Source organism: Silene latifolia, chromosome 2 (genome assembly GCF_048544455.1).
Source record: "Silene latifolia isolate original U9 population chromosome 2, ASM4854445v1, whole genome shotgun sequence".
In the NCBI taxonomy this organism is placed as follows: domain Eukaryota; kingdom Viridiplantae; phylum Streptophyta; class Magnoliopsida; order Caryophyllales; family Caryophyllaceae; genus Silene; species Silene latifolia.
This window is the reverse complement of record NC_133527.1, coordinates 168,810,438-169,098,795: the sequence shown is the minus strand read 5'-3', so window position 1 is coordinate 169,098,795 and position 288,358 is coordinate 168,810,438. Positions and strand designations below refer to the sequence as shown.

The window sequence follows — 288,358 nt, the reverse complement described above, 5'->3', positions numbered from 1 at the left end:
GGGAGTGGCTTCACACCCTAGTTCGCCCTCCGTGGAACCCGTCACGGGAGGGGATGTGCACATTAAGGGACAGGGATTGTTAGTCGCTCGTTGATGAGCTGGACTAGGTGGAGATGGGCTGCGGTCACCCACTGGCTGCGAGGATTACCTGTTGCGATGGGTAATCTGGCAGGGCTACACACTTCGGTGTGTAGTCGGTTACTGTGTGAGATCGGGAGACCGGGGATGGAGGATGATCAGCCGGTTACATTTTTTGTTTGTCTTATCTTGATTGAACGGTACTGACCCCGTTGTTGTTGTTTTGTAAAACCTGTGGTGATCCATTCGGGGATGGTGAGCAGATTATGACAGGTAATGCAGATGTTTAGCTACGGGACAGTCATGGGGAGTCATCACTCGAGTCTAGCTTCCGCCGTCAAGAGACTTAGCTTGCATTCTACGTAGCTGTTAGACCTTTCACAGTTATACTTTGGTTTAGTGTTGGAAACATATAATCACTAACTCTTTATACTTTAATAAAGGTTGTTTGGAATTGGTAACTTTGATATACTAACCTCGGGAAACCGAGATGGTAACAGTCTTTCATGCTAGGGTAGTCCTTGGTAAGGTACCTTGGTATGAGGGGGTGTTACATAGAAGACTTAGGAAAAACTGTGGTATTACAGCAGGTACACTAGAAACCAAGAGCATAGAGTCTATAAACAAGCAAGTTACTAGAAATATGGTTATTAACTCAGTGTTGCCAGCAATAAAGGCTAAATGGCCTTCATGTCTAGGTAAACATGTAATCATTCAACAAGATAATGCACGACCACATATTAATAATGATGATCCTGATTTTAAGAAGGCAGCAACAACAGATGGATGGCGTATTGAATTGGCTTATCAAACACCCAATTCACCAGACTTAAATGTCTTAAATTTGGGATTTTTTAGATCACTCCAACAAAAAAAAAGGCAATCAAGTTGGATGAACTTATTCAAAACACAGTCATTACATATAAAGAACAAGATCCACTTAAACTTACGTATGTTTGGATTACATTGCAAGCATGTATGTTTGAAATTATGAAAAAAAAAGGTGGCATAGATTATCCTGTGCCACATATGCACAAGTCTAAACTAGCAGCAACTGGTTTACTACCTGAATATCTTAATGCTAACATGGGTTTAGTGAAAGAATGCATACAATATGTACAAAATGTTGGTGATGCAACCACTATAAGAGATTTGGTGAATTTAGTAAGCAGATTATCAGAGAATGCAGAGAATGCAGAGGATATAGCAAGCACCAATGGAACTAGTAATGAACCAACAGGGGACAATGCACCTGTTGGTAACATTACTAAACATGGTAATGGTAGTAATGAACCAACAGGGTACAATTCCCCTGTTGGTAACATTACTAAGTATTTTTTAGATTTCTGTGCAGGGGAATGAAGCTACTGACATTAATTTCAGCATTTAGACAAATTTTGGACACTTTCATTATGTCAAAGACTAGATATCTTCTCACTGTCAGCATATTCGCAGATGAAGAAAGGAGAAAACACAGTAAACAATCCAGCAGTAACAACAAACAATCCAACAGTAACAGCAGACAATCCAGCAGAAACAACAAACAATTCAGCAAAAACAACCAACAATCAAGCAAAAACACATTTTGTAAAGTCTGTTGAAGCATTTTATTTAGAACTTTGCACTACTTTTGTAATATTCGGTCTTTGGCACTATGGATACTAACATGAAACATGAGCAATTCAGTCAATCAGCTTTAGTAAACAATACTCTCAATATTGTTGTACATGCACAGCCTCTTCACAACAATTGGTGGTGGCGTAGTGCATGTACATCAATGTTGAAGGCTAAACACTACCCTCAACAAGTGATCATTGAGCTGTTTCATTTAGATGAAATAGAATTTTTTTTCAAAAATAGTTATCATCACCAGTCCATTCAAAAAAAAATACGGTAATTAATTAGAGTTAAAGAACAAGAAATCAACCTCCCTTGCCCTACATCTTCCTGTAAATCACCAAAACCAGGCCAATATTTTGAAAGAACCCCAATAAACCATTTTGTAATCAATGGGCTTTCTCTTATGGCAACCGGAACTAATTCGTCATTTGAATTAGAAACACCGGAAGAACATGCAACATCAGATACCTTCTCCCTTGCACTCTCCTCAACTTCATACTCCATTAAAACCCGAAACCGAGGTCAATATTTACATAGATCCTCCATAAACCGTTTTCTACTCTCTGGTTTTTTACGCCTTTCTAACCACCTCGTAGCCTTTCTCTCAACATCTCTTCTCACTTGTTGCTTCCTCACCCTCTCCTCATCCACGACTGTCACATGAACTACATCAGAAGAACATGCAACATGAGATTCAAACAATCCAACATCAACTTCATCATCTGTGATCTCCATCTCACCCTCACCCAGATCATAATCTTCATATTGTTTCTCCATATAACGCAGATCAATATCAGACGAAAAAGGGCCGATTTTTTTCATGTTTTTTTTTAATTTAATCGAAGGTAATGACCCAGATTATGGTGTAAATTGATTATATGGTGACAAAGATGATGATAAGATGAAGAAACGTAGTGATTGATGAAGATAAGAAGGTAGAAGAATGGCAGAAGAGAGCTTATGAGAGGGAAGACAATGGCGGAAGAGAGAGAAAGCTAGGGTTTTCTATGATGGAACGGGAATATAAGGCGGGAGTGATTAGGGTTAAGTGGGGGTGGGCTGGGTTAGATTAGTGGATCGTTAGATTAGTGGGCTGGGTTAGTCTTATAATAGGATGGGTTAAAGGTGGGTTGGGTGGTAATTATTAAAAAGTAGAAAGGGTAAGATGGTCATTTTATAACAAAAAACTTTGCCAAATAAGGAAATAGGGAGAGTATTGTGAATAGACGAAAATGAAATAGGGAGAGTTATTTAGAATAGGAGGGAGTATCAATATCAGCGATGACTAATATTATTATTATTATAAGGACACGATCAATATCAGCGATGACTAATATAGTTATCAAAGATCAATTAGTACAATGTTAAAGAGCAAACATGCAAAAATAATTTGTAAGATCTTCAATTTTTTGGTACGTAGATCTTCAATTTCGACATGAATGAAAAATATATAAGACTAGATAGGATGGATTTTGATTGTGGGATTTTTTAATGGAAATGATGAAATTGAAATTGAAATGAGATAGATGATCAAGGATACCGAGTTTTGATTAAAATTGAGCATGAGGAGTAAGGGAAAGTGAGAGGCTGGGTAAGCGTATAACAATTAACAAAAGTGCTAATTAAAAGTAGGGTTTAACGAAGGAGACTAATTTATACAATATTTTATATGGGACGGGTTAGATATGTAATGTGGGAAGTTATAGGCCAATTAAACATATAAATGAGCACCAATTTTTATTTAAGACAAGTATATTCGTTTTAAGTATAAGATTTAGTAGTATAATGGAAAATTATAGTGAAAAGTAACAGATTTGTCTTACTTATATTATATGCACACGAGAATGATAATTGACTTATTTTAATTTTAAGACTGATACATCCGTATCAAAGGAGAATAATTGATGGACTATTGTGATAAGATTTATTAAACGAGCCGGGTTATACAGGTTGGATCAAAATACAAGTTTGATGAGGGTTAGAATAAAGACCAACAAAAATTCTAACATATTTTATATTGCTAAGTTTTAAGCCGAAAAAACATATTTTTTAAAAATCAAATCATATTTAATATTAATAACTAGTTTTGGAGCCCGTGACAATTACGGGATCGTTAATAATTAACTGTGTTTAAGTGTTTAATTGTGAATAACTTATATGGAGTACTCCCCTTCTCTCAATCATTTATTTAATTTTAATTAAAAAAACCATTCACAAATAATAATAAAAAAAAAGGTAAATAAATGAACACGACGGAGGAGCGGTATACGATTTATGCATATACGATTCTAAACATAACTTAGCTTCTTCATATTCGATCATTCATAAAAAATTATAATCAAAACAATACTATTATAATTCATACGAAATTTTAGTCTTTCCTAATTCAGGAGAAAATAAAATATAAACAAATCATTCAAAAAAAATATTTATCCAGAAAATATTGTGAGTTACAGAATATTATATTTGATGGAAAACAAAAAAAAATGATTTAAAGGCTTGAAAGCATTGGAATTGGAACAACGAATTGGAGAATAAGAATCGATTTCTAACTAACTACTATTTATGCATATTATAATACTATGATAAGATCAAATTGACATATGTGCATCGTACTTTAACAATTTGGTTAAGCAATTTGATTTGTAACCTGTTTGATAAAATAAAAACAGAACATAAGTGTTACAAAGGAGACTAAAGTGTAGGAAAGAGTGAAGGACAATAATGTAACAACATGTCAAAAACTTATTGAAGATTTTGGCTACCATTCGATACTTCAAATACACCATTGTAGAAAAAAGAAAAATTGACAAAAATGTAAAAGTCATCCAAACAAAGAAAAAAAATATGTAAAGAAGATCCATAACCATTATTTCGAATCTCGTGTATTGTTATTGATATGTGGGTATGTCATCCTCCTATAATATTAATACAAACAAACACAATAAAATAACTAATAAAATTTTAATTAATTCAAAACATACTAAAGATAAAAAGTGAAACAGTTAATTTAGTTCTCATAGTATAGTTTACCTAAAATTTTTTTGAATAAAGTTGAAAATTCATTTTCCAGCAATATTAATATAAACACAAAAAAAAAAATAACTAATAAGATCCTAATTAATTCAAAATATAATAAAAATAAAAGGCGAAATAATTAATTTAGTTCTTTAGCTATACCTTACCTACCAATTTTTTGAATAAAGTTGGAAATTCATTCTCCTGCAATATTAATACAAACACAAAAAATAATAACAAATTAATATAAAACATAGGAAAAATAAAAAACAAAACAATTAGTTTACTTTCTATGTATATTTTAGGTGCTATTTTTTTGAATAAAATTGAAAATTAGGGTGAATATAATAGTTATATATATGAAAAATTCTATTACAAATTCTCTCAAAATTTTATGAATGAAAGAAAAATAAAAAATATGGTACATAAATACGAAGTATATATAGTAATGATGAAGGGAAAGTTAAAAGATCATTTCATTAGATAAAGGAAGTAATGGTTAAATAAATAAAGTAAATAAATAACAAAAATTATGAGAGGAGATCAATGGTTTACAATTTTTTTTTTCTTTCTTTTTTGTGTTTATTTTTTAATTTTCTTAATTTGGTAATCCATATCACTTTTTTTTACCATGTCACATTAAAAGTTGCCACGTCACAATTAAACTTGTACCGTCACATTTTTTAGGTTAGCCTTTTAATAAAATTTTATAGATAGAAACTATTATAGGTATTATAGGTTTTGTAGCCATTATACAACCAGAAATTCCAATATTTTAATTTTATTTTTAATTTATTTTGTGGTATTATTTAATTAGATAATTGATTGTCGAGAAACTCAAGAGGGGAATTAAATAGGAAATAATGTTAATGAAAATTATGGGTGTTAATTTGTTAGGTAATATAAAGAGTTTTAATCAATTTATTAACATATTATATTATAAAAATTAATTAAATAGGAAAAACTTTTAATTAATTTGGTGGGTGTTAAGTATTATGAAGAGTCTTAATCAATTTATTACCATGTTTAATTTAAAAAATGAATTAAATAGGGAAAATGTTAATAAAAATGGTGGGTGGTAAGTAATATGAAGAGTTTTAATTAATTTATTAACATGTTTTATTACAAAAATTTAATTAAAATTTCAATTTCAATTATAAATTATAAATTTTATTAACATGTTTTATCACAAAAATTTCAATTAAAATGTCAATATTAATTATAAATTATGAAATTTTGATGTAAATTTCTAAGGCTTACATAAATTTTGGAAAACAATATATTTAATATACAAAAATCATTTAAGAATATAGATAATATCTTTTAATATTATAGATAAGTGAATTAAATTAATTTATAGATAAATTAATTAAATTAATGCCATGTAATAATAAATTAATGTCGGTTGACGAAATGAGCGGAAAAAGGGGGATTGTCGTTGTCGGTAGGAACAGTGATGATAAGAGACGGGGTAATTGGGTATGAATGTGTGTGTGGTATTTGGGTTATGCGGCTGACGTAAGCTTCAAATGTCTGCGTGACTTTTTTTATCCTATGTGGCATTGTCTACGTGGACTTAATTGGTCATTTTAGGATAGCCTTTTAATAATATTTATAGATATTCATCACTTATCGTATTTATATTAAAGCATTTATAGAAATAATTTTTTATAGTTAAATGATAAAAAGGTTATATAATCATATAATTAAGACAAATTTTTATGTTTTTGTTTTATACAAGAAGTTTAACAAAATGGTACCGTAAAAACAGGTCAAATTTTCCATTTTAAATGTGCACGGGTCAAATTCATTTTAAACTTTACCGGGTCAAAATTTTAATTGTGCAATAGCACGGGTTCTTCAAACACGCACAAGTTTCACTAAATGGAAAACATGTTCATCGATTTGCATGGTCTGCAACTATTAAGACCATTGCACTTTTTATACTAATTTAAGTTATTTTAATTTTCATCCGAATAATTTTGCTTGATATATAAGATAATTTTTTTGTTTGAATAACAAAAGAAAGAAGAAGTTCAAATTTAGCTGACAAGATGACGTATCATATTAAAACAACCACTCGGCCAATTGCCCCAATGTATCATTTTGACTAATCTTAAAACATTTACTCGTATATTTTATAATAAAATTTGAAATAACTTACCCGTGCAAATTGCACGGATTTAAAACCAGTTTTCCTACCATCCTAACCATTTCTATGGTTTCTGTACTTTGAGGCATTGTTTAAAAAAAGCGATTTCCACTCATCCATCCTTTGAAATTCCACAATTACCCTCCATTAAAAAAATTACGGACCCCAAAAAACAAGGCAACAAGGGTTTTTCGGAGTTGTTTCATCTTCCCTCCCAAATTAATCACTTGTTTTGTGATAATTTGATTGATTAATGTATATTCTACTTTTCAATTGATATTGATTCCAGGTAAATCATTTGTTTTACTTGTATTCTATGTTCTATGATGTGTTGATGATATGCTGATTTTTATCTGCTGTTTTTAGCTGTCTTGCGATTAATTGTCTTTACTTAATTTGCAACTGCAATGCTATTGTTCCAATGTATTAGTTTGATGAATTTAGGTTATAATGTTTGAGCGAGGCGTAGAAAAATCAAACCCTGTTTGTTTTACTCCCCCGTCTCATTTTGTTTATCTTTGATTAAAATACCTCTCACGAATCAAAATTATACAAATGATTGGGACGGAGGGAGTACGGAGTACTTGGTATGATGTGGAATAAAATGCATTTTCTGAATTATTTTTTCTTGATTCAAATGTAAGAATTCTTTTCCTTTTCAATTCTTCAGCATAGTGATGTGTTGTAGTACTTATACTGTTATACGAAAATGTTCTCGCAAAATCAAACCCGAAGCCAACAATTTAGTCTCCTATATGGATTAAGTGTATTACATCATGTAGATATAAGTGGGAAGTCTCTTTTGGGTCTTCTCCGATCATCTCCTCTCACAAGCCGAGGAAATACAATATGGTGGCTAATTGCATTTGTTATCCATGTAAGCAAAATATAAGATACCCCCTCTGTCCCGGTCAATTGTTGTCCTTTGGTTTTGGCACAAAGACCAAGTAAAGAGGAGAGAGCCAATTATAAGATGATAAGCGGACCAAATTGAGTGTGAATGATCAAATTACTCATCAAATGCAATCCTAAAATAGAAAGGACAACAATTGACTGAGACACCCAAAAATGGAATAGGACAACAAATGACCGGGATAGAGGGAGTATTTTTTTTCTTATGTGAGAAGAGAAGGCAGGAGACAAGGCCCGAAAGGTAACGTCTTTAGTATTGCTCAGTACTCAATACACTTGTGAAGTCGATTAGAAACATTTGAATTTTGTATTTTTGGTCCCTTATATTGGTACTCTATAGTATCGAACTGGAATCCTGGATGGATTTGATGTAATTGAGTACACTTTTTGATAGTGATATGTAACTATGATATCCCTCCAATTTTCAGTTACTTAGTGTACCTGAGTTACAAATGGAAAGTGAAACCGGAAATGTTCAGCAGATTATGATGCTTCCTCCACCACCGAGAAAATTCAATGATAGAGAGGAGCTTATTGCTTATGTCCGTGATTTTGCTGTGAACCATGGTTATGTAGTGACCATCAAGAATTCTAAGCGAGAGAGTGATGTCACCCTTAGTTGTGATAGAGGAGGAACTACTCGTAAACGCAATATTGGTGAGCCTAAGCGGAAAAGAAAGGTGCCTTCACGACTTATCAACTGCCCTTTTGAGGTCGTTGGTAGAAAGGATGATGATGTTTGGGTACTTAGGATAAAGAATGGGAACCACAATCATGAACCTTTGAAGGATATGTCTGAGCATCCGTACAGTCGCCGTTTCAGTGAAGATGAAATGAGGCAAATTAAGGAAATGGTTGAAGCAGGCGCAAAGCCACGTGAGGTTTTGGAGACTCTTAAGAAAAGTAATCCGGAGATACAATCAACCACAAGGGATGTGTACAATCTCAAAACTAAAATCAGTCGAGGAAAATTTTCAGGTAGATTACTATTATTACGTTGTTAACACTAAGTAGTATTGTTTGTCATGTTGAGCGATTGAGTGTTATGTGCATGTTTCTGTGCCAACAAAAATGGTAGTGCCATGTATAATCTAATCCTTTTGATATATCGTCTCTTATTAAGTCATGCTTTTACTAATTTGCACGCAGGAGGAACAATAGGATTCTCAACTTGAATTTTTAGGATTATTTCCACTTTGGTGCCGGATATTTGGGAAAATTCCACTTAAGTTTCCTAAAGTTTCACTAATTCCATTTTGGTGATATGAGCTTTTAACTGTTTCTCACTTTGGTGTCCTAAAGGATATAATATCAACAAAATTTCGCCTGAATAACATATTCTACTCTCTAAGTATTATTAAGCAAAAATAAAGTGTTTTTTTTTTTTATTATGTTTCACTTCAGTGATTATTTTGCAATTTAGTTGAAAGCCATTATTAATTTAGATGAAGTTGGACTATGTTATGCCTTAGATCACCAAAATGATTTTTTTTTTCCAAACCTCATAAGACCAAGGTGGGAAATAGCCAAAAGTACTACCAAAGTCAAATTAGTAAAAGTCCTTGGCCACCAAAGTGAAATTTACTCAAACCTCAAAGCACCCAAATGGAAATATTTAGAAATTTTATTGTATCACTTGTGGACTAACTTTCTTTTTTATAGAGGGTCTTTGACATTTAGTGCATGTTCTCGCAGCATGTAAATTATAGTAGGAGTTTGGTGAAGTAAATTTTCCTTTAAACTTAATTTATTTTTTAGCCTATATTGTGACTTGTGAGTAACCTTTTATGCAACTTGTTTGGTGAAACGTCTATTTTTATTTCGCAGAAACAAGTTTTAAGTCTTGGAAGCCTTTCACAGGATCATCCAGCACTAGAATAAATCCGGTGAGGCTCTCTATCTATGCTCAGTTTGATAATATTAATTTAATAGAAAGTCTAAAGGTTAATAATGATTAGATATAGTTTTCCAAGGGAACTTCTGAAATGAAGAGATAAACTGTATGGTTTGTTCATTATATGAAATCTTTTCCTTGTTTGATTCAGATTTTTTCCGCCCTCTTTTCTTTCATATAAACTTGAAATTTAATTAGTTAGATGACAAGCAACTGTAAAATTGTTGGCACAACGTTTGGGGACCTCATAAAACATACTCGAACTCGAAGACAATAAGCTGAAGATTTGTCTTCCTATTTTCTACAAATTCTATTTCTCTACCAGTTTATTGTTGGAAACGGTCCGGTATAAGGTTTCAGGGAGTTTAACTTCATGTTCTAAAGTATTTATTCTAGAGGAAACAAGCTAAGTAAATGCAGTGGTAGACTTTCGCGGTGCACCGAGCGAATTCGGTAACCATGTGCTATTCTTTTGTTTTCTTGAAAAGTGCGCCCTTGTCAGGGTCAGTTGGGCTTAAATTCCACCGGGCACAGTCGGTGCTGAATATGCTTAATCCATTTTAATCTTCTTTGGGAAGTATATCAAATATTTCTTTGGCCTATGTGCAGCTAAAGGTATCTAATTTTATTGGTGGGAAGTTTGTGAACTCAGAGGGAAATGTCTTTGTCGATGTTGTCAATCCTGTGAGTATACATCTACCTGCTTCTCTTCTCTTTTTTCTTTTTATTAATTATAACTGATTTACATGTAATTTCAATCAGGCAACCCAAGAGGTAGTGTCACAAGTGCCATCAACTACATATGAAGAGTTCAAATCTGCTGTTTTTGCAGCCAAACAAGCTTGTCGCTCTTGGAGAAATACACCTTTTTCAGCTCGACAGCGTATAATTGTTAAACTCTCAGAACTCATCCGCCGAGATATAGTGAGGCTTAAAACTATATTGATGTCTAATAATGTCAGCAATAGCAATCCTTGCCTGAGTTTGAAGTTTGTTTGTAGGACAAACTTGCATTGGTTATTAGTACCGAACAGGGTGAGACAATAAAGAGAGCTCATTCAGGCATCCTCCATAGTTTGGGTAAGTATAATGTATGAAAATATCAGTATCACAGATAAATTATCGATTCTCATATTCTCGGAAATTTTATGTCTGATTGTAGAGGTGGTTGAACATGCTTGTGGGAACAGGGCTCTGCATATGGGTGAATGTGTTCCGAATGCTTCTACCGGGATAGACATGCACTCTATAAGGGAACCTCTGGGTGTCTGTGCAGGGATTTGCCAATTTAATTACCCTGCATTGGTGTCCTTGTGGGTATGGTTCAGTATTCACGAAACCAAATAAACTTTGACAGATGCATGTAGTTTATGTTCTGAATTTTGGAGCCAAAGGGCAAGGGGTCATTACTATTTGATTGTGAATTATATATAGTGAAGTAATAATCATTTAATGCAGCTCTCGATGCTATTTTGATCTTGGGTCATTTGGAAACATCCTTCTTGTGAAGTAATAATCATTTAATGCAGCCCCTACCCCGCAATTTGCAGGAGCCATTGAGGCATCATGATAATATTGTTGTTGTCAGTGTAAATGCTTCTTTCCATGTGAAAGAGGTAAATTTGCACCAATCAAATGTGTTTAGCACAGCTGTTCATCCTTTCATCAAGTGAGTCTTAAGAATCATATATTAAAATTAAAAGGCTTGTTCTTTAAAATCGAGTAGCTGAAAATGAACATGTTGACAGTTTACATTTGGTTTAGAAAATTTATGCTCCAGCATATGCAAATTTTCTACATATCAAGTTAGCACAAACATCTAGATTTTTACGTATCTGCCCAGTCTGTGATCTTGAGTTAGCAGACATCCTCTAACTTCCTCCCTCGCTTAAGCTTTAGTCACACAATTTTGGTTGCGTTTCTTGTTTACGTTTGATGCTTAAAAATTGTTCTCTCTGTTCGAAACTTGTTCCTTTCATGCTATGGATTGTCGGTAAATCCAATCCTACCATATGCATAGTTTACTGAGTATTTATGCATGTAAGGCTTCCAGGGTCTTCTCTGTGTTTGGGTGGTTTATCGTACTTTCTGTTTATGATGTGTTTGAACAAGAAACCTATTGCAATTGTTGAAACAAAGTAACTCACCTCTTTTGACCTTATTGTACTTCCTACATTTAATTTAAGAGCATGTTTGGCCAAGTTTTTAAAACATAGTTTTTGTTTTTCAAAAGTGATTTTCCAAAAACTCCTTTTCTAGAAATTGAGGCGTCTTTGGTTAAACTTATAATAAAAGTACTTTCGATAACTTTTTAATGTTTGGCCTAACTTGTTTAAAAAAGTCATTTTAACACTGTAAAATTTAATACATGTATAAAATAGAGTATCGCCTTTTATAGAATTATTAATATTATTATAAAAACACATTTTAATTACCAAATTCTTATTTAAGACGGGTGTATCCGTCTTAGGCATACTTTGGATTGGGTTGACCCGTTCTAATGGTAGGATAGTTGGGAAAATGGAATGTATGGGAAAATGTAAAAGATTTATCTTATATGCTCAAATGGTATGATAGTTGACCCGTTCTAATGTTAAGACGGATAAATAAATAAATATGGAGTATAAGAAATAGTAGCTTGTAATTTGGACACCTTCATATACTAATGGCCCAATGAGTGAATTCGTATAATTTAAATCAAAATCGTACTGTAGTATGAGATCATAAAACAGATTTTAGTGAGGAGGCTTGCTAGGATTTTGCAATAAGACGGTTAAAAGGAAATAAGAAGCAGAAGTAGAAACAGAATTAGCTATTTGCTGCTTCTATTTCTAGGGGTCAAATTTGATGTTGGGGCTTAAAAAAAGTAGTTTTAGTTTTTCTAAAAATTGGTGTTTGTCCTAGTTTGTGTTTATGTAGTGAAAAAACACTTTTAAAAGTGTGGCCAAACACATACTAAATGCTTAAAAGTTCTTTATCTTAACACCCATTATCTTCCTGTCATCGTGCATTGATTTGATTATTTATATGTTTTCATGCACAAGGCACACATATACATGCATGTAGATATTGGTACAGACACCAGTCTGCATAATTTCTGAATCTTGCTAAAAATCTCATATGACCTGTGCAGATGTTTCCTATTTCCATCATATGTGGCAATACATTTGTTCTAAGGCCATCAGAAAAACATCCAGGTGAGATTTTGTGTACTCTATAGGAGACAATGATTTGAGGTTGTATCATATCTTGTATGTGCAATGGGTTCGAAATGTTGATTTCAAATATGTTTATTAGTGGAGTGGTGGTCTTGCAACATGACTATCATGTGGTCCCCTTGACGAATACCTTTGATTATATGAATACAATTTTTTATTTGATAGTAATTTTGGATCTGAAGAGTCTATTAGAAAGTTTGAATCTAATGTTATTTACTGATTTACGCAGTTGTCTTTGCGTCACCTAAATCGTGAAAAGTTCGGGAATCACTCTTGAGGGATATACTGGAACTGGAATATTTTTGGATGAATACAATTCCGTTAACTTGCATTAATTTGCAACTTGGCTATTTAAGACTTAACTTTGATTATCTTTCTGTTTTTGCGTTTGCTGGACTTTCAAGTTCTGTATATGAAGACTTACCGTATTTTACCCCCCCTCCCATCCTACCCCACCTTCCTTAAAAGTTCTTGGGGTTATGTTTTGAGAAGTGCTCTATTGAAGGAGAAGTGTATCGAGCGTCTTAAGTGACCAGGGTAATATTGTAGTTGAATGAGGCTATTCATTATCCAGTAATCAATGTAGAAGAATAGAGGTTAGTAGAAGATTTTTAACATTGTATCCATTTAAACGATGACGCAAAGGGCCCGCTGAAGTTTCTGAAGTTGTTTAATGATTTTGTAGAGGAGTTTAGTAATGAAGAGGGTATAGCTAGACTTTGCTTAATTTTATTATCTGTTGTAGCTGAACTGAGTATTGGGGCATGAGACGTGAATATAGTGCATTTGTGGTAATGCTGAAGATGATAGTGAGGATGTATATCGTTTGCTGTTCATATTTTCCAAGGAGGGATAAATGAAGGAAAAATAAAATTTTGGGTTGCCATTGCCATCGAGTCAATGTACTTCTGTTTTACTGGAGCAAATATGAGGGATGAAGTTAGCGATAAGTGTCTTGAACTTAATGTCCTTGCATCTTTGATTTGTCGCTCCTGTTTAATATTTCTCGTCATTGTGCTATCCCAGGCGCTTCATTGAAGCTTGTAGAACTGGCTGTGGAAGCAGGCTTACCTGATGGCGTGTTAAATATTGTTCATGGAGGCAATGTAAGCTGTCTTTTATTTGTTACGTGTTTTTTTCTTAGACCTATGGCCAATGTTACTTCAACTCTTCAATTTTGGGACAGTAGCTGTTTCGACACGACACGATATGGATATCGGTACCCGACACTTCTACGAGAGCTAAACTAGGCGTGGCTCGCACCACAAAAGTAGAGGAAGAGAGGTTATAAAGCAATTTGTACTATACTTCTTTCCATTATACTAGGACAAAATTGAAATATCTCAAGTTGGAAGGATTTTTTGCTTTTGAGATGTGTCCCTACACCCGTCTCCTCATTTTAGGATAGGGTTCTTGTGTCTAAAAATTTGTCATTCAGAGTTTGGCACTTGGATGTGTCCAACATTTGTACCCAAGTCATGGTAACATAGCCTATGGGAAGGTACTAGAATTGCACAGATGCTTGTTTTTAGCAGTCTCATGCTCTCTACCTTCCTTTCTTGTTTCTCTGGATGTCAAATGCTTCTAGTTCCATTTTTAATTTCAGTGAAATTTTGTTGTGAGTAGGAAATTGTTGATTATATATGTGGCGATGATGACATAAAAGCCATATCATTTGTTGGTTGCCATACGGTAAGCTTCCGCCCTTCTATATAATTAATATGGATTATCATGATTTATGTTCACCTTTAATTATTTTTGTCACAGACTGCTATGCGTATTTATGCTCAAGCCGCTGCCAGAGGTAAACGTATTGAGGTAACTGCTTTCCCAGATTTATACATCATTTAAAGGGTCAGTAATATGTATAACATTAGGTGTATATCAAATATTTGTACTGTGAAAGTAACATAGAGATGTATTGTTCATCAAGGCTCCAAAGACGCAGCCTCTCAATGCTTGGGTATTACAGGGTCATCCCTACTTATTTGGGAGTGAGTTTCGAGGCATTAGGGTAACATAAGTGCTAATGGTGTGTACTGCAATGTATCAGCTGTACTTTTCTTGTTTAAATCATTTGAAATTTTAGCTTCCATCTTAACCTTTGCCACTGTTTGTAAATCGGTCGACTCACTTTTTTTTTCCTGCTTTTCTCTTCTGTCTTCATGTTCTTATTGTCCTAAAATTTGTTTGTTCTGTGCTCTCTATAGAAAGTCTTCCGTAGCTTTCTATTACTCCTATATATTCTAATTCGTCGTGATGATGCTAAAAAATGCAAATTCTTAACCTACCAAATTCTGGGAGGTGATTTGCTTGTGAAAGTTTGAAGCTGCACCTCCAAATCTGCCAGGTCCTTATCTGGAAGACTTGCACTCAGGATCTGATAGTCTAAATTTTTGCCTCTTATGATAGACGCCTAGTCGCCTACAAGTTTTGCTGCACCCACCTTTTTTTTTTTTTTATAATGTAGGTTTTTTGTTGTTTGCTATAGTGAGGTAGAGTTCTTGTAAAAACGTATGTGTATTTTGATATGATCTTTTCTTCATCTTTTCTGTTTCAGTAAATATGCTCCATTATGAGGGAAAAATCATTACCTGTCGGTTTATCTGCTGTTTTTATCTTTCAATAGGTTAATATCAGATCTAAAAATCAGGCTGTTGTGATGCCTGACGCATGTATGGACACTACACTTGATGCTTTGGTTGCTGCTGGCTTTGGTTCTGCGGGTGATCCATGCATGTCACTCTGCTCAGTGATTTTTGTTGGATGCTCTTCCTCATGGTATACTCACCTAGTTACCTTAGCCTTTTTTTTCCTAGTCATTCTATGTGCGCCCCTGTTTTTCCGGCTTATTCTGGCTGGTGTTGGCTGGTATTCTTCAATTGTTCTAAGCGTTAAAATAGTAAAAACATTGACAGACCTATAGATATGTTGCTACTTGCTAATATGAGTCATTCACTAATGCTATAGGAAGCAAGTTGTCTAAGCCTCTCTTTTAAGTGAAGTGGAAACTGTTAGATTTAACAGTAATATACTGAAAGACGCCAAGTCCAGTTTATATGAACTTGATCCATAAGGTGACACAGTACTTGCCTGAAACTTTCCAGGGTGGAGGAGCTCATTAAACGTGCCCGAGAGCTTAAAGTTTATGAAGGAACTGATGAAAGTGCAGACATGGGTCCAGTGATTAGTGAAGAGGTTGTAACTTATTAACTTTATAAATGGTTTTATGCAACCTCCCCTTCCCTGTGAAATTGTTCTATGTAGTTTCTGCTGTATAAGATGAAACTACTTACATTTTCCTTGAAATTTTGTTTAGAAATGTCATGTTTGGGTATTTGACTACTGTTAGACATTTTGTTGTTTGTATGCGCAGTGCTAATTGTTTCCTCTTGTTTTACCAGTATGTCATTTCTCTTTATTCAGAATCAATGTGCTTAAATGATACAGGTGAAGGCTAGGATATGCAGATCAGTGCAACATGCTGTTGAAGGTGGTGCTAGGCTTATACTTGACGGGAGAAATATTATGGTATTTGTCTATCTGAATTTCTGTACTATTTATTTTCACGTTGAGAGAATGGGTGGTAGTATTTTATTCGTCAAGATAAGCTATTTTATTCTAATAGATAATCCAAAAGGCTGTTGGAGTTTACAGATTTGTGTCTGCTGTGTGAATAATTTGTTTGTTACTCTTGAATTCTATTAGTATTTATTAAGGCAGCAAATGTACATGACTAGATTTAGAGCAAGAGTTTCTTCCGATAGTGTGTGAGTATATGTAGAATTAGCTATGCTATTTACTTTCATGTTGAGAGAATGGGTGGTAGAATTTTTTTCTTCCAGATAAGCTATTTTATTCTAATTGATAATCCGAAAGTTGGTCGGAGTTTACAGATTTGTGTCTGCTGTTTGAATAATTTGTTTGGTACTCCTGACTTCTATTAGTTTTATTAAGGCAGCAAATGTACTTGTTACTAGATTTAGACCAAGAGTTTCTTCCTATAGTTTGGGAGTATATATATATATGTAGAATTAGCTAGGTCAAAGCAACATGAAACTTTTATATTTGTCCTAGAGTCCATTTGAAAATAGTAATTTGGGTGAATACCTGTTGTTATGGGTTTATGAGTCGTAACACTGGCGTTGTGAAAATCTTAGCATGGTTTATGACATTTTGTCTTCCAGGACACATGGTTTCCTTTTTGCTTCCCCCCCCCCTGATTATTTCCACATTGGTGCCTTGAAGTTTGAGCAAATTCCGCTTTGATGCCTTGAGTATTCACTAGTTCCACTTTGGTGACCTTGTGTTTGGGGTATTTCTCACTTTGGTGACCTGAATCTTGAAGTTTTTCTCAATTTTGTGACTTAAGGTACAACATAGTTAAAGTTCGTCTATATTATATGTGGATAAATTTTGGGACTAAGGCTCTGTTGTTGTTGTTGTTGTTGTTCTTGTGGTGGTGGTGGTTGTATAATGTGCGGAAATAATTGGGTAAAAATACTTTAATAACGGAAGTTTGTTGATATTACCCTTTAGGGCTCGCTTGGAATGGGGTAATTATTACGGGAGCAATGGAGGCTAAAATAAGAAGAAATGGGAGGAGATTGGTGGCTGGCTAGTGGTGGTTGTGGAAGGTGGAAATAGGTGATGGGGGAGAAATTTTTACCTCCATATGGAGGTAATGCATTACTTAGGGGGGAGGTGGGTTACTATTACTCTCTTAATTGAGGGAATAATCCCTTTCTCACCTCCTCTTTCCACCTTCCACAACCACCACTAACCACCAATCTCCTCTCATTTTTTCCTATTTTAGTCCTCCATTACTTCCCTAATAATTACCCTCATTCCAAGCGAGCCCTTAGACATAGTATTAATTACAACCAATATCGCCTTAAATGCTGTTATAGCTGCCGAAACTTGACATCTCAGACGCGAACAGTGTCGCTTCTGATATCTTAAGCCATGCCTTAATGTTATCAAAGTGGGAAATATCCTCAAACCTGAGCGCACCAAAGTAGTATTAGTGAAACCTTAGGGCCTCAAAGTGCAAGTAGCTCAAACATCAGGGCACCAAAGTGGAATTTTTCCTACTCTTTCTTTTTGATTGATTTGTACTCCTAACACTCAAGCAGGATCTCCTTATTTTTTTTTAATAAAAGTATTTCGTCATGCCCCCTCCCCCCAACCTCGCAATTTGCGGGAGCCATTGAGGCGGCATTGGGGTAATGTTGTTGTGTTTCGTCATAAATTCATGGCTACTGCCTAAATTATGCTCCCAATCGTTATTTGTTTTTTCTGAATCTTGCTACAACTTTGTTTGCTGAAGGATTGTGATTGTCTGGACGTTCTCAGGTTCCAGGATATGAGAAGGGAAGTTTTGTCGGTCCAACTATCTTGAGTGGCATAACACCTAGCATGGAATGGTTTGAGGTGCTATTCTTCTCTTACCTTTTGTATTATATTTTTTCAACTGTGGTAACCAAAGCATTTTGAGGCGTGCGTTCACCCATGGACGGTTCGAAAGGATGATTCATGTCAGCCGACCCCAAATCATTTTGGGATTAAGGCTCTGATGTTGTTGTTGTTGTTGTTGGTAACCAAAGCATTTGTTTTTTTTCTCACCTCTACTTGATGATAAACCAGGAAGATCTTTTAGGCCCTCTGTTGCTGTGCACGCAGGTAATTTTATCTTGAAGCTCTTTACTTACGTTTTCTGTTTCTCTTCTGCAGTTCTGCTACATAATGTTATTGATGCTAATGTTTTCCTTACTGGCAATTTGACAGGTCAACAGTTTAGAAGAGGCCATAGCCACTCTCAACCAGCAAAAGTAGCTACCTTCTCCTTTTCAGCTTGAGTTCGCCCATGGTTTATCTATGAGAGTTCCAAAAAAAGAGAAAAAAATGTTTTTATAACGTGTGCCCTTGCGGCACACTTAAAAACGTATGTGAAGAAAGATGTACAAAATTTTGTCATGAGAAATTGGTGGTTAATGTATGCCTTGAAAAAAAGCGAATAAACAACATAAAAAAATGGGTTAGGTTTAAATATTGTGTAACTTGGTCCTATTTCACATTTTGGTTGGGTTAGAACCAGTTTGCATCAGCTCCTCTTTTTCTGTATCTTAGCTGAAGCTGCTACTGTTTCTCATTTAGGGCCAGGACTGGAGCATCTATATTTACAACATCAGGTTTTGCTGCAAAAAAGTTCCAGAATGAGGTTGAAGTTGGATTGGTATTTTCCTTGTCCTGTATTCCGATAAATGTTGTTTACTTGATTCCTCTCATAATGTCTATCTCACATGCTTATCTGGTCTTTGATCGGCTCAGGTTGGAGTTAATGTTCCTTTGTCTATTCCATTACCATTTTGCTCCACTGGGTTGTCGACTTCTTTTGTGGGCAATCTCAATTTTTATGGTTCGTTTCTCCCTCTCTCTGCCATCACCCAAGCATGAATCATGATTACGTATCCCATCCCATCCCCATTCTTGATGCATGATCAAATTCAATAACATATGCTTGGCAAAAAAATAATTGAACATAGGTTTGACCTGGCAAACAGGTCATTCGGCTTGGGTATGGGTCCTTTCGGGTGTATTATGCACTTCACGTCAGGTTATTTAGGGCTTAGGTCAGTTTCAGGTGTACTATTATTGTGACATTTAGGTTTATGGGATAGTTCTATCGGGTCATTTTAGGATCGATGGTTTTTGGTCAGGTGAATCGAGTCAGTTAGGTTATAGTAGGTCACTAGGTCGTGTTTATCGAGGATTTTGTTATTTGCTATGTAAGAAAATGTTTTAAGTGATTTCGAACAAGTCTTTTCTGGGGTTGGGAGGTCTTGGTGGGATTGTTTTGGGTATGGAATCACATTTGGGTTGTTCTGTTGGTATCTCCGGTCCGACCCAATTTTGAAAGGTCAAGATGGATTACTGTTTCCTTTCTTTAATGGTGTATTTCCTTCGAGGTTTCAACCCCCGCTCTGCTGCGTTCTTATACTATTCAGCTTTTCAGCTGAGATACAATGTTTTCTGGTAACTATCTCAAACTTGCAGGGAAAGCAGGTGTTCAATTTTACACACAGGTCAAACTAGTAGCGCAACAGTGGAGAGGTCTAACCAACAAAAGGATCTCATCCACTGGAACATTATCAATCCATCAGGCAGTTCCTATGTCCATTCGTTTGTCACCTGATTTATCAAGCGAGGAATCCTCCTCTTCAATGTCTGAATCATCAGACACAGAGGTGTCAGCATTCGTGAGCCAAGCACCTGACATCAATTTAAGCTTGCCTCAAACGTCGAAGAGGCCAAAGACTCTTCCTTCCACATCTCAGGGCACCAACGATGTACTTCAGTGTCCAGAGAGAGATAGTATACCCCTAATGGCCAGAACAAGTGAAGTTACTGAAATGGCAGCTCGCATCAGCTATTCCATGCCTCTGCCGACTCCACAAAATGGTGAGCTAGACTTGTAAGAGAGTAATCTTACATATCTATATTACTTTGACACTTCACTGAGCCTTCGTGTCACATGTCAGACACTACTCGCGGCCAACATGACACAGCACACATGTCCGGCACGCCAAAATCAGACATGACAGCGACACATCAGGATACTTGACAGATTTCCTCGTATTAAATCTCAACGTTGTCAAATAAGAGCAAGAAAAAGGGGCAACTACCTGGTTAAAATAAATACGAGATTAAATTTATTCTCTTTTTTTTGTTGCATGAAAGCATGACTAAATAATTTTCAAAATGTGTGGTTTCCGTGTCAAATAATTGGTCATGACACCGTGTCGGTGTCTTAAGTGACATAGTTACACATTAAAAGCAAGAGACAGACTTCCCATTGACCCAACAATTAAATCCATATTGTGCGAGAGTGTCTCATATAACTATTTGTGCTAGATGATGTTACTAACTCTATTTCACTAATTATTTATATACGTGCCCCCGCTAGATGACGGAACTCATTGTAGTTATCTTCCCACGACGAGTAGCCATATATTTTCAACAAGAGGTTGCACGCTTGCATTGTCACACGGAAATGAAGATGTGAGAACCTCATCACAACAGAGAGATTCTGATATTCATCTATTGCCCGAGAGGGCATCTATGTCAGCATCTCGAGGGGTCGATGGTTTTGCAATTCATTTTAGTGGGGAGAGAGAATTCATCCCAGTGATATCTCAAACTCAAGCTCAAGCTCAAGCTCATTGGAACGGGGATGTCATTCCTTCGTTGATGATGAATAATGGTTCTTCTGGGCAGAGTACATCGGAGAGGGCCTATATCCAGATGGCTTCTCAAAGGATGGAGAGTGTGTTCCAGTCTTTTGGGACTAATAAAGTTAATCCTGCAGCTGATACTCACAGAGACTAAATAGTGTCTTGTGACGAACACGTGGTGATGGTAGATGATAGATGGTAGACGGTAGACGGGTACTTCCTGCATTGATGTAGAGAAAGGTGTATGTTGTATCATTGTTTGTTAGTTGACCATTTGTATCCAACAGCACAAAATGTAAGATTGGATAACTGTATCTGAAATCAGAGATTCTAGGATTTATGTTGTAGTCTTCTTGAAGGTATTTGAAGATGGCAGATCTTAACCCTAGGTTGTATTATCTGAAGGTCATTATGACCTCGTTTCTCAACTCCGTTTCATACGCATCCTTCAAATCTTCAACTAGTGAATTGGAAATAATTTAGACGCGAGTGTTGCGAATATCTAAAACGGTCCTAAGGTGAAAGTGTAGCACATACTCTCTTAATCCTGGTTATTTTTTACGTTTTCTTCTTTGGGTGTCTCTTCATTTGTTTACGTTTCCGTTTTAGGTATTTAAAAGTTGTTTTTCTTCTCATGTGCATGTTGGATTTTCACTTTTTGCATCTCTCAAAACATAAATTTCTCCGTTTTTTGGTCTTGCTAAAAGCAAACGTAAAAAAATGACCGGATACGGAAAATATGCTTCGTAGTTGGTGTCATCACATGTAAAACCGTGGCCGTGTCCATTCAAGCTGTTAAATTTCGTTGCAGTGAGAGATTACTTACTACACAGAACAGGAGTGAAGGATGCAATGTGCATCCTCTATGGCTCTATCCTCTTCTTACACATCTCTGCTTGCATTTACACCAACAGCAGCTCATAACCATACAACATCAGTTTACCAACATCATCATAATAATACTGTAAAATCATTTCATGGTAAACATAAAATTAATAATAATGTGTTAATCAGCCAGGAAACTCCAATAATCCCTAAATTAATCACAAGTACTTCAAACCCATTTGTCAAACATTGCGTTAAACTGCGACAGTCTTCTTCTTATCGTCATTCTCATGGTTTTGTTCTCCTTGTTGGCTCTACCCTTATCAGGTTTCTTTTCTTTTTACTTCGTCCGTCTCAATTATTTGTTTACCTTTAATTAAAACCCAGGGAGTATTAAATTTCCTAATTTCTCCATATCTATGGTTTCTGGTACTGTGTAAGTAGAATACTGAGCTTTTGTGTTTGTATTTTGAAGTGGGAAATTGGGAATAATAACCTAACTTTGTTGAATTATGCATATCGTGAAATGGGTACTTATGTTCTTTTATTCAATTTCAGCTGATTTTGGTAAAAATAAAGTGTATGAAATTGTATGTTTGTCTATGAGATAACCCAACTGGGTTCATTATTTTATTCAATTTTGATGAATTTAGAGATTATGGGTGGAATCTAGGCATGATATTTGGATTTTGCTACAACTGTATATTGTCATCAATCATCATCCGTTAATTACTGTAATTCTATTTACTGCGATGCTTCACTTTGGTCGCGTGTTGCATGTCCTTGAAGTATGCGACACGACAGACATATCTTGATAACTTCGCTGTGAATAACCGTATCCTACTCTCCGACACTGTGTTGTGTGGGACACTTGCAGCCTAATCAGAGTAACATAGTTGTACTTCTGAGTTCTGACAACAGTTATACGAAAATTTAGGCGTTCTGCAGAAAATGTGTCAGATTTTATAGGTAAATGCATCAATCAACTAGCAAGAAAAAACATATATTACTCGTACTTCTTTAGTAAGCTGACATAGTGGTTTGATACTTTGGGAATTGTGATCTGTTCAGGGAGATACATGAATTTCATGTGTTGAAACAGGACCACCAAACGGCAATAGAATGTCTGATTCTGCTTGAAAATGCCGAGGTTCCTGAAGGGATAGATGAAATTCAAGTAGATAGGGTGTATGTGAGCTCTCTGGTGATGAAAAAGCTTTCTGGGGTTCAATCAACTGAGTCAATTGATGCAATAGCTCTTATGAGGATTCCTACCAGTTTTCTGAATTTGAATGACAATCAAACGAAGACGGACTGTGCAAGATGGTTTGGATCTGTATCCACCCATCGGATTCTACTCCTTGAAGGGATTCAGGTTTTACTTTAATGCTTATGTTCTTTGGTTTGTTTCAGAAGACTCGTTAAAAAGTTGTGTTCTGAAATCTGATATTTACTGGTGTGCAGGATCCAGGAAATCTCGGTACATTACTAAGATCAGCTTTAGCATTCAAATGGGTAAGAAAATTGCTTTCTACATCTACTAGTGGTACTTTAATTCGTCTGACAAGTCTCATGTGAGACCGTCTCTTTTGAGGACTTGTGCATGCTATAAGTCGATAACAGATTTGTGGAGAGTAGCAAAGGCATCTCTTTACGGTAAACTAAAGTTTGACAGATCTCTTTTATGAGTTACAGAATGGTGTATTCATGCTTCCTGGATGCTGCGACCCATTCAACGAAAAGGCAATTAGGGCAAGCAGAGGTGCACCCTTTCAGCTTCCTATTGTTTCCGGTAACTGGGATCATCTTGAAGCATTCAGGAATGATGTTGAAGCTAAGGTGATGGCAGGTCATCCCAACACCAGCAACGAGGCCAAACCCGTTCATTTGTTGTCCCAAGGGTTAGCAGATTCTTTGGCTGAGATGCCATTATGTTTAGTACTAGGCAGTGAGGGAAGTGGCCTTTCGGAGAAAGCCAGGCAGTTCAGTGAACTGGTAAGCATACCCATGGCAAGTAATTTCGAGTCCCTTAATGTTGCTGTGGCTGGTGGGATTTTTATGTTTGTGCTGCAATCCAAGAGTCCTGAAAACGCGTTAGTTGACGTAAGATGAGAATATATAATAGGTTTAACTTTGTTCATCAGTTTTTGCGTTTTGCTCATAGATATACTGAATTGGCTATGGAATGTGTTAGACAAACTTTGATACTCGATAGTCATATCTATTCATCATTTACTTATTGTCAGTTAATTCGTCTATCACAGTCTCAAACAAGTTTTGGCAAGAATGCATGCCAGAATCTAGCCCTAAAACTGTGTCGAAGGTTAAAAGTGTCTACTGTTGAAGATATTATTCACTCACACTCAAACTCTACATCCTACAAAGATGCAACAACTTAGCTATATTGGCACATGTTCTTTATCCTTTGTTTTAGTCAATACTAGTTTTCTTGCCCGTGCGTTGCACGGATATTAAAATAATGTGTGATAAATTTCATAATAAAATGGAATATCATGTCTACGATTTTATGTATGCCGCATGACCAACAAATAATTCCCGTTAACATGATACTGACATAAGAATAAAAGAGGGTTTGATATAAAATACCTTTTTTTAGGAAAATAAAGATAGTTTTTAGAATTTGTTCATTAATACCTGTTTGTTTATCAATTGGTCGAGAAAAACAATAATATCTACTCTGCAAATCAACTCAATGATGCAACAAATCTCCTTCTTTCGAATAACAACCATAATTTAATCATTACTGGATCGAATAACAAATCTCTATTTTTATTCCCTATTCACACACATGATCTAAAACAATCTCATCCCTTGAAAGATCGATCCTTGTCTCCGAAACTTAATTATCTCAAATTTATCCAACCAAGTGAAAAACTAAACTCCTACTTCTAGAAAAATCCATAATCCAATGGAAACTAACCCTTGCTCTCGACAATGTTGTTAGAATTAAGATTTTACTTTAATTTGGATTGATGGGGTCAAGATTAAGTTTATCAGTATGATTTTTTGAGGTTTCTTGTTATTATTCATGTTACCTATATGTTTTAATGCAAGCAATATTTTTACTGATAAATAACCTTAATTATTATCACTATCCTCGTTAAACTCATCACCCTCCACAAATGCACCCTCCCTCCACCCCACTAATTTACCCGCAAAATAAAACATCAGCCACTGTGATTAGTTCTTACTACTTGAAACAACCTCCAATCCACTACCACTATCACTACCTTTCTGCCACGTTTTACATTTAAGAATTCATAAATCACATTCAGCTCCATGAAACGCCAATCTTTACTCTAGATGATATGGATCGATCCTCGTCTCCCTTATCGAAGACAATTTATTTCTCCTTCAACAAAGAAAAATTTAAGAAGCAATTTTTCCTCTTATCTCTCTCCCTTTCTCTTTCTAGTGTTTTTCTCGTCCCCTCCCCTACCTCCATTCCAGATACTCAAACAAAATGTTTGATGTTTGGGTACTATGTTTGTAAACTGAAAAAGTTTGAATATTATATATAAACACGAACTTTGCTATTTATTTCATTTTGCATAAATAAATCTTACTACCTCCATCTCATTTTTATTGTTCTTTTTTCTTCAAATTTTATTATCTCATAATTATTATCCCCTTTCTAGATCTAGAAAGGAAAAACTTTAGTCAACCAACTCGTCGCAATCAACCTCATTCCCACTCGAAACAACCTTTAGCCCACTACTTAATCCCTTCGGTTCACACATAAAACGGTCTAAAATGCAAAACTTTCATCTCTCTCTTGAAAAGTTGACCTAACTAACAGAAAACTAACCGCTACTTTCTGAACTTCATAATTTTACATCCCGTAAAGATCAAGTTGAACATGACAAAAAAAAGGCAGAAACTTAGGTTTTGTTTGATAACAACAGATTGAACAATTTTTTTAGCATTTTGAGAGTTTTTACACAATTTAACTAACAAATGTGATATTTTGAGTGTTGATCATCGACATATTGAAATAGTAGATTGTGGTGTAATTTCTTGTTTTACATTATGACCTTTAATTAGTATATTATAAGAAAATAAAAATTGAGTTTTTTTTTCTCTGAGGAAATTAAAAATCAAACTTTATCTTTATCATATTTATAATTAATATTCTTCACTTAAAATATATAAATTTAAGCAAGTTCAAATAAGTTAGCTAAAAGTTATAAATCACAAATTGTACGAAGCAGTATAATCATTTTTTTTTATTAATATGAAATAAATGTCATAAACTTCGAGAATATATTAATGCGGTAGAGAACTATAGAAGAGTTGGCAAGTACCTAACCCCCTTTTAGGTTTAATTTTTTTCATTTATTATTAAATTTTTGCCTAAAGGTGGTTAAAGCATCGTATTATGCATGACGAATATGTCTCACCCTTTCCCAGTTCGTATCTCTCCCTAAATTATAGTGATGATGTGCTCAATTTACACAAAAATAAAAATAAATTATAGCATCAACAATAATTAGTTTGCTCCATATAATTGAATAGTACCGTTTTTTATGCATGTAAATTTGTCAGAAGAAAAGCTTGAGAGAGACGGTATTCACTATATTAGGGAAAGACTACATACTCTTACACTTTTATGTGTTTATCATGACTTTTTTTTAATGTTGATCGTTGCTTGAATTGAATCTTAACCTTATACATATTTCTATTATAAGTGTATCTAATTTACCTTCAAGCCTCATTCAAATCTATTTTATTACTCGTGGTACCATTTTTACTTTAAATTGTAAAACAATCGCACAATAAAGTTTTTCAAAATATTTACTCATTTGTCATAATATGATATTTCGATTCGCATATTAGCAGCAACTTTCTTTATCTTTTAATACTCCTTGAAAAATAGATATCAAACTTTGTACTTATCAATAATTTGTGAATATCTTATTTAAATTTTGATTAATATATTTTTATATAAGGGAAAATGCACATGGTGCCCTTGAGATTTGCCATTTTGCACGATATACCCAAAATTTTGATTCAAAAAACTTTAAAAGGTTATAACTCGTGTTTAAGAGATCAGAATGTGACGGTTTTTTTTTCAAATCGATCGTCTTTTCGAGAACTACGATTTGAAAAAAAAAATTGTCGCATTTGGATCCCGTGGCTAGGAGTTTTTGCATGTCAAAGTTTTTTTGACCGAACAAACTTTGAGTAACCATATCTCTTGGTAATGAATTCCAAACTCAAATTTAACTTTTTTCAAATCGTAGCTCTCGAAAAGACGATCGATTTGAAAAAAAAACCGTATAAAGTATGAAAAAAGCCCTGTATAAACTATGAGTAACCATATCTCTTGGTAATATTTCAGGTTTCTCAAATTTTCGGGTCGGGTTCGGGTCAGGCCATTTCGGGTTCGGGTCAGGCCATTTCGGGTCGGGCCATTTCAGGTTTCTCAAATTTTCGGGTTAGCTCGGGTCGGGCCGGGTCATTTCGGATTCCGGGTCTGTTTCGGGTTTGTTTGTCGGGTCTATTTCGGATCAAGCGGGTCGGGTTATTTTGTGTCAGGTCATTTTCGGGTCAATAATTAAGAGAGAAAAAGGCATTTCAAGTCTTTTGGGGTCAATTAGAGTTATATTTTGTCGGGTCATTTTCGGGTTGAGTGGTTTCGGGTCGGGCATTTCGGGTCGGGTCTGTTACGGGTCCATGAAAGCTCGGGTCATTTTCGGGTCGGGTCGGGTCAATTCGGACTTCGGGTGTCATTCGGGTGCGGCAGTTTGGGTCGATTTCGGGTCTCGGGTCAACCTTTTCGGGTCGGGTCAATCGGGCCGGGTTGATTTTGCCAGGTCTAACAAAGAGTAGTATTTTTGGCCTATTAAATTGAGTTTTGATTTTCGTAGTACATATTTTGTCTTATCTAACGTCAAATATTTATTACTCAGTACATAGTATTTTAACGGAATGGCGGGAAGTTCTTCACATGCATGATAACATGTACTCTGTAATAAATAAGTTAATAAAATTATAAAGATGTTCTAAAAAGGTATATATGGTATATATAATTATTGGCTTACCGTCAAATCCGTCAATAACATCAATACGATACAATAGAGTAAAATGATTCAATTCTCATTGTTTAACCTTCGCAGTTTTTTGAAAAATTTTAAAAAGCACAAAATTAGATCTCACAACATAAAAATATACAGTGTAACAAAGCAAACGGAATACGTTAAAACAAAAAATAAGGTCACGCACAATTAAGTTACACAAATTCTCATTGAAGACATGACATATCCGTCACAAGCTGAAGACGGATACCATTTTACCTCACAATGTACCCACTTTTTCTCTCTCTGCAACACTATTTATGTGGTCCCCTTTCTCCACTAACCCATTTTGTTACCATTTTATCTCACAAAATATCCGTCACAAATGGTAACCCGTCACAAGGGAGACCAATTGATTAAGTTATGGGGACGGAGTGGATGGAAGACATTAAAAAGCATACATTCATGGGGTTTATATACACTATTATTTCTAGTTCTAATCAAATACGTTTTTAAATAAAAAAAATAATAATAGAATTTGATAAGCTGTACAATTACTATATGGTTGGATAATGACAATGATATATTAACCCGTGATGATAAAAATATTTCTTTTTTGATATACATAATCAATTTTACATATTGAATTATTATCTGTAGTTATAATTTTATTAATAATTAGTTTAGGTAGTTTCAAAAAGTTGGAGTCTACGAAATCACTCGAAAAAAGCTTCCTTTATTAATATAGATAGATAGATATTGATTGATTGATTGTTGTAACAAACCCTATATTCTAGCTTAAGTTTAGCAATTAGTTTAGCATACTGTTAGTCTTGTATTAGTATATATTAAGACCTTGTATATCGTTTAACAATATTAAGTGTAAATCCAACAATAGAGGAATCGGGAATTCAATGAGGACGAAAGAGTTGCAAATTCCAATAGAAAATTGATCAGCAAATACGAGCAGTACATTTTGATGTCATGAGAACAACTCCAGTAGAGAAGGCTAAAGGCTTCATAGGGAGAGTTTCGGGTTCATAACGAAAATTTGAAAGTCTGCAGGATGATGTTCATCATCTCTACAGAAAGAAAGAGCAACAATGGAGAACCTAAAAACCGCCACTTAAAAGAGAAACTAAGAAATACTAGCTATAATGGAATTTTTCCATTCTATTTAGAATACTAACCCGTCTTCATAAGTCAAGTTACACAGAAACATAGAAAAGTTTCAGGTTGAAAAAAACTACTGCTTAGCGGAGATGCTAAATGAAGTCACTTTCATCTGAGTAGCAACGACAAGAGGAGCTTCAGGAGAACGGCAATCTGCAAACTTCTCATGCATAAACCGACTGTCGACTATAGATTCGTCTTTCAGCACAATGTTATAGCAGTAACAGCTCTTCAATCCTTGCTGACTCTGGTAACATTTGTGCCCGCTGTTCTTCACTTGCTCAAAGTTCCATATCACACTGAATTTCCCGACTGACACCACTATGTGGCGTTCTTGATTTCCATCCTCTGTTACCTGGAAACACAAAAGTTAACACAAGTCACTTTTCATTCATCAGCAGTGACTCTGTATCTCTTTTTCTACCTATCACTCCTTCAGTTGGCATCAACACTAAATCCATATGACATTAATGTTAGCCCTAAAGCCAGATAACTAATGAACATACTTCTTGTTAAGAATTTCCTTTTTGTCTGACATTTGTATTCATGATAGCATATGACCTCGGATTTTTCCATCAAATTCATTACTGTAAACTTTTTAGTACTTGGTAAGTGCTAGTAATATCCTTAAGTTTTGTACGAGACAAAGTATATAGGGTAATTCAATGGGCGGTGGGAGTAACGAATTCTTCATGTCACTATCGACAGAAAAGTAACCAAGCTGTTGGCATACTCAGACCACATATCAGACATTCAGAAAGATGGCACAGAACAGCATAATCATATCCAACTGATTCAGAACATTAATTTGAAAAACATAGCGACCAGTAATTTAGAAACCAGCAGCATTCGCGTTAGTTAAACCAGATAAAATTGAAGTTGAACTTCAGTTACTACTACCTAATACAAGAACAATAACAACAAAATCTGAAGTATAGAAACAAACAATAGTGAATGGAGTATAGATGAGTCTTAGTGTCATACCCATGAGAACTGGCCACCATGGAACTTGTTGTTTGGACCGGCCATATGAGCATGTAGAGGCATAAGCTTGAGCAACCTCGGAGCAGAGGCACGATTCCCCATACGACCACTAAAACCAGTCTTAGTCCGACCATCCTTATCAGTAAACAATGTGCAGATGAGAAGCAAATACGCATCAGTTGTGGCCAACACCCACTTCCCATCATAGGTGACATCCACATGAGTGATAGGTGAGCCTAAGCTAGGGAAAGCCGTCTTAGCTTGTCGCATAGACGTCTTAGAGTACAGCCTAATCTTCCCATCAATGGACCCCACCACAATAGAACCATCCCCAGTTGAAGCAAAGCACTGAAAGTTAGTCCCTCTAGAGAACTGATGCCCCTGAGTCCAGTGCAACACAGGGGAGTTATCCGCCGTTGCAATGTCCTGAACCGCACCCCAACGGTCCCGCATATCCCACTGGCACAACCTATTATCATCGAGACCCAAGAATGTCGAACCAGAGGGATCCAACTGTGAACTCTTACTGTCACTAGTAATATCCCTCATCGAAATATCAGCTCCATCCTTTCCAAACTTCCATTCAGTCACAATCTTCCCTGTCTCGATATCAAGCTGATGAATACCCGAAGCATGGGGTTTACCCTCCGCCACAGGACTCATTAACATCATATTAGTCTCAGCCCTCATCAGTAGCGCCTTCTTAGGAGTCGAATAACTCGAATTTGCACCTTTCAACCCCCCGCGATCAAACTTGACACACACTCCTTTCCCATGAATACCGTGTCGAAAATTCTTCACCACCTGAATACTATCACTCCCAACCAAGAAACTATTATCCAACGCACCCAACGCCAAACTTTGTATCCCGGTCGTATTCGTAACCTCCTCCTCAAACTCCTCAAGCAAATCATGGTCCACTTGTTTCGCCTTTGCCTTCGCCTTCACAGCCGAACCCTCTTCCAAATCCGGGTCAAGACTATCCGGAGCATCCCACATTGTATCATCAGCCAAATCCGGATTAGCCCACGAAATGAAATCCTTTCCATAAATCTTGAGCTTGTTACCATCATTCGCCTCTAACCCATAAACATTCTCGAAAAGACATTTCTGATACTCCGTCACAAATTGATCATAAACATTATTTTCCTCAGAAAACTTCAACGCCCACACACAGCTGTTCGCAACGAACACAACCCGTCGCTGTTCCGGAAACATTTTCAGCTGCAAATCCGATGAAACAGTACTCTTAACCATGGACCCCACCCGGAGCTCCCAAGACCCACTTGTCTCCTTCTCCTCCTCATCATCGTCATCTTCTTCGTTTTCGTCTCCGTCTTTTTGCTTGATGAAACGGAAAGACGAGCAATGTGGGTCTTTAACAAGGGTCCACTTGGAATCAGCAGAGACGCCGCCGACATGACGGTAGAGTTTAATGGCGGTTTTTTTACCGTTGGAAGAGAAGGTTTTTTGGGCGGTAGAGGCGCCGTACTTGAGTTTAAGAGCTTTTAAGCGAGAATCGATATCGTCGACATCGAAAGAAGCGGAAGAGTGAGGTGGAGGAGTTGTGAATTTGTCGGATTCGGTGTCAGAAGTTGAGTTGTTATCATTTTCTCGTTCATCATCGGAGTAATCGGAGTCGGATTCGGGGAGATCTAAATCACCGCGACTTTGGCCTGCACCCATTTTTTTGTTGTTGAAATGTGAGATTTCGGAATCGAGTAATTTTGGTTTGTTGCGAAAAGAGGGTGAGATTGTGAGAAGGATGAACCCTAATTTTTGAAATTGGGAAGGGAGGGTGAGTAACTGAAATATTTGGGAGAGTGGAGAGGAAGTGAGGTCTGACGCCTGTTTTTTTAAATTTTGAATTTTTAGAGTTTGGTATCCGTCTAAAGACGCTCTCCATTCCTTACTTTGGAATTTTTTATTATTATTTTCACGACCTATTCACATGATTACTCCGTTATACGATTAATACAGATACAAATACAACTAATGTTCATTTTACTCGGATGATAACTCCTTTTTTAAGTTTTAACCTAATTTTATCGAGTCCGGATCCTTTCATTTCTTATAAAAAATAGAGGGTCCATTATCAGTCTGGATGACTGGATCCTCTTCTAAGACCATCCGCATCCATCACCACATATTTTCCATCACTTTACTCTTTTTCATCATTTCTATATCCTAATTGCATATCCACCTCACATTTTCTACCATCACCAAATTTTACTCATTTTTCTCACATCAATTAACCATCAAGTTTTTTTCCCTTTCTTACTTTATCATACCCCACACATTCTTTATTTAACAAAAACCTAACATTAACTTTATTTTTATAATTGTGTAAGTTAATTAATAATCGTATTTAGTTAATAATCATACTTTTAAAAATGGAGAAAATACTTTTCATTAAAAAATTGGAAACATTACAAATTCTAAGACAATAATACATAACATAATAAGAAACTATGAGTACAACTTGTTAAATACTTCAAATTGCACCGCCAAACCGTTGCCAAATATGCTCAATTAATTTTTTTTAAGGACTTGTGCGTGTTTCTAGAACGCAAATTGTCACAATTTACTATATATCTATCAATTTCAATCTGATATCCCGCTCCGTACTCAGCTTCTTGAACTTGTGAATGAAGATTCTCATACTCTGAATAATCAGTATATTTGCATATGTATCACGTTCATCTTCCACTATCATGTTATGTAGTATAATACATGTCGTTATTACCTTATTTAACATGGACTCTTTCCATGTTAAAGCTGGTTTTCGAATAACTGTGAATCGCGCCTGAAGTACTCCAAAAGCACACTCCACATCCTTCCTTGCTGCCTCTTGTCTTTCAGTAAACAACTTATCCTTGGGTATTTGTGGAAGAGAGACTGATGGTATAAAAGTTGACCATTGAGGATATATACCGTCACTCAAATAATAACCCGTGTCAAACTGTTGACCATTAACTATATAATTAACCCGAGGAACTCGCCCATTTAATACGTCATCAAAAGCAGGTGACCGGTGTAACACATTTATATCATTGCACGATCCAGGTACACCAAAAAATGAATGTCATATCCATAGATCTTGTGATGCAACTACTTCCAATATCACAGTCGCTTCTCCACTTCGTCCTTGAAATTGGCCTCTCCAAGCTTTAGGACAATTTTTCCACTTCCAATGCATGCAGTCGATACTTCCTAACATGCCCGGGAATCCTCTATACGCTCCAACCTGTAAAAGTCTTTGAAAATCCTGAACAGTTGGACGTCTTAGATACTCATCCCCAAATTGGTGAATAACAGCTTCAAGAAATCTAACAAGAACCTTCCTTGTTGATTCTCCAAGCCTCAAGTACTCGTCCACTCTATCAGCAACCTCTCCATATGCTAAGAGACGAAGTGCTGATGTGCATTTAATTAAGGAAAATGATTTGGCGACACCGGGTGTTACTCAAAGTGAGCGACACCCGGGGTAGTTTTGTAACTTACTCATGTATTTTGTGTTCCCTCCATCAACATTCAAATTTTAAACTTATTGGTGGTAAAGGGTAGTTTAGGAAACTAACATTAGTTAGTTAATTTAAGATAATAATAATAAATTAAAAAAAAAATCCCTTCCAAAAAAAAAAAAAAATAATAATAATATTCATAACCGATTAAGCGTTATTTGCGTACATGGAATACTCACGGTGCGGACCTAGGTGGGGGCGGGGAACGTGCCCCTGTAATCAATATAGGAATAAATATCTAATATAATCTTCCATAAGCAGCATTGTCTTCTTGTTCAGTTGGTAGTTGTCTCTCCTTGTCATTGAATGGTCGGCGGTTCGAATCCAGTTTGCAGCAATTTTTGATTTTTATCAAGATTTATTTGCTTTTTCAGACAAGCTCCATTTATTTACTTATTTAGAGTAAAAAAATGTTTGAAAGAAGATTTGATCCTTAGACCTCTTAGCAATATATAAAACTCTAAACCATTGAACAACTAATGTTAATTGTTAGAAAGTTTTAAAAAAAGGTTATATCTTAGACTAGTATTCCACTTTTTAGAAATATTATTTGTCAATAAGTTCGTTTATTTTTTTTTTTCCTATTTGTTTTACTCTTTAATGTTATTTTATGTAAACAATTCTAAAATAAAAGTTTGTAACTGAAAAATAATTATTCAAAACAAATGTACCCATGTGGTATATAAATCATAGGTCCGCTACTGGGAATACATGTTCATTATCACGTGCATAATTAGTGATCTTTCCTTGTCTTTGGCAAGACCATGACTTAACTTAAACTTAGCAATAGATGATTCAATTAAGAGAACATAAAACACATGTCATTGTGGTATTGACTTATGTTAGGTAGTGACTACTGACTAGTCAGTAGGGAGTACTTGGAGGTTCGAGACTTGTTAACTTATTATTTTGTTCTTTAAAAAAAATATTTATGTTAAATTTTGGATATTAATATGGGTTTACGTATTTAAGTAATTGAAACCGATATTCATATTAGAGTGACTTATTGTTTATAGGAGACAAAAAACAAAAGATTTAAAGCATACTTTATCTTATACACTCTTTGTGTGGTCATTTGTTTACATATTACTCCCTCCGTCTCGATCATTTGTATGTCTTTGTAAGGGGACAATTATTAGATAACAAGTGGACGAAATTGTCCACGTATCTTCAAATTGTTCATTAAAAACATTCCCAAAATAGAAAGTTAAACAATTCATTAAGACACTCAAAAATGAAGTAGGTGAACTGATCTGATTTGATATGAACTCAACTGAACTAAACTGAATTGAAATAAAAAAAAGATTATAATAATAATAATAATAATACCAATAGTAATACTAAATATTATAACAATATTATTCATTATTATTATTATTAATATATTGATATAATATAATAATAATAATCTAATAATATATATATATAAAATAGCAATATAATAAATACAGTAATAATAACAATAATATATTAGTTTTTTTTTTTGTCGAAACCATCCGGTAATCCGAACCACATTGGGCCGACTAATCCGGATTTCGGGGCGTGTCCAAGGATTACGGTATTTAAACCCCTCCCAATCGCAGTTGTGGGGGATCGATCCGCAGACCTCCCTACCAAGCGCAGCCCCATGCTACCACTGCGCCAACCAACGATTGGTAACAATAATATATTAGTAATACAAACGAGAACATTATTACTAATAATATAATATTAAATAATACAATATATTAAGTATAATAACTAAAAAAAGAAATACGATAAGTATAATATAATATAAATATTATAAATAATTTTAAAAATTAATATAAATAATAAAAATATATGTAATATAATAAAAATAATAATAAATATGTTATTAATAATATTAATCAAAATGAATATATTAATAAATAATAATAATAATAATTTATACTACCTATATTGCCATTAATCATAATAATATAATAATAAATAAATATATTAAATATAAACAAAATAATTAGAAAAATAATAATAAAAACAATAGTAATATAAAAAATATAAAAAATATAAATTAATATAATAATAAAAAATATTAAATAGATTAATATAATAATATGATAACAGTAAGAATATAAAATAAGAATAGTATTATAAATGTTGAAACTGAATCGAATCGAATCAATTGAATGGAGTCAATCAACTTAACAGAGCTGAATCGAATCAATAGAACTTATATGAATCAAAATTAAGTTCAAAAGAACAGGGCCTAAAGAAGCAAATATCATATGCTAAACTTTCATTTTGACAATTTTTTATTTTATACTTTATATTGATGACAAAAGTATATGTTCAAATATATTCTAGTGTATCGTTGTTTAAAATATATAACGATAATTTATAAATTTTAGTGAACTAAGCTGAAATAAGTAAAGTTGAGCTATACTAAATTGAGTTAAACAAAAACATACTAAATTGAATTGAGCTAAGTTAAGTTAAACTTTCACTTTTGAAGTGTGTTGAACTAAGTTGTTCTTAACTAACTAAATTTAATTGAATTAGACTAAGGCCCTGTTCTTTACGGCTTATTTTCACCCATTTCAGTTCAAATTCAAATATTCGATTCGATTTAGCTCAGCTTCATTCGATTCGATTCGATTCGATTCGATTCAGACTCCATTCGATTCCCTTTCGATTCAAATTTCACTCCATTCGATTCGATTCGATTCATTCAACTCCATTAAGTTCAGCTCATTTCAGCTTTACTCATCTTAAATTTAATAGTTATTATTAATTTTGTTATCAATAATACTATTTTTTTAATATTATTATTTTTTATTTTTTATTCTTTATTATTATTATTATTATTATTATTATTATTATTATTATTATTATTATTATTATTATTATTATTATTATTATTATTATTATTATTATTATTATTATTATTATTATTATTATTATTATTATTATTATAATTAATAATATTGTTAATAATAATGTTATTAATAATTTATTTATTATAATTACTATTATTATTATTATTATGAATATTAATAATAAAGGTGGACAAGTGCGTTGGGCCGGACATGAGCGGGCTAACGTTAAATTTCTCGGTTACAGAGAAGCGAGTTTGAGGGCTTAGGACGGGTCACGAACCCCTTCAACCTAAACCTAATCCAATTAAATAATAACAACGTTAAACTGAATTGAACTATGTTAAACTGAATTATAATTTACATTTTATTATTATTATTATTATTATTATTATTATTATTATTATTATTAATATTATTATTATTACCGACATGTTTTTTAGGGTCAAAGACCAGTAAATCTTGACCTGTGACCCGAAAGAACTTGAACCCGAAACGACCCTTTATTTTAGGCTCGAAACTCGACCCGACCTATTCGACCCGACCTTTATTTTGGCGCCAAAGTTAATTATCTGTTGAATCTTATCAGTTGAATCTTATCTGTTGAATGTTATGTTTTTGAGTGAGACTTTATCACTCTTCACGTTTTTTGCGGTAACAAGAAGTATTTGGCGCCAAAATCATGTAACCTAGATACATGTAGCATGTAGCAACTATCTACAGTCTACTTCTATATATACACTGGTTTTTGCATTCATAATATTCAAAGTTCAATCCGTCATTACTCATATCTACCATGACTACTTCTACTAGGAAGGCCACTAAGTTTCCCAACAAGAAACAAGGCACCATCACTTTTCCCAACAAGAAACAACGCGGCAATATATACGGAGGTATAAGCATGGCGATCGATTGTTCAAATTTATATTTATATATGCATAATTATAATACTCCATGATTATTTTTTGTTTTGTGTAATAGGATCCAAAAGGCTGCACAATGAAGTTGCTAAAGATGCAAGGAAATTATCGACGACATTTCGACAATGTGTATACGCACCCTTGTCGGGAAATGAAGACAATAAGAAGAAGAAAAGAATGGTTAAGGAAGTCGAGTGCATTGATCTTACAAAAGGTGAACCAGATATTATTGATCTTACGATCGAGAAGCCTAGGAAGAAGAAAGTGAAAGCGGTCGAGATTATCGACCTTACCAATGATGACGGAATCGAGGTCATTGACCTGACCAATGATGACGGAATCGAGGTCATTGATCTTACCGGAGAATAAATTTTTGACATTGTTTTAGGTTATTTTAAAATTTAGATGATTGTTAAAGCATTTGGTTGGATTTAAGGACTCGATTCATTTTTATTTTTCTGTATTTGTTAGATGCTTAGCATAATGCTTATGAATTTCGTTAATAATAAAATTTGAACACATTGAACTTGCATCAGAACTTCCAGGAATTCTCATGTCATTAGACCTATCTTGCAGATTCTATATCTCTCTCCTTAGGATGAATTAGAATGCCCCATAGGTACCAAATGAAAGCTAAATGAGTTAACTTTCACCTCAAACAAGAATCACTTGAAAACATTGCCTGAATCTCGAGATATGATAGCTTGAGTACTAGCAGGTCAGGCCTGAAATAATCAGCATTCAGCCGTGTTCCAGCAGGAACTTTGAGGGTGCATATATATTTTATCAGGTTGAACTAATGTTCCCAACATACCTCAAATGAAAGATAAACGAGTTAAATACCTCCTAAAAAAAGAATCACGCCAATATGTAGCCTGGTTTTGGAGATATGAGCATTTTAGTACTGACAGGTCAGAACTGAATGTTCAGCATTGCATTAGCTGTGACAGCCTTTGAAGCTCTATTGTGACCAATTTACTCAATGAATCTTTCTGATTTCAAAGCCATGGGAAAGTAAACTTCTTCAAGAATTTATTCATATAAAGAACATTAATTTCCACCGGGTAAAACTCTAGATATGGAGCAAACAAAATGAGCCACAGAAATGATATCGACCTAATTCATCATTCCCTAATGCAGCAGCAACTTCTTGCAGACCACATATCTCTTAGCTTAGAGCAAATAAAAATGCTCAAGTTATATCAAATGAAAGCTAATGATGAAAGGTTTTATAACAAAAAAGAATCACTTGAAAAAGACCTCTGGTTTGTGAGTTGTGCGTCCTTCTTTGATGGCAGGGTCACTTCTGAACTGAAGCTTTTCACTTGCACTGTCATCTTTTTTTTTTGGTATAATGTAAGTATTATTAAGGGCAAATATGTAAAAGCAATACAATATGTAAGTATTGAGTGGCCTACTCTTACCATCAACAAAAAAGAAAGGCCAACCTTATCCAAACTTTATGCTAACAACAAAACCAGGAGAATGCAATCATCGACAAAACAACCAAAACCTAGATTTATCCCTCTTTTTCTGTTGGTAGTGATCTTCAATCAATTGATGCCAACAATCATACGATCTATCATGCTTTTATCCTTAGCTTCCATGGAGAATCTGATGTTAACACGCCATCTGCATCTGAGCTCATCAGTAATCAATCCCTTCCTCAGCTTAGAGTCCTTCCTCCTCAGTCTCCATTGAGTGGTATCAGGTATTTTCTTAATTCTTTTCTAATTCAAGTTTAATTGTTGCTTTTAATTATTTTGGGATTCAATTTGCACCTCTGTTCACCTGTGTTATTGTTCAATTGACACCTTACTGGAATATCATGGTTCAATTTGATTTCGGTTTCGGCTCGTATCGGTGGCAGTTGCTTTGGATATACTGAACTTTAATTATTCCCGTAAAACCTATAAAACTTTTGAACAAGGTTGGTGATCAGTGTGGAGTTTAGGGAAGGATATTATTTTGGGAGAAATTCTGGCGAAATTACCTCCCAAATCACTAATTCGTTTCAAATGCGTCTGTAAATACTTTAATACCTTAATTTCATCTCGAGAATTCATTCAAAACTATCTCTGGCAGAATGCTTCAATCTGGCAGAATGCTTCAACCAGTGTATGTAATGAAAAAATAATTTGAATATAAATATGTATACTCTCACAGGCGACGAAGTACAACGAATCAAACTCATACTTAGAAATCAAACCGAAACAACCACCTTAACCAATTCAAGAAACCTTAAATTGCAGACAAATGCTGCAAGAAGAATATAATAAGATAAGCTAACTGTAATCTAAGATGTAAACTTCATTCAGTGGTCGTTTGAAGGTTTCTCATTCGTCCTTGGCTTGTTCATATTTAATCTCCCACCTTCAGTCAGCTGATTATTTGATTGTCCCATCTGTTCAAAATATTGCTGCAAACATATCAACAAAAAAGGCAAAAATGATAAGTTGCACAAGAATTCAATAAGAAATTTAATACTTCAGGACTCAGTAATATACCATCATCTCCGTATATCCACCAGCATGAACCGTATTATTAAACAGGTCGCCTGTTTGATGATAATAATCAGTGGTCATCTCTATTTGAGACAAATACAAGGCATCCGCTTCCGGATCAACTTCATCACGTAAATTTACGGTGTCACTAACTTTTTTCCTCTTTGATTTGCTTCCCTATGCGAATAAACAAATATATTGAGCAACTATTGTTTACATCCAGTAGCTATTAATGTACATCAAGGAATGAAGTAGACTTGCATTAAGGACATTGTAAGCAAATAACAAAGATGACAGCCTGTGAAGACTTACCTCTCCTGCATCATGGTTATTGTTTGTCCGTCTGGAAGTGGTTTTCTTGGGTACATTTTTCTGCCTTCCCCTGACTCGAATTCGTGGCCTTCCAACAGATTTCACCTGGCTTGGATCTTGTAAGGCAACTTTAGTTTGAGTTCCTTCTGAATTATCGAACACAAATATGACATCTTGTGATTCTTCATTTTCGTTGACTTGCTCGGATGACATAGCTTCCTTACCAGAAATTTCTTTGCTCCTTGTAAGATTCTGGTTAAGAAGGGTAATACCATTCATCACAATACCAAATTCTTCCTCAGTATTCATAGCTTTGATGGCAACCTTTTCAAACTCCTCCTGCATTTTCTCATACCTAGCTACAATCTCACTTTTTACAGGATTATAGTAAGGCACTTTCACCCTAGTGTATGGTCTATCAATATCCTTCCTCCATCGTCTAACAATATATAAATCTGGAATTTGTTGGACACCACAATCGTAAAGAATTTTTACCGTATGCCTACACATGATACCACGCATTTCAAATACACTACTATAAATCCAGGCAACTACAACGCCCCTTTAACAACGATTATTCACGAAAATCACAATAGACGTTGTAGAATGTATGGCGCGAATTTTACTAAAATCAATTACAACGGGTATGGTTATAAAAACCGTTGTTATTAGTTTTAACAACGGGTCACACATGCACAACCGTTGTTAATAATTTGGCGCAAAATTGGCGCAAAGTTAGTGAAAAGTAATCACAACGGTTATTTTTGAAACCCGTTGTTAAAACTTATTTAACAACGGGTGTTTTCTACAACCGTTGTCAAAACATATTTCACAACGGTTGTTGTTTAATAACCGTTGTCAATACCTTCCATACTATAAACCACACAAACACAAGTCTGCTGCAACCACAAAACACAAACCTTAATACACAAACACAAACCCAAAGAAGAGACCAAACACAAACACAAAACACACACTTTCTCTCTTTCTCATCGTCGCTTTATCTTCTCGCCGTTGATTTCATCGTCTCTTTACGTACGTTCTGTAATTATCAGGTTTGTTTCATCGTCATTATTTTATTTTTCTAATTATTTCATTTCCATGTATGTGTTTTTATCGACCATTAGGTTCCGTTCAGCATCTGCTAATTATTTCATTTCCATGTATGTGTTTCTAATTATTTCATTTCCATCTTCTTTGGCGTCCTTCAGTACGGATCGAGCATAGTAAGAGTCTTAAGGATGATATATATATCATTCATTTTGTTGGAGTTTGTTTTAGCAGTTAGGGTTTGGAGAATATATTGAGATAATGGAAATGCATGTTAGTTGAGATAATGCAATGTATTTATACTAATCTGGATCTTGATGATGACTGATAGATCTATGGAGTTGAAAAAATGGAAGCAAATCAAACAAGCATAACTCAACACTTTCAAAATGATCATTTCATTTAATTTTAAACCAAATACATTACAAAGAATTATCGAAATCAAAAGATGTATAATAAGCCGGAACAACCCCGGTTAAGCGTAAAAAGCGCTTCTCAACCCGCCACCAATCACGCCACTCTGGTATACCGCTAACTTCCGGGTCATTGGCTTCATATTTTGCAATAACAGATTGAATATATGCAAGGACACGACTTGCATGTGGAGATAAGGTTGGAAGAGTACAACTCAACATATCTCTCGGCATGCACCAAGTTGCGAGTAACATGTGCGACTAGGGTATGAAGATGATGATGATGATGAGGCTTTGTTGACAAGCCGATCGCTTCACGCCTCTTAATCCAATAATTCCGTTGATGTTCAAGGGATGCTTTGATTAATGAGTGTTGATCGGCGGAAGCCCGGCGAGAACCTTCCCATCATCTTCAATCGTTTGTGTAAGCCATTCTTCGTTGTTGATAAAATTAGGGTTCATTGCCATGTTGTTTCAATTAATGAATGTTAGTAAAGGATGCTTTAATATGTTGGTAAAGGATGCTTTAATATTTATAGCTAGTAATATTTAATTTAATTTTTTTTTATTTTTTAAGAACAAACAACAACGGTTATTTACAAACAACCCGTTGTTATAACTTTCCCCCCAAAATTGAGTCACACTTTCCACAACGGGTTTTTATACTTAAAACCGTTGTTAATATTTTTCACAACGGTTTCCTTAAGAAAACCAACCGTTGTTAAAACCTTTTACAACGGACGCTTTAACAACGTCCGCTTTTTTATATAACAACGGTTTTTGACCGTTGTTATAGCTTGTATCTGTAGTAGTGATAACTTGCAACTACACTGAACATGATTAGTCCTCTTGTCTAACCTGACCATGTACTCAACTCTCTTCTCTATGGCTAAGTCCCCAAATTCACGAGTATCCTCCACCTTGTACTCACTATAGTCTTCCTCATCCGCAAAGATACTAGGAGTGGTATACAAGCAACCTCTTACCTCTTCCATCACCCTTTGAAATGCGTAGTGCGTGTAAATCGGTTGGAAAACTCTTTCGGCGGCAAATTTGGTTAGAATTTTGTAACTGGTGTATTTTGACTGATGATCCAAAAGCCTCTCCTTGTCACACTTTGAACCGAGAGCAAGATCGTACTTGAGCACAAATTGTTTCAACGATGTCTTGCTATTAACGTAATGCTTGAAAAAAGCATTAACGCCTTCATTTCTTTGAGTAGTAGACATACCGGCCCAAAAACAATCATTCACAAAAGGTGGAACCCAGCGTCTTCTGTCTTTATATAAAGTGTACAACCAAGCATTTTTAGCCAATCCAAATTCATCCACAAAATTTTTCCAACCTACTTCGAACTCACCGACACTCATTGAATCATAGACGCAATTTGCCATTGCAGCTTTAATCTTCTCAAAGTCCTTGTAATTCTTCAATTTTTTGTGTTGTTTTTCCATAATATGCCAAAGGCACCACCTATGCCTAGTATTTGGCATTTCCAACTCAACAGCTTTCGTTATAGGGATACTCTGATCAGTGATAATGGCTCTAGGTGCCACACCCATGCAATCTACCCAAGTTCTGAGAAGCCACCTAAAAGACTCTGTATCCTCTCTAGATAGTAGTGCACAACCTAAAAGTATAGTTTGACCATGGTGGTTTATCCCTATAAAAGGAGCGAATGACATCTCGTACTTGTTATTCAGATATGTGGTATCAAGTCCAACGGCATCACAAAAATCTTTGTAAGCCGCTCTACTCCTAGCATCCACCCACATTACATTGCGAAGACGACCGTCACGTTCCAAATCTAACATGAAAAAAAAATTGTCTGACTCCTTCATGGACTTCATAAAGTAGTGATACATAGCGATGGAATCTGGCCCGGCCAATTTCTCTTGTCTTTTCTTCTGCAAAAAGTTTCTCACATCTTTTTCTAAATATGAAAGGTTTTGAAAACCATGATTTTTCACAGCCTCTGCCAAATAGGATCGAGATGGCCTTATGCCAGCCTCATCATTTATCAAAACTCTCCTCTCTACTTCTTTTGGCAATTTTCTATAAGCTCGCAAATATCTCACATCCTCGGGGTTAAGGTCATGATTATGACCCAGTTCTACCTTCGTATATCTCCACCGACCCTCAAACTCCTTGGCATTGAATTTCGCGTTGCACCCGATCATTTGAGATGGTCTAGGTTTAATTTTATTTTGCGACTGCTCACTTGTTTTCCAAATTGTTACAAACCCATAAAATATGCTTAGGTGGTAACTTTGTTTTCGGTGACGGCTTCACATTTCTCTGTCGAATTGAAAAACCACATTGCTTAGCATAATTACGGAGGTGTTTTTTTAACTCTTCTACTGTTTCAAATTCCATGCCATCTTGTGGTGCTTCCACATTTTCAATAACTGAATGATCATTATTATCACCATCGAATTCATCTTCAGTGTTGCTCGGACTGTTTTCTTCACCGTCATCACTCATGTTTTCTTCTAAACTAGCCAAATAATCTTCTGGAATAGCTTCTTCATCATCTAATAAGTCAATGGTTTCAAAATTAATTTCTCCATCTTGTCCTTCCCAATGAGTTGCTTCATCATTTACTTTATCTTGCGTCTCGTTAATATTTGAATAACTTTGAGAGTCCATAACTTGCATTATCAAAAGAAAAGAAAACTTAATAACTTAATAGTATTATCAACATTCATCAATTTTAATAAGGTACTAGCACGTTTGTCATTTATACTGATTATAAGAATAAACCCTGTACTTTCACTCTCTTTGTTACTCTTAAGACGATGTAGATGAGATTCTATGCTCAACTCTTTGGTTTCCGGTTCAAAATTGCAGATCCTTCCTTAAGTAAAAGATTTGGGGTACAATGCAATCCAATTATTTGGGGTTGTTGAGCACAAGGATTACTTCACCGCTGGTTATAGAGTGAGTTTTTCACTTGGATTAGCTCTTGCACATTCTAGTTTATTGTTTTAATGTAATCCTAAGACTCATAACTGATAAACCCATTAGAAGCTCTCCATTTAACGTGCTTCGTTTACTCTGCATTGCCATCTGTTTGTGTGATTGCTGATAATTTTGCAAGAGACCCCTCATGTAAATGTTAAGGGAACTAATAACCATGAAAATGTCTTGCATCAGTAGAATTCAAGTCTCTTTTCGGTGTGCTAGCAAAGCGTACATTTGACAAATTTTACAATGTTGATATTTTCTATTCATTTTCTAGTCTTTTTCTGACCAGCTGTATCAAATTATGGGTTCAGGTTACTAACTTCTACGCTGTCAGCAGTCGTTACGGCACTCCTGAAGACTTTAAGCGTCTGGTTGATGAAGCTCATGGTTGTCACTCGTTCACTATGAGAGCATAAGCAATTTGGCTGTTTTTATTTATCATATTCCTCACTAGAAAAAATACATGATATGGAACACACTAAAATAGGAAGCAAATAGCAATAATAACCGCCTCAGTCAAGACATAATCTGGAACCTTTGCTATTCACCTCTTTGAAGATTGTATGACTACTCGGCCTGAAGTCATTATCCAAAAACTTAGGAGGGAGATCAAAGCCAGATTAATGAGGATGAATGCAAGCACTATGAAGCCAAGTGACTGTAGGTGGTTGGCGAATTTGACTATTAAAATGTCGTCTTTATACAGTTTTTTGCAAAATATAGGCACTGGTTGCAACATTTTTGGCACTGTGTATCTATTTTTTTGAGATCAATATACCTTACCTTGCACCAAAAAAAAAATGTGTATGTTTAATACCGTCGAGCATCAGCGAAAATAATTTGATGTTTATGTTTAACGGAATCAATCTCATAAACCAAAGTAAAATAGAAGCATGTTAAACAATCAATTGAATCTACAGAGTAGTAAAAATATGATCGAGCAAATTTCATCTTTCGTTTGTACAATTATACACAACAAATTCAATGAAAAAATTATATTTCATCTTTCATTCAACACTTGAACGTACCTTAATAATTATCGATCCAGTGGAGGAAATTTCCGTAACGTATTTTGTTGTTTCAGGTTTGACAGTACAATTTTTTTTTTTTTTTTTTGATAATTGGTAAACGTATACCTAGCTTAGTTTGACATGAATACAACTATCGATGATCAAGAAGAGATGAAGATATGTGTTTGTTATGATTATTGTTGTCTATTAGATAGGAGATATTAGATTTAGTTTAGTTTTAATTATTATCTTTTATATTTTATGTTATTAATATAATAAATTTACAAATTACGGTTTTATCCCTACGAATTTGGCGCAAAACGAAAATCATTTTTCTGTTTTTTATTTTTTTCTATTTTTTTTATTAGGGTGTTACCGAACTCAGTAACACCCGGTGTCGCCCTAGCACTCCCCTTTAATTAATGGTGACAGACTTAACCTACTTGTAGCATCAGGTTTGTGTTGAAATTGCCTATCGTAAGCTCCTACACCCTCTATAATACGCAAGAATAAAAGTTTGCGCATTCGAAACCTACGTCTAAACATTTGTGAAGGGTAAACTGGGTTTTCCGAGAAATAATCGTTAAAGAGACGGGGCATGGCCCTCTTCTCGATTTCTCTCAATATATGTTCTTTCTTTATTATTTGACATATAGTTTACCAATATAAGTGGTATAAACATTATTTGCCATATAATTTACCATATACTTGACTGCTTCGTATGTTGCAACTCTTTTCTGCCTCCGCCTCTCTTGCCTAGCATTCTCTTCTGACGAGATAGATGATAAGAAAGAAGATGATGATGGTGAGCCTGGGGGAAAAAGATGATAAGAACTTGAGCAGTAAGTAGACCATACATCCGATGTACTACCACCAATTTTATAGTTACAGAGCATTATATTAAAGTTTTTGAGTTTTGTTTTAAAAATTATAAGTTTTAAAATAAAGTTTATGAGTTCATTTACTTAAACATTAAACTCAAAAAATTACAACAAAACTCAAAAACATTACATATACGTCTAGTTAAATTTAAGTTTTAACGGAAAAAAATAAAAATCTAAATTATAAATTATAAGAAATTCAGAAAAAATACACAAATACTCAAAAACAAGTAAAGTTTGAGGTCATAAGCTCAGAAAAAATACACATATACTCAAAAACAAATAAATCTGAGGTAGTACATCCGATGTATGTTCCTTTTTCTCGAACTTGAGGGATACATTTTCTGGTTAAATATGAGAATATTTTAGAGTTATTTGAGTGATTTACAAATAGTGAGGGTGAGTGCTTTATATAAAGGAAATTGATGAGGATAAGATAATGTTTTATGTTAATAGTGTAAGATTTTCTTCGGATTTATATGGATAATGTTAGATTTTATGTGGATAAGAGATAAGATAAGATTTTGTAATATAATACAAGTACATAAAATTTAATATATTACATTACAAGACAATATTTTACATAATAGAAATACATTACTTTCTAATAAAAGAGAATGATATAAACTAAGCTATAATATAAATTAAAATAACACGAAATACATTACTTTCTAATAAAGGAGCATAACATTTTCTAAAATAGTACGAATTACTATAATAGTTCTCTTATGAGTTTAGCCTTCATCTCTTCCATTTCCGGAGTAAAAGACGGACAGTCCATTAGTTTGCTAAGTATTGACCAATTAACCTTCTTTTCTTTGACCCTTACTTTCTCTTCATCTATGGTCAGCCTCCTCACCTCATTATCTTTATCACTAGTCATATTAAAACTCAAATTCTTCACGGCGTTACTGAAATGACTCACCTCTTCGATAACAGCTTTCAACGCTCCCTTATCTTTTTTAGCTGCATCTCTACCAATTGGAGGAGTATTAGATGGACTTCCTTCTTCTATAGAGCAAGCTGGAGAGAACCCTCCATCATTAAGCCTAATTCACTTACCACTACTACCAGTTTCGGGTGTACCAACATTTGTAGGAGTGGTTGGATCTTCTTGTTGAGCTCTTTTCCCCGGATTAATTTCGGCATATGGAGCAATGTGATCTTCCCATTTTTTATAACGTCTTAACAAGCGCCAAGCATGTTCATAGTTGAATTTTTCTTTATGTAACTTATGAGCCATTTGAATGACGTCATCTTCTAACATCCCACTTCTCTTTATTCGATTAGCTTCTGCAAAACAATCACCCCATGCCATGACGGCTTTGCATATACGCCGCATTCTGCCACCAATAGAATTGTCAGTCTTCTGTCTAAGTTTAAGTGGATTGGTAAGACGAGCTTCTTCATACAAAGATGAGACTTTCACCCAAAGTGCATCTCTCTTTTGGTTAGCTCCAACAATACTATCTTCAGAGACACTCATAAATGAGGAAATCAAAGCTTCATCCTCTTCCCGAGTAAAATGTACAATATGACTCGATGCCTCCTCATTGTTGTTATTGTCTTCTAGTTCTTCAATTTGAACATTATTTTAAGGAGTATTTCGGTAATTCGTAGGTGTTTGAGAAGGAAATGAGAGGTAATTATTTTCATGAGATGAAAAATTACGACTCAAAGATAAAATATTAATATTTGGTCGATATAGTGGCGGTGGCGGTGGAGGATTGAAATGAGTTTGTTGAAATGGATTAATATTATATTGTCGAGAGGGATATTGATTTTGAGGGGATATGGAATTTGTGTGGGTGACGGATTAGAATGAGTTTGTATAATACTACTATGAGTTTGTTGAAATTCATTCCACAATTCTAATATTCTAGGATCGGGATTTTCATAATAAGATGGTCTTGGATTATTTGGATCCATAAAATGGATAAATATGAGAGAATAATAAGTAATATGTAAATTAAAAAATATAGTAAAAGATAAGTAAGAAGAATAAGATGAAAATTATAAGAAAATGTAACAGTTATTTATAACAAAATAGACAATGAAACAAAAAAAATAGATGTTATTAATTACTCGTGGCAAACAATTAGCCATTGGCAAACAATTATAGCCGTTGTAATTGTGCATCAGGAAACAAATGGAAACAACCAACTTGGGATTTGTGAAAGTTTTATTAAAATAATATTACTTTTCAAAAAGACCCCACAATTGTCCATCATTTCCTTCTTCAATATACTGATGGTAATCAGTTTTTGTTTTCCTCTCATGCACCGATGCATGGAAACCCCACCATCACTTTTCTCTTTTCTTCATCAATTTGTAAAATTGATGGCCAATGCAGATGCTCTAATCTATATTTCTCTTTTCAATTCTTTTTTCCTTAATATTTCTTAACGCCCTATTTGGGAATGAGCTTTTCATTTACAAATTTGGATTTGGCCCAAATACAATTGTTTGGGAACTCTAAAAATTTAGAATTTGGATTTGGGCCAAATGCTGGAGAATTTGAAGGAAATTCCTACAGGCATAATCCACATACCATCTAAACACATGTGATTCTGAAATCAAAACCGTCCCTTCCCATTCTCTCAACAGTCAACACGACAACATTTCTACCATCAACACTCCATTATAAAATAGGGTTCGAAGATTGAGGTCTACCAAATTGTTGCTTCCATATTGTTAGGGTTTTGTTCTTTAATTTCAAATTAACCGAGGTAATTTTTTGTATGTCAATTTTTTTAGCAAGAATAAAATCGAAAAACTTACTCAAACACTATGATGATATTGATGTTCAATAGTTTAATTAATGTAACATATGTATGTTTTTGTTGTATGTTGCTTTGTTTCGGTAGTTCAATCGTAACTGTTTTTTTATTGCCTCTGTAATGCATTTTAAGTGTTCGATGGTTTGCCTGAGTGAATGAATTAACGCACTGCTTTCTAAATCGCTAGGTCATTCGGTTATTGTTGATGTCCATATGAACTAACAGTAAATTGCACTTAGTATGAAAATGTTATCAAAATTTTAGTCTTACTATAATAACACTCGGGTAGGTGGATAGCGATTTCTGTGTAGCTTTGAGCTCCTCTTATGGTATCTCTATGGCTGCAATTTTATGAATGTTGATTATGATCTCATGAGCATGTTATTTTTGTTTAATTGCTTACTTTTTTTTCAAAGATATGATTGAATCCAAGGAAACATGTCAGGATAGAAGAGGGAGATGACGACTTTGAATTTGTCTTGCTAGTTGTGAATTTTATTATCGTTATAATCGCGAAATCATAAAAGCCATAAAGCGAGGAAATTAGCTTGGAATGAATATAAACGTAAACAAAATAGAATGTGGTTAGATACATTAATAAATAACATGAAATCTCAAGAGCAATTACGTTTTGATAGGCGTTTTGAAAAGTTATGATTTGAAGCCTTTAAAAAGGAATTTGGGTACAAATTTGATTTTTCAAATTCGGTGTTTTCCCAAACAGACAATTTTGATTTCAAAATCCATAATTTCAAATCCGTTGTTTTCCAAACAAAGAATTTGGATTTAGGAGTGCAAATTTCACTTTCCAAAATTGAAATATTTGATTACAAATCAAATTTAGGTTCCCAAACGCAACCTAAAAGAAAAGAGGTATTTAGCTTGGTTGCTCGCTTTTGTAGTCGTTCGGTGTCATGTGTTATCGCTTGTAGGAATAATGCCCTCTTTAAGGCTTTAATGGAAGACTTGTGTTTGATTTGGGTTGGATTCGTAATAAGACGGTGCTTTTTAGTAACAATGGACACAAAATTGGTTGAGGGGCATGCAATACTACGGATTTTATAGGCTGGGACTCGACCGAGTATGGCCTACTCGGTCGAGTAGAGTGTGTCGTGTAGCCTGTTTGGCTACTGCCCAGGAATACTCGGCCGAGTATGTGAAATACTCGACCGAGTAGAGGGTACTCAGTCGAGTATACTCTATACTCGACCAAGTATCCGGTCTGTCGAGTGTTTTTCCAATGTTTGATTTGGATATGATTAGAATTATATAATATGTGTAATCAGTTTCTAATTACATTTTTACAAAACCTAAACACTCAACGACGCTCTAATCCTCTCCAAATCTCTCCCTATTGTGTGGATCGTTCGTGAGTCTAGTTCATCTTTCCTTGTGTCGATTGTGTCGGTAAGCCTCTAATTTCATAAGTTTTATTAATTTGTCTTTTAGAGTTTTGCCCTAATTTGTGATTTGGGGGAAAAGATTTTGGCATGTGGTAATTGGAATATGTGATTATTGTATGTAGGTGACGATGTCATGAGGAATTGCTATTGATTGCTTATGTGTGCTTGGATTGCGAAAAGGTAGGGTTTCCCTACCCAGTCTCTGTTAATTGATTTAAGATGTGTTTGTATTGCAATTGTTGTTATCTGCTGATCATCGGAGTGATGGTGTCGTGGTGGTGGTTGTGATGTTGTGGTGTTGTGATGATTTTGATGTTGTGGTGTTGTGACGATTGAAATGTTGTGGTGTTGTGACGATTGTGGATGTTATGACGATTGTGATGATTGTGGTGGAGTCACTTGCGGGAGTGGCTTCAAACCCTAGTTCGCCCTCCATGGAACCCGTCACGGGAGGGGATGTGCACATTAAGGGACAGGGTTATCGCTCGTTGATGAGCGGGATTTAGGTGGGGATTGGTTGCAATCCCCCCATTGGCGGCGAGGATTACCTGTTGCGATGGGTAGTCTGGCAGGGCTACACACTCCGGTGTATAGTCACTTACTGTGTGAGTTCGGGAGACCGGAGATGGTGGATGATCAACTGGTTACCTTGTGTATTTGTCTTATTTTGATTATGCAGAACTGACCCGTTGTTGTTTTATAAAACCTGCGGTGATCCATTCGGGGATGGTGAGCAGATTGTGACAGGTGATACAGATGTTTAGCTCTGGGACAGTTATGGGGAGTCATCACTCGAGTCTAGCTTCCGCCGTCAAGAGACTTAGCTTGCATTCTTTGTAATTATTAGACATTTCACAGTTTTACTTTGGTTTGGTTTTGGAAACATGTAGTCACTAACTCTTTATACTTTAATAAAGGTTGTTTGGAATTGGTAACTTTGATATACTAACCTCGGGAAACCGAGATGGTAACAGCCTTTCATGCTAGGGTAGTCCTTGGTATGAGGGGGTGTTACAAAATGGTATCAGAGCCGAAAATTCTGGCACCTAAAACTAATGAACCCAATGAGCTTAGGGAGTCTAAATAAAATGAACCCGGGGAGAGTTGTTTGGAGCTACCGCAAAAACTTGGGAGACGTCCCAAAGTCGCACTAAGGCCCTTATGATCTCTAACCGGTCAGATGGGGAAGTCTTGGTCAATGTTGTGTGTTTGAGTCATGTGTGGGTAATACTTATATCTTGAGCCTTGTGAAGTGGTTGGATGAAATGGTGAAAGTGTTGGAACATTGTAGTATATGAAAGGTGGATTGTGAATTCGCATATGATAGATCTTGAACATGAAGTGCGTTGAGCATGTTACCCATTTAATACGATATTGAGCATGATGAATGGTAGTGGCAAATGTATAAATGAGCATGATGATGTTAATGTTTTGTTTGTTGGTAGTAGCATGTGATTAAGGTCATGCGTCTATATATATGAATGTCATGTTTAATTTTCATGTGGGTATGATAAGAGTTCAATTATGTAAGGGTTTCTTGAAGTATTGAGTTGTTGTTGTTGCCTTATGCATGTTCAAATTGTTTTTGGTTTAGAAAATTTGATTTGTATGAAGATCGATTACGGAAGGGTTGTCTTAAAACTGTCGCAAGTCGAGTTCTAGAAATGATATTGCTATAATTCCAAGTTTAAGTGATAGCTTGTCTTCTTACGATTCTAACGATAGGTCAAAAGCCCAGAATGACCAAGTAACGAGTGAGATATGACTGTTTTACGAAAACTGGACGTTGCTGAGAACTGTACCGATACTCGACCGAGTAGTCCCTACTCGGCCGAGTATCGTTCATACTCGACCGAGTATTCCATATTCGGCCGAGTAATCTCTCTGTGATAAGTCTGTTTAGCTTCTGGAGTCGTGACTCGGCCGAGTAGTCTCAATACTCGACTGAGTACCCTGTACTCGACCTAGTATGCTATGTACTCGATCGAGTACCTCATTGGGCCGTCATTATGAGTTAGTGGTTGAGTTCTTACATTTTTTTTGAGTCGTGGGTATGTGCACACGTATGTTTTGAGTCTCAACGCATTCTTTTCTATATGTGACGGTCTTGATACGTGAGTTACCAGATGTTATGATATGGAGAATGTCCGCTTATGAAGGACATGTGTTGGATAAGGAAGACATGTGTTAATGTGGTTGTGAGAGATAGTGGAAAAAGGAATGGGAAGAATGATGAGCTAATCGAGGTAAATAGTGTGTTTTGTGAGATATGGTGAGTGATATAGTCATGTGTTAAGTAATATAAAAGTAAGTGTTTATGGGCAAGAGTGATATAAGTGTAAAGAAATGTGAGAATGCAAAGGTTGAGATGAGGGATGCGGATAGTGTTAAATTGTGATGTGTAAGGGTTTATGGAGGGAGACGGTTAGGATTATGTTGGTTAAGGATATATACAATGAAAGGTCGTTATAGAGAGATGGAAACAAATGGTGTATAGTGAGATCGAGTTATGTCGTGATGGGTAGAGAGTGGTCGAGTTTGGGAATTTGGAATATCATGAGATGAGCATAGTGTGTAATTCTTTGAGCAATTAACGATATGAGGTGAATTTTTGGTTTTCTAGAGATACGAAAGGGAGATACGATTAATTGAAAAGTAACCGTTAGTGTGTGGACTTGATGGTGACAAGTGTGAGTGAGTAGTATGATGAAAGAGGATCAATGATAAGGAAGAATGAGAAGATATTTATATGAATTAATGGAATTTGAGTTGTGAAGCGACAAGAAAGTAATCGGATAACAAAGAGTTAGGTAGAAGAAGGAAGGAGATGAATTATTAGTTGGTATTATTGGATGGAAGTAAGTCGGGAGAACGTTGATCAAGGTTATAGGACATGAAAATAAGGAATCATGGAAAGGCACGATAACATCATTAGAGGCCGTGAGCTAATAGTTATATAGGAGTTTGGACGACATGTTAGCCGTGAGTTTCGAGGTATTAAGGGAGTAAGAAGCTAAGATGGCAGAGTGTTTGCACGATATGAGGTTTTGGTGGAGATTTAGGCGACGATATAATAAAGGATAGAATTGGAAATAATGATGAGGTAAATTTTGTTGATGGATTTGATGTTCGTTATTTGGGATGATAACCAAAGCGAGGAAACAGATTGTTATATTAAGAAGTGATAGTAAGAGAGTAGTCGCATGAAGGATGTTGGTGTCATAGTATTGTCACTGGCGGTTGAGGATGATGTTACATTAGGGAAGTTATTGTTCTAATGGGGTTGATTTTGTGGAGACTGATCAGTATGTATGGTTGTGAGGGAGTATAAGAGGCGGATACGTGATGTGTTCGCTAGAAGTTGGGTACTGATGATATGGTTACGTTCGCCGGGTGGTGATAATTGTGTGTATGAGAGGATATGTTATGAAGAGCACCTGAGTTATGTCCGGATGAGAGGTATTCATTATCAAGTGGTAACTTACGTAATCAGGATTGACTAGTTACATTCGATTATGGGTCCATGATATGCGTAAATGTTTGTGTGAGGTTATGACCTCATGAGTTATGGTCTGGATAATATTCAGAAGGTTGGTATCTGTGATTCCGTTTATTATGTTGCGTCGTGATATAGTAGAGCGGTTTTAAGAAAGTCTTCTGGTCAAGGAAGTGGTACTCAGTCAGTGTGTAATACTACAGATTTCTTAAGCTAAGTACTCGACCGAGTGGAGCCTACTCGGCCGAGTAGTGCTTAATGTGTATTATATTTGGCTACTGCCGAGGAATACTCCATACTCGACCGAGTATCCGGTCTGGCGTGTAATTATTCAGCGGTTTGACGCGGGAGTGGTTAGGGATTATTTAATTGTCAAAGCAGTTTCTAAACGCCATTTCACATCCCTAATCACTTTTACGATATTCTAATCACTCCCAAATCTTCCACTGTGTGTGTGTGATCATCGTAGCTTTTGCATTCAATCTTTCGTTCTACCGTCGGTAAGTCCTTATTCCCATGTCATTGATAATTTATTCTAAGGGTTTGCTTTATATATGAATTGGGGGAAAAGGGATTGTGCAATGTGTAATTGTGTTATGTGATTATTGTATAGGCGAAGACTTCGTAGAGGAGCCATTCTAGTTGCCTGATTCTCCGTATTGCTGTTGTTGCTAAGGTAGGGCTTCCCTACTTAGTTACTGTTAATTGATTTAAAATTGTGTTTGTATTGTAATTGTTGTTATCTGCTGATCATCGGAGTATGGGTGTTGTGGTGATGTGGTTGTGTTGTGACGGTGGTGATGTTGTGACAGCTATGATGCTGTGGTACTGTGATGTGTGTGTTGATTGTGGTAGAGTCACTTGCGGGAGTGGCTTCACACCCTAGTTCGCCCTCCGTGGAACCCGTCACGGGAGAGGATGTGCACATTAAGGGACAAGGATATCGCTCGTTGATGAGCGGGGTTTAGGTGGAGATTGGCTGCGGTCCCCCCACTGGCGGCGAGGATTACCTGTTGCGATAGGTAATCTGGCAGGGCTACACACTTCGGTGTGTAGTCAATTACTGTGTGGGATGAGGTGGAGGATGATCAGCCGGTTACATTGTTTGTTTGACTTATCTTGATTGAACGGTACTGACCCCGTTGTTGTTGTTTGTGGAATCTGCTGTGATCCATTCGGGGATGGTGAGCAGGCTTGACAGGTATTGCATTTGGTGAGCTTGGGCGGTCATGGGGGAGTTGTCATCACCAGTTGTAATATCACAGTTACGAGTCTTAGTTATGATTTTGTAGTTGTCAACAGTTGGATTCACTTTATTGGTTTTGGTTTTGGATTTGGATTGTTGTAATCATTTACACTTTACAGTACTTCTAATAAACGTGTTTAGGACATACGCTTTTGATATATACTAAACTTGGGCAACCGAGATGGTAACACTCTTTCATGGTAGGGTGGTCCTGGTAAGGCACCTTGGTATGAGGGGGTGTTACACAGTGTTATGAGGTTGTAAAAGTTGTGATGGCTATCGATATGGTTGTTGTGCCTCGAATGGCGATCTGAGCACAGTATCTTCGTGTTGTCATACATTGTTGTTTGTTCACTGTTATTTTGTAACACCCCGTAAACAACAGGAGTACAAAATGGTATATTTTATTAATAGCAGCGGAAATTACAGAGTGTTACCGCCGTATTTCCCCATACAGAGAAATACAAGGCTTAAATTATTCTTTAGTATAACCAAATAGCTAGTAACAAGTCTTATTGATAAAATTATATTATTATGATACATTATTCTCATTCTAATTCTTGCGTCAACCTCACTCATGCCCTTCCTTGTTTCTTGTACCTGAAAAAGATTAATAAAATAAAGGGTCAACCAACCACAGGTTGAGTATATTTCTCATAACCTCCAACTCAAATTAATATAATTCGGGTCATTATTATTGATCAGGGCCACATTACGGAGCCGAGACTCCCTTAGGCTATGCCCTCCTTCGTGTACACAGGATAACAGTCTTTTCCTCTTTTTCCCTTTTTCTCTTTTTTTTTTCTTTTTTTTCTTTTTCTTTCTTTTTATCCGGATATAACGGGGCGGAGCCAATTGCCGAGCCCCCTGTCGAGCTCACTTCAGAGCTCACGTCCATGTACACGGGATAAAATAATAATGTGGTCCGGTCCCTTTCAACAATAATGTCCCCGGATGATACATTGGCCAAATGTATATCTTAGCACATAACATCAATTATTAACACAAACAATACCACAGTCATATCTCACGTAAACCACATTACGTAAATTATACAACTATAACCTAACTTTATCACATAAACAATCATTCACGTATATTATAATATCAGTTAAGTGATTATGACGATAACTTACTTACTCATTACATTAACTTAAGATGAAGGGGTAGGAAATATACCTTATGTTTTCTCACTTAAGATGACAGACTAGATAGCCTTCGTTGTTATTGTGTTTTCATGCCAATATTGAGTGCTTTTACTTGCCTTTTATAGGCAGAGTAAGTCGGTTACAATAGTAACCTATCAACTATCTATACTCCTACGTGTATACCACCCCATCCAAGTAAAACCTACATCTTCCTCTACATGTTACGTGGTGTGCATGGTGACCATGCATGCTCCCCTTTTTTTTATTTACAATTTTTACATGTGTTAAAAAAAACTAGTAAAATATTATAAATTTCATAAAATATCTAGATATTTTAACTTATGGGTTATTTTCTTTGAGATAGGTCTAATAAAAATTCTACGGGTGAAGTTATTATTAAGTCGGATTCCAATCGAACTATTTTATTCTTATTCTAGGGTCTTACCTATACTAGGTTACTACGCCTTTCAAATTTTATTGGGTCAATATCTCCCTCTAGGATAGATTCATTTCATATGTGTACCTTTTTCGACTTTACTAGATAAAAATTCTTTCCCTTTTCAAATAAAGAATTTTCTCAAATCTATTAAATAAGATAATTTTATTTGGGGTATCACATATTTCTTGTCAGTGTTGGTCGGGGCATATAGACCGTTGTTTTGTTTCTCGATGTTTCTTACCAGTGTCGGCTTGGGAGTAAGAATAGAATATGATATGAAAGAGAGTTGGGTATGGTTTTGTTGTTGTCATGGTATAGTAATATTCTGTTAATGGGACATAGTAGTGAGAGGTTGTTGGAGTACTTGTGATCTTGTGTTAGATGAGGCATTGGTGGACATAGTTGTGGCAAGAGAATTGTGGAGCATGTGTGGTATTGAACTGGAACTACATGTGGTTTAACACCTTTTCTTGGGACAGTGAGTACGGAGTTTTGGGATTTAGTATCACGTCAAGTCAAGGGTGAGTTTTGTGGTAATAAAAGAAGTGAACTTGAGAAGCTAATGTGAGTGTGTGTAATAATCGTGGATCGTGAGTTATGATTGTGGAGATAAGTGCATGTATAAAGAAGTATGTCGTTTGTGGTATAGGTTATATGGTGTGCCGAATGAATTGAGGTATGAGAACAACTAGAGTAAGAGAGCCCTGGATATAGGAATAGATGTAGTAGGTGTCGAGGCTATAGGCGGATATCGTTGACATGCGATAGTGATGAGGATAATGAGAATATATAGTTAAGGATCTAGTATTAGTGAGTTACGAGGACGTAACATTTATCTTAAGAGGAGTAGGATGCGACAAAGAGAGTTTGATGGTTGTACATGTTATAGTATAATTGGAAGTTTGAGTGTTGGTGTAGAGTAAAGGATGGATTTGTGTTGGGGTTGATTTTATTACAGGTAATGGCAGTGCTTGTAGTAGTATTATGTTTACGAGCGTGAGTAAACTTTGAGGACGAAGTTCGTTTTAAGGGTGGTAGAATGTAACATTCCGTCTTGATGGTTGATCTTGTCCGGTGGATTGTCTTGGTAATTGAGGATGTTAGTGAGCGTTATGAAGTAAGACGGAGTGGGCAACACTTATGTTGTGGGTATCCGATATTATTATGGAGTTAGTATTGAGAGACAATGCTATAGTAGAGACGATATCGTGAGCCATGTTATGGAAGGAAGCGTGGTTGGTGGAGTTGGTGTTAGGTGTCCATGTTTTATAGGTTGGGTTGGAACTTCGAAGATGAAGTTTTTTTAAGGGGAGGAGACTATAATACTACGGATTTTATAGGCTGGTACTCGACCGAGTATGGCCTACTCGGTCGAGTAGAGTGTGTCGTGTTACTCGAGTAGCCTGTTTGGCTACTGCCCAGGAACACTCGGCCGAGTATGTGGAATATTCGACCGAGTAGAGGGTACTCGGCTAGGGATGTCACTGGGGCGGGTCGATGCGGGTACCGCCCCACACCCGCCCCAATTGGGGCGGGTATGGGTGATACATAAATGGGTGATGGGGCGGGTGTAGGTGTCTAAAACGTGACCCGCCACGGGTAGTGGGGCGGGGCCGGGTTTTGCATATCACCCGCCCCGCCCCGTACCCGCCTGCCATACCCAGTAATATTCCCCAAATTTATTAATAATTTCTTATCTTTTAACCAAGACCCTTAATAAGCCCAATCTCAATTCTCAACTATACAAGTCATTGTGGCCCATGTATATTCTCAACTATACTGGCCACTGACCGACACACTAGTACACTACTTTGTCTACTTGACTACTTCTTACTTCTACCTTCCAAATCCAAATCCAAATCCAAATCCAAATTAGGTTAAAGAAAAAAATTGGTACTCACCTGCAGCCACGCCATTTTCAGGTAATTTCCTTTTTTTTTTATTGTTTTTCCTTATTCATTCTTCTTCTTTTTTGTTTCTTCAATTATTTTGTCGTATTGCATCTTCCGTCCTCCCTTTATTTTTATAGATGTATAGGTTTCATTTTGTTTCAATGATTTTTATTGTTTGGAGATTTTCATTTTATGATTTGATGAAATAATATGTTGGTTTAGTATCATTAACTTCTGATTACTACCTTATAATGTTGTAATTTTCAATCGTATGACAAACTAGTTATGTAAAAGATAGTAAGAAATTAAATTTAACCATTTTGTGATACAGAATACCAGTGTTGGGTAATAAATCATGGTAGATGACAATGTTAATTCCGGTACAAAACCTTGCGGACCGGAGAGTGGTTTTGAAGGTTCTACCAGTTCAACGCCGATTGATATTGAAAGTCTTGATAAAACAGAATCTGGTTATACTGTGCTTCCTCTTTCTAGTAGACATACATCAGAGGTGTGGAAACATTATCAAAAAATACAGATTGGGGATGACATAAAAGCCTTGTGTAATTATTGTGAAGTAAAGTTGGCTGGTGGTGCAAATGCTGGCACTACTCACTTAAAAGGACACACTAAGCGTTGCCCGAAAAGAATTTGTCAAGATATTAGGCAAACTAGATTATTTGGCAAACAAACTAATCCTACAAGTATGAGTGAAATGCTGACATTGGCACCTTATGAGTTTCATCAAGAGGATGAGAGGCGGGATGTGGTTGAGATGATTGTTCTCCATGAATACCCATTAAGCATGGTTGAGCATTATGGGTTTAGGAAACTATGTAAGACACTACAACCTGGTTTTAAGGTCCCTTGTAGAAATACAGCTAGAAATGATATTATGAGAAGGTATGTTGATGAGAAGGTGAACATGACTGACTTAATGATGAAGACCAAGACCAAAATTGCCTTAACAACGGATATGTGGACTTCAAGTAACTAAAAGAAAGGGTATATGGCAGTCACCGCACACTTCATTGATAATTCGTGGAAGTTACAGAGTCGTATACTAAGGTATATATAGGCAGCTGCTCTTTTATCTCTATGTCATTCTTTGATAAATTTAAGCTTTTTTATCATTACATCATTCTTTTATCTCTTGTTTTTATGTCATTTTTTGATAAATTTCTTTTTGTTGTCCAGATTTTTATATATGGAGGCACCTCATACAAAGGATGTCTTAGCCGAGGCTCTATGTAAGTGCATTTATGACTGGAATCTTGATTGTCGTATCTCATCCATTACTTTGGATAATTGCACAACAAATAATGCTGTAATGGAAATTATGCGTCTAAAACTTCCTAAAGATTCACAAATTTTGAAAGGAAAGTTTATACATATGCGTTGTTGTGCCCACATTCTGAATCTTATTGTTCAAGACGGTATTAGTATAATTGGCGAGGGAATTGAAAGAGTAAGAAACAGTGTAGTTTTCTGGACAACTTCTATATTAAGGGCAACAAAATTCGAGAGTACAGCTAGGTCACTAGGTGTCAATTGTTCAAAAAAACTTGTACTTGATTGTAAGAATCGATGGAATTCCACCTATGAAATGCTTAAAGTAGCAATCAAGTACAAGAAGGTCTTTGAAGTTTTAGGTGGTCGAGAGTCTGAGATATTTAATTGTGCGCCCCTTAAAGAAGATTGGGAGAAAGCCGAGTTAATTTGTGAGAAGTTAGAGTTATTTAGTGAGGCCACCCATGATTTTTCTGGCACTAAGTATCCTACCGCTAATATTTATTTTACAAATATATGCGAAATTCGATGTGCATTAAATAGTTGGGTTACATCGTCTGACCCTATAATAAAAGACATGGCGAAAAGTATGCTGGAGAAGTATAATAAGTATTGGGCTGATGTTAATACCCTTTTGGCGGTTGCGGCGGTCTTAGATCCTAGGTATAAGATACCTCTTGTTCGCTACTATTATAAGCAATTTTTTGAGGAGGTCGATGATGTTGAGTATGAGATTGAAAAGGTGAAAGAAGTTCTGAGGGACTTGGTTGCAGAATATTCGTCTAATTATAAAAAGAGCAAAGGTAAACAATCGACTTCTGGGTCCAAGCCGCAATCAGATGGTACAATTTGCGGAAAGAGAAAGCTTAGTGGTTTTGTTAAATACTTGGAGGTGGAGGAAAATCAAGTTCAGGAAAAATCGGAGCTAGAAAAGTATTTTGAAAGTCCTAATGTACGTCTTTCGAATGACTTTGATATTCTTGTTTGGTGGAAAACCAATGGATCAACATTCCCAATACTTCAAAATATAGCAGGGGATATCCTAAGTATACTTGTATCCAGTGTTGCTTCTGAGTCGGCATTTAGCACAGGTGGGCGTGTGTTAAGTGCTCATCGTAGCCGCCTACTCCCGTCAACTGTGGAGGCTTTGATGTGTGCTCAAAATTGGATATGGACCAATATTATAGGTATGTTGAAGTTTTAACTTTGTATATCAACCATCGTGTTTTGTTTTTATTATTAGGTTTACTTAATTTTATTTTTTTAGGCGGTGATGATCTAAAAGAAGTGGAGCTTCAACAAATAATCGATGACATTGAGGAGGATGAAGATTGTTTCACGGACGAAGAGGGCTGATTCCAGACTACAAATTGAAGAAATGCTGATTTAGTTGCGAAAATTGGTGTATTAAATTTCTCGGATAATCACTTCGATTTTGGACTGTAAACTTTTCTAAGTATTTGTGCTTTTGGACTGTAAAATTTTCTCAGCATTCTCAATTTTCAATGTATTTGGAGTTTTTGGACTGTAAAATTTTCTAAGTATTTGTGCTTTTGGACTGTAAAATTTTCAATGTTCAATGTATCAGGTTAGCTTTTGGACTGTAAAATTGGTGTATTTTAAATTTTCAATGTATTTGTGCTTGTACAAAAGCAACAGGTAGGTACTCAACTTGGTGGGTGAAAGGCGGGTGATCCGGGTATGGGGAGGGTTAACTGGGCCTTGCCATGGATTGGGGCGGGTAAAGGTTTATAGGTGTCGCCTGGCAGGCAGGTAACGATAGAGAAAAGTTGACCCATCACGGGTCGCGGGCCGGGTACGGGGGATAATTATTGCTGGTGGGTACGGGTCTGGGATATACATTCCCCGCCCCGCCCCGCCCCAATGACATCCCTATACTCGGCCGAGTATACTCTATACTCGACCGAGTATCCGGTATGTCGAGTGTTTTTCCGCGGTTTGATTTGGAGATGGTTAGAATTATATAATACGCGTAATCAGTTTCTAATTACATTTTTACAAAACCTAAACACTCAACGACGCTCTAATCCTCTCCAAATATCTCCCTATTGTGTGGATCGTTCGTGAGTCTAGTTCATCTTTCCTTGTATAGATTGTGTCAGTAAGCCTCTAATTTCGTAAGTTTCATTAATTTGTCTTTTAGAGTTTTGCTCTAATTTGTGATTTGGGGGAAAGGGATTTTGGCATGTGGTAATTGGAATTATGTGATTATTGTATGTAGGTGACGGTGTCATGAGGAATTGCTATTGATTGCTTATGTGTGCTTGGATTGCGAAAAGGTAGGGTTTCCCTACCCAGTCTCTGTTAATTGATTTAAGATGTGTTTGTATTGCAATTGTTGTTATCTGCTGATCATCAGAGTGATGGTGTTGTGGTGGTGGTTGTGATGTTGTGGTGTTGTGACGATTGTGGATGTTATGACGATTGTGATGATTGTGGTGGAGTCACTTGCGGGAGTGGCTTCACACCCTAGTTCGCCCTCCGTGGAACCCGCAACGGAAGGGGATGTGCACATTAAGGGACATGGTTATCGCTCATTGATGAGCAGGATTTAGGTGGGGATTGGCTGCGGTCCCCCACTGGCGGCGAGGATTACCTGTTGCGATGGGTAATCTGGCAGGGCTACACACTTCGGTGTGTAGTCAGTTACTGTGTGAGTTCGGGAGACCGGAGATGGTGGATGATCAACTGGTTACCTTGTGTATTTGTCTTATATTGATTATGGAGAACTGACCCCGTTTTTGTTTTATAAAACCTGCGGTTCTATTCGGGGATGGTGAGCAGATTGTGACAGGTGATACAGATGTTTAGCTCTGGGACAGTTATGGGGAGTCATCACTCGAGTCTAGCTTCCGCCGTCAAGAGACTTAGCTTGAATTCTTTGTAATTATTAGACATTTCACAGTTTTACTTTGGTTTGGTTTTGGAAACATGTAGTCGCTAACTCTTTATACTTTAATAAAGGTTGTTTGAAATTGGTAACTTTGATATACTAACCTCGGAAAACCGAGATGGTAACAGCCTTTCATGCTAGGGTAGTCCTTGGTAAGGTACCTTAGTATGATGGGGTGTTACAGGGCATCCTTTTGATTGCTGGAATTTTTTATCCGCCGATTGTGTGACTGAAGAGTTCGATCATCAAGGTGTAGGAATTCAGTCTCCATCGAGAAAAGGTTGTAGTCTGCAATCCACCTTTCATTTCTATGCTCTTGTGGCATCACTACATATGGTTCTTGTCACTCCACAACTTACATGTATCGAAGGCTTTCAGGATATGCTTAGTTGCGTGCAAGATGTGGACAAGGATGCTTTGCGACCTATTTTTCGTACTCCACTGACTTGATTCTACTATCTGACATTGTTTTTCGCCAGTGTTAGATGTTAGTTCTGTAGTGATGTTAAATTGTGAGTGTATTAAGTGCTCAGTATGCCTTAACATTATGTAATTGTACTGTTTTACCAATGAAAAAAAAATTGAGTCGTAACTAAAATAGCCATGTATGAGGTTAATGGCTTTATAGAATTGGTCGAACATTGAGTAAGGCAAGCCCTAAGTTCAAGGAGTTAGGATTATCTTCATTTAGCAGATGTTTGTTTTGTACGTGGGTATGAGTTTAGAATTGCGAATGAGAGATCTAAGAGATACGACTTCTGAGTGGGAAAAGGGATTGTAAATCAATTAAAAAAAACTTCAAAATACAATCTCTTAGGTAATTTTTGGTTCAGATAAAATATGAATCAGGTAAAATATGGGTCGAGTCTATAAGGACTTCGGGTTAAAAAAGGGTAGATCAACGACTTTTTTTTTGGTATTTTTTAGAACTTTTTTTATTACATAATTTTTATCATATATACGTTTTTTCTTCTTTTGTTCATCTTAAATTGTCACCTGCTTTACAACCACCACCAAAATTATCTCCACTAATTCTCAATGTACAAAAGTGAGGCGCAAATGAGGTGGCACACGATTCGAGGTGACAATGATGACGTGGCAGGCAGTTCGAGGTCGGTAGATGTCATGTGACTCGAGGTGATGAGGCGGTAATGTTGACACGACTGTCATGTAGTTAGAAGTGATGAAGTGATATGTAGTTTGATATAATACAATGAGAGTGATGACATGACACATGGTTCGAGATGAGGTGACATGCAGTTTAAGGTGATGTCATCGTAGTGATGACGTGATATGAACATATTTTTTTGTCAAAATTTTGAAATTAAACTTTTTTACCTGCTATATACAAGTCTAAAACGGGTTTGGGTTGAAAAAACTGGATTATATCTAATTGGATTAAGATCGGCTTTCGGGTCAGGTTAGGTTTGACAAGTCTAGAACGAACATAGGAAAAACTGAGATGATCAATCCAAAGCCCAATCCAAAGCCCAAACGAAGAGAAGAGTCTAGAGACAAAGAGACCTACATGCGCTATAAATGATCGATCTCCCATTCGTAAAATGTGAAACAACGACAAACACTCTCACCAACAAATCTCAGACGTATTTGTCTTACATCCACAACCAACTTCCTCGTCTCCCTCTTTTCTCTCTACAGCATGGCTCGCCGTTCTGCAGGTGTTTTTCCCCTTTCTCACTCTCTTTTGTTCGATTTCATATCATTTTTACGATTTTTTTTATTTGATTTCTCAATTAATCAGTCCTTTTATCATTCATCATACATTTTGCATGATAATGTGTGTAATTTTTAGTTGAGAATATAGCTTTGTTGCATCTGTTTGATTATATCCCTATTATTGTACCCTGTTCGTCTCGATCATTTGTTTATCTTTGGGATTTTCTACGGTGTACCCCTGTGTTTTCCCAGATTCTAACATGTACCCACTATTTGTAAGAAACATCTGATATACCCCTAAATCCTAAATCCCAAGGTTAGCACCTAACTTACCCTAGATATCCAAATTTGAGTTTTGTTATTGGCACATATTGTCACAAAAAACTGTACATTTATGAGAAAATGAAGATTATATTGATGACTTTACTAATTTTGGATGAGTAATCAACCAAAACCGCTCAAATATAATATTTAAAATTGAAATTTTTTAGTATTTAGGGTATTTGTTGAACAATTTATTGAGTTTAGGGGTATCTTGTGTGATTTTGAAAAACCTAGGGTATATGGTAGAATCTGAAAAAAAACACAGGGTTAAACAAATGTTTGATATGGAAGAGTTGTCGGAAAGCTCACCTGATCCGTGATTACGTGGAGCAAGAAGAGATTGTGATTGACAAGATTGCGACGGATGATAACATCGCGGATCCTCTCACTAAACCGTTGAATTATGATAAGCATGTAGGGCACGTTATTTCCATGGGAATTAAACGTGTTCCTGAGTTGTAGTACTTGATTATGGATTTGATACATTATCTTTTTCATATACTATTTATAACTTCATCGTTTTATTATAATATTTTGTTTTTCATGTGGATTGTACTGACAACATTGAACGCCACAAAGTGAACTGAATTACATTATATTTGTTTTGGTCCGTAATCGCCAATGTGAGCTGATAACTCCGGCTATTATATTGTGCAGTCGATTGATGGTGGGTTCAACGAGCCATAAGTCAAACGGTTGACTGATCGATCACAGATGCGAGATTATAACGATACCTCGTAGGACAACTTTTTGTGACAACGTAATGGAGTCCTAAATGTTTACAAAACATTCGGTGCCAGGTCATGGATAGGACATCCATTGTGTTCCTAGAGTCGATTCTTTTGACTATCGACTGTCTCTTGAGATTAAGGCAGTTTTTGGGTGACTTTGGTTTCTTTCTCACGGTCTGCCATGAATCGGAGGCTAAGTAGATTTTTTCTCGGGTCATTTCATACTTTGTGCTTACATCTCAGGGATTCGAGTTGAGGAAAATATCCAACCCTTATCAGGTATAGTTATTTCTCAGGGCCACCCGAGGAGTTGTACCTGAAATGCATGGCCATGCTCGAATGATGATTCGTTTATCAGTTAAGTTACTCTCTAGTCGGGGAAACCACTCTTGATATTGATCGCTTGTAAAATACGACCTTTGTGAATACGGATTTGCAAATTGTTTTACATTGAGTGGGAGAAATTTTAGGATATGAGAATCGGTTATCGCACATACACTTGTGAGGACAAGTGGGAGTTTGTTGGAGCTTGTGTCCTCCACAAATTAGTGTGATAACATTTGTAAATCTCTTACGGTTCACAAGGGTATACTTCGTATTTTATGAGTTGATTAACGATTACCTAATAACGGTTGGCTTGCTAGAAAGTTTGACGTTATTATCATACAGATGGCGGTGATCAACTGGTCCCTAAAGGTCACACCTATAGGATGTGTTTGAGAGATGTGGTTATAGAAATATGATCACATTGATGCCTAATATGACTAAACAGTTAGTCAATATGTTGATGAGACAATTATTTAATGAAGATTAAATAATATTAGTTGAGACGAATTAACTGTCAATTCGTAAATTGAATATAATAAGTTATATTTAATTAAATGTATGTAATGTTAGCTTTGACGAATTAATCTGTTAATTCGTAATTAAATGTAATCGGTTATATTTAATATCAACAAGATGAATGTGTCATAGTGGTAATAGTGAGGGTACACAAACCAAGAGGTCATGGGTTCGATCCTCACTAGATGACAATTTAACACATTTTATACATTTTTGGAATAACCAAAATAAGGAAATAATACTCCTTATTTCGGAAATGGGCCGAGAAAAATGAAAAAAAAAATCCTACCCTAATCCATTCCTCATACACGGTTTATAGGGGAGTAAGGGAGAGGATTTTCTGACCTAATTCATTTTTCATTTTGCCTCCTCTCTCATCGGAAAAACACAAAGAAAAACCTAAAAATTATTTTAATTTTTGGATCGATTCTAGCAAAATCAAGGGCATTTCTCGGAGCATCTTGGGTGCAACTAATAGGCGAATATCATTGCGATATTGTTCTTAGGCCGAATTTGCTAGGACCAAAGGTTGTTTCTAAATCCTATATACTTTTGTTTATGTAATTTTATTTTATGACTAGTAATCATCTTCATAAAATTCGTTATAATCCTTGAATATAAAGGGATGCATACAGATAAATCCCACAAGAACAGTTGTACTTTACTTTACAGTTGGTTTTGTTATATAATCACTTAAACTTATTTATTAAAGTACGTTCTTTTATAGTCTATTTGATATACATTACCTCGTGTAACCGAGATGGTAGCATTCTGATGCTTTAAGTGGTCCTGGTAAGGCACTTGGAGTATGGGGGTGTTACAAGGTTGGTGATGGGGCTTCACAGTTGGGATTGGGAGCATTCCTTTCTGAATCATATCTTGGATTTCGTGCTTTAATCTAAAGCACCTTTTCTGTATCATGACCTTTCCCTTGATGGAAGACACAATAGGCATCTGGTTTGTACCAATTACCTCTGTAATATCCGTCCTTTTAGGGACCCGTTGACCGACGTTGACTGACCTTAGACACTGATCTTGACCTTGGGAGAACTTACGGGCGATGTCTTATCACGATATGTGCTTTGGTTTGTGTGGTACTCGATCTAGCTGAGGCTACTAGATCGAGTAGCTTGGGAGCTAGATCGAGTAGAGGTCACTCGATCGAGTAAGTTAGTTACTCGATCGAGTAACGAGTTTGCAGCGGGGAATTATAAATCGTGTTTCGTGAAACCTCAAATCATTTCCGCACTTCATTTCCTAAACCTAGATGCCGTCACTCTCCTTCTCCTTCACCATAGCCCTTGCCTTGAGGATGATTACACCATGGGAATGGAATGCTTGAGTCGGGTAGCGGTCTTGACGCCGGGTTGCTATGCTTAGGTATGTTATCGTCATCATCATCGTCGTCGTTGTTTTCAGTTAGGATTGTAGCGATAGTGATAGATGGTTGTACTATTTGTATAGGTGTGTTGCTTGGTTGATTGGTGTCTTGTGATCGGAAGCGGAATCGCTGCGGTGCGCTAAAGGTAGGTTCGCCTACTCAGTACTGTTGGTTGTCTAGAGTGTCTTTTGATGTGGTTTGGCTGTTGTAGTGTCGATGTGGTTGATTGATTGTGGTAGTTGGTTGGTGTTATGTTGTTTCGTTTATCGTTGTTGTGGTGCAGCTGATTGTGATTGTTTGTCTATGGTTCTCGAGGTGCGTCCTCGGCTGAGTGGAGTCACTTGCGGGAGTGGCTTCACGTCCGTAGTTCGCCCTCCGTGGAACCCGCCACGGGAGGGGATGTGCACATTAATGGACATGGGTTTATCGCTCGGTATGATGAGCGGGGCTTAGGTGGGAACGGCTGCGGTCCCCCACTGGCAGGGCTTGTCCAGTGGACAGTCGGTGATGGTGATTGGTTGATTGGAGATGTTTGTGTGTGTGTGTATGATTTGTGTACTTATGCTGTGTCTGTGGTTGTTGGTTTATTTTCTCAGTTACTGACCTTGTGTGGTTTGTCTTGTTATTTGTTTCTGTTATGTCTGTCGTGATCCCTTATGGTGAGCAGTCAGTTTTAGCAGGTTGTGATCTGGATGATAGCTGGGTGCTTGGCGAGATGAGTATATCACGAGTCACGACAGTAGTAGTTCGCATAGTTGATAGTGGTTTTGAATTGTAACTTTATACCGTTAGTTTTGTTAATCACCTGTAATATTACTTAATTGTTCTTTTATCGACATTTGATAATTACTGTCCTTGGGCAACCGAGATGGTAACGCCCTTATATGCTAGGGAAGGTCTTGTTAAGGCTCCTTGGTATATGGGGGTGTTACAAAGTGGTATCAGAGCGACGATTTTGGAACCTGTAACAAATGAGCCTAATGAACATAGTGAGTCTAATAAAATGAACCTGGTGTATGTATCTTGGGAGCCCCACCTGATGCTAGATTTTGATTGAGTAGGCGCCCTCATTTCAAAATCATGGCCCCATTATGCATAAGCCAGTCACCGGGTATGGGAATGTCGAGTCGGAAATTTTGTGCCTAATATGTATAACGGATATGGTAGAAATGTTTGTGATGGAGTCTTTATGAATGCTGGTCTGTGTAATTGTGATGAGAAACTGTGAAAGTCTGTGGTTGGGTAAAAATGTGTATAAAAGTAGTGGAAGTGGTGGAATGGCTATAGTACGTGACAGTGTGGTGTGATATGGTGATGGTAATGTTTTCTAGATCGTACTTTGTGCATTGGTATAAAATTGTGAGACTTGTATGCGGCGATGGTGGTAAGCAGTAAGTTTTGAACTTGTTGTAACGTTTGTCAAAGTGGTATTTGGTAAGTGTGATGGATGAATGGTTGAATGCTTCCGTAATATGGCATAGTTAAGTCGAGTAATCTAGCTAATAATTTGTTGTGACATGGTTAAATTATTAGTAAGCTTGAACGATAAAGTATGGTTAAATGCTAGATGAATGCTTAGAGTGATATGATTATAAGTTGTATTATTGAAGTTACAAATGCGTGATTAGAGGTAAAGAAATGTGTTGAATGTATGCATGAGAAAGCTAATAGTGGAGTCAATTGGTTGCGTAATGTTTGTCATAGAATCAAGTAAAATGTGTTGAATGAAGTGATATGTTTGTTAGATCGATACATTGCATATGAGTAGTAGTAATACGTCATGAATGAACGTAATAATCTGTGACGATTTCCGAATTTACTTTGGAATCGACACGAGTTGTTGTTTTGCAGGAACCGTTACTCAAATTCGTAACTTTTGACCTCGTTCTTAAACTTGCCCGACCGAGTAAGAGTATCTACTCTATCGAGTAGACCTCATTCGATCTAGTTAGGAAGTTATAACGTCGAAAAGTTGGATCTGTCAACGGAAAACTCGATCGAGTAGAGGCCACTCGACCGAGTAACCTACTTACTCGATCGAGTAAGTGAACAGTACCCGGAATATTGCAGGATTCATAACCCCTCTTCTCTATTCTTTCTTTCTTATTTCTTCATTCATCAAAACCCTAAATCTCTTAATCTCTCTTAAGTTGCTCTCAACCTTGTGATTTTGTGCTTGAATCTTGTGCTTTCCTTGCTAAATTCGTTCTCTTTGCTTGCCAATAAATCAAGGTAAGGATGTTTATCCTATTTCTATGTTTTTAATTAATTAGAATCATGTAGGATGTTGGTGTTTGCTGAAAAATCGATTAATATGTGCCAAATCTTGTTTGTAATTGTTGTCACAAGATTTATTTGCTTTAATTTGTTGAGTATCAATGTTAAATATACCAAAAATCGAATCAATTTGGGGGGAAGTGGGTGTCAAAATTTCTAGGGTTTGAGATTTTGAATTGAATTTTGGTTGTCTTTGTATATGAAAGGGGGAAAATTGGGTAATGTATGTTATATATATATATATCATGTTTAGAGTTGATTTTGATGGTTTTTACTCAAAATTTTGCCTTAAAACTCCGTCTTAAAAGTGCCCCAAACTGAAATTCGTCCATATAAATTGTGAAACATGTCTAATTGTGGAACTATTTTGAAGTTTAGTCTTTAAAACTTGTAGTTGGGTTGTTAATTGATACCATGCTTGTCATAATTAGTTGTAGCTGTGAGACCGTCTGACGACCTTTTTAGAGCTTATTATTGCAATTTTTGGATTGTTTGGTGAAAGTGTGTATATAGTGATTCTTCTAAATGCCCTTATATGAAGGTTTACGTGTTTCAAGTATATGTTGTTGTGTATCTAAGATGTGTATTAAAAACAGATGCCGAGACCAAATGTGGGAACCCGTCAGAGCAAAAGGGGGAGGGCTTCTGAGCCCGAGGTAGGTGAGGGGAGTGGGGGACCTACGGTCCCAGCGGTACCCGAGTACCCTTCCGTTGTCTTTGCGGACTTTACGCAAAGAGATACTTTTGTTGCTTTGCAGAGACGTCGTATGCGACCCACCCGTTGTATCGACACCACTCTTTTGATTGACCTGGGGATTGAGACTGATGTTAGGCATATCTTCGAGACCTTGGGCATGGCTGGGTTGTACCGACTCCGGAAACACTCTTATGCTTTTCTGACCCTTGAGTTCATGAGTTCTTTCAAGTATGATGCGGTGGAGCAGACCGTTGAGTTCCGCCTCATGAACACCAGTTTCTTCCTTACCATGGATATGTTTGCCACCCACCTCGGCTTGGCTAGACCTGCGAAGGGAGCTCTTAGGAACATCCCGACTGAGTGTGGGGCTAGTAGCCTTATGCCTTGCTTTATCGGCAAACCCGCCCCCACCTCTAGCAACATGTTGATTAATGATGTTCAACATGTCACCTTGAAAATCTTTCTCCGTGCTTTGACCTGTTTGCTTTATGAGAGGAAGGATGTGAGTAAGCTTAACTCACACGAGGTGATGTTGCATGCGGCCTAACTTAACCCCACCCGATCCCAGAGAGTCACCTTTAGTGCTCCGGACATAGTGTGTGCCAGCTTGGCCTTGATGGCCTCTTCTGACGCTCGTTTTCTGAGTTGTGGAGCGATTGCCACTCGGTTGGCGGAGAGGCTTGTTAGTTATTTAGACCATATTATGTCTCATCTTATGAAATCAAAATTACATATTAATTTTGTGGTGGTCTAAATCAACATGCATGTATAGAAAAATAACAAGGATATGGTATAAAACCATCTTAAGAGAAAAATTTCCTTACATTGGAATAAGGCAAATTTTGGGCACCACAAAGGTCTCCTACCTTTGTAGTTCTTGTGCTAGAAAATATGGATGATCCTCCAAGAATATCAAACCACCAAAGTTGATGGTCTCCTATGGATACACCCAAGATAAGCCCAAAAATATTACTACAAATAATATAGACTAGATATTATTTGAGTATATATATGTATATTTGATGTACTAATTATATTATTACTTTGATTATATTATTAGTTAATTTATATGTGTTTTTATATAAAAAGATGAAGAAAAATAAGGAGGAAAAATTGGTCTTTTGTGTTGTGTAAAAACCGGCCAAGAGAAGCAACAAAGGCCAAATTTTCCTTCAAATTTTTCAACCTTCGAATTAGTGGAATGATATGGGTATTTATAGGCAAAAAATGGAGACAAATATGAGTGGTAAAATGCCGCATAATGGACACTTGTTATGTCCTCATAAAACCGGTCAAAGTGGACTAAATATGAGTCCATTTCGGTTTTCGACATTTGCCTCACAAATGCTTATAAGTCTTATATTTAATTATCTTACATAATTAAATATTAATTTAATTATTTAACACTTAAATAATACAAATTAACTACCTATGACTACTTAACTATTAAGTAATCATAAGACCATTTTATCAACATACATTGTGTCAATATTATCCCATTTAGCTAATTTTACAACCTCTTGTAAAATTTAAATAGCTAATTAATTCCACCTCAAAACATATACACATATCGTATGAAGAGTCTATTGATCCAAAATACTCAAGAGGGGGGGTGAATTGAGGATTTAAAACTTTTTAAAGCTTTTTCGATTATGTATGTATAATTAATTATTTAAAGTTTATTGATTAAACTTTAACTAATTAACTAATTAACGAATTAAAAGCAAAGCAAATAAACGAAAGAAAGAGAGACACACGGATTTTTGAAGTGGTTCAGTTTCACAAGTCGAAACCTACGTCCACTATTCTCGATTAATAAATTTAGTACCTTTTTACGGATTACAAATTTACTAACCCAACTCGTACAACTAACTCTAGCTGTAACTCAATGAGTACCGTTAAATACTCGAGTGACTAACTTACGCTAATAAGAAAGCACTAATGATTCTAACAAAGGTTCACGTTAATGAACAAGTTAAGAATTCAACTAAGCACTATTATCTTATAACGATAAATGAAGAACGAGTATGCGAGTTTTTTGACACACGACTTTTCAAAATTGCAAATCGGTTTTTCAGCTTAAAACACACGGTTTGCTTTTTAAGATGAAAATAATTTTTTTATGCTTAAGGTCTCTCTCTTAGATGTTGTAAATAGCAAAGTATTTATAGGGGAGAAGTAGGCTACACGGTTTTTGCACAAACCCTAATAGCCGAAAATAATAAAATATAATTGCAAATTATATCTTCTTATTATCTCTTTCCTAAAAGCCTTGAAAGATAATAAAGAATATTCTAAAAGATAGAATATAATCTTCCCAAATATTATCTTTACTATAATTTCTAAGATTATGATAAGATTTCCTAAAACAGGAATATCTTTAATCATAAATAAATATATTAAGTAAGATATATAAGATATGTAAAGATATCATTATAGAATAAAATCTTTACCCAATATCTCCTAGGCAACACGAGATATCACGGCCCATAAGCTCGTGAATCGTGCAAACCCTAGTCTTAATATATAATTAGAATTTAGGTTTTAGGAGAGGCTATTATAGAAACCCTAATTAGTAGTAAAGTCCAACTCATAAGTTGATCCATCATAACTACCAATTAACGTTTACAATAAAACCGGACTCCTCACTAAACCGGGCTTTATTAAATAAATACTTTCATTAAAACATTTAAAATAAACTTTAAACAATGATAAAACAATTTTCGAAACATTTATAAGTCGTGTATAAAAACTCAGCATTTCGATGTTATAGTAGAAGAGCTATAACATTGAGCTCTTTTACTAGTAATGTTATAGCTGCAAAGCTATAACTTTACTAAATCAAGAAACTCACTCTTGATTACCATTACGAGATAATCACCTATACTATTCTAATCTTCAAGGAGATCTTCAAGTATAGGCTACGTCATCATCCAAGCTTGATTAATCTTTAGACGAACTTCGTCTTCACATAATACTTGAATGAATCTTGAATTGTTTGATCTTGAACGAAGGCTTGAACTTCTCATGCAATTGTCACAATCCTCTTTGTTGCTCGTAATAGGTTAGTTCTAAGATACTCAACAAACGATTACACGCAACAAGTATATGAAATGTAAAACACCTTGACATCATCAAAACATAAACATATGAGCTATATGGTCCAACAAATTCCCCCTTTTTGATGATGGCAAGTCTCCTAAAATTGTGACTAATTAAAAAGTTCCCCCTCAATATAAGACCGTTATCTTGATAATAAAGAGTAACGCAAGATCAAGACAATTTTTCAAAAACCGAAACTTTAAGGACTTTAAGAGACAATTGGTCTTGACAAGGAGCAAGCTTAGGTAGATGCTTACTATAGACGTTCTTTCCCTCTCTTGACATCATCGAAAAGCTAAGAACAAATCAAAAATGACTAGAATAATATAAGACGAGACAAGAGATAAAAACGCCATAAGAAATAATAATAACACGCAAGACTAGAAGCATCCAAAAGATAATTAGCATACAAACTAAGAATTAAACATGTTAAAGCCTAAGTGGGCCGAATGAACACATGTCTAATAGAACACTTGGGCCATAACCACAAGTGCATTGCCAAAATGGGCCGAATAAGAAATTTGTTTTACACACCATTAAAGAAAATAAAAAGAAAGCTAATTAAGGTAAGGGCTAATGATGGTAAGGCAGGAGATCAAATATTACGGGTCTTATACGGGTTCACGTAGTCGGGTCTAGTGCGGTGCTCCAAAGCATCCAGACGGTCAAACGAGCTCCGAACCAGCTGCGAAAGAGTACCAATGCTCCTTTCAAAATTAAGCACTTTCAAAGAAAGAGCCTTTGTGGCCTCCAACGTGAGAGCTTGATCACCCGCCATTGCTTTCCCGTGCATCACCAAAGCGCCACCCTGACTCGTAAGGAAAGTGAGACGATCACCGTGTGGTAACACTTCCCCACGAATTGCCTTCAACTCCCCCTCAAAACCCGCTAACCTCTTGTCCACTTCCTCCATCCAAGAGTACACCCGAGTAGCATCCAAGCCCGAGTCTAAAGACCGAGATGGTCCAACCCGTGACAACACTGTAGCCAAATTAGTCGAATGCTCCTCGAATTTCTCCATTAAACCACTCATAAACCCCTCCAACTTTGACTCGACAGCTCCTAAACCCGAATCCACCGGGGCTTTCTCAACATCCTTTGCAAGAAGCAACTCGGGTCCATCAACAACAAGACCCATTAGCTTGATCAACTTGTCACACATACAATCCCGAGAACTAACACCGTAACTGTCAGGCCCTACCACTCGCTTTATTTCCAACAAACGAGATATCCACATACCATACGGCAAATCGATTGTGGTGCTCAACTTATCCTTAGTTACCGTAAGACTAGTCTGAATTATACGGTGCAAGACCACACTACCCAAATTAACTTCTGACCTTCCAACCAGGAATAAACCATTATAGCTTCATAACTCGACACCTTATCACGGCCTCCTCTCCTCGGCACCACTGTGTTCCACAAAAAGTTCAAAAGGAACTTGATTTTTGCCGAGAGAGGACGAACCACAATATTAACTCCCTCCGTCATCTCCTCAAAATACTTCTTCACTAACAACTCCTTTTCACTCACAACATTAGACCATTCAAGACTCGGATTTAATTCGATTCCTTCATCGGGAACCGAAAAAGCAGAGCAAAAATCCGAAACAGAGACGGTAACATCAACGCCATTAACAACCGCATGCAAGACACCTTTCTTGATTGAGACACTAGCAAAGAATTGTACCACCTCAACTGGGTAAATAGGACCCGAAAACTGACTAATGTGACTCCACCCTTGAAAATCAAGAAAATTAACAAAGAAAGCAAGAGCGGGAACACTAACCAACCAAGATTTCGGATAGTACCTACCACCATGAATGGAATACCTCAAAACTCGATTAACTAAGATGCTTTCATCATGAGTAAGCCGAACACGATTTAACCCTTCCTTGGTCGCGGCTTTCGAAGCATCCCTAAGCAAAGTACGAGCAACACCATTCCGGACTATCACCTCGGGTTCCTCCACAGCTTCACTATCATCAACAACTACTTTATTTTTACCCTTGAAAAGACGGCGTCTTTTGCCTTCGGACACCGATTCGTCCCGACTACGAAACAGGGGCGAGTTTGGGTTTGGTTGTGGTGAAGGACAATTCATGTAACGAGGATCATGTGGTGGTAAAGGTGATGTTTGGTTAGGAAAGGGGCGGTTTTGGTTATGACGGGTTGAGGATCGGGTATTCTTTGCATGAGATGGATTCATGATGATGGTGATTGTTGAAAAAGGAGGTGATGGTGATGGATTGAGTAAAGGAAAGGAATTGTGATGATGGTAAAAATTTGGAAGAAGGAAAAGGTATGCAAGTGGGGATGGGTGGACGGGTAACACGCAAAGGGTAGATATAGGTGTAGGCTTAGGGTTAACAAGTGGAGGTCAATTATGGTAAGTGTCTTTAATTAGGAATAGGTATTGTGATAAGCATAGGAATTTATGGTGATAAGACAAGAATTAGGAAATTGAAGCTATATAGGAAGCATGAGCCGTGTATGTGAGAGCTTATTTGGAAGATTTTTGTAATTTGGAAAGATAAAAATATGGTGTGTTTTGTTTATGGTGATAAAGAATAAGTTTGTATATCAATTAAATTCTAAATATCAAATAGAATCTTATGATAAAAATATTACTATAAACGAAATTATTCATGCAACGCAATATACGGACACAGTCATACAATCTTAACTTAACTAGTCAGTCATAAAAAGATTGAACAAATATAGAAGCTTAGGTACCACTGATTAAACCAATTTCCAACCGTAAAGTCTCAAATCGTTCTCTAGCTAATGATTTTGTCAAAATGTCTGCCCATTGTTTTTCAGTACTACAAAATTCAAGTTTTATATTCCTCTTCTCAACATGGTCTCGTATAAAATGGTGTCTTATTTCAATATGTTTGGTACGTGAATGTTGTGCGGGATTTTTAGAAATAATTATCGCACTAGTATTATCACATAAAATAGGAATACATCCTACGTCAACACCATAATCACGTAATTGTTGCTTAAGCCATAAAAGTTGAGTACATACCAGTCCTGCAGCAATATATTCAGCTTCAGCAGTTGAGAGGGCAACCGAATTTTGTTTCTTCGAACCCCACGTGATGATACACGGTCCGACAAACGTGGCGACACCCGAATTCCTTTTTTAGTCTAGAGAACATCCTGCGTAGTCGGCATCGGAATAACCGACTAGATCAAAATTGCATTCCATTGGATACCATAAGTATAAGTTGGCCGTTCTAATTAAGTAACGTAAAATTCATTTTACGGCCGTCATATGCGATTCTTTGGGAGACGATTGATATCTCGCACAAACGCATACGCTAAACATAATATCGGGTCTACTTGCGGTCAAATATAACAGTGACCCAATCATCCCACGGTAAGTAGTTTCATCAACTGATTTACCGTTTTCATCCAATGTCAATTTCTTGTTCTCGACCATTGGAGTAGGCATAGCATGTGAATTTTCCATTCCGAATTTCCGAATCAACTCTTTGATATATTTCTGTTGATGGATCTTTATGCCTTCATCTGTTTGTTGTATTTGCAGCCCTAAGAAGAATTTTAATTCTCCCATCATACTCATCTCGAACTCGGAAGTCATCAACTCAGAAAAATATTTGCATAGGCTTCGGTTGGTCGATCCAAAGATAATATCATCGACGTATATTTGAACAACCAAAAGGTCAGAACCCTCAGATTTTAGAAATAGGGTTTTGTCGACGGATGCTCTACTGAATCCACTGTCAAGTAGAAACTTAGATAATCGATCGTACCATGCCCTAGGTGCTTGCTTTAATCCATATAGGGCTTTATCCAATTTGAACACGTGATCCTCAAATTTTATATTCTTAAAACCAGGGGGCTGTTCAACGAAGACTTCCTCTTGTAAATAACCGTTCAAGAATGTCGTCTTGACATCCATCTGGAAGAGCTTCATTCCCTTGTGTGCGGCGAATGCTATCAGAAGTCTAATAGCTTCAAGACGAGCAACAGGTGCGAAAGTCTCGTCATAATCTATTCCTTCTTGTTGATTATATCCTTGGACCACCAATCTTGCTTTGTTTCTGACAATGACTCCGGCATCATCTAATTTGTTCCTGAAGACCCACCGAGTTCCAATGACTGTACGATCTTTTAGTCTAGGAACTAAATGCCAAACCTTGTTTCTTTCGAACTGTTGAAGCTCTTCTTGCATAGCTATAATCCAATCTGATTCAGCAAGAGCTTCATTGATGTTCTTTGGTTCGATCATGGATAGGAAAGAGTAGAAAGAACAGAAGTTGTTTAAGGAACGTCTTGTTTGAACACCCTTCTTAATATTCCCAAGAATATTGTCCATGGGATGTGAGTTCTTGTATTTCCACTTAGTTGAAGTGCTTGGTTCTTCATCGTTATTTGAGCTTGTCCCGATTTCATTTGGTTCGGAATTAGAGGAAGTTCCCCCTGAATCCAATCCGGGTGTTGTATTAAAGCCGATTATAACCTCGGACTCTACACCTTGATTTGGATTCAATGTTATAGTAACATCATCTATATCATTAGTTTGGGAGTTCTTGTCTTGAGTCAATGTTATAGTATCATCAACTATAACTTTGTTTTTCTCCTTTTTATCTTTTGAGGAACGATCAAGTTCATCGTTTATTCCCTCAATTTCATTTTCCTCTAACTCCAAATCCGGGGGATCGTCTCTTGAGAGACGAAAGTCGGGTTCATCCAAGTCTTCTTCCTCATCCTGTAATGGCTTATCAAACACATTATCTTCATCAAAAATAACGTGGACACTTTCTTCAATACAAAGAGTTCTCTTATTGAAGACCTTGTAAGCCTTGCTATGATCTGAATATCCTATGAAAATCGCCTCATCACTCCTAGGGTCGAATTTACTTAAACGGTTTTTACCGTTGTTATGTATAAAACATTTACTCCCAAAACAGCGAAGATGGGAGATATTAGGTTTTCGACCTCTAAGGAGTTCGTAGGGGGTTTTCTTATGGATAGGTCGGATCATAGCACGATTATGGATGTAGCAAGAAGTACTAATGGCTTCAGCCCAAAAGTTACGAGGTAAACCACTACACAAGAGCATTGTACGTGCCATATCTTCTAAGGTTCTATTCATACGTTCAACTACACCGTTTTGTTGAGGAGTTCTTGGTGCAGAGAAATTATGCCCTACACCATTAACTCTACAAAATTCTATAAAAGTTTGATTATCAAATTCGGTGCCATGATCCGTACGAATAGATACTAGATTAGTCTTATATTTATTTTGAACACGTTTCATAAGACAATCAAATTCATCAAAAGTTTCGTCTTTTGAGTGAAGAAAGATAGGCCATACATACCTTGAGTAATCGTCTACAAGAACAAAGACGTACCTGGATCCTCCTCTACTCCTTACCTTCATTGGTCCACATAAGTCCATGTGTACTAATTCCAAGGCTTGATTTGTGCTTACTACTCTTTTCGGTTTAAATGATGATCTAACTTGTTTGTACCTTGCACACGTGTCACACATCTTTTCTTGGTCGAACTTGATCTTAGGTAACCCCTCAACCAAGTCCCACTTCTTGAGCTTGTTCAGGGTTAGTGAGCTAATGTGACCAAAACGTTTATGCCATAAACAAGGATCATCTAGTGTAACTTTCATGCACGAAAAAGTGTTAGTAGGCACAGCATTTAAGTCTACCATGTAAACATTCCTTTTTCTGTGGCCTTCAAGAATAACATTGCTAGTTCCTTCAATAATAATGCGACAACTATCAGTATGAAAAACTACTTTGTTACCTTTGTCGCATAGTTGAGATATGCTTAGCAAATTGTGTTTTAGACCATCCACGAGGTAAACGTCACTGATTGCGTGAGACTTAGAGATTCCGATTTTGCCAACGCCGATTACTTTTCCCTTTTTGTTGTCCCCGAACGTCACTTTTCCTCCGTTGAAGGGCTTGAGTGAAAGAAATAGATTCTTATCTCCGGTCATGTGTCTTGAACATCCACTGTCAAGATACCATTGATTGTTTTCTTTCATTTCTTCCTGCAGAAAGGATTAGATACAGTTTTTAGGTACCCAAGCTAAGTTGGGTCCCTTATGATTAGTTACTCTAAATACTAAGTCCTTTCGAACCCAAACACGTCTAATGACCGTTTTTCTAACCTTAGGTTTGTTTGGCTTGGGAGGAGTTCTAGGGTTAGGGTTTTCTCTAGGTCTAGGAATTTCTCTAGGTCTCTCTTGACTATTTGCCTTGTGAATAGGTTTACTGGGTTGAGATCTACATGGGTTTTGTGAAGTGCTTGGTTTCTTAGAGTAGTCAAAGGCCATGTCATAGAACCAACGAAATTTATTGTTCCTTTCTTCGTTAGCTTCGTTAGTGGGAGTTTCCTTATCCTCGACAACTGTGTCAACAGTTTTGGCATGTTCGGCATTTTTTCGTAAATCATGAGCCTTTTTGACACAATTGATTTGGATATGACCCGTATGACCACAGTAATTGCAAATCAAATATTCAGGAAGATCAGCATACTTCCTTTTTCTAAAATCAAAATCCGAAGGTGTTGATTTGCATTTAGAGTGATCTCTACGGCTGTAGCACTCATGTCCTAACCCCATCTTCATATTATTATCAGATTGTTCGGTTAGGAAGTTTAGGACTTTTGTGCTACCTTCCCACTTGTCATGAACCTTTCTAGCGTGTAGAAGTAGGTATTTTAGGGTTTTAATTTCTTCTTGACATTTCGTATGATTTACATCATTGTCCTTTTTAAAGTTGTCACGAAAGTCTTGGAATCGTTTGTTAAGAATAAACACAACATCGGTGTGTTGTTTCTTAACATTGATCATATCGGTCTTAGATTCCTTTAATTGCTTTGAAAGAGAATCTATCTCTTTCTTTTGATCCAAGATCACTTCTTCATTAGATGTGACCTTAGTTTCCAAGAGTTCTTTAACTTTTCTAAGTTCTAAGGTTACAGCTTCATTAGCTATAACTTTGGCTTGAAGGTGCTTGATGTTAAGCTTTAGGTCGGAAGTTATAGCTTCATTAGCTATAACTTTGGACTCTAATTCCTTCTTTTCAGCCATAGTAGAATCTAATGTTGTAGCTTTCTCAGCTATAACTTTAGATTTCAACTTCTTAGCTTTAGTCTTGAGAGTATGATTCTCTTCCGCAATTTCGAGAATATGTTCCTTTAGATCTTTCAATTCCAAATCCTGTTCGTGACACTTATCAAGAGATTGTTCAAAGAATTCAATTAAAGCACTTTTAGACAATTTCCTAACACGTTTCTTGAGCTCAAGATAACTTACCTCTTCATCGTCGTCTTCGTCTGATTCTCCAAGAAAGCAATAGTTTGAATGAGAATTTGTGCTTTCATCGTCACTGTCGGAGATTAGGTCAAGACTAACACTGCTGAGACAAAGGTTTGCTACTTCGTCGTCTTCAGATTCTTCGTCATCTTCTGAGTCGAGGTCTCCCCAACATGAAGCCATCATAACTTGTTTGAATTCTCTCTTTGTCTTCTCACGTTTCGTCTTGTCCTTTATCTTCTCCCATGTTGGACAATCCTTGATCATATGACCAGATTCTCCACACTTGAAGCAACCTCTATTTGCGAAAGACGACTTTGAGTCATTAACCTTTTTGTTGAATGACTTGTTGTTATTGTTGTTAGAGGATGATTTTGTTTGTTTATTTCGAAATATCTTATTTTTAAAGCGTCGTGCAAACAAGACGGTTTCATCCTCTAGTTCAGAGTCAACTTCTTCGCTCTTTAAGGCCATACTCTTATTGCGACTTGGTTCAGCGTCATCTTTGTTAAGAGTAATTTCATGGGCCATGAGAGCACCAATGAGTTCTTGATAGGAAAGGGTTTCAAGATCTCGTGATTCCTCCATTGCAGTGACCTTAGCGAGCCACTTCTTAGTAAGGCTCCTAAGAACCTTTCTAGCAATGTCCTCGGTACAGAATTTCCTACCTAGGTTTTTTATGTCATTTATTATACTTGAAAACCTTGCGGACATACTATCTAAGGACTCATTAGGCTCCATGATGAATAGCTCATATTTTTGCATAAGCAAATCAATTCGGTGCTTCCTAACAATGGAAGTACCTTCATAAGCTAATTAGAGCCCATCCCATATCTCCTTGGCCGTGGAACAAGAAGAAAACCGATCAAACTCGGTTGAAGTCATTCCGTTTTGCAGAAGACTTATTGCTTTGGAGTTCTTTTCGGCCTTCTTGTAGTCGGCCTCGACATAGTCCTCTTCTTTCTTTTCATAGGTAGTGCCTTCCTCGGATGCCACAAGAATTTTGTGCGGTCCATTTTGAATAATCCTCCAGCACTCCCAATCGTGTCCTTTCACATAGTGAGTCATCATGTTTTTCCACAATCCGTAATTCTTCCCATCAAAGACGGGACACTTGAGATATTTGGAATCCATTTATCACGTGATAGGCAGCGGAATATAAAACGATAAGATAAATGAAAAACAAGATAGATCAGCCTCTTTGCGGTTAGGCAATCAAGAGCACGAGGCTCTGATACCAATTGAAGAGTCTATTGATCCAAAATACTCAAGAGGGGGGTGAATTGAGGATTTAAAACTTTTTAAAGCTTTTTCGATTATGTATGTATAATTAATTATTTAAAGTTTATTGATTAAACTTTAACTAATTAACTAATTAACGAATTAAAAGCAAAGCAAATAAACGAAAGAAAGAGAGACACACGGATTTTTGAAGTGGTTCAGTTTCACAAGTCGAAACCTACGTCCACTATTCTCGATTAATAAATTTAGTACCTTTCTACGGATTACAAATTTACTAACCCAACTCGTACAACTAACTCTAGCTGTAACTCAATGAGTACCGTTAAATACTCGAGTGACTAACTTACGCTAATAAGAAAGCACTAATGATTCTAACAAAGGTTCACGTTAATGAACAAGTTAAGAATTCAACTAAGCACTATTATCTTATAACGATAAATGAAGAACGAGTATACGAGTTTTGTGACACACGACCTTTCAAAATTGCAAATCGGTTTTTCTGCTTAAAACACACGGTTTGCTTTTTAAGATGAAAATAATTTTTTTATGCTTAAGGTCTCTCTCTTAGATGTTGTAAATAGCAAAGTATTTATAGGGGGAGAAGTAGGCTACACGGTTTTTGCACAAACCCTAATAGCCGAAAATAATAAGATATAATTGCAAATTATATCTTCTTATTATCTCTTTCCTAAAAGCCTTGAAAGATAATAAAGAATATTCTAAAAGATAGAATATAATCTTCCCAAATATTATCTTTACTATAATTTCTAAGATTATGATAAGATTTCCTAAAACAGGAATATCTTTAATCATAAATAAATATATTAAGTAAGATATATAAGATATGTAAAGATATCATTATAGAATAAAATCTTTACCCAATATCTCCTAGGCAACACGAGATATCACGGCCCATAAGCTCGTGAATCGTGCAAACCCTAGTCTTAATATATAATTAGAATTTAGGTTTTAGGAGAGGCTATTATAGAAACCCTAATTAGTAGTAAAGTCCAACTCATAAGTTGATCCATCATAACTACCAATTAACGTTTACAATAAAACCGGACTCCTCACTAAACCGGGCTTTATTAAATAAATACTTTCATTAAAACATTTAAAATAAACTTTAAACAATGATAAAACAATTTTCGAAACATTTATAAGTCGTGTATAAAAACTCAGCATTTCAATGTTATAGTAGAAGAGTTATAACATTGAGCTCTTTTACTAGTAATGTTATAGCTGCAAAACTATAACTTTACTAAATCAAGAAACTCACTCTTGATTACCATTACGAGATAATCACCTATACTATTCTAATATTCAAGGAGATCTTCGAGTATAGGCTACGTCATCATCCAAGCTTGATTAATCTTTAGACGAACTTCGTCTTCACATAATACTTGAATGAATCTTGAATTGTTTGATCTTGAACGAAGGCTTGAACTTCTCATGCAATTGTCACAATCCTCTTTGTTGCTCGTAATAGGTTAGTTCTAAGATACTCAACAAACGATTACACGCAACAAGTATATGAAATGTAAAACACCTTGACATCATCAAAACATAAACATATGAGCTATATGGTCCAACATCGTATAAAATTAATTAATTAATAAATTCTAATTTATTTATTTATGATTTAAATATCACATAATTAAATAATAAATCTCCTTAGCCTGGGTTCGTAACCCGTCATCAAATAATACTTTTACGCGACTAATAAAAAGTCAAATAATACAAGGAATTAATTATCTCGTATCCCATACAATCTATTAATTCATTATTTTTGGGCGTCATCCTATAGGTGTGACCTAAAGGGATCAGCTGATCACCGCCGTCACACGACAGTAATGTCAAACTCTAGTCAGCCAATCATTACCGATTAACGATGACCAGCTGATAAATAAATCCCTGATATTTCTTTAACGAGATTTAATATGTAAACGCATTTATTGTGGAGGACACTAATCCAACAAGGCTTACCTCCTTTGTAGCCTCCTCAGCTTGTACACCCTTGACTCCAGTGGTCCCTACCTTGGACCGTGAGTACTTTCTTGACCTCAAGTGGTTGAGGACTTTGGAGGATGGTGGGCTAGCATGGAGAGTTTAGGGAATGAGTTGGATGCGGATACCTGCTCCCGAGCACCTTCCCGAGACCGAGCCTTTACCAGCGGCAGTAGTGGCTGCTGACTCTGATGATGAGGATGAGGGGGTTCCTGAGAGGCAGTTGTACCTCATTGATCTGGATATCTTGGAGGTGATGCCTGAGCCGACGAAGAGGGATCATGTGAGACCTGAGGATGCCCAGCCCAGAGTGGGGAGAGGACCACGACGAGTGAGGGAGAGGGCGGCTGAGACCCAGCCGGAGCAGCCTGTGCCTCCACAGTACCAGTACCCCAGTTACCCTCCCTTATATAGCCCTGAGATGAGGCTGAGCGAGCTCACGAAGAGGGTGTCTACTACCTTGACACTCCGGAATCTCCATGAGATGGCGTATGTGCAGGGCATCGGGACCGAGGCAGCGCAGCCCGTGTGGTGGAGGGGCGTTGGGGACGACAGTGGAGTCTTCCACTCTTACGAAGTGGAGAGGTCTACTTAGGGAGCGCCTCAGTCATATCCCTACGGTTGCTTGGCCCCATGGCGTGTGGGAGCAGATGCTGCCATGGGTGGAGTCGCAGGTCAGGACGCAGCTGGAGCAGGCACATCAGGTGGTGATGGTGGTGACGAGGTGATGGATGATCAGGATGTGGAGTGATGACACTCCTTTTCTTTCTTTTACATATCGTTTCATGGATTTGTAGTTGTTAGTACTTATTTGGTTGGCACTTTATTAGACTTTGGTTTGTACTTCGGCCTTAAGGCCGTATTTTGAGTACTTTTAGACTGTTTATGCAGGATTTTGGGGTCGGGAGAGCGTCCCGACTCGTGTTTATATGATTGTTTGGTCTTAACATGGCGTTTTCGGGGGGATCTTGACCTGTGGCTACTCGATCGAGTGCCCCTCACTCGATCGAGTAACTGCAGAGGTGATTTTGGGGGAGTATTCTGATCTCAGCTTACTCGATCGAGTAGCTGATGAACTCGATCGAGTAAGCCCAGCTCGATCGAGCGCCTTACCAACTCGACCGAGTAGCACTGTTACAGCTACTTTTCGTTTTAAAATTTGGTGGAATCATCATATCTTTAAATGTTGTTATATTATTTCTCGTTGTGGGTGTCTTATATCATTGTTTAGCTTCAACAGTGGTTATATTATTGTGGGTGGTCGTACGATTTATACAATTTTCAACGCTATGTATATAAATTAAGATGATAAAGCATATTGTTTCGAGTTACGTAAGGTTCAATGGTTTCATATATATATATATATATATATATATATATATATATATATATATATATATATATATATATATATATATATATATATATATATATATATATATATATATATATATATAGAGTAAGGTTCAAATGAGTCCATCAAATATATTGAGTCCCTAAGTCTTTATAAGAGCCATTGGATGAAGAGGATGGAGGGATGAGATTCAATCAAAATGAATGGCCACAAATTCATCTTATCTAATGATCTTCTTAACCCACTCACCCCCTCACTAATCATTCATCCCCTCTTATTCTAACATTCTCCCCCTCTCTCTCCCTCACTTCTCTCATTTTATTCCCAAACAAACTGAAAATAATCCTCTCCTCACTCAAACACCCGACCACCACCATCACTGACAAAACCTCATCGTCGGATCCACCGTTGCCCTCCACAACCACCACAATCCCTGCTCTCGTTCCCTGCCTCACCACCAACCACCACTTCCTCGCCACCTTACCATCCTCTTCTCCCTCATCTCTTTCTTTTTCCAGAACTGCCGCCACCGCAACATCACGGCAACAACAACACGACCACTATTTGCCACCCTCGTCTCTCATCTTTCGCCACTCACCAAGCCGACCACCACTCACCATCACCCACCACCTCCCTTCCCTTCTTCCTTTTTTTCTAGATCTGAGCACCCCGACTAACAATCGGCCGCTTCCACTACCGCAGCAAACACCACCACCGCACCACCTTTTCTTCTTCTTCCTCTCTTTATTTCTGGATCTTGGTTTTTTTAATTTCAAATTTCGTTTTTGATTTTTTTTTCCAGATTTCGTTTTAATCAAGTCGTTGGGTGGTAGTTTGGTGGGTCATGGTTGGTATTGGTGGTGGTTACCGATATTATATTTTAGATTTCGTTTTTTTTGCGTTCAGATTTTGATTGGTTTTTTTTTTTTTTTTTTTTTTTAAAGAAAGTTTCAGTTTATTTTATTTTATTTTTAAATTAGGGGTGGTTGTTGGTGATATTGTTTGCGGTATCTAAAATTAGCGAATATGGGTTGTTGTTTGTTACGGAGTATTTACAATATGACGAGGTCTATACTCATAAAGGTCACTTACACATGCAAATGGCCGTTCTATAATCATCTAGTCCTGCTTCCGTGAATGGTTATTGGATTTTGTTTGATGTGGTCTTATGCAAGGCATTTATGAATTTCTCAAGTATTAGGCTGGTCATTAAATTTTGGAGGTCAATTTTTTTATTATTTAAATGAAAAAGAAAAATGTTTGATTGTGTGGCATTTCTGACTAAAGTTACACTATTAACGAGTAAAGTTACACCCTTGAAACATTAAAGTTACATAAAACTTTGTGCTAAAGTTACATAAATTTAGACTAAAGTTACATAAATTTAGACTAAATTAAATAAATTTGAAATACTAAAGTTATATAAACTTGGACTAAAGTTACAGTCGTAACACTTTAAAGTTACATCAAAATGACTGAAAATTATATAATTTTTTTGGTAACTTTGAGACAAATTTAAATCATTAATAGTATAACTTTATTCCATGACAATATAACTTCAGTTCATGACGGTATAACTTCACTCATTTCAAGTCATTTTATATAAAAATTTGAATTATAATAACTTTCAAACATCTATTTTTTATGTAACTTTAATGTTTAAAGAGTGTAACTTTAGTTATTAATAATATAACTTCAGTCGTATAGTCCATTTTATACATTATTTTGAGTTTATGTAACTCTAGTTTTTCTGGTCACAACTTTAGTCCGTGACGGTGTAACTTTTGTCCATAATAGTGTAACTTTAGTCCTTTTTGAGACAAATTTATATAATTTTAGTCTTAGTATAACTTTAGTTCATGACAGTATAACTTTGGTCCATGACGGTGTAACTTTGGTCCATGACGGTGTAACTTTAGTCATTTTTATATAAAAATTTGAATTATAAGATCTTTTCAAACTTCTATTTTTCATTTAGTAGATTTAGGATTAAAAGCAACACATTATATGAGATCTATTTTAGAAGATCTATAATCAAAATAAAAGGTTCTTACAAAAACAAAGATTTGAAAAACCCAAAATCTGAAAAAAAAAAAAAAAAACGTATGACAAGACGAGTTTTGAAAAAATAAATAACAAAACGGAAAAAAAAAACAATACGAAAAAAATAACATATAGAAAAACCGACCCCAAAGATAAAAAATACATCACATAAAAAAAAAAAAAAAAAAAAAAAAAAAAAAAAAAAAAAAAAACGAAAAAAACGAAAAAAAAAATACATCGTGGTGGTTGGGTAGGCGGCGGCGGTAGTGGTGGTGGTGGTGGTGGTGGTGGTGGGTGGTGCGTGGTGGTGGTGGGTAGGTTGGTGGTGGGTGGTGGTGAGGAAGAGATGAGTTTGAGATTTATTTGGGTTTTTGATTTATTTGGTTTTTTGGGGTTTGAGAGAGATGAGAGGATTATTTGGGTTTTTGAGTGAGATGAGAGGAGTGAAATGTGTGAAATGAGAGAGAAGTGGTTGTGAGAAAAATCATATATAGTAAATTAGTGAATAATTAGGGTTAGTATGAGAGAATGTTTAATTAGCTTCTTAATGACCTTTTTTTGTTTTAATCTCAGCCACCCATTTTTGGAGATCCAATGGGTAGGATGGGGACTTAGGGACTCAAGTTATCTAAGGGGACTTTGATGATCCTTACACTATATATATATATATATATATATATATATATATATATATATATATATATATATATATATATATATATATATATATAGAGGAAGGATCAACTAAGGTCCTCTATATATTTGAGTCCATAAGTCCTATTGTGAGCCATTGGATGGAGGGAGATGGATGGCCAAGATCAACCTCCAAAAGTGTGTTTATGTACTAATATCACTCATTCTCTCCTCCTTCACTAATCCTTCTAATTAATCACTAATTCACTATAACTTCTTTTCCTCTCATCCACTTCTCTCATATATCACACAACTCATCTTCTCTCTAAAACCCCAAAAAATAAAAACCCAAAAAATCCAAATAAATAAAAAACCCAAAACCCAAATAAATAAATAAAACCCAAAAAATCCAATTAAATAAAAAAACCCAAAAAATCCAATTAAATCAAAAAACCCAAATAAATCATTCATTCTTTTCTTCCTCATTCACCACCACCCACCACTATCCCACCCGACACCAACTCACCGCCCACCACCGCCGCCACCACACCGCCGCCACCGCACCGCCGCCATTTTTTTTTTTTTTTTTTTTTCGGTTTTTTTTTTTTTTTTTTTTTTTTTTTTTTTTCGTTTGGTCTTTATTTTCATGTTTTGAGTTGTTTTTTCCATTCATTTTTTGTTGTTGTCTTTTATTTTCTTTTATTTTGTTACTTCTCCTTTTTTATTCATTTTCTCAAATCTCTTCTTGTTATACTTTTTTAAGATTTCGGGTTTTAAATCTTGTTATTTGGTTTATTTTAGATTTCGGGTTTGGTTGGGTTGTTGGTTTTTTGGTTTTATTATTGTTATTTGGTTTTTTGTTTTTGTTATTATGAGTTTTTTTGGTTTTTGTTATTATTTTTTTTTTTCATATTTTTCATATTTATTGTTTGATTTTTTAACTATTTACGACTAAAGTTATACATTTTATGACCAAAGTTATACAAAAATGCACCAAAGTTATACAAAAAATGGACTAAAGTTATACAAAAAATTGGACTAAAGTTATACAAAAATGAACCAGAGTTATACAAAAATGAACCAAAGTTATACAAAAATGAACCAAAGTTATACAAGAATGGACCAAAGTTATACAAATATGGACTAAAGTTATACAAAAATGAACCAAAGTTATACAAAAATGAACCAAAGTTATACAAAAAAGACCAAGTTATACAAAAATAGACCAAAGTTATACAAAAAAGATCAAGTTATAAAAAAATGGACCAAAGTTATACAAAAATGGATAGTTGCACCAAAGTTATACAAAAATGAACCAGAGTTATACAAAAATGAACCAAAGTTATACAAAAATGGACTAAAGTTATACAAAAATAGACTAATTTTTTGTAAAACTCTGGTGCATTTTTGTATAACTCTTGTGCATTTTTGTATAACTCTGGTCCATTTTTGTATAACTTTGGTTCATTTTTGTATAACTTTGGTTCATTTTTTGTATAACTTTAGTCCAATTTTTTGTATAACTTTAGTCCATTTTTGTATAACTCTAGTCCTTCATATGTATAACTTTAGTCCATATTTGTAAAACTTTAGTCCAAAATTGTATAACTTTAGTCATATAATGTATAACTCTATGCATATGATGTATAACTCTAGGCATATAATGTATAACTCTAGTCACAGTTTGTATAACCCTAGTCATACAATGTATAACTCTAGTCACTTTGGTTCATTTTTGTATAACTTTAGTCCAATTTTTGTATAACTTTAGTCCATAGTTGTATAACTTTAGTCCATAATTGTATAACTTTAGTCCATTTTTGTATAACTCTAGTCCTTCATATGTATAACTTTAGTCCATATTTGTAAAACTTTAGTCCAAAATTGTATAACTTTAGTCATATAATGTATAACTCTATGCATATGATGTATAACTCTAGGCATATAATGTATAACTCTAGGCATTTAATGTATAACTCTAGTCACAGTATTTATAATTCTAGTCAAAAGATGTAAAACTCTAGTCACAATCTGTATAACTCTAGACATACAATGTATAACTCTAGGCATTTGATGTATAACTCTAGTAAAAAAAAAATAACAACAAAAAAACAAAAAAAATAATATGAAAAATCTAAAACAAATCTAAAAATCTAAAAACTAGATCTAAATAAATAACAACATAATAAGTAAATAACAAAAAAAAAAAAAAAAAAAAAACCAACAACCCAACCCAACCCAACCCGAAATCTGAAATAAATCAAATAACAATAAAAAAAACCAAATAACAAAACCAAAATTAAATATCGTGTGTATAACTCTAATGCACATAGTGTATAACTTTAATAGACAAGATGTATAACTTTAGTCCAAAAAATCAAATAACAATAACAACCAAATAAAAAAATAACAACCAAATAAAACCAAATATGTAACACTAACAAAAAAAATACCAACAATAATAAATAACATTAAAATACCAAATCAGAAAAAAAATAAAAAAAATAGATCTAAAAAAAACACCACACAAAATTAATACCAAATAACTCATGAGAATAACAAATTATATGCATAAATCTAACAAAAAACCCGTAAATCTAACAAAAACCGTAAATAAAACAAAAAAACAAAAACAAAAATAAAACAAATAAACAAAAACCAACAAATCTGAAAAATAAAAATCTACAAATCTACAAAAATCAAAACCAAACAAAGCAAATACAAAAAAGAAAAAAAAAAGAAAAAAAGAGAAAGGAAGTCAGCTCGGCGGTTTTGTAAACAAAACAAAACAAATCGAAAAAATCATAAACAATAAACGATAAACAACAATAACAAAACGGGAAAGCAGGGAGTCAGCTCGTGGTGGGCTCGGTGGTGATGGGGGAGGAAGGAGGGCGGCGTGAGGAGGGTGGGTTTTGTTGGAGATGTCGGGGTGGTGGCGAGGACGAAGACGGGAAAGCAGGGAGTCGGGGTGGTGGCGTGTGCTGTGGTGAGGATCGTGGGCGGCGTGAGGAGTGTGGGTATGACCCACAACAACCACGCGCAGATCTGGACGAGGACGAAGACGGGAAAGGAGGGTGGCAGCCGGGATGGTGTTGTTGTTGTTGTTGTTGTGGTGGTGGAGGCCGGCTGGCGTGAGGAGTGGTGGGTGTTGTTGTTGTTGTTGTGGAGGCCGGCTGGTGTTGTTGTTGTTGTGGTTGCGGTGGTGGGTCGGGTGTGGTTACGGGTTAGAGAGGAGGGTGGCAGCCGGGTGGAGTTGTTGTGGTGGTGGAAGATATGGTGGTGGGTTGTGGGTGGTGGGATTGTTTTTGGTTTTTGAAAGGAAAGGTGGGATTTGTTTGGGTTTTTTTTTTGGGTTTTTTTTTTGTTGGGAGTGAATGAATCAGGAGAGGGAGTGAATTATTGAAAGGGGTGAATGAATGAATGGATGAGAGGAGTTTATGAGAATGAGGAGGATTAAGAAGGGAGATTAATTGAGTTAGGAAGCTAATTAGGGGAGATCAATTTGTGGCCTTTCATTGATATGTAATCTCATCCCTCCATCCCTTCCATCCAAGGGTTCTTATAAGGACTTAGGGCCTTATATGGTATCAAGGCCTTATAAGAACCCTTCTCTCTATATATATATATATATATATATATATATAACATGTGAGTCATGTTTACGTAATGTCAAGAAAGTGTCGTGGCTGTCGTAAGTCGAACATGCATGTTGGTCAATTTGTACAACTCTCGGTGGTATTTATATAACTTTGTATTCTATATCAAGTCATCTTCGAAAAGTAGTTTACCATGATTGTAATTTTGTTGCATAATTGGAGTGATCATATAATAAAGTAATAGGCGACTTGGCTGTTAGTTGGTAATGGTATATCTTGTGGGATGATACACGCTTTCAGTAGTTTTATATTTATACAAGTCAAATAGTGTAATGTCAAGAAGTGTATGGGTGATCATGAGTCAAGGTTTGCTTTGTGGTTTGTAAGTAATGTCAATATGGTATAATATGTAATCGGTTTGAGGGACAGGAAAGTTGTTTGATGGTGAACTTCGGGGACGAAGTTCCTTTTAAGAGGGGAAGAGTAATGTCGCAAAAAGGAAAATGGCATAATTATAACAATTTTATAGTGTTTTCATGACATTTGAAAGTATGTTGAATGATTGTTTGGGTAATTTTATAGTAGTTATTGTGTAATTGAGTAGCAGTTTATAACTGTTGAATAGTATAGCATGTCGTAATACTTCATTTTCAGTTAATTATTCGTTATGTTGTCATGAGAATTAGATGTTATTAGCAGTAGTAGAGTTGTTATCAGCCGAGTTGTATTGTATGGTTAAGGTAATAAAATGGAATGAGTAATGTATCGTTGTGAATCAGTGGTAGGACCGTTGTTTTGTATGTTTTGTATTTGGTAATCGTTGACAAGTAATGGATGAAAGTATAGTATGATAGTTGTGTTGGTGTACGTTTGAATAACATTATGTACTAAGTGCAAGTGATAGTCGAGTTAGTCGTTCTTGTGGTTAGTATGTGTTCAGTGATTCAAGAGGAAGTTGGTAATTCGCTGAGAGTCGTGTTGTGTATTGAGTGTTAAGGTGGATGATGATGATGTCTGATGAACATACATAGTGGGATGATGTTTCTAAACGAGTATGTTGACCTGTGTCGAGTAAGCAGTGGTGTTGACCTTTGATCCTTTGTCTTGTGTCGGGGAGGAGGATGAGTTGAACTCCGGGGACGAAGATCTTTTTAAGGGGGGAAGACTGTAATACCCGTCCTTTTAGGGACCCGTTGACCGACGTTGACTGGCCTTAGACACTGATCTTGACCTTAGGAGAACTTACGGGCGATGTCTTGTCACGATGTGAGCTTTGGCTTGTGTGGGACTCGATCTAGCTGAGGCTACTCGATCGAGTAGCTTGGGAGCTCGATCGAGTAGGGGTCACTCGATCGAGTAAGTTAGTTACTCGATCAAGTAACGGGTTTGCAGCGGGGAATTATAAATCGTGTTTTGTGAAACCTCAAATCATTTCCGCACTTCATTTCCTAAACCTAGATGCCGTCACTCTCTTTCTCCTTCACCATAGCCCTTGCCTTGAGGATGCTTACACCATGGGAATGGGATGCTTGAGTCGGGTAGCGGTCTTGACGCCGGGTTGCTATGCTTAGGTATGTTATCGTCGTCATCATCATCGTCATCGTTGTTTTCAGTTAGGATTGTAGCGATAGTGATAGATAGTTGTACTGTTTGTATAGGTGTATTACTTGGTTGATTGGTGTCTTGTGATCGGAAGCGGAATAGCTGCGGCCTGCGGTGCGATAAAGGTAGGTTCGCCTACTCAGTACTGTTGGTTGTCTAGAGTGTCTTTTGATGTGGTTTGGCTGTTGTAGTGTCGATGTGGTTGATTGATTATGGTAGTTGGTTGGTGTTGTGTTGTGTTGTTTCATTTATCATCGTTGTGGTGCAGCTGATTATGATTGTTTGTCTATGGTTCTCGAGGTGCGTCCTCGGCTGAGTGGAGTTACTTGCGGGAGTGGCTTCACGCCCGTAGTTCGCCCTCCGTGGAACCCGCCACGGGAGGGGATGTGCACATTAATGGACATGGGTTTATCGCTCGGTATGATGAGCGGGGCTTAGGTGGGAACGGATGCAGTCCCCCACTGGCAGGGCTGGTCCAGTGGACAGTCGGTGACGGTGATTGGTTGATTGGAGATGTGTGTGTGTGTGTGTGTATGTGTATGATTTGTGTACTTATGCTGTGTCTGTGGTTGTTGGTTTATTTCCTCAGTTACTGACCTTGTGTGGTTTGTCTTGTTGTTTCTTTCTATTGTGTTTGCCGTGATCCCTTATGGTGAGCAGTCAGTTTTAGCAGGTTGTGATCTGGATGATAGCTGGGTGCTTGGCGGGATGAGTATATCACGAGTCACGACAGTAGTAGTTCGCATAGTTGATAGTGGTTTTAAATTGTATCTTTATACCGTTAGTTTTGTTAATCACCTGTAATATAACTTAATTGTTCTTTTATCGACATTTGATTATTACTGTCCTCGGGCAACCGAGATGGTAACGCCCTTATATATTAGGGAAGGTCTTGTTAAGGCTCCTTGGTATATGGGGGTGTTACAACCTCGTTTATCTGCAGGAAGGTCCAGAGTTGGACCTATAGGTTTCATTTTTCCTTGGGCCATCAGCCTTTGGAAGGCATAAGTGTAGGTACATCCAATATCTGTAAATGTCCTAGGATTTTGGCGTTGCGGCCTTTTCGGTTGTCCTTCTAACAAATTGATGGTTTCAAAAAAGTGACTCGTTGCAAGAGCCTTGCCCTTAAATGAAGAGGCCCCAGTATACCCCTTAGGTTTTTCATTTTGTGCCTCTCTGACATCATCTTCAACCTTTCTCCCAATTGTTGCCAATTATTTGAAAGAATTGAATTTTGATATTTGATTGCATCACGGTAAACAGGTCGTAAATTCTTTATAAACTTGTCTACCATTTCGGGTTCTTCTAGATTTTTATCCAATTTCACGCTTTATGCGCGCCATGTCGAGTAGAATTCAGTAAAAACCCTCTTTATGTTTCTGGGTCATAACCTCTAGCGTTCCCATGCTAGTTTGAATTTCAACATTGTCAGCATAATGTTTACAGAACTCCGTAGTGATATCTTCGAATGCAGGGAAGTTCTTAAGTTCAAGATTATAGATACACGCCTTCGAGTGTTCTTCAAGTGATTGAGCAAAAATTTGGGAGAGCATATCAGCAGGAACTCCCTTCAAGGACATGTATTCTTTATAGGCTTTGACATGGTGGACCGGATCCTTCGTACCCTAAAACTTTGGGATATCAGTGAGCACAAAGTTAGTGGGAAACTTGTCTTGAATTGGGGTATAGACCCTAGCATTTTCATAGTGTATGTTCTTCCCCTGGGACAATTTCAAACGGTCCTCGATAAACTTTAACTGTTTCTCCAAATCAGGCAATGGTGGAGTAAGTAGAGAGGAATCCCCACTAAGCTTTGATTCATTGTTTCCATTCGAGCCATCATAAGGTTCACTGACTCGGCGAGCTTGTTAACAACATCTTCCACTTTTTGAAATCGGGTTTTCGATGGCCTTTCTACAAGAAACCCCTGAACCAATCAATAATTGAACAAAAACCTGCACACTCGAAGACTCGACTTAAAAAAACCGACTCGACGAGGACTTGGACTTTATCTGACCAAAGGTTAAACTCGTGGTTTGATTTAGACATCGATTTGACTCAGACTCGAGATTCTAACGGGAGTGACAACATTACGACTCGATTCCAAACCGGACCGGACATCACTAAACCCGTGATTGGACCGTGCTTGGCCCATGAGTTTCGTGAACACGCCTAAAGTGGCCTAGCTAAGACCTTTCTCGTGGTTTGACTTGGACAAACATGACTCGAACCCAAAATGTAAGCTTGGGTGACCCAAATGGATCGTGTCCTAGACTCTTGTGGTGTGACAATGGTTGACCTTACGTGGCCAAGACACTACTCAAGGCTCGATACATCTCATGCTCGGTTATGGTTCGGAGAAATAATTGAATTGATTTGAAAATGGATATTTGAAAAGCATGTCAGCATAAAAAACATCATTTTGGGCCGAAATTCTAAACTTATTTTGACAGAGCTTCGCTTCGGAAATGTTCTTTTTCAAAGGATAGCAAGTTCAATAGTTCGGGATTGAAAATGGAGTTGAGAATTTTTCGAAAATGATGGGCTAAAATCAGATCAAAATTTCGAAATAGACGGGTTTGAAAACGACTTGAATTTTTTTTCAAAAAAAAACAACCGTTTTGACTAAATATTTTCGAAACAGTTTAAAGAAAAAACCGAGTCAGAAAACACAATTAGTCATTCGCATAGTATGGATGCTATGCATGAGCCTAGACTCTTCTAAGTCGCGGTCGGTCTTCTAAAATGGGTCTATGCCCATAATCCCACTACGTTAGGGAACGACAAACCTACCACACACTGTGTAATATGGCAAGTAAGTAGTTGCTAACCTCAGCGGGACCACCTTAACCTTTAAGTCGGGCATAGTGGACGTCACTTTCTTACCTTAAGATCGACTCAAGAGAGAAAATGGTCCTCCTAAAGTCTCGTTGGTTTATGCATGCCAAACGGGCAAAGAAACATGTGCTAGATAATCCTAATAGCCATCATTTTCCTTTTCGAGTTTCACAGTCCCCAGCAGAGTCGTCAAATTGTGGACAAGGTAAATTCATCCACGCAATGTTTCTTTTCAAAAAAAAAATATTTTAAATTTTGAAAGAGTCGCCACTAAATTTTTAAATGGAATTCAGAAAACCAATTTTAGAGATTTCAGATTCGTGTGAGATTACGTGTTAGGAAGTATAAATAATTTCATTAGAAAAACACACAACCCCGCCCGTTGCAATAATGGCCTCTATTAATCGAAAAGGATGGCTATTTAGGTTATGAGCACATGTGAGAAATGCAACTATTTTGTTAATTCTTAACATTTGAATTGAGTTTCAAAGTCGATTTAATGCAAACAAACTTGTCAAGTTAATTTAGCATGTGAGTTCATTCGAAAATAGAGAACGCAAACAAAGAGAGGGATATAAAGGGCTTACGCTTAGCATAAGATAGAACAGCAAACGTTAGAGATTAATGCATAAATCAAACCTATGACACAAGACACGGCCTTAGGTCTCGAAATTTGTGCCAAAGGAGGGACGGCTCACGGCCTAGAACTCGGCCTTGGGTCGTTCTTCGTAATGCGTGCACATCGCTCAATTTTATAGAATTAGACGTTATCCAAGTCTAACTAAATAAAATCAAGGTTTATTTAAAAACATTTGACTCGAAAAAATAAACAAGTTAAAACCAACCAAATCTAAGCCAGCCAAATTGATTTATAAAACGAGTTAAACAAAATAACAAATTAAATACGATCTATTAATTAAATTGAATCCAACGTGCTAGCAAATTAATAACGACCACAATTTACGAAAATAGGATCGTCAAAAATTGAAGTTAAAAGACCAAAAAAACGAGAAAATGGAGGAGGAAAGTCGTGTGCTCATACACGGTTCCCAAGGCAAATCTTGCGTCAAAAATTTTCCATTTTTAGTCATCGAGTGCAAACGGAAAGATGATAAGCACGCACTTCCGTACTAGTAAGAAATAGGGCGAGAGAAGAGATGGATTCAATTAGAATTAGAGAAGTTGTAAATTTCATTTACATGTTAATTACTTCATTTTATGTCCTAAAATGTCTAGTAAATTGGATATTTTACCAATTGAAATAAATAGTCAATTTAGTCATATTATTTAGCAAGTCTTGCCTCGAGAATCATGTCATGATTTAAAGCATTGAAGTCGACAAGGAGTAAAATAGCCGAGCAAAAAACGTGTCATATGAGATATAAAAGACCGTTTCACGAATCGAAATAAACTCATTTTAATTAATTGCCCTCTTCCAACACGAGGATATGTAAAAGTGCGAGGCATTTCAATCACTTCAGGCGAATTAAGCCTTTCAAACTCGAGTCAACACGGGTGTCGGAATGGCACTTTAACTCATACTCAAACTATTCTAGTTTCATTTAGCAAAAAGTACGACGATCCTATACTGACATAAAGTAATGAAATAAAGCGATAAAAACATATATAAAAAGGAGAAGGAGGGAGATATTATATGCACCCTCAACCTACATGTATCGTTGACAAAGTCTTGTGTCTTAATCGATAGTAGATCTTGTCTCGAGAGGCCGTCGTCGACGAATACAAATGAACTTGAAACACGTTTTTCTTCGAAATAAAGGCTGTTTTTCAAACTTGATTTGTGAACTCGTTTCTCAACGAAAATTCGATTAGAAAGATGTTTTGGAATCATAGAATAGTGTAGATTTGACATATGTAAACAAAGAATGGGTCTTTTTGGTGTAAGGACATGAAAAACGAGGGCAACATGATGCTTGTACACTCAGTTTTTCGAGAGGATTCGAGCTAGGTTTTGAGTCGATTTTTCTTGTGGTTTTCTTCTGGTTTCAAGGGTTTTCTTAGGTGTGTGGATGTGTATGCTTAAGGGTCTCTCTCTATTTTTTCTAACCTCTTGAAATGGGGTATATATAGGTGTTGGAGATGAGGGTTTCTTAGAGGAGGGGGTAGGGCTCGGTTTTGGCTGAAATGTGGAGATATTTTGGGGGTTTGGAAGACTCTAGAAGGTAGGTTACTTGGGGAAGGAGTAATGGATGAATGTAGGCTAAAAATGAGTCGGGTTCGAAAGCTTGGAAAAGGGGCAAAGTCACGGCTGAAATGGAGCAAAAAAACAATGGGAGAGGGGAGTGTAGCTAAGGGGATTTGATCCTGGGTCGGTGGGAGGGAGTATGGTGAGTGTTATGCCAATGTTGCTTGCTGGTATTCTTGCCCAATTTACACAAAAAAATAAGCTTTGTGGTTGTCTCATAAACAAACACCCAAAATCATATTAAATCGAGTTTTTAAATCAAACTTTAAAATGATTGATATTCAAAATGATTTTTCAAACTAAATTAAACGATTCAAAACATCAAAAATTTATCTTATTTTCAATAAAATAAAATCGAGAAATATAAATTCAAATTTAAGAACGAATTTATCGAGAAAACAAACCATTAATTTAAATGTCATTTAAATTAGAAATAACTATCGACGGCGCCCATTCCACATCGTAAAACAAGTCACAAATAGTGACATTGCCAGACGAAATACATGTCGTCCTATCATCATCGGGTGTTTGACGGGATTTCTATAAATGACAATATCCACAGATACGGGTATCTACAATTGGGAACTCAAAGTTAGGCTCTTTAAAAATTGATATTTACTCAATTACTACTTCTCGTTGGGACAATTGGTAAATTGTGTAACAAAAGTAAAGCCTTCAAAAAAACGAGTCGATTATAGAGTTGTTACTCTAAACTAAACATGGGTTTGTATTGTTGTTTCCAGATTTCAGTGGGACAAGCTTAACATGAGAGCATATTTACGGGATGAAATCGGTGAAACTCAATCTCTTTGCGTTTGAATTGAAGTGATGGAGTTTGCAAGGAAAAGAAGAAATAAAGTATAACAAATTCAAAATATTCTCAAAGGTGTTCAGTTGGCTTGTAGCTCATGTAACATTTTATTTCCTTATACGTAACCGAAACTTTTTTTTAGTGAATAGATATTAATTATTTCGTCAATTAGAGAAAATTTTACTCTAATTCATATCAATTTAGTTAATTTAAATTTATTTGTTATTGATTTGCATTTAACATTTTCATTCCACAATTTTATTTTTTTTAGGGCTAAAATGTAAGCTTTCATTAATATTAGTCCGCAATTACATCATAACATTTTTTTCCACAATTATAAATTATTTAACTAGGTTTGTGACCTGTGAAAATCACGGGTTTATCTGTTTTAGTTTTGTTATATTATAGTATTGTTAAGATTTGTCCGAGCAATTATTTGATCCATTTTAAAAAGATATAGTCTTGAAATACATAAAAGTTACTCTGTAGTTAGTTAGTTAATGCCTTATTCCTTTGACAACTTTCGTTTATTTCCAAAACTATATATTGTACTTTAGTTGTTATTTTGATTAATATACTAATAACATGTGGTTTTTAAAAAAAAATACTTTCAAATGAATCGAGTAATTCATGACACCCATGTGGAAACCCATTCAACAAATACCTAGTTGTTAGTTTATAATATAATAGTTTAGATCCCGCGCAATGAATGTGTGTTATTTATAGAGTTAATAATATAGACCCCGTGCAATATATGCATGATATTTATAGAGTCTTACTTTCTAGTGTACTATTTATAGAATTTAAATTGGCAATTCACTTATTTTTCATATTTCTCCTTAATGTATTTTGATTGGAGAAATAAGTAAAAATTTAGATCCTAAGAAGTAATAAAATGAGTATTTTTTTGTTTTTTTATCGAGAAATTAATGATTTTAATTTACAAATATTTACTAATAACATATTTTTTAGCTGCAAATTTTTATCATAAAAAGTCAATGAATTTTTAACAAATATTTACTAATACCATATTTTTTAGCCGCAACTTCTTATCATAAAAAGTCAATAAATTTTTATCAATAGGTTCTTTTAAAAAAGAATTTCCTTATCCTAAAAACATCGGAGATAAATTTGTGCAGAATGTGAAATATTAAATGATATAAATATTTAAAAACAAAAGATTATGTCCATTTATAACTTATCATGTCTACACCTTTAGTATATGTTAAAAATACCACGCACTATTCTAGGAAAAATCTTTTAGGCGAAAAAAGTGGGAGTTTCCCCTATTCATTTAGTAAATAGAGGATTATTGAGTGGAATGGAGAGAGAGTACTTGTTTAAGCAATTCTAGTATTTCTCTTCTTCATATAATCATCTTTCTCCAATGAACCATCCCTACAAAAAAAACCATTGAGTGATTAATAACAAACAAAACGGTGGGATTTGATTTATGTAATATTAACCTTATCATTATTAATTTAAATTTTCCCTTAAATAATGAAAGAAAGAGGGCATTAAATCATAAAGATGTAAGTATATTTACCTTTGAATAACACAACTCCACAAATCTTGATAGCCCCTAAATGAGAACAAAACAACGTATATGTGAAGTTTAAAAATGTGAAGAGTATTTCATAACTTATTGAACTTAAAAATAAATAAATAAATAAATTTAAAACCTTAATATATACTTAACTTACCTTAATATACTTACCTTGATGTTGATACAATTATAAGAAACACTATTGACACGTACAATTCTCTTGGTGATGAGGTTAGGCTTGAATTTTGGCTCACAAATGTTGCTTTCCATCAAATATTTATAGCCAATTGAGGATAAGTTTTATGACTTTTGGACATCTTTTTTTATTATTATCAAATTTACTATATACTTAAATATGTGGCAAGGTTTTATGACTTTTGATCATTTTTTTCATTATTAGCAAATTTAATATAGACATAAATATGGAGTAAGGAGAAATGAAATGTAAAAGGTTTATTTTAATTAATTAATTTTTATTTGCTTAAAATATTCTAACAATAAACGTCGAAATTTAAAATTTAGTATGAATTTTGATTTTTAATTGTTGTTTAATTTATATAAAAATTTAAAAGGCTAAATTTTAATGTTTGTTATGCTATTTGCATTTAATGTTTCAATTTTTTTTTCTTTTTTCCTTTTTAAATAAGAAATAATTATGTGACTTGCTAGGATTTTAATGGTGAAATGAGATACTTTTGGCTTGCCTTTTTATTTTATTTATAGATTTATAGATAAATGAATTAAATCAATGTCATATAAATTGATAATACATGTCACATTAATTCACCATCACATTAAGAATTGCCATGTCACAATTAAATTTGTCATGCATGTCACATTTTTTAGGTTAGCCTTTTAATAAGATTTTATAGAAGTTACTCAATTCTTAATACTTAAAAATATCTTTATTAAGTTATGATGGTACCCCTTTAATTTGTTAATGATGTAATCACGATTCAATAAACAATAAGATTTAAAAACTAAACTTCATCGTTATTATTACTATCTTGGTGTACCGTACGCGAAGCGCTCGATTTCTGTAACAATTAATCATCCAAACACTGAGAAACGGGAATGAAAGATGCGAACAATAAGAGGAAAGGGAAAAAGGAAGGAAGAGGGGGGGGGGAAGGGGAAGATATGGAGGAGTAGTACTACTAGGAAAAATGGGAAAAGTAATATGAGAGTAAGGGGAGGAATAGGGGAAAATGAAGGATACATAAGAGGGGAACAGGGGAACATCTATATCTATATTAAAGTATAATAGAAGAACCACTAAGGATTAAACTATACACGTGTCGCATTATGGTACAAAGTTTTCCCGCCTAAGACTTTGTTATACATCCAACCCTAATTAGAATATTGTTTACAGCCGCCTAAAACCTTTTACATGTCCATCTCTTCTCATATTCTCATCCCCTATTTACTCATCATCTCCTATTTTTCCTATTAACCTCCGTTTACTGCTCCCCTTTCCCTCCCCGTCATCTACACCCTTCACGTTTTACCAGGATTTATGTCGGTTGACGAAGCAATTATCAACAAGTTACCATGTTTTTATGGATCACGATTTACAATAATACAATCAAAGAGGTAATTACCATCCCGTCGTTTCCCTATTTCAATATTTTCTTTTTCTTTTTCTTTTTCTTTCTTATTTCATACCGTTGTTTTGTTTCTTTTTCTGCTATTCATTCAGTCCACACATTTTTTCCTGCCCTGAAATTCAATGGTGTATTGTTCTTCTGTGCACAAGTCTTTTCTTTCCTGATTTCAGATTACGCATATTCTCTACTCCTGTAGTTTTAGAATGAAGGTTAATTTCTATCCTCTATAACAATTTCACTTGAATTGATTTTTAGCTTATTTTCTATTCTCTATTGTGTAATTTTGTGTTTTCTACGTTTTTCTTTACAATTTTCTCATAAGCTGGGCTAACTTACTGTTCAATTTTGTTCTGTTTTTCCCTAAGGATTTGTATCAACAAGAATTCAAAAACTAAATGTTACTCTAATTAAGAGCGGTTATACAAGCAGTTTATATAGTTCATCTTATCCTTTGTTATACAAGCAGATTAAGAGTTCATCGTATCCTTTATGCGGTAATTGAATATGTAGCTTTTTCTTAGATTATTGCTCTATGGGAAGGTCCCTGATACTTTATACTTATTTGTTTTGGATTATGTATGAAGTTGGTATCAATATATACATGTAAACATAAGCAATAGTGGAATAACTTTGTTGTTCATTTGTGACTCTTGCAAAGGAAATTTTGTAGAATTCAATGGTGTGTTCGGTATGTGGAGCATTTCAGCGATCTATCGGTCTATATGTTACTCTTTTATTTTTTTTGTCAATTCATTGATGGCAAAGATACTAATATAACTTACTCTTTTTATAGGCGATATGAATAGATCACAACTCAATGAAATTCATTAACCCTGCTATGTGTTATTGGGGTATGTCTAAGCTTCATGATTTGTTATCATATTTTTGTCGTTGACATAATCGTAATTCTCTTCTCTGTAAAGATAACTGATGATTAATGTCGGGGTGTACCGAGCGATTCTTATAGGGGCTAACAAAGGATCTCATGAAAGATGTGATTACACCCAGTCTCTAAACTTAGAGACTTTTTGGTGAACCCTTCAGTGGCATGAAAAGTCTAACCGATCAATTTTAATAGTCAAAATAGAATACAAGTGACTATTTAAGTTATAGGCGAATAGTACCAAGTGAAGTCGTACCTGATTGTTTTGACTTAATTTGTACGAACCAACTCATACCCATGAGTAAATGGATTAACTGGTAATGAGATATTCTCACTTGACCATAGGAATGTTGAAGGCGAATAATAAGACAATTCCTAAATTGTACTATTGCGTCTATTAGTTGTGAATACTCTTTTTATTTAGTCCACGTCATACATGTAATTCCGCCCCATTAATCTATGCATTCTTTCTGCTGATTTTTTTATTTAGTTTTTCACTTCTACTCATTCTACCATTGTTGTCATACAAATAATAATCCTGTTGCATATATCATAATAATTATTAAACCTATACATGATTTAAAGACTTGATGAAAAGTGTTTATTTTAACGCTTGCCCAATCTACTATTTGCAGGAAGGCTATATATTGAAGAAAATTTCGTCACTCTGATTCTTATCCTATTACTTGAATTTGGTAATGTTATAATGTTTTTCCTTTAGCATCGACAAAATTGACATGTCTTTTAACTTCTCCAATCACGTCGTCACATAAATGGCCAGACTATGATAAGCATCTTCTTTTGGTTGGGTTTTTTCATTATTTGGTGCTTTGCTATCTTTTACTTCAGGATCATGTAGTACCTGATTTTGATTCCCTCAGAAAATCCTTGACCATGGCTCTGGTTTTATGTATTTCGCTAAATACTTTTGGTTGCCAAGTTGCCATTATGGTTCAATTGAATTATAAACACCTACAAAAGGTTGTTAAAGTGATCTTTAACATATATTGAGGCAAATGTAACTAAGTGCAGTCTGTACAAAACTGACCCCATCTTTCCGTTTAGCTTTAATATAGCTATTTTAGTGCTCTCTCCGTCTCGGTCATTTGGTTTACCTTTGGTTTAGACATAAAGACCAAGAAAAGGGGTATAGACCAATTATTTGATAACAAGTCTTATTTAAACCTTTGTATACAGAGCTTTGGTTTGTTTCACTCATTTTCCATCCATTAGAAGAGTTTTCCTTTCCAATCTCTCCATATTCTATGCAAGGCAAATTTACATTTAAACTGATATATCCGTCTTAAGCTTATTAAGCTTATTAAGACGGATCAAATATGCCCAAGTGGGATGATATTTGATCCGTTTTAATATTAGAACGGGTACCTTCCGCCTCCAGGAAGATTAACTGTCTATGCAAATTGGCTTTAAAATTTATAAATGTTTTATTTCATCATATTTTTTCCAGTAGTTAAGTTAAAAAAAATATTTGTGGTATAAGAAAACCAACTTCAACACCAATTATAAGAACAAAAAGACCTAGACAACAATACCAAGGCATCACCACATTTCTACATGTCTACATTATTAGAGTTGTACCTTAAAGTTTGTTTTGATAGTATATAAAGATGGAACAGAGGTGGAAGGGAGGGGCGGGAAATGGCACAAGGGACTAATTGTATTCCCTTATGAAGATTTTAATTTGTATACAAGTGATTAATATTTATGTCGAGTAGAGTAGAAGTCGAATTATTATCTTTAGTAAATGGAAAATAACGGTCTTCTCATTTTTGTGTGCTGATTTTGTAAGACAAGTTTATGCGGAAGAATGTCACAGATTTTAAAACACGAGTTTCTCGCATGAGCAAGATGGTCGCCAAATAGATTGCTCTCGAGTCTCGCAGTCTTTAGATAATCCAAGAATCGAGTAAATCAAGCTTACCAATTTGTACAATTTGTAACTTTGAGTCTTCAACTTTCAATCAATTTATTTCATGCGTACTTTATATTTAGTAACAAATTTTAATTTATATCCAGAATAGACAAAGTTCGCTATGTCTTTGGATTTGGTAAATTCATTCTTTATAAAATGTCAAGAAAAAACATCTGGAATTGTTAGTTAATAAAACATAAAACACTAAATGGAATTTTTATCTACCATTTCTCGCAATATTTTGGCCAAATATTTATCAGTGGATTTATTTATCATACAAGTTTTATAGTTTGGATAAAGTGATTAGTTTGCAGTTGGGCAAATCAGAGACACATTATTCAAATTTGTTAGTTAATTTGTATATTCATATATAATATGTTACATACTCCGTATATAATAGTAATGAATTAACTAAACCCATTTTTAATGGCCGTATTGGTCTTAAATCCAAACTAAAACAAATTATGCAAATATTTAAAAAAAAATTGGTGCAAAATTAAAGTGGTTAATGTTATTTTTCACCTTTTAAAAAAAACGTTAGCCTTATTTTCTTTTCCCCCTATGCCAATTATTTATACAAAAAAATTCAAAATACTTTATACAAGCCCATGCAATTTTGCACGGGTTCTAAGCTAGTAGAAGGTATATGGGAGGAGAAAGGGGAAAGGATAGAAGGAGGACCACGAGGTTGAAGAGGAGGTGGTGGTTTAGGATGGAGCGGCGTTGGAGAGAAAAGAGGGAGAGAAAGAGGAGGACGAGGTAGAGGGCGAGGAAGGTGGGGAAAAAGGAGGAGCAGGAGGAGTAATAAGGGCTAAGGGGAGAAGAACGATTAGTATGAGGAGGAAGGGGAGGGGGAAGATTTTTTTTTGGCAACAGTAAAGATTAATGTTTGGAGTGATGTTTACTTTATTTCGCATGTTACAGCATAATACAAATGTCTTATGTATTCCGTGTAATTGTGTTCTTTGACAATTAACCATCTAAGCAAAAGGCATAACTATATTTTGTAACATCCCAAGAGTTTAAGAGAAAAGTTGTCCCACGTCGGGAAAATAAGGAGCTTGTGATATGTTTATAAATGATTTCACCCACCATTTAGTAGCAAGACCTTGTGCTTTTTGGGTTAAGTGAGGACAAATAATGGGCCCAAAGATACACATCCCATCTTATTAGGGTTGTGTTACGATGGTGGCGGGTCGGGTTGTTATATATTCTGATATTAATGCTCTCAACAAAGTTAAATATGAATTATTTACGAATAGTTTTAATTTTGTTTGTAATAGATTCAACCATCAAAATAATAGAACAACAAAAGTTTCATTGTGATTGACACTCAACATATACAGATAGCTACCATATAAAGATACACTAACATACACATAACGTCTATGATCAAATTATCTTGGGGGACAGCGCGCTTTCGCGTGCGATGCAACCAACTAGTCCAAACCAAATGTTTCGGATATCCAATGTTCAAATATCCAAAATAATCGGATCGGATGTGGATATCCATATTTTGAAATTTACTTTAAAATTAAGTTTGAAATACGATCATATTCATCGTCTTACATGATGATTTGCTTTAGTATTCTTACTCCAATGTTCTCGACATGAAATTTAAGCACCACTTATATATTTCTCTAATATTTTAAACTTTAATTAAGTTGGTGTATAAATTATACTAGAAAACTATAGTTTCGGATCGGATATCCAAATATTTTAATTCTAATATCCATATCTAAACCAAAACTAAAGGTTTCGGATCACATATCCGATCCAAACTCAACTTTCTGATCGAATATCCAAAAATTCGGATCGAATTCAGATCAGATATCGGATCGATTTGGATGATCAGATTTTTTGCTCAGCCCTAACAACTAGTACAATAATTTATCCACCAAGTTTCTTTCATTTGGAAAGAGATATTTGTCCGTGTGACATAATTTTTGAGTAGATGGGTGTGTTATTTGAAAACTAGTTTTGTGACCCGTGAAATTCACGGGATCTTTTGTTTTTTACTATGATATTTTTAGTGAATCAAATCATAACATTCTACAATATGGTTTCATGTTTTAAGACTTCTATAAAATCAAGCAAATTAGTTTTTTTGTACAATAGTTTTATGTAAAATCAGAAACTAAAGTGTTATATAGTAAATACTTTTATCAAAACCATGCCATTATTTGACGTTCTTTTATGAGGGTTTTAAATGGTAAGTGGTGTTACTCAAATCCTTTTACGTGATTTGTGATAGGTCAAATATGCGCAAACGGAAGCCGATTAAAATCAATTAATAATACAGTATTCACATAATCGAAAACTCAAGTAACTCAATGGAAGTCGATTAAAATTAATTAATAATACAGGTATTCGCATAACCACATTACATGAAACCATAATATTATCAAACAAAGATTGCCAAACATGCAACACCCTCACTAATTAGATTTTAGGTAAATCTATTAAGGTTTGGTAAATGTATTAAGGTTTTAAATTAATAACTCATTTATTTGTTTTTAAGTTCAATTGGTTGCTCATCACTTTTTAAAACTTTCTTATGTAGGAACTATCAAGATTTGTAGTATTGTGCTATTCGAAGGTAAATAAATATACTTACATCTTTATGACTCAATGCCCTTTTTGTATTATTATTTAAAGAAAAATTTAAATTAATAATGATAAGATTAATATCACGTAAATCAAATTTCACCATTTTATTTCTTATTAATTACTCGGTGGATTTTTCCTTTTTTTCCCTAGAGATGGTTCATTGGAGAAAAAATACTATATGGAGAAAGAAAATATTAGAATTGCTTAAACAACTACTCCCTTCATTCCACTCAATACTATATTATAAACTAACTACAAGATTGACTATAAGTTTTTGACGGAAGACAACATTTGTGAGACAACAGTTAAGTAAATATTTTTGTACCGCTATCGCGAAAAGAATTGTATATGTCACTAACTTTTTTTTTTTTATCATTGTATCAGCACCAAGGTAAATGTATTAAGGTTTTAAATTAAGAATTCATTTATTTATTTTATTTTCCATTGGTTATGAAGTACATCACATTTTTAAACCTCGCATATTTGTTGTTTATTTCTTATTTAGGGATATTGAGATTTGTGGTGTTGTGCTATTCAAAGGTAAATATACTTAACATCTTTAGATTCAATGTCATCTTTCTTCCATTATTTAAGAGAAACTTAAATTAATAACAAAAATTAATGACTAAGTGATTTTTTTTTTATGTAGGGATGGTTTATTGAAGAAAGAAGACTAAGAAGAGAAATATTAGAATTACTTAAACAAATACTCTATTCATTCGACTTAATACTATATTATAAACTAACTATAAGATTGACAACATGAATGTAAATGACTAATTGTTTTTAGGTTCATAAAAAAAAATAGTATTTCAAAAACTTTCAAATGTATGCTTTATTTTGATATGTGTTGTTTTTTTAATCATCATTTTTCCTTAGAAAAATAACACTCATAAAATGAAACTAAATTTGCGAGGATCTCAATCTTATTGACATGGATAATAGGTAGCATAAATAATGGAGTGAAAAGCCCAAAAATTATCATTTAAGAAAGGAGTTAGATGTTAAATTAGTGGGGTGAATTAATTATCAATTATTAATAACTATAAAGATGAGAGGAATCTAAAAAGTTTATTTACATCTACATTATTCTTTTGTACACGTTAAATTTAATTTTCATTTTCTTTAATTATACACATGAGACACATGCCTATTCAAAATGGCTTTTGATAGAAAACATGATTGGGTGGAATGCTTAGTTTACCTATTTTGAAGTATACGGTTGAATCCCGAAGGTGGAAATTTGGAGAAATGTCAAAGCACATTTTTGCTTAATATTGTTTAATGGATGAAGTATAGGGACTTAATGATCCAATTATTACGAGTTGCTCCTTTCAAATTCTTAGTTCCGCAATTTATTATAGTACTAGCTACAATATTATGGGTGCTGTGAAATGTTAGTTTTTGTCACAACAATTCTAATCGTGTGTTTTATATTAATTTCGGATTTGTTGACCACAAATCTTGATAGTTCCTACATAAGAAAGTTTTAAAAAGTGATGAGCATTTCATAACCAATGGAAATTAAAAATAAATTATTAAATTATTAATTTAAAACCTTAATACATTTACCTTACCTTAATACACTTACCTTGATGTTGATATAATGATAAGATTTAAAAAAGACTATTTACATATACAACTACGATTTTGTTGGTGATGAGGGCAAAAACATATTGGCGTGAAATTTGGCTCACAAATGTTGTCTTACATCGAACATTTATATCCAATTGAGGATTCATGTTATGACTTTTGGGTGTCTTTTTATTATCATCATCAAATTTAATATATATAATAATTATGTAGTAAGGTTTTAGGACTTTTGAGCATTCTTTATCATTATTAGCAAATTTAATATAAACATAAATATGGAGCAAGGAGAAATGAAATGTTAAAGGTTTGCTTTAATTTTTATTTTATTTTTTATTTTTTTGTTGACAAAAGCCACCTTGTTTAATGTTAAATATGTTATTATTTACTCTTAATATTTACAAACTATTTATTATTTTAATAAATGGAGTAAATTAAAATTACGTGATATTTATTTGTTGCTTAAAATATTCTAACAATAAACGTCGAAATTTAAAATTTAATATGAATTTTGATTTTAATTGTTGTTTAATTTATGTACAAACTTAAAAGTCCAAAGTTTAATATTTGTTATGCTATTTGCATTTAATATTTTTTTTTTCATTTTTACTTTTAAAATTAGAAATAATGATGTAAACTTTGGTGTAAATTTTAATTATAAATTATGAAATTTTGATGTAAATTTGAAAGGGATATATAAATTTTGGATAAAAAAAATATTTAAATTAATGTCATATAATAATAAGTTGATGATTTATATCACATTAACTCGCCATGTCATATTAAAATTTGCCATGTCATGTGTAGTAAGTGACGTGGCTTTTTGGTAGTGTAAGGTGGCATTTACTACGTGGCATTTCAAGTTCCCCTTTTAATAGTATTGTATAGATAGTATTCGTTAATGCGAGTTTTAGTGTAATTGATTAGTGCGAGTAATCATAATCATAATTTTGTCATTATAAGTATCTTTAAAAATAGTACTCGTAATTGATTTATGGAAAAAAGTAACATATATTTGATGTATTTTCGAGAAAATAAGAATTTAGGTCAGAAAAGTTGAGAAAAAATGTTCCAAGAAAATCAATCCAATGAAAATAATAATAATTGGAAGAACCATTTTCAAAAAAATGTTCTAATCAACACTCTAAGCTAGTGATTAAGTTAGGCCCTACTTATAAATAGGTGTGACAAAGCTGGCCCGATTCGAAAAGGCTGACCCGAAATGCATCACCCGAAAGTGACCCTACATATCCGAAGTGACTGGACCCAAAACGACCCGATTTAAGTGACCCAAAATGATCCGGTTGACCCGAAATGACTTAATTAAGGCAAAATCATGATCCCAAATGACCCAAACAACCAGATTGACCCGACCCAAAATGACCAAATAAGTTATTGATCCGAAAATAACCCGATCCGATGTGAACCGACCCGAATGACCATTTGCCAGGCCTACTTATAAATCCCCAAATTGATTGCTTTTCTGCATATTTCCAACATAAACCCTAAACTATACAATCTCTAAATTGCGTGCATTACACCGACCACAATCGATTAATTTCATAATACCATCAACAAATTGTTTAAAGTAAATAATTGAGATTTAAAAATGGAGATAGAGAGAGCAGATGGTCGCACACCGCATCAATTGAGACCATTGGGTTGTTCAAGGAGTAGCCTTAATCGTGCTCATGGTTCTGCTACTTGGTCGCAAGGTTTGTTTTACTTCATACATCTAGCATTGTGCTGTGTTGTGTTGATTATATGTTACTTTCGACATCGTAAAAGTGCGAATCTTTTATTTTTCCGAGTATATATTTAAATGTAAGTTGTTTGGTCAGCTAATTTATTGGTACGAAAAGTGTCATTATACAGAAGGAGGGCACAAAAAGTGTTGAAAGTAGGCAAGGATAGTAGAATGAAGAGAGTGTGCGACAGGGGTTAATAAGCATATAAGATGAGCTCAATAGTAGTAGCAAGACCTTGTGCTTTTTGGGTTAAGTGAGGACAAATAATGGGCCCAAAGATACACATCCCATCTTATTAGGGTTGTGTTACGATGGTGGCGGGTCGGGTTGTTATATATTCTGATATTAATGCTCTCAACAAAGTTAAATATGAATTATTTACGAATAGTTTTAATTTTGTTTGTAATAGATTCAACCATCAAAATAATAGAACAACAAAAGTTTCATTGTGATTGACACTCAACATATACAGATTGTAACACCCCGTATTTTATTAAGTTGGATAAAATTCTTTTAATTGCTATTTTGAATTTAATTACATCATTTAACGATTTATATATATATGCTTAGCTAATTAATTAATTTCATCATAATTCGATACGTTAATTTTAATAATCATTAATAAGTTTATTTAAAATTAGTCCGAGTTTATTTATTTAATAATTTCCGTTTCTTAGATCAATGACCGTGAGCTTATCTATAGCTAATGGAGTTATTACCCTTATTATAAACAAAATTTTGAACTAAAGGTTTTGAAAATATTTTAATGTTTTTCACTGGTTTTAACGTCAATTAGTGTTAAAGCTTGTTATTGGAGACGTCTGATAATTAGTTTTATCATTTGTTGGTGTAAAAATGTATTTTTATGTCTTTAAATTGGAATATTGATGTTCTTGAGTGATCGCCAAGAGTATCTTCGTTCCATTGAAAGGACACTTATATTTTACGAAGATCAAGATTTTGTGCCTAATGCTGAAGATTGAAGATTTGTTCAACCTTTGAAGAATGCTTCTACTTCCTTGAAGATGTTTCTCGTTCTTTTTGTATCTCGCCTTATTCTTAATCTCTTGGTGCCTATCCTTCTTCTAAACTCTCTATTCTTCTTCCTAGGAAGTTACATTTGTATCCTCCCAACTTGTCCTTTCACCCTTGCTAATCCTCCCTTAACGCCTCTTAGATAGTTCTCTTTCTTTTGTGGGGTGTTAACCTTGGTTGGATAATTTGGCTTGTGGAGTTGTTTCTGGTTGACCTATAACCCCGGTTTTGAGAAGTTGTGATGTTGGAAAGACTTAGGTAAGGTGATGAGACATACTTAGTGATTCTTATACCTAGTTCCTTGATAAAGTGAGTATAATTGATTGGTGGATTATTTGTGTTAGGAATGAGTTGCCTATGTAATTAAAAGTTATAGAACTTGGCTTTGTTGTTTATGTTTGGGGATTTGAAAGCTTAGTAGGTTGAGCGTCGTCACCCTAGGAGTAAACATGAGATAAGTTAGAATATGAATTTGGAAGAAAACCCATTTTTTAGATGTTAACAATCCCGTATAGATTGGGAATGTGATTTGGTCATTTTGTTATGAAGGTACAATACCCTAATAGACGTGACCTTGTTAGAGAGAACCTTAAGTTTTAGGAAACGTATGGATTAAGCCTTAAAATCCTCTTTCATACCATTAATCGTTTTCCTCCCTTTCGTTCATACCTCATTTCCTCGCTTCATCTTGCTCCTCCTTTAAGTTTGACATTCGTATCTTGTGAAACTCTATCTTTGACATCCTTGTAATTTTGACTTCAATTTTTACCCTATGAAAGTCATTATAGCTCTCTTGTGGCTTAAGTTTGAGCTCTCTTAACATACTTTGTTTTTATGCTATCTAAGTTACTTTCCTTTTTGTATAACTTCTAAACTTTCAAGCTACCAGTTTCGATTCATTCTTAAAAGTTTATGTCACTTCCGCAAACCTAACCTATTTTTGAAGACTTGAAAATGAAAATTTGATTTAGTTCCCTATTCCTTCCTTGAATATAAACTCATTTATCGTAATTTTAATTACTAGACCCGAAATTTCTTTAAATTTTATCCAATTTCTATTAACCTTGATCTATTTATGGCTTCTTTGTCAAAGTTTAATATTATATTTCCGGAATTTAACTTCCCTTTTAGTTTAAAGGTGAAACCTTTATTTCTACTTTGGCTTTTTGCAAAAGAACATTTGAGAAAATTACCTTTCTCTTATTTTGATTTTAACGTTGATCGGATGTTAGAACTAGTTATCGGAAACGTTTGATAACTTGTTCTACGATTGTCGGCGAATAGTTTTTGTTTTAAATTTGTCTCTGACTTGGAAAGTTAGCGTTCTTGTGTGCACGACAAGAGCAATTCCGTTCCATGAATGAGACTTATATTTTTGAAAACTCTTCATTAATGTTTTTGAAGGTATTTTGATTTTTGATTTATACAAATGATTTGCCTTTTGACCTTATCTTTGATTTGGAATGTGATGTTCTTGAATACGTAACGAGAACACTTTCGTTCCCTTGATGAGAATCGTTCTTTTCGGAAAATTTTATTTGAAACTTTTGAAAGAATTTTGATTCTTACGATAAATAACCTTTAAAATGTTTTGGTTACCGATTCCAATTTCAGTTTTATTTTCATAACCTTCCATTTATACTTTCAAGTTTCGAGGACGAAACTTTTTAAAAAGATGGGGTGATTGTAACACCCCGTATTTTATTAAGTTGGATAAAATTCTTTTAATTGCTATTTTGAATTTAATTACATCATTTAACGATTTATATATATATGCTTAGCTAATTAATTAATTTCATCATAATTCGATACGTTAATTTTAATAATCATTAATAAGTTTACTTAAAACAACTTTCATAAGGACTCGTAAAGAAACGGAAATTATTACCATATAAAGATACACTAACATACACATAACGTCTATGATCAAATTATCTTGGGGGACAGCGCGCTTTCGCGTGCGATGCAACCAACTAGTCCAAACCAAATGTTTCGGATATCCAATGTTCAAATATCCAAAATAATCGGATCAGATGTGGATATCCATATTTTGAAATTTACTTTAAAATTAAGTTTGAAATACGATCATATTCATCGTCTTACATGATGATTTGCTTTAGTATTCTTACTCCAATGTTCTCGACATGAAATTTAAGCACCACTTATATATTTCTCTAATATTTTAAACTTTAATTAAGTTGGTGTATAAATTATACTAGAAAACTATAGTTTCGGATCGGATATCCAAATATTTTAATTCTAATATCCATATCTAAACCAAAACTAAAGGTTTCGGATCACATATCCGATCCAAACTCAACTTTCTCGATCGAATATCCAAAAATTCGGATCGAATTCAGATCGATATCGGATCGATTTGGATGATCGATTTTTGCTCACCCTAACAACTAGTACAATAATTTATCCACCAAGTTTCTTTCATTTGGAAAGAGATATTTGTCCGTGTGACATAATTTTTGAGTAGATGGGTGTGTTATTTGAAAACTAGTTTTGTGACCCGTGAAATTCACGGGATCTTTTGTTTTTTACTATGATATTTTTAGTGAATCAAATCATAACATTCTACAATATGGTTTCATGTTTTAAGACTTTTATAAAATCAAGACAAATTAGTTTTTTTGTACAATAGTTTTATGTAAAATCAGAAACTAAAGTGTTATATAGTAAATACTTTTATCAAAACCATGCCATTATTTGACGTTCTTTTATGAGGGTTTTAAATGGTAAGTGGTGTTACTCAAATCCTTTTACGTGATTTGTGATAGGTCAAATATGCGCAAACGGAAGTGATTAAAATCAATTAATAATACAGTATTCACATAATCGAAAAACTCAAGTAACTCAATGGAAGTCGATTAAAATTAATTAATAATATAGGTATTCGCATAACCACATTACATGAAACCATAATATTATCAAACAAAGATTGCCAAACATGCAACACCCTCACTAATTAGATTTTAGGTAAATCTATTAAGGTTTGGTAAATGTATTAAGGTTTTAAATTAATAACTCATTTATTTGTTTTTAAGTTCAATTGGTTGCTCATCACTTTTTAAAACTTTCTTATGTAGGAACTATCAAGATTTGTAGTATTGTGCTATTCGAAGGTAAATAAATATACTTACATCTTTATGACTCAATGCCCTTTTTGTATTATTATTTAAAGAAAAATTTAAATTAATAACGATAAGATTAATATCACGTAAATCAAATTTCACCATTTTATTTCTTATTAATTACTCGGTGGATTTTTCCTTTTTTTTCCCTAGAGATGGTTCATTGGAGAAAAAATACTATATGGAGAAAGAAAATATTAGAATTGCTTAAACAACTACTCCCTTCATTCCACTCAATACTATATTATAAACTAACTACAAGATTGACTATAAGTTTTTGACGGAAGACAACATTTGTGAGACAACAGTTAAGTAAATATTTTTGTACCGCTATCGCGAAAAGAATTGTATATGTCACTAACTTTTTTTTTTTATCATTGTATCAGCACCAAGGTAAATGTATTAAGGTTTTAAATTAAGAATTCATTTATTTATTTTATTTTCCATTGGTTATGAAGTACATCACATTTTTCAACCTCGCATATTTGTTGTTTATTTCTTATTTAGGGATATTGAGATTTGTGGTGTTGTGCTATTCAAAGGTAAATATACTTACATCTTTAGACTCAATGTCATCTTTCTTCCATTATTTAAGAGAAACTTAAATTAATAACAAAAATTAATGACTAAGTGATTTTTTTTTATGTAGGGATGGTTTATTGAAGAAAGAAGACTAAGAAGAGAAATATTAGAATTACTTAAACAAATACTCTATTCATTCGACTTAATACTATATTATAAACTAACTATAAGATTGACAACATGAATGTAAATGACTAATTGTTTTTAGGTTCATAAAAAAAATTAGTATTTCAAAAACTTTCAAATGTATGCTTTATTTTGATATGTGTTGTTTTTTTAATCATCATTTTTCCTTAGAAAAATAACACTCATAAAATGAAACTAAATTTGCGAGGATCTCAATCTTATTGACATGGATAATAGGTAGCATAAATAATGGAGTGAAAAGCCCAAAAATTATCATTTAAGAAAGGAGTTAGATGTTAAATTAGTGGGGTGAATTAATTATCAATTATTAATAACTATAAAGATGAGAGGAATCTAAAAAGTTTATTTACATCTACATTATTCTTTTGTACACGTTAAATTTAATTTTCATTTTCTTTAATTATACACATGAGACACATGCCTATTCAAAATGGCTTTTGATAGAAAACATGATTGAGTGGAATGCTTAGTTTACCTATTTTGAAGTATACGGTTGAATCCCGAAGGTGGAAATTTGGAGAAATGTCAAAGCACATTTTTGCTTAATATTGTTTAATGGATGAAGTATAGGGACTTAATGATCCAATTATTACGAGTTGCTCCTTTCAAATTCTTAGTTCCGCAATTTATTATAGTACTAGCTACAATATTATGGGTGCTGTGAAATGTTAGTTTTTGTCACAACAATTCTAATCGTGTGTTTTATATTAATTTCGGATTTGTTGACCACAAATCTTGATAGTTCCTACATAAGAAAGTTTTAAAAAGTGATGAGCATTTCATAACCAATGGAAATTAAAAATAAATTATTAAATTATTAATTTAAAACATTAATACATTTACCTTACCTTAATACACTTACCTTGATGTTGATATAATGATAAGATTTAAAAAAGACTATTTACATATACAACTACGATTTTGTTGGTGATGAGGGCAAAAACATATTGGCGTGAAATTTGGCTCACAAATGTTGTCTTACATCGAACATTTATATCCAATTGAGGATTCATGTTATGACTTTTGGGTGTCTTTTTATTATTATCATCAAATTTAATATATATAATAATTATGTAGTAAGGTTTTAGAACTTTTGAGCATTCTTTATCATTATTAGCAAATTAAATATAAACATAAATATGGAGCAAGGAGAAATGAAATGTTAAAGGTTTGCTTTAATTTTTATTTTATTTTTTATTTTTTTGTTGACAAAAGCCACCTTGTTTAATGTTAAATATGTTATTATTTACTCTTAATATTTACAAACTATTTATTTTTTTAATAAACGGAGTAAATTAAAATTACGTGATATTTATTTGTTGCTTAAAATATTCTAACAATAAACGTCGAAATTTAAAATTTAATATGAATTTTGATTTTAATTGTTGTTTAATTTATGTACAAACTTAAAAGTCCAAAGTTTAATATTTGTTATGCTATTTGCATTTAATATTTTTTTTTTTCTTTTTTACTTTTAAAATTAGAAATAATGATGTAAACTTTGGTGTAAATTTTAATTATAAATTATGAAATTTTGATGTAAATTTGAAAGGGATATATAAATTTTGGATAAAAAAATATTTAAATTAATGTCATATAATAATAAGTTGATGATTTATATCACATTAACTCGCCATGTCATATTAAAATTTGCCATGTCATGTGTAGTAAGTGACGTGGCTTTTTGGTAGTGTAAGGTGGCATTTACTACGTGGCATTTCAAGTTCCCCTTTTAATAGTATTGTATAGATAGTATTCGTTAATGCGAGTTTTAGTGTAATTGATTAGTGCGAGTAATCATAATCATAATTTTGTCATTATAAGTATCTTTAAAAATAGTACTCGTAATTGATTTATGGAAAAAAGTAACATATATTTGATGTATTTTCGAGAAAATAAGAATTTAGGTCAGAAAAGTTGAGAAAAAATGTTCCAAAAAAATCAATCCAATGAAAATAATAATAATTGGAAGAACCATTTTCAAAAAAATGTTCTAATCAACACTCTAAGCTAGTGATTAAGTTAGGCCCTACTTATAAATAGGTGTGACAAAGCTGGCCCGATTCGAAAAGGCTGACCCGAAATGCATCACCCGAAAGTGACCCTACATATCCGAAGTGACTGGACCCAAAACGACCCGATTTAAGTGACCCAAAATGATCCGGTTGACCCGAAATGACTTAATTAAGGCAAAATCATGATCCCAAATGACCCAAACAACCAGATTGACCCGACCCAAAATGACCAAATAAGTTATTGATCCGAAAATAACCCGATCCGATGTGAACCGACCCGAATGACCATTTGCCAGGCCTACTTATAAATCCCCAAATTGATTGCTTTTCTGCATATTTCCAACATAAACCCTAAACTATACAATCTCTAAATTGCGTGCATTACACCGACCACACGTGTGGGAGAGGAAAAAAAAAAAAAAAAAAAAAAAAAACTAAAAACTGGAAAAATGAGAGAGAGACTGCCATAAACACAAGCCAAACATTGATAAACACAAACACAAACAAAACAATAAGACAATAATCGACTTACCAGTTACCACAATACCACCTCGACGCCCCCACCTGCCGCCGGCCTCCTCCTTGGCTCATCTTTCCTCCGGCTGTCACGGCGCCGCGTCACCGTCTGTCTGGACTCCTTCTGCCTCACGGCTCACTCCATCACTCGCGGTAGTCGACTAGTCGGTATGTGTTCTTATAATCTTATTAATTCGATTAATTTGTTGTTGCTTGTTTTGATTAATTCGATTAATTTGTTCTTATTAGTTATTTGTTTGATTAATACGATTAATTTGTTCCCCAACTTCAATTAATTTGTTCTTGTTAGTTTGATTAATTTGTTCCCCAAAACCTAGATCCCAAATTTGTTGTTATTAGTTTGTAAATTTTTTCATCTATTTGTGTAATTATTGGCTTGGGTTAGTGTAGATTGATTATTTGGTTAATTATCTCATTTTTCTCAAACCTAAAGGCCTAAATCACTCACTTACATACTATTACTTGTGTATTGCTAACAAGTATGAAGTATTGCTTGGTGTATCTTGAATATCTTGTTCGACTAATCAAACGAAACCCTTATAATCAATAATTTTTGTGTACGCGTGCTCTCATATGTACAGTTGGTGCTACTGGTTCTGGGAGGTCAATTTTTATTATGGTCAATTTCTGTGTACACTATTTTTTTTTGATGCTAGTGGCTTGTAGCAGTAGGGCAATTGTTTGATGTTGCACAACAAGGCAATTTATGTGCGCCAAGTTTCCCATAGCCTAATCGGAATCGGAATATCCGGTTTTACCAAAAAAAAAAAATTTCGGTCTCATTTTAATGTATAAATGTTGTTCGCAATTTTTTTTTTAGTGTGCCCCCTGACCTCAAATCCTGGATACGCCGCTGCCATCAACAAATTGTTTAAAGTAAATAATTGAGATTTAAAAATGGAGATAGAGAGAGCAGATGGTCGCACACCGCATCAATTGAGACCATTGGGTTGTTCAAGGAGTAGCCTTAATCGTGCTCATGGTTCTGCTACTTGGTCGCAAGGTTTGTTTTACTTCATACATCTAGCATTGTGCTGTGTTGTGTTGATTATATGTTACGAAAAGTGTCATTATACAGAAGGAGGACACAAAAAGTGTTGAAAGTAGGCAAGGATAGTAGAATGAAGAGAGTGTGCGACAGGGGTTAATAAGCATATAAGATGAGCTCAATAGTAGTAGGACACTTAGATGTAGCGTATTTGCGCGTAAATCGTTGGATATGTTCTGATGTGTAATTCCCAACTGATTGCAGGAGATACTAAAGTCATAGCAGCAGTTTATGGACCAAAAGCTGGGACTAAGAAGAATGAGAATCCTGAGAAGGCTTCTATCGAAGTCATTTGGAAACCCAAAACAGGTCAAACAGGTAAGAATAACTTTAGATGCTTCACAATCATGTCTACCAAATTACTTATCATGCCTAGCTGGAGGCCTGTAGCTTTCGAAGTGTATAGGAATATGCCTTGCTTGCTTCACCTTATTCAAAAGGCGCACCCAAGGTGTGATTGTTTGAACGGATCAGTCTGTTGGTAATGCATTTTTCAGAATTGGTGTCCGTACTAACGTACTATGAATTTCCGTGTTTGGTTATTGTGAAACTTGCTTTCAGTCAAGGGTTACAATATTACTGACTAACTACTGATTCTTGACCAGGGAAACCGGAAAGGGAATATGAGATGATTCTGAAGAGAACTTTGCAAAGCTTCTGTATTTTGACTATCAATCCAAATACAACAACCTCAGTGATTCTTCAGGTGAGACTTTCGTCTCTATTTGTCGCTGTGGTATCATCTTGTATCAAAATTGTTTTATATATTTTTTTATCAATTGTCTTTCGTGTTGTCTCTTCAAAAGACCGTAAGCCAGCAGCATTGGTTGTTAGACTTTAACTGGATGTGCCTGACTAAGATAGTCTCAATTGGATATTAGGCTAGTGTGTTGAATATGTCGTAAATTGGCTCAAATTGAATTTTTTCAATTGTCATGTGGTCATGTCCATTCTGGAAGCAATTTTTGTGTGTGAAGTTTCCGGTATGTTTCTTGAGGGGAAAATTGAAGCACGAATTACAGAAACGGAAAATCACTTTATTCTTATTTAGGTTCCTCTTCGGTTTGTTTGGTTCTTTACTATAAATCATAGAGGCATGAGTCCGTAATTTTTCCATGATATTCATATACATTTAAGTGTTTATTTGGGGATCTACACATCACAGATTTTTGTCAGGCTAGTAGATATCTGCTACTCCCTTCGTTTTAATTTTATTCTGCCATTTGGTATTCCCCATTTTTTAAGAAAAGAACACTTTGACCATAGTACCCTCCACTCAGTCAATCTCAGACCAACATGCAACCCACGAACCCAGCAACATAGCCACTGCTCAGACAATCCTGGAAGATGTAAAATGACAAGTTAGTAGTTAGTAGTTGAGGAAGACCTAAGAGTACGTCTTTAGAGTGGCTTAGGAAGTTCGGTAAGATTCTTGGAGCCTATGACTATTTAGGGTGTGTTTGGATAGCAAAAGTGGAGGGAAAGGGAAGGGAAGGGGAGATAAGGGAAGGGGAGGGGGAATGTAGTGTGGTTGTTTGGATACAATTTCCTTCCAAATCTTGCCTATTATGGAGAGATTTTGATTACGCTTGGAGGAGGGAAATTTGATCCCTCCAAATCTCTCCCCCTCCATTTCCCTCTACCCTCATTTGCTATCCAAACAAAGGATTTTAAATCTCCTACTCTCCCTCCCTTTCTTTTCCCTCCAAATCCCTCAATCCAAACACGCCCTTAAGGGGTAGGTTCCATGTCACTGATGCCACTTTTTCAGCAGTTTTTTTTCCTGCTTGACAAGTCTTCTTCTGCATGGAGTAAGATAATTTTTTTCAGATGTTAACATTTCTGTAAAACTCTACAAACATTAGATTTCTTAGAATTTTTTTTAGATGTCAACATTTCTGTAAAACTCAAAACATTTGATTTCTTTGAAAGGCATATGATGTTTTACACTTGATCTCTGAACTTCAGGTAAGTTCTGTTGACAAATTCAAACTACTGATGCCACTTATTCAGCAGTTTTTGTTGCTGATAAATTGTCATTCTTATCTGTTTTTTTGATACGATGCATCATGCATGACAAACTGGCAAATCCTTATAAATGTCTTGTTTACAGTTGATGGAAAAAGTTTGTTGTTCGTCTTTTTTCCTTGTCATTTTTGTGCTGAAAAGTTGATTTTTTTTATTTTTTTTATTTTTTTTTTCCATTTCCATTTTTTAATGATTTGTGAACTTCAGGTAAGTTCTCAATTTCACATGTTGACACTTCCAAAGCACTGGTGCACTGTCTTGGCATTTTTTCTAAACATTAATTGACTATTTTGTCAACTGCTGCAAAACATTTAAAATCCTGTTGAGGAAGGCCACTGTAGCAGTGTAGTTTGTAGGTGTGTTCTTTGCCAGTAAATTAAAGCTCTAGCCATGATGTTGGGAGGCCTGTTTTCAAAAGTAGTTTATCAAGTTTTAGCCTCTAGATGTTTTTGTTTGATATTGAAGCTTAGACTTGTGAGTCAAAGTTTGTGCAAGTCCATCAACATTGATTGAGAATTGATTATATATCTTAATATAGGCTCATGAGACCTATACAGAATGATTGTTCCATCATTCATGGACATTGATTGAGAAGTGACATTTTCTGTAATGGTTCAAATTCCTCAACGTTGTTACTAATTCTTGTGAAATTCAGGGGAAGTGTCTTTTCAAGCCACTACCTCTCAAATCCTTAAAAGAGTTTAGGATTTTACTTTTTCTAATTAAGTTGTGATGGTGATTATATCAATCAGTTATTATGCTGAAACTAATCATCAGTATAATGAGCCATCCTTGAAAAGAAAGTTCCAATTGCCGAGTTATTTTACCATTCATGTTCTAATTTTGCTGTTTGTTTTCTCTTTTTTTGCAGGTTGTCAATGATGACGGGGCAGTATCCTTGGCTAAGCTTCCACCTATGAGTGTTTTTCTGTCATTCCACCATGTTTTAGATATAATCAGTTTTCTTCATTTTTCATCTGCTTTTCTGCTGCTAATTGCTTCCATCTTTGTTTAAATAATCTTTCCCTCTAGTTTTCGTTTAGGATTTCAAAGTTCTGCTATCCAGTCAGAGGTCAAATGTCGTGATACTTTTGCCGAAGGTTACCCTTTTTAGTTGGATACTATTTTTTGCTTACTTTTTTTGGCAACCATGAGCCCTCATTTTGTATACAAACAGATTGTTTTCTTGACCAAAACTATACTAGCTACTGCCTTGTGCCATCAATGCAGCTTGTTTGGCACTTGTTGATGCAGGGATCCCTCTCAAACATCTAGCTGGTACTAAGGACTTCGTCCTATCTTCTTCCGTTTACTATTTACTTCTATTTCATCACGAAACTTATATGAGAAGTTCTTACATCTTATACCAACCCACTAAGGGTTATAACCTAATGAGTAATACACAAGGATTGACTTCATCTCACATGGCCTCACATGTGATACTGTCTAATACAAGACTCACAGCTCAAGTCATGAAGTTGCGATTCAAGAGCATCTAGATGGTCTTCAAGAGACTGCGTATTATATTCACTTTCAAACTAAGAAAATATATTCTAATTATAGTTTGCTCTGATGATGAGGATTGTTTTGTTTTCTGCAGTTTCCATATGCTGCTGTTTGACTGAAGCAGGAGAAGTTATACTGGATCCAACTAAATTAGAGGAGCAGGTACTTAGTTTCTGTTAAAAATTAATCCGTATGTGATTTATGGGAAGAGCTGATATGTGCTGTAATAGCCAGGAATTACAGAGACATAAATGTACATTGCTATGGTTGAAATGATTTGTCTTCGTTTCTCTGAAGTTTTTTTTTTTTTTGTTGCTAGACAATGAAGGCATTTGTGTATTTGGTTTTTCCAAACTCAATTTCATCAGCTTTACCACAAGGATCATTAGATACAAATGATGAACCAATGGAACACGGGATCATCACGTCTGTTACCCATGGGGTTATGTCAGGTTACTATCTATTATTTGCCGACTTGCCGTTTCTTTTTCGTCTTTCCTCTCTCTGTCAAAGACGCACTTTGGCATGACAATGTATCATGGATGTAATCCGGATCAGTGAGATTTGTAATCGTCTGATCAAACTTGAGTCCGATCCGGATTTTTTGGACGTAGAACCTTGTGTACCTTACCCTAGATTTGGCCCGTTGCCATCCCAACTGTGCAACTAGTCAACTACTACTGGGAAATGTCATATTTCTATGTCAATGTACATAGTTTCTGTTGTCTATGATCCATAGTCTCGTTTTTTCTCAACAAATCTTTTGCCAGTTTGATTGATGTGTTTTGATACATGACTATGCATATAAATAATTATCTCCCTAACCTTACCATCTTAATTGTATAACATCTGATCTTTACATATGCGCTTTATCTTGATCGCAGTTGAGAATTATTTTCGATGTCTTGAGAGAGGACGAGCTGCAACTGCAAAACTGTCCAACTTTTTGAGGAATCGCCTGCAGTCAGCTCCACAGTTACCTGGATAGAGATGCTTGATCTATTGTGAGGTAACAACCCGTAGATGCTGAGTTAAGATTTTAGAATGATACTACTATGTGTCTATGTAGGTTGTAGATGAATTCTTACTTTTTTTTTTTAGTCAGATTCAAGTCTACTTATGATGAAGTGGGACTTTAAACTTCTAAAGTATTCACAAAGTAGCTGCTAATTCAAACTTTTCTTTTTGTACGTTACTTTGTTTAGTGAGAGACATTACTATCCGAGCCGATCTGAAAGTTAAGTTTGGAATTTGGATCGGATATCCGATGAGTATAGATATTAATTTCAAAACGTTTGGATATCCGATTAAATTTGATACGAAATTATATGTTCCTATCTGGTCAGGGGTGAAGGGTCAAATATCTTGATGCTTTCGTCGAAGGTTGCCCTTTTTTGTGTGATGCTCTCTCCGTCTCATTCATTTGTTTGCCTTTGATTAAAATATCCCTCACAAAGAAATGAAGAATAAAAAAGGCAAATAAATGATTGGGACAAAGAGACTATATTTTTTTTGGTTGCTTTTTTGGTGTTGGAATATGAGGAACCCATGTGTGAAGTCCCACATTGGTTGTGGAGTAGAGAGTTGCTTACTGGCTTTTAGAGGCTTTCTCATGCCAATTGGTTTTAGGAAAGACGGGGTTCCTTTGCTTGTGAAGTAAGCAACCTCTCTCTACCCAAAAAAAAAAAAAAAAAAAAAAAAGTAAGCAACCTCTCTCCTTTCGGTATGGCCAGGTCGATTTCAGATTCTTCTAACATTTGGCAACCATAAGGCAGCCGTTCTTTTTCAAACTATGGGGGTGTTTGGCCAAGTTTAAAAAGTGTTTTTGTAAATGTAAAAGGAGAAATTTGGCCAAACACTATATTTTTGGAGATTGTAAAACTACTTTTAAAAAGTCAAAACCTACAAAAAAGCCCCTAGAAACAGAAGCGCTAAATTGCTGCTTCTGCTTTGTTTCCCACAATTCCACAAATATTGTTAAGCGCCAAACCAATTTTTTTTACCGCCTAACAAATCCCTTTCTTATACCTTTATATTTCATTGCTATTGAACTCAATTTTTCTCTCCTTTCCAATCTGTTGATCTGCTCCATTAATTAATTTCTCTGTAATATCAGGTAATCATCTACTCCTTTGTTAATTCTTCAATAATGATAATCTTCTACTAATGTCAAGCATTCTGCGATTATTAATTTTAATTTTTCGGTGATAAAATTAATTAAAATCGTCAAAGGGATGTTGAATAATTATGGTGATGTATTTTGCTTTTGATTTTGGTCTAGTAGTATTTGATTAAGTTGAAGATCGATTATAAAGAAGGGATTAACAATTTGCTTTAGCCTTGTGTTTGAGGATATTAATGTTTGCGAATTAATTTACAGATACATGATAAGTTGAATTGGTAAATTAGAAATTTAGTGAATATTGTGATTTATTTTGGCTAAGACCTAATAGTCTATATCAATTGTGAAGATGGCTGTGTTGCGTTTCTAGTCGAGGGGATGGAGGCCGCTGTCGGGTTGCTCTATGTCTAAGGGTGTGTCGTACAGAGCCTCCAGTTTTTACGCCATAATAGTTCGACTTTCTGGCGATGAAACCCAACATTGATTTCCTGAATTGGATTACTTTTCTGTAAAATAGTGTAGTTTCTATAACTTCGTCGTCATTTGATCCTTCATTATTTTATATCGTTATCACTGCGCTTCTTTTCTGATTTCAATGAACTCCATCAAATAATGATAATTGTACAATTGGTAATTGAAAAGTGAGAATTCCCATTTGCAGTGAGAGTTCTCTATGTTTTGAACTACATGAAATCACACCAATTTGCTCTTTATTTTCTGGCACATTTTTTCAGCTGCATGTCTGTAGACTGTACGGAATGATAGCATATTTTAGATCTATTTTCTTTTGTACCTCTCGCCTCTATTAAACTTGATTTTGAGGACCTCACTGTTATCCTGTCAACGCTTCTTTCAGTGGTGTTTATAAATAACGACACCAAAGAGCAGTCAAAGTTTTCGGTTGGGTTAAAGATTCTGGCATTCTCCTTTTCTTGTTATTTCTGTACCGTCTAATTGATTCATGCATTTCCGCTTACTGTCTCCAAGGCAGAAAAAATAATCTACTAAGTAAATAAATATGCTAGAATCCTCTTACTTCTGTAGCATCTCTATCCTCTACACCTGGATTTTCAAATAATCAAACTGCATAGATGACCCTATGATTATCACGGAGTACATAATAGCAAAACAGGTTTTAGTGCAAAAAATGTTGCGAGGGTTCTAATAGGTTCAAATATGAACATACTTGGCCGTGATATGCCTTTCCTTTATGTTGTCTACCTGACAAGAGTGTTTCCTCTAGTGAATGGAATGTTAATAAAATGTTATCCTGTGGATGTTAGTTTGCTTATTACTGGTAAATTTCAGATTTGGCTCTTGACTGATAATTTTTTTTGCTTTCATACTAGAAAACTACTATCATCAAGCTATGCCTCATCAATTTGCATCGACTCAACAATTTGCATGGCGATGAAGATGATTCAGATGAGCATGGCGATGCTGCAGATGATGAAAACATGTCTATTGTTCGTAATTCTATTGCTACGTCTCTTATGAACATGAGACGATCTTAAAATTTATATTAGAAACGTAAACTTTTTCTATCTATTTGTTGGCACACTTTTGATTTGACGAGGATGTGTAATCATAATAATTTATTTTCGATATGTCATAATTATATATTTGCTTGAATTTCTTAAGACGTTGATTAATAATGCAACTTTACCAAAATTTTGATTTTCTAAAGCCAAGTTTTCTTATTCAAAAGATGATGTTATTAATAATGTTAGTTTAAAAAGGAAAAAAAAATGGAAAATAGGATGTTGGCCAAACACATCCATTTGTTAAGAAACTGTTTTTACAGAAGTTAGGCCAAACAATTACAACTTTTCCAAAAAGTAGTTTATGAAAAAACTCCTTTTAAGAAGTAAAAACTCTTTCACATAAACCTGGCCAAACAGCACCTATAATAGCTTCTTGCCTTGTGCAATCAATGCACAACTTGTTTGGCACCTGTTGATGTCGGGATACCTCTAAAACATGTAGCTGGTATTAAGGACTCAAATCAATCAATACAACATTGCCTGATCACAGTTATTGTAGTATATAAGGAAATATTAATCACTATGCTATTGCTAGGGATGGCAGTGGGTTGGGGACCCGACACAGATCCTTCGGATCGGACCCTAATGGGTCAGGTTTGGGTCTGAATTTTTGAGATCCAATCGGGTATGGGTCTAAGATAAATATTTCGGGTTGGGTATGGGTCCAACTTATAAGACCCGGACCCAACCCTAGACCCGTCCAATTTAAAAAAAATAAAAATTAACTTAACAAACACACCGTAGACTTGTATCACTTGACAAGTCTCACACCTCTTTAACCTTCCAATCTCTTTCTTAAATCACTTTTATTGACTTCTCCATCTTCCCTCTCCCTTTCTCGAATTCTCGGTCTTCATCCACCATTGTCGACGATCTCCGATTTCACTTCCTCCTACTCTGCGTTTTAGCATCCTTTGCTGCGTTTCATTCATCCTTTAGGGTCCGTTTGGATACAATTTTAGGAGGGAAGGGGAGGGGAGGGGGAGTGAGGGGAGGTGAAGGGGAGGGCAAATGGGACGTGGGTGTTTGGATGACAAAAATTATGAAGGGAAATGGAAGGGGAGGAAGGAGGGAGATGAAGAATGGATGGAGGATTGAAGGATGCTGGTGGTATAATTAGAGTCCAAATAATGTTTTCTTTCCAAATCTTGCCACTCTTGGAAAGATTATAATTTGTTCTATAGGAGGGAAAATAAGTCCTCTCATTTCTCTCCCTTTCCATTTCCTTTCTCCCATATTTTTTATCCAAACAAAGGAAATTAAATCCCTCCCTTTCCCTCCCCTCCCATTCTCTCCAATTCCTTCAATCCAAACGGACCCTTAATGTCGTTTCTGCCTTATGTTTCTCTTTTTGATTCCGACCCATTGCCATGGTTGACGAGGCATATATGGATAAATGCTAATCTCACTGTGTGTCCCACATTGCCTAATTAAGTAAAGTTAGGCTAGTATATAAGAAAAAAGAAATAATAACCTGCTGGTTGGTGATCCAAAGGGCGGGGCAGATGCGCACCAAGTCAAGACTTCTGAACCTCTGATCTACTCGGTTCGGTTAGGTCATGTCAGCAGTAGTACTTTGGGAACCTTCTAGCCTGGCTGGGTCTGTTGGTGAAACCACACTTTTTTCCGTAGTTGATTATCAAAGTTAAATAAAATAACTCCAATAGTAAAGGAGAACTCCCATATCCGTCTCATCCCAGATTGACATATTCCGTCTAAAAGTTTCAAACGGACTTATGTGATCATTTTTATGGTAAGATTTGACCATTATATGGTTTATATCCTTTAAACAATGACCCCAACCGGATGAACCAATCGACGACTATAGATAAGAGATGTGAATTCTAATTAGACTGTTAATCCGATAGATTAGATAGTAATGTGGGTCCCACATTGCCTAATTAAGTATACGGACAATGGTATATAACAAAAATAAAGTAATGATCTATTGCCATGATAATGGCATGGCTAGTAGGTTAGGTTAGGTTAGGTGGTTCGTGATCCCAGGGACGGGGCACAGACACCGAGTCAAGACTTCTGAACCTCTAACCTACTTAGGTGGGTTATGTCAGCAGTAGTACTTTGGGGCCTTCGAGCCTGGCTAGGTCTATCGGTGAAACCACCACTTTTTTTTTTTTTTTTTTGTTAGATTATTGCCATTCGTAGTTGATTATAAAAATAAGGAAAAATTCAAAATTACTCCTTTATATGTACACTTTTTTCAAAGTTACTCCCTTATAAAACAAAATTTCAAAATTAAGGAGACTTCCGATCAAAAATTGCTACCAAGACCCAACTCGGGTCATAATTAGATGTTAGTGACGAAATTACCCTTTGTTTATAACACAAATCTCATTACAGTTTACCGTAATTGACTATTGATCGACTCTCAAATATCATCAACCAAAATTAGTGGGTTAAAAGCAATTAACCTTATTCCGCTGATTACAACTCCTCTTTCGATCATTGCTAACTAGGTAAGTCCAACTGTAATTCTATTCTACTTTGTAAATTGTTTATTCCGTTTTGATTTCTAATAGTTAACTTCAATTTCTTCCTACAAGTTCATTAATCACCTTTCTTTGCCAATTGGTTTGAGATTGATCCAACCAACAAAAATACTTACACCCCCGAGCCTTAGTAACTGGATTGTAAATTTGGCATGCTTCAAATCTTCTACCTGGATTATCACTTGTCCAAGAAGTTAGCTTAGAAGCTACAAGACCACAAAAGCACAACTGGACCATCACAACTACAATGAGAATTTGAGTGGGAATTAGAACTTGACATTGATTTAATATGTCAGAGTAAATAAAGAGATGGAGGAATACAAAAAAGAGAAAAGAGGTGACAAGTGAGATGAAGGAAGAGAAGAGAGAGAAATGAGTGTAAGGAGAGAGAAGGAGGCTGAGAGTGATGAGGGGAATAGAGTAAAAAGAAGAGGGGCAAATTGGGAAGGAAATTATAAGAAATTTGAATTTAGTCGGAAAATACTTCTAATTATGACTTGAGTTGGGTCTTTGTAGCAATTTTTGATCGAAAGCCCTTTATAAGGGAGTAATTTTGAAATTTTGTTTTATAAAGGAGTAGCTTTGAAAAAAGTGTACATATAAGGGAGTAATTTTGAATTTTTCCTAAAAATAACTTAGGCTAATCCTTTAAACATGACCAACCGGGTCAACCAATCAATCAAATATTTCCACTACGAGGTATATTTTACATGTAATGATCAGACAAATAATGATCTCATTGTGGTTTTGTAAATACAAACTAGTTTTTGTACCCGTGTAATGCACAGAACCTTTCAAAATTTACTACATGTTCACTACAATGAGAATTGAGAACTACTTTGTTGCGAACTTGAAACCATTAAAAACCAAAACCACATACAAACATGATATAACTTGCTTTGTCAAAACCAAACTCTAAATAGAGGAAACCATACCTTACTACTCCCTTTCCTCATCAATTGTTTAGCTATACTCTCATAAAGAATAAAAAAGTAAATAAATGATTGAGACGGGGGAGTAATAATAAGAACTTTAACCATTAATTCACGAGGTAATTCCGAAGCAAGAGGATTGTCATTGTGACAAAAAAACACACAACCGGTTTTTGCGGATCATCGATAAACGGGTAATCATAAATGCGATATCCATGTTTTCGCTAAAATACAATGAAATTAATTTACTCTGTACTTGATTATAATCATTACAAGTTACAATTACTTAGAAAAATAAAGTTAGTACAAAGATAGTCTGACGTCACCCTAAGAGAAGTCTAACACCCACTAAACTTAATAACCTTGTCGAAGACTTCAGTATTGGTTACAAAATTATGAAGAGACCCATCAAATTCTCGCTTTCCTCGCATACTTTACCGTCAGTAATTAAGTTTGAGTTTCTGTCTCCGTACCAAACTTGTCATCCTCAGTTGCGACCCTTTATCGCAAACATTGATAACATTTATAAGCCGCTTTAGTACGTAGAAGTGTATCGACGTGTTCCTGAACCCTTTTTTTTTTGCCAGGGCTAGTCAATTGCAAAAATATATCAGTCCATCCAACCTCGACCGAGTGAAGGAGAGATGATGTAATAAACATTCACTTGAATTTCTTTCACCAACCAAAATCTCAAATATTAGTAGATGAACATATTAATATACGGAGTAGTAGCAATTTAGCATTTCGGAAATATGTCTAGAAGTATCGCCCACCAAATCAATCTCACAGGAGTTACCTCAAAATGTATATATCACATAGAAGAGGAAAAAGAAGCAAGGGTGTACAAAACGCAAATTACACCTATTGATGCCGTAAACATTAAGTATGACTTAATATATCTAAATAACTCAATTCTACAACCCAATACGATAGTACGATTATTACCACATAGGATGTTATAACTAAGAAATTAAAATACAGTATATGTTATGTTATGATTTAAAGAAAATATAGATCTAATAAGGAGGAATAAACAAAAATATTAACAAGTCTCTCACTTTAATCATCTTATAGAAGAAAAATAGAGGGATACGTTTTCCTCCAATGAAATCAATCCTCCTCTATTTTGTTATCTAAACAAAGTAAATCATCTCCTTTCAAATCCATCTGCATTTGCTCACATAGCTAATTAGGGAATGTATGGATAATGTGCACTTGAAAACTAAGCATTGCATCGAACAATAAATATTAAAGAGGAAAGTTATGTACTAATGATACACTGTATATCAAGTCGCCTTTATGAAAAATATGTAGTTTGATTATATTCATCCATAAACAAAAATATGTCCATTAGAAATGAACGTAAATCATAGGAGGGTAATTGCCAGAGGCCATACATTGTTGAGAAAAGTGGTATTACCAGAGGTCAGTGATTAAAAAAGTGGTAACAACTCAAGGCCCATTAATCCAAACACTTAATTACTGTAAAAAATCAACTTTAATCAATTTAACCCCTAAATAATCCGAGCAAAGCAATAATCAATCATGGTAATAATCACTTAGCCTCAAAAACTAAAATTAACTCATGTTTAATTAAATAGCAAAAATATGGAAAATGAAAAAAGTTACCCAGTTACCACCCACAGTAGCAATGGTTGGAGCCGATCTCCTTCTCCCTTCTTGGTCGTTGAAAGAATTGTAATATTCAAAGGAGGTATACCAGACATGAAGGTAGAAAAATAATACAATCAAAGACCGGAACCTTTCAGGAAAATAGAAGAGTAGAGATAAATCACAACATTTTAAAATAATAATAATAGAAACACCAACAAAATAGAGATAAATAACAATATTCAAAGGAGGCATACCAGGCATGGAGGTGGAAGGAATTGAAGCTAGCTGGGTTTTTGTAGGCAAAATAATTGTTTTCTCCGCAAAGTAACCGCGGAATTTGAATATCGCGAAACGGTTCCTTTGTATTTATGTCGCGTTAATTGCACTAAAGATGAGTAGCATAATGAAGGGAGGTGAACAAATGACGGTGAGGGAGATGAAAGGACGAACGTTTTGGGGCGCTGCAAAATGGAGTGAATTTCTAATTTCTTTACTCTGTATTGTATTTTTTATGCGCTGACAATTGGTTTCCAAAGATAATGCTTGTGATGCCAGGTGTCTTTAAGATATTGCTCAGCTTGCCTTTTTATAATATTATATAGATATAGATGTCCCCTTCAGAACTCAAAAACTTCGTCCTTTAATTGCAAACTACGAGTAATTAATTAATACTTCCTCTCTTCCATTAAATTTTTTACGTTTATTTTTTTCATAAATGTTAAGAAACTGCAAATACGCTCATGTATGACCCACAACTTTTGTGTCACAATCACCAAATCACCAAAAAGGAGTACTAATAAGGGTAATTTGACCAATTAATTGCTTAATAAAGAAGGTTCATATATGAAAACATAAACAATCAAGTAGAAAGACCAAGGAAACGGAGGAAGTACAAGACACTGTGATTGGCAGGATAACAAAGTAAATTAAAATAAGAGTTTTTTTGCTATTTACCACCTATTGAGTATCAAAGTTTATATATTACCACCTATTGAGTCCATTTCTACAAATAACCACCTACTTTTGACGAAACCCCCACAATCCACACCTATTTAGAACTTCACTGACGGTTTTTATTATTTATCGTCTCGCTTACGATTTATTGTCTCTCAATGATTTAAAATCACTAAAATACCCCTCATTTACTATACATATCTATACTCCTGGCTACTCCCCCTTTAAAATATATACTTCGTACAACCGAAACTCAACTCTCAATTTCCCCTGAATATTGCAGTTCTTCATTTCTGGCCAAGCAACATTAGGAATTTTTTTTTAATTGTTCTCAAGTTTCGAGTCCCCCTCCTCCACCCTCTCTTCGTTTCGAATCTCTTTATACTTGTTACGAAAATTTCTATATTGTTTTCTGGGTTTATCATTCTAATCAATTTCCGGGTTAACATTAAATTGGGGAAAATCTGGGGTTCTTAATCAATTTTGGTACCCATCGCAAATTTAGGGTTAATATTTAAAAATTGGGAAATTCGCAATTTTAATCAATTTTAATCAATTCTGGTAAGCATTAAGCACGATTTTAGAACGAATTGTGAAAGAAATTAGCTTAACTTTGAATTAATTGACAATTGACATGATGACTATTGTCGATTGATGACATGAACGCTGATTTCCGTCTCCCAAGAATGAAGCTTTAATGTGATAAACAATTGCCCAGATTTCTAATGGAGATAATGACCGTTGTTGATTGACGAAGATGACATAAAAGAGAGTTTTTTATTTAGTTAACTTAAGTTAACTGAGTTGAAAAAAATGAAATGAGATAATGAACGTGTGAGAAGATGAACATAAGAATGAACGTGAATTGAGTTGAAAATATGTGTATAATAAATGAGGGATATTTTGGTCATTTTAAATAATCGAGAGACGATAAATAATAAAAGCCGTCAATGAAATTTTAAATAGGTGTGGATTGTGGGGGTTTCCGTCAAAAGTAGGTAGTTATTTGTAAAAATGGACTCAATAGGTGATAGTATATACAACTAGTCTCACCTGTGACGGACACTATCCGTCACAAGTGAGTGACGGATAGTATCCGTCACAAGTGAGAATTTGTGTAATACATAACCTTTGATACTCAACCAGTGGTAAATAGCGAAAAAAAAACTCTTAAAATATCATAACAAACCAAAGTGTGCACATGCAATTATCAAATTGATTCACACCAACTTTTATGTTTAAACTAATGTTAATAATATCCCACATCGGTTACAACTTAAAAATATCAAAATTTGATTACAACTAGTTTATAAACTAATCAACTAATTTTAAAATTAATTACTTATTACTTATATTATTATATATTAGTTTTAAGAAATATGAGTGATTAAAGTCGATGCTTCATTTAGTCCTCATTTATTAATTGACTATTTTGCCTAGAGCTACAAAACATTTCATATCTTGTTGAGGAGGCTCACCGTAGTAGTTAAGTCTGGACATTCTTTGCCAGTTTGCTGCATCACAGATTCATGTTTACCCGTCTTAAAGTTAAGACGAGTAAGTCAAATAATATCAAATCATATGGCAAGATTTGCAACTTGTCTAGAAAATGTCAAAAAAATTGTTTCTGTTAGGAGCATGTGGTAGTATTTGATCCGTTTTAAGATTTAAGAAGAATACTCCATCTTAAGCAAGACATACTGACTTGCTCGAGAGACATGTTTTTGAAGTAGTTTATTAAATTTCAGCCTCTAGAAGTTTGTTTGATACGAGAAAGGAAAAAAACTTCTCTCTAAAAACACCCCCTTCTCTCTAAAACCAAAAACAAAACAACCCTAATTTCTTATTGAGCCGCCGCCACCCCTGCCACACACATCCTCACCTGCTCCCCCTATCCTATCGCCGGAGATGGGTTCCTCCTTTAACCTGTCTCCGGCGATACGTCGCCTCTGAGGTCTGTCTTTGGCTTGCTTTCACTCCCCCTTGGTCGGATCGTGGATCCGTTTCGATCGTCCGGCGGCTATTTGGGTTTGTTGTCTTTGCTCTGAGGTCATTTCGTTCCTCCGTTCTCCTGTCCTGTCATTGAAGGACTTGCTGGCCAATCAAGGGTGTTCCCCTCTCCTCCACCCGTTCCCATCCCTGGTTTGTTTCTGTTCCTGTTATGGGTCGTCGAGTTAGCGTTTTTTTTTGTGTCCTTTTCGTTTGTGGTGGCGGGTTTTGGATCGTTTCGGAGTTTCCCCCTTCCCCTCGCCCCTCTCCCCTCCGATCGTCCATTGTCCTGTTTCATCTTGTCGGGCTGGGGTGTTTTGTCTAGGGTTGGTTTTGTAGCAGGTGGCCGATGGTCCTGGGGTTGTTGTGGGAATTTGGAGTCTCAGTTTGTCGGGGCTGCTGGTTGAAGGGTAGTCCGTGACGGTCGTGGTTGGCGTGTGGGTCCGTTTGTTGGTTGGAGTGATGTCGTGGCAGCCTGGACTTTTGTCCTTCAGCGGTGGTTGTTCGTAGGGTGGAGTCGGGGTCTCTGGTTGTGTCGTTGGTTGGTCGGTTGCGGTGATTTCACCTCTGACTTATGTGTTTTTTCATCGTTTTATGTCTTTTGTTTATTCAAATAATAAATTCTCGTTGGTTTGGGGTGTCCTGTCCCCTTATCCTCGGGTCAATTAGGATGAAGGTAACTTTGCATCGGGTCTGTGTTGGGTCCAACTCACTGCGGTTTTCAGAGTTGGTGTTGGTAAGGGGATTGTTCAAGTGGTTCCCCTCCTTGTTATCTACCTTTTTACTCAAGTTTCTGGGCTGTGAGTTTCTGGTCAACGGGGGTTATGTTCCAAAGTGTAGGAGTTTGCTCTCCTCTGGAGACAGATTTTTGTGGTCTGTCTTCCTCCTTTTCTTTCTACGTCCTTGGGGCGTAAGTGCACTTTGTTCTTTCTCGTTGGGTCAAGGGGCTAATTGGTTTCTGAATGAGGTGTTTCACAACCACGGAGATGAATCTCCAAGACGCTTTCTAGGGTCTTGTTGCAGGTATTTCTCTGAAGTTGTATCTATTAAGACGAGTAACAATGAGTTGGTGGAGGCTCGTTGGTTTTCTGAGGAAGATTATCACAGCCAAGGAGATGAATCTCCGAGACCCTTCCTTGGGTATTGTTGCAGGTATTTCTCCGAAGCTACATCAATCAAGACAAACAAAGATGGGTGTTTTCCTTTGGCCAGCGCGGATCATCCACTAGCGATTGGGGTAGATTATGACTTTGAAGAGCGTGTTCAGACTTTCGTCGTACGCCATCAACACTATGTTGTTAACCGATGTAACTTGTACCTTGTTTCAGTTTATGTTATTAGTAGTACCCTAGTGTTTTATGTTGTAGTCTATAGGTATGGTCTAGTGAGCCGTACCACTATAATGTAAAACTCTTTCTTCACAGCTGTAAAAAAAAAAAAAAAAAAAAGTTTGTTTGATACTGAGGGTGAGACTTGTGATTTGAATTTGCAAAAGCTGGGAAATTGTAAATTTTTTTGGCGCAAGATAATAGTAAAAGTAGCATGTTTTATTGCAAAGTGTTAATGCTAATTTGATTCAATTAATCGAACGTCGTATGCATATATTATGGATATCAGAGACTAAATTTGATTTATGTGGGTATTTATATGTTTTCTGTGGGTCGTAATTTTTTGAGGCGGGCGATATGGGACTTACCATAATCATATCATCATTGTTTATTTAATAATTTCGGTTCAGTTTCAATTGTCAATTAAATTTGTGTCACGATAAGAAAACCGAGTTCCCAAAAACAAGAGGTAAACAAAAAAAAAAGTCTTCCTGGGTTTTTATGGAAGTTTGGTCTTAGTTATCTTTGCTGATTCCTTCTTGCTCAAGGCATCGACCTACACCGTATAGGGATGTCATTGGGGCGGGGCGAGGCGGTGGTGGATATAGGCTCCCCCGTACCCGCCAAGCAATTCTCATACCTCTACCCGCCCCACTACCCATGGCGGGTACAAGTTTCCATACCCATATCCGCCCCGCCGGGTGGAAATCTAGACCCGTACCCGCCCCATTTACCCACCAACCACCTATATCATAAGTTTTTCGATACTTTTTTTCGATAAAATGTAGTTTAATCACTATGAATTTCCTCAAATTTTCATTTTTATATTTCTAGTTTAAGATTTTCTATATAAGTTAATAAAGAACATTATAAAAAGTCATGATAAAATATATATTTTTTAATAATTGGCGGGTATTTGGTGCCTTGGTGGGCATGATGTAAAACCCATCCCCGTCCCACCACCCATGGCGGGTGGAATTTTTGTACCCGTACCCGCCCCACAACCCGCGAAAGCTTTACCCGTACCCAACCTAACTGGGGTGGGTGCGGGGCGGTTCCCGCCCCGCTGACATCCCTAACACCGTGGTTCTAGGTTTGTTTTCGTCTCTATTTATTTCGTACGTTGGTGTATTTATTTTATTTAGGACTTGTAGGTTTGTGACAGGGCTGTTCGCTAGGGTTTGCGGAGTTCGTGGTTTTTTTGTTGTTTGTTTTGTTCGGTAGGTGTTTGGTGGTTGCGTTGGGTCTCATATGGAACGAGGAAGTTGTAGTAAAGGTAAGGGGGTGATGGGGTTTTCTAGCGGCGAGGGTAAGGTATTCGACTGGGATGTCGAAGGGGAATAAGTCCAAGATGTTAAGACGGAGAGGATTATTGTGGGAAAAATCTGGGCGTCGAAGTCAATCAATAGTCGTGCTGCATACGATGCTGAGGCTATGGAATTCGACGGGGAAGGTGATTGGTAACGTGCTAGATGCTAGGGAGAGGAATTTCATCTTTCGTGTCGAAGATGAACGAGATAAGACAAAGGTGCTTGAAGGGCAACCATGATACTTTGATAAGTTTGTATGGTGTTTTAATGAACCTAATGGTGAAAGGAAATTGACGGCCGCTTTTCTATCTACCTATTTGGGCTCGTATATATGACCTACCTATCAAAGGCCGTATGAATGAGGAAAATTTGCGTCGTTTAGGTGCACAATTGGGAAAGTACGTTGTAAGAGATGAGACCCCTTTCCCGGATTTGAAGAAGAATACTTGCGGAGTGAGAAGGAGATGATAGAAAAATTACAGCGGATTGTTTTATCATGTAAGCATAAAATTAAGCCGGGACAGAATAACGTGGTGGTGAGTAGTGTGATAGAGGAGGAAGAACGGGCGGATGATGATGGTGATATGGTGATATGGTGGGTGGTATGAGGAAGCTATGGTGGGGGAAGGATGAAACTACGGGGGGAAGCCTTCGGGGAATCCGGTTGATGGTGATAAGAATGGAATAGAAGGTGAATATGGGGTGGTGGATAGGTTGAATGTGGGAAGTATGGGTGGTGTTATCGTGGACATGGGTGAGGATGTGGTGGTGGGTATGGAAAGTGTTGGGACGGTGACAAGGGATGGGCGGAAGTGGCAGCGTAGGGTACGACAGGTGGATGTGGAAGGATTGGGTGACGGACGAATACAAGATAATTTGTTTTTAAATGAGAATCAGAAGAGATTGAGAGGGGAGGATAAGGTAGGGGCTACGAATGTGTCAAAGAAGGCTACGATTCACACTGATGTGACTATGATTGTATCTGAGGCGGAGGTTGATTCAGTTCAACCCCGCCGAGCCCAATGAATTGTTTGAGCCTTAACTGCGGGGGCCTGGCCAACCCCGATGCAGTAGGCGGTCTTCGAAATATCATTCGGAGAGAGGCCCCATCTTTGGTGTTTTTGTGTGAGACAAAACTGAGTAGTAGCGAGATGAAGAAATTCACAGCCAGTATAGAGGAGTATTGTAGCATGGAGGTCGATAGCGTAAGTAGGTCGAGTGAGCTTACCTTCTTATGGAGAGACAAGTCAGGGTGGTATTTTGGTCGACTTGAGTCCATTATATGGAGTTCGATATTGGTGAGGAGGCGGTTAAGTGGAGGTTGACGGGTTTCTATGGTTCGCCAACGGTGCAGGATAGATATTTATCATGACAATTACTTATGAATTTAGCTGAGGAGCATCATTCTTCGTGGTTGTGTGTCGGGGATTTTAATGAAATTTTATTTGCAAATGAAATGAAAGGTGGGTCGAGGGCTCAGTGGCAAATGAATAATTTCAGGGGAGCGGTGGATGTTTGTGGATAATAGGCAGTGTAGGCTAGATCGGGCTATGAAAACGGAGGCTTAGAGCGAGCAATTCCCCTATGCGAAGCTCTATCATTTGAATAGAGAATGGTCTGATCATGCTCCGATAAAAGTAGTTCTGGATGGGCGGAGTGAAGGGGGGATGGTGCGAGGAGTCGGTTCCGTTTTGAGCAGATATGGGTTGGAGAGGAGAGGTGTGAGGATACCATTTGACAAGTGTGGGAAGATGGTGATTGGGACGTGATGGAGACAGTTTCACGTTGCGCGAATGAACTTCAAAAGTGGAAAGGTGTCAGCATTGGTAAAATATTGCGGGATTTGAATCGTAAAAGGAGGAGATTAACGTGGCTTAATGAAAATGAGAGGTCTTCAGCTAATGTTAAGGAGATGAAGGGGATTATGGGAGAGATTACACAATTACTCCGCCAAGAAGAAATGTTTTGGAGGCAGCGGTCGAGAGTCGTTTGTCTGAAGGATGGGGATCGTAATACTAAATATTTTCATAGGAAAGCTCGTCAAAGAAAGAAAAAGAATCATATTGCACGTATTATGGACAGCCAAGGCACGATTTGTGAGGGTGTGAGTGCGGTGAAGACGGCTGCGGTGAGTTTTTTCTCTTCGCTTTTTGCGTCTTCAAGGCCGGAGCAGTTCGATGAGCTCTTGGATGGTGTGAGAGGCCGAGTAACGGATGAAATGAACGAGTACTTTGGGGCGGAGTATAGGGGTGATGAATTTGTTGAGGCACTAAACCAGATGCATTCATTGAAGGCTCCGGGCCCGGATGGTATGAATGCGCTTTTTTATCAAACCTACTGGCATATTGTTGGTCCTTCTGTCACAAGAATTGTCACAAGAATGGTCTTGAGTATACTGAATGGTGGTGAGTTCCCTAATTCTCTTAATAGAACTCATATAGTTTTGATTCCAAAGAAGAAAGCCCCAGATAAATTTGCGTATTTTCGTCCTATTAGCTTGTGTAATGTGTTATATAAACTGATTTCTAAAGTCTTGGCCAATCGACTCAAGATGTTTCTCGGGAAACTTGTGTCTGAAAATCAGAGTGCTTTTACACCGGGAAGGCTGATCTCCAATAATATTTTGATTGCTTTTGAGATGTTTCATTATATGAAAAATTCAAGGAGTGGTGGTGGGCATATGGCACTAAAATTTGATATCACGAAGGCTTATGATCGGGTTGAGTGGGTGTTTTTGCAGCGTGTATTATTGGCTATGGGCTTTGATGATAGGTGGGTTAATAATGTTATGAGATGTGTCCAAACGGTCTCATACGGTGTTGATTAATGGGTCTCCATCGAGGGATGTAGTGTCGGAACGAGGGCTCCGTTAGGGCGATCCAATCTCACCATATTTATTTATTCTCTGTGATGAGGTTTTATCAAGTTTGATACGTCGTGAATGCGAGCGCGGGGCCATACACGGTATAAGGATCGCGCCACAAGCTCCGTTTATTACACATCGCTTCTTCGCGGATGATAGTATTATTTTAGTCAAAGCAAATGAGAGGGAGACACAGTGTGTGCTGAATATACTTCGAAAATTCGAGAATGCTTCTGGTCAACTAGTTAGTAAGGAGAAGACTACTGTTTCCTTTAGCAGAGGCACGGTGAGATGGAGGAAGGATGTTGTGGGAGCTGCTCTTGGCGTGGAGGTGGTGGATGAGCACGATAAGTATTTGGGCTTGCCTACGATGATTGGTCACTCGAAGCAAGTTCTTACTAAGATTATTCGAGACAAATTAAATAATAAGTTACATGGTTGGCGGGGTATGCTATTTAGCTGAGCGGGTAGGGAAACTTTGATAAAGGCGGTTGCTCAATCTATTCCTAATTATGCGATGAGTGTATTTAGACTACCGGACAATTTTTGTGATGAACTGGGTTCTATTGTATCGAGATTTTGGTGGGGCTCGTATAGTGGTAAGAGGAAGATGTCGTGGGTGGCTTGGAGTACTATGTGTCGTTCTAAAGCTAGAGGTGGTCTTGGTTTCCGTGATTTTGAAAATTTTAATAAGGCAATACTAGCAAAGCAGGCCTGCCGGTTGATATGTGAGGATAGGAGTCTGATGGCGCGGGTCTTAAAAGGTAAGTACTTTCCTAATTGCTCTTTTATGGAAGTCGATGTTGGTACTAATCTGAGTTCTACGTGGAGGAGTGTACATGGGTCGAAGGAGGTTATGATGCTGGGTATTAGGCGTCGGGTGGGGAATGGGGTGGATACAAGGGAATGGACAACCCATGGATTCCAGGGACGGGGTCGTGACATATCATTACTTCTCGTGGAAATGCTGTTGTCGATTTGAGAGTGGCGGAATTGATGGTGGATGGGGAACTTCGTTTGGTAAGGATAAGATTAATGAGCTATTTTTGCCCTTTGAAGCTGATAGGATTTTGAGGATACAGTTGAGTGAGGAGGCTATAGGGGATGATTGGTGCTGGGATCATGAGAGAAATGGCGAATATTCGGTCAAGTCGGGATATAAGCTGCTTGTTGAAGATGGAGATTCGGGAATTGAGCAATCAGATTTTACAAAAGATGGCTGGCTATGGAAGTCGATTTGGCGTGTGCCCGTTATCCCTCGTATTAAGGCGTTTATGTGGCAGCTTCGCCATGATGCGATTCCGACTAAGGCAAAAATAGCTTATCGTCTGGGTAGTGATGATGTTTATTGTCTTCGTTGCCACAATAATGCGGAAACGTGCTATCATGCTATTCGAGGTTGTGGATGGGGGGATGGGATATGGAATGCCGTGGGTATAGAGGTGGATGTTAGCCACGGGGCTATGTGGGTGAGGGAGTGGGTAGAGGAGACAATGAGGGTGTTGGGGGAGAGGGATAGAGTGGTGTTTCTAACGACGTGTTGGGTATTATGGAAGAAGCGGAATAAATATGTGTTTGAAGATGAGGACTGGGACATGGGAAGGATCATGAGAAGGATATGGAAGCTAGTGTGGGAGATGGAGTCATTGCAAGGTGGAATGGTGTCAAGTAAGGAGAATGGGGTGTGGGATCGATGTTGGGGAAAGTCAGGACAAGGGGTATCGAAGGTGAACACGGATGCGGGGATTATGGAGGGTATAGGTGTGGGTTTGGGAGCGGTGAGCCGCAACTCGGAGGGTGTGGTAGAATGGGCGGTGGTGGTGCAACGTGATGTTAGTAGCGATGTGGCTATGCCTGAAGCTGAGGCGATATTGCTGGGGTTAAAGGAAACCAGAAGGATGGGGTCGAGGAAAGTAATCATCGAGAGTGATTGCCTTATGGTCGTCGAAGACCTGATGAAGAATAGAAGCGGAAGAAGTGAGTTATTTGTGTTCTATAGCGAGATAAGACGGCTTAGCCTTTCTTTCGAGTTTATTGTTTTTAAGCATAATAGTAGGAATCTAAATAAGTTAGCGCATGCTAGCCCCTGGTTTACACAAATAACATTATACCTCCAGTGGTACAATAGCATCATACAACCAAGTTATATCTTATCGAGTTTATGTGTAATTTTTTTGAGCTTTCTTAAAGTTAATTTTTTTTATGTTTAAGTGAGTGAGTTCAGAAAATTTATGGTATAGCTCGACTTCTTTAAAACAAAACTCGAAAACTTTATTATATAGCTCAGGTTCTAGAGCATACAACTGGGTACAACTGGTTGTAGGATCTATTAACTGCCTGGTTTATTGTAGGCGTTTTTGGACGAATGATTTGCCGGATGTGTTTGTTGATGTAGCCGCTTCTGATCTTTGTGATATGAATTAAAATCGTAATGATTTTTTACACACACAAAAAAAAAAAACCTTCGGTTCATATAAATAGAATTTTGAATAGCTGGCATTTCACATTGTTGAGTTTTTTACTATAAAGTTTTTGAGATCATTCATTTAAATATTAAATTAAAAAAATACTCCCTCCAATTCTAGATAACTCTCCCTATATCCTTTTCCGTTAATGCATAATATCTTCACTATTTCTATATTTGGTAAATGTTTGTGTGGTTCAAATTTAATTGCATGATAGGATAGTGTGTTTGTGTGGTCCAAATTTATTTGTATGATGCAATAATGTGTTTCCTTAAATTTTGTTCACAAGGGGAATGGGGAAGGTTCTTAAGAATTGGAGGGAAGTACAACATTGCTCAAAACTATACTTATAAATAGACCTAGCAAACAGATCAGGTCGTGTCATGTTCGTGTCAACTTTAAAGGTCACCACTACCTCAACGGCCAAACCAAACCCGGCCCAATTACATAAACGAGTCATTTGTCTCGATCCTAACCCAACCCATTTAATTTTTTTATAACCTAACCCGGCCTATTTGACCCATTTATTTTTAAACAAGTCATTTTTAACCCACTTAACCGGTTTAACGCATTAAACTAATAAAACAAACTAAGCCTTATAGACTTATTATCCAAAAATGATGAATGAAAAAGCTTATTTTGGTTGGATTAGTGATTCAACCCAAATATATTACGACACTTTTAAATAAATGGGTTATTCGTATCAGTTCGTGTAAAAAAAAGCTCAACCTTAACCCGACCCATTTAAGTTTCGTGTCGTGTCTCTGTCAACCCAATTTCTTAAATGGGTCACGTCTTAACCCTAACCCGCTAACTTCGTGTAGAGTTTGTGTCAACCATTGTCATCGCTACTTATAAATCAATACTATATATTAATTGCAGAAACCAAGGAACTTCAATGTAATTAAATAAATCTACACAAATTAATTATACTATATAGTTTTTAATAATAGTGCTGTGTGATGGACCCGATCAAGGGACTTCAATGTAAATATTATATAGTTTTGGTTGAAATATAAATTTAGAGAACACTATAATATGGTGATTTTCCTTAAAATAACATGTCCCACTTATGGTATTATAAATTAGTATAAAGATGTTAATTATTTAACATACACAAATATAATATAAGTCGTTTTATTTTGGAAACTATTAAAAGGTAAATAAATCATTTTAGATTTTCAAAAAAATATAATATTCCCATAATTGATTAGATTTGCAATTTAATTAGTAAATAATAATGATTATTCTTAAATAATATTCTAATCTAATATTTCAGATTTATTTAAGTATATAACTTTAATACAACTATATAATCATCAACTAATATGATAGATTGATAGTAGTCACCCATGTGAGTAGTAAAAGCAACAATAGTAGCAACAATAGTGAAAGTCATACTATGAGCACCGGGAGTAGTGAAATTAACAGTACTAAATGCGGGAGTAATGAAAAAAAAAATAATGACGGCGGGAGTAGTGAAAGTAATAGTAGTCACAAAATATGCAATGAAAGTAACAATAGAAACAACGGAGATAGTATGTAAAATTAATTAACAATTCGATTCTAGAAAAATATTAATTTATTTAAATATATGAGTTTGACAAAACTAACGGATTAACCGTAAAAATAGTAGGAGTAGTTAAAGAAACAACCGTAAGCGAAAAAGTAGTGAACGTAATAATATTAACATGAGATGTAGTTAAAGTAATAATATTAACAGCGGGAGTGGTGAACGTGTCTCATAATTTGTTGATTAATTTTACATCTCATCATAATTTCAAGATATAAATTGTAAATGTATGTATTAACCAAATTTAGCGAATCATATTTCATAGAAAATAAATTTTAAATGGTAAATAAAGGTAGCTCGGGCGTAGCCGAGTATGAAACCTAGTTCAATTAATTTTGAGTTGTCATCAAAAAATTATTATACAACTTACAAATTCTAAATACTCGGAAAAAATATATGTAAACTCAATTACTAAAACGAGTATGATAAAATACATTTGATGCATAATTCTTTTTTCCAAATAATAGTGAAAGAGAACTAGGCTAATCCTTTACCCAAGATCTCATTGAAGACGGGCGATATCCGTCACAAGCTTGTGACGGATACCGTTTCCTCTCACAAAATGCCCATTGAGAGGTGAGTGGGAAGCACATGGGGGTGCCCCACCTTGTCCCCTCTCTCTTTTTGTGAGAGGTCACAAGCTTGTGACGGGATTAGCCCGTCACAAGCAAGACTAGCGGAATCCTTTAACCAATGACGGAATAATCCCGTCACAAGCAAGACTAGCCGAATCCTTTAACCAATGACGGAATCAACCAACCAAATATAATACGTACTTAATAGATAGTACTGTAGGACCCACATCGACTAATTAAGTATGCAGACAATGATATTTAACAAAAAAAGAAACAATGATCTATTGCCATGATCATGGCATGCCGCATGGCTAGTAGGTTAGATTATGTGGTTCGTGATCCCACGGACGGGGCACGCGCACCGAGTCAAGACTTCTGAACCTCTGACCTACTTAGGTGGGTTATGTCAGCAGTAGTACTTTGGGGCCTTCTAGCCTGGCTGGGTCTATCGGTGAAACCACCATTTTTTTTTTTTTTTTTTTTGAGATTATAGCCAATCGTAGTTGATTATCAAAATAACCTAGGCTAACCCTTTAAACAGAACCAACCGAATCAACCAATCAATCAAATATTTCCCCTACCAAGTAACGATCAAAAAAAGGGGAAAAAAATAATGATCTCATTGTGGTTTTGTAAATACATTGTCCCCTTTCAGAAAACAAACTAGGGAGTAATTAATTAATACAGGACACTATGATTGGCAGGATAACAAAGTTAAACATTAAAATATCATAATTCATAACAAAGCAAAGTGTGCAGATGCAACGTTATCAAATTGATTCACCAGCTTTTATGTTTAAACTAATGTTAATGTCCCACATCGATTACAAATATCAAAATTTGAATACAACTAGTTTATAAACTAATCAACTAATTTTACAATTAATTACTTATTACTTTTAAGAAAGATGTCCTTTTCTCTTTCCTCCTAGTATATGGGCCATACTTATATAGTTATATGGACCCTTTTTATCGTCTGTACCCATTTCATTTCGGTCATTTGTTTACCTTTTATATCATTTGTGAGAATTATTTTAATCAAAAGTAAAACAAATAATTGGGAGAAAGGGGGAGTAATTCCTTTCACTTCCAACTCCAACTCCAAAACCATTAATTATGTTATTTTTAAACATTTGAAAACATATTCTAAAAAGAGTTTATAAACCAACGCGGACAAAGCCATTAATTAATAATATGATTTTTAAACAAAAAACACAATCTAAATCTAAAAGAGCTTTATAAACCAACGTAGATTAATAAGAAAGCCGAGAGATTAAAATTGGTTTTTAAACATTTGAAAACATATTCTAAGAAGAGTTTATAAACCAACGCGGACAAAGCCATTAATTAATAATATGATTTTTAAACAAAAAACACAATCTAAATCTAAAAGAGCTTTATAAACCAACGTAGATTAATTTAGGTCATAAAGAACAAGATAAGCAAGAAAGCCGAGAGATTAAAGTCGATGCTTCATTAAATCCTCATTATGTGTCTTGACAACTAGATGCACAAGAGTGAAACATACCTCCGAAAATAGGTGATTAATCATGTTCGCCTCTAGTAAGATCAGAAACATAACTGAGGCATACGATTCCCTCTTTAAAGATGAACCCCATTATCAGAGGGCATCCAAACTTCATCAGTATTTGATTCCCACATTTACAGACGTCGATCCCACAATTACTCATGCTGCAATGAGGAAATGTTCTGATGTTCAAAGGCTGATAAGTGAACCATTTCTTTTTCGGACTCCACGAAAAGAGTAGAGGATGCAGCTTGATCTTCATGGTGAAACTAATAAAAAGGAATATGATTCATTCGTTAGTGAACAGCTTTTACAACATTAGTCAATACCCCAGTGGGCCTCCAAGGTTTCCCTACAATGGAGGAACGGGAGGTGGGAAAACACAGAGAAGTTGATTAAGGATAAACGAAATTTGTATTGCAGATTTGCATCTACTGACCAATATTTCACAATATAAGAAACACACAGAGACTAATAACTGTGAATGGTACTCAGTATTAAATTTGTGATTTTGTTCAATAATGATACACATACCTTGACCATGTAATCCATCCATTATACACACACTCTTTCTCCAGTATTCCTAACAGAAGCATCAACTACACCATCAAACTAGGCGACTATGCTCTTCATCTCTATTCAGGATAGCAAGTTCACCCAAGAAAGCTGTACAGTATCATTCACCTCATATATTACAGTTCTTACTCTACCAACCAATGAGGTGCACATTCTTCCACACTATAATCTTATATATGCACTGCGTTTCTTGTCAAAAAAAACACAGTTGTGTAGATCCCAGCTTAGAGTGGTGTGTAAAACTTCTGTCTCAGTTGAGTTCTTACTTTCCCTGCGCAGAAGTCAGATTTATAAACAACAATAACATGACACCACCACCCCAGTGCCTCAAAGAGTCCATCTATAACGCGGTAACAGGAAAGGGGGTTGCATACTTGCATGTGTGCGGCTTTACACCTGACAAGTTATTTTTGGATGATCCATGATGAATATTGCATCGTAAAATGCATACGTACTCTTCTACGTCATGTAAGGAATATAGAGAACTTAGTGAATCATTTTATGACACTCCATATTCCAAGGGTGATGAATCAAAAGTCTTTGGCGCCAATGGAATTGGAGACATACATACATGAGTATAAGACTATATGCCATGGCAAATAATACAAAATCTACGCTCATTTTAAATCCCCAATGATCAGATAATTGTAGTTAGAAGCCTTTTAAATCCCCAATAATCAGATAATTGCAGTTTGAAGCTGAGCTACACAAAGGCAAAAATAACCGCGATAAACAATTTGAGAAGATCAAACTTATATCTCGGAAAGGCCAGTACTGGCATTGTTTGCTCCTTACTCTTCTGCAGGGCTGAAATGGCGGTGTAAGCCTACACGATGCAAAGGATTGAGTATACAATTATATATGTCGTGGCAAAAAATTAAAAAATCTATGCTCATTTCAAATCCCCAATAATCAGATTGTTGCAGTTTAAAGCTTTGTCCCAATAATCAGATAATTGCAGTTTAAAGTTGAGCTACACAAAGGCAGAAAGAACCACGATAAGCAATTTGAGAAGATCAAACTTATTCCTCGGAAACGACACTACTTACATAGTTTACTCCTAAGAATCAGATTATTGCAGTTTAAAGCTTTTTCCCCAATAATCAGAAATATTCAGTTTGAATTTGAGCTATGCAAAGGCAAAAAGGACTGCGATAAGCAATTTGAGATGATAAAACTTATTCCTCGGAAAGGGCACTACTTACATCGTTTACTCCTAACTCTTCTGCAACCAGGCTGTAATGGTGGTACACGCCCACACAGTGCAAGGGATCGTATAACCATTGTCTTCCTCCGCTTTGTCCCTTGCTTGTATCCTGAAACGGTGCCAGGAAGATCTGTCACTCTGCATATATCATCGATCTCCGTACCAGGTAAAGATGACGTCTTATATCTTTTACTCCTTGGTCTCTTGCATTCCGGCCTTATGGGGGGTATATAACCACAACTTATAGAAAATGATGATCTTGTCTTCTTGTCATCCATCCCGTGCTTCGATTTTGAACCTGTTGAACCAAAAATTTAATCTCCTACTTTATTAAACAAGTAGCCTTATGTTGGCGAAGAAAATATTTTTCCCAACACCTGGTGTAAGACCTAATATAAGACGTACCCCATTCAGATATGGAGTACTTCACTTCTTCCATTAAAATTTTCATTATCACTCAAAGTCACAACACCATCCTAGGGTGGCAATAGCAGGTATGAACATCCGTGAAGAGAAAACTTTTGCTTGTTTTTGCAAGATCAGCAGGGCTGTTGGGTATCAAACCTATAGAGTGTCACTGTCTACAAGCGCAAATATAAGGGACTGGCAGAATCTCCTTTCTCCTATCGTCTAGAAAGGAGACGATATAAATGGGATGAAGGGAGTATCAGGTTATGACAAAGCCTATTGGAGAATAGGAATAGATAAAAGAGCCATGTTACTCAGACTCTTCAGTTTTGGGGTTGCAACTGTGTCTGACACGACACTCAAGGATACGAGTACGGTATCTATTTACCCCAACACTTCTTCTAAAGAGGCAAAAAGGGGGGATGGTATGAATAAAGTGGGGAAAGAGACTGTGTATGGAACATTTAGTATGGCGGTTGATGATTTTAAGCCTTAGTTCTCAAATACGTGTACCTATACGGCTATACCCATACCATCATTGAGGGCAATGTATGTGTCTCAAGTTTGTTTTACTAGTGTTTTCCTTTTGCTCCATTTTTTCAAAGTTATCCTACCTCACGGTGACGTACTCAGAGGATATTTCATGTAAGCCAACCCTAAATTATTTTCAGACTAAAGTTTGTTGCACAATATTTAAATCCTTCTCAATAGCATTTCTTGTTCTAAATGCAGAATTCACAAGAAGGAATGGGGATCAAATCATTATATACAACTTTGAGGGATTACTCTGTTATCTAATTCCCTTACATGTATCCGTTGTGAATGTGAGCGCTTTCTCTTCTTGACAACATCCATGTGCTTAGTTGCTTCTCTAGTCTTGACCTTCAACTAATTCTTGTTCGCTGCATACAAGAAAGCATATTTAACAAAATAAATTGCAGGTAGGGAACCCACCAAATGGCCGGTTAAAGAAACAAACCAGCAGCCGAAACTAATATAGTTATCTCAATCTTATTTGTTTATGGAATAAACCAAACATGAAGGTAAGGTTGCATACATCCAACCCCCTCTTACCCCGCAATTTGCAGAAGCTATTGAGGCACTAGGGCAATGTTGTTGTTGTTGTGTGTTGTTATTTGTTTATGGATAATGATGGAATAAAGCAACATGATTCACTCAAATGGTTACTTCTTTCTTTGGTCGAGCCTTCTTTGGACGTCAGAGCTTCTTGTTATTGTGAAGCTTTAGTCATTCAATGACTAATTTTCATTTTGGATCCTTCCAAATTTGCAGTACTTTAGTTCTTGCTATTACACTTCTCATGGCACATTCTTCTACATCTTAGTCCAGCCTTATAAAATTCTACAAGCAAAAAAAGGAATATCCGGATTTAAAGAAAATGCAACCTAATATTTCTGGAAAGGAAAATTTGATAAGCACCAAATTTTACAGCATTTGTGCTAACGAGCTTGCGTAAATTTATGCCTACAAGTGAATGCACAATGCTCTTTTCAATGCCTAATAACAAGTTATACTGCAATAAATTTCCAAGTTCTCATCATTCAATTCCAGGATTTCTATTTATGAACCTTGAAAATTGCCGATCAATACTAAACTGTTTTCGGTGATATAACCTCATAGAAAATGAAAACAAAAACAAGGCGGATCGCTAGCCACCAGACATTAATTCTGAAAGCGCAGAAATGACACCATTACCAAAGCTAGAACTCACACAAAAATGAGTAAAAATACTCAAAAACCTAAATTAACACAAATTAGATCACAATTACAGACCTAGGCAAATGTGCATCCTAAATGAGAATCAGTAACGGAGGGATGGGGTAAAGTGGAGCTGAAGCCTGGCTATAACTCAAAAATTGTTAAATACAGTATTCATTAGAAAAATCAAAACTTTCATGAAAGATAATAGAAATTTGTTGCTAATTCCACTATATTCCGAAATTGTCTTCGCCATTGCCAAGTACCATCACTGGCAACAACAAAAATGGACACTTTTAGAGAACATATAAGAAATTTGTCGTTCCTTCCGCTATAACTCGAAAATTGCTAAATATTCATCAAAAAAATCCTCACTTTCACAAAACGTATTTGAAAAGTGTCGCTAATCTCGCTATATTTCCGAGAATAATATTTGCCTAGCATCAACAAAAATGGATACCAACAATTATGTCGCAATTCAAATACGGACTAAAACTATTCAATCATACATCCAATTAAGCACCAAATCATCAAACAATGAAATTAAACACATTAAATCATGTAATTAATCATACCACCGCCAGAAATACAATAAAAAACACAAATTTCGGATTAAAATTTGTTCGAGAGCTGAGATAAACAATAATTAATTCTGGAAATAATTACGAATTGGGGATGTTAGATTTGTACAGGAGCTCAAAAACGTAATGCTAAGAAAGGTTAAAGTACTAGAAATTGAAGAAGAATGCAAAGATGTTACCTTTTTGAGGATTTGTTAATGTTAATCTAGGGTTAATGGTTTGGAATTTTGGATTGTAGAGAGCCGTTTTAGCCTTTAGGTAGACTGTAAAACTGTTGGATTTCTATAGGGGCTATGAATCCTATGATCATAAATATTTTTCAATAAGCCTTAGCTTGTAACGGGTTATCCGTCACAAGCTTGCGACGAGACGAATAGTAGTATTTTAGTGGAAACGGGTTGAGACCTGATGTGGGACTGATGTGCAGGTTTGCATGGGGAATGACAAGAGTTATTAAGAAAAATTATTAATTAATTCATCCTTCCCAAAGCAAGTAACCGTCCACTTTTAATTTTGAAAACCAACCCTATTCATCATTATTTTCACATTTACCGTCATATTTATTCATCTTCACCTCCCCTTTTTCTTCTCTCTTAACCCTCTCTCTTCATATTCTCATAACATAAACGCCTAAAATACCCACAAATCAACCAAAGTTTCCATCATAGTCATCATAATGCCAACGAAACTAGCAGCAAGACGGGGGCCAAATAAGAAAAATACTAGAGGTTCAAAGACAGATGATGTTGGAGAAGGTAATGATCTATTTTTTTATTTTTTGATTTAATATAATAGTACATGCAAATGGTTTGGTTCATATTTTCAATTTCAATTATTCCTACTTAGTGGGTTTCTTTTTTCAATTATTCCGATGTTTCGTCTTCTTAGGGTTCATTAATCTTGTTTGTTTATTTAATTGTTGTTAGGGTCAGTGAATGTGGTAACAATAGAGGAGGTTGAGGCAGAAGGCAGAGGAAAGAAAGTTGTGGCCGCAAAAGTCAGGGGAAAAGGTAAAGCGGTTGTGGCAGAAGAGGATGCGAACGAGGATGCGATTGAAGATCTTGCATGTCAGAGAAAGGGGGCGAAGAAGAAGGTGACGTTCAGCGTTGGAAATAGCAAGGGGAAGGATAAGGCTGTGGAGGAAGAGGAAGAGACTGAGGAGTCGGGTGAAGAAGAAGCTGATGAAGATGAACAGGAGGATGATAATGAAGAAGGCAAGTTTATGGTTTATAATTTTGTATTTACATTTTTCACTAATTTGTCGTCATCCTAATAATATGTTCTTTCGCCATAAAAAGATCGTGTCGATGCCGCTGTCAATATGGCGGTAATGGTTGGGAAAAGCGCGCTGAAGAAGAAAACGGTGTCAAAGCCAATGGAGGTAACTAAAGGTAAAACCTTTTGCTAGTAAATGAGGTGAATGGTCTATGGAATATTTTATGTGACCATTTTATATGTGTATGTTACAAATCTGAAGTGGTTACAAATGGATCTATGTTGTGCACATTTCGTGTGCTAAATAGTTATAATTGTGCAGATCGTCCACTAAAGCCGAAGGCATTGAAGGTTATAAAGGGGAAGGCAGAAGTTGGTGAGAGATCCAAGAAGCGGAAGGGGGATGACTCTTCTATTGTGGTGGGAAAGTAAGTTATTCAACCTCATTTTTTGTGTGTTTTTTTTATTGAGAATGTTTCTTTCATTTAGATAAATGTTTATATGTTGATAAATTGTCACCATTTTGGTGTGTTTTGATTGAGATAAATGATTATATGTCTTTCATTGAGATAAAAGTGTTGTCAATTGGGTGTTTTTTCTCTGGTGTGTTTTGATTGTAAAATGTGACCAAATTGATTAGGAATGTTGGCATCGGACAATATTTTATATATTGTGAAGGAAGTGTAATTGAAATGGTGAAATTTTTTGGATTAATTGGGATAAATTTGTGTCTGTTGATTAACCAGCTTTGTGATCACTTAGGTGGATTATGTAGTTAGGTTAAAATAAGCAAATAAATATGAACTCTATATGTAATGCTGCATGGTTTTATTTGTCACCATTTTTCATTTTATTGTAGCATTATTTGAATGGTGTCAAAGTATTGTGAATTTGGTGTCTTTTTTTGGTGTGTTTTGAATGTAAAATGTGACCAAATTGGTTAGGAATGTTGGCATCTGACAGTATTTTATATATGGTGAAGGAAGTGTAATTGAAATGGTGACAATTTTTTGATTAATTGGGATAAATTTGTGTCTGTTGATTAACCAGCTTTGTGATCACTTAGGTGGATTATGTAGTTAGGTTACAATAAGCAAATAAATATGGACTCTATATGTAATGCTACATGGTTTTATTTGTCACCATTTTTTCATTTTATTGGAGCATTATTTGAATGGTGTCAAAGTTTGTGAATTTGGTGTCTTTTTTTGGTGTGTTTTGAATGTAAAATGTAACCAAATTGGTTAGGAATGTTGGCATCTGACAGTATTTTATATATGGCGAAGGAAGTGTAATTGAAATGGTGACAATTTTTTGATTAATTGGGAACAATTTGTGTCTGTTGATTAACCTGCTTTGTGATCACTTAGGTGGATTATGTAGTTAGGTTACAATAAGCAAATAAATATGGACTCTATATGTAATTCCGTCGTGTTTTATTTGTCACTATTTTTCATTTTATTGTAGCATTATTTGAATGGTGTCAAAGTATTGTGAATTTGGTGTCATTTTTTGGTTTGTTTTGAATGTAAAATGTGACCAAATTGGTTAGGAATGTTGGCATCTGACAGTATTTTATATATGGTGAAGGAAGTGTAATTGAAATGATGACAATTTTTTGATTAATTGGGAATAATTTGTGTCTGTTGATTAACCTGCTTTGTGATCACTTAGGTGGATTATGTAGTTAGGTTACAATAAGCAAATAAATATGGAGTTTATATGTAATGCTGCATCGTTTTATTTGTCACCATTTTTCATTTTATTATAGCATTATTTGAATGGTGTCAAAGTGTTGTGAATTTGGTGTCTTTTTTGGGTGTGTTTTGATTGTAAAATGTGACCAAATTGGTTAGGAATGATGGCATCTGACATTATTTTATATATGGTGAAGGAAGTGTAATTGACATGGTGACAATTTTTGGATTAATTGGGAACAATTTGTGTCTGTTGATTATGTAGTTAGGTGGATTATCTTTGTCATCACTTTGGTGGATTATGTAGTTAGGTGACAATAAGCAAATAAATATGGACTATATATGTAATGCGACACCGTTTTATTTGTCACCATTTTTCTTTTTATTGTAGCATGATTTGAATGGTGTCAAAGTGTTGTTAATTTGGTGTCTTTTTTGGCGTGTTTTGAAATATGTGACCAAATTATTCATGAATGTTGGCAGCTATTAATATGTACTATATATGAAATGTTGCATAGTTTTATTTGTGACCAGTTATCATTTTATTGTAGCATGTTTGTAATGGTGTCAAAGTGTGGTGAATTTGGTGTCTTTTGTGTGTGTGTTTTGATAGTAAAATGTCACCAATTTGGTTAGGGATGTTGGTTACAAATATTAACATATGCTTCAACTATGTCGTAGGAAAAAGAAGGAGGTGGATGGCCATGGATAACCGAGGCAATTGTTCAATCTGATTGCTATTCTAACAGACGCTCAAAAAAAGGATATCGAGGACATCGGTTTTGGTGGGCTACTAGAGTTGAAGACACAAACTTTTATCATCAGATGGTCGACTGGTTGCTCCATAAATATGACCCTAGTTCAAGGATGTTCTTGTTTAACCGCCATGTCCAATTTGTTCTAACCAAACATGATGTCTACGATGCCTTCATGCTACCGTGTACTGACAAAACAATAGAACCGAAGACCGATCAGGAATTGGCACATATTTGGCATGAAGGTTTCAAGGTCACGAAGAAAGATGAGATATCACTAGAGAGTGTTAGACTAGCGATGTTGGGGCTGCCTGACGGGGGTGCTGATTTTAAGAAAATGTTCGTGGTCTTTGATATGGGGACTTTCCTTGCACCAACGGTGCACAATCGTATCGACTTACGCTTGGTAAAAGCAGTGGAGGATGTGGACTCTATTTCACAGCTTGACTGGTGTTCATTGGTGTTGCTACGTCTCAACCAAGCAGTTGAGTCGTGGAGGTCCAACGACAACAAGAATGTAGGAGGTTGTCTAATGTTTCTACAGGTGATGTAATTCCACCGTCTGACTTGGTGGGGAGAGCCAGAACCGACTAGCCTACCGCTTGTTCAGCATTGGACTCTTGAACGATTGAAGGAGAGAATGGCCCAGGAAGTAAGTGCATACCCGTATCATCGCGGCTTTGGGATTGGTATTTGGGAGCTGGGCACATATCCAATATCAAGGCACCAGGTGAAGCGCCTATACCGTCGCACAGATGACCAGGAACCAGCTTCTAGGGGACCTCCATCCAGATTTATTCAACTCCCACTACCTGAAGGCCTTCAGACTGATGAGGAATTGCAGGCCTCGTATAATGATGTACGCTCTCTTCTTTCATCTTTTTTAATGTTGATGTCTTCAGTCAGTATGTGACCAGATTGGTTATAAATGTTGGCAGCTAACATTCTTCATCTTTGTAATGTTTACGTCTACAATCAGTATGTGACCATCTGCATTGGTTATGTTTACATTATATCATTTCATTTTGTATAGGTGCGGGTCCGCAATTGGATGACGACAAGGAGGAACCTTTCAGTGGTCTCCGTTATGCACAAGAGCCTAATGCATGAGTTGGCAGCCCAGGAGGGAGGTGCTGACGAGCTTGATCGGATCTCAGACAAGTGATGTGGGTGAAGGCGAACAGTCCCAGGGGTCATTTACGCAAGCGTTGGGTTCACCGGGGTTTGTTGCTGCTTGGAATGCGCTTGGCGAAAAGTTGGATGCACTTGTGAATGTGGAAATGGTGCAGTCACCTTCATTTTCCCTTAGCTTTGATGACATTGGCGTTACTAGTCAGAGAACCTGCCCGACTAACACCCGCAGTAGGGGGAGGAAATCGGCTGCCCAGAAGTAGTAGACATGTCATGGTTGGATGTTGGTTATGGGCCTAATGTATGGCCTTATTTTGGATATTAATTATGACCCTAATGGATGGCCTTATTTTGGATATTAGTTATGGCCCTGATGTATGGCCTTATTTTGGATCTTAATTATGGCCCTGTTGTACGGCCTTAATTTCGGACATGTTCACTGGGTTTGTTAAATATTTGTGTTTGTATAGCTATGACTTCTTTGTTTGTTATATATTTGTGTTTCCCCTCCCTTATATGGGTATTTTAAGTTGTGTCATTTCGTAGAAAAAACAGAACAACTTAGGACCAAAACAAATGGTTTATAGTTTGAACAATTATGTTACCATTTTCTATTTGGTAACATATGTTCCAAGAATAGTGTCTAGACTATTAAAGAATGGCAACCCTAAGTTGTTTATAGTTTCAGCACTAATGTTACCGAATTTTATATGGTTACATATATCTCAAGAATGGCATCACGATTTTAAAAGGCCAATGTCATATCCTTCCATAAACTTGATTAGTTAAAAATGTCAAGTGTATACATATAATTATGGTATCATATTGTGCAAAAATAAGGACATTATTTAAACTTATATAATGCAACCTGTAATTCACCATTGTTTCTTAGAAAAAAATGAACTTAAGGACCAACTCAAATGGTTTACAGTTTGAAAAATTATGTTACCATGTTGTATTTGGTAACATATGTTGGAAGAATAATGTCTATACTTTAAAAGAGTGGCAACCCTAAGCTGTTTATACTTTCAGCAATAATGTTACCAAATTTTTATAGTTACATATAGTCCAAGAATGGCAACATGCCTTTAAAAGTGCAAACCATTATCTAATCATTTAAGATCTGCTAACAGATTGTACAATAATGGTAACATTAATTCGGTACATCGTTTTCCAAAAAGCAGACCATAATTCGAAACATTACGACATAATTCAAAATGACAAATATCAGACCATTTAAGATAACCTAACAAATAATACAATCATGGTCACAACAGTAATGTCTTCCACGCCTTATGGCTAAGTAGTAGCAGCTTTGATGCGTTGTGGTTTGCAAAAGGTCAAAATGTTACCATATCAACGACGTTCACAGGAGACGAGGTATTGGGGTGTAGGCGTCCCCATCGTTGGTAGCAGCTTTTTTGGCTTTCTTCTTCTTACCAAGTCCGCTTTTTTTTTTCCTTGCGCTCCTACCTTTCGTCGTGACATGGATAGGATCAAGAATAGGACGTTCTTCGGTTGTTTGAGTGTTTGTTTCGGCGTCCACAGTAAGCTTTTGCAGCAACACTATTACTTCAGCATTTCCCGCCTCAAAGAACTTCTCCACAATTACCCCTTGCCTCCATTATCTTCTGGCTCTTTATTATGAGATTGTGGACATTGGTGAGTGTTGAACGTCACCAATTAATGGCCTCATTTGCGGCACTTTGGCGCATATCAGAAGGTAGTAAACGTTTCCAGACCTCCGTTTTTGCGAATTTCGTCCACCTCCTGTGTATGCAACTAGCTGGGATCTCCGGAACAGAATGCATGTGCAGGACACGTATGATGTGGTAACATATGATGCCCATTACTTGGTACTTCCTACAAGTGCAAGCGCACAAGTTGTTCCCGCAATCATAAGTAACATGATGGGAAGAACCCTTGTTGCCAACCGTGTCGACACTATAGATTAAGGTGGTGTCTTCATGGGTGATAAGTGCTGCCCGGGTGCCCATTGCAAGTCCAAACTCCTTCTCAAACACACAGAACAGCTCCATAGTGTATATCTGCGATACATGTTGTAGAAGGTCTACAAGGGGGAACCCAGATGTAGGGGACGCTCTTATAGAGTTGAATTCTTTCCGCTTCTCCTCTCCTCTCCACCTTCTCACGGTCGTCTCAAATATGCCAAAGAATTCAATGACGTTGTTTTTGAAGCTTGGAACCCCATAGCATGATTTGTACTCTCGCTCCTTTGGGAAGAAAGGAGACCCGCCGAGAAATACTGATTATTCAATGCAGTGCACCATTTGATTCGTAAACTGTACAATCTATTGAACTATGGGTGGTTTTCAACACCATACTCTGTCGTCATTCTTTGTCATGTCGCTTCAAATTCCTTTTCGTTATAACAACCATTAAGACATTTGTTGAACAAATTCTGGAATGTCCTATCATGCTTTAAATATCCAAAGTGTGAGATAGCGTTCTGTTGGATATGCCATTGGCATAGCCTATGTCTGCTTTCTGGGTATATCTGTATGGAGACAGAAGACAAATGTTAGCATTTAGAAGTCATATGTTTATGTTTGCACTATTCAGTTGAAATCATTACTTAACAGATTCATATGTTGACATCTTAAAAATTAACACAAAAGTTCATCAGTATAATATGATTACATATCTGGGAATAATGTTGCCATTCAGTGTGATTACATAAGTGCTTCATATGGTGACATCTTTAACTTAACTCAAAAAGTTGATTATTAAAATATGTTGTCAACTTTTGGACAATTGTTGTCATTTGAGTTGCCATTTGAATAAGAAGGTAAACATAGGTTAAGTGGTCACATATTGAACAATTAACTAAACATAGTCTATGCCTGCTTCTGGGTATATCTGCTAAGGACAAAAGACAATGTTAGCGTATAGAGGTCATATGTTTATAGCTATATTTTTTTATTTCCATGTGATTACATAAGTGCTTCATATGGTGACATCTTCAATTTAACTCAAAAGGTTGATTAGTAAAATATGTTGTCAAAGTTTGGAAAATTGTTGTCATTTGAGTTACCATTTGAATTAGTAAAATATGGTGACATATTTTATTGAGCTAATAACTTAAGATCTTAATATAGTGACCTCTTCAGTTTTGTCCTCAGCGTTTACACCAGTATAATATGTTATCATATTTGGGATTAATGTTATCCAAAGTTAAGTGGTCACATAATGGTGGGATAACTCAACATGCGAAACTTAACAGTAAGACACAGAATATACCGCTTCAACTGCATTTGTCATTGCTTTGTCTTGGTCAGTGAAAATGGAGACAGGACGAACATCCTCACCCATAGCTTCATTAAACACATTGAACAACCATTGGAATGATTCTTCTTGCTCGTCGGATAGGAAAGCATACCCAAACATGACATTGGACCAGTGGTAATTTATACCGACAAACGCGCCACAAATAAGATTGTACCTATTAGTGCGGTACGTTGTGTCAAATATGACAACATCATGATACAATCGGTAGTCCTCCCTCATCATCGAGTCACACCAGAAAAGGTGATGGAGTCTCCCTTCTTTGTTGAATTGGACTCGGAAGAAAAACCCCGGATCCTCAGCTTGTCTATGAGTCAGAAGATTAATTAGTGTGGCTGCGTCACCGCCCTTGATCGCTTTAATCTTCAGCCTATGAACAAAGTTGATGTGATCCCTCGTGGTGTGTCCGACAAATACATCGCCCCCTGCTACAACAGCTGCCACTTTGTATTGAACTGAGGGGGCAACAAAGGCTTCGGTCAAGGCCCTTATAGCCTCTGCCTCAGCATCAGTTATTCTCCTCTCCGAGCGGTGGTGCTGTTGCCATTGAGTGGGAGTCAGGTCATGGTTGTGTTCTGTGAAATGTTGCATTACCTCCCACTGCCCGTCCTCGTTTACTAGTGTCCTTAGCCCGGCTTTGCATTGGCAACGTGTGACTGTAGAATTCCTCAAAGGATTGCCGTTATCATCTCGCCTATTACCATTTCCATGTACTCCTGCACATGAACATACAAAGTATCTCTCGACTTCGGGTGTGCCAGCCCCGTTCGCTCTGCGAGAAGTTGCTTTCCTAATGCTGAAACCAATGGCCTGTGAGTGTTTCCTAAACATCTCATAAATTAATTCCCATTTCTCAGCTTTCATTCCCAATAGGGATTTGGAATAATCTGTACCTGCATAGGTTTACAGGGTCACATTAGGCAAAAAAGTGTAAATATTTATAACATAAATAATAACATCTGCATTTACATATTCATCCCTACTCTAGTTACAGGGTTACATTAGGACGAAAATTAGACACATTTGTTAGATATATAAAGTTTGTTTTCAAGTAAGCTGGCCCAATGGAGTTGACAGGGTGACATTATGTAGAAAAATGCACACATTAAACAGATAAATAACAATATGCAATGTAGTTGACAGAGTGACCTTCTGAGAAAAGTATAAACATCTTAACAAGAAGCCAATAAATTTGCTCTACGTTCTCAACATTCAATATCTTTCTATCCATTATAGTTGACAGAGTGACATTAGGCCTAACAGTAAAACCATTAACACAGAAAATGTAAACATCCATTATATTTAAACATCCATTATAGTCATACAAGTATGCTGCACTAAAACCCTAAAAATTAATATTCAAATTAATGAATTGACAGGCTGGCATTTGGACCAACAGTACAAACATTAACATGATAAATGTAAACATCCATTATATTACAGTAAAATCAAACATATATGGTACACTGAAAAACTATAAACTAATATTACAGTTAATGATGATAAAACTTAACACAAATCAAACTTTATACTCCATGAGACTTTGCACATCAATATAATGCAATACAAATATCACAAACACATCAATATAATGCAATATAAACTTGTTATTTGCTTGATGTTAAGATGTATTATAGTAACATTAATAATAACAATAATTTGCCCAACGTTCTCAACAAAAAAATGGCGTAAAAAAGACATACCTTTACTCGTCGTGTTTTCTGTTGATGAATTATCCCACCATGATTATTATCTGCACTTCCCATTGTTGTTGGAACGATTAGGGCATCATCAACTAACATTTCTGTGAAAGTTTGTTGAAGATCCTCCATTTTTTTCGTACTCTGAGAATAATAAAGTGCAATTTTTACACCATTTTTTTCGAATTATGAGAATAATAAACTGCAATTTTTACGCCATTTTAGTTGTAAATTATAGAGAGTAAAAAGAAAATGTGGAAAGAAGTTCAAAATTATGTGAATGGAAGGAAATTGTGCAAAATAATGGTGAAATGGAAGTAGGGTTTTGCATGGGGGGCAAAGAACTGAGTAGCATTAAATGCAAAGTTCTATTATTGCAAATAATTGGAATTAAATATGGTAAAGAAAGTACAATTAGCAATTAAATAAAGCTTGCAGTACAAATAGTCATAATCTTATGAACAGTGTAAGCCGCCCACCTTTGTTGTGCTGTCAGCGCAGGGTTTTGTGCAAACGGGTAGCACATGCATGTAAATGGTATGTATTTGACCCGTCGCAAGCTTGCGACGGGTATCTCCGTCACAAATAAGAATTTGTGAATATTTTTAGGGCTCTCATAAATTCACGAAGCATATGTATGGAGCCACGGAGATTCTAAGTAACACCACAAATTCTCATTGAAGACGCACTATATCCGTCACAAGGGAAAGACGGTTCAAATAGTAGCATATCCGTATGATTTGGGCGGGTGGGTTGCTAGTGGGCTGATTAGAATATTATAAGGTACTCCCCTGTCAGTCACCATCTTCTTTTAAAAAAAAAAATTCCAATCCATCTCCATCTTCAAGCTCCTTCATCTTTAATTCTTCACAAAAAAACATCAGGTAAATCTTCAACGAATATACCCACATTATTTTACAAATCTTAATCACTAAGAAAAAATGTCAGAGGAAGATGTTTACTTTGCTTTAGAGACTGTTGTAGAAGATCATATGGATGCTGTTGATAACGATCATAGTGTTGTGCCTGTCGTTACTGACGACGAATTTGTGACGATGATGATAAATAAAGGTGAGTTTTTTTCCCTCTTTATGATGGTAATTGTTGTTCTGTTATGTTTTTTGACGATATTTAGGGCATTATACTTCAAGTTAGGGCAATATTTTTTGTGTCGTTTATATTTTTTGTTGCGGCTATTAAATCCTAAACAACGATGAATTTGTGACGATGATGAATTTGTGACGATGATGATATTACTCTAACATGTAAAGATGTTTGTTGTTTACCACAAAAAATTTGTAGCTTACTAAAAATTATTTTCATGTGTTTGTCAGTTCCTAAATATCAGTTTCTTATTTTTTTTTGTCAAGGACAACACGGATTCAGATGTCACCATGTTAATGCATATTGCCTACGATTTTAGGTTTTCTGTGTATGAAGTTTTGATTTTATTACACAGTGTTATTATTCCTACACAATGTGTCTAAATCCGATGCATTTGTCACAGGTACTGATCTATCTGGTTCTCTTCTTGGAATCAAAGCAGCGAAATGGGAGCATATTTACGCTCTCTATATTAAACATTCGCAACACATTGGATTTAGTGTCAAGAAATCTACATCTCGTAGGGCTAACAAGAAAGATAGACCGTTCATTGAGCGATACTTTAGATGCTCTTGCGAAGGAAATCACGGGAACAAGAGTAAAGGCGGTGTAACTGGTGACGTTGAAGTTTTCAACAACAATTTCAGGAATGTTTCAATTACTCGTTGCGAGTGCAAAGCCTGTGTCAGGACGCAAGTAAATGACGAAGGAGTATGGGAGGTGCTGCAGCATGAGATTGAACATAATCATCCGTTACCCCCCCCCCTCCCCGAGTGACAGCATCACCATAGATCTGAGCGTAAAATTTCAGAAGCGAAGGGCGAGTTAATAAAGGCAATGACTGAAGCTCATGTGCCCCCTTCTGTGCAATTCAGAGTTGCTGCTGCAGCTGCTGGCGGTGATGAGTTCGTTGGGCACACAAAGCGAGATCATATCAACTACGTAAACAGACTGCGGATAAAAAAAATTGAAGGAGGTGATGCAGCAACATTGATCAACCTTCTGACTAGTAGGCAAGCGGAGGAGCCGGGTTTCTTTTTCCGTGTTCAATTTAACGAAGAAGGAAGATTAAGTAACATATTTTGGCAGGACGCAATAATGAGAGAGGACTATTTGTTGTACCGAGACGTAATCATATTTGACACTACCTATCATACGAATAGGTACAATTTTATTTTTGGAGCCTTTGTTGGTATCAACAATCACTGGTCGAATGTTATGTTTGAGTGTGCTTTCCTGTCGAACGAGAATCAAGAATCATTTGAGTGGTTATTCAAAGTTTTCAATGAATCCATGGGAGATGAAATCCGACCAGTCTCTATCTTTACTGACCAAGACCAAGCAATAACAAATGCCATCAAAGAGGTTTGACATTATCTCATTACAGTGGTCCACATTATGCATAAACAGACCATGTCTCCATTTTTGCATATGTATGTTATCAAGTTAACCTTACATTACTGAGTTACACTATTGAGTAAGCTATCAACATTTCTAATTGTAATAACCATGTCACCATCTCAGCGATATATGTCCCTCTTTTTACCAGATTTCACCATTTTTATTTATCAGTGTTACCAGTTTTAGATTTTGACACTTTGTATAAATCATCTTTGTACTGCTTACATTATTCTTTAAGCTATCAACATTTCTATTTATAATTACCATGTTTCTATCTGAGCTGATATATGTCCCTCCTTCTGTCAATTTGAAAAATGGTTACATCTAAACCACTGTGACAGTCACATTTTAACACATTTATAATATGACACCATTTTCATTTATAAATGTTATCACTATAAGATTTTGGCACTTCATATAAATAACTTTGAATAGTGCTTACATTACTGTCTAATCTCAGGTGATATATGTCCCTCCTCCTATTAATCTGAAAAGTGGTTACATTTAAATCACTATGACACTAACATTGAACCAAATATATCATGTCACCATTTTTTGTTTATACTGCTTACATTACTTGCTAAGCAACCAACATTTGTAATTCTAATTAACATGTTGCCATCTGAGCTGATATATGTTCCCCCTTCTATCCATCTTAAATGTGGTTACATTTATAGGATATGATACTAACATTGTACCACATTTATCAGATGAGACCATTTTCACTGATAAATGTTGTCTGTATAAGATATTGACACATCATATAAATTATCTTGTATACTCCTTACATTATTCTCTAAGCTATCAACATTTATAATTATAATTATAAATGTAACCATTTCTACGATTGTTTTATTGTAGATACTCCAAAGTCTCCACATTTATAATTAAACATGGTTACACTTATGTATGAACCCATTAACAAACCAGATGTGACCATCTTAATGTATATTTTGATGATAACATTTTATACTAATAATGGTGACATGTCGACAAGTTTATCCCACATCAAGACATAGGTTATGTCAGTGGCACATTCAACAAAACGCAATATCTCACTTTGGGAAATTAAAGGGTGATCGACCGTTCCAGAACTTATTCAACAAATGTCTCAATGGTTGTTACAATGAATTAGAATTTGAAGAAACTTGGCGCAAAATGTTGAAAGACTATGGGTTAGAGGGCCATTCATGGTTTAAGACTATATAAACATAGAGTTAAATGGAGCACTGCATTGAACAATGAATACTTTTCTGCCGGGATATTATCGTCTCAGAGGAGCGAGAGCACAAACCATGCTATGGGTTTTCAAGCTTCAAAGACCACGTCAGTGACCGCTTTCTTTGGGATATTTGAAACCATGGTGAAAAGATGGAGAACTGAGGAGGAGCAGAAAGAATTCAATGGTAGAAGATCCACGCCAACCTCCGTGTACCCTCTTGTTGATTTGTTGCTTCATGCTTCTCAAGTTTATACTGTGGAGCTATTTCGCATCTTTGAGAGAGAATTCGCTCTTGCAATGGGAACTCGTGCCACATTCTTGCCAATTGATGACCCTCTGTTGGTGTACCGCGTCCAACCCGCTGCTTCTGAGGACGGGGCACATCATGTCACGTATGATTGCTCTAATCAGTTAATTGAATGCACTTGCCGAAAGTTCCAGGTTATGGGTATGTTTTGCAGTCACATCATCCATGTCCTCCACATGCATTCTGTTGGGGAGATACCCAACAGGTACATATTATGCAGATGGACAAAATTTTCCAAGAAAGTTGTGTGGGAGAGGCTTCTTCCAAGCGACATTCGCAGAAGCGCTGCCAATGACGCCATAAAATGGCGTCGTTCAATGTTGATAGCTATAAACCATCTTATCACTAAATGCCACAATGTTGTTGAGGCTAGACTTATTTTTGAGAAGTTGTGTATGAAGGCTAATGAGGAAGTGCAGTCGTTACTGTCCAAACTTAGTATGGACGAAGAACAATGTAACGAAGATCTACCCAACGTAGACCCGACTGGGCCTCCAATTCTAGATCCAGTACGTTGTACGATAAAGGGTCGTAGTGCACGTAAAAAAAGGAATCTCGGGCCAAAGAAGAAGGCTAAGAAAGCGACTGAACAAGGCAGTACCATGTACACACCTCTTCCGCGTCTGATTTGATCTACTTTGTCCCCACATGACATAACTCAAACATTTTCGGAAAATTTTTTGGGTACTATGAGCTGTTTGTTAGACCAGTTTATTTTGTGTGAAGAGTGTACTCATATAAGCTGTAACATATATGAAATCAGATTAATATATCTGCGTTCATACATGTTACCATATTATGATGCAAGAAACTGGTCACATTTGTGGAACAAGGTGATCACATTATTAGTTATCTATCAATGTCACCATTTTAGTCATAAACTAAGTATTTTGACTTTAAGTTTCAGTGTAATGTTGTTTGTTTTCGGTACTTTTCGACCTGTGGACATGTGTCTTTCTGTTGAAAATATGGGTTATTCCTCTTACCAGTTCATATATGTTTCCATATTAAGATGCTACTACGTGGTCACATTTGTAAAAGAGAAGGTGACATTTTACTAACCTGAAAACTCTAATGTAATGCCCATTACACATAAATATAATTTCACATTTTAACAGACCTACATATCACTGCTATGATGCTCACTTTAAAAAATGTTACTACCTTAAGTCAGAATGTCACCATTTTAAGTTGTCAACATACACCTACATATCATAGCTTACATGGTCACATGTGAACAGACCATAAGAATGTAACCATCTTTAGGCAAATTGTGACCCTTCTTTTAGTTTTAAATACACATCACACAACATGCTCTCACATTTCAGACTAAATATTTGACATATCACATTTTCACTATATATTTTTCACACTCAAATATTTATAGTCATTTTTTTTGTTTCCTTTCCCACCTTTCAAAAGTGGCTTTTTGTTGATCTATATTATGGCTATTTAGCGTTGGATGTTACCATTTTTTAACATGGTGACTGAACTGTTAACATGAGAACATCAATGACTATAAATGGTGAGATATGTCATTGTTGGAAATGTGACCATCCTATCGAGACATGTACCTATGTTTAACCGTTGAGAGTTGAACTTAACATGATAACAACCGTTGTTTATAACTTGCTGACTTTTATGGTCAGCATCAAAATGTTACTACTTACTACAACATTGTGACCATGTTTGTTCACATATGTCACAATGCGAAGGGTAACTACAGTACTGGTAATACATACCCCAATAGTCTACACATTGGTAGATCATAAGTGTTTAACAAAAGGACTATTTAACATTCCCTTCACTGCAGGGAAGGACCAAAAGTGGTGTCCCAAAATACTACAACATTATCAGTTAATGTCAGTTCTTTTAATGACCGCTGCAACTACTTCACTTCTTCTTACCGCCAGGTTTTTGATTAGGACGGTTCGGGGCACGGATGACATCCTTAAAGCAATTTGAAACGGGGCCTCCTGGTTGTCGGTCTCTAGCTGAGTGTATCTGAGCTCGTATGAGTGGGCTGGTGTTCGTCCAATGTCATCTATACCCAAGTCAAATGAGGGTGGGAGAACCACGTTCTCCAAAGCCGCGTCCACCTGGTCAAGCATGGCAATGAAGTCGGCATAGAAGACGGGGTCGCTATCCAATTTCTGCGTCAAGGTCTCTTCTTCTGCTTCACCCGCTTCTCCAACCACTGCGTCCTGCTGTTGCCGCACCTGCTGAGACAGGGGAAGATCCGCCCTCATTTCTTCTGCCATTTGACGATGTAAGTGTGACACCAACTACTGGTTCCTCTTTGACTGGTACTATTTCAGTACACGCGCCTACACATGGACAACTTTAGATTAGAAGATATTTCACTAACCTGAAAACACTAATTTAATGCCCATTACACATACATATAATTTCACATTTTAACAGACCTACATATCACTGCTATGATGCTCACTTTCAAAAATGTTACTACCTTAAGTCAGAATGTCGCCATTTTTAGTTGTCAACATACACCTACATATCGCAGCTTACATGGTTACATGTGAACAGACCATAAGAATGTAATCATCGTTAGTCAAATTGTGACCCTTGTTTTAGTTTTAAATACACATCACAAAACATGCTCTCACATTTCGGACTAACTAGTTGACATATCACAAAAGCCATGGTCACATTATAACATTCAATGACAATGTAACCATCTTAAGGCAGTTTGTCACCTTTTTAAGTGTCATACATAGACAACAGTTAAGTCATATTTCATTCTACAACACCTACATATCACACTAAAGATGGTCGCATTTTAACAGTCCATAAGATTGTTACCATTTTAAATGTCATACAGACAAAATAGTTAAGTCATATTTCATACTACAACACCTACATACATATTATTTCACATTTTAACAGACCTACATATCACACATAGGATGCTTACATCTACAAATGTTACTACGTTAAGCCAGAATGTCACCAGTTTAAGTTGTCAACAAACACCTACATTTCACAGCTTACATGGTCACATGTGAACAGACAATAAGAATGTAACTAACTTTAGTCTAAATATGACTATAATTTTGAAGGATAGACAAGTGCTGGTACTTACGTCGTTATATAAGCGCCTGAGATCCTCATCTGTATGCAAGTCATCTGGTAATGGCAAAGACACAGTCCTACATCTCTTATCATCTTCAATGGCACTGTCCTCGGCCGGACGACCTCCTTCCTCCACTGTTGCTCCCACTTCAGGATCATCCCTTTCAACCGTAACTTTGTAGAATGACTTCTCCAGATTAAGGAACACCGGATACGTCCTCAGATCCCACACCCCTATACCAAAGCCCCTATGGACAGTGTAAGCTATGCATTCCTCTTTCACTCGCTGCTTCAGTTCCTCATATGTCCAATGTCTTATCAATGGTAGTGTACACTTTGCAGGCTCACCCCTCCAAATCAGTCGATGAAAGTAGACTAATTGGAAGAACATTAGGCAGCCCCCAATGCTTTTTGAGTCATTCTCCTTCCATTATTCCACAGAATGGTCGAAACGATCCAGGACGTAAGAGCACCAGTCCATTTTTGGAATGGACTCAACATCCTCCATAGCCCCCAACAACCTCGTGTCAACACGATTGTGAACAGTTGGGGCCAAGAACGAGCCCAGTGAAAACAACACAAACATTTTCTTGAAATCTGATCCACTATCTACCATTTGCAGCATCTCACCTCTAACCTTGTCCAATTGGATATCTTTCTTCGGCAAAGCACCGAATATCTCTCTCCAAGAGTGCACTAACTCTTTATCATCTTTAACTAGCGGCACATCCTCCCCCCCACATGGTAACATAAAGACATCATAAACATCATGTTTACTAATTGAGAAATGGACCAACCTATTAAATAACATCAGCCTGGTATGCGTATCATAATGCACCAACAACAGTCAACCATCGTATGAATAAACCTAGAGGCCTTCAGTTCCAGAACCCCCCGAACCCTATATCTTCAACGGCCTTCTTTTGTTCTGTCGATAAATGCTCGATGACATAGTGTAGGGCAGCTGGTGATCCATGTCCCTCGACCCCCTTCAATTTCCTATATCCGGACACAATTAATTAATCGTTAAAGAAAACAGTTTAAACATCGTTACATGAAGAGGAAGAGTTCATCAGTCTTAATAAAATGGTCACATAGTTTAAAAGGATGGTTAACATACGTTCCTTCCTTTCTCTATCTTTTTCTTTTTACAGCCACTGCCCCTTCCGATAACTTTCTCTTTGAGCTTTGTCCAACCTCTATGTCCTTCGACTTTTCAGCAACAGCTGCCATTTTCTGAGCCTCTGTTTGCACATGAAAATCTATAGTTTGTCAAACATTGTCCAACTTACAAGGATTTCATAATAACTTATAATCAGACCGAGTCTATTATGTTCCCATCCTAAGATATTTATTCTACACTAAAGTGGTCACATTTTAGAGTAAATACATACCACAAGGATATGTTAGACTCTTAAGCTTTATTCATCACATGATATATGGTCCATCTACTACTCAAAGTAGTCACATTTTACATATAACAAATATGTGACCATAGTTAAAACATAGCTGTTACCCTGTAAATGTTAGGTCAAATCACCCAAACAGAACAACCTATCCATTAACAGGGTCACATATCTTAGTTAAATTGGTCACATTTTGCTCATAAAAATTTCACATATCCATTAACAGGATCTTCACTCTATTATGTGGCCATCTTAAGATATTGAGTTTACATTAAAGTGTTCACATATCATCTCAAATGCAACTAAGTCTACATGTTACCATAACAAAGGAACTAAGTGACCATTTTAAGAAACTAAATGTACACTAAATTGGTCACATATCATCACAAATGCAACCAAGTCTATTATGTTACCATCACAAATGCAACTAAGTCACCATGTTAACAAATCGAGTGTTCACTAAATTGGTGACAATATCATTGGTCTATTATGTTCCCATCCTAATGTGGGAAATAATCTGTATACTTCCCTTAATTTAGAAGGATTATAACGATTTAACAATGATGATCAATGGTCATAAAATAAAATACATAAACAAAAGTAAAAGGATTCAGAAATAACCTTTGGTCCTAGCAAATATGGCCTAAGAACAATATCAAAATTGATATTCGCCTATTAGTTGCACCCAAGACGATCTGAGATATGCCCTTTGATTATGCTAGAAATCAATCTAAAATTTTCTGTAAAATTTAGTTGTTTTGTGTTCTTGTGATGAGAGAAAAGAGGCAAGGTCCAGAAAAAGCATTAGGGTAGAAATAATTCTCTCCCTTTCTTTTTATACAGACCGAATTACCAAGTTAATTAGGAAAGATATGACTCTCCTATTTTTCGGCCAATGTTGACCGAAATAAGGAATAAATTTTCCTTATTTTTGGTCTTTCCAAAAATATATAATATGTGTTGAATTGTCATCTAGTGAGGATCGAACCCATGACCTCTTGGTATGTGTACCCTCACTATTACCACTATGACACATTCAAATTGTTGATATTAAATACAACTGATTATATTTAACTACGAATTAACAGATTAATTCGTCCAAGCTAACATTATATATATTTAATCAAATATAACTTATTATATTTAATTTACGAATTGACAGTTAATTCGTCTCAACTTAATATTATTTAATTTTCATTAAATAATTATCTCATCAACACATTGACTAACTTTTTAGTCATTTTGGGCATCAATGTAATTATATTTCTATAACCACATTTCTCAAACACATCCTATAGGTGTGACCTTTAGGGACCAGTTGATCACCGCCATCTGTATGATAATAACGTCAAACTTTCTAGCAAGCCAACCGTTATTAGGTAAACGTTAATCAACGATTAAATATACGAAGTATACCCTTGTGAACTCCTAAAGAGATTTACAAATGTTATCATACTAATTTGTGGAGGACACCACTCAAACAAACTCCCACTTGTCCTCACAAGTGTATGTGCGATAACCGATTCTCATATCCTATAAAATTTCTCCCACTCAATGTAAAACAATTTGCAAATCCGAATTCACAAAGGTCGTATTTTACAAGTGATCGATATCAAGAGTGGTTTTCCCGACTAGAGAGTAACTTAACTGATAAACGAATCAACATTCGAGCATGGCCATGCATTTCGATTCAACTCCTCGAGTGGCCCCGAGAAATAACTATACCGATAAGGGTTGGATATTTTCCTCAACTCGAATCCTGCGCAGACGTAAGCACAGTATGAAATGACCCAGAAAAAATCTACTTAGCCCCAGTTACGGTAGACCGTGAGAAAGAAACCAAAGTCACCCAAAAACTGCCTTAATCTCAAGAGACAGTCGATAGTCAAAAGAATCGACTTTAGGAACACAATGGATATCCTATCCACGACCTGGCACCGAATGTTATGAAACATTTAGGACTCCATTACGTTGTCACAAAAAGTTGTCCTACGAGGTATCGTCATAATTTCGTATCTGTGATCGATTAGTCAACCGTTTAACTTATGGCTCGTTGAACCCACCATCAATCGACTGCACAATATAATAGCTGGAGTTATCAGCTCACATTGGCGATTACGGACCAAAAACAAATATAATGTAATTCAGTTCACTTTGTGGTGTTCAATGTTGTCAGTACAATCCACATGAAAAACAAAATATTATATATAAAACGATGAAGTTATAAATAGTATATGAAAACGATAATGTATCAAATTCATAATCAAGTAACTCAGGAACACGTTTAATTCCCATGGAAATAACGTGCCCTACATGCTTATCATAATTTAACGGTTCACTAGTAGAATCTGCTACAACACACTAAGAGTGAAGACGAACCGGACTGAGATCCGTTTGGAAGCTACCATCTGCGTAACCGGTTGCGCATAGCTTAGTATCTCCTCCATAAGTCAATACCCAATCCTTAGTCCTCCGTAGGTACCTAGATTCTTTTGGTACCGACTCGTCATACTCAATGCATGTGCCACGTCTGGATGTGTGCACATCATGGCATACATGATCGATCCTATTGCAGATGCATAAGGAACACGACTCATGCGCTCTATCCCTTCAGGCGTCGTGGGTGACTGAGACTTGCTCAACTGCATCCCAGTCGTCATAGGAAGGTTCCCCTTCTTGGAGTTGGTCATGCTTAACCTATCAAGAATCTTCTCCAAATAAGACTCCTGACTAAGTGATAACGTCCGTCGTGATCTATCTCGGTAGATACGGATTCCCAAAATACGTTGTGCCTCACCCAGATCTTTCATCTGGAAATGGTTCTTCAACCATCCTTTAACCGAAGATAGGAGAGGAATGTCATTCCCAATCAAGAGTATGTCATCAACATACAATATCAAGAATACAATCTTGCTCCCACTCGACTTGATATACAAGCATGGTTCCTCGACCGATCGAGTGAAACCATACTCTTTTATCACTTGGTCGAAACGATGATTCCAACTCCGAGAAGCTTGCTTAAGTCCATAAATGGAACGCTTAAGCTTGCATACTTTCTTAGGATGTTTAGGATCTATGAAACCTTCGGGTTGCACCATGTACAACTCTTCCTCCAAATAACCGTTTAAGAAGGCGGTTTTCACATCCATTTGCCAAATCCCATAATCATGAAATGCGGCAATCGCTAAGATTATCCGAATGTAACGTAGCATGACTACAAGTGCAAAAATCTCATCATAATGCAATCCGTGCACTTGAGTGAAACCTTTTGCCACAAGTCGTGCCTTATAGATATCTGGTTGCGCGTCTACAGAACACTTTATTTTGTAAAACCATTTGCACTGTAGAGGTTTTACCTTATTAGGTAAATCAACTAGATCCCATACGTTATTCTCATACATGGAGTCCATCTCGGATTGCATGGCTTCGAGCCATAGCTTTGAGTCGGAACAGGCCATAGCACCTTTATAGGTTGCGGGTTCATTACTTTCTAGAAGTAAAACGTCATTCTCCTCGACCATACCAATGTATCTGTCCGGAGGATGAGAGTCTCTACCCGACCTCCTAGGTTCCTCAGGAATATTAACCGTATCATCAGTTGGAGGTACAGCTTCCTCCATCTGTTCCTCGGTTATTGGTTCTGGAATCTCCGACAGCTCGAAGGTTCTATTACTCATCTTGTTCTCGAGAAATTCTTTCTCTAAGAACGTCGCACTAGCCGCAACAAAAACTCGATGTTCGGTAGGCGAATAGAAGTAATGACCAAATGTTCCTTTTGGATAACCTATAAAGTATGTCTTGACCGATCGCGGGCCGAGCTTATCCTCGTGTCTCCACTTGACATAAGCCTCGCAGCCCCAAACCCGAATAAAGGACAAGTTAGGTACTGTTCCCTTCCATATTTCATATGGAGTCTTGTCGGCTTGACTTTAGACGGACTTCGGTTAAGTATAAGAGCAGCTGACAAAAGAGCATAACCCCACAATGAATCAGGCACTACGGTGTGACTCATCATGGATCGAACCATATCAAGTAAGGTTCGATTTCTCCGTTCGGACACACCGTTCAATTGAGGTGTTCCAGGTGGAGTTAACTGCAAAACGATTCCATAGTCTTTCAGGTGTTGATCAAACTCGTTTGAAAGATATTCGCCACCACGATCTGAACGGAGTGCTTTAATATTTCTACCCAGTTGGTTCTGTACCCTATTCTGGTATTCCTTGAATTTCTCAAAGGACTCACTTTTATGCTTCATTAAGTAGACATATCCGTATCTACTCAAATCGTCCGTGAAAGTGATAAAATATCTATAGCCATCTCTAGCGGTAATTGACATAGGTCCACATACGTCCGTATGTATGAGTCCTAATAGGTCACTAGCGCGCATTCCAACACCTTTGAAGGAAATTCGAGTCATCTTGCCAATGAGACATGATTCACACGTGCCATATGCAGAAAATCCGAATGAGGGAATAGTCCCATTATCGACGAGTTTCTTTACGCGTTTCTCATTTATGTGTCCCATTCGACAATGCCATAGATAGGTTTGATCTTTGTCACCAACCTTTAATTTCTTATTATTCATGTGTAATACTTCTGTGGTTTGATCTAAGATATAAATTCCATTCATGGAAACTGCTCTGCCATAAATCATTTCATTAAAAGAGAAAATACAACTATTATCCTTTATTGAAAATGTAAAACCGTCTTTAGCAAGTACGAAAACAGAAATAATATTCTTAGATAAACTGGGTACATAGTAACAGTTATTTAAAGATAACTCAAAACCACTAGGGAGTTGGATTACATATGTTCCCTTCGAGGCAAAGAAAGAACTCGTGCTCCATTCCCGACTCGCAGGTCCACATCACCTTTTTCGAGAGGTATGATGTTCTTTAGGCCCTGCAAATGATTACACAGATGAGAACCACAACCAGTATCTAGTACCCAAGTTCCGAAACTTGCATGGTTAATCTCAATCATATGAATATAAGATCACATACCAACAGAACGACGCGCCTGCCTTGATGTCCTCACGGTAGACGGGACGTTCCTCCTCCAATGTCCGATCTTGTGACAAAGGTGGCACTCTATGTCACCGCCCTTGCTCTTTGTCTTGCCCTGTGAGCCACTAGTCTCACCAGGCGCACTCTTACCGTTTCCTGGCTTCTTAAACTTTGGCTTACCTACAGCTAGGTCGCCATGAGCCTTGCCCTTACCCTTACCTTTATTGTAAATCGTGAGAACATCCTGCTTCATGCTCCCACTCAATTTCATATCCTTCTCGGTCTGTACGAGAAGGGAGTGTAGCTCATGAGGACTCTCTTTCAAGTCATTCATATAGTAGTTCGCCCTGAAAAGGGCAAAACCATCATGAAGAGAATGAAGCATTCGGTCAATGACAATGCTCTCACTGATTTTACAATTCAGTGACTCCAGCTTCTCGACATTCTCAATCATGTGAAGAATGTGTGGGCTAACCGGTTGGCCCTTCTGGAGTTTCGCATCAAAGAAGCGACAGGTATGCTCATATGTAACGATTCTCGGTGCCTTTGAGAACTCGTTAGTGAGCGTGGTGAAAATCTTGTTTGCACCTTGGTCAATGAAGCGTCTCTGCAAATTGGTTTCCATTGCAAAGATGAGTACGTTCTTTATCGCACCCGCTTCCATAACGAAGTCACTATAAGAGAATGACTCGTCGGCTCCTGCATTTGGGCCTGGTTGACCGGTATTGGCTCGATTAAATACCGAGCTTACTACCGTCAATGGGCGACATTCCGTAGTGCCGCCTCCCAGTCCGCAAAATTGGACCCATCATTCTTCAGTCGAGTGGACTGATTCATTTGGTCCATGAACATTTTTAGCCAGGACGAACGATCTAGTGTGGCACTAGGCATTGGGATTGCGTTATTTCCAGCCATTTGTTGTAATAGTATTATCGATAATAAACGTGTTCTACACTGCGAAAGAAGAATAAAATAATAAGCATGTGCATCGTTTTTATTTTAAGTCTAATGAACTAATGTCATAATGCGAAGACTCAAAAACATTTATACAATTGATCTCCCTCAAGAATTATATAAATGACCCCAAGACTCAATTCTCTGTAAATTGATAAGCTAACCTTTTAGTTAATTCTATCGTTAGAATTCTTGGTCGATAAATTTCTGTATATTCTATCTATAGTCCATCATAATCACGAGAAACTCTTCGGACTATGATGTTGAGGTAAACTAAGTCAACACAACTACTTACCCAACGTAGAAGGGGTCATATTAGGCCTACCGACGAAGAAGGGACTCATAGATGTTTGCCCTTATAAAGACTAATCTCAATTTCCGTTTTAGAGGAAGATCCCATCAACTTTTTAATTCATTTTAAGTGAACTATAATCTAGCATGCGAGAATGATTTAAACTAAAGTGATGGCTTATAGACTGTGACATCTGCATGTCCATGAAAACTAACATACAACTATATGAGTCAATTTTCATGCATTTTAGTAGTAGGTGGTTTGGTTTTAGGCGGAATATGATGCAATTACTAACATGTGAATGAAAAGCAATAAAATGAAAAACGTAAAAAAATACAGTAAAAGTCCTATTGTGGCCTATCCTATCAAAATGAACAATAAATACAAGTTTGGAATCCATCCTTGGACCCGAGAAGCTTGTCTTGATGTTCCATCTTGATCCATGTAGCGGGAGTGAGCTTGAATCTTCATCTTTTAGTCTTCTTTGAAATTACAATAAATAAAATTACATAATTGACCTATTAATTACATTCTAATTTCAAAAACCCAAAACTAAAATAAAGGAGATTCGAGATCTCATAATTACATAAAAATCATGTTTCCTTCATTACGAAAATATAATTTGACTAAGGCCACACTAAGTATTACATAATACAACCGATTGCAAAAATTAAATACGTAAATAAAATTCATTCATTCGATTCATTCAACATAATTAAAAGCATCAACTAAAATAAATTAAACATACATAATACAATACATTAATTATGTTGATTAATTTATCCAAACCACCTATTTAAATTAAATTAAGTGACAATTCCGCAATTTAATCACATTAATTTCATTTCAATCCATATTAAACTTGTAATATGAATTCTATCCGTCAAAATTTTAAACTGCTTTAAAATAACTCGGTATCATTAAATTGTGAACCGATTCACAATAACTAATTGGCCAAAATAAAAAAAAATAAAAACCAATTCTTTAAATTTGTCTCGGCCAAAAAAAACAAAATTTTTTTTTTCTTGTCACGGCTGAAATTAAAAAAAACAGCCCCTTTCCTATTTTAATTCGGTGAATAGGAAAAACAAGAAAAAACTTTCCATAAAAAAATTTCTCTCTTTCTTTTTCGGCAAAAAAAAGCAAAAAAAAAAAAAAAAAAACTTTCCTATTTTTTTTTCTCGGTTTACCAAAAACAAAATTAACATAAGTTTTTTTTTTTTTTTTTTCTCTGTAAACCCTAAAAAAAACGGCCTCACTATTTTTTTCTTTCTTTTTGCGGCAATATGCCCTAAAACAAGATTTGATGACTAAATTGTTTACCTTTGCTATTAGAACATGATTAACATATGAAATAATGAACATGATCAATTTATATGCCAAAAACTATATAGCAAAAATAATCTTTTTATCATAAACATGATGATTACATTTAATTTTAACTTAATCTGCATTAAATCAAAAAACTACCAATTCTTCATATGATAATTTTAACTGATTATAAACTATAATATGAAAAATACAATGGAAAAATATCATCAAACAGAAAGAAAAAAAACGGCACAAAAAAACGACACAAAAAAAAAAAATTCCGAATCACAAAAAACGAAACCCTAATTTTTTCGAAAATCAGGTTATTGTTTACATACAATTTTTTTTTTATGAGAATCATCAAGATTAAAATCGTAGCCTAGTGCTCTGATACCACTTGTGGGAAATAATCTGTATACTTCCCTTAATTTAGAAGGATTATAACGATTTAACAATGATGATCAATGGTCATAAAATAAAATACATAAACAAAAGTAAAAGGATTCAGAAATAACCTTTGGTCCTAGCAAATATGGCCTAAGAACAATATCAAAATTGATATTCGCCTATTAGTTGCACCCAAGACGATCTGAGATATGCCCTTTGATTATGCTAGAAATCAATCTAAAATTTTCTGTAAAATTTAGTTGTTTTGTGTTCTTGTGATGAGAGAAAAGAGGCAAGGTCCAGAAAAAGCATTAGGGTAGAAATAATTCTCTCCCTTTCTTTTTATACAGACCGAATTACCAAGTTAATTAGGAAAGATATGACTCTCCTAATTTTCGGCCAATGTTGACCGAAATAAGGAATAAAATTTCCTTATTTTTGGTCTTTCCAAAAATATATAATATGTGTTGAATTGTCATCTAGTGAGGATCGAACCCATGACCTCTTGGTATGTGTACCCTCACTATTACCACTATGACACATTGATGTGGGTGATGTCGTCACTCATCCAATCAAACACATTTATAATACTCAACAAACAACTAGTTAGCGGTAAGTCGAGGTCGATCCATGGGACGGTGGTTACTCAAATTATTCAATCTAATTATGGTTGTGCTTGGGGTTGTCACAATTATAATGGGATGATGATTCTAATCTAATAGATGCAATAAACAAGCAACAAAAGGAAAGATGTAAACAATGGATTAAAAATGCTAGGATATCATGGGGTCATAGGAGATTCATGTGAATTGATCATACAAACATGTTCTCAAATTATAAGCAAGCAATTATTGTTGTGATGGATTGAGTTGGGTTATATCTTACAATCCTAGGAAAGTTTGGGTCCCGGAGCCGAATCGATTAGATTGTACAACACCTACAAGTCGACTTAATCTTCCCTACTCAACAACATGCATGGTCTAATGAGACTCGAGTTGGTTTATGTCTTACAAGTATCATTGAAAAGATAAGAGATGGTAGTAAATGCAAGGATTCATAGGCTTAGCATTTCATCAAACATAACATGTGCATGAGTTGAGATCAAAACAAGCAAGCAAATAAATCATGGAAGCATATTAATTTAAGCATGAATCATTCCCCATGTTGGTTTCCCCTAATTACCCACTAATCCTAGCTAAGTAACTACTCACTCATGGTCAAGTTTAACATGTTAATAAGATTGTCAATCATACTAACAAAGCCAAACATGATGAACAAGTAAGAAAGATTAACAATAATTAAAACAAGGATTAAGAGAATTATACCTATGGAGATTCCAAAATAATAATGCAAAGAATAATAGAAGAACTTGATGATTGATGGAAGGTTGTCAATCTCCCAATAAACCCAATAATCTTCTAATTACCCAATAATAAACTTGAATTCCTCAATAGTAAACTTGAACAATGATTAAAGGAAAGATTAATGTGTAATTTGTGGAAAGATTAAATGATAATCTATTCTAATCTACTCCTAATCTAATCTAAAGAAGGATTGAATTAACCTAATGAAAACTTGATGATTTGATTATTACAAATGGGGTATTTATAGTGGAAATTAGGTGGATGCATTAGGGTTAACTAAGGGCTAAACTAGTAATTACACTTTTTAGATTGAGCAAGGAGGAGCCGGTATTTTTCGAAGGAAGGGCGTCTTTCTTTGAAGCTTGAAGAAGACGAAATTGTGCTGTGAGGGAATCCGGGCGGATTCAGTTGAATCCGGGCGGATTCTGAAAATGCAATCCGGGCGGATTTGGGAGAAGACGGGCGGATTCGGGAGATGCAATCCGGGCGGATTTGGGAGAAGACGCTCGGATTGTGGTTCACGTAGCAAGGGAAAGTTTCTGTCCAGAATACGCCCGTCCCGAGCGAAATATGGGCGTCCTGGGCTTCAACCCGAGCGGGTTGAATTTGACCCGAGCGGGTTGAGCTGTATCTTGAGTTCGGATTGTAAAACGGGTGTCATTTCCTCATCCGGACTCCTATTGGAGTGATTCAAAAGCCTAGATCACTTGTTTTTTCGACGCCGTTCCATCTAGCATATTTTCAGAGCCAAAGGAGCAACCCTTGGTTCGGTTTTCGAGTGATTTCTTCTTGTAATGCCTTCCCTCTCGTCATTCTTAGTTTTAACCCTTTGATCCTTCTATATACACTTTATTCCTACGTCTTTGGTCATCATTCTTGCCTCCTCTTCATACTAGTCCATTTAATATCATCAATAAGCTTCCAAATATGCACGAAAGACGGGAATTTCTGCCTTATTATCTCCTTTTCTACAAAACATATGAAATGCGATAGAAAAGCAAATAGGAAGGTTTTGACGGATAAAATGGCCATAGAATGTTATAATAGTATGCAAAATAGGCTAAATTAGGGGACTAAATGTGCGCAAATAATGTTCACATCAAATATCCCCAAACCGAACCTTTACTCGTCCCGAGTAAAGAGGTGACAAAAACTAGACCTTTATTTAAACTAATCTACTAATATAACCGATATGAGACAATTAGCGGGTCTCACTCCGCCCCTTCAACTCACAACAAGACAACCATGAGGTATGATGCCTTCTTGCAAGGCAAGGTGGGTCTTGCCAAAATGGCGACACATCCAAACATTAGGCACACAAAATCAAATAATGGATGCATCTACAAAAGAATAGCCACTTTCCTCATCTAAGTGGCGGAAATTATCTACAAGGGAAGCAATTCAAGGGTACACACTCCTTCATAGATGCAATTTCTTCAAACTACTAAGCCTAGAAGGATATTAATAAATCACCTCTAAGTTGTGTCAAGCTAGGGTACCTTTGTCCTCAATCGTTAAATGCTTTTGTCAAGAATAGACTCCCTATGGTGTTAGAAACACTGGAGGATCGCGGAATTCCCCCTCTTTCCTAGACAAGAAGAAGGGTCGTCGCCTCTCTACCATGCACAAAAATGGATACGATGGATAAAGGGATCGATAGAATTTGAGTTTCATTTTGGGAGTTTGCTTTTGTTGTTGTTTTTTCCCCCAAATTTCTTGTGGCATATAACATTTGAGAACACTTTCTTTTTGCCATTTCTTTTTGATTTTTGGCATTTCAACACTTGACAACTTTCAACTTTTCTTTGCATTTCTTTTTGAACATTTTCAAAGTCACCCCATATGTAGGGAGGGTGCCTTATTTCTGAAGCTGTTAGAAGTCTATTTTTACTCCTCTTTTCTTTTGATGCATTTTGCAAACTTTCTTTCACTTTTCATTTCATTGAACTCAAATTGATTTCTTTTTGTGCCCATTCCCTTTGATGACAAAATGTGTGGTAGAACATGGATGAATGATGGATGGATGCATAGTTTCAAGGGTCACCTTGTAATAAACGGCAGCCAAGGAGTTATCACACCACAAGGTACTCTTGACTAGGCCTTAAACAATAGGTCAAAGGATACTAGCATGACACATCCTAGGGTGTTTTACAAGTATTCTAACAAGCAAAGTCTTAAGAAGAAAAAACATCTACTAGGGCCTATATACACTAGTCAAGCTTCCCAAGTAGACGGTTTCGCAAAATTTTTCTAACATGCAACCTACATGCCATGATGCAACTAACATATATACATCCTAATGCAAATGATTCTACCAACTAATATGCCATATAAACTAAATGCAAGTCCTAAGTTCACATTGTTTTTACCGCATGAATCAAAATAAAGCCACATAGTCATTAACATAAAGAGGAAAAAGGAGATTGGAAAGATCATACCATGCGGTCTTCAATATCCTCATGTCTCGGATGTGGCGTAGTCAATCAATGTGAAAAAGGATGAACAAACACAATATATACAAAACAATATATACAAGTCTACACTACAAAGGAAACGAACTTGTTTTTGGATTTTTCAATTTTTCAAATTTTTATGGTTTTTGTTTTTAAGAAATTAAAAGACATATTTTTGTGATTTTTTCAAAAATTTTCAATTTTTATGTATTTTTGAATATAAATTTCCATCCCCCACTTTATTTTGGACATTGTCCTCAATGTACATGTAGGAGTAGGAATGAAAAAGAAAGACATGTTTTTGAATTTTTGAATTTTTTTTTTTTTTTTTTTTTTGAAATAAAGTACAAATGCAATGATATGATATGAATGAATGCATGCTCTAACTAAATGCAATTCTATATGACATATATAACAAATGAATGCAATTTAAACTATACTATATGATGCATGATTTCTAGTAAACTATGGTCACCTATGATCAAACCTCCCCAAACCGATTTAAACACTATTTCTAGTGTAGAAATGAATAGGTTTGGCCATTAGTGATTATGCATGAATTCTAATCTATATGCAAATAACTACATGAATCATGTGAGATATATTACAATGCAACTATACTATATGAACTTAACTAATGTAAATGCAATATGAAATATAATATAAGTGCAAGCCTAAACTATATGATATATGTATGTTGCTTCATGGTTTAACCTCCCCAAACCGATTTTAAACACTATTGCTAATGTAGGAAGAAAGGGGTTTAATCATGAGGCAACTACATAAATACAACTATACATGAGAGATAAGGAAAGAAAAGGGTTCTTACAATCATTGTAGGGGATGAAGATGATAGATATGAAGCATTTATAGCCATGACACGAGCCAAATGAGAGAAAATGAGGAATTCCAGGGTCAACCCGCTCCAGATAAACTCAACCCGCTCGGGTTAAAAGTGAACCCGCTCCAGATGAAATGAACCCGCTCGGGTTGACAGCAAAGACGGACGTTTTTCTTAAAATCCGCTCGGATTCTTGGGCAGGGAACTTTTCTTCTTTTCTTGACCTTCAACCCGCCCGGATTTATCTCGGGATGGGCGTCTTTTTTGAGATTTTGGCCCAACACCTTTCTCTTGATAACACACTTACTCATAAGCCCAATTTTTCCATTTTCTTCATTTCTTGACATTTTTCATCTTCTCATTTTTATGAATTTCCTTCAAAACTCAATTAAAAATATGAGATCCCTCCCTTTCATCTCTCATGCAATTAAATGAATGCAAAACTACACTAAATGCATATATACAAATTAATGGTTATTGAGGAACTCCATCAAACCAAGGATTATCAATTAACAATTTCATAGAAAATTATCACTAGCACTCAAAGCACGTAGAAGTCGGTCAAATTCTTGGGAGTGGGACATGAATAGGCATGCATAGAAACACAAGATTATGTAATTGAAAAATTCCCAAGTAAAAGACCGAACAAGCATATCAAGAGCATCATGAGAAAAGTCATAAGAGAAATGATGGATGGAAGGAACATGAAATGGGTAGTTGGTTGGCAATTCACTCAACTCATCCTCCAAATAGTCAAAATCACCACATTTAGTGCAAATACTCTCATTATCATTTAAGGTGATTTCAAGGGTGTCTATTTGGGGTTCCCAAATGTCCTCATCATACTCCTCATCCCAACAAGGTCCATTATCAAAGGGGTTGTCGTAACAAGGCTCACCAAGTTCAACACAATTGTCTCCCTCAAATATGTCATCCTCAAAGGGTGAGTTTTCTCTCAAGCTCTCATCCATATCATTCTCACTTTGCCCATTAGCATCAAATTCCATGGAGGTTGATTTCATTGATACACAAGAAGAGTAGGATGATGGCATCCAAGCATTAGTTTCACAATCAAGAATGTACTCCTCCTCATCATCACTCTCCTCATCTAGCACTCCATCTTCCCAAGGTGGGGTAATTTTGTGGACAAAGTGGGTTGACTCAAGGTTATAGGAAGGTTTCTCATCCTCACAAATCTCATTTTCATCATAGTTTTCCTCAATGAATTTTTGAAATGTGGCTTTTATCACTTCCATACCTTCCTTGGCATTCTCAAAGATGTCATGTATAGTTTGCTTAAGACAATGGGTGGTCATGAACTCAACAAATTCCCAAAATTCCTCACAACTCATCTCACATATCCTACCACCACTCAAGTGAAATGCCAAGTTGCGGGTTTCAAGGTTCATGCCATTATAAACAACACAACATGCTTCATAATTTGAAATAGTAAAACCATGATGCCAAGCATGAGTCATATAATCTTCAAATCTTGCAATGTACTTATCAAAAGACTCATTTTCATGTTGCCAAAAAGTGAATGTAGACATGTTGAGCATGTGAAATAGAACAAGTACAATAAAATTCAAGAAAAAGAAGCACAACTAAAACTAGACAAAAGAACAATTCAAATAAACAACACCGTCCCCGGCAACGGCGCCATTTTTGATGTGGGTGATGTCGTCACTCATCCAATCAAACACATTTATAATACTCAACAAACAACTAGTTAGCGGTAAGTCGAGGTCGATCCATGGGACGGTGGTTACTCAAATTATTCAATCTAATTATGGTTGTGCTTGGGGTTGCCACAATTATAATGGGATGATGATTCTAATCTAATAGATGCAATAAACAAGCAACAAAAGGAAAGATGTAAACAATGGATTAAAAATGCTAGGATATCATGGGGTCATAGGGGATTCATGGGAATTGATCATACAAACATGTTCTCAAATTATAAGCAAGCAATTATTGTTGTGATGGATTGAGTTGGGTTATATCTTACAATCCTAGGAAAGTTTGGGTCCTGGAGCCGAATCGATTAGATTGTACAACACCTACAAGTCGACTTAATCTTCCCTACTCAACAACATGCATGGTCTAATGAGACTCGAGTTGGTTTATGTCTTACAAGTCTCATTGAAAAGATAAGAGATGGTAGTAAATGCAAGGATTCATAGGCTTAGCATTTCATCAAACATAACATGTGCATGAGTTGAGATCAAAACAAGCAAGCAAATAAATCATGGAAGCATATTAATTTAAGCATGAATCATTCCCCATGTTGGTTTCCCCTAATTACCCACTAATCCTAGCTAAGTAACTACTCACTCATGGTCAAGTTTAACATGTTAATAAGATTGTCAATCATACTAACAAAGCCAAACATGATGAACAAGTAAGAAAGATTAACAATAATTAAAACAAGGATTAAGAGAATTATACCTATGGAGATTCCAAAATAATAATGCAAAGAATAATAGAAGAACTTGATGATTGATGGAAGGTTGTCAATCTCCCAATAAACCCAATAATCTTCTAATTACCCAATAATAAACTTGAATTCCTCAATAGTAAACTTGAACAATGATTAAAGGAAAGATTAATGTGTAATTTGTGGAAAGATTAAATGATAATCTATTCTAATCTACTCCTAATCTAATCTAAAGAAGGATTGAATTAACCTAATGAAAACTTGATGATTTGATTATTACAAATGGGGTATTTATAGTGGAAATTAGGTGGATGCATTAGGGTTAACTAAGGGCTAAACTAGTAATTACACTTTTTAAATTGAGAAGGGAGGAGCCGGTATTTTTCGAAGGAAGGGCGTCTTTCTTTGAAGCTTGAAGAAGACGAAATTGTGCTGTGAGGGAATCCGGGCGGATTCGATTGAATCCGGGCGGATTACAAAATGCAATCCGGGCGGATTTGGGAGAAGACGGGCGGATTCGGGAGATGCAATCCGGGCGGATTTGGGAGAAGACGCTCGGATTGTGGTTCACGTAGCAAGGGAAAGTTTCCTGTCCAGGAATACGCCCGTCCCGAGCGAAATATGGGCGTCCTGGGCTTCAACCCGAGCGGGTTGAATTTGACCCGAGCGGGTTGAGCTGTATCTTGAGTTCGGATTGTAAAACGGGTGTCATTTCCTCATCCGGACTCCTATTGGAGTGATTCAAAAGCCTAGATCACTTGTTTTTTCGACGCCGTTCCATCTAGCATATTTTCAGAGCCAAAGGAGCAACCCTTGGTTCGGTTTTCGAGTGATTTCTTCTTGTAATGCCTTCCCTCTCGTCATTCTTAGTTTTAACCCTTTGATCCTTCTATATACACTTTATTCCTACGTCTTTGGTCATCATTCTTGCCTCCTCTTCATACTAGTCCATTTAATATCATCAATAAGCTTCCAAATATGCACGAAAGACGGGAATTTCTGCCTTATTATCTCCTTTTCTACAAAACATATGAAATGCGATAGAAAAGCAAATAGGAAGGTTTTGACGGATAAAATGGCCATAGAATGTTATAATAGTATGCAAAATAGGCTAAATTAGGGGACTAAATGTGCGCAAATAATGTTCACATCAAATATCCCCAAAATCAAACCTTTACTCGTCCCAAGTAAAGAGGTGACAAAAACTAGACCTTTATTTAAACTAATCTACTAATATAACCGATATGAGACAATTAGCGGGTCTCACTCCGCCCCTTCAACTCACAACAAGACAACCATGAGGTAGGATGCCTTCTTGCAAGGCAAGGTGGGTCTTGCCAAAATGGCGACACATCCAAACATTAGGCACACAAAATCAAATAATGGATGCATCTACAAAAGAATAGCCACTTTCCTCATCTAAGTGGCGGAAATTATCTACAAGGGAAGCAATTCAAGGGTACACACTCCTTCATAGATGCAATTTCTTCAAACTACTAAGCCTAGAAGGATATTAATAAATCACCTCCAAGTTGTGTCAAGCTAGGGTACCTTTGTCCTCAATCGTTAAATGCTTTTGTCAAGAATAGACTCCCTATGGTGTTAGAAACACTGGAGGATCGCGGAATTCCCCTCTTGCCTAGACAAGAAGAAGGGTCGTCGCCTCTCTACCATGCACAAAAATGGATACGATGGATAAAGGGATCGATAGAATTTGAGTTTCATTTTGGGAGTTTGCTTTTGTTGTTGTTTTTTCCCCCAAATTTCTTGTGGCATATAACATTTGAGAACACTTTCTTTTTGCCATTTCTTTTTGATTTTTGGCATTTCAACACTTGACAACTTTCAACTTTTCTTTGCATTTCTTTTTGAACATTTTCAAAGTCACCCCATATGTAGGGAGGGTGCCTTATTTTTGAAGCTGTTAGGAGTCTATTTTTACTCCTCTTTTCTTTTGATGCATTTTGCAAACTTTCTTTCACTTTTCATTTCATTGAACTCAAATTGATTTCTTTTTGTGCCCATTCCCTTTGATGACAAAATGTGTGGTAGAACATGGATGAATGATGGATGGATGCATAGTTTCAAGGGTCACCTTGGAATAAACGGTAGCCAAGGAGTTATCACACCACAAGGTACTCTTGACTAGGCCTTAAACCATGGGTCAAAGGATACTAGCATGACACATCCTAGGGTGTTTTACAAGTATTCTAACAAGCAAAGTCTTAAGAAAAAAAAACATCTACTAGGGCCTATATACACTAGTCAAGCTTCCCAAGTAGACGGTTTCGCAAAATTTTTCTAACATGCAACCTACATGCCATGATGCAACTAACATATATACATCCTAATGCAAATGATTCTACCAACTAATATGCCATATAAACTAAATGCAAGTCCTAAGTTCACATTGTTTTTACCGCATGAATCAAAATAAAGCCACATAGTCATTAACATAAAGAGGAAAAAGGAGATTGGAAAGATCATACCATGCGGTCTTCAATATCCTCATGTCTCGGATGTGGCGTAGTCAATCAATGTGAAAAAGGATGAACAAACACAATATATACAAAACAATATATACAAGTCTACACTACAAAGGAAACGAACTTGTTTTTGGATTTTTCAATTTTTCAAATTTTTATGGTTTTTGTTTTTATGAAATTAAAAGACATATTTTTGTGATTTTTTCAAAAATTTTCAATTTTTATGTATTTTTGAATATAAATTCCCATCCCCCACTTTATTTTGGACATTGTCCTCAATGTACATGTAGGAGTAGGAATGAAAAAGAAAGACATGTTTTTGAATTTTTGATTTTTTTTTTTTTTTTTTTGAAATAAAGTACAAATGCAATGATATGATATGAATGAATGCATGCTCTAACTAAATGCAATTCTATATGACATATATAACAAATGAATGCAATTTAAACTATACTATATGATGCATGATTTCTAGTAAACTATGGTCACCTATGATCAAACCTCCCCAAACCGATTTAAACACTATTTCTAGTGTAGAAATGAATAGGTTTGGCCATTAGTGATTATGCATGAATTCTAATCTATATGCAAATAACTACATGAATCATGTGAGATATATTACAATGCAACTATACTATATGAACTTAACTAATGTAAATGCAATATGAAATATAATATAAGTGCAAGCCTAAACTATATGATATATGTATGTTGCTTCATGGTTTAACCTCCCCAAACCGATTTTAAACACTATTGCTAATGTAGGAAGAAAGGGGTTTAATCATGAGGCAACTACATAAATACAACTATACATGAGAGATAAGGAAAGAAAAGGGTTCTTACAATCATTGTAGGGGATGAAGATGATAGATATGAAGCATTTATAGCCATGACACGAGCCAAATGAGAGAAAATGAGGAATTCCAGGGTCAACCCGCTCCAGATAAACTCAACCCGCTCGGGTTGAAAGTGAACCCGCTCCAAGATGAAATGAACCCGCTCGGGTTGACAGCAAGACGGGCGTTTTTCTTAAAATCCGCTCGGATTCTTGGGCAGGGAACTTTTCTTCTTTTCTTTACCTTCAACCCGCCCGGATTTATCTCGGGATGGGCGTCTTTTTTGAGATTTTGGCCCAACACCTTTCTCTTGATAACACACTTACTCATAAGCCCAATTTTTCCATTTTCTTCATTTCTTGACATTTTTCATCTTCTCATTTTTATGAATTTCCTTCAAAACTCAATTAAAAATATGAGATCCCTCCCTTTCATCTCTCATGCAATTAAATGAATGCAAAACTACACTAAATGCATATATACAAATTAATGGTTATTGAGGAACTCCATCAAACCAAGGATTATCAATTAACAATTTCATAGAAAATTATCACTAGCACTCAAAGCACGTAGAAGTCGGTCAAATTCTTGGGAGTGGGACATGAATAGGCATGCATAGAAACACAAGATTATGTAATTGAAAAATTCCCAAGTAAAAGACCGAACAAGCATATCAAGAGCATCATGAGAAAAGTCATAAGAGAAATGATGGATGGAAGGAACATGAAATGGGTAGTTGGTTGGCAATTCACTCAACTCATCCTCCAAATAGTTAAAATCACCACATTTAGTGCAAATACTCTCATTATCATTTAAGGTGATTTCAAGGGTGTCTATTTGGGGTTCCCAAATGTCCTCATCATACTCCTCATCCCAACAAGGTCCATTATCAAAGGGGTTGTCGTAACAAGGCTCACCAATTTCAACACAATTGTCTCCCTCAAATATGTCATCCTCAAAGGGTGAGTTTTCTCTCAAGCTCTCATCCATATCATTCTCACTTTGCCCATTAGCATCAAATTCCATGGAGGTTGATTTCATTGATACACAAGAAGAGTAGGATGATGGCATCCAAGCATTAGTTTCACAATCAAGAATGTACTCCTCCTCATCATCACTCTCCTCATCTAGCACTCCATCTTCCCAAGGTGGGGTAATTTTGTGGACAAAGTGGGTTGACTCAAGGTTATAGGAAGGTTTCTCATCCTCACAAATCTCATTTTCATCATAGTTTTCCTCAATGAATTTTTGAAATGTGGCTTTTATCACTTCCATACCTTCCTTGGCATTCTCAAAGATGTCATGTATAGTTTGCTTAAGACAATGGGTGGTCATGAACTCAACAAATTCCCAAAATTCCTCACAACTCATCTCACATATCCTACCACCACTCAAGTGAAATGCCAAGTTGCGGGTTTCAAGGTTCATGCCATTATAAACAACACAACATGCTTCATAATTTGAAATAGTAAAACCATGATGCCAAGCATGAGTCATATAATCTTCAAATCTTGCAATGTACTTATCAAAAGACTCATTTTCATGTTGCCAAAAAGTGAATGTAGACATGTTGAGCATGTGAAATAGAACAAGTACAATAAAATTCAAGAAAAAGAAGCACAACTAAAACGAGACAAAAGAACAATTCAAATAAACAACACCGTCCCCGGCAACGGCGCCATTTTGATGTGGGTGATGTCGTCACTCATCCAATCAAACACATTTATAATACTCAACAAACAACTAGTTAGCGGTAAGTCGAGGTCGATCCATGGGACGGTGGTTACTCAAATTATTCAATCTAATTATGGTTGTGCTTGGGGTTGCCACAATTATAATGGGATGATGATTCTAATCTAATAGATGCAATAAACAAGCAACAAAAGGAAAGATGTAAACAATGGATTAAAAATGCTAGGATATCATGGGGTCATAGGAGATTCATGGGAATTGATCATACAAACATGTTCTCAAATTATAAGCAAGCAATTATTGTTGTGATGGATTGAGTTGGGTTATATCTTACAATCCTAGGAAAGTTTGGGTCCCGGAGCCGAATCGATTAGATTGTACAACACCTACAAGTCGACTTAATCTTCCCTACTCAACAACATGCATGGTCTAATGAGACTCGAGTTGGTTTATGTCTTACAAGTCTCATTGAAAAGATAAGAGATGGTAGTAAATGCAAGGATTCATAGGCTTAGCATTTCATCAAACATAACATGTGCATGAGTTGAGATCAAAACAAGCAAGCAAATAAATCATGGAAGCATATTAATTTAAGCATGAATCATTCCCCATGTTGGTTTCCCCTAATTACCCACTAATCCTAGCTAAGTAACTACTCACTCATGGTCAAGTTTAACATGTTAATAAGATTGTCAATCATACTAACAAAGCCAAACATGATGAACAAGTAAGAAAGATTAACAATAATTAAAACAAGGATTAAGAGAATTATACCTATGGAGATTCCAAAATAATAATGCAAAGAATAATAGAAGAACTTGATGATTGATGGAAGGTTGTCAATCTCCCAATAAACCCAATAATCTTCTAATTACCCAATAATAAACTTGAATTCCTCAATAGTAAACTTGAACAATGATTAAAGGAAAGATTAATGTGTAATTTGTGGAAAGATTAAATGATAATCTATTCTAATCTACTCCTAATCTAATCTAAAGAAGGATTGAATTAACCTAATGAAAACTTGATGATTTGATTATTACAAATGGGGTATTTATAGTGGAAATTAGGTGGATGCATTAGGGTTAACTAAGGGCTAAACTAGTAATTACACTTTTTAAATTGAGCAGGGAGGAGCCGGTATTTTTCGAAGGAAGGGCGTCTTTCTTTGAAGCTTGAAGAAGACGAAATTGTGCTGTGAGGGAATCCGGGCGGATTCAGTTGAATCCGGGCGGATTCTGAAAATGCAATCCGGGCGGATTTGGGAGAAGACGGGCGGATTCGGGAGATGCAATCCGGGCGGATTTGGGAGAAGACGCTCGGATTGTGGTTCACGTAGCAAGGGAAAGTTTCCTGTCCAGGAATACGCCCGTCCCGAGCGAAATATGGGCGTCCTGGGCTTCAACCCGAGCGGGTTGAATTTGACCCGAGCGGGTTGAGCTGTATCTTGAGCTCGGATTGTAAAACGGGTGTCATTTCCTCATCCGGACTCCTATTGGAGTGATTCAAAAGCCTAGATCACTTGTTTTTTCGACGCCGTTCCATCTAGCATATTTTCAGAGCCAAAGGAGCAACCCTTGGTTCGGTTTTCGAGTGATTTCTTCTTGTAATGCCTTCCCTCTCGTCATTCTTAGTTTTAACCCTTTGATCCTTCTATATACACTTTATTCCTACGTCTTTGGTCATCATTCTTGCCTCCTCTTCATACTAGTCCATTTAATATCATCAATAAGCTTCCAAATATGCACGAAAGACGGGAATTTCTGCCTTATTATCTCCTTTTCTACAAAACATATGAAATGCGATAGAAAAGCAAATAGGAAGGTTTTGACGGATAAAATGGCCATAGAATGTTATAATAGTATGCAAAATAGGCTAAATTAGGGGACTAAATGTGCGCAAATAATGTTCACATCAAATATCCCCAAACCGAACCTTTACTCGTCCCGAGTAAAGAGGTGACAAAAACTAGACCTTTATTTAAACTAATCTACTAATATAACCGATATGAGACAATTAGCGGGTCTCACTCCGCCCCTTCAACTCACAACAAGACAACCATGAGGTAGGATGCCTTCTTGCAAGGCAAGGTGGGTCTTGCCAAAATGGCGACACATCCAAACATTAGGCACACAAAATCAAATAATGGATGCATCTACAAAAGAATAGCCACTTTCCTCATCTAAGTGGCGGAAATTATCTACAAGGGAAGCAATTCAAGGGTACACACTCCTTCATAGATGCAATTTCTTCAAACTACTAAGCCTAGAAGGATATTAATAAATCACCTCCAAGTTGTGTCAAGCTAGGGTACCTTTGTCCTTAATCGTTAAATGCTTTTGTCAAGAATAGACTCCCTATGGTGTTAGAAACACTGGAGGATCGCGGAATTCCCCCTCTTGCCTAGACAAGAAGAAGGGTCGTCGCCTCTCTACCATGCACAAAAATGGATACGATGGATAAAGGGATCGATAGAATTTGAGTTTCATTTTGGGAGTTTGCTTTTGTTGTTGTTTTTTCCCCCAAATTTCTTGTGGCATATAACATTTGAGAACACTTTCTTTTTGCCATTTCTTTTTGATTTTTGGCATTTCAACACTTGACAACTTTCAACTTTTCTTTGCATTTCTTTTTGAACATTTTCAAAGTCACCCCATATGTAGGGAGGGTGCCTTATTTTTGAAGTCATTAGAGTCTATTTTTACTCCTCTTTTCTTTTGATGCATTTTGCAAACTTTCTTTCACTTTTCATTTCATTGAACTCAAATTGATTTCTTTTTGTGCCCATTCCCTTTGATGACAAAATGTGTGGTAGAACATGGATGAATGATGGATGGATGCATAGTTTCAAGGGTCACCTTGGAATAAACGGTAGCCAAGGAGTTATCACACCACAAGGTACTCTTGACTAGGCCTTAAACCATGGGTCAAAGGATACTAGCATGACACATCCTAGGGTGTTTTACAAGTATTCTAACAAGCAAAGTCTTAAGAAAAAAAAACATCTACTAGGGCCTATATACACTAGTCAAGCTTCCCAAGTAGACGGTTTCGCAAAATTTTTCTAACATGCAACCTACATGCCATGATGCAACTAACATATATACATCCTAATGCAAATGATTCTACCAACTAATATGCCATATAAACTAAATGCAAGTCCTAAGTTCACATTGTTTTTACCGCATGAATCAAAATAAAGCCACATAGTCATTAACAAAAAGAGGAAAAAGGAGATTGGAAAGATCATACCATGCGGTCTTCAATATCCTCATGTCTCGGATGTGGCGTAGTCAATCAATGTGAAAAAGGATGAACAAACACAATATATACAAAACAATATATACAAGTCTACACTACAAAGGAAACGAACTTGTTTTTGGATTTTTCAATTTTTCAAATTTTTATGGTTTTTGTTTTTATGAAATTAAAAGACATATTTTTGTGATTTTTTCAAAAATTTTCAATTTTTATGTATTTTTGAATATAAATTCCCATCCCCCACTTTATTTTGGACATTGTCCTCAATGTACATGTAGGAGTAGGAATGAAAAAGAAAGACATGTTTTTGAATTTTTGATTTTTTTTTTTTTTTTTTTTTGAAATAAAGTACAAATGCAATGATATGATATGAATGAATGCATGCTCTAACTAAATGCAATTCTATATGACATATATAACAAATGAATGCAATTTAAACTATACTATATGATGCATGATTTCTAGTAAACTATGGTCACCTATGATCAAACCTCCCCAAACCGATTTAAACACTATTTCTAGTGTAGAAATGAATAGGTTTGACCATTAGTGATTATGCATGAATTCTAATCTATATGCAAATAACTACATGAATCATGTGAGATATATTACAATGCAACTATACTATATGAACTTAACTAATGTAAATGCAATATGAAATATAATATAAGTGCAAGCCTAAACTATATGATATATGTATGTTGCTTCATGGTTTAACCTCCCCAAACCGATTTTAAACACTATTGCTAATGTAGGAAGAAAGGGGTTTAATCATGAGGCAACTACATAAATACAACTATACATGAGAGATAAGGAAAGAAAAGGGTTCTTACAATCATTGTAGGGGATGAAGATGATAGATATGAAGCATTTATAGCCAAGACACGAGCCAAATGAGAGAAAATGAGGAATTCCAGGGTCAACCCGCTCCAGATAAACTCAACCCGCTCGGGTTGAAAGTGAACCCGCTCCAGATGAAATGAACCCGCTCGGGTTGACAGCAAAGACGGGCGTTTTTCTTAAAATCCGCTCGGATTCTTGGGCAGGGAACTTTTCTTCTTTTCTTGACCTTCAACCCGCCCGGATTTATCTCGGGATGGGCGTCTTTTTTTGAGATTTTGGCCCAACACCTTTCTCTTGATAACACACTTACTCATAAGCCCAATTTTTCCATTTTCTTCATTTCTTGACATTTTTCATCTTCTCATTTTTATGAATTTCCTTCAAAACTCAATTAAAAATATGAGATCCCTCCCTTTCATCTCTCATGCAATTAAATGAATGCAAAACTACACTAAATGCATATATACAAATTAATGGTTATTGAGGAACTCCATCAAACCAAGGATTATCAATTAACAATTTCATAGAAAATTATCACTAGCACTCAAAGCACGTAGAAGTCGGTCAAATTCTTGGGAGTGGGACATGAATAGGCATGCATAGAAACACAAGATTATGTAATTGAAAAATTCCCAAGTAAAAGACCGAACAAGCATATCAAGAGCATCATGAGAAAAGTCATAAGAGAAATGATGGATGGAAGGAACATGAAATGGGTAGTTGGTTGGCAATTCACTCAACTCATCCTCCAAATAGTCAAAATCACCACATTTAGTGCAAATACTCTCATTATCATTTAAGGTGATTTCAAGGGTGTCTATTTGGGGTTCCCAAATGTCCTCATCATACTCCTCATCCCAACAAGGTCCATTATCAAAGGGGTTGTCGTAACAAGGCTCACCAAGTTCAACACAATTGTCTCCCTCAAATATGTCATCCTCAAAGGGTGAGTTTTCTCTCAAGCTCTCATCCATATCATTCTCACTTTGCCCATTAGCATCAAATTCCATGGAGGTTGATTTCATTGATACACAAGAAGAGTAGGATGATGGCATCCAAGCATTAGTTTCACAATCAAGAATGTACTCCTCCTCATCATCACTCTCCTCATCTAGCACTCCATCTTCCCAAGGTGGGGTAATTTTGTGGACAAAGTGGGTTGACTCAAGGTTATAGGAAGGTTTCTCATCCTCACAAATCTCATTTTCATCATAGTTTTCCTCAATGAATTTTTGAAATGTGGCTTTTATCACTTCCATACCTTCCTTGGCATTCTCAAAGATGTCATGTATAGTTTGCTTAAGACAATGGGTGGTCATGAACTCAACAAATTCCCAAAATTCCTCACAACTCATCTCACATATCCTACCACCACTCAAGTGAAATGCCAAGTTGCGGGTTTCAAGGTTCATGCCATTATAAACAACACAACATGCTTCATAATTTGAAATAGTAAAACCATGATGCCAAGCATGAGTCATATAATCTTCAAATCTTGCAATGTACTTATCAAAAGACTCATTTTCATGTTGCCAAAAAGTGAATGTAGACATGTTGAGCATGTGAAATAGAACAAGTACAATAAAATTCAAGAAAAAGAAGCACAACTAAAACTAGACAAAAGAACAATTCAAATAAACAACACCGTCCCCGGCAACGGCGCCATTTTGATGTGGGTGATGTCGTCACTCATCCAATCAAACACATTTATAATACTCAACAAACAACTAGTTAGCGGTAAGTCGAGGTCGATCCATGGGACGGTGGTTACTCAAATTATTCAATCTAAATATGGTTGTGCTTGGGGTTGCCACAATTATAATGGGATGATGATTCTAATCTAATAGATGCAATAAACAAGCAACAAAAGGAAAGATGTAAACAATGGATTAAAAATGCTAGGATATCATGGGGTCATAGGGGATTCATGGGAATTGATCATACAAACATGTTCTCAAATTATAAGCAAGCAATTATTGTTGTGATGGATTGAGTTGGGTTATATCTTACAATCCTAGGAAAGTTTGGGTCCCGGAGCCGAATCGATTAGATTGTACAACACCTACAAGTCGACTTAATCTTCCCTACTCAACAACATGCATGGTCTAATGAGACTCGAGTTGGTTTATGTCTTACAAGTCTCATTGAAAAGATAAGAGATGGTAGTAAATGCAAGGATTCATAGGCTTAGCATTTCATCAAACATAACATGTGCATGAGTTGAGATCAAAACAAGCAAGCAAATAAATCATGGAAGCATATTAATTTAAGCATGAATCATTCCCCATGTTGGTTTCCCCTAATTACCCACTAATCCTAGCTAAGTAACTACTCACTCATGGTCAAGTTTAACATGTTAATAAGATTGTCAATCATACTAACAAAGCCAAACATGATGAACAAGTAAGAAAGATTAACAATAATTAAAACAAGGATTAAGAGAATTATACCTATGGAGATTCCAAAATAATAATGCAAAGAATAATAGAAGAACTTGATGATTGATGGAAGGTTGTCAATCTCCCAATAAACCCAATAATCTTCTAATTACCCAATAATAAACTTGAATTCCTCAATAGTAAACTTGAACAATGATTAAAGGAAAGATTAATGTGTAATTTGTGGAAAGATTAAATGATAATCTATTCTAATCTACTCCTAATCTAATCTAAAGAAGGATTGAATTAACCTAATGAAAACTTGATGATTTGATTATTACAAATGGGGTATTTATAGTGGAAATTAGGTGGATGCATTAGGGTTAACTAAGGGCTAAACTAGTAATTACACTTTTTAAATTGAGCAGGGAGGAGCCGGTATTTTTCGAAGGAAGGGCGTCTTTCTTTGAAGCTTGAAGAAGACGAAATTGTGCTGTGAGGGAATCCGGGCGGATTCGATTGAATCCGGGCGGATTACAAAATGCAATCCGGCGGATTTGGGAGAAGACGGGCGGATTCGGGAGATGCAATCCGGGCGGATTTGGGAGAAGACGCTCGGATTGTGGTTCACGTAGCAAGGGAAAGTTTCCTGTCCAGGAATACGCCCGTCCCGAGCGAAATATGGGCGTCCTGGGCTTCAACCCGAGCGGGTTGAATTTGACCCGAGCGGGTTGAGTCCGTATCTTGAGCTCGGATTGTAAAACGGGTGTCATTTCCTCATCCGGACTCCTATTGGAGTGATTCAAAAGCCTAGATCACTTGTTTTTTCGACGCCGTTCCATCTAGCATATTTTCAGAGCCAAAGGAGCAACCCTTGGTTCGGTTTTCGAGTGATTTCTTCTTGTAATGCCTTCCCTCTCGTCATTCTTAGTTTTAACCCTTTGATCCTTCTATATACACTTTATTCCTACGTCTTTGGTCATCATTCTTGCCTCCTCTTCATACTAGTCCATTTAATATCATCAATAAGCTTCCAAATATGCACGAAAGACGGAATTTCTCGCTTTATTATCTCCTTTTCTACAAAACATATGAAATGCGATAGAAAAGCAAATAGGAAGGTTTTGACGGATAAAATGGCCATAGAATGTTATAATAGTATGCAAAATAGGCTAAATTAGGGGACTAAATGTGCGCAAATAATGTTCACATCAAATATCCCCAAACCGAACCTTTACTCGTCCCGAGTAAAGAGGTGACAAAAACTAGACCTTTATTTAAACTAATCTACTAATATAACCGATATGAGACAATTAGCGGGTCTCACTCCGCCCCTTCAACTCACAACAAGACAACCATGAGGTAGGATGCCTTCTTGCAAGGCAAGGTGGGTCTTGCCAAAATGGCGACACATCCAAACATTAGGCACACAAAATCAAATAATGGATGCATCTACAAAAGAATAGCCACTTTCCTCATCTAAGTGGCGGAAATTATCTACAAGGGAAGCAATTCAAGGGTACACACTCCTTCATAGATGCAATTTCTTCAAACTACTAAGCCTAGAAGGATATTAATAAATCACCTCCAAGTTGTGTCAAGCTAGGGTACCTTTGTCCTTAATCGTTAAATGCTTTTGTCAAGAATAGACTCCCTATGGTGTTAGAAACACTGGAGGATCGCGGAATTCCCCCTCTTGCCTAGACAAGAAGAAGGGTCGTCGCCTCTCTACCATGCACAAAAATGGATACGATGGATAAAGGGATCGATAGAATTTGAGTTTCATTTTGGGAGTTTGCTTTTGTTGTTGTTTTTCCCCCAAATTTCTTGTGGCATATAACATTTGAGAACACTTTCTTTTTGCCATTTCTTTTTGATTTTTGGCATTTCAACACTTGACAACTTTCAACTTTTCTTTGCATTTCTTTTTGAACATTTTCAAAGTCACCCCATATGTAGGGAGGGTGCCTTATTTTTGAAGTCATTAGAGTCTATTTTTACTCCTCTTTTCTTTTGATGCATTTTGCAAACTTTCTTTCACTTTTCATTTCATTGAACTCAAATTGATTTCTTTTTGTGCCCATTCCCTTTGATGACAAAATGTGTGGTAGAACATGGATGAATGATGGATGGATGCATAGTTTCAAGGGTCACCTTGGAATAAACGGTAGCCAAGGAGTTATCACACCACAAGGTACTCTTGACTAGGCCTTAAACCATGGGTCAAAGGATACTAGCATGACACATCCTAGGGTGTTTTACAAGTATTCTAACAAGCAAAGTCTTAAGAAAAAAAAACATCTACTAGGGCCTATATACACTAGTCAAGCTTCCCAAGTAGACGGTTTCGCAAAATTTTTCTAACATGCAACCTACATGCCATGATGCAACTAACATATATACATCCTAATGCAAATGATTCTACCAACTAATATGCCATATAAACTAAATGCAAGTCCTAAGTTCACATTGTTTTTACCGCATGAATCAAAATAAAGCCACATAGTCATTAACATAAAGAGGAAAAAGGAGATTGGAAAGATCATACCATGCGGTCTTCAATATCCTCATGTCTCGGATGTGGCGTAGTCAATCAATGTGAAAAAGGATGAACAAACACAATATATACAAAACAATATATACAAGTCTACACTACAAAGGAAACGAACTTGTTTTTGGATTTTTCAATTTTTCAAATTTTTATGGTTTTTGTTTTTATGAAATTAAAAGACATATTTTTGTGATTTTTTCAAAATTTTTCAATTTTTATGTATTTTTGAATATAAATTCTCATCCCTTACTTTATTTTGGACATTGTCCTCAATGTACATGTAGGAGTAGGAATGAAAAAGAAAGACATGTTTTTGAATTTTTGATTTTTTTTTTTTTTTTTTTTGAAATAAAGTACAAATGCAATGATATGATATGAATGAATGCATGCTCTAACTAAATGCAATTCTATATGACATATATAACAAATGAATGCAATTTAAACTCTACTATATGATGCATGATTTCTAGTAAACTATGGTCACCTATGATCAAACCTCCCCAAACCGATTTAAACACTATTTCTAGTGTAGAAATGAATAGGTTTGGCCATTAGTGATTATGCATGAATTCTAATCTATATGCAAATAACTACATGAATCATGTGAGATATATTACAATGCAACTATACTATATGAACTTAACTAATGTAAATGCAATATGAAATATAATATAAGTGCAAGCCTAAACTATATGATATATGTATGTTGCTTCATGGTTTAACCTCCCCCAAACCGATTTTAAACACTATTGCTAATGTAGGAAGAAAGGGGTTTAATCATGAGGCAACTACATAAATACAACTATACATGAGAGATAAGGAAAGAAAAGGGTTCTTACAATCATTGTAGGGGATGAAGATGATAGATATGAAGCATTTATAGCCATGACACGAGCCAAATGAGAGAAAATGAGGAATTCCAGGGTCAACCCGCTCCAGATAAACTCAACCCGCTCGGGTTGAAAGTGAACCCGCTCCAGATGAAATGAACCCGCTCGGGTTGACAGCAAAGACGGGCGTTTTTCTTAAAATCCGCTCGGATTCTTGGGCAGGGAACTTTTCTTCTTTTCTTGACCTTCAACCCGCCCGGATTTATCTCGGGATGGGTGTCTTTTTTGAGATTTTGGCCCAACACCTTTCTCTTGATAACACACTTACTCATAAGCCCAATTTTTCCATTTTCTTCATTTCTTGACATTTTTCATCTTCTCATTTTTATGAATTTCCTTCAAAACTCAATTAAAAATATGAGATCCCTCCCTTTCATCTCTCATGCAATTAAATGAATGCAAAACTACACTAAATGCATATATACAAATTAATGGTTATTGAGGAACTCCATCAAACCAAGGATTATCAATTAACAATTTCATAGAAAATTATCACTAGCACTCAAAGCACGTAGAAGTCGGTCAAATTCTTGGGAGTGGGACATGAATAGGCATGCATAGAAACACAAGATTATGTAATTGAAAAATTCCCAAGTAAAAGACCGAACAAGCATATCAAGAGCATCATGACAAAAGTCATAAGAGAAATGATGGATGGAAGGAACATGAAATGGGTAGTTGGTTGGCAATTCACTCAACTCATCCTCCAAATAGTCAAAATCACCACATTTAGTGCAAATACTCTCATTATCATTTAAGGTGATTTCAAGGGTGTCTATTTGGGGTTCCCAAATGTCCTCATCATACTCCTCATCCCAACAAGGTCCATTATCAAAGGGGTTGTCGTAACAAGGCTCACCAAGTTCAACACAATTGTCTCCCTCAAATATGTCATCCTCAAAGGGTGAGTTTTCTCTCAAGCTCTCATCCATATCACTCTCACTTTGCCCATTAGCATCAAATTCCATGGAGGTTGATTTCATTGATACACAAGAAGAGTAGGATGATGGCATCCAAGCATTAGTTTCACAATCAAGAATGTACTCCTCCTCATCATCACTCTCCTCATCTAGCACTCCATCTTCCCAAGGTGGGGTAATTTTGTGGACAAAGTGGGTTGACTCAAGGTTATAGGAAGGTTTCTCATCCTCACAAATCTCATTTTCATCATAGTTTTCCTCAATGAATTTTTGAAATGTGGCTTTTATCACTTCCATACCTTCCTTGGCATTCTCAAAGATGTCATGTATAGTTTGCTTAAGACAATGGGTGGTCATGAACTCAACAAATTCCCAAAATTCCTCACAACTCATCTCACATATCCTACCACCACTCAAGTGAAATGCCAAGTTGCGGGTTTCAAGGTTCATGCCATTATAAACAACACAACATGCTTCATAATTTGAAATAGTAAAACCATGATGCCAAGCATGAGTCATATAATCTTCAAATCTTGCAATGTACTTATCAAAAGACTCATTTTCATGTTGCCAAAAAGTGAATGTAGACATGTTGAGCATGTGAAATAGAACAAGTACAATAAAATTCAAGAAAAAGAAGCACAACTAAAACTAGACAAAAGAACAATTCAAATAAAAAACACCGTCCCCCGGCAAAACGGCGCCATTTTGATGTGGGTGATGTCGTCACTCATCCAATCAAACACATTTATAATACTCAACAAACAACTAGTTAGCGATAAGTCGAGGTCGATCCATGGGACGGTGGTTACTCAAATTATTCAATCTAATTATGGTTGTGCTTGGGGTTGCCACAATTATAATGGGATGATGATTCTAATCTAATAGATGCAATAAACAAGCAACAAAAGGAAAGATGTAAACAATGGATTAAAAATGCTAGGATATCATGGGGTCATAGGGGATTCATGGGAATTGATCATACAAACATGTTCTCAAATTATAAGCAAGCAATTATTGTTGTGATGGATTGAGTTGGGTTATATCTTACAATCCTAGGAAAGTTTGGGTTCCAGAGCCGAATCGATTAGATTGTACAACACCTACAAGTCGACTTAATCTTCCCTACTCAACAACATGCATGGTCTAATGAGACTCGAGTTGGTTTATGTCTTACAAGTCTCATTGAAAAGATAAGAGATGGTAGTAAATGCAAGGATTCATAGGCTTAGCATTTCATCAAACATAACATGTGCATGAGTTGAGATCAAAACAAGCAAGCAAATAAATCATGGAAGCATATTAATTTAAGCATGAATCATTCCCCATGTTGGTTTTCCCTAATTACCCACTAATCCTAGCTAAGTAACTACTCACTCATGGTCAAGTTTAACATGTTAATAAGATTGTCAATCATACTAACAAAGCCAAACATGATGAACAAGTAAGAAATATTAACAATAATTAAAACAAGGATTAAGAGAATTATACCTATGGAGATTCCAAAATAATAATGCAAAGAATAATAGAAGAACTTGATGATTGATGGAAGGTTGTCAATCTCCCAATAAACCCAATAATCTTCTAATTACCCAATAATAAACTTGAATTCCTCAATAGTAAACTTGAACAATGATTAAAGGAAAGATTAATGTGTAATTTGTGGAAAGATTAAATGATAATCTATTCTAATCTACTCCTAATCTAATCTAAAGAAGGATTGAATTAACCTAATGAAAACTTGATGATTTGATTATTACAAATGGGGTATTTATAGTGGAAATTAGGTGGATGCATTAGGGTTAACTAAGGGCTAAACTAGTAATTACACTTTTTAAATTGAGCAGGGAGGAGCCGGTATTTTTCGAAGGAAGGGCGTCTTTCTTTGAAGCTTGAAGAAGACGAAATTGTCTTTGTGAGGGAATCCGGGGCGGATTCGATTGAATCCGGCGGATTACGAAAATGCAATCCGGGCGGATTTGGGAGAAGACGGGCGGATTCAGGAGATGCAATCCGGGCGGATTTGGGAGAAGACGCTCGGATTGTGGTTCACGTAGCAAGGGAAAGTTTCCTGTCCAGGAATACGCCCGTCCCGAGCGAAATATGGGCGTCCTGGGCTTCAACCCGAGCGGGTTGAGCTGTATCTTGAGCTCGGATTGTAAAACGGGTGTCATTTCCTCATCCGGACTCCTATTGGAGTGATTCAAAAGCCTAGATCACTTGTTTTTTCGACGCCGTTCCATCTAGCATATTTTCAGAGCCAAAGGAGCAACCCTTGGTTCGGTTTTCGAGTGATTTCTTCTTGTAATGCCTTCCCTCTCGTCATTCTTAGTTTTAACCCTTTGATCCTTCTATATACACTTTATTCCTACGTCTTTGGTCATCATTCTTGCCTCCTCTTCATACTAGTCCATTTAATATCATCAATAAGCTTCCAAATATGCACGAAAGACGAGAATTTCTGCCTTATTATCTCCTTTTCTACAAAACATATGAAATGCGATAGAAAAGCAAATAGGAAGGTTTTGACGGATAAAATGGCCATAGAATGTTATAATAGTATGCAAAATAGGCTAAATTAGGGGACTAAATGTGCGCAAATAATGTTCACATCAAATATCCCCAAACCGAACCTTTACTCGTCCCGAGTAAAGAGGTGACAAAAACTAGACCTTTATTTAAACTAATCTACTAATATAACCGATATGAGACAATTAGCGGGTCTCACTCCGCCCCTTCAACTCACAACAAGACAACCATGAGGTAGGATGCCTTCTTGCAAGGCAAGGTGGGTCTTGCCAAAATGGCGACACATCCAAACATTAGGCACACAAAATCAAATAATGGATGCATCTACAAAAGAATAGCCACTTTCCTCATCTAAGTGGCGGAAATTATCTACAAGGGAAGCAATTCAAGGGTACACACTCCTTCATAGATGCAATTTCTTCAAACTACTAAGCCTAGAAGGATATTAATAAATCACCTCCAAGTTGTGTCAAGCTAGGGTACCTTTGTCCTCAATCGTTAAATGCTTTTGTCAAGAATAGACTCCCTATGGTGTTAGAAACACTGGAGGATCGCGGAATTCCCCCTCTTGCCTAGACAAGAAGAAGGGTCGTCGCCTCTCTACCATGCACAAAAATGGATACGATGGATAAAGGGATCGATAGAATTTGAGTTTCATTTTGGGAGTTTGCTTTTGTTGTTGTTTTTTCCCCCAAATTTCTTGTGGCATATAACATTTGAGAACACTTTCTTTTTGCCATTTCTTTTTGATTTTTGGCATTTCAACACTTGACAACTTTCAACTTTTCTTTGCATTTCTTTTTGAACATTTTCAAAGTCACCCCATATGTAGGGAGGGTGCCTTATTTTTGAAGCTGTTAGGAGTCTATTTTTACTCCTCTTTTCTTTTGATGCATTTTGCAAACTTTCTTTCACTTTTCATTTCATTGAACTCAAATTGATTTCTTTTTGTGCCCATTCCCTTTGATGACAAAATGTGTGGTAGAACATGGATGAATGATGGATGGATGCATAGTTTCAAGGGTCACCTTGGAATAAACGGTAGCCAAGGAGTTATCACACCACAAGGTACTCTTGACTAGGCCTTAAACCGTGGGTCAAAGGATACTAGCATGACACATCCTAGGGTGTTTTACAAGTATTCTAACAAGCAAAGTCTTAAGAAGAAAAAACATCTACTAGGGCCTATATACACTAGTCAAGCTTCCCAAGTAGACGGTTTCGCAAAATTTTTCTAAATGCAACCTACATGCCATGATGCAACTAACATATATACATCCTAATGCAAATGATTCTACCAACTAATATGCCATATAAACTAAATGCAAGTCCTAAGTTCACATTGTTTTTACCGCATGAATCAAAATAAAGCCACATAGTCATTAACATAAAGAGGAAAAAGGAGATTGGAAAGATCATACCATGCGGTCTTCAATATCCTCATGTCTCGGATGTGGCGTAGTCAATCAATGTGAAAAAGGATGAACAAACACAATATATACAAAACAATATATACAAGTCTACACTACAAAGGAAACGAACTTGTTTTTAGATTTTTCAATTTTTCAAATTTTTATGGTTTTTGTTTTTATGAAATTAAAAGACATATTTTTGTGATTTTTTCAAAATTTTTCAATTTTTATGTATTTTTGAATATAAATTCTCATCCCCCACTTTATTTTGGACATTGTCCTCAATGTACATGTAGGAGTAGGAATGAAAAAGAAAGACATGTTTTTGAATTTTTGAATTTTTTTTTTTTTTTGAAATAAAGTACAAATGCAATGATATGATATGAATGAATGCATGCTCTAACTAAATGCAATTCTATATGACATATATAACAAATGAATGCAATTTAAACTCTACTATATGATGCATGATTTCTAGTAAACTATGGTCACCTATGATCAAACCTACCCAAACCGATTTAAACACTATTTCTAGTGTAGAAATGAATAGGTTTGGCCATTAGTGATTATGCATGAATTCTAATCTATATGCAAATAACTACATGAATCATGTGAGATATATTACAATGCAACTATACTATATGAACTTAACTAATGTAAATGCAATATGAAATATAATATAAGTGCAAGCCTAAACTATATGATATATGTATGTTGCTTCATGGTTTAACCTCCCCAAACCGATTTTAAACACTATTGCTAATGTAGGAAGAAAGGGGTTTAATCATGAGGCAACTACATAAATACAACTATACATGAGAGATAAGGAAAGAAAAGGGTTCTTACAATCATTGTAGGGGATGAAGATGATAGATATGAAGCATTTATAGCCATGACACGAGCCAAATGAGAGAAAATGAGGAATTCCAGGGTCAACCCGCTCCAGATAAACTCAACCCGCTCGGGTTGAAAGTGAACCCGCTCCAGATGAAATGAACCCGCTCGGGTTGACAGCAAAGACGGGCGTTTTTCTTAAAATCCGCTCGGATTCTTGGGCAGGGAACTTTTCTTCTTTTCTTGACCTTCAACCCGCCCGGATTTATCTCGGGATGGGCGTCTTTTTTGAGATTTTGGCCCAACACCTTTCTCTTGATAACACACTTACTCATAAGCCCAATTTTTCCATTTTCTTCATTTCTTGACATTTTTCATCTTCTCATTTTTATGAATTTCCTTCAAAACTCAATTAAAAATATGAGATCCCTCCCTTTCATCTCTCATGCAATTAAATGAATGCAAAACTACACTAAATGCATATATACAAATTAATGGTTATTGAGGAACTCCATCAAACCAAGGATTATCAATTAACAATTTCATAGAAAATTATCACTAGCACTCAAAGCACGTAGAAGTCGGTCAAATTCTTGGGAGTGGGACATGAATAGGCATGCATAGAAACACAAGATTATGTAATTGAAAAATTCCCAAGTAAAAGACCGAACAAGCATATCAAGAGCATCATGAGAAAAGTCATAAGAGAAATGATGGATGGAAGGAACATGAAATGGGTAGTTGGTTGGCAATTCACTCAACTCATCCTCCAAATAGTCAAAATCACCACATTTAGTGCAAATACTCTCATTATCATTTAAGGTGATTTCAAGGGTGTCTATTTGGGGTTCCCAAATGTCCTCATCATACTCCTCATCCCAACAAGGTCCATTATCAAAGGGGTTGTCGTAACAAGGCTCACCAAGTTCAACACAATTGTCTCCCTCAAATATGTCATCCTCAAAGGGTGAGTTTTCTCTCAAGCTCTCATCCATATCATTCTCACTTTGCCCATTAGCATCAAATTCCATGGAGGTTGATTTCATTGATACACAAGAAGAGTAGGATGATGGCATCCAAGCATTAGTTTCACAATCAAGAATGTACTCCTCCTCATCATCACTCTCCTCATCTAGCACTCCATCTTCCCAAGGTGGGGTAATTTTGTGGACAAAGTGGGTTGACTCAAGGTTATAGGAAGGTTTCTCATCCTCACAAATCTCATTTTCATCATAGTTTTCCTCAATGAATTTTTGAAATGTGGCTTTTATCACTTCCATACCTTCCTTGGCATTCTCAAAGATGTCATGTATAGTTTGCTTAAGACAATGGGTGGTCATGAACTCAACAAATTCCCAAAATTCCTCACAACTCATCTCACATATCCTACCACCACTCAAGTGAAATGCCAAGTTGCGGGTTTCAAGGTTCATGCCATTATAAACAACACAACATGCTTCATAATTTGAAATAGTAAAACCATGATGCCAAGCATGAGTCATATAATCTTCAAATCTTGCAATGTACTTATCAAAAGACTCATTTTCATGTTGCCAAAAAGTGAATGTAGACATGTTGAGCATGTGAAATAGAACAAGTACAATAAAATTCAAGAAAAAGAAGCACAACTAAAACTAGACAAAAGAACAATTCAAATAAACAACACCGTCCCCAAGAACGGCGCCATTTTGATGTGGGTGATGTCGTCACTCATCCAATCAAACACATTTATAATACTCAACAAACAACTAGTTAGCGGTAAGTCGAGGTCGATCCATGGGACGGTGGTTACTCAAATTATTCAATCTAATTATGGTTGTGCTTGGGGTTGCCACAATTATAATGGGATGATGATTCTAATCTAATAGATGCAATAAACAAGCAACAAAAGGAAAGATGTAAACAATGGATTAAAAATGCTAGGATATCATGGGGTCATAGGGGATTCATGGGAATTGATCATACAAACATGTTCTCAAATTATAAGCAAGCAATTATTGTTGTGATGGATTGAGTTGGGTTATATCTTACAATCCTAGGAAAGTTTGGGTCCCGAGGCCGAATCGATTAGATTGTACAACACCTACAAGTCGACTTAATCTTCCCTACTCAACAACATGCATGGTCTAATGAGACTCGAGTTGGTTTATGTCTTACAAGTCTCATTGAAAAGATAAGAGATGGTAGTAAATGCAAGGATTCATAGGCTTAGCATTTCATCAAACATAACATGTGCATGAGTTGAGATCAAAACAAGCAAGCAAATAAATCATGGAAGCATATTAATTTAAGCATGAATCATTCCCCATGTTGGTTTCCCCTAATTACCCACTAATCCTAGCTAAGTAACTACTCACTCATGGTCAAGTTTAACATGTTAATAAGATTGTCAATCATACTAACAAAGCCAAACATGATGAACAAGTAAGAAAGATTAACAATAATTAAAACAAGGATTAAGAGAATTATACCTATGGAGATTCCAAAATAATAATGCAAAGAATAATAGAAGAACTTGATGATTGATGGAAGGTTGTCAATCTCCCAATAAACCCAATAATCTTCTAATTACCCAATAATAAACTTGAATTCCTCAATAGTAAACTTGAACAATGATTAAAGGAAAGATTAATGTGTAATTTGTGGAAAGATTAAATGATAATCTATTCTAATCTACTCCTAATCTAATCTAAAGAAGGATTGAATTAACCTAATGAAAACTTGATGATTTGATTATTACAAATGGGGTATTTATAGTGGAAATTAGGTGGATGCATTAGGGTTAACTAAGGGCTAAACTAGTAATTACACTTTTTAAATTGAGCAAGGAGGAGCCGGTATTTTTCGAAGGAAGGGCGTCTTTCTTTGAAGCTTGAAGAAGACGAAATTGTCTTTGTGAGGGAATCCGGGCGGATTCGATTGAATCCGGCGGATTCTGAAAATGCAATCCGGGCGGATTTGGGAGAAGACGGGCGGATTCGGGAGATGCAATCCGGGCGGATTTGGGAGAAGACGCTCGGATTGTGGTTCACGTAGCAAGGGAAAGTTTCCTGTCCAGGAATACGCCCGTCCCGAGCGAAATATGGGCGTCCTGGGCTTCAACCCGAGCGGGTTGAATTTGACCCGAGCGGGTTAAGCTGTATCTTGAGCTCGGATTGTAAAACGGGTGTCATTTCCTCATCCGGACTCCTATTGGAGTGATTCAAAAGCCTAGATCACTTGTTTTTTCGACGCCGTTCCATCTAGCATATTTTCAGAGCCAAAGGAGCAACCCTTGGTTCGGTTTTCGAGTGATTTCTTCTTGTAATGCCTTCCCTCTCGTCATTCTTAGTTTTAACCCTTTGATCCTTCTATATACACTTTATTCCTACGTCTTTGGTCATCATTCTTGCCTCCTCTTCATACTAGTCCATTTAATATCATCAATAAGCTTCCAAATATGCACGAAAGACGGAATTTCTCGCTTTTATTATCTCCTTTTCTACAAAACATATGAAATGCGATAGAAAAGCAAATAGGAAGGTTTTGACGGATAAAATGGCCATAGAATGTTATAATAGTATGCAAAATAGGCTAAATTAGGGGACTAAATGTGCGCAAATAATGTTCACATCAAATATCCCCAAACCGAACCTTTACTCGTCCCGAGTAAAGAGGTGACAAAAACTAGACCTTTATTTAAACTAATCTACTAATATAACCGATATGAGACAATTAGCGGGTCTCACTCCGCCCCTTCAACTCACAACAAGACAACCATGAGGTAGGATGCCTTCTTGCAAGGCAAGGTGGGTCTTGCCAAAATGGCGACACATCCAAACATTAGGCACACAAAATCAAATAATGGATGCATCTACAAAAGAATAGCCACTTTCCTCATATAAGTGGCGGAAATTATCTACAAGGGAAGCAATTCAAGGGTACACACTCCTTCATAGATGCAATTTCTTCAAACTACTAAGCCTAGAAGGATATTAATAAATCACCTCCAAGTTGTGTCAAGCTAGGGTACCTTTGTCCTCAATCGTTAAATGCTTTTGTCAAGAATAGACTCCCTATGGTGTTAGAAACACTGGAGGATCGCGGAATTCCCCTCTTGCCTAGACAAGAAGAAGGGTCGTCGCCTCTCTACCATGCACAAAAATGGATACGATGGATAAAGGGATCGATAGAATTTGAGTTTCATTTTGGGAGTTTGCTTTTGTTGTTGTTTTTCCCCCAAATTTCTTGTGGCATATAACATTTGAGAACACTTTCTTTTTGCCATTTCTTTTTGATTTTTGGCATTTCAACACTTGACAACTTTCAACTTTTCTTTGCATTTCTTTTTGAACATTTTCAAAGTCACCCCATATGTAGGGAGGGTGCCTTATTTTTGAAGTCATTAGAGTCTATTTTTACTCCTCTTTTCTTTTGATGCATTTTGCAAACTTTCTTTCACTTTTCATTTCATTGAACTCAAATTGATTTCTTTTTGTGCCCATTCCCTTTGATGACAAAATGTGTGGTAGAACATGGATGAATGATGGATGGATGCATAGTTTCAAGGGTCACCTTGGAATAAACGGTAGCCAAGGAGTTATCACACCACAAGGTACTCTTGACTAGGCCTTAAACCATGGGTCAAAGGATACTAGCATGACACATCCTAGGGTGTTTTACAAGTATTCTAACAAGCAAAGTCTTAAGAAGAAAAAACATCTACTAGGGCCTATATACACTAGTCAAGCTTCCCAAGTAGACGGTTTCGCAAAATTTTTCTAACATGCAACCTACATGCCATGATGCAACTAACATATATACATCCTAATGCAAATGATTCTACCAACTAATATGCCATATAAACTAAATGCAAGTCCTAAGTTCACATTGTTTTTACCGCATGAATCAAAATAAAGCCACATAGTCATTAACATAAAGAGGAAAAAGGAGATTGGAAAGATCATACCATGCGGTCTTCAATATCCTCATGTCTCGGATGTGGCGTAGTCAATCAATGTGAAAAAGGATGAACAAACACAATATATACAAAACAATATATACAAGTCTACACTACAAAGGAAACGAACTTGTTTTTGGATTTTTCAATTTTTCAAATTTTTATGGTTTTTGTTTTTATGAAATTAAAAGACATATTTTTGTGATTTTTTCAAAATTTTTCAATTTTTATGTATTTTTGAATATAAATTCCCATCCCCCACTTTATTTTGGACATTGTCCTCAATGTACATGTAGGAGTAGGAATGAAAAAGAAAGACATGTTTTTGAATTTTTGATTTTTTTTTTTTTTTTTTTTTTTTGAAATAAAGTACAAATGCAATGATATGATATGAATGAATGCATGCTCTAACTAAATGCAATTCTATATGACATATATAACAAATGAATGCAATTTAAACTCTACTATATGATGCATGATTTCTAGTAAACTATGGTCACCTATGATCAAACCTCCCCAAACCGATTTAAACACTATTTCTAGTGTAGAAATGAATAGGTTTGGCCATTAGTGATTATGCATGAATTCTAATCTATATGCAAATAACTACATGAATCATGTGAGATATATTACAATGCAACTATACTATATGAACTTAACTAATGTAAATGCAATATGAAATATAATATAAGTGCAAGCCTAAACTATATGATATATGTATGTTGCTTCATGGTTTAACCTCCCAAACCGATTTTAAACACTATTGCTAATGTAGGAAGAAAGGGGTTTAATCATGAGGCAACTACATAAATACAACTATACATGAGAGATAAGGAAAGAAAAGGGTTCTTACAATCATTGTAGGGGATGAAGATGATAGATATGAAGCATTTATAGCCATGACACGAGCCAAATGAGAGAAAATGAGGAATTCCAGGGTCAACCCGCTCCAGATAAACTCAACCCGCTCGGGTTGAAAGTGAACCCGCTCCAGATGAAATGAACCCGCTCGGGTTGACAGCAAAGACGGGCGTTTTTCTTAAAATCCGCTCGGATTCTTGGGCAGGGAACTTTTCTTCTTTTCTTGACCTTCAACCCGCCCGGATTTATCTCGGGATGGGCGTCTTTTTTGAGATTTTGGCCCAACACCTTTCTCTTGATAACACACTTACTCATAAGCCCAATTTTTCCATTTTCTTCATTTCTTGACATTTTTCATCTTCTCATTTTTATGAATTTCCTTCAAAACTCAATTAAAAATATGAGATCCCTCCCTTTCATCTCTCATGCAATTAAATGAATGCAAAACTACACTAAATGCATATATACAAATTAATGGTTATTGAGGAACTCCATCAAACCAAGGATTATCAATTAACAATTTCATAGAAAATTATCACTAGCACTCAAAGCACGTAGAAGTCGGTCAAATTCTTGGGAGTGGGACATGAATAGGCATGCATAGAAACACAAGATTATGTAATTGAAAAATTCCCAAGTAAAAGACCGAACAAGCATATCAAGAGCATCATGACAAAAGTCATAAGAGAAATGATGGATGGAAGGAACATGAAATGGGTAGTTGGTTGGCAATTCACTCAACTCATCCTCCAAATAGTCAAAATCACCACATTTAGTGCAAATACTCTCATTATCATTTAAGGTGATTTCAAGGGTGTCTATTTGGGGTTCCCAAATGTCCTCATCATACTCCTCATCCCAACAAGGTCCATTATCAAAGGGGTTGTCGTAACAAGGCTCACCAAGTTCAACACAATTGTCTCCCTCAAATATGTCATCCTCAAAGGGTGAGTTTTCTCTCAAGCTCTCATCCATATCATTCTCACTTTGCCCATTAGCATCAAATTCCATGGAGGTTGATTTCATTGATACACAAGAAGAGTAGGATGATGGCATCCAAGCATTAGTTTCACAATCAAGAATGTACTCCTCCTCATCATCACTCTCCTCATCTAGCACTCCATCTTCCCAAGGTGGGGTAATTTTGTGGACAAAGTGGGTTGACTCAAGGTTATAGGAAGGTTTCTCATCCTCACAAATCTCATTTTCATCATAGTTTTCCTCAATGAATTTTTGAAATGTGGCTTTTATCACTTCCATACCTTCCTTGGCATTCTCAAAGATGTCATGTATAGTTTGCTTAAGACAATGGGTGGTCATGAACTCAACAAATTCCCAAAATTCCTCACAACTCATCTCACATATCCTACCACCACTCAAGTGAAATGCCAAGTTGCGGGTTTCAAGGTTCATGCCATTATAAACAACACAACATGCTTCATAATTTGAAATAGTAAAACCATGATGCCAAGCATGAGTCATATAATCTTCAAATCTTGCAATGTACTTATCAAAAGACTCATTTTCATGTTGCCAAAAAGTGAATGTAGACATGTTGAGCATGTGAAATAGAACAAGTACAATAAAATTCAAGAAAAAGAAGCACAACTAAAACTAGACAAAAGAACAATTCAAATAAACAACACCGTCCCCGGCAACGGCGCCATTTTGATGTGGGTGATGTCGTCACTCATCCAATCAAACACATTTATAATACTCAACAAACAACTAGTTAGCGGTAAGTCGAGGTCGATCCATGGGACGGTGGTTACTCAAATTATTCAATCTAATTATGGTTGTGCTTGGGGTTGCCACAATTATAATGGGATGATGATTCTAATCTAATAGATGCAATAAACAAGCAACAAAAGGAAAGATGTAAACAATGGATTAAAAATGCTAGGATATCATGGGGTCATAGGGGATTCATGGGAATTGATCATACAAACATGTTCTCAAATTATAAGCAAGCAATTATTGTTGTGATGGATTGAGTTGGGTTATATCTTACAATCCTAGGAAAGTTTGGGTCCCGGAGCCGAATCGATTAGATTGTACAACACCTACAAGTCGACTTAATCTTCCCTACTCAACAACATGCATGGTCTAATGAGACTCGAGTTGGTTTATGTCTTACAAGTCTCATTGAAAAGATAAGAGATGGTAGTAAATGCAAGGATTCATAGGCTTAGCATTTCATCAAACATAACATGTGCATGAGTTGAGATCAAAACAAGCAAGCAAATAAATCATGGAAGCATATTAATTTAAGCATGAATCATTCCCCATGTTGGTTTCCCCTAATTACCCACTAATCCTAGCTAAGTAACTACTCACTCATGGTCAAGTTTAACATGTTAATAAGATTGTCAATCATACTAACAAAGCCAAACATGATGAACAAGTAAGAAAGATTAACAATAATTAAAACAAGGATTAAGAGAATTATACCTATGGAGATTCCAAAATAATAATGCAAAGAATAATAGAAGAACTTGATGATTGATGGAAGGTTGTCAATCTCCCAATAAACCCAATAATCTTCTAATTACCCAATAATAAACTTGAATTCCTCAATAGTAAACTTGAACAATGATTAAAGGAAAGATTAATGTGTAATTTGTGGAAAGATTAAATGATAATCTATTCTAATCTACTCCTAATCTAATCTAAAGAAGGATTGAATTAACCTAATGAAAACTTGATGATTTGATTATTACAAATGGGGTATTTATAGTGGAAATTAGGTGGATGCATTAGGGTTAACTAAGGGCTAAACTAGTAATTACACTTTTTAAATTGAGCAGGGAGGAGCCGGTATTTTTCGAAGGAAGGGCGTCTTTCTTTGAAGCTTGAAGAAGAGAAATTGTGCTGTGAGGGAATCCGGGCGGATTCGATTGAATCCGGCGGATTTCAAAATGCAATCCGGGCGGATTTGGGAGAAGACGGGCGGATTCGGGAGATGCAATCCGGGCGGATTTGGGAGAAGACGCTCGGATTGTGGTTCACGTAGCAAGGAAAAGTTTCCTGTCCAGGAATACGCCCGTCCCGAGCGAAATATGGGCGTCCTGGGCTTCAACCCGAGCGGGTTGAATTTGACCCGAGCGGGTTGAGCTGTATCTTGAGCTCGGATTGTAAAACGGGCGTCATTTCCTCATCCGGACTCCTATTGGAGTGATTCAAAAGCCTAGATCACTTGTTTTTTCGACGCCGTTCCATCTAGCATATTTTTAGAGCCAAAGGAGCAACCCTTGGTTCGGTTTTCGAGCGATTTCTTCTTGTAATGCCTTCCCTCTCGTCATTCTTCTTTTTAACCCTTTGATCCTTCTATATACACTTTATTCCTACGTCTTTGGTCATCATTCTTGCCTCCTCTTCATACTAGTCCATCTAATATCATCAATAAGCTTCCAAATATGCACGAAAGACGGGAATTTCTGCCTTATTATCTCCTTTTCTACAAAACATATGAAATGCGATAGAAAAGCAAATAGGAAGGTTTTGACGGATAAAATGGCCATAGAATGTTATAATAGTATGCAAAATAGGCTAAATTAGGGGACTAAATGTGCGCAAATAATGTTCACATCACACATTCAACTTGTTGATATTAAATACAACTGATTATATTTAACTACGAATTAACAGATTAATTCGTCCAAGCTAACATTATATATATTTAATCAAATATAACTTATTATATTTAATTTACGAATTGATAGTTAATTCGTCTCAACTTAATATTATTTAATTTTCATTAAATAATTATCTCATCAACACATTGACTAACTTTTTAGTCATTTTGGGCATCAATGTAATTATATTTCTATAACCACATTTCTCAAACACATCCTATAGGTGTGACCTTTAGGGACCAGTTGATCACCGCCATCTGTATGATAATAACGTCAAACGTTCTAGCAAGCCAACCGTTATTAGGTAAACGTTAATCAACTGATTAAATATACGAAGTATACCCTTGTGAACCTGTAAGAGATTTACAAATGTTATCACACTAATTTGTGGAGGACACCAGCTCCAACACCTAATATATTTATTCTACACTAAAGTGGTCACATTTCAGAGTAAATACATACCACAAGGATATGTTAGACTCTTAAGCTTTATTCATCACATGATATATGGTGCATCTACTACTCAAAGTGGTCACATTTTACATTTAACAAATATGTGACCATAGTTAAAACATAGCTATTACCCTGTAAATGATAGGTCAAATCACCCAAACAGAACAACGTATCCATTAACAGGGTCACATTTCTTAGTTAAATTGGTCACATTTTGCTCATAAAAATGTCACATATCCATTAACAGGATCTTCAGTCTATTATGTGGCCGTCTTAAGATATTGAGTTTACATTAAAGTGTTCACATATCTGTTAGAAATCAATATCTCATTATTTAACATATTCATATATGTGACATATAATTTAGTCATAAAATTAAATTTAGATCTTATGCATGCAAACATGAATAAGAATAGAGAAGAAATCGTTTTCCTTACTATAAAATTTCGGATCAAAGGGCACAAGTAAGATCTCCTTCTTACTTGTTCTTGAGCTTTCCTTATATGGATGAACAAAGATTCAAGCTTAGAATCCCTCCCAAAGATGAATACCCAAGATAACCTCTTAAAAGACTAATATTATTTGAACTAGAACAATATTAATCTTACTAAAATTGACCCAAAACTATTGTTTTTGTCTCTTGTAATTTCGGCCAAGAGAGAATGATTTTGGAGTTTTTATTTCTCTAATTTTTCTTTGAGAGTTTTTATGAGAGATGTTGAATGAATTTTACACTAGTTTGCATGTAGTGTATGAGTAAAAAAATTTAAGCAAAAACTTTTGCTCTTTTCTTATGGTAAAACCGGAAATGGGGAGGGGAGAAAGCCTAATGCATGCTCTCCTTTTCTTGCCAAGATAAAGCTATGCATGCAAGGCTAGGTGTAGGTTTTATAATTATATTTTCCACTTATAAATAATCAACACAATTTTTATCCTAATACACCCTCCATTTCGGTACACACACATAAAATGGATGAGTCCATTTTATTTGTGATTTTGTCAATATGTCACATGTGACACATTACATGACATCTTATATATAAAATGTATTTTTAACAATTAAAAATCAACATATTAATAAAATATGTCACTTATAAAAATCAACATAGTAATTCACAATTACTTGTACCAAAAAAAGTTTACCAATTTATAAATCACAACATCTTGTATTTATAATAAATTATTCATTCAGTTTCAATTGTTTCCGTAAACAATAATTTCATTTAAGTAATAAAACAATTCGATTACTTAGACCGTATCTTATTTAATCAAATTGCAATGAGATACGTAAATATTACTTCCAAAATCGTCCGTCAATTTTAAGTAATTTAATTAACTCGTATCGTTATACGATCAATTAAATATTCAATTAAGAGTGTTACCCTTTAGGTATGACCTAAGGGGATCAACTGATCACCACCGTCGCACGACAGTAATGTCAAACTCTAGTCAGCCAATCATTACCGATATGTGTGGACCAGTTGACTGTAAAATATTATATCCCACATGTATTCTTAAAAATGAGATTTAAACATGTGATCATTATGATCGACAGTTGTGATCGCATTATTGTCGGAGGACACATATTCCAACAATCTCCCACTTGTCCTCGACAAGTGTGCGTCACCAATTCTCTTGTCCTATTACTATCTCCCACTCAATGCAAGGTGTCTTTCAGGTCGTACTTGCAAGTGATCATATCGAGAGTGGTTTCCTCGATCTGGAGAATAACTGATTGACCGGAATTATCTACCATAGATGCCTTCCGAGCGTGGCCACGCATTTCCAGTTCATTACTCCTCGAGTGGCCCTGAGATATTGTTATAACCCTGACAAAGGGGTGGACAATTCCTATCGCACTTATTCCCTTCGACTAGCCACAACCATCATAACCCAAAATATGCCCATTTGACCCCATTTACGAAGGTCGTAGTAACATAAATCAAAGTTAATCTGAAACTGTGCCACCTTAGGCGAACATTCTTTAGTCAAAAGAATCGACTCATTAGAATACTATAGTAGCTCTCGCCACGACCAGGCTATATAAATTTGCCAGAACTCTATAAGCGGTCATAAGGCCCGACAAAGTGTTCCTAACAGTCTGCCTATGTGATCGACTAGTCATTCTCATATGACTCCATGACACTTGAACTTGCCATCAATCGCATCACACTCTAGTCACTTGGAGACGTCACCTCATACAAGTGACTATGGGCGAATACAATGTTAATCCGTGTTCACTTTAACGGGGTTCAATTGTCACTACAACCCGTTTGGATGTAACAATGTATAAAGAAAAGATAAAAGACAAATGTGATTATGAACATGAACAAAAACAACACTTTTATTTCATTTCAAAATCTAACACAAACTTGGTACACGTTTAAGTCCCATGGACGCAACATGTCCATCATGCTTAGTCTGCGATAAAGGCTTGGTGAGCGGATCAGCTATGTTATCATCCGTCCCAACCTTACATATCGCAATTTCCTTTCTTTCAATGAAATCTCTAATTACATGATATTTTCTAAGTACATGTCTAGATCTATTACTAGATTTTGGCTCTTTAGCTTGGAAGATTGTCCCACTATTATCACAATAGAGAGTGATGAGATCATTGGCGGTAGGTACTACTCTTAGACCTTCCGTGAATTGCCTGTTCAACACAGCTTCCTTGGCAACTTCTGATGCTGCAATGTACTCAGCCTCCGTTGTTGAATCCGCAGTCACAGCTTCCTTGAAGCTTCTCCAGCTAACGGCACCACCATTGAGCATGAAAACGAAACCAGCTTGTGATTTCATGTCATCCCTATCCGTTTGGAAACTTGAGTCCGTGTAACCATTAACACGGAGCTCGGTGTCTCCTCCAAACACTAAGATAGAATCCTTATCATTATTTTTTTTGCTTTCCCAACATTCAATAAATTAAATAATAGTTACACATGCCCCACTAGTATCCACATTACTCAATATGGTATCGATTTGGCCCGTCTTTGCCTTGTGACGGATATACTCCGTCACAAGAGAGACTAATTGAAGTAACATGCCCTTATAAAAGTACTTTGTGGGTCCCATGTAAAAAATTGCAGTACATGCAGATGGGTGCTTTAGGTATATTGCTTATAATTCCCGTGAATTGGTCTATTCACCCGGGGAAATATGAGTACCCTATTTTTAACACCTCATTTATTCCAATGCTAGGAAGATATTATTATGGTGATATTTTAATAATTATTTCACCACAACAATTTTTTATATAAAAATGTTTTACATTAGCATTATGGTAAAATCATCCGGTGATTATTTACCTAAAAATCCACTATAAGGATTTTCACCAATCATCGCTTTCCATAATATATTAAGATCTTTCGTTATATGGTTTTAGAATGTAATATTGTAAAATCGGTTTTACATGAAACTTACTCGAGAATTGTATATAATTTATATTATTATAAAAACTGTGTATCATTGTTATGTATTTAATTCATTGAGAATGGATTAAATTATGAGAATCTTAAACTCTAATCTAATATCAAAGTTTTGAGTTTATGTGTTACATCAAAATATTTTGGTGTAATTTATAAGCCTTTGAAATTTCTTTATTGATCATAATCCCTTGCTGTTTATATTTACCTAATAAGATAGTTTAGTAGTTCGTAATACGTTCTTGTAATGGAGTATCTATCTATCTATATCTATATAAAATTATAATAGAAGAACCACTAAACCCTAATTGTACACATGTCATTCCCATATTAATTATTTTCCCGCCTATGCACATTGGACTTTAGAGAACATGATTAATGATTAATCCACGTAATAATAAACCCTAAGACTATCTTCTTCCTTCTTTTCGCCGTCGACCCTTCAGAAGCTATGACTCTTTCTTTGTCCCACGTAATAATGTAGGATTGCTTACAACTCCTACATTTCCAATTCACCTTTAATTTGATGCTTATTATATGGTATTCAACTTGTGATTCTTATAAATATGCTCCGTATATATTTCTCTTCAAGCGATGAAGCATCTTGACTAATTAGTGCTCTGGATTAGTGGAATTTTACGAGGCTGCCCTATTTTTACATTAACACATCAAGTTTCCAGCAATTTGGATTTTCGGGTATAGTAATTTGTATAATATTCAGTACAGTACTCTATTTTCCATAGCTATTCGATTTTGCACTTTTTGATCAATCTAAAGCTTTCTACGACATACTTCATAATTGTATTCATATCTAATGAATTACGGAACTTGACGATATGTGATTTATGCTTATATGAATGATTTTTATGTTTGTCAAGAATACTGGGGATGGTATTTGATATAAATTCACAATAATGTTATTGATAAAATTTGACTGATTACTGTTCGACTATCAAATTTTTGAGTTGGAGCCTTCAATTACATTAATTTTGCAAGAGAATGGATAGTTTATATATGAACACAATAAGATAAATACTCATATTATATACTCCCTCCGTTAGTTGATTTCTATATGTTTAAGACGGATGTATTTGTATCCGTCTTAAGAATGAAACGGGTCAAGTATCGTCCCACTTGTGTACATAAGACACTTTTGTTACTTTACCCTATGCATTCTACTTTTGTTCTATTCATACTACTTAAACCATCTTAAGTTTAAGAATTTATGTTTTTCAATATATGATATGACTTATGAAAGTTCTGTATGGGTAAAAACTTTAATCCGAAACCAAATTGGAGATCTTGGATCACATGTTCTAATGGGTGAAAGCCTTGGCGGGTTAATTAATTATGGGTGTTTCTTTTTTATCAGGTTTGATCATTATGTGAACCAAAAACAACTATGACGGACATGAATGAACGTATGACCAACATAACTACTAATTAAGATTTGTTGAACATTTTGGGTGGCTCACCATGTGTTAGAGTCTTGGCGTAACTGAGAACTTTGGAAACTTACAACAAATTATAGATGATGAGTTGTTAATAAGAAGGTTTGTCACATGAATGTGTTGCAAGAAGATTGTCCTTTCTTGGAGTGCCCTTATATTGATTTCTCTGGACAATAGTGTAACTTATGATAGAGTACTAAAAATTGGAGCAATGTTCAATATGTCTGCTACTTTGTATGCGCCGTAGTTAGTTCAAGTATTTGTATAATAATCAATTGTTGTAAACTAAGGATCACAAATCCTATTTATAAATCCTAATTTTCTTTTGTTTATTCTCCCTTTCCTTCTCATTTAGTAGTATTGGGTTGTGTGATTGTTACCATTGTGCAGACACAATAGAATATAACAGACCATGTAGCTAAATTTTATTTTAAGACAGTGTGGAATTGAAGTCTAATAAGAAGGTTGAGCAAATAAGAGGGAGACAAGGAATGTATGCAGTATGAAATTTGTTCTCTTATACACCCTGATATGTACGAACGACTAGACAAGGGCGAAGTATAAAATTTAGGAATTTAGGTCAATTTTTGTGCACATGATTTGCATGTAATAATACTAATTGTTTATACTTATATTCCAAAATAATATAAAATTGTGGTATCACTATAAAATTTTAGAATTAATTAAATATGCTATTTATATATGCTCGTGCAATTTTGCACGGGTTCTAAACTAGTACACATATTAGTTTTGGAACCTGTGCACCGCACTGGTGGTAACGAAAAATATTATCAAAAGGTAAAAACTTACGTGTTTTTTGGATTTTATAAATAACTAAATTTTAGAAAATTTTACTTTGTTTACCCATATACTTTTGATAAGTTTATGTTACTTAATTTTATTCGAATTACTCTGTTTTTTTTCTCAACTTTTTGACTTATAAGGGGTGACTCTGAAAAGTGCATTTAAAATTATTGTAGATTTAATAACCTATTTATTACGCAATATACATTTAATTTTACCCATTTTTACACGTTTTTTTAATCATATTACCCCTCTTCTGTTGTTTTCCTCCAAATTCTCTACCTTATTTCTCATGTCCTCTCCCACCCACCATCGCCTCGATGATTGAAAGCAGTGTTCGCCATCACTGACCAACTATCTCGAGACCCGCCACTCTATGATGGACTGCACCGAACACCTCGGACCACGACGTTTATCTCAACCACTATCTCAGCCCTCCCCCCCACCCAAAACTAACCACCGCCTTGCAATTCATATCCTACATACGTCCTCCAACTACCCTACTCCCTTGCCTCCACCATCCTCTATGTCTCGTACGTCTAGCATAACCACCATCTGTGTCCTGACTCATATGTGACATCTAACCCTTCTCATAATTTTATGCGATTCCCCACCCAATCATTACCCACCCATCTGCGACCCCTCCCCTATCACGACCTCCCACCATCAACACCGCCCATTCATTCGCCTTTCAAGTCACCAAAAACTATTTTTTTTAATTTCTTTTCTTTTATTTATTCCGTCATGTTAGCACTTGTCTCTCAAAATTGTAAATCATTTTGTCGTGCAATAGTGTTAATTTGAGATAATTTAGAATGAGGGATTAAACAATAAAATTAAAAAGGACAAAATGATTTTACAATAATCTAAAACTAAATCTACCAATAGAAATAATGAAAAAACTCATTCAAGATTGTTTTAACATTTAGGTGGTAGAACTCACTAAGCACCTCCTAATTCCATCTTTTGAGTTAATCCATCTGTCTATTCCTAAAACCCTTGGCCATAATTCAAGTAATGAGTACTACATATCAATTTTTGTTTGACTTCTTCTCGAATGAAATCTCCAAATAATATAAAAAGTTGAATAATTTCATGCATTCAAGAATGAAGTTAGCATGAACGTAAAAATGGCTGGGTGGACTCTTACTTTAGTCAACTCATCAATAAATTAATGTATCAAGCAAGTTACTTGGCAATTATTGATTTATCACCACCAAGGCACCAATTTAGAAAACGGTATAAATGAAAAAGGTTGTGGATTGTGGTAATGCATAGACTATTACTGTGAAATATATAAAAATTATAAACCTTAATAAACAAACATTCTTGCTAATAGCTCAATCTACCTATTTACCCCGTACAATCTTGACTCGGTGAACCAATTGCCAACAGTATGGTAATAACAATAATAACAGCAACATGTACAAATTCATGGTATTCTTAATGTGTAAATAAACGTAAATTCCTTGAAGAGTACATGAGCAACTCAAACACACATACATGACATCAGTTTGATGCAATTCTTAGCAAGTTTGATCGGACATCATTTTCAACAATCAAGTCAATCTTCCATTATAAATTAAGAATATCAAAATAAACAATAAAACCTAGATATCAAACCACACGTCACATTTGAAGCTCATTGTAGTAAAATTGTTATTGTGGAAATATAAATACTCTCAAAACGCCATTATAGTAGTGCTTCTTACTCTCAAAACAATCATTATGGGTAGTGCCTCTTACTCTCAAAACAATAATTGTTTCTCATCAGAACCAAAAGAAATAAAAAAAAACAAAAGTTCAATATAAGTTTGACTCTCTTCCATTCTTATTTTTCTTCCCATTTCATTTTTTTTGGTCAAAGTTGAAAAACTTTGACCTAAAATAAGTTGAAAAATAATAAAAACTCACACATAAAACTCAAATATTTATATTTGAGTTAAGGTTAAGAGAAGGGACTGAAGTTTGAGTTTTTTTTTTCAGTTAAGGACCTAAACTTTAGAATTTTCCAGTTAAGGACTTTGAATGCTTTACTGTTACTACCGTCGTTAAGGTTTGGGTTGCTCGCTTTAGTTTCCCTAATTTAAACCTTTTATTTTATTCTTGACAAACTTCATTGTATTTACTCGTTATTTCTTTGAACTACAGATTCAACCATTCATTATACCATTCCGGATAAAGCATAAAATATAGTTTTCTTCAAAGACAAACAACGTATACACCTCGGATAACCCGGTCAAAGTGGCATCTTGGAGACCGCATAAGAGTAAAGCAATAGTAGAAGTAAATTTGAATTATCAAAATGAATTATGATGTTGAAGAAGAAAAATTAGATATTCCGTAGTTCCGTATGAATGGGAGTAAGGCTATGACTACATGCATGTAGATAGTAACAATACCGTAATCAACGAAGATTCGTTAAACAACTATGGAAATTTAACAAAAATAATGCAATCTAAAGAATTTATAAGTGAGGCAAAATTGAAACAGAAAGAATAGAAACGGAAAGAATATATTCTTATGTGGTTTGTCTTTCAGTTGTTTCCATTTCACAAAGGAATATTTTAGTAAATAGAGCAAGCGAAAAATGGAAAATGGAAAATGAAAATTTTGACTAAAGTAGAATAATTTAATGGTCTTGACACGTGGCAGAAGTTATCTGGTGATGACACGTGGCAGACTGGTTTCAGCTTTAATATAATATATGATATGATTACTTAATGTAGTATACCATTTCCCAAATTACTCCTATCATTCTTTCACCTTCCCAAATCACTTAATGTATAATTATGAGGAGAAAAATAAACGTGAACCATCGGATCCCCAACTACCCCACCACCAAGTTGGCCAACCACCCATACCACCTCCACCGTCCCAACCACGGCTGCCGTGGCCATCTACCAGTGACTACCTTCGTCCGGTGACACTATAACCCACCCATCCAGTCGACCCATCTATAAGAAGAGAAGTTTTTGTGTGAATGATTGATATCATTAAACGATAAACAAGAGGTACATATATACTAGTTACAAGGAAAGCTAAAACCCTAGTAGGGATCCTCTGTCCCACTTTTGTGTCTCATTATATGTTCCACTTAACTTAACTTTTGACACATCACTTGTTGTAAAATAAAATATTGCAATAAATGTGTTAGAAGGTAAGTGGAGTGGAACACATAATGGAACACTAAATCAGACAGAGAATCCCCACTGCTAAAACCCTATATCTAGCTTAATTAGGAAATTAAAAAAGATGGAAAAAGCATATACAAGAATAGGAAAACGAGATATACAATAAGATATCAACGAAGAATATGGTAAACAAAATATACACATTATTATTTAGATAGTTCAGAAATATCTTCAATACACCCCCGCAAGATGGACGATCCCGAGGTAAGGCCAATCTTGGAGAGCTGAAAATGATGAAGAGGTTTCGACAAGGCCTTGGTAAGAACATCTGTAAGCTGGTCATCTCTCGCGATATGCTGAACACTCAAGTGACCAGACTGAACTTGTTCACGCACAAAGTGAAACGCAAGCGCCACATGCTTCATGCAAGAATGGAAAACCGGGTTAGCAAGGTAATGGGTAGCACCCAAGTTATCACAGTAAATTACTGGTTGCGTGGAAGAGGTAATACCGAGCTCCTTTAGTATCGATTGTAACTACAACATTTCGGCTATAACATCTGCGATAGCCCGAAACTCTGCTTCTGTGGAAGAGCGAGCCAAAGCGCGTTGTTTATGTGAAGTCTGGGAAAGAGGGTTTCGTCCCAGAAATGTAAGATAGCCGGTGGTGGAGACATAAGAGCCAATTTGTTGACGGTGAATGCAACATCAGGTCGAGTGAAGGACAAGTATTGAAGGCTCCTAACCAGAGCTTGATAATCAGTGGGATTTGGCAGTAGAGAGCCCTCAGTGCGAGTGAGTGACGGGTATGTAGGCATAGGTGTGGTGGCTGGTTTTGAATCCAACATATGAAATTTATCAAGAACATCATTAATATATTTGGATTGGGTGAGAATTAAACCATGTGAATTGGGCGTGACCTTAACTCCTAGGAAACAAGAGAGTGAACCTAGGTCCTTGAGAGCATACTTGTCAGACAAAACAATAATAAATATGGTGACGGTCGAAGAGTCACTACAAAAATAACACGGAATAGTAACGGACAAATCCGTCACTATATAGCATTACCCGTCACAAAAAGCGGGTGTTGGGTAGATCAAGGCATAAATTATGGTGTTGGGTTTAGTAAATAAAAAAAGTGAGGGGTCAGTAAGTGACGGTTTAAAACCATAGGAAAGCAGAAACGGCTTGCGTGTAGTAAACCAGGCTCGATGAGCCTTTTTCAGGCCATAAATAGCGTTTGATAACTTACATACAAATGACGAAAATTGGGGGTCAATAAAACCCGATAGTTGAGCCATGTAAACATCATCAGTGAGGGCTCCTTGGAGAAATGCATTATTAATATCGAGTTGGCGAAGACACCAACCTCGGGTGAGAGCAAGTGTAAAACACTGTAAAATATCGTCTTAGCTTAACAATTTATGTGATAAATTAGAGTAATTGATTGACGTTGGTGAGACACTTGAGCCGTGAAGGGCATTGGTTCTGGGTAAACTTCGGGACGAAATTTCTTTTAAGGAAGAAAGACTGTAATACCCGGTATTTTAATAAGACATTTTAAAGTATTTTATACTCCCTTCGTCCCGATCAATAGTTATCTATTTATATTTTGGGGTGTATTAGTCAATAGTTATCTATTGCTTTTTTTGGTAAATTTTTGTGGGGTATCTTCCTTGTGTGAGTGGGGTGTATGTTTTGTGTGGTCTAAAGTCACCTATATCAATTTCTTTGGTCTTTGTTTCAAAAGGAATGGATAACTATTGATTGGGACGGAGGGAGTAATTATTAAGGCTTTTTATATTCTACAAGTTTTATTATCGTAAAAAAAAAACAAGAAAAAAGAAAAAGAAAAAGAGAAGTTGGGCCGAGTAGCATGGTCGGGTAGGACGGAGTTGGACATGGGTAGTTGGTTGGTCTTACATATTTTATTAATTATATGTTACATGGAAACTACTTAGAAGCTTCCCCATACTAGTATATAAACCTACCTCATGTACCACCTAAACCCTTATTTCACAAAAACACAACTCATCTTATAAGAGAGGAGAAAGAGAGATTTAAGAGGAGATTTGAGATTGTGAGACGGTTTCACCTCGCGCTAACCTTATTCGTGGTAAGTAACTAAACCCTAGATATCAATTGTTTACGTTTATATGTTGACCCGTCTTTGACCACCGAGGGACACCTCTGACCGTGACCACCGTGGGCCACCTACTGGACCACCGTTGACCTGACCATGGTGGTTTGACCGAGGGATTTGTGGTGTTGGCTTGAACCGTGTAGGGATGTCGTGGGTGTTGGTTTTAGCGCACGATTGTGGGTGTTGGTGTAGGGTGTAGCATGGGTTTGGTTAGGGCACGGGTAAGGGGTGTGATGAGGGGTGGTACGATGAAGGTGGGAGCTATTGTACGGTGGTTAGGAGGGCTGACCAGGTGGTATTTGTGGCGGTGGTAAGCCGTGACATGGGTTGTTGGTGTCGGCTTAATTAAATAATTTTAATACCGTCTTAAACATAATTTAATTAGTAATTATTTCGTATTATTGTTGTGTTAGGTGACGCTTTCATTGAGGAAGCTTTTTGAATTTGCTTGCTTGGATTATTTAAGCGGAATTTCTAAAAGGTAGGCTAGCTACTCAACAATTAACTGCAGGGTTTTCTTATTTGCAATTACGTGTCTTAATTAATTGTTATTGGTATGATATTAATCTTTTATGACGGAAATTGACAATGGATTTGTGTAATTGATTGTTGGCCAAATAAGAGTGGCGTACGGTTGATGGCCGTGACTTGGGTGTTATTATTGACTGTTCACTGGTTGTTTGTATATGTAGATACCTCGTTTCTGCACCTCCCGCCAAACAACCAGTGATGATTGGGCCGCATGTTTAGCATATGTCGCGATTTTATGACATTTCGTAAATCGGTTAATGAAAAGTAACCCGTACACTTGTGTCTACCCCATGGTTGTCATATAGGTGTCATTACGGTCGTTTTGGCAGTAATTAGAGTCAAATTGGAGCCCCGGGGCAAAACCGTCCTTTGTAATCCCGAAACCGTCAATCCCGAGTCAAAAAGCAATGTGCTTGTCTACCTAAGGTTAGAATGTCATAAAATTTTAGGAGTATATCTCATTTTGAGTCTCATGTCACTTCTTTAGGCTAAACTTAAGTTTATATTGCAAAATATGCATTTCATTTAGCTAAAATGACAACTCGACCTTTAGGCCCATTTTACGAGGTGATAACGACTTTTTGGGTCTGGCCTATTTCACAGAAAGTTCTAGATCTTTCACTTATCTTTCGAACGCCACCTAAATCACCTCAATCCGAGTCTTGTAGAGAAAGTTATGCCTAAAATTACGACAGACTGTCAAACACGCTTTCTTGCGCAGAAGGAAACTACCCGAGAGAAAACGCAGCACTGGTGCGCCTCTTCTAAGGGTCGCAACAGCTGCTGCGCCTTTTCTCAGGACTTTCTTTTCATCCAATTTTCCGTATTTCAACCTAAGTCGATTATTCCTTTCCTATTTCCTTCCATATCCTTTCCTAAACCCTACCTCGTGATTAGTATAAATGGAGGTCTTCGCCTCACATATTTCTCACGCGAGTGTCCGCCCCTTCTCTTCTCTCTTTGCATTCTAGACTTTTCTTCCTACCATCAACGCCTACGTGCTTGCTCTACGCGACCACGTAAGCCCAGATCATTCTGGGTACCAGACACGTTGCATAGACCGACCAATTTGACCACTACAGAATCATTAAAATCAATAAATCAATCTTTTAAAATCTTTTTTCAAGGGCACTTTCATATTTGCATAGATCGAGTCGGCTTAACACTAACAAGTCGATTTTAGTTAAATATTGCGACGCTAACATGTAAGTCTGAGGGCGTAAACCCATCCTAATCTTGTTTATATTTTGTAAGTGTTATTTTTGTAAGATTTATGTCGTAAACATGCCGAAATCGTCTTCTAAAACCGTCTTTTAAAACCTGTTTTGCAAATCAGCAGCGATTTGGCCTGGGGAGGGATCGCAGCACCACCTGACGCGCCTTCTGTAAAGGTCGCGGCATCAGCTGTGCCTCTTCCAGAGGCTGCCATCAATTACTGCTCTCCTTCTTCTACCCCGAGTTTCTGGTCTTTCACTCTTCTTTCTCCTTTCGTCTTATTTTCTTCTTATTTCTCCAAATTCACATATTTTCGGTTTTCTTAATTCCATAATTTGTTTTTTATCAAGTTCTTTTCGACTAGAATCCCTAACAATCAATTTTTGCGGGTTTTTGTCATAAATTCAAACCCGAATTTTGAGGTTTCGATTACCCCATATCGAACACCTTGAATTCGTTTTTTGTACATAATTTTCATTCAATTTCCAATTTCTAGCCTTCATTATTTTATGGTTTATTTATAAATCGAGTTTAATTCCGTCTTTGTAATTCCGACATCATAGTTTGTAAATCGTAAATGCGCTGTAATACTCGTTTCAATCTGTTTTAATTCAACTTGTGACGATCTTCAATATGTCTATAACTCGCTAAATCACTTTCACTTGAGTCGTATGCTAATAATCTGTCTAAATTAACTAATGAACACTAACTAATTTACGGATCTGACTTTCACAGTCAGAACCCAGCTTGACAACAAACGCAAGGTCTGATGCGCCTCTTCTAGAGGACGCATTAGTTGTTGCACCCGTTCTAGGTTGGGTTCTGCTTTTGAACTCGTCTCGCTTTGACGTAGGCTTTTTTAATTAGGATTTTAATCAACTACTCCCTCCATTTTCCTATTTTCACCCCATTTGCTTTATTTTGGTCTCCAAGATGCCACTTTGCCGTATTTTTCGATGTCTATATGTTATTTTTTTTTCTTGAATTTTTTTTTTCGTGAAAGATGTCTTGATATTAATTGTAAATGTTTTAGTTTTATAAATAAATAGTTTTTAATCTCCAACTTATTGACGGTTAAAGTTCGGAAACTTTGACCTCCAAAAAGTAAATGGGGTGAAAATAGGAAAATGGGGGGGAATATTATTCTTAGTATAACCATAATTCGACATATTTTCCATAATTCATATTTTTCATATAATTCATATTTTCCAATTTCCTTATTTATCTAATTTCCTTATTTATTTTATTTTCTTTTATCTCTTTTATTTATTTCCTAAAATCTTTTGGTATATTTATGACATAGATCGTTTGTCACTTGTAATTTCATTATAGTTTGTAATATTTCATATTTATATTGTATGATTTATTTATCTGGCATATTCACATGTAATTAATTCTAAATTCCAACTTCGACCCAATTGTATGCTAAACTTTATGTCAACCGACTTAGTAAATTTCACATGCTAGGTATAATCAATTGTATGTTGCATTTCATGCATTACAACCAACAATACATCGAATATAAATAACTTCCCTGATCATTAGTAGAGGCCGTTATCGAGGCGGGCGGGACTAGGTGTTCAAATAAAGAGCTTTCTAATATGTACCCTCACCCCTTACTCAGATATCTGTGAACATCAATATTCATTGACATCTCGCGAGTCATTCTAGACATAGAATGCTAAGGGTAACAGATTTCTTAGTGTTCATGTCACTACTTTGTATCTTGACATGACACGAGGTATTCGAACGGTTCCAATTTTTCATAAAAATTGGTGGCGACTCCACAAATGCAGGCTTGGTCAAACCTTTCCTCGGTTTCAATGTCTCACAAATCGGTAACGGCCCATGACGTGCTTTGGCTTTCGCCAGGTTTTCGTGGGAGAAGTGTCCCGCCTCGATTCCAACGCGCAAGATGCTGCACGGCGCGGGTGGCCTGTGTCCACAGTTTGACGACTCCGCTGGGGATGATACACTTAGAGTAAGTCTGGTGTTACTTAGGGTGAAAGTTGAACAAGGTTAGGGATAGTTTGTACGAGACAATTGTTGGTTCTCATTACTAGACCTTCCTAGGCCGTTTCAGCTAGACTTCCTAGGCTCTTAACCAACCCTATTCAACCAATCGCCTCGTCTTAAAAGTACAAGTTCTTACTTGTTCTTGACAGATGGATAGTGATTGACGTCAACCACACCGCGATGCTTACTCATGTTTGTATCAAGAGTTTTCACTACTCGAGCGAATAGAACTAGGAACCGCCCTTACTCATGTTTGGCGCGGACAATATTGATAACTTGGTGTGGCAACCCACCCTTTTAAACCAAAACCTTTTAAATGCACTCAGCATACTGTTATAATGCATGTTTGTATGTGTACATTGTGTGTGTTTTCCAAATCAATCACGTGTCTAAATTCCTCATTTATAAACAAAATAATGTCAAAATTTTTGTGTAAATAAAATTCATTTTCAAACCTTTCAAATGTCGCTTTTGTAAACCAAACAATGCCAAATTTTCTATAGTCAAAATTCCAATTTTCAAAATTCAGTTTTCTGGAAGAAAACAAAAATTAATTTTTGAAAAAAAAGCATTTCAACAAAGAAAAAAAACCTTTTCAAAAGTCCATTTTTTAAATTAAATAATGTCTAACCTTTTGTAAATATAAATTCATTTCTAATTTGGTAAAAAAAAAAACCATTCAGAAGTCACCTCTTGTAAGATTTCAATTTTCAAAATTCAATTTTCTAAAAATTTTAACTTTCGAAGAATATAAAAAAAAACGTTTAAAAAAAATCCCTTTCAAAAAATTCATTTTCTAAATTAAATAATGTCCAATTTTCTGTAGATGTAAAATCCATTTCCAATTACACAACACACAAAAAAAAAAACCCTTTTGTGAAATTCCATTCAATTTTAAATTCTCCATAAATAAAATCCTTTGTAAATTCTCAAAAAAAAATGTAAAAAAAACGTAAAAAAATCCAAAAAACCAAAAAACGTTTTAAATCAAAATATTTTCAAACCATCTAAATGCAAATGTGTAAATTCGATTGGGCTAAGTCAGAGTCAAAATTCAAACCGACTATTTCAAATTCAAGTCAAATCCTAAGGCGTCACGCCGTCATTTTGGACCCCTTATCCCTAATCATTTCGGATCTAGACATTTCTAATACCTTGACTCGCACAGTCGAGTCCAACACGCCGAATTCTCCTAATAATACTTTTGGGTACACACATAACCAAGCCTTGAGTCAAGTCTATCTTAAACACACGTTTAGAGTCACACCATTTTAAATCCGTCAATAAGGTCGTTTGTCAAATTGTTACTCCGTCAAAGTCAACACTCCAGTCTAAAATCAAAGTCAAGCACCGTGAACTCAAACACGAGAAGTCACTCACGACATTTCACGAATTCACAAGTCAAAGTCTAGATTTGCCGTCTTGTCCTCGTGATTACATGTCCCTTCCTGTGTTCGTTGCGTGTCGCCATAGTATGCGTGATCCCATGTCAAATCGAGTTATAACGCGCGTCATTTCCGTCGAGTAGGAATCCGCAAGTTCCGCGAGTCAGCAAAATTCCGAAGCAGTTCAAGCCACAATCACAGTGTATCTCCAAGACGTTTATGCCATGGTCCTACAAGTTTAAGCTACGGTAGAAAATGTTCAAGCTACAGTTGATGATTTAAGCATTTGCGTCCTCACCCTCGAGAATGGGATGGTGGAAAAGAGCACACCACCTGGAGAAACCTATAGCTTAGGTCGTCCAAAGCCTACCTCTTGCAATAACCGTCGCCCTAAGAAGACAAGCACAACTAAAAGGAAACATGGGAGGCATCAAAGGGTGCTTTCTGATCTAGGCATGTCTTATGCCAATGCTCTGAAGAGACTCTTTGTCCAAGGCAATCTACATCCGATAGGTCCGACTCCGGATCCACCTCTAGGGAAGCAAATGAACCTTTGGAACGGCAACCAATATTGTTTATACCACCAAGGTAGAGGCCATGATATTGAAGAGTGTTTTCTTTTGAAACACACTATCCAAGATAAGATCGAGGATGGCAAGCTTCTTGTGCCATCTTATGTCAAGCAATCCAGGAAGATCGACCCTCTTGGGTCTAGCAGCGCTGAACATGACGAGAAATTATTCTTAGGTTGTTCTCATCTCCTCGCTCCTCTTGATAACGGAGAAATCATTGTGCTCGAAGAAGACGATATCCAAAACGGAATGCTCATGCTTTCCGTTGCCATTAACAACAAACTTTCCAAGACAGAGGAAGCCATCAATAGTCTAAACGCTAGGCTTTCTAGTGTAGAAGGCAAGTTTGTCATCTTCGAAGAACAACTTGCTATAATGGGTAGGAAGCTTGAGTCCCAATCTCCCAAGATGAAGGGTGTCCAAACAAACCCTCAACCTGATAGTCCTAAGAAGAAAGCAACAAAGGAGCAACTTATCTCTAATTCGTCTTATCCAGGAATCAAAATCAACAAAGCAGCCTCATGGAGCATTCGTCAAAGAAACCTAACAGCTCTCCCAGGTCATTCACAAGTTTAGGCATACCTTATGCCCTAGCCTTGAACAAATTATCTTCTCTAGGTCTCTTCAACCAATAGGGCCTACCCCATATCCAGAAAAGAAATCTAAATTTTGGTGGGATAACAACTCGTATTGTCAATACCATAGGGGTAGGCGGCATGACACCGAGAGTTTCCACAAACTAAAACATGTCATTTCAAGATAACATTGAGCGCGGTGAGTTTCATGTATCGATCTTCACTTAAACTAACAACAAGTGTGATAGATATAACCTCTTGAAAGCTCCACCTAGAAGACCGGGACGAGCTCCTAGAGCATTCGCCAACCTTGGCGTCACTTATGTAGAGGCGCTACAAATGTTAGTATCACAGGGTAAATTACATTTGCTCGGTCCAACTCCAGACCCTGAAAATATATTGCTTAGATGGAACAGCAATGCATACTGCCAGCATCATCGTGGTAGGGAACATGACACATAAGCATGCTTTTGTTTAATGCATATGATCCAAGACATGATTGATAGTGGGAAATTGTCCCTCTCAGCTTTTACCCAACGTAACAGTCTAGATAATCCTCATGAATATACCACTCCAGCTAGTCAAGGAACCCTTCTTGACTGTTCTCTACCCATCATCCTAAACAATGAGGACGAGGCACTCAAATGGATGAATGCTTAAAGCCAGATGCCAAAGCCAGTTGCTGGAAGGGAAAATGTTCAAGCGTGGGCCGATGATTATGAGTCTGGATCTAAGATTTAGTCAGAATCCGAGTCTGCGTCCGAGTCTTAGGCTTTCTTTCCAATACTCATCCCAGTATCTGTTTGTATTTCTTTGTTTTCATTTCTATTTCCTATTTCCTAGTGACAACCTAGGGGCTGTCCCATGACTCACGTGTCTTCTACAGTCTATGTTAAATACATTAATCATTGCAATAAAAGTACAATTTTCAATCCACATATTCTATCATATCTCTTCCTTTGCCGTTTCCTGTGACAACAAGAATTGGTTTGAGACATTTTAAAACGAACAACAACGCATGCCAAGTCAATGTGAGTGCACTTAATCGACGTTTTTGTTCCAAATTGAAGAGGATCTGAAACTCCGTATTCTTTCCTTACCTATTCCATGTCTGGCAATAGAAACCTCGCTATAACTAGTTTAGGACAGGCCTATCTCAAGAGATTCTAGGACAAATCCAGACCATATCCCTTGTTAACGATCCATGACGGAAGGTAAGCCCATTCCCCACAATAAACAACATGTTTACTAAAGACCAACCCGTTTCACGCCAAAGGTGCTAGTTTGACCCAAATCCATGGTAGCAAGCAAATCCAAGACGATACGAGCTATGATCAAAGACGAAGGCTCAATCAAGAGAAACTGATGCCAATATCCAAGGCCACAGTTATGCCCATAATCCAAGACAAAAGAGTCAAAAGAAGAAGGCTCAATCAAGCAAGTCAATGTCAATATCCAAAGTCAAAGTTATCTTCAAAAACCTGAATCAAGAATCTGAGCAAAAAGCCGAGATATATTCCAGACCAAGAATCTGAGTCTGAATAAAAAACAAGCCTGATATCAAATACTGAACAAAATAATGCTGAAGTCTATATAGAATCAAGACATCGATGAAGATGGTCAGCTAGCACCGTCACTTAACCTTTCACACATCACACATCACACATCACATACCCTAAGTCCTTCTCGAGACCGTTACAGGGAGATAGTTATGAATTTTGAGAATCCTCTCAAGCTTGTCAAGTATACCCAGCCTTTAGAGCCAAGACATGAAAACTTGATCCTACATCAATTAACCTACCTTTATGTGCTTAGGCTACATCAAGCCAGGATACTCCATTTCTAAGCCATATTACAAGCCATAATCCCATCGAGCCTTAACTCCACAAATTCAAGCTCCAGAGATTTGTTCATCAAAGCCTCTTATTTTCGAGCTCCACATTCCAAATATCCAATCCAGTTTCACCTTGACCCAGACACAAAGTCTTCAAATACTTTGCTACCCAGAACGGGACATACCCAATTCATCCTTAGGGTCCGTTGAGTGTGCTCACACGACAAGGAAATTTTTACAAACTTAATTATACCTCTTTGGTCTATGATCAGAGGGAGTTATCTCAAATCGGCTCTTTGAGTCGCCAAAGGATTGTTACCCTTGTGACCCATGCACTTTAAGGCCCTAACAACATAGATTAGGCACAGACTCAGAACTACGACCTGGTTTGATTTCACTACACGTGAATGCGTAGGCAGTCCTCAAGGATACAACCACCAGAACCATCAACCTTTAACCTTAATTTCAACCTTCCAACCACAATTTCCATTTCTACCTCTTTTACTGGGGGATCCTTCTTTAGGTCGGCGCTCAGCTTCCCAAAATCAAGAGTCATCTTCTCATCCTGGGGGCTTCTCTTCCGAGGCGCCACCCTTCCTTTATTTCTCCCTTTTACTCTTCGAGTCTCAGTTGAGTCAAGCCCATGGTAGGTTTGGACAAAGACAAAGGTCTTAGATCGATTCTCCAAGTTATCATGCCTCAAGAGGGGTCTCTTTTACAGCAAACGATGTCAAAAGATGTCCAAAGTAGATGATTGATCCATTCCCACTATTAAACAAATTTTATATCTACTCCTTACAAGTGTACGAGGTTGTCGTGTGTACGTGAGGGTCGAACCCAAAGGACGGCTATTACGGCTCTAGGATTGTTTGTCTAGACACTAGTTTAGTTCAATCTAAGATGATGAGTTGGTTTTAAGACTAATTAACGAAATTAAAGCTAAAGCAATTAAAAGCCAAGTGATTACTAGAATGATAAGAGACAACGATTAAGGAAACTAGGATGTTCGGGTTCATAGATAAAGAAGGAAGTACACATAAATTAACAAAATCCAAGAGCGAATGCAAAGGAAAGACCCAACCTCTCGATGTGAGACAAACCCTAGGTTAAGATTGATTAAGTCCTCACTTAATTAACCAAACCCACGATTTTATCATGTAATTCCTAGATACTAGTCAAGCTCTCACCCAACAAGTAGAAAAGATAGTGCAAACACCTAAATTCTCATTCAAGCATTCTCACAAACACCTTATGTGCATGATAAAACCAACAAGCATATACTCAAGGATTGTAGTCTCTCTATGTCATAATCCAATCCTATAACTCTATATAAGATCCCCCTCCATCCTAGTAAGGCACTACTTGTTAGGTTCATATACCTATTATTAGATTCCTCTAATAGTGAACTAATTAACTTGTTAATTATTCGTTCTTTAGATCTAGTGCATGCATAACAAAATGAAAGATTTATAAGAAAAACAATGTTCCTTACATTGTTAAATGGTTCGAAAATATGGGCACAAGTAAGGTCACCTTCCTTCACTTGTTCTTGAGCTTAATGAGATGGATGATCCTCCTAAGACTCCAAGTATAGAAGCCACTCCAATAAATTGCACCCAAGATTAATCCCAAAAATTCCTACTAATATTAACTAGATATGTAGTAGAAATATATCCTTAATAATACTAATGTTCTTGTATTACTACCTCTAGTAATAGATTGGAGAGTATTAGTATTGTAGAGAGTTTGTTGCAATAGCATATGAGGAAAAATAGAGAGATAAACAACACAAGCACCCACACTAGAAAAATGAGCAAATAATGCTCTCTTATTAAGGCCAAAAAACCGGTGGCCTTTTACCCATGTAGGGAATCTTGTGCTTTTGTTTTTACTCTATTGTTTACTGTAGGTAGAGTGTAGGAAGTCTAGGTGTAAGATGTAGCATGTAAAGGCTAGTGTGATATGTCACAATCACACAATAACCAACATCAACATAAAACAAAAGAGCATCTCTTGTGCTCTTAATATGGCCGAAAATTTGGACCATTTTTGGTCCATTTTTGCCTTTTGTCATTTGTCCCACAAATGCTTATAAGTCATATGTTTAACTATCTTACATATTTAATTATTAAGGTAATCATTTAACACTTAAATATTACAATTAATAATATAATATACACTCCACTTTTTGAGTAGTATACTACCATTATATCAACATATAATGGGTCCCATAATTACTAGTTAGTTAAAATTACAACTTCTTGTAACTTTAAATAACTAATTACCTCTACTTCAAAACTTCTATTAATACCTCAACCAATTTAGTAATATAACACTTAATTACTAAATTTAATCTTATTTAATCACATTACAATAAGACGCAAAATTGCACTCCCATAATTAAGGAATTAATTAATTCGTATCACATACAATTAATTAAATATCTATTTGGGCCTCATCCTATAGGTGTGACCTAAAGGGATCAACTGACCACCTCCGTCACACGACAGTAATGTCAAACTCTAGTTGGCCAATCATTACCGATTAATGACGGTCAGTCGACTGTATAAAGAATCATCCCTCACGTATTCTTAATATGAGATTTAATAATGATATTTAAATCATGTGATCGCACTATTATTGAGGACACATTTCCTAACAATCTCCCACTTGTCCTCGACAAGTGTGCGTTACCAATTCTCTTGTCCTATTACAATCTTCCACTCAATGCAAGGTGTCTTGCAGGTCGTACTTACATTTGATCATATCTTGAGTGGTTTTCTCGATCTGGAGATTAACTGTCTGACCGGAGTTATCTATCAGAGATACTTTCCGAGCGTGGCCACGCATTTCCAGTTAACTACTCCTCGAGTGGCCTTGAGATTTCAAACAACCCTGACAAGGGGTGGACAATTCCTATCGCCCTATTCCCTTCGTTCAGCCACAGTTCATCATAACCCAAAATATACCCAATTTGACCTCATTTACGAAATCGTAGAGTATAAATCAAAGCTAATCAGAAGTTGTGCCAACTTGGGCGAATAGTCTCTAGTCAAAAGAATTGACTCATAAGAATACTATAGTAGCTCTTGCCACGACCAGGCTTTATGAATTACCAGAACTCTATAAGCGGTCATTGCGCTCGACAAAAGTTGTCCCATACAGTCTGCCTATGTGATCGACTAGTCATCCCATATGACTCTATGGCACTTGAACTTGCCATCATTCGCATCACACTCTAGTCACTTGGAGACGTCACCTCATATAAGTAACTAGGGGCGAATACCATGTTAATCCAGTTCACTTTAATGAGGTTCAATTTGTCTCTACAACCCATTCGGATACGACAAGGTAGCGGGTGAGTTTAATAAAACTCAAACGATAAATGTGATTATCACATATGAATAGTCAATACACTATTACTACTTCATATTCTATAATCTTTAGTGTATTATGAACACTAGTTAAAATGCAATACAAGTTTGGCAAGTGGACATACCCGATATCCATATATTCCAACTTTATCAATTGCTATTTTCTTCAATTCGATGTTATCTCGAATAACATGAATTTATATGTCTAGACTTCTTACTAGACTTGGGCTCTTTAACTTGAAAGATGCTCCCACTGTTATCACATAACTTGTGACAAAATCATTTGTAGAAGGATTCACCCTTAATCCATACATTGACGATTTTATCACAATTTACTTGGATTCCTTTTGTAAAATTTGCAATGCTCGAAACTAAAACACTTTTCTTAGTTTCTTACTCCATTGTCAATAACATTAGCTTAGGATTTCATCAAATCCTTTTAAGCTTGGAAACTAAAGTTTGTGCAACCCTTCTACACCTAACTTAGTTTATCATCCAAACATGTGTACAAGTCATCAATTGTACTTTAAGGCTTTCACAAGCCCATCTTATGAATTAACTTATTATTGACTCATAATGTACCTAGCATATGGTACATCACAGCATGTGCGTCTGTTGGCATACATAATCGTTCTAATGGCGGAAACATTAGCAATCGATTTCATGTAATCAACAACTCAATGAGTTCAGTGAACGACTATGATTCCATCATAGTAATTCCACTTTCATCATCATGAATAAGCCATTCAACTTTGTTGATGTTAAACAGATACGAAAGAACTTATCCTCATAAGACTCTCAACTCTATGCCAATATACTCTCACATAGATTCGGTAATCTAAAGTATATTGCACATTTTCCTAGTCTCCCAATCACTCTTGCCAGAAGAGAGATTTGGTACATTATTCTCAATAAGTAATATGTTATCAACATATAAGACATGGAGAACAATTCTAGCTCCCACTTAACTTCATGTATAATCTTGATTCTTCAATCATGTGAATGAACCCATCCACTATTATCATATGAACGAAAAGTATAATCCTTTAATGCTAGCTTAAGACCATCTTGTGATCACTTAAGATAGCTACGCATAATATGTTAGGATTCTTAGATCTTCATCTAAGGTTTTGTGTTTCAAACACTTTCTTCTCTAAATTCCCATTTTAGAAAAGCGAATTCTATTTGCCATTCTTCATTAAAATGAAATGCGGCAATTCCTAACACAATTTATCTTGATCAACATCTTCATGTAAATCTTATGCATTTATGTACTCTAAAGCTCTATTTACTTTTGAGGAGACCCTCGCCTTAAAGTAAATCTACTCATGAGCAACAATTTTCGGATTGTAATGCTACGGCTCGTATATAACAAGGTCATGATACAATCACTTTCGCAAAGTAATTTTTGAACAATAAGACATGTGCGATAAACTCCCACTGAACTATGCTCTTATACTATCTTCATAGATAATAGTTCAATACCAACTCCCACTCTATAATTCTATTACTTTCACAAAGTAACATTTCAACTATAAGACATGTTTGTGACGATTCAATCTACTCCCACTCTATCTCTCAGAAATACATCTATATTCTTGAGAGATAGCTTTGTAAGTCACAAACATATATATTTAACGGAGTATTAGGATTTTATCTAGACTATGTGTTAGCATTCAAAAGGCCATCCTAACATGGCAGCTTGATAAAATGCGAGTCTTATCCATGTCGTCTGTTTAATAGACTCTCTATTCTAGGTATATCCTGGTTGACCATCCGTTTAGAATAATGTGTCCATATGGTATCGTGAATTCCCTACTTGATGAGTTCAAAAAACTCATTACAACTTTAATTGATCTTACATAAGTAAGTTGTTACTTTTAGTAATGATGACATAAGGAGAATCAAATTCATAGCTTATGGACATATAATGATCCCATCATCATAATCGTCTATATGATCAATTTGAGTTGTTTATCTAATATTTCACTACGCAAGTAATTTATGATGATGATTTTAGAACAAATAACATAACAAAACAAGTGATTTGGGTTGAAAACCAAATCACCAATATCCAAAATACAACCCGTGTTTAAAGGATACAAACCAATTTCCAAGTCACACAAGGAAATCAAAATAGTTCTAAAAACTTGAAATACATCATAAAATTAAAGACAAAGCAAATAAAATCCAAGCTTCCTTTGATCCATCACCACGGTCGGCTACTCTAGCTTCCCATATGATCCTCTAGGTTTGCTTTTCCTTGCCTTTGTCCTTGGTAGGAGGCCCTATTTACAATAAAAAGGGTAATCATCACAACTTGTATCACATACTAATTGAGATTGAAACATAAAAGATAGGGATAGTTATATACCTACTGGAATAACCTTTCCAGCTTTGATGTCGCCAAGGTATTTGGAACAGTTCCTCTTCCAATGCCCAACACCACAACAATAGTGGCACTTGTCCCCGGTGGGGGCACTGTACTTGGGCTTGGAGGTACTAGCTTCACAAGCTTTAGCTATATTCCTGTTGGGAGTTCGCTTCTTCCCTTTCTTCCCGCCTTTCTTGAAGGTTCTCTTGCTCTTATGATTGACATTGAGCACATCTTTGGTGGTGCTAACACTTAGCCCCATGTCCCTTTCGGCTTGCACAAGCATTTTGTGCAACTCATCAAGGGAAACTTTCTTATCTTGCATATTAAAATTCACCCGGAATTGAACATATGCCTTGATTTTGTTAAGGGAATGAAGAATTCGATCAATTACGAGTTCATTGGGAATTTCCACCTTATGCATTTTCAAGGTCTCAACATGCTCCATCAACTTGAGCACATGTGGGCTCACCTTTTGGCTCTCTTTGATGTTTAGATCAAAGAATGCGGAAGCCGCCTCATATTGAATGACCCTAGGAGCTCGTGAAAACATGTTCACAAGCTTCATGTAGATCTCATGAGCGGTGCTAATCTTTATAGCACTTCGTTGGAGTTCGGCCTTCATAGCAAAGATCAACACATTTTTGATCGCGGCCGACTCCCTTTGGTAAACCTCATAGGTTTGCCTAGCGGCGGGGGTGGACCTAGTATTAGGTTCGGTGGGAGATGCCTCGGTAAGGTAACGAAGCTTGTCGTCGCCTTGCGCGGCCAAGCGAAGTTGCGCGTCCCAATCGGCGAAATTAGACCCATTCTTTTCTAACTTACATCGATCCATGAAGGATCGGAGCCATGACACATTGGTAAGCGTGGTGGAACTAGTGGATGCGGACGTGATTGGAGTTGCCATTGCGGTTGATTAAACAAATTTGACTACAAATAGGAAATGAAGGAATTAATTATCATCTATCATTTTAATAATACTCGTAAATTTAACTACAAGCATTGCATTTATATAGTGACCTCCACCCAACTACATAAATGATTTCGAGATCCAAATTCATATCAACTCGGGCACGGTGAGCCGATTCATCCCTTATTAATATAACTCGGTGGATTAACTCTTTAATCGATTCTACTTTTAGAACTCTCGGTCGATAAAAATTACTCTAATTCTCATCTTTAGCCCGGAACACATGCGACTACGGTCAACAATACTTCCGTTGAGCTCAATCCAAATTTCGATGTAATAACATTTTATTACCCCACTTCGCCAACGTAACAAGGTTTGTATTACGGTGAAGCCGGATTAACTCCCTTATGAAATTGGTACTTCATGGGTTTCTACTATTTGGTAAGGCTTTATCTCAATTATTATATGTGAGAGGTCTTGTCAATTTATTATCTATCACATTTTAAGTGAACTAAAGCGGTGAACTACGATAATTACAATTGACACGGTCGATGACTCGATATGATATGCATGTGTTGTTATGGCGATTTGGCAATGCATGCAACATATTAAAAGAAATGCAAAGCAATAAATAAAATTCCTAGTATGACCTTCCTAAAATAGAAAATTAAATAATCTATTACATATTCGGAAACCAACTCCTTTGGTCCCTTGAATCTTCAATTGGCACGCCTCCCAAGACACCGTCTTCGTCGGATCACCTTTCCGAATGGCACCGTCTTGAAGATGCTCCATAATTACAAATAATAATAAAAATACAAAGCTATTCCTATTATACATTTGTAAAATGGAAAAACTAATAAAATAAAAGTGATACGAGATCACATTAAATTACAACCGAATCAATATTCCCTTTCATTACGGGTAATATTGATTAAACTAAGGCCATACTAAGATAAAATTACATAATTCAAAATTATATAAATAAAAGACATTCAACAATTGAAATATGCAGCATTATAATATGTACCTATCATGCCAAATGATGTGCCAAATCGCCCTATTTAACTTATGTCGTACATATAACCCGGTTTTATGGAAATGTGTGATATTAACCTTTTAAAATCACTAATTAACACTTAAATCACATCTAAGCTCAAGTTAATTATCCTAACACTTTTTAGGACTCAAAAATTAGTCATCACTCAATTTTTGACAATAATTCAACTTGATTTAATTTTATGCTCATTTTTGACCTTAAAATCATTATTTATATGAAATAAATCCAAATTAAATTATAGAAATTTGAAAATTTGAATTTTAAATTTTTGAACATTATGGAATAATTCCATGACCCTCATAATGTCAAAAAAACATGGTTAAAATTTTCGAATTAATTTTGAGAAAATATATAGTTGCATTTTATCGATTTTATCTCATAAAATACATAAAGTATCCGAAAATTAATCCAATAATTTTTACAACTTTAGATCTGAATAGTGGGATATTAATGCAACTTAAAATAATTTTCTCAAGCCATGCAATACGTTTTAGCTAATTGTTGCTAAAATAGTCACTATTTATGCCATTTTTACTCAAAAATCCATAAATCATGCTAAAAGAGATCATAAAATCTACAAATTTACATAATCTCTGTAAATTATGCATGTGACATCATATTAAAATATCATGGCTTAATTCGAAATTTAACTAATTTTAACCATTTTACCTCTTTTAATCCATTTTTATCTCATAAAAATCATAAATCATGCAATATTAATCAAATTAACTCGACTTTTTACACACAACTTGTAAAATATGCATGTGAGGTCATATAAAATTCCAAGGTCATAAACTTAGTTTAACTATTTTTAGCATTTTAATTTCCATTTTAGTCATAAAAATGTAATAAAATGACCAAAAATCATTAAAATGAGCAATAAATTTTCATAAATCATAAAAATGACCTAAAAATATTTTAGGACCAGAATATATAACCTGCATGGTGATTTTGTGGCATATACTTATAAATCACAAATTTTTAGTTTTATATGTTAACATTTTAACTCGGAAAAACAATAACCGATTATGCATGCAACATCCTTATGCTCTGATACCACTTGTTAGGTTCATATACCTATTATTAGATTCCTCTAATAGTGAACTAATTAACTTGTTAATTATTTGTTCTTTAGATCTAGTGCATGCATAACAAAATGAAAGATTTATAAGAAAAACAATGTTCCTTACATTGTTAAATGGTTCGAAAATATGGGCACAAGTAAGGTCACCTTCCTTCACTTGTTCTTGAGCTTAATGATATGGATGATCCTCCTAAGACTCCAAGTATAGAAGCCACTCCAATAAATTGCACCCAAGATTAATCCCAAAAATTCCTACTAATATTAACTAGATATGTAGTAGAAATATATCCTTAATAATACTAATGTTCTTGTATTACTACCTCTAGTAATAGATTGGAGAGTATTAGTATTGTAGAGAGTTTGTTGCAATAGCATATGAGGAAAAATAGAGAGATAAACAACACAAGCACCACACTAGAAAAATGAGCAAATAATGCTCTCTTATTAAGGCCAAAAAACCGGTGGCCTTTTACCCATGTAGGGAATCTTGTGCTTTTGTTTTTACTCTATTGTTTACTGTAGGTAGAGTGTAGGAAGCCTAGGTGTAAGATGTAGCATGTAAAGGCTAGTGTGATATGTCACAATCACACAATAACCAACATCAACATAAGACAAAAGAGCATCTCTTGTGCTCTTAATATGGCCGAAAATTTGGACCATTTTTGGTCCATTTTTGCCTTTTGTCATTTGTCCCACAAATGCTTATAAGTCATATGTTTAACTATCTTACATATTTAATTATTAAGGTAATCATTTAACACTTAAATATTACAATTAATAATATAATATACACTTCACTTTTTGAGTAGTATACTATCATTATATCAACATATAATGGGTCCCATAATTATTAGTTAGTTAAAATTACAACTTCTTGTAACTTTAAATAACTAATTACCTCTACCTCAAAACTTCTATTAATACCTCAACCAATTTAGTAATATAACACTTAATTACTAAATCTAATCTTATTTAATCACATTACAATAAGACGCAAAATTGCACTCCCATAATTAAGGAATTAATTAATTCGTATCACATACAATTAATTAAATATCTATTTGGGCCTCATCCTATAGGTGTGACCTAAAGGGATCAACTGACCACCACCGTCACACGACAGTAATGTCAAACTCTAGTTAGCCAATCATTACCGATTAATGACGGTCAGTCGACTGTATAAAGAATCATCCCTCACGTATTCTTAATATGAGATTTAATAATGATATTTAAATCATGTGATCGCACTATTGTTGAGGACACATTTCCCAACAATCTCCCACATGGTGACAACAACCAATACAAAAGATGGAAACTTTGACATATAACAAGTAGAAGAAAACATGTTGAAGAGATTAACTAATTAAGCAAACTTGAATATGTAAACAATGGAAAGGTAAACAAACTAGAAGAAGAATTATACCAATAAGAGACAAAGTTGCAATCTTGGATTAAATGGAAGAAGAATTTTCACCAATCTTCAAATTACAACCCAATACCAAATGTAAACAATTGATATGAACAAATTCTAAGCTAAATTACTAAGTAATTAATGTTTGATTAGGGAAAGATTAAAGCTTGCTTAAGAATACTTGAATTAAAAGGGAAATAATTTCAGATCTAGGGTTATGTGTCGAAATGATTAAGGGAGGGGGGTATTTATTATAGTTTACAAGGAAAATAGGTCAAAAATTACAAAGGAAGTAAAAAATGCGGAGAGTGTGTCCCAGCCGGTGGGTCGGCCGCTGGTAGGCTGCCCGGCTGGGAGTCTTCTGATGGTTGCTTGATAATTGAGAGTCATCAGGTATGCACGGCCGGTGCGTCGGCCGCCGGTGGGGTGCCGGCTCGGCGCTCGCTGTAACTCTTCTTCATTTTCTAGCTTATCTTCCTTCTTCACGCTTTCCCAACCGGTGCACCGGCTGCCGGTAGGCTGCCCGACTGGGAACTTCTTGTAATTCCTCTCCAATTTCTTCCTTGTTCTTCAAGGGGAGGATTCCTAGCCGGCTAGCCGGCCTACCGGCTGGGAACCTCTTCTCGGCTTTCTCCTCTTATTCTCCTCATTTTAGCTTCTAATCCCGTCTTTCTTGCTCCCATTCCCCTGTTTCCATCTCAAATCCTACAAGATGAGACACAAGTACATAGGATAGGGAACCGGGATGCAAAATACAAGTAAAGACGTGCAAAACCGTGTCAAATGGAGTCAAAATGCATGAGAATTAAGAGGGGAAATGGTATAAATTGACCATATATCAAACCTCCCCACACTTGAACATTTCTCATCCCCGAGTAAGTAAGTGAGCAAAAAAATGAAACCCTTATTAGACTAGAGCTTAACTACACTAATAATATCCGATGATAGGCAATTAACGGGCCTTCTTCGCCCCTTCAACTCATAATGGAATGCAATGAGGTATGCACTCCTTTGCAAGGCAAGTGGGGGCTTGCGGAAAAACTAGACACATCCAACATTCAAGCACATAATCAAGCTTAGGATGCATCAATCAAAAAGTCAACCCCTTTCCTTATCTAAGCGGAGGGTTTTGTTTCAAAAACTAAAGGTTTCGGTTGGGAGATACCATCTCATAGTCTTAACGGGGTGTCAACCCCCTAGTCGTGGCTCAAGCAATCTAAGTGTGACAACCAATTGCCAAGGAAACAAATTCAAAGGCGGGAAAGGGGGGAAACAAAGCCTAACCTTCAAGATTGACATGACACAACTCAAGATTCGACCAAGTTGACCCATGGCTAAGAGGACCTAGACTACCGACTTCCTCACGGTTTTCACTTGTCGCTCATTTGAAGGACGGGTGATTTTTGGGCCAAAAAAAAGCCAAAATCACTCAACTACTCGACTCGTGAGACATGCTCGCAATCTAGCGTGGAATCTCCTCCTACGTATATACGAGATGGAAAAAGCGAAAATGTGCATAAAAAGAAACAGGGGTTGTAACGGGGCTAGGTGATGGGTCAAAACGGGATTGGTGCAAGCACCATTATGGATAATGTGGAGCTACACATCAAGAAGTTGTCAAAATTCCATTTCTCCCGACTTATTACAACAAATGAATGAATCAAAAATATGACATTAGTTACCTAAGATCACATAAAAACTTGGAAATTCGACTCATTTGGAAAAACATCGTGTGCCCTTCATTTAGCAACGCCTTTTTCTACTCCTTCCATGATGAATAATGAGTGTTGCACGACTTTTTCACATAAACATAATATAGATACATGACAAGTGATTTTTGTTCTTTTGACATTTTTGTTCTTTTCTATTTTCTTTTCTTTTCTTTTTCAAAACCTCTTTATTCAAAACAAACCAAATGAAAACCGTTATTCCGACTCAAATGAGCTTAGCTAGAACTCATCAACTAAGACTTAAGTACCCTTCTTCATACAACCGACAACATGTTGACAACTTTCTTGATCAAGGAAGGTTGTTTATGGTATGTAGTGGGTTTTGTGCGTGTCAAATGGAAGGTTGGGGCTGAAAAGGGGTTAGCAAAATCGGTCCTAGTCTAAAGGGCTGAAAATTAGGCTTATTTGGCAATGTAAGGCTCAAAAATAATATGCAACGAATTGTTTTAAGTTATGCACACAAAATGAACATCTCATGGTAAAAAAGGAAAGGACGCCACGCTTATGCGTCGTGATGTGACATGCCACGCAAGGAGCATACTCACAACCTAAGGGAGACCGGGTATGGATGTACCGGTCCAAAGGAGGCTCTAAATCTCACATATAAGTAGCTATGTCAAAATCTAGGCCTAGACTACGGTCTTTGGTCTCACAAGGTGGTCAATACTCTCCGGTCATGCCTCATTTCCCAGGTATTTGCAAGCAAATACCATAACAAGGAGGTCACAAGGTGCAAGCCACTAGGAGGGGGAAGACACGGCTAAGCCGATATCATCATAGAGGGTATCATGCTCCCTTCCTAGACCACATTTTGTCATAAAATATGTACAAATTTGATGCAAACGGAATTTAAAGCACAAACAAGTATTTACAAAATACAAGATGCAATTCTAAACTAGCAACATAAGTAAACGTGCAAATAATTCTCTAACCTAGCAGCAGATAAGCAACACACACCAAGTTCCAAAATGGAACATCTTCATCAACATAGCCCATTCTCTTTCAACAACACAAAAAATGTAAAAGAAGAGGAATGAAAAAGAAGAAAGAGATCGAAAAGATTATACCAAGCGGTCTTGTGGTCTCCTAATGTTTCAAATATTCCGTATGTGCCTGCGCCACTTGTTAGACCAACATATATATACAATGCAATATTTTTTTGAATTTTTGAAAATTTTCAATTTTTAGGCATTTTTGAAAACTTTCTCAAATATATACAAGTAAATATGTACAATTATTAAGAATATGCACAAAGTGGATATTTCCCTCCCCACACTTGAATTTTACATTGTCCTCAATGGAACAAAGTATAGGGAGAGAATAGGAAAAATAAAGAACGTATTTTTGTATTTTTCAAATTTTGGAAAGGAAATAACATGTTTTTATTGTTTTGGAGATTTTCTTAAAATCAAATAACTTGTTTTTGTGTTTTTTTGGGCCTCCTCCCCACACTTATTATTTACAACATTCACTGATGAATGAAGTGTGGATAGGAGGCAAATTACTGAAAAGAAAATAACATGTTTTTGTATGATTTTTCAATTTTTCAATTTTTTTTGTCTTTTTGACTAAGAATGCAATGCATGCTTTAACTAAACGCAAAAATTGAAATACGATGCAATCTAGTCTATATGAATGCAATCCTATATGCGACTTATTTTACAAAAAATTAAATCTAATGCAACTATATAAAATGCAACTAGATGGCATACATATTCTACATATTTTACAACTAACTACATGCATACGGAAATGAAATATGAATGAGAGATTTGGATAAAAGCGATCATACTTAGCATTTGGATTGGAACGGGAGTGAGGTTAGCCATCATTACTAGGCCGCCTCAGAGTCGGAGTCTAGACCGTCATCATCATCATCATCATCATGCCCACCCCCAAACTCGTCTTCACGGATAAAGTCATCATTATTCATCGGCATAGAGGGGGCATGATGTGACTCATATTTATGCACATTTAGTCCCTTAACTAGCCTCGTTCCTATGCTTTCTAGCATGTATTAGGGTCGTTTCTATCTTAAGCTTCCTACTTTGCATATTCTATGAGGTTTTGTGTCCTTGGTAGAGAAGGAGCGCTAGCCTTGCGTGTATGGAGCAAAACGGAGCTAAATTGATCGCATCTAACGACCAAGCATCAAAGAGGAGACCGATACTAAAGGCCTAAGTTGATAGAACAAGTAAACGGGCAATGACGAAGGACCTCCACGACTGCTCAATGATCCCCACGGATCATGAGGCAGCCAAATGAAGAAGAAGAAAATCTGCAAGGAAGGACGGGCGACCCAGAGCCAGACCGGGCGTCCCACAGCACAGCCCGGGCTTCCCTAAGGAAGGTCGAGCGTCCTTTGATGCAGCATGAGCGGGAAACAGCAGTAGGTCGTGCATCCCAAAGCAGGACTTGCAAGGCGTTAAACTCATTTAAGGGGCTTAATCGTCATTTAAGCCCTTAGTTAACCTAATACTTGTACTTAGTATAAATACTCTCTTGTAATAGGAGATGAGTATCAAGTCATTAGAGTAGATTAGACATCAATTAGTTTAATTACTTATTAATCCTTCCTTAATTATTGTTCAAGAACTCTTAGATCTAGTTGGGTAATTGAAGATTATTGGGATTTATTTGGAGAATTGACAACTTTTCATCATCAATCAAGTTTTCTTTTATTATTCTTAGCATTCTATTTTGATCATCCTAAGTTGGTACAATCTTCTTACTCTTTACTTAATATTTGTTTATTGCTTTACTCTTCCACCATGTTTATACTTGTTAAAATGAATGACACCATTATTAACATGATTTCCATGGTAATGAGTGAGTAGTTCTTTAACTAGGGTTAATAGGGGATTAGGGGAGTTAATCATGGGGTAGATCTTTACTTAATAAGTTAATATGAATGCTTGCTTGTTATAGTTTCAACTTATGCACATGTTATGCTTGATGAAATGCTTGATTGACGACCTAGCATGAATCTCTTATCCTTTCAACAAGACTTGTAAGACATAAACTAACTAAAGGCTTGTTAGACCATACATATAGTTGAATTGGGAGAATTAAGTCGACTTGTAGGTGTTGTAAAGTCTTGACCGACTCGGCTTCGAGACCCAAAACTTCCTAGGAATTGTAAGATATAAACTAACTCGATTCCACTACAACAATAAATTGCTTGCATCTATGAAACTTGTTTATGTGATCTCATCATGATTCTGTGGGTTAATATCCGTATACTACCCTTCGAATTAAGGATTATAACGTAAAATTTCATATGCAATTTATAGTCATAAAACGAAAATAACAAGGAAACGATAAAGATTAGAAATCAACCTCGGGTCCTTTAAATGCGGCGTAAAGAACAGAAATCTAAGCAGATTTCCTCCTAATCGTTGCACCCAAGACTTGGTCCGAGATATGCCCTTGTGCTAGAACAGTGTTCTCCGATTGCCTTGCAATATAGGGAGAACTGATGTGAGTTTGCTTGAGATGTGAGATCTCGGTTTCTACAGAGAAGAATGCTCTTCGAAACCCTAAATTTTTAGCAAGAATGAATTAGGTTAGACAAGAGGAGAAAGCTCTCCTTTTATCTTGGTGATTCTCGGCCAAACCGAGTGAGAGGAGCCCGTATGGGCTTTTCAATTTCTCTTCACTTAAACTCGCGGTCCGGTCCATCACTCGCTAAGTGTATATGACGTGGTCTGATTATAAACTGTTATCGGTTATCGGAAATTAAGGCATCAGCTAATAATACGGGTTAGCTGAATTATTAATTCGTGTCCGACAAAACAGTATTGTATAATTACATTCAATACACATTTAATTAAATATAAATCACGTATATTTAATTTTACGAATTAACAGGTTAATTCGCTTTAGCCCATGATATTTAATCCGTATTAAATATAATATCTCAACATCACATATTTGACTAATTACTAGTCAAATAACTCGGACTAACTTGGTTAGTCAATTTTGGCATCTACATGACAAGATTTTCATCTTGTCACATCTCTCGAACGTATCCTATAGGTGTGACTTTTAGGGACCAGTTGATCACCGCCATCTGTATGACAATAACGTCAAACTTATCTAGCAAGCCAACCGTTATTGATAAACGTGGATCAACTGATAATAATACCAAAGTATGCCCTTTGATCCTTTTAGAGGTTTATAAGTCCTTGCACTAACTGTTAAGGACACCAACCCCAACAAGCTCCCACTTGTCCGTACAAGTGTATGTGCAATGACGTTATCCGCACTAACCGGAGGACACAAGCTCCAACAAACTCCCACTTGTCCGAACAAGTGTAGGTGCGATAACCGATTCTCATATTCATTTAAAATTTCTCCCACTCAATGTAAAACAATTTGCGGATCCGGATCCACAAAGGTCGTATTTTACAATCGATCTGTATCTAGAGTGGTTTCCCCGACTAGAGAGTAACTTAACCGATAAAACGAATCCGTATCCGAGCATGGCCATGCATTTCGATTCTGACTCCTCGAGTGGCCCTGAGAAATATCGAGTACCCGATAAAGGCTGAATATTTCCTTCAACTCGACTCCTTCCGATCTAAGCAAGCATGAAATGACCCAGAAAAAATCTACTTGGCCCCCTACGGATGACCGTGAGAAAGAAACCAAAGTCACCCAAAATCTGCCGTAGTCTCAAGAGACAATCGATAGTCAAAGAATCGACTCTTAGGATCACCATGGAAGTCCTATCCACGACCGGGCATCGAATGTTATAAAACATTTAGGACTCCACGTCGATGTCACAATTGTGTCCTACGAAATATCCGTATAAATCGCCTCTGTGATTGGTCACCAACCTTGTTGACTTATGGCTCGTTGAACCCACCATCAACCAACGTCACGTAATAATTGCCGAGTTATCGGCTCATGTGGGCAATTAAGGACTAACAAGATATAATGTTTGTTCAATTCACTTTGTGGTGTTCAAAATTGTCGTACAATTCCACATGAAAAACAAAATATATATATAAAAAATATCAAAACGATGATGTCGTATAGAGTACAAAGGAGAATGAATCGATCCATAAAAGAGTACTACAACTCAAGAACACGTTTGATTCCCATGGAATTTACGTGCCCTTCATGCTTATCTTGTCGTAATGCTTTAGTGAGAGGATCTGCTATGTTATCATCTGTAGCAATCTTTTCTATCACTATTGTCTTTTGCTCCACGTAATCCCGGATTAGATGAGCTTTCCGTTGTACATGTCTAGACTTGTTGCTAGACTTTGGCTCCTTAGCTTGGAAGATGGCACCACTATTGTCGCAATAGATGGTGATCGGGTCATTCGAACTAGGCACTACTGAGAGCCCATGTAAGAATTGACGCATCCATATCGCTTCCTTTGTTGCTTCAGACGCGGCATAGTACTCGGACTCGGTCGTAGAATCTGCTTTGTAACAGTTTGTTTCGAACTCTTCCACTGATCGCAGCGCCATTAAGAGTAAAAACGAATCCTGACTGAGATTTCGAGTCATCACGATCCGTTTGGAAGCTAGCATCTGCGTAACCGGTTGCGCATAGCTTTTGTTCGCCTCCATAAGTCAAAGCCCAATCTTTAGTCCTCCGTAGGTACTTAAGAATGTTCTTGACAGCCAACCAATGTGGTTCACCTGGTTCTTTGTTGGAATCGACTTGTCATACTCAATGCATATGCCACGTCCGGACGTGTGCATATCATGGCATACATGATTGATCCTATAGCCGAAGCATAAGGAATCCGTGTCATGCGCTCTTTCTCTCTTCCTGTCTCTGGTGCCCGAGACTTGCTCAAATGCACCCCAGGGACATGGGAAGGAACCCCTTCTTGGAGTTAGTCATACTGAATCTCTCTAGGACTTTGTCTATGTAAGACTCCTGACTGAGAGATAACATCCGTCGTGATCTATCTCGATAGATACGGATGCCAAGAATTCTTTGTGCCTCTCCCAGATCTTTCATCTGGAAATGGTTCTTCAACCATACTTTCACCGAAGTTAAGAGAGGTATGTCATTCCCAATCAGGAGTATGTCGTCAACATACAATATTAGAAAGACAATCTTGCTCCCACTCGACTTGATATATAGACATGGTTCCTCGACCGATCGAGTAAATCCATTTTCTTTTATCACTTGGTCGAAGCGATGATTCCAACTCCGTGATGCTTGCTTAAGTCCATAAATGGAACGCTTAAGCTTGCACACTTTCTTAGGATGTACTGGATCGATGAAACCTTCGGGTTGTACCATGTACAACTCTTCCTCCAAAAAGCCGTTTAAGAAGGCGGTTTTCACATCCATTTGCCAAATTTCATAGTCATGAAAAGCGGCGATCGCTAAGATAATCCGAATGGAACGCAAAGATAACTACGGGTGCAAAAATATCATCGTAGTGCAAACCTGGCACTTGGGTGAAACCTTTAGCAACTAGTCGTGCTTTATAGATATCTTGTTGACCTTCCACCAAATGCTTTATCTTGTAAAGCCATTTGCATTGAAGGGGACGAACCTTAGCAGGTAAGTCAACAAGATCCCACACGTTGTTCTCATACATGGAGTCCATCTCGGATTGCATGGCCTCAAGCCATAGCTTTGAGTCAGAACTTGTCATGGCACCTTTATAGGTTGCGGGTTCACTACTCGTTAAGAGTAGAACGTCATCTATGTCATGTTCCTCGACCATACCGATGTATCTGTCCGGAGGAATAGAGACTCTACCCGACCTCCTAGGTTCCTCAGGAATATTCACCGCAGCCGGGATTGAAGGAATAGGTTCCTCCAATGGTTGCTCGGTGTTTGGTTCTGGAATCTCCGACAGGTCGAAGGTTCTATCACTCTTTGCATTCTCGAGAAATTCCTTCTCTAAGAATGTCGCACTAGCCGCAACAAAAACACGTTGTTCGGTTGGCGAATAAAAGTAATGACCACGTGATCCTTTAGGATAACCTATAAAGTATGTCTTGACCGATCGCGGGCCGAGCTTATCTTCAGGTCTCCACTTGACATAAGCCTCGCAGCCCCAAACCCGTATAAAGGACAAGTTAGGGACCGTTCCCTTCCATAGTTCATATGGAGTCTTGTCAACAGACTTTAGACGGACTTGGTTAAGTATTAGAGCGGCTGACAAAAGAGCATAACCCCATAATGAATCGGGTAAAACCGTGTGACTCATCATGGATCGAACCATATCAAGTAGTGTTCGATTTCTCCGTTCGGACACACCATTCAACCGAGGTGTTCCGGGTGGAGTTAATCGTAGGGCAATCCCACAATCCTTCGGTGTGTTGATCAAACTCGTGAGAAAGATACTCGCCACCACGATCCGAACGCAGTGTTATTATCTTTCTACCCAACAGTTCTGTACCTATTTTGGTATTCCTTGAATTTCTCAAAGGATTCACTTTTGTGCTTCATTAAGTAGACATAGCCATATCTACTCAAATCGTCCGTGAAAGTGATGAAATACCTATAGCCTTCTCGTGCGGTGATTGACATAGGACCACATACATCCGTGTGTATGAGCCCTAATAGGTCGGCGCAGCGCATTCCAACACCTTTGAAGGAAATCCGAGTCATCTTACCGATGAGACATGATTCACACGTGCCAAATGATTGAAAATCAAAGGCCGAGATAGCTCCATGTTTGATGAGCCGTTTTACGCGTTTCTCATTAATGTGTCCCATACGGCAGTGCCATAGATACGTTTGATCTTTGTCACCAACCTTTAACTTTTTATTCATTACGTGTAATATTTCGTTGGTCTGATCTAAAACATAAATTCCATTCATGGAGACTGCCTTGCCATAAATCATATTGTGTAATGAGAAAATGCAAGAATTATTCTCTATTACAAATGAAAAACCAAGTTTATCAAGCGCAGAAACAGAAATAATGTTTTTAGAAAGACTGGGTACATAATAGCAATCATATAATGATAACTCAAATCCGCTAGGAAGTTGGATCACATATGTCCCCTTGGAGATGGCAGCTACTCTTGCTCCATTCCCAACACGCAAGTCCACCTCACCCTTTACGAGGGGTTCGATGTTTCGGAGCCCCTGCACATGATTACACAGATGAGAACCACAACCAGTATCAAGTACCCAAGTTCCGTAACTTGCGTGGTTAATCTCAATCATATGAATAAAAGTAGAAGAGAGAGAAGACATACCAACAGGTTTAACACGACCTGCCTTTAAGTCCTCATGATAAACAGGACATGTGCGTCTCCAATGCCCAGTCTTGTGGCAATGATGGCATTCCATGTTTTCACTCTTGCTCTTTGTCATGCCTGATGAGTTACTCGCCTCACCAGGACCACTCTTCCCCGAACCCGACTTCTTGAACTTCGCCTTACCTACGTTAGGTTTGCACGGAGCTTTTGCCCTTACCTTTCCCTTTGTTTGACACAACGAGAACATCCTGTTTCGAGCTCCCACCGCACTTCATGTCCTTCTCGGTCTGTACGAGGAGGGAGTGCAGTTCATGGGGAGTTTTCTTCAAATCATTCATATAGTAATTCGCTCTAAATTGCGAAAAACCATCGTGGAGTGAGTGAAGCATGCGGTCGATAACAATGTTCTCGCTGATGTTACGCTTAAAGGTCTCCGACTTCTCGACATTCTCAATCATGCTGAGAATGTGTGGGCTAACCGGTTGGCCCTTCTGGAGTCTCGCATCAAAGAAGCGAGTGGTATGCTCATAGGTCACGATTCTCGGTGCTTTCGAGAATTCCTTAGTGAGCGTGGTGAAAATCTTGTTTGCACCTTGGGCTATGAAGCGTTTATGCAAATTGGGTTCCATTGCAAAAATAAGTACGTTCTTCACCGCACTGACTTCTAAAGCGAAATCGTTATACTTGTTGATTTCGTTAATTCCAGCCGTGGGACCTGGGTTTAACGGCATGGGCTCAAGCAGATATCCGAGCTTTCCGTCGCCGGCGCGGCAAAAGATTCCGTAATCTTTGCCTCCCGATCCGCGGGTTGGATCCGTCATTCTTCGATCGAGTGGACCGATTCATCTGACTCATGAAGATCCTAAGCCAGGACTCACGGTCCAATGTGGCACTTGGCATTGGGTTATCACTTGAACCATCCATTTGATGTTTAGCAGTTTAAAACGTGATCTACACTGAAAAAGAAAGAAAAACAAAACGAAATAAGCAACTCATCGAGGTGATTTAAGTCTATTTTAAAATTCATTTTAAACATGTAGACTCTCGCACTTGCATAATTGATCTCCCTCAAGAATGATACAAGTGATCCCAAGACTCAATTTCAGAAATTGATAAGCCAACTGTTTAGCTAATTCTTCCTAAGAACTCTTGGTCGATAGATTTCTCAAATCCTATCTTATAGTCCACCATGATCACAGGATCGTACGAGTGACCATAGTGTTGAGATAAAATAGGTCAATCAGTTCCAACTTACCCGACGTAGAAGGGGTCATAGTATGCCTACCGACGAAGAAGGGACTCATTGGAGTTTGACCTATAAAGACCGTTCTCAATTTTGGTTTATACGAGGAAGATCCCATCAACAAAATTATAATTCATTTTAAGTGAACGAATAACTAGCGTCTGTCGTGAATGAATTTATTTGGAAGATGGCTTAGAAACGTGTGACATGAGAATGTCAATGAAAACTAACTCGTGACCTCTATATGTGTCAGTTTTCATGCAATAAATTATAGGTGGTTTGGTTTTTAGGCGGAATATGATGCATATTATCGTTGCATAAAAATAAATAAAGGAATGCGATACGTAAATAAAAAATTCCTAGTGTGGCCTATCCTAGTATAAGAACAAGATACAACTTTGGAATCCACCGTTGGACCCGAAAAGCTTGTCTTGATGTTCCATCTTGATCCAAGTAGCGGGAGTGAGCATCTGGTCTCCATCTTTGGTCTTCTCAAAAAATTACAATTAAAATTACAAAATATAAACCTATTTACATTCTAATTAAAACTGTAATTACAAGTGAAAAATCCAAAACGGAGATACAAGATCTCAAAATACAACCAAGACCGTGTTCCATCATTACGGTAACACGTTCTACTAAGGCCACACTAAGTTACAATCGCTTGTAAAATTAAATACGTAATTAAAAGGCATTCACGGCATTCAACAAAACGATAAATAAAGATGCATCAACTAAAAACAAATTCATTCGTGACATAATTCCGTAATTATGTTAAATTTATCCAAACCACCTTTTAATGATTAAAATACATGTGATAAAACCGCTTCTATCATTTAATTTTAATCCATTATAATCCGTCATTTTAAAGACGCTTTAAAACAACTATATGGTACGTGAGTGAACCGATTCACTATTAAGCGAGTGTACTATATCCGTATAAAGTACATATTGAAGCCAAAAGAAAATTTAAATCAAAAGAAACAAATTTTCAAAGTCATTAAAGATTTAAATCCCTCGATCCAGGGACACGAGTGCTCGATCGAGGGACAGGAGGGCTCGATCGACTGAACTGCAAGTCGATCGAGAGGTATACTAATCAGGAGGTGCTCGATCGACTAAACTGGAGGTCGATCGAGTACCTATATCAGCAAAACTACTCGATCGAGTACGAGGACAACTCGATCGAGCAGAGGGGTTTTGAAAGCGGTCGATCGAGTACAAAGAAGGACTCGATCGAGCAAAAGGTTTTGAGACGGGGTCGATCGAGTACAACAGGGGACTCGATCGAGCAAAAACAAGACAAACAAAGACTCGATCGAGTAGAAATACGCTCGATCGAATGCTAAAGTGGCTGAAACTTCAAAACCCTCGTGAAAACTATATTTCGAGACAAAATCAAATGTAATTTTGATCAAAAACGCCTCAAAACAAATTTAACAATTGACAAAAACTTGACATGTTGCTATAATCTCTCGGTATAAAATAACAACATGTAAAAACAACATGAAATTTGAAGCAAAACAGCCGTGTAAAACATGGCACGGTTTGGTTTTCGAGACAAAACAACAACAAGAGCAACCGTGTAAACAGGACACGGTTCCCAAAGCAACCAAAAAAACGCAGCAAATTAGAAAAATTTCTGCCGAGTAAAAAAAATGGCTGCCGAGACAAATTTTTAACCAAAAATCATCGTTTCAACAATCGTTTGATGAAAAACACACATAAAAATTTACGTGGCCTCGCTCTGATACCACTTGTGGGTTAATATCCGTATACTACCCTTCGAATTAAGGATTATAACGTAAAATTTCATATGCAATTTATAGTCATAAAACGAAAATAACAAGGAAACGATAAAGATTAGAAATCAACCTCGGGTCCTTTAAATGCGGCGTAAAGAACAGAAATCTAAGCAGATTTCCTCCTAATCGTTGCACCCAAGACTTGGTCCGAGATATGCCCTTGTGCTAGAACAGTGTTCTCCGATTGCCTTGCAATATAGGGAGAACTGATGTGAGTTTGCTTGAGATGTGAGATCTCGGTTTCTACAGAGAAGAATGCTCTTCGAAACCCTAAATTTTTAGCAAGAATGAATTAGGTTAGACAAGAGGAGAAAGCTCTCCTTTTGTCTTGGTGATTCTCGGCCAAACCGAGTGAGAGGAGCCCGTATGGGCTTTTCAATTTCTCTTCACTTAAACTCGCGGTCCGGTCCATCACTCGCTAAGTGTATATGACGTGGTCTGATTATAAACTGTTATCGGTTATCGGAAATTAAGGCATCAGCTAATAATACGGGTTAGCTGAATTATTAATTCGTGTCCGACAAAACAGTATTGTATAATTACATTCAATACACATTTAATTAAATATAAATCACGTATATTTAATTTTACGAATTAACAGGTTAATTCGCTTTAGCCCATGATATTTAATCCGTATTAAATATAATATCTCAACATCACATATTTGACTAATTACTAGTCAAATAACTCGGACTAACTGGTTAGTCAATTTTGGCATCTACATGACAGTATTTTCATACTGTCACATCTCTCGAACGTATCCTATAGGTGTGACTTTTAGGGACCAGTTGATCACCGCCATCTGTATGACAATAACGTCAAACTTATCTAGCAAGCCAACCGTTATTGATAAACGTGGATCAACTGATAATAATACCAAAGTATGCCCTTTGATCCTTTTAGAGGTTTATAAGTCCTTGCACTAACTGTTAAGGACACCAACCCCAACAGATTCCCCTATGAACCCATGACACCCTAGTGCCTTTTATCAATTGTTTACACTCCCATTTAGTTATCTTGCTTTGTTTTCCACTTGTTTACATTTACTTTGTCAAGTAGTTTAGATAGCCATCTCAACCCAAACTAAATTGCGACTTTAAGGCATAACTACTTGTATTTGATAGCTTAATCCAATACCCGTCCCTTGGGATCCGACCTTTCTTACCGCTCTACTAAGGGTAGTTTGTTGAGACTATAAATATTGTTTGAGAACGTACAACGACACGTTCATCAAAATGGCGTCGTTGCCGGGGACGATGTTCAATTGAATTGTTATCATTTGTTGTTTTTAGTTGTGTCTTTCTTTGCCTTGAGGAAAAACATTTCATCAAGGTACTTCTCACCTTTTTATCTTAGTTTATATTGTAAGATGGACCTTATAGATTGTTGTGTAGAGGACCATGTGGGTTCTACTCTCATCAAAGACCCTTTGAAAGCATTGGAGGCCTTGGAAGCAAGTGAGGCCAACGGTAAACATTGGGTATTGGAAGTAGATCTCCTTGAAGGTGCTCTAGCCAACAAAGAGCTCACCTATGAGCAATCCATGAGGATAGATGGCATCCTCAAAGAGTCATCACAACCCATCAAGGTGGAGCAAGCAATGAGGGTAAAAAGCGTAATAGAGGTGGAAAGCGTAATGGATGTGGAAAGTATTCCCAATGAACCATCAAAGGTAGAAATTGAGGTACAAACACCATCTTTAAAACCCCTTCCCCCAAATTTAAAGTATACTTACCTTGATGAGTCTAAAACCAAATCCGTGATTGTCAATGAAAAACTTGATGAATGTCAATAGGAAAGTGTGCTTGGTGTGTTAAAAGAACATGAAAAGGCTATAGGTTATAGTCTAGATGATCTTAAGGGAATAAGCCCCGACTTTTGCATGCATAGGATACATTTAGAAGAAGACCATAGGCCTACCATTCAAGGCCAAAGGAGACTAAATCCCAATATGCAAGAAATTGTAAAAGCGGAGGTTATGAAATTACTTGATGTGGGAATCATTTATCCCATATCGGATTCCTTGTGGGTTAGCCCCGTTCATGTGGTACCCAAGAAAAAAGGTACCACAGTGGTAAAAAATGACAAGAACGAGCTAATACCCATAAGGAAGATCACCGGTTGGCGAATGTGTATTGATTATCGTAAGTTGAATTCCGGAACAAGAATATCTCAACCAAAATTCGTTTGCCCCTTCCATAAGCCAACTCCTAAGACTCCATACTAGCTATTTTACCGAACCCTAGCACCCCCATTCCCTTTTCCTATATAAACCACACACATGAACACCGAGAAGGGGGACGGAAAAACACGGTTTTGAGAGCATTCGAAACCCTAGCAATTGCCTTACTTTATCAAGTAACAAAGCTACCCTAAACTCCTCTCATACCCAGAAACAAAGCGCAATGTTCACATAAGATATTAGACGAACATTAGAGCTTCGATTTGCTCTCTTATTCGTGTTCTCCCGCGTTCTGGACAACACCTGTTCTCGTTCATTTTGATTCATTTTTAACCATTTTTACCTCTGTTTTTTTGCTAAAGTTTAAATCTTTGGAGTCTAAAGATTCCAGAACATCTTTCGGATTTAAATTTGAGTAAGAAACGAAGACACAATCTTCATTTGAAAATCGCTGCACGAAGTGCCTTTTACGCGAGAAATTGTTTTGATTTTCGAAATTGATTTTGTTAAATTGTTTCGATATTTGTTTTACAATCGTCGAAGAAGCGCCTTCTAAGTAACACTTGCATACGGGATCCCGAGTGGTGTCTAAGTTTACATTTAAGTTGAGGGTGCACAAAATACCGTCTCTTTATTTCTCCTTTTGCTCGTGTGGTACACGACCTTATGGCTTTTTTTTTATTTCGTTTTTTGCATCGTTCGTTAATTATCGTTTCATTAGTTAATTTTTCGTAATTATGATGTTAATGATGGTTTAATTGCTGTTAGAATAATAGTATGTTAATCATATGTTTGTTTTCAATTTATGACGATAACATGTTAGTTAGAATAATTATCATGTTTAAATTATAAAATGAAATAATTTGTTAATCGTATCACGATAACATGTTCTAAATTAATTAAAATGAAATTTTAGTTAGTTTATTTCATTCTCATATGATTTGCTTTTGTTTATTTTTAATTACGAAGTAATTAGTTTATATTCACATGTTTAATGATTTGTTTTAATTTTAATTATGAAATAGTTAAGATTGAATCACATGTTTATTTGCTTTATTTGATTTATGATGCATGTATGTTTATTTGTATCATTTATCTTTGTTAAATCGCAACTTGGCCAAATTAATATGTAGAAAGCATGTTAAATGAATTAGACATTCATAGGTCATACAAAACCCGACATAGGATTTAAAATGAATTTCTTTAAAGAATTTAATGAATTCATCTCTTCTTATGACGATTTCTCGCTAGTTGAATTGCGCATGCTTAGCATCCGATCCATGACACTCGATGACTAGAATAGTCAATTTCGACCTCCTCTTAGGCCGTATGTTTGGCCGGGTGGTACCTCGGCTTTCGTGCCACTTTGGTCCGGTTTTGTTTGTTTTGTTTAATGATTGCGGTTTTATATCAATTGTTATTGTAATTTAATTGTTGTAATTATTTCATTATAATTTCAAGCAATGTATTTTGTACTTTAAATATGGGTCAAGTTAGTCCTTTATTTCGAGTCAAAATGATTATACAAGTGTTTGTTTTAATTGGTTGAGTTGAAGTATTTAATCAATTAAATCGAAGTGAGCACTACTACAAATCCAGGCAACTACAACGCCCCTTTAACAACGATTATTCACGAAAATCACAATAGACGTTGTAGAATGTATGACGCGAATTTTACTAAAATGAATTACAACGGGTATGGTTATAAAAACCGTTGTTATAAGGTTTAACAACGGGTTACACATGCACAACCGTTGTTAATAATTTGGCGCAAAATTGACGCAAAGTTAGTGAAAAGTAATCACAACGGTTGCTTTTGGAACCCGTTGTTAAAACTTATTTGACAACGGTTGTTGTTTTACAACCGTTGTTAAAACTTATTTGACAACGGTTGTTGTTTAATAACCGTTGTCAATACCTTCCATACTATAAACCACACAAACACAAGTCTGCTACAGCCACAAAGCACAAACCTTCATACACAAACACAAACCCAGCAGACAAACACAAACACAAACATAAACACAAACACAAAACACACTTTCTCATCGTCTCTTTCTCTCTTTCTCTCTTTCTCATCGTCTCTTTATCTTCTCGCCGTCACTGTTGATTTCATCGTCTAATTATCAGGTAAATCTCGCCGTCACTGTTGGTTTCATCGTCTTTCATCGTCATTATTTTCTTTTTCTAATTATTTCATTTGCATGTGTATGTGTTAGTTTTTATCGACTATTATGTTATTTATTTAAGTATTATTCGCTTAATTCGTCTTTCATCGTCATTATTCGCTTAATTAACAAAGATGAAGCAAGATGATAGAGAGGAATGCCGATAAACATAATTAATATATATATATATATATATATATAATAAATACATAAATTAAAAAAAAAATTACATTAATAAAAATGCAATTCTTATATTTTCATAGAGGGTCTTATTCTCCTCTATGATATCCGTCCTCTCCTCCTTGGCTATTTGGAGGTTCCGTTCAGCAGTTGCTATATCGTCATATAGCTGCAACTGCTGCTGCTCTGTCAAGCCATCTTCTTTGGCGTCCTTCAGAATGGATCGAGCATCCGCAAGGTAGCTCCTAAAACTTTCCTCAATGTGGAGCAACCGGCGGATGAAACTGTTGTTGTTCTCGATCATAGTAAGAGTCTTAAGGATGATATCATTCATTTTGGTTGAGTTTGGAGTTTGTTTTGAAAGATTAAGTAGGGTTAATTTATTTGGAGTTTGTTTTAGCAGTTAGGGTTTGGAGATGTATATAGTGAGATAATGAAAATGTTAGTTGAGATAATGCATGTATTTATACTAAGCAATGTGTGGGTTGAGTTATTTTTTAATTAATATATATGTTAGGAAGTTGTGCCATAATCATCATTATATCTCTTAATGCTGCTTCAAATCTTATTACTAACCCTTCTCATTCCATATTGTCCGTTCATATGCACAGTGATGGCAGTAATAATGCATGCATCGGATTATAATGGGCCGTAATTATGCATGCATCTAGTAATATTTAATTTACTTTTTTTTATTTTTTAAGAATAAACAACAACGGTTATTTATTAAAAAACCGTTGTCTTTAGTTATAACAACGGTTTTGTATATTACAACCGTTGTTATAACTTTCCCCCCAAAATTGAGTCACACTTTCCACAACGGGTTTTTATACTTAAAACCGTTGTTAATAGTTTCAACAACGGGTTCCTTAAGAAACCCAACCGTTGTTAAAACCTTTTACAACGGACGCTTTAACAACGTCCACTTTTTTATATAACAACGGTTTTTAACCGTTGTTATAGCCTGTATCTGTAGTAGTGGAGCGCGCAAAACGATGATGAGGCCAAGGACTAGGTTCATGTGAGTCGTGACCTCACTATATGGCACAAATTTCGAGGCCTAAGTAGGCTAGTCGTGTCGTGTGTCAAATGTTATGTTTAGCAATTGTATTTAGATCGAGTTGTATCTTTAATTCAATTGTTTGCAAATCGAGTCGACGAGAATCGTCTGGGTTGTAATAGCTTAGCTCCCCAACGGCTCCCCCACTCCCATCTAAGCCATGTCATGAATTGAATGCTTGTTAGCATAGTTCAAATCAACCTCACATGCTAAATCAAGTGGACAAAGTAGATTAGATGCATTAAACGATTAGAAACCAAGCTCGCATGATAGGTTTAAAATGGTGTTTTGCACTTTCATACAACAATCGTAGTCTTGTCCAATTAACCATCACAGTCCCAAGTAGAGGCCGTTATTGCAACGGGCATGGGTGGGTGTTTTATTAACGAACTTCCCATCACGTACTTTCAACAACAAACTCAAATCTCATTTTTCAAAATGGTTCCCAAATTTCCTTAAATTTGGTGGCGACTCCAAGACGATTTTTAACCCCGTGGATTATACATTCAAATCCCCACATCCACAGGGTCACACATGCAAGTTATTTAAATGCTCAAGTTAAACATAGGATTTGATAAAATTGTTAATTGTTTAGGCTTAAAGACAACCACCCCTCGGCCTTATTGTCAACCATAGGCCGGGTCCTAGAGGACTCTCATTATTTCTAGGTCGTCCTACTAACACATGTTTAGTCTAATTCAATTTCGTGCCTCTCGACTTATAAAAGTGAATTAACAAATTTAATCTAAGATAGTGATCATTTATCAAAGACTAACAATACAATGTAAACATGTGAAAGAAACAATGAAACAATATTATAGCATCCTAGTTCAACAATTGCAAGAACTACTTATGCATGGTTTCCCTTATTCCCTAGACAAATTAACTACTCTTGCATAATGTAAATTACACTAATGACAAATGATAAAGTGATCATAATTAGTAAATGGAAATGACAAAGGAATAACAAAGTAGTACTAGAAATGAGATTACCTTTATAATGGAAATAGAACTTGAATATAGAAGAACAAATACTTGAAATGGAAATTGCAAATGAACTTGAAATGTTTAAAGGAAATTACAATAAGGAAATGCTTAAGGGAAATATAATCTAACCTAAACTAAAAACTGAAATGAGAGTATAAATGTGGTATAGAAGGTGTGTAACAAGTGTATATGAAATTTGTTTGAGGTCCCGGATCAACACCCTTTATATAGGAGTGAAAGATGAAACGTAAGCATTCAAGAGGGAGGTAGCCCCGATTGGGGCCACCGTACCCCACCCCGATCAGGGTCGTGGTGATTTGACTATTTCTCTTAATTCCTCATTAATCAACACCAAGTATCCTATGCTCCGTCATTAAGCTCCTTAATCACCCGAGTTAAGAGCATCATTTGGCATCCTAAGAACATCTCAAAGCTTGACTCTTGGTCTTCCTTGACTTGGACTTTTCTTTTGGGCCAATTTCATTTCTTCACTTGTTCATCAACCCAAGCTTCATACTTCTTACTCGGGCTTGGAAATTACCAAAATACCCTTCCGCGGTCATGCTTAGTCTTTTTAGCCTCTTGAACTCATGTGCTTAAAACTTTGACGGGAAGAAGCTACTAAAAGCTTAATTTCCTACAAAATGCAATGAATACGAGCAAACATAACTAGAACATGAAATTAGCTCATTAGATCACTAACATTAGTGCAAATGACATGTAAAATAGAGCTAAAATAGGGGTTAAAACGTATATAAAATGGACTTATCACATCATCATTTTTATGTATGAGTCGATTGGGATAACATGTTGGTATTTGAGGAAGTTTTATCCATGATATATTAGGATTGAGTTTATGATGAGTCATGTAATTGGTGTTGTGTTGCATTTTCCATGTATGGTCATTGTTGTGTTGTGTTGGAGATCATTGGTGGTGTTACTTGGTTATTAAGGAGACGTAAGACGGTTGGGAGACCGTCTTACGCTTGAGTCGCCTCTTAGAACTTCCCACTCTAAGAGGGATGTGCACATTAATGGCTTGAGTTACGGAGGGACTCGTGTGGTTGAGACACGATGTCTAACAGGGGATCCGGTTGGCTTTCGGACCCGGTACGTCTGGGCGTGTCAGGGTACCTATTTGTGATTGTTGGTATGTCTGGGCGTGTCCCAGTACCAGTGTGGTTGTCGATATGTCTGGACGTGTCCCGGTACCATGGTGGTTGTGTTTACGTCTGGGTGTGTCCCAGTAGCGAAGTGGTTATTGTTTGATAACGTCTCATTCATGTTATAGTCATGTTGCATACTCACACACTTTGAGTTGAGTCACACTGTATTCATTTATTTAAATTGACGCTTGTGTATTTGTGTAATTGTCACCTATTTCCGGGGGTGGCCTGTGTCGATCCATATGATATTTCCGATCATATGGGGAGCAGGTTAAGTACAAGTTGTTTTGGTGTCACGCGGGAGACGGGACGAGCTTCAGGCTTGGAGTCGAGTCGACATGAGATAGTATTCTTTAGAAGAGTATATTAGTCATGAGTTGTATCATTTATTTCATTTATTCATTTACGGTTATATAATCCACTAAATACTTTATTTATATTAATTGTTTATTGATTGCAACTCCGATTTCACCGCCTTGGGAAACTGAAATGGTAACATCTCCCAATTACCTTGGCCGGGTAAGAAGGGGGTGTTACAGATAGGGAACCGGGACGCAAAATGCAAGTAAAGACATGCAAAACCGTGTCAAATGGAGTCAAAATGCATAAGAAGCAAGAGGGGAAATGGTATAAATTGACCATATATCACCCATCAATACCTTTATGTGTCCCCATCATTCTTGCAATTCTTGTACCTTTGGAGTTGATACGCGTTGTCACCCATATTTGGCTAGGGGTTGTGCATGCTTAGACAAAGTCTGTCAGAGTCATCCCCCATGTCGCGTCAGTCACTCCTATGTCTGTATTGCATTTGTCCATCAGTCAGTGTCTGTTGGACCATATAGTCATATGCTTATGTTTTGATAATGACAAGTGTGCTTAATTATATATATACTTGTTGCTTGTAATCGTTTGTTTAGTTTTGATAGATTAAACATAGTTACACTTTGGCAAGACGATTTGTGAAGTAAAGTTATAGTTGTTTTAGCTCCAAGCTTCAAGATTCATTTGAGCTCATGACAAAGTACGAGAACAAGTTCCAAGTAATAATTACAAGTGATGAATGTTAAATGAAGCTCAAGATAAGCTCGTGATGTAGAGCTTATTACCCAGATAGAAATCAAGCTCAATATAAGATCAAGATGAAGAGCTTATGATCAAGATGAAGAGCTTATTGAAGAGATGAACCTCATACTGAAGATCTCCAGGAAGATTAGCTAGTATAAATCATCATTCGATAACGGTATTTTTAGAAGTAATTTTGACAAGTAATGTTATAGCTATTTTAGTTGGATACTCTAATCATAATAAAGCATATAAAGTTTTTAATAAAAGAACTTTATGCATCGAGAAAAGTATTCATGTTATTTTTGATGAAAATAATATGTTTGATGAAGCTGAACAGGATGAGGAGTAAGATATGAATGAATCAGATTTCCATCTATCTAGAGATGATCCTCCAGCGTTGGAAGAGGAAGATAAAAAAATTGAAGGCATTAATGATGAACGTGGAAGTCCTTCAAATGAAAAGGGTAAGAGAGCTTATTGTTAGTGTATAACAACCATTGATTGCTTTAATTGAACTTATGCTCTGGTTTTGATTTCCTATTTTAGTGCGTTGTTCATTTGGTGCGTAATTCAGATCTGCTTGATTGAATTGAATAATTACGATTTAAATTTACTCATTTTGATCAGAGTATTCGATTTGGTAACCCTTTTACGCTTAATGTTCATGGTTATGGTTCCTTTGGTTAAATTTACTCATTTTGATCAGAGTATTCGATTTGGTAACCCTTGTAGAATTGTGATATACATTTATACTCCCTCCGTTTCGATCATTTGTTTACGTTCGCTAAAAGGATCTCTCACAATGACTCGAAAAGGTGAATAAATGATTGAGACGACGGATTTAACTTATAAGGAGTAAAGTTATAAGTAGATGATATCATTCTGAAATTTGTTTTGTTGATCTGATTGAATTTATGTTTTTATACCATGAAATTAATCACAAGGAAACTGTAACTGTTGTAGGGTTTAAGCACTGTGTGATTCTAATCTGATGTCTTCTTCATCGAGCAAGAGAAGAGAGTTAGATGTTATGAAATTGTAAGTAGATTTTTTTTTAATGTTCTATTCAAGGCTGCCTATATCTTCTGTATATTTCTCACATGATTCCATTTGGGTTGCCATTAATTAAAAAAAAAAATTCTTTTTTGTTTTCATTTAGAATGGGGGTGAAAGATTCAATCTTTTTCAGCTTCGGAATTAAATGTAACACTAGGGTGAAATTATTTGATCAGTAAACGATATTGATTTACGAGTAGTTTTTATCTCATACTCAGTCTGCCCCAACCCTTTGTTTGTCTTTGACTAAAATACGCCCCTTACAAAGAATAAAAAGAAGCAAAACAAATGATTGGGACAAAAGGTGTATTTGATTTAATTAAGATGAATTATTGATTTTGTTTTTATGTTTGTAGGTATATCAGGATAAATTAAAAACCGAATTAGCGAATTGTTTCTCGATTTCACTGAAAAACTAAATTTAATCTAGCCAAATCGTACATAGCCGCAGGTATTTAAAGGTGGATTAGAAGTAACTTTTGGTTTGATATTCTTTAGGTGTCGCATTTTGGCTCAACTCATATCATAAAGTGCAACAAGGATTTTAAAATTTGTTCTTTTTAAGTATTCCGTAGGTCTAAGCTAAACTGAAATGCGATTTGTTATGGTCAGCGTACAGCGGCAAATCTAGAAATTTTGTTTTTGGGATATTGATTTTTATTTTGTTTTATACTTATGTTAAGGTCCATATTTAAGAATTTTAGGGGTAGCAAAAAGACAGTCTTAATCATTTTTTGGAAATACCCTTTGCTACTAGCTAGGTGCCAAGGTGATTTTCCTTAAAAAAACTAGTTGCTCTGTGATTTCGTATGTTAGAATTATGATTACCGGGTTCATGACATCAACAGTAAACCTGCTGGCTGCATCTTTTGAACTCCGGATAACTATTAATAACTTAAGTGCTACTTGATGTGATGCTTCAGGAAGATCTGCCCGCCCCGCTCCTCGTCCTGCAGCTCGTAGCCCTCCTCCAAAGACAGGTAATTTATCATTCATAATTTCATATAGCCAAATGCAGTGGTACTTGGCCTATTTGTTGGCTCATGTACATGTAGTGGGTGAGAATATTTTTTATCCACATTTTTATCGGTCCTTGCATGATTGACCTCCTGATTCTGCTATTCGGCTGCCGTGACACAGTATTAATTTTGCTTTGTTGTTACTCCCTCCCGGTTTAACTGGCAGTGCTGTGGCACACAGGGCTGTGGATGCGGTTGTGGGTCCTCGCACTATTCAACATGAAATGGTTAATTCTGAGGCTGCTCAACCAGCACCTGCTGCTGCCTGCTAGTATCAGTGATGCTTGTGGAATTCACTCAAAGGCCTTCCAAGATGTATGTGATTTCTTCTTAGTACATCAAACTTCTCAAATCTATAGCTCCTCTTCTCCTGTTTCTCCTTAAATTTTGTTTGACTTGTTGAATTTTTCTAATTTTGGTCGTTCCCCATGCTGTAATCAAAGTCTATTATTGATGCAAATTTGATTATGCATATTGACTATAGCTCCCACACTTGCACTTGTCTTATCTTGTTGATGCAGTGCTTAAACAGCTATGGAAGCGACATTAGCAAATGCCAGTTCTACCTTGACATGTTGAGCGAGTGCAAGAGAAACTCGGGGGTTATGGGTGCTTCAAGTTAGTACTGATGGATGATGATATAGATAATTTTAAGTAAGTTAGCTGAAGCTTTGAAACTTTCGGATGTGGTGTTGTATTGGTGTGTAGTCGTTATCTATTTTCTTGGACTGCTGCCTCACCTGTAATAATGCTATATAAGCGGGCGGACTTGTGTGACGACTATGATTGGCAACTTTATTGCTTTGGTCTTTCCCAAGCTGTAATTGCCGTTAAATAAGAAAAATCTGTATTGCTTCTCCGAGCAAATGGGCGTTTTTACAATATAAGCGCAGTTAAACCCTCCCGGCAAAATTTATTTTTGTTACCTGTTTTACAAGTGTTTTTTGAGGTATCCTTGATTGATATGATGGATGAAGCTCTCAGTAATAAATCACGAGTTATGATAAGACCTTGATGACATATCCTAAAGCTAGCTGTTTACATTTCATATACCTCTCAAAAATTAATAAAAATGTAAACAACTATCTGAATGGGAGGGGGTGTATGATTAATTTCTTTGGCCTTTGTTCAACCTAATCAATTAGTTCGAATAGGATTGCCGATAGAGTTGGCATATTATGACGAATAGAAACTCGACACGAACCAAACATGAAACTAACGGGTTTGTTCCAACAAATACGACAATGAATTTAATTGGGTCAAGTTTGAATTAAGCTTTCTAGACACGAATCTCGATACAAATAACTTATTTATTAAATTAACTTAAAATTATTTTAATTCTCCAAAACTATGCTTTATATATATTTTTACTTCATAACATTGACATAACATGGAAACACGACACAAACCTAAAACAAAATTTATGGGTGGGTTGAGGGTCAATTACCCATTTATATAATTAGGTTAACACGTCACGACATGAGATTTATTCAGGTTGGATTTAGGTTGAAGGGTTCGTACATGTTTACATGTGAATATGTGACAAGAATTCAAATCCTAACATGATTCGATTTGTTCGCCAGTTCTAGATTCGCCGACCAGGGAGAAGAAACCACTACTACTGACAAAGATGGTCTTGTACACACTTTAAGACCTTGTTTGGACACAAAAATCGAACGAAAAGCGAGGGGAGGAGAGGAGGGGAAAGAGGGGGAGAAAGAGGAAAATGTTTTTCCTTCCAAATCTCTTTTGTTGTAGGGGAAATAATATGCTTCAAAGGAAAATGGGGGATTCATTATCCCTCCCCTCCACATCACTCTACCACCCCTTAACTATCGAAACAAATGATATTGGCTCTCTACAAATATCCAGGCGAAGGATATTGGACCAAGAATGGAGGGAAAGGAAGCCGAGAGGGAAAGAGAGAATGGAGGGGGGGGGGGGGGAGGCGGATGAGAGCTTTTTCCTCAATTTTTCTATCCAAACAATGGTAATTACCTCGTTTAAATCCTTTTCCTTCCTTTCTTTTCAAATCCCCCTATTCAAAAAAGGATAAAATGTTCAAATGTGAACATTCTTCAAAAAGTTATTCCGTACTTCCCAGTTTTATTTTGCGTAGTTATGGCTAAAACAATCTCTCTTTTTTTTTTCATACGCTGCACCTGGATGAGTTTCCAATTACAAAATAGAAGCTTCCAAAGGCACCTTCATACAATAGCTAGAGCCTACAGAGCGGTTGCTTCTTCCGGAACTCTAATGTATGGAATTTTCGCCATCAACATATGTTAATTACTTACCGGACTGCAATCTACCTTGCAAGTTACCATCTAGTTATCTACTACCTTTGATTGAACAAAAGATATCAGTCTCCACACGGATTCAGGCGCCCCTAAACTAATGATCATCTCTCACTAATAAAAGCCTGAAGCATGCTGAATGCTGCCTGAGTTTGATTAAATGTCCCGGATATTATGGCCCTACCATCATTTCCTGGCGAAGGATCATGAAATATGATAGTTGCACCTGTAATCTGAATAACAATGCGACATTACTTGCTTGGAATCAAACCAATTAAGAAAACAATAATAGCAAAGTAAAGACCCAAACATGGCAAGAACATAAGATCGAACATTTTGAAAGATTTGACCCATCTACAATAGGTGGGTAGCATTACAATCAAATTGATGTTGAAACCATGACTTTCTTGAACATTTTGAAAGATTTGACTATATACGGATTTACCTGTCTGACGCGAGCTATATTGCAACCATCTTTGCCATAGACACAGCCAAATATAGTTGCAGGGATAACAATTTCCACTTCTGTATTTCTTATGAAAATTTGTCCATCCTCGCTGCATTTAATTAGCAACAGAGAGTAAACAGTTGAGCGAATATAAAAACTTGACTGAATGCATCACAGGAAAAATTTAATTGCTATTCTCTCTTGGTTCTGACTTCTAACCAACAGTTTTTGTTGTCTGCGGATCGACTTTCTATGTATGCACATACAAATGAGCAGCCACAAGGGAGTCCTACATTCATCCTCAATTTCAATAAAAAATCCTAAAAAGGATACGTAAACAATTGTTTGGGACTGAGGGAGTGCTAGTGCCTAAAGGCCATAAACCAATTTGTCGTAAAAAAACTTAAATTAAGAAGCTACTAGGTTTGGTGCCCGGCTTCGCCCGGACTACCTATATTTACCGTTAAATTTTATTTTCAATGAAATAAACTATGTTGGAGTTGTCTAACTCACACGTTTACTATTAGTCTATTATCTTATAATTATGATGAAATGTAAAACTCATTTTCAAATTATGAGACATGTTCACTACCCCGCTATTAATATTATTACTTTCACGACATTCTTTGTTAATATCATTACGTTCACTACTCCTGTGGTTACTATTGTTTCTTTTACTAATTTCTCTATTTTTTTTTTTGTTAAATTCATTATTCTCGTTAATTTTATCCGACCTATATTTAAATAAATTAAATATTTCCTTGAGTCGATTGGTTATTTAATTGTTCATACTTTTTCTCATCACTGTTACTTTCACTACATTCGTTGTTACATTCACTATTCCCACTGTCATTATTATAACTGTCACTACTTCCACATTAATACCGTTAATTTTATTAATCTCGTTGCTGCTACTATTACTTTTACTACATTTAGCTTTTTATTAATCTCGTTGCTGCTACTATTACTTTTACTACATTTAGCTTAATTTATAAATCTATGATGATACTAATTAATTCCATAAGTGGGGCATGTTAATTTTAAGGAAAATCACTATATTATTGTGTTTTCTAAATTTAATTATTTTAATTTAATGTAGTTTTCATAAATATTCTTCATCAAGCCATCTTTATATTATACTTTTAACCAAAACTATATAATATTTACATTGAGGCCCCTTTATCAGGTCCATCACACGGTGCTATCGATTTAAAACTATATAGTATATTTAATTTGTATAAATTTCTTTAATTACATTAAAGTCCCTTGGTTTCTGGAATTAATATATAGTATTGATATATCCCATCATCACAAGAAACAACCTTGAAAGAACTACCCATTGTTGAGTAGTGAGTCTTGTGTGAGGCCATTTTATATGTGAGATTAACCTAAATATCACAAATACTGGTGTAAGGCGGTTTTACACAAATTTATCGTAAAACGAGATCTTTTAGTAATCACTTTTACCCACTAATAGGGTTGTGTTTGGATCCGTTTTACAACTATATTTGTGTAAAACCGCCTTACACAAGACTAACTCCCTAAATATTTTATGTTAAATACATATCCAAATAAGAGAGAAGAGGTGGGGATAGGGCAAATTAATAGGGAATTATCCACAACCTGCCAAGTTCGGAGCTACTGGCAGATGTCACAGCATCAGAGTCAATTTGATTTTCTGTAGCTAGTGTCAGCAGATCTCCAGGAAATAACTGTGAACATAAACCGCCTTAATGACATAAGTATATAAATATTTAAGTCCAACTACAAGCTATTCTACTATAGCATGGCTGCATGGACAAATAGATGAAATTGAACCTTTGATGGCTGGACTTTTGGCTGATCAGAAAGTGCAAGGTGATCAATTGCGTCTGTTACGACAGCAGTTTGGTGTAGCCGAGGGGGTCGACCTAATATTTCATGTGGAAGACGAGGAACATTTTTCTTTACCAAAAACATTTTCTCCCTTAACGCCCAAGTGACTTGAAAAAGGCAAACATGCACATCAGAAAGCTCGCCTACTACCTACAAGATGCCAATGCAAACGTTGGGAGTTTAGGAGACAAGGAAATGCAGTATCACATCAAGCAGCATATAGTTATTTTCAAATGCTTCAAAGGTCAGGCCACCGATTTTTCCCAGCATGTCATACCATTAAATAAAGCTATTGCATAGCAAAAAACAATGAGGATGAAAGAGAGATACTTAGATGTTGCCCTGCTTTCAAATGATCATAGTTTTCCTCCCAGGTGAAACATAGGTCATAGAATGGCATCAATCCATCATAAATACGACCACCACAGAATTGAAAAAAAAAACAGATTCTATTTTAGGAGTAGAAGAAAATCTTCCCTCTAGAATCTTACGAGTTATTAGGACAAGACATTCACATTCCAGGTTTTTAGTTAATCACTGAAATTGTGATTACTAATATTAGCCGCTATAGTCACTAGCATCGCTTTCAAAGACCAAGTACGTTATTTCCAATGCTGAATTGATAAAACAGCAGCAGTAGCAACAATAAAAGAAACACATCATTTAATGACTCTATACATGTCTTGAAATACTCCGGTTGGCCTTGTATCAATTAACTACAACTCCCTCCGTCCTGTCATCTGTTTACCTTTACATTTGGCACAAATACCAAAAAGCCAGAGTAATGTTCAAGTCTACCCTTCATCCTTCTATCCCACCACTTGAATGACCCTCCCCCCCGCCACAGCACAGTGCCCTGCCTCGCTCCCTGGACATTCTCGCCCTTACCTCAATGTCTCAGTGTCTCACCAGTTGGATAGTGTAGTAATTTAACAAGACAAATGTTATCCCAAAATGTAAACAAGAAGTAAACAAATGATTTATACACCAAAAAATAGAAAACAAATGGCTTTGACCGGAGGGAGTACTTCACAATACAAAAAACACAGACAGTTCACTTTATCATTTTTTTGGAAATTTAACAAGTATTAGGAAAACTTTTTGAATATCAAGGAAGAATAGCACAACGAAGCTGATCACTTTAATAGACAAATAATAAGACCTGTATTATTTTCCCACCAGCAGAAGCTAATTGAGTTTGATGAACATCCAATATCTGCACTTCAGTATTTAGCATATTTGATTGCAAATCAACACCATCCGCTTGGTTGAATGGAATCAGCAACTTTGCCTTTACAGTCGCCTCACTGGTCCCAACTGAAGCATGCCCAGATCTAGTGCTATCATCCATGGATCTAATGAAGACACAAGCTGCAGCATTTTGTGCAGGCGAATACTGCCAGTCCTTGCTCTACAAATGAGAAACCATTACACATTTATATTTGATTTGAAGGTCAAAGCAAGAACCTAGTCAAGTTAGGTCGTCCAGCTATCTACATTCAGGGAAAAAAAGAAGTCCACGACAAAATAAACATGGAAACTCGGAAAGCGAATACTGCATAGCTGAATCTCAGTGAACTGCCCTTCATCACTAGCCCTACGAACCTACGGTTGAATTAGATACAAAGGCCCAATATAGAAAGAATCCAGGGCAACTTATTTTTCCGGAACGTTAAATGATGTGATTAATTAAGTTCACCTCTTAAACAAGGACAAAGATCCCCAATTGGAGAGAGAACAACATAGATTTGACTAACCTCCATAGCAGAAACCTTGATGACAAACTCATCACACCCAACAACTGGAGGTGACACCACAATAGAAGCTCCGGTTTCCTTTTCCAGATTTTTGATTACAGTCTCTTCCCAGCCAACTAAGCCACCAGATACATGAGCAGGGCATATCAGCCTGAAAGCAACTTCTCTAATGTCTATGTCCGAAAGATGACTCTGGTTTCTGTCTCCTGACACCATCACACAACATGCTTCTTTCTCCACTACCAGATCACGAGAGGGTCCCAACGACGTTGAAGTTGAACCACGAGAATGACTTGATTTGTTCCACTCCCCTTGAAGACAATGTGTTACAGCAACCATAGCTTTCTTCACTGCAAGAGACGCACCTGTTATCTGTAATGCAACAAGTACAAGTTGAAGAAACGGTAAACCCAAAAAAAATGACAGTTTTTTTCTTTGAAAGGAAATAAATGATATGAAGACGATATTTGTATGTGCACCATATATGTTACTTGTCATATATGCAAACAAATCAAGGACTATACCAATATTCCACAATAGAATAACAATGTAGCATTCCCAACCTCTCGTTGTAATTCTTGACATCGAACCTCTGTTACCTCTCATTACTACAATACCACATCAGGCAGTAATGAAAATTTGGTTTATACAGTGCATTCAATTCTTGATCACTGTGCTACCTATAGAACAACGCCACAACAACTACAACAAAGCCTTAATCTCAAAGACCCAAACTAATTTGGGGTCACCTAAGACGAATCATCACCAGACTACGTATTCCATAACCCAGTGCCTCAGTAGCTCTTGTAAATTGGAAGGTAAGGGGGTCGGATGTAGGCAGGTCTTACCCTTGTGTTATTTATCTCAACAACGAACATGTTATTAAATCATAACCACTTCTTTATCAAGACATGATTTATTTCCCTTTGTGTTAACAAACATAGAAACAACTTTGAAAACGTTAAGCTTCGACTAGATTATGCAAACAAGATTGCGGAAATTCCTAACCACTCAGCATGAACGTAAACTAGAAGCACATAACTTCATAACATCAATAAGCACGAAATTCACCACAAAAAAACACAAGTTACCAAAATTGTGACCATCGTTAACTCAAATTTAAACAACATACAACATTCATCATATACAATGTACAAAACTAAACAAGAATTTCATCACAATAACACAAGTTACTAAAATTGTCACCTATGTTACTCAAATTACCACCTATATTACTCGAATTACGACCTATGTTACTCGAATTAAAAAAAAAAAAAAAACATATCAATAAACAAAAATCTCATCCCAACAACACAACTAAAATTGCAGCATATGTTCCTTCAACTTAAGAAGAAGAATAAGAAGAAGAAGAACAAAGACAAACGCAAAGACGTCGACAACGACCTGAATTAACTCATCGGAGATATGAGCGCAAAGAGGAAGCAACTCAGGCGACAAAACCCTAACAGAAGAAGCACCATTCTCCCTCTCAATCTTTTTCATTTCCGAGTCTCTCTTCCACACCTCACCTCCACTAACTACCAGCAACCTACAACCATTCACCGCCATACGCGCCGCTGCATGCTCCGCCTCTACAGTCTCATAAACCCTAAGCAACGCTGCCTGTGCCGCCGACAGCTGGAATTTCGCCACTCCTCCGGCGTTATCCCTCACAATTACCGTCCTATCAACCTTCGCCGGTCCGATGACGTGAATAACACGCTCTACGCAACCCGGGAGCGTGTCGTCGACGCGTATGGACAGCGCGCCAGTGTCGCGTAAGATAGCCTTCTGTACGGTGCCTCTGTGGCCGATAACAGCACCGCCTGCGAAAGGCGCGGTCAATATGCGGAATTCGACGGGGTCTCGGGGTGGCTTTGACATTTTTGATAAAAGGGGATTTTTGGGAGTGAAAGGAGAAATGTTATGTTTGCCTGAAATGGAAAGTGAAGGTGATCAAGGTGTTTTTGAGTTTTTTGTTTGTTTTGCTGGTTTTAGTAAACACTAGCCAACTGGAGTAGTGGAAAGGATGAAGCAAGGTAATGAGGTGCGCGCGAAGATGGAAAAACATGCCAAAAAAAAGAAAGAGTACCACAAATGAAATTATTGTACTCGTTCAACTCCACCCTACATAAAATTGACCGACCCATATAACCTGATCCGACTCCGACACGACACCTGAACTCAAGACTCGAACTCAAATAGAACCGACTTATTATAAGCCGACCTGAATATTTACTGATTATTATCCACAATAATTTGATAATAACTGAACCGAAAATGACCGATCCGACCCGCCGTGAAGTCTACAGACCCAAAATTAACTCAACTCGAACCCGATCTGATTTACCTGTTTACCAGATCTATACTCGTAGCCTAATTAGTTTGACGATGTTGAACGTATTAGTTCTTAAATTACTTTAGTTATCTGAAAAGCATGACCATTAAACAAATTATAGCTAATTTAATAAGTTATTTGTAGTTTAATAGTCCAAATTAGTCAATATTATGACATCTTTTTGGTCGGGACTTATTTTCGGTTACTTGTCGTTAAGAGTTACCTAGATCAAAACAATATTTATAACTTCACAAACTACTCTACTTTTAGTAAAGAAGCAAGTAAAGATCGGATCCCAAGGGACGGATATTTATGTAGGATTTTCGATTGCAAATGACCGTGTCTAAGGGTGTCACAATTTGGGTTGAGGTAGGAGATCAATTAAACTAAATGACAATGTAATTAAAGTAATGAAAACAAGCAAGATGATTAAAATGAGATGTAAACAATTGATTAAAAGCACTAAGGTGTCATGGGTTCATAGGGGATTCATGGGATTTGATCATACAAACATGTTTTCTACTAGATCCAAACAATTATTGTTGTGATGGGATCGAGTTAGTGTATATCTTACAATCCCTAGGAAGGTTTGGGCCTCGGAGCCGAATCGATTAGATTGTACAACACCTACAAGTCGACTTAATCTTCCCTATCCAACTATATGCATGGTCTAATGAGACTCAAGTTGGTTTATGTCTTACAAGTCTCATTGAAAAAGTAAGTGATGGGTAAAAAATGCAAGGATTCATAGGCTCGCATTTCATCAAACATAACATGTGCATAAGTTGAAATCACAACAAGCAATCAAATTAATTATGAAAGCATATTAGATTAAGCATGAATCAATCCCCATGTTGGTTTCCCCTAATTCCACATTAACCCTAGTTAAGGTGACTACTCACTCATTATCAAATTTAACATGCTAACAAGGTTGTCAATCATACTAGCAAGGCAAAACATGATGAACAAATGAAGATGATTAACAATAATTAAAAAGGATTAAGAGAGTATTATACCTAAAAAGATGATTCCAAATAATAAAGCAAAGAATAATAGAAGTACTTCATGATTGATGGAAGGTTGTCAATCTTCCAAGTAAACCCCAAATAATCTTCAATTACCCAAAATAAATGATGAACAATAGAGAAATTAAGGAAAGATTAAGAAATGAGATTTGTATTAATGCTAAATTAAGAGTTGATTACAAGATTAAGAGAGTATTAATACTTGATTAGAATAAGATTAAGATGACATGCTAATCTAGGTAGTACAATGGGGTATTTATACTAGAGATTAGGTACAAAATTTGGGTTACTAAGGGCTTAAATGACTATTAAGACCCTTAAGAAAAGTTGAGGAAGTGCTCCTCTCCAAGGAGATGCTCATCTCCGTTTTGGTGGTCTTCAAGTAATACGCTCGTCCCGAGCGTCTTGGCTGAGGGACGGTTGGTTCTGCATGAGGATCCGAGCGGATTGTGGGTCGGGACGCTCGGATCATCTAGCCTCAAGACGAGCGTCTTGGCTTCGGGACGCTCGGACTGTAGCAGGGGGAGACGCTCGTCCTGGGCACTGCGACGCTCGGATTCCTTCATAACACCTTCTCTTCTTTTCTTTCTTCAACAATCCTCGAGGATCTTGTTGGAGATGCATGTAGGAAAATATAATTGCAGTAACAAGACAAGGACCAGAAATACCGAATGCGAACGGTAGTGACGTGGTGCGGAACCACTGCCTTAAAAACTATTATTCCGGTATGACCGTGGTGGCGATCAACAATGACCGGTAGTTCCCCAAGGATTACACTACTGCTGCTCCTCAGAGTCGCCCACTCGACGCTGACGGACCTGGAACAGATCAGAACTTTACCCAGAAATGAAACAGAGAAGAGATGAGAAAGAGAGAAGAAGTGTGTGTGGAATTGTGTGTAAAACAGTGAGGACTGGTGCTGTATTTATAGCAAAATACAGACGGTTTTAGGAGCTAAAACGTTCTCCTAAAACGCAGCCTTCAACCCGGAATAGTGGGAGTAAGACCCTCTCCCCACTAACAGACTGGTTGACTGAATTGTCACACAAGTCCGAATGAATCTGGACAAAGACACACACGCAGGACCAAAAAGATAAAAGTGGGCCTTTGGCCCACCCCGCAGGGGCTTTACCCAAACCCGAACCCGAGCCCGAGCATGAGCTCGAGCCGGGCCGGCACGCGCGCGCGTGTGTGTGTTGGACCCAAACCCACAGGCCCAACAAACACAACAAAATCCACCTTGGTCCATTCTCTTATCCATACAAAGGACAAAGGGATATATAAATCCCATAACTTGGTTGTGCTCCACCGATGTGGGATACACAACAACCAAATTATGAGTTTGCCTTTTATCTTAGGCATCAAGTCCAACAATCCCCCACAGATGGCTAAGAGAAAAAAAGGAAGAAATTTCTGAGTAAAGGAAGGATTGGATACTTAGGTATCAATATCTTTCGATTTGAATTGATACTTTAGTGAAGTGAGGAAACAACTTAATTACAGCGAGAGAATATCATAGGTCTTAGGTCCAACGTTATGTCTCCTAAAATCAGGTAAACCCACTTTAGCCAAACACCCCCATACCCTAAGGAAGCTCAGGTTAGGAGGATAGCCCTTCCAAATCTCGTAGGGTGTCTTGTCAATTTTCTTATGAGGTACACGGTTAAGAATGTGACAAGCTGAAAGAATTGCTTCCCCCCACATATCGTCAGATAGGCCAGAACTTAAAAGCATAGCATTCATCATTTCTTTTAAGGTTCTATTTTTACGTTCAGCTACACCATTGGATTGGGGTAAGTAAGGTGGACTAGTCTCATGTATTAAACCGTTTGCAGCACAAAAGTCGGCTAGATAACTGGATTTATACTCACCACCTCTATCAAACCTCACCCTTTTAATTTTCCTGTCAAGTTGGTTCTCAACTTCATTCTTAAAGTTTATAAAAGATTGTTCTGCTTCATCTTTAGTCTTAAGCAAATAGACACGGGTGTATCTAGAACAGTCATCTATAAACGTAACATAATAATTCTTGCCACCTCTACTTGCAACATTTTTGAAGTCAACTAGGTCGGTGTGAATTAACTCAAGAAGACTCGTGTTCCTAGTAGTCACAGGTTTACTAGGCTTCTTTGTAAAATTAGCCTCAACACAGCTAGCACATTTAGAGAATCACTCGTCAAACTCGGAATTAAACTCATAGTTCTAAGTTTTTTAATGTAATCCACATTCACATGACCTAACCTACCATGCCAAACATCAATAGACTCAGCGATATAAGCAGAAGAAGATGCAATATTATTAATAGCGAATCGTGTTCAATACAAAAAGACCTCCCGGAAAGATAACCCTTGCCCACAAATTTCCCATTACGCGACATTACCACCTTGTCGGCCTCAAAAACAAGTTTCAAGCCGCTTTGTTTAACAAGGCACCGGACAAGGGTTTCGACGCAATGAGGGTACAAACAAAACATTAGTGAGAGCAAGTGTTTTCCCGAGGTGAGTTTGAGAAAGATCTTGCCTTTGCATGTGATCTTTGCGATGAAGAATTACCCATGTAGACGCATTCTCCATCGCTACTTCCTCGAACTCAACAAATAACCCCTATCAAAGACAGAGGTGTCTCGAAGCTCCAGTATCCAAGACCCATTCAGCAACATTACCCACCAGATTAGATTCCACAACCACAGCTGTAATAACGTCATCAGTCACAGCAACATTTGCCTCAGTAGATTTATTCTCAGAGCATTGGTAGGCTTTGTGACCAGTTTTTCCGCACACATAGCAGACAATAGGACCCTTAGCTTTCCGAATCTTGGGAACCGGTTTGGTATGCTTCCCTGGACCATTCTTCTTTGCAGGACCCTGGTTCTTACCCTGACCAATCTTGGCCTACCCTTACCCTTATATTTCTCAGCATTAGACAGACCACCAGACTCAACCAGATTAGCTTTAACAGCAGCAACAACAGGAACAGTCACAGATTGACTAGTAGGAAGGTCTTTAAGGTGATTGGCCTCCTCGGTCCTCATATGTCCTATAAGTTCCTTAAGGGACAGGTCTTTCTTTTTGTGCTTAAGTTGATTTCGGTAATCAGACCAGGAGGGAGGGAATTTCTCTAGCAGAACATTAGCTACAAAGATATCGTCAAGTTTCATGCCCTCATTCACAACATCAGCACATAAGTTTTCATAGATATGGACTTGATCCATGATAGGTTTCCCGTCAGCCATTTGAAATCCCAACCATTTTCCCACAACATATTTCTTTTTCCTCGCGTCATCAGCCCCATACTTGGTTTCTAAAGCCTCCCAAATAAACATATCCGACTTATTCACAGCAAATAAATCGAACAAGGTATTTGTCATATTATTCAGAATGTGACACCTAGCAGTTTTGTTGTCCTTCACAAATTTTGCAATATTCTCTTCATTGGACTTAACATCTTTAGCAGCAGGAGGGGTCGTCTCAACATCAGTAGGGGTGATAGGCTTAGGCGGGTCATTAAATAAAACATAATCAATTTCTAACTGCTCAAAATACATCAACAATTTCTGGGACCAACGCTTATAATTGTGACCATCCAACGACTCCAGTTTCGACATATCAGGAATAATTTTCGAGATCACAGACATGGTTACAGCAACTAATAATAGTTTTCAAATTGTAGGAAAATATAATTGCAGTAACAAGACAAGGACCAGAAATACTGAATGCGAAAGGTAGTGACGTGGTGCGGAACCACTGCCTTGAAAACTATTATTCCGGTACGGCCGTGGTGGCGATCAACAATGACTGATAGTTCCCAAAGGATTACACTACTGCTGCCCCTCAGAGTCGCCCACTCGACGCTGACGGACCTGGAACAGATCAGAACTTTACCCAGAAATGAAACAGAGAAGAGATGAGAAAGAGAGAAGAAGTGTGTGTGGAATTGTGTGTAAAACAGTGAGGACTGGTGTTGTATTTATAGCAAAATACAGACGGTTTTAGGAGCCAAAACGTTCTCCTAAAACGCAGCCTTCAACCCGGAATAGTGGGAGTAAGACCCTCTCCTACTAACAGACTGGTTGACTGAATTGTCACACAAGTCCGGATGAATCTGGACAAAGACACACACGCAGGACCAAAAAGATAAAAGTGGGCCTTTGGCCCGCCCTGCAGGGGCTCTACCCAAACCCGAGCCCGAGCTCGAGCCGGGCCGGGACGCGCGCGTTTGTGTGTGTTGGACCCAAACCCACAGGCCCAACAAACACAACAAAACCCACCTCGGTCCATTCTCTTATCCATACAAAGGACAAAGGGATATATAAATCCCATAACTTGGTTGTGCTCCACTGATGTGGGATACACAACAACCAAATTATGAGTTTGCCTTTTATCTTAGGCATCAAGTTCAACAATGCAAGGATCCTTTCATCATTGTCCAATCTACTTTATTATCTACATAGGCCTTCTAGCATTGTCTTCCCTTTGATGCTTGGTCATAGAATTCGATCAATTTAGCTCCATTTGCCATGAAAATGAAAGGTTCTTACTCCTTTACTACCAAGGGATCAAAATCTCAAAGAATATGCAAAACGAAAAACTAAAGATAATAAATGACTCAATTATGAACTAAAAAGCATAGGAACGAGGCTACTTCGGGGACTAAATATGCTCTAATATGAGTCACATCAAATATCCCCAAACCGAACCTTTGCTTGTCCCGAGTAAAGAGGTGACAAAAACTAGGACCCTTATTCAAACTAACCTACTAATATAGCCGGTGTGAGATAATTAGCGGGTCTCACTCCGCCCCTTCAACTCACAACAAGACAACCATGAGGTAGGATGCCTTCTTGCTAGGCAAGGTGGGGCTTGCAAAAATGGCGACACAGCCAAGCATTAAAGCACACAAGATCAAGTAATGGATGTATCTACAAAAATGAATAGCCACTTTCCTCATCTAAGTGGCGGAAATTATCTAAAGGGGAAGCAATCTAAGGGTACACATTCCATTATAGATACAGTTTCTTCAAACTACTAAGCCTAGAAGGATACCAATAAATCACCTCCAAGTTGTATCAAGCTAGGGTACCTTTGTCCTCAATCGTTAAATGCTTTCGTCAAGAGTAGACTCCCTATGGTGTTAGAAACACTGGAGGATCGCGGAATTCCCCTTCTTGGCTAGACAAGAAGAAGGGTCGTCCCCTCTCTACCATGCACAAAAGTGGATACGATGGAAAAGGGATCAATAGTATTTGAGTTTCATTTGGAAGTTTGCTTTGTTGTTGTTTTCCCCCAAATTTCTTGTGGCATTTGACATTTGAGAATATTTTCTTTTTGCCATTTCTTTTGATGTTTGGCATTTTTAACACTTGACAATTTCAACTTTTCTTTGCATTTCTTTTTGAACATTTTCAAAGTCACCTCATTTGTAGTCAGGGTGCTTATATTTGAAGTTTTAAGAGTCTATTTTTGCTCCTCTTTTCATTTGATGCAATTTGTGCAAACTTTTTTCACTTTTCATTTCATTTCTTGAACTCAAATTTTGAACAATTTTTATGCCCATTCCCTTTTGATGACAAAATATGGTAGAACATGGATGAAGGATGCATAGTTTCAAGGGTCACCTTGGAATAAACGATAGCCAAGCAGTGGCGTCGCCAAAGGGGGTGCAGTGGCAGCAACTGCATCCCCTAAAAGTTTAATAATAAATAAAATTTGGTGCAGGATAAATTTAATGAATGTCAGGTGGTCTAGCGGTAAGCCTTTTGCTTTGTAATCAATTGGTCATGAGTTCGAATCCTGATTAGGCTTTTTTTTTTTTACTTTAGCAATTTCCATGTTTGTCAACAAATATTATGCCAGTTACCATAATTAGAATGAAGATTCCATATTAATTATCATGTATATTTACTTCTCCAAGGCTTTTTTTTTGGTGAATTTCTTAGTTCAAGCCTTTCGATTAGGAGTAGTTATTTAAGTTTTATATTCTTCAACTTTTAACTTAGATGTTTTTTTTATGAACTCAAATCATGCTGTTAATATAAAATCGACTACTAACTTGATATCAGTAGGTTGAAATTTTGCATCCTCCATAACTAAATCCTAGATACGCCACTGTAGCCAAGGAGTTATCACACCACAAGATACTCTTGACTAGGCCTTAATCCATGGGTCAAAGGATACTAGCATGACACATCCTAGGGTGTTTTACAAGCATTCTAACAAGCAAAGTCTTTTGAAGAAAAAGTATCTACAAGGGCCTTATATACACTTGTCAAGCTTCCCAAATAGACGGTTTCACAAAATTTTTCCTAAATGCAACTATATGCCATGATGCAACTAACATTTATACAACCTAATGCATATGCTTCTACCAACTAGTATGCTAAATAATCTAAATGCAATCCTAAATTCACATTGTTTTTACCGCATCAATCAAATAAAGCCACATAGTCATTAACATAAAGAGGAAAAATGAGATCGGAAAGATCATACTACGCGGTCTTCAATATCCTCATGTCTCGGATGTGGCGTAGTTGATCAATGTGAAAAAGGATGAACAAACACAATATATACTAGACTACACTACAAAGGAAATGAACATGTTTTTGAATTTTTGAATTTTTTGAATTTTTATGGTTTTTGTGATTTAATGAAACAAAAAGACATGTTTTTGTTTTTCAAATTTTTTCAATTTTTATCATTTTTGTTTTAAAAAGTGAAGTTAGAATTTACCATCCCCACACTAGTATGGGCATTGTCCACAATGGCCAATACGATAGGAAATTATGCAATCTATATGAAAATGCATGATTTCTAAGCTAAATGCAAAATATATGACATATAAACAAGTGATGCAACTAAGCTATACTATATGATGCATGAGTTTTTGTTATGGTTGGAAAGCGTAATTTAGATTAGCTCCCAATGCATATGCATAAACTTCCCCAAACCAAAATAGACACCAATTCTAATGTCAAAAATTGGGGGAGTTCATGTACAAAGATGCTATGCATGAAACTAAAATTTGTCATTTTGGATTTTGAAAATGAGAACAATAAAATAAACGCCTCAATGAGACTGAGGTGTTAGTCCTCTAGATGATGTTAGGACTCCACAAAGATGAAACAAAAATTATGAAACAAGTTATCAAGACACGAAATTCTTATCATGAAAAATTAATGAGGGGATAAAAGAAACCTCACTTTAGCCTTGATGGGTGCCTCTTGCCCGCTCCATCTAGCCCATGAAGTGTTCTTTAAAGGTCGCCATCATCCCCTCCCAAGTCGCTATCCCAAGCTCCTCTTGATGCATCACTTGCTTGTGACTTTCAATTTCAGTTGGCTCGTTTGTATTCAAATTGCATTTTTGCCTTTTTATCTTGATTTGTAAGAAGCGGGTCTTCATATTAATACATAAGCTTGAATTTTTTTGTCTGTGGGGCAGCTTAGGTTTAAGACTTCTATTTTTTTTTCCAGCTAATCTTTCTTGTGACGGGCTAATTCTGTCACAAGCTTGTGACCTCTCAAAAAAAGGGAGAGGGGACAAGGTGGGACACCCCCATGTGCTTCCTACTCACCTCTTAATTGACATTTTGTGAGAGAAAACGGATCCGTTACAAACTTGTGACGGATATCGCCCGTCTTCAATGAGATTTTGTGTTTTTGTTGACTACCGGTGATACCCGTCGCTGTGAGTACCAAAGATAATATTTATAAACTCCTATTAAGACTAACCTAGGCTAGTGGTAACAGGGTCGATCCACAAGGAGGCAGTTGTAAACTTTGGTTGTTCTATGATCAGTCTAAGGTAACTATTGTGGGGGTTGGTTGAATTGGTCTATAACTAATAACAGTAGGAAGAATATAAACCAAAGATGTGGATTAAACAGATAAAAGAAAGGTACTAGGATGGTCGGGTCATTACAGCTTCGGCGGCAGCAAACTAAGTCGGTCTGAAATAAGCACAGGTAAGGCGGGAAATAAGAGGTCCTCTCGGTCCACTCCTATCAAATAGCATCTCTCGATCTCGCTATAGGTCCCTAATGTCACTAATACTAACTTTCGTCCTGAAAAGCAACTAATGGTCTAAACTATACCTATCTTTCGATCTTTAGCACAGTTTAGTCGAATTAATTGATGGTCAAATAACTACCCTACCTCTCGGTCTAATGGGTCAGTCACAAAAGAGGTATCTAACTGGTCGCATGCATTCAACTCGTCAGATACAAGATTAAAAACAATTAAAACGAAAGTAACCTTACAAGGTCGTCGATCGACCAACTATGTCGATCGATCGATCGACACGCGGGTTCAGTCCGTGTCTAACCTATTGCCGCCTAGCCATAAATCGCCTACATCCTAGCACAAGCTATTTAGCTACTCATGGTGAATGTAAAAACAACAATAAGTCCAATGACAATTACGGAATTCATACTTAGGATAAATAACAACAATGATGAAGCGATAATTGGCTTGGGAATGCTAACTATCAATTCTATACTAACAATGGAAGTAAGATAAAGAAACTGAAATTAGGGCAGAACAATTACCAAGATTCAAAGGAAGATTAAGAATTAGAACTGAAAGATCCGATGCTCAATAATAACTCAAACCCTAATTATTCTAAAATTAAAACTTAATGTCTTTGTCTTGTGAAACTTAATGTGTTCTCTCGATAAAAATCCGATCTCCTGTTCGATATCTTTTATTACGTTATATAGGAACTAACGCAACAACTTATTCCAAAACCTAAAACTTCACGGGCTTTCTAAATCTCGTCCGGAATCGAAGTCCGGTCGATCGATCAAGATGCCGGTCGATCGATCAATATCGCAAACAAGAGCTTCGGGAACCGAGCCTTGGTCGATCGATCGACTAGGTTGGTCGGTCGACCGGCCGAGCCGCTTACTTGACTTCTTTTAACTCGTGGACTTGTCTTTCGGGCCTTGGATTGCGCACCAAGCTTGTTCCTTAAGCGGTTCCTTTACGTCATTTGCAATGCAGCTTACTCGGAAACAGATTTGGCTTGATTTCCCGATAAATTCTCCACATTTCTGCAATAAAGTACAAAAGCACGAAAGTAGAGGAAAATAGAGAAATATGGGCATATATAGCACAATTGAGCTCTGAAATGCGTGTAAAAAGAGATGTAGAACATCATATAAATGACACGCATCAACCGGTTAGTGGTGTCTTTTTTTTTTCTTTCCCTCGTGGAGCGTTTGGCGGAGGTGGTTTGTTTGGGTTGGTGTTGTATGGGTGCATTGGTTGTAGTAATTTTTGTTATAACGGATGTAAGAAAGATAAATAAATACATAAAAAAGACAAAAAATTTACGTGGTTCATTAACAATTTGTTAGCTACGTCCACCGGTAGAAGGGAAGAATATTATTGATCTTGAGGATTACAAATTTCAGAGTATACTTGTTAGAGTATTCAGATGTCAGACGACTCAGATTTTTGACAGATTTCTGAATGAATAAAACAGACAACTTATGAGAGTTTATATAGTACTCTCATAATAGATATTTTCCTTAACAGAATTAGGAAACCCTAACAGATATGAAACCCTATAGCAATTTCCTAAACAAACAAGGAAACTAAATAATGGTTTCCTAAATAGATAAGGAAACTAAATCAGATGCGGAATTCAGAACAGATTCAAGGCATATTCTAACAAATCTCCAAATTAACTTGAATCCTCTCACAATCAGACAAATGTACCAGATGCACCATAACGGTGCCAGATGTACCAGACGCACTAAACTAGTGCCAGATAATTCTCTCCCTCCTGCCTCAAATATTGCCCACCATGGGGCAATCAGATACTTCTAACATTTAGCAAGTCCAAACAGCGCTGGAACTTGCTAAGCGGAACAGAAACAGAACCTGACAGCGTAGAACCTTGAAAACAATACAAGGTATCACGCTTAACACCTTTCAGAATCACATTCGAACCCTT

General features: G+C 36.3%; 12 protein-coding genes and 1 non-coding gene across 21 annotated transcripts; 6 read left to right on the top strand and 7 right to left on the bottom strand.

Moving 5' to 3' along the window:
* Positions 1 to 6,928: 6,928 nt before the first annotated feature.
* Positions 6,929 to 21,626, top strand: LOC141643336 (methylmalonate-semialdehyde dehydrogenase [acylating], mitochondrial-like). Of its 2 annotated transcripts, none has more exons than XM_074452459.1 (21): positions 6,929 to 7,157; positions 8,209 to 8,758; positions 9,608 to 9,666; positions 10,284 to 10,358; positions 10,437 to 10,598; positions 10,676 to 10,754; positions 10,837 to 10,991; positions 12,808 to 12,871; positions 13,919 to 13,998; positions 14,519 to 14,584; positions 14,660 to 14,710; positions 15,522 to 15,673; positions 16,000 to 16,090; positions 16,343 to 16,423; positions 18,248 to 18,325; positions 18,539 to 18,574; positions 18,680 to 18,723; positions 19,049 to 19,127; positions 19,223 to 19,310; positions 19,949 to 20,353; positions 20,859 to 21,626. In XM_074452459.1, exons 2-21 carry the CDS (start codon positions 8,233 to 8,235, stop codon positions 21,278 to 21,280), a joined length of 2,793 nt encoding a protein of 930 aa, XP_074308560.1. In that variant the 5' UTR covers positions 6,929 to 7,157; positions 8,209 to 8,232; the 3' UTR covers positions 21,281 to 21,626. The 2 variants fall into 2 exon arrangements, with proteins under 2 accessions (XP_074308560.1, XP_074308561.1); XM_074452460.1 differs by having other exon boundaries at positions 19,958 to 20,353; positions 20,859 to 21,586.
* Positions 21,627 to 21,838: 212 nt separating this feature from the next.
* On the top strand, positions 21,839 to 24,205 carry LOC141643335 (uncharacterized). 2 transcript variants are annotated; one of them, XM_074452458.1, is made up of 5 exons: positions 21,839 to 22,278; positions 23,023 to 23,326; positions 23,416 to 23,466; positions 23,647 to 23,704; positions 23,735 to 24,205. In XM_074452458.1, exons 1-5 carry the CDS (start codon positions 21,974 to 21,976, stop codon positions 24,061 to 24,063), a joined length of 1,047 nt encoding a protein of 348 aa, XP_074308559.1. In that variant the 5' UTR covers positions 21,839 to 21,973; the 3' UTR covers positions 24,064 to 24,205. The 2 variants fall into 2 exon arrangements, with proteins under 2 accessions (XP_074308559.1, XP_074308558.1); XM_074452457.1 differs by having other exon boundaries at positions 21,849 to 22,278; positions 23,647 to 24,205.
* A 4,699-nt stretch (positions 24,206 to 28,904) lies between these two features.
* LOC141643334 (protein CYPRO4-like) lies at positions 28,905 to 32,085 on the bottom strand. The gene is made up of 2 exons (XM_074452456.1): positions 30,147 to 32,085; positions 28,905 to 29,517 (listed from the first exon to the last, which is right to left on the bottom strand). Exons 1-2 carry the CDS (start codon positions 31,830 to 31,832, stop codon positions 29,236 to 29,238), a joined length of 1,968 nt encoding a protein of 655 aa, XP_074308557.1. The 5' UTR covers positions 31,833 to 32,085; the 3' UTR covers positions 28,905 to 29,235.
* A 1,146-nt stretch (positions 32,086 to 33,231) lies between these two features.
* On the bottom strand, positions 33,232 to 33,654 carry LOC141641604 (uncharacterized). The gene is made up of 2 exons (XM_074450259.1): positions 33,651 to 33,654; positions 33,232 to 33,548 (listed from the first exon to the last, which is right to left on the bottom strand). Exons 1-2 carry the CDS (start codon positions 33,652 to 33,654, stop codon positions 33,232 to 33,234), a joined length of 321 nt encoding a protein of 106 aa, XP_074306360.1.
* Positions 33,655 to 39,545: 5,891 nt separating this feature from the next.
* On the bottom strand, positions 39,546 to 44,356 carry LOC141631076 (protein FAR-RED IMPAIRED RESPONSE 1-like). Its single transcript, XM_074443798.1, has 4 exons — positions 42,523 to 44,356; positions 40,241 to 40,772; positions 39,932 to 40,105; positions 39,546 to 39,843 (listed from the first exon to the last, which is right to left on the bottom strand). Exons 1-4 carry the CDS (start codon positions 43,881 to 43,883, stop codon positions 39,739 to 39,741), a joined length of 2,172 nt encoding a protein of 723 aa, XP_074299899.1. The 5' UTR covers positions 43,884 to 44,356; the 3' UTR covers positions 39,546 to 39,738.
* A 2,917-nt stretch (positions 44,357 to 47,273) lies between these two features.
* On the bottom strand, positions 47,274 to 48,047 carry LOC141641603 (uncharacterized). Its single transcript, XM_074450258.1, has 2 exons — positions 47,624 to 48,047; positions 47,274 to 47,572 (listed from the first exon to the last, which is right to left on the bottom strand). Exons 1-2 carry the CDS (start codon positions 48,045 to 48,047, stop codon positions 47,274 to 47,276), a joined length of 723 nt encoding a protein of 240 aa, XP_074306359.1.
* A 16,662-nt stretch (positions 48,048 to 64,709) lies between these two features.
* Positions 64,710 to 269,532, top strand: LOC141631071 (uncharacterized). The gene is made up of 4 exons (XM_074443793.1): positions 64,710 to 64,848; positions 268,570 to 268,626; positions 268,847 to 268,980; positions 269,187 to 269,532. Exons 1-4 carry the CDS (start codon positions 64,830 to 64,832, stop codon positions 269,286 to 269,288), a joined length of 312 nt encoding a protein of 103 aa, XP_074299894.1. The 5' UTR covers positions 64,710 to 64,829; the 3' UTR covers positions 269,289 to 269,532.
* Positions 119,150 to 127,567, top strand: LOC141643333 (exosome complex exonuclease RRP46 homolog). 2 transcript variants are annotated; one of them, XM_074452454.1, is made up of 10 exons: positions 119,150 to 119,370; positions 120,044 to 120,226; positions 120,476 to 120,589; positions 120,877 to 120,977; positions 123,171 to 123,191; positions 123,505 to 123,577; positions 123,900 to 123,967; positions 124,125 to 124,257; positions 124,690 to 124,814; positions 127,277 to 127,567. In XM_074452454.1, exons 2-9 carry the CDS (start codon positions 120,121 to 120,123, stop codon positions 124,791 to 124,793), a joined length of 720 nt encoding a protein of 239 aa, XP_074308555.1. In that variant the 5' UTR covers positions 119,150 to 119,370; positions 120,044 to 120,120; the 3' UTR covers positions 124,794 to 124,814; positions 127,277 to 127,567. The 2 variants fall into 2 exon arrangements, with proteins under 2 accessions (XP_074308555.1, XP_074308556.1); XM_074452455.1 differs by lacking the exon at positions 127,277 to 127,567 and adding an exon at positions 126,277 to 126,613.
* On the top strand, positions 122,213 to 122,274 carry LOC141645274 (small nucleolar RNA snoR101). Its single transcript, XR_012544856.1, has one exon. It is a non-coding gene; the product is annotated as a small nucleolar RNA snoR101 (small nucleolar RNA).
* Positions 146,966 to 151,900, bottom strand: LOC141643331 (uncharacterized). Of its 5 annotated transcripts, XR_012543684.1 has the most exons (6): positions 151,783 to 151,900; positions 150,378 to 150,665; positions 150,111 to 150,205; positions 148,894 to 149,193; positions 147,647 to 147,959; positions 146,966 to 147,381 (listed from the first exon to the last, which is right to left on the bottom strand). XR_012543684.1 is itself a non-coding variant. In XM_074452452.1 (5 exons), exons 1-3 carry the CDS (start codon positions 149,344 to 149,346, stop codon positions 148,480 to 148,482), a joined length of 381 nt encoding a protein of 126 aa, XP_074308553.1. In that variant the 5' UTR covers positions 149,347 to 149,877; the 3' UTR covers positions 146,966 to 147,381; positions 147,647 to 147,959; positions 148,464 to 148,479. The 5 variants fall into 5 exon arrangements, 3 of the variants coding, with proteins under 3 accessions (XP_074308553.1, XP_074308551.1, XP_074308552.1); XR_012543685.1 differs by lacking the exon at positions 150,378 to 150,665 and having other exon boundaries at positions 151,783 to 151,876; XM_074452452.1 differs by lacking the exons at positions 150,111 to 150,205; positions 150,378 to 150,665; positions 151,783 to 151,900 and adding exons at positions 148,464 to 148,514; positions 149,301 to 149,877.
* On the top strand, positions 152,005 to 156,400 carry LOC141643332 (uncharacterized). The gene is made up of 5 exons (XM_074452453.1): positions 152,005 to 152,358; positions 152,530 to 152,994; positions 153,141 to 153,246; positions 155,197 to 156,129; positions 156,304 to 156,400. Exons 1-2 carry the CDS (start codon positions 152,280 to 152,282, stop codon positions 152,874 to 152,876), a joined length of 426 nt encoding a protein of 141 aa, XP_074308554.1. The 5' UTR covers positions 152,005 to 152,279; the 3' UTR covers positions 152,877 to 152,994; positions 153,141 to 153,246; positions 155,197 to 156,129; positions 156,304 to 156,400.
* LOC141631064 (uncharacterized) lies at positions 240,049 to 240,934 on the bottom strand. The gene is made up of 2 exons (XM_074443786.1): positions 240,338 to 240,934; positions 240,049 to 240,251 (listed from the first exon to the last, which is right to left on the bottom strand). The coding sequence occupies exons 1-2, from the start codon at positions 240,903 to 240,905 to the stop codon at positions 240,211 to 240,213; spliced, it is 609 nt and encodes a 202-aa protein (XP_074299887.1). The 5' UTR covers positions 240,906 to 240,934; the 3' UTR covers positions 240,049 to 240,210.
* A 1,127-nt stretch (positions 269,533 to 270,659) lies between the features above and the next one.
* On the bottom strand, positions 270,660 to 277,013 carry LOC141643329 (RNA-binding KH domain-containing protein RCF3-like). Of its 2 annotated transcripts, none has more exons than XM_074452448.1 (7): positions 276,447 to 277,013; positions 275,043 to 275,414; positions 274,448 to 274,696; positions 273,229 to 273,435; positions 273,034 to 273,122; positions 271,408 to 271,519; positions 270,660 to 271,195 (listed from the first exon to the last, which is right to left on the bottom strand). In XM_074452448.1, exons 1-7 carry the CDS (start codon positions 276,924 to 276,926, stop codon positions 271,067 to 271,069), a joined length of 1,638 nt encoding a protein of 545 aa, XP_074308549.1. In that variant the 5' UTR covers positions 276,927 to 277,013; the 3' UTR covers positions 270,660 to 271,066. The 2 variants fall into 2 exon arrangements, with proteins under 2 accessions (XP_074308549.1, XP_074308550.1); XM_074452449.1 differs by having other exon boundaries at positions 270,795 to 271,188.
* Between the last annotated feature and the right edge of the window lie 11,345 nt (positions 277,014 to 288,358).

Coding starts and splice junctions, on each gene's coding strand:
- LOC141643336 (XM_074452459.1), top strand. CDS start 8,233: ATGGAAAGTGAAACCGGAAATGTTCAGCAGATTATGATGCTTCCTCCA. Junction 12,872..13,918: donor GCCATCAGAAAAACATCCAG/GTGAGATTTTGT, acceptor GTGCTATCCCAG/GCGCTTCATTGAAGCTTGTA. Junction 19,128..19,222: donor ATGAGGTTGAAGTTGGATTG/GTATTTTCCTTG, acceptor TGATCGGCTCAG/GTTGGAGTTAATGTTCCTTT.
- LOC141643335 (XM_074452457.1), top strand. CDS start 21,974: ATGCAATGTGCATCCTCTATGGCTCTATCCTCTTCTTACACATCTCTG. Junction 23,327..23,415: donor TACTCCTTGAAGGGATTCAG/GTTTTACTTTAA, acceptor ACTGGTGTGCAG/GATCCAGGAAATCTCGGTAC. Junction 23,467..23,646: donor CAGCTTTAGCATTCAAATGG/GTAAGAAAATTG, acceptor TATGAGTTACAG/AATGGTGTATTCATGCTTCC.
- LOC141643334 (XM_074452456.1), bottom strand. CDS start 31,832: ATGGGTGCAGGCCAAAGTCGCGGTGATTTAGATCTCCCCGAATCCGAC. Junction 29,518..30,146: donor ATGGTGGCCAGTTCTCATGG/GTATGACACTAA, acceptor TTGTGTTTCCAG/GTAACAGAGGATGGAAATCA.
- LOC141631076 (XM_074443798.1), bottom strand. CDS start 43,883: ATGATCGGGTGCAACGCGAAATTCAATGCCAAGGAGTTTGAGGGTCGG. Junction 40,106..40,240: donor ATAACCATGATGCAGGAGAG/GTAAGTCTTCAC, acceptor TTATTCGCATAG/GGAAGCAAATCAAAGAGGAA. Junction 39,844..39,931: donor GTGGATATACGGAGATGATG/GTATATTACTGA, acceptor ATATGTTTGCAG/CAATATTTTGAACAGATGGG.
- LOC141641603 (XM_074450258.1), bottom strand. CDS start 48,047: ATGAGTGTCTCTGAAGATAGTATTGTTGGAGCTAACCAAAAGAGAGAT. Junction 47,573..47,623: donor ACCCGAAACTGGTAGTAGTG/GTAAGTGAATTA, acceptor CTTGCTCTATAG/AAGAAGGAAGTCCATCTAAT.
- LOC141631071 (XM_074443793.1), top strand. Junction 268,627..268,846: donor TAGCCCTCCTCCAAAGACAG/GTAATTTATCAT, acceptor TGTGGCACACAG/GGCTGTGGATGCGGTTGTGG. Junction 268,981..269,186: donor ACTCAAAGGCCTTCCAAGAT/GTATGTGATTTC, acceptor TTGTTGATGCAG/TGCTTAAACAGCTATGGAAG.
- LOC141643333 (XM_074452454.1), top strand. CDS start 120,121: ATGGAGATAGAGAGAGCAGATGGTCGCACACCGCATCAATTGAGACCA. Junction 120,590..120,876: donor ACCCAAAACAGGTCAAACAG/GTAAGAATAACT, acceptor ATTCTTGACCAG/GGAAACCGGAAAGGGAATAT. Junction 124,258..124,689: donor TACCCATGGGGTTATGTCAG/GTTACTATCTAT, acceptor TCTTGATCGCAG/TTGAGAATTATTTTCGATGT.
- LOC141643331 (XM_074452450.1), bottom strand. CDS start 149,346: ATGAAAATTTTAATGGAAGAAGTGAAGTACTCCATATCTGAATGGG. Junction 149,194..149,300: donor GTACTCCATATCTGAATGGG/GTACGTCTTATA, acceptor TTGGTTCAACAG/GTTCAAAATCGAAGCACGGG. Junction 147,960..148,483: donor CATTTCAGCCCTGCAGAAGA/GTAAGGAGCAAA, acceptor ACTTCTGCGCAG/GGAAAGTAAGAACTCAACTG.
- LOC141643332 (XM_074452453.1), top strand. CDS start 152,280: ATGCCAACGAAACTAGCAGCAAGACGGGGGCCAAATAAGAAAAATACT. Junction 152,359..152,529: donor GACAGATGATGTTGGAGAAG/GTAATGATCTAT, acceptor AATTGTTGTTAG/GGTCAGTGAATGTGGTAACA.
- LOC141631064 (XM_074443786.1), bottom strand. CDS start 240,905: ATGAAGCTTGTGAACATGTTTTCACGAGCTCCTAGGGTCATTCAATAT. Junction 240,252..240,337: donor TGGAAAGGTTATTCCAGTAG/GTATATAACTAT, acceptor TATTGTAAATAG/GGCCTCCTACCAAGGACAAA.
- LOC141643329 (XM_074452448.1), bottom strand. CDS start 276,926: ATGTCAAAGCCACCCCGAGACCCCGTCGAATTCCGCATATTGACCGCG. Junction 275,415..276,446: donor TCTCCGATGAGTTAATTCAG/GTCGTTGTCGAC, acceptor GTTGCATTACAG/ATAACAGGTGCGTCTCTTGC. Junction 274,697..275,042: donor TCAAGGTTTCTGCTATGGAG/GTTAGTCAAATC, acceptor TCTCATTTGTAG/AGCAAGGACTGGCAGTATTC.